The sequence below is a fragment of the Ostrinia furnacalis genome, unplaced genomic scaffold (assembly GCF_004193835.3).
Source record: "Ostrinia furnacalis isolate ACB-3 unplaced genomic scaffold, ASM419383v2 OfSCF2804, whole genome shotgun sequence".
In the NCBI taxonomy this organism is placed as follows: domain Eukaryota; kingdom Metazoa; phylum Arthropoda; class Insecta; order Lepidoptera; family Crambidae; genus Ostrinia; species Ostrinia furnacalis.
Window position 1 is genome coordinate 180,606 of NW_021133043.1, and position 288,358 is coordinate 468,963.

Here is a 288,358-nt window from a genome sequence, read left to right on the forward strand (position 1 = left end):
TCTAACTGCCTCTGTGGTCTAATGATATTTATCACTTTTTATCAGGCAAGATACAGGCAAGCTTCCTTATTGTGGATAAAAGAAATCTTTTAATATTACGCTTGTAGACATTTTTATGCTTCGGAAAGTTCTTTGGGAGACTACTTACGATCTTTGATTTTTATCAGATCTGATTGTACTCAATAGATAGTTCAAGCTGCATGTCACGTCTCTACATATACCTAGTACCTACCATTAAAAATTACACGAGGTGGACCACCCACAAGGTGGACCGACGCGCACGGTGGGCTGATATTAGAGCTTCATAGACTTAGCGTCGCTCAAAAATCAAGTGCCGAATTTTGAAAAAATAAATATGCCAATGTGTTCCTTTACCAAAAAGGAATATTTTATGTTATGTAACGTTTCTTGATAAAGTTATTATTTAATAAGTTATNTATGAAGGCCAGCGCAGGAGCGGGGTTCGCAGGCAGTTTTTTGTTTTAGTTTACTTTGAACGTGTGTAGATGGCAGCACCAACTCGTGCTACTACAAGTAAATATAATGTAATTTCGAAGGGCGAATCACAGAGTTTAATAAATATTATACTAATATAACTTACCTAAAATCTGTTAATGTTTACCTAGCACCTCCGTAGACTAAATGAATCTGAACACTCGGTTTGAAATCGTGAGACTCAATTCAAATTAATTAATGCCAATGGAATATTATCGACGGTAATTTTTTTACGGATATGAAAGCATCTAATGCATGATTTTTATAGGACAAAGAACCATCATAAGTTTGTACCTAAGTAAAATGGTAGTTAATAATGAAGATCTGAACTAAAATATGTTCCAATTCGATGAGTAGTTATTTATAGACGAGACATTGTTATTGCAAATCGAGATTACTCACAGAATATAAGTCACTCCTGTAGGTATAATGGCCGAAAGAAGTCGACTGAAAAACTCGGCGCTTGGCCGTACTACGGCGCGTGGAGCGGCGGGACTATTCTGGAGGAAGCTTTTGAACTTTTGACTCAATTTTAGAATTGTGTTATTAGTGTTATTGATTCAAATTACTAGATACTATCCCTTTCAGATAAGTATCAAATACTACCCACCTACTACCCACACACACAAACACACTCACACACATAATCACCAACATAAACTTCAAAAATTCTTTAGTATTAATTATTTAGCTAATAGTTACAAGTAATCAGTAGGTATGTAATATAATTAAGATTTTATGCAGAGCCCATAGTAGTATTAGAGGTGGAGGGTTGGCAACCTGAGATACAGGATCTTTCCTAGTTCAGGTGTCAACCCGCCATAATCGGTAAAATGTTCCTTTTAATCAGTCATGTACCTTATTTGTAAGATTATGGTGAGAATAAAGATATTTTTTTTTACTTATTTTATATGTGCGAAACGTAGACGGTTTAGTACTACTAAACCGTTACCGTGACCTAAACGGGGGCAGAGGTCGGATTTAGTCATAGTCATAAATGTTTATTGCATCGTGTTGGTATATTTGGATCTTAAATAATAATACAGAGTCCCGAAACATGGCCCTGTAAGGGCATTGCAATATGTACTTATGCTTAATTACTTGACAAAAGTTCAGGACTTCGTTAGCAACTTAAAAACTTTAGTGGATAAGACAAGAAACACACACAAAGTGAAAATTATAATAGGAAAGTTGAAAACTTTTATTTTGTGGTAAAATTCTCTTTTCTCTATTTTTCCGTAGTACAGGCCTCAAAGTTAACACATGACTAAGCTTACAGGAGCTTTCAGCATAACCACCACCATTTCTTGTGGATATCTATTACCTGGCTCTTCTTAATAGAAACCTCACCAATTTCAATTAGCATAATAAAAGCTCTATCTTTCTACAAAACAGAAGCTCCCGACAAAATTTTCATGAAAAATTTAGCATCGCATCTCCCTCGCACCAACATCGCGAGTGCTCCAGAATCCGGCGCGCGCCCCGCCGGTATAAAGCGTGGCGCCCGCCGCCGGCGGCACAGTCCGGCCCGGTGCGTTGCCTCGCGAACCGCCACGCCTATCCTCTTCAACTACCCTACGTCTACGACACAAACTTCACCATGGTAAGTCAGACTTACTAGCTTCAAAGTTTTGGCAAAGCTTTTGGTGAAAAGTAAAAAATTAGGTCCCTCGTCCAAGACTAACTTCAAAGTTTTGGCAAAGCTTTTGGTGAAAAAAATAGAATTAGGTCCCTCGTCCAATAAAAGTTTGTGAAATATAGTTTTGTTATGATGACATTTTCTTTCTTAGTTTAGGAAAATTTAAAGAATATATTTTTAGAAAACACGAGTTAATAATATTAAATATTCAAATAGGTACATTAAAAATATAAAAATGAATCGCAAAGTGTGTTGGTAATTTGGCCAATTTTCCCAATTCTTCTTTTTTTAATGTTCGTTGAAGTCCAAGAAAACATTTGCTACTAGTTAATTTAAAAAAAATATTGCTACAATATTCTCCTTTTCAGTTTTCGTAATAAAAATACTAACTACATAATTTGTAGATGCCTTAGAATAGTGATTAAAATTATAATTTGCTTCAACAAATAAACTTAAATAAGACCACTTTATGTGCCTGAAATTAATCAAATAAAGAAATCTTGATTTAATTTGATTTGAATAATGAGAATGGCAAAAGCTCAAATTTATTTGTCTCAAGCTGAAACTTCATGAATTATGGGCTGCGTTTCGCAGTCAGTCTGCTGTAATGCGGCTGAGTCACGCGTGCGGATAATAATTTTAAGTTGTCGGTCGAACTAAATTGCTCTTTCTGGGGTTTCCACGAAAACGGGCTTTTCAGGCTTTCAATAAAAGTTTTCAGTTACTTGGCTACGAAAAACTTTCAATGATAAATTAAAGTTGATATAACTTAAGTAATAACCCAAATTCTAGTAGGTCATACGGTCTATCATTTTCTGGCTGTTGGCTATCATATCTTAAGAATGTTTGTAACTTTCACGTCCAAAGTTTGGACCCTAAACAAAAATAGCACCGACAGACATACCATAAACGTTTTATATGGTGCAAAATAATTATAATATTACATTATTTGCGGTTTTATCAAAATAAAAGTCACCGTCAAACTATTTTTTACAAATCCATATTTCAGAAAACGTCGATAATTTAATTTAATTCATTTATATGTCTTGTAGAGCTTATTTTCCTTCTTCTGAAAAACAATGAAGTGCATGAAGCTTCTGCACGTTTTCCTACGTTAGCAGGTACGAAAGCTTTTAAACTTTGTAAATTTCAAAGCTCTTTTTCTTGAATACCTACTCGATTTTATCGACAACCGGTTGGGTTCCCATGTCAATTACCTATTTGTCCCACTGCAATCATTTTATCTAGCATCAGTAGTTAATCGATTGTATCGATACACACAAACGTTTTATAAATTGGATAATTGTATCAGAAATAATGACAGAATCGATTTTACTAGACAACTTTAATTTTCAATGTCCTTCAGTTCGAAGTTCAGTCGTCTAGACTAAAAAACAAAGGAACATGTTTATAAACATAGCAAAATGATACGCTGTAATAAATGTAGGAGTGATACATGTTCATAGTGCACCTCCTTTACGTCCATTAATGTGCAGAAACTTAAAACATAGTAGGTATATGTTACTACAACTAAGTAAACATTCTATACATGGTTTAATTCTGAGATTATGATTCTGTAGGTAGAGTATGCAGAACCTACGTTAAAAATCTTTTTGAACTCTAGTACTAACTGCGACTAACTTTTGAGTCGAAATTCAAACTCAGAGCTTTATTAGAGTCGTAAATGATGACGCATTATAAGTGTCTTCTTATTGCTAGACTGTTTGAATAACATTATAACGAGGTAGGCTAGTCAAGCGTGACCACCGGTTGGCTCGGCAACCAGACGAGACGGCTCCTCGGTCACCAGCCTTGCCTATCCACGACTATCATCTCTAGATAGCAGTTATAGTTCGCTTATTATGAATTTTAACTTATTTAGTTTAAACTATTTATTCATTTTATTTAAGGCAGAGAACAAACAATTAACACAATCATAATACATAATCATTCATGGGTATTACAGGATGTCACATACAAAATAACTAATTGTTTCTTCAAATCACCTTAGTACCAAAAGTAATAAGTTTAGCGACTGCAGAAGGATTAATATGTAATTTAACGTTAGCTAAAATATTTCTCAAAACTCAATAATTTATGGTACGTGTTACAATATAAATGAGTGTTATGGACCCTGCTGAATATGAGAAATTATTTTATGTCTGTCTACTGCTGTTTTTAACAGCTTTAAATAGATTTTTTTCTACAGATGTAGAGTTTACTATGAGTGATAAGCGACTCGCGTTCACTTTTACGAAAAAACACTTAACCAATAAAGTACAGTGTTTATAGCCATTCTGCGAAGTATTTGCATGCATCGCTATGGGAAAGTGCTGTAATTATGTATCGCGCTAATAAGCTCATGCGTCGCGCGCGCATCCATTTAAATACAATGCTACGATCCAATCGTTGGTCAGAGCACGACTTATTGTTGTCTACTGAAGTATACAATTGTTTGTTGTATTTTTTATATATTTTTTTTATGCTAGACAAGGCAGGTATTTGACCGCAATCGCACCTGGTGTTAAGTGAGATGCAATCTAGGATGAGACGATGAGATGAGATGAATATAATATAATATACAGGATGTTAGGTAAATGGGTATATGAGCCGACACTAGCCCATGTTAACATAGGCATATAAATGGTATGGTGAAGTCAGAAATTTGATATCCTGATTTTATTTTTTTAAATTTTCATACAAAATATAAAATCCGATTTGTATGAAAATTAAAATAATTAAAATGAAGATATCAATTTTCTGACTTCACCATACCATTTATATGACCATGTTAACATGGGGTAGTGTCGGCTCATATACCCATTTACCTAACACCCTGTATATAATATGATGATGAGATGTATAGACAAATACTTGTAAAAAATACATGTGGTTGAAATCACTGAAAAATACACAAAGCTTTTCTAAAAAGGTAGAGCTTGAAAGTATAAGGTGTATTGTTTATGTTAAGTACATATCCGTTTTCGGAAATTCTAGTCGGAATTCTAGTCTAGTCATACAATGGATTTTTGTAACAAAATCTGAGAACTATGCAAAATAATTTAAATAACTGAATTTTATTCCACTCACCGAGAAATCATGGTCGCCGATCTCTTGCACCTGTGAAAAAGATAAAAGTAACATTTTAAATTCTACCATCTTCAATTCAAATAAAAACTTAGTTTGTCGTTTAATACTATGCGAACGTAAATAAAATATCATATTATTATCGCCCTGCTACCTTGCAGACAAACTTTTGGAAGAAGAAATAAGTAAACTTATTATAGACAGATAATTTTACAGCCTGTATTAGTTTGCTTTAACTATAAAAATGCCACAAAAATAGGCCACTATGCCATGTAGCACTGTCGCATGAACTTGTCAAACAAATCCATTAATGTTCTTAACCTATTTTCTTCGTGAAAATATTTTTCTTGGCTGAAAACCTATATAGCTAAAGTTCGCGTGCTGCCTACGACCGCATCCACCATGCTTGGTTGAAGGTCGACTTTGGAAATGACAAAAATTTCTCATTATTAAAGACTTTATTTACTGGTAATACATTGTAATAACTGTAATATGCTACCTACTGTAACTAGTATTGGAAAATATCGGACAGAAAAGCTAATATTGTGTGCTTTTCTTACACGATTTATTTAAAAAGATTTTTTCATCCCAACTAATATTATAAATGCGAAAGTAACTCTGTCTGTCTGTTACGCTTTCCCGCTTAAACCTCGCAACCGATTTTGATGAAATTTGGCATAGAGATAGTTTGAGTCCCGGGAAAGAACATAGGATAGTTTTTATCCCGGTTTTTGAAACAGGGACGCGCGCGATAAAGTTTTTCTGTGACAGACAAAATTCCACGCGGGCGAAGCCGCGGGCGGAAAGCTAGTGAAGATATATGCATGTACGAGTACCTATTAATAGGAAACATGCATACGTCATACGTATTGGAAATTGTCACAAAGAAAAGCTATGAGGGATGTGATTCTTTACACGATTAATATGAAAGTTTTTTTCACCAAAATTTGCAACTCTCTATTTAGAAAATAAGGCAATATGATTTTATCAGTAAACTGTAGATATAGCATGATCTGCAGCAATTAATTCGAAGTACCAAAACGCTGTGTCATTGTTATCTACCTGATACCAATCTGCAACTAATGAGGGATAAAAACTGTAAACCAGTTTTATTAGCTCGTTGAACTGATAACCAGATTTTATCATGTTGGCTACTGCACAGCTTTTCTCTACAGGATGACAGGGACAGGGATACCGACCGGTCGGTCGCGAGTCACGACCTATTCCTTGAAAGGGGTTATATTAGAGGTCATTAGTAACAAATTAATTTTAATTAACCAGGGGAACCAGGGGACAAAACTGGATGGTTATCGAGTTGTGACGGTTCTAAAAGCTGAATTTGGGACTACTTAAAAAAATGTACTTGGCCAAAACTCACATAATCTCAATTTTTTTTTAATTTTCACTGGACTAATTTGTTGCTAATGATCTCTAATTCTCTAATATGTTGCCTCCTTTCAAATAATAAGTCGAGCATCCCTGTCACCCTGTATAAACAATACAGTATTGATAAGTTTGTCTGACCACATTGAGCAACCACCGTGACAGGTCGTGTCAAACTTCCCATTATCAGGTGATAGCCCATGTCATCTTATCTGGACATTGCGTTATTGCTAGAGGGGAGACATTTTGAGGACACAGGGATAAGGGAATTAATTAACTACATATAATAAAAGGATTTCGCTTATTTAGTCACGAAATATTTTTGGATAAGATAACCGATTGAAAATATTATTTTTATAAAAGCTTCAAGGTAGTTATTTTTCTTTTATCCTGTAAATACAGTTTCCGATAGATCTGCGACGGTCTATAAAAAGCTTAATGGCTGCCAAATTATAATGCATTTTAAGAGTATTTTTGTAAAAATATTAAGTAGTCAGTAGAGTTATCAGTCAGTTAATCAAAGATCTAAACTGAAGAATCTCATATCTTATATCACACTAAAAAATTCTAGGCAATGACTTGCATTGAAATACCTGAACCTAAATCAGAAAAAGAACAGTAATATTATACAGGGTGTTTGGCGCATCGTGTGCCAAAATTATTTGGCGGATAGAATGGGTCATTTCCTATTTTTTCAGCCCCCATAACACGTTCCATGCCAGGCGGCTACTTTTATATGAATTTATTTAGTAATTTCACCAAAATACCCAAATCGCATCATTTAATTTCGATTAAAAAAAAACTACTAGGCGTAGCCTCAAAGAAAATATTTTGTTTTGACGTGCATTGATGTAGAGTTGCATCAAATCTAAATTTACTGGCAAATATCATCTGGTTTTTTTTAATTCAGCTTTGAAGTTTTCCGAAAAGTTAAAAATAGACTGAACAATTAAGTTTACATGGCTATAATAAAAAAATTAAAAGAGATAGCGATCTTCGGATTTTATGAAAACTTCTCTAGTCTATCCCCATTCAAATGGTATACTAATCTTGTTTAAATAATAACAATAACTTCACAAATTCCTTAAATTAGTACATATTCAAATTTTGAATTTTGAACCTTTTTTTTTTACTTTACAATAAGTTCAAAGCATGTAAAAACTTCACAAAATATTTACTTTGAGGCTACGCCTAGTAGTTTTTTTTTAAATTGAAATTAAATGATGCGATTTTGGGTATTTTGGTGAAATTACTAAAAATTAATATAAAAGTAGCCGCCTGGCATTGAATGTGTTATGGGGGCTGAAAATATAGGAAAAGACCCATTCTATCCGCCAAATCATTTTGGCACACGATGCGCCAAACACCCTGTATATTGCAAGTTATTTTTACACGGATTGTTTTGTTATAACAATTTTTTTCTTGGCAATTTTAATGTAAAAGTAATTTTAATGAATGGCTAGGTTAATGGTGGGTCACTCTATGTCAGTTAATTGATGACGAAAACCAAAAAAACTATTCGTAGACCGTGACTGGCCTAACGGTGCTGTCTAGATGCAGTCAAGGTTTAAATCTAGCAAAAAATAAGTACCTATATTATCCTTAATTATTGTCAGTCTATTCAAAATTAACAGAAAAAGATATTTATTCACAAAAAGCTTTTGTTTTGTCATAAAAAGCGTAAACAAATATAAGACGTCTGAAAAGAAAATGGGCTTTTTTAACCACTTTTGGCAACTAGAGAACAGTTTTATGTAGGACATAAATAAGTCTCCAAAATCGTCGTCTTATTAGGTATAAAAAGATCTTTATTATATTGCGGTTACTCTTTCATTGCCTTATATTTTAGCTGTTTCAACGGTACTCTTAATTATGTCTAATACCTGTGAAATGGATTCGAAAAGTGCTCGGTAGCCGCTCTCGGGCTATCGATCAAAATGATTCTTTTGTTCGAATTTAAATTGCGGCACGGATAGCGGGGCTTTATAATCATCGGAATCTGACAAAAATAAAAAGATTTTCGCTTAATTGATTGATAGCAATGCAGTTGTTAATACGATCAACTGATTTTTGGGCCCAGGAGGAGGTTTACTCGTCTTACAGACCAAACATCAAATGGGATATTTGATTAGGATACGTTTCTTAGCTCTCAACTATGTATTCATAGTTACAGATCAAAAGCCTTAACATCGTTTCCACAAGAAAGTAGTACAGTACAGTTCCTGAAAATAGACATATGTAATTATGTTTTTACTCTCTTTTCAACTTACGATTCTCGGAGAAACCTTTCAACTTACTAATAAACAGAAGCTTGAATTACAGTTAACTTGCATTTGAAGTGTAATTTGTAATGAAATCCGCCTCCGTCGTCATACAAAACGTGACGTTAGGCTGATTGCCTCGGAAGTGCGCTGGTTAACAGGCGTTGTTGGGGATAATATGCACTTTCGCACTTGAGGCAGTGGTTACCTGTTATATCCGCAGGAAACCTCTTGTAAATTGAAAACAAGCTAGTTACTTAGCTCGTTTCACTTTTAGTATGAAATATGCACAAAATTATAAGCCTAAGGGTGTTACAGACCACACAAGAATTTCTCGTTTTGCTTTTAATATAAAATACAACTCACAAAACTTTTAAGCCTTAGAGTATTACTTAGTTCATAAATGCTTTTTAACAAACTGAGATTTAAAAGCAAATAGCAATGGCTGTGCTTCTGTTTTAGGTATATCCGTTGTTAGATATATATATACTTCATCATACAATTAATGACTCTACATTTAAATAATGATTTCTAAAATGTATGTAAAATACCATGGTTGGTTGATCCATATCCTAAAATAATGTACCTAACTAACTTTAATTTAATAATTTGCTTTCAAATCGATAAATAGATAAAAATACTCTTTGATTCATGTCATGGATGATAATTTTAAACAAAAAGGCACGTGGTTTTAATGGCAGTTCAAAATGAGCCTCATGCAAATGGGCATTAGTAGTAGGCGCATGTGTATTGATGAGCCTATTTATAGAGCAATTACAGCGAAGATCGCGTTGCATCCGAGCAGATCGCCGATTGTTCGCTTACAATGTGCGCGTGGGCAGCTCGTGGCGGAAAATTGACGGGAGATGATGTGAATGCTGATTGATGATAACATTGAGCTTAATTGCGGGTAGATAGGTATTAAGTCCATGTTAAGTTCATTGAAATTGAAACTGCTGTCCCAGATTTAAAGAGGCGTGCGTTTAAGAATTTTAATAATAAGAAAGTGCGTATTTCGTTCGTTACCTATTATTAAAAGTCAACCTTGTCGTGTTATAAGTCACACCTATGGGTGTGTGCCATTTGAGCAATATAATGCCAAAACCGGGATCGATGGCTTTTCCTTTTCAGGACATACATACATGTCTCTTTTTTCACTGTAAATTTTAACCTGCCATGTCATGTAAAAAACTTTAGGAAGATTCAATTCTCAATTTTGTGGGAATCAGATTAAAATTCAGCAATTTGGTTAACAGTTTAAAGGTACCAAACAGATTCAAGGATGCTCTACATAAAATCACAAAAAGGCGTGCAAAGTGTCGGTGATGTCTCGGATAACATGTCCGATCGCTCACTCTGGGACATCGACATAATACATTGTCATGTCATTACACTAATGTCAGGTTTACCATAGAAACAATGGCGGCGCACCCAACGCGTGACCAGCCGTTTCTAACGCAAACAGACGGGTTCAACCACCCTTGGGCGTTATTAATTAAAATATTAATATGTCTAATTGCCAGCTAATTATGTTTTGAGGTCTCTAAGTTTTAATCAAGTAATGAACTTTGCCTTACTTTTGCGCTACTTTGAGCACGAATACCTTTATGGTGCGTACACATTTATGATACAACTTCTTTAGATTAACTTACGTTAAAATAGTAAGACACGGGTATTAACACGACGTTTATTAATGAGTTACATTATGTACTCACGGCTTGACGTTTCGGCTGCGATGCTGCAGCCGTAGTCACAAGCAGACTTAACTTACGTTAGATGAAACTTATCAACTCCTATCTTAATTTGGTACAACAGATTTTGTTTTATTACCTTTGATTTTTATCTATTTGATGACTCTTTGATCTTCTTATTATAGCTAGTGAGTTAGCAAAGTTATTGTAAAAGCTCTTTGTGTCATTAAGTAAGTTGTAGAGTTAATGTTGCTTATACAATTAAAATTTTCACTGAGTCTTTGAACTTTGAATCCAACATGCTTCAAAGTTTAGGATCTCTATGCGTTTTAACTGTTTATTAACCTGCTTTCTCTCATGTTTACAAGTAATAATGTAGGATCACGATTTCACTTAAAATTTCCTGCCATCTCAGATGAAATTGATGTTTTGATTTGATGATTCTTCCATGCCTCATTATGAAGAACCATATCCCACCATACCATGAAATTGATTTGCTTAGTCATATCGAAAGCTAATAAAATAATAATACTTTGCATAAATAACACCTGACCTTTGTAAAGTTTATGTTTGGACAGCAAAAAGGACTCAATCTTTTTACATTATGTATCTGTCTATAGTTACTTTGCAATCAAAGACTACATGTAGAATGTAGATAGGTATCTATTGACGTCAGAAGATGGGTAAGTATCAATTTGGGATCAATGTTGGTCTCTTCATGTTTGCAAGATTGATAGCCTATTGGTCCGGATTATACTATACTTATAGTACCGATCATCATCAGACATAACATAGTTGTCTGTCTCTGTTGACTTAGGAATCTACTGAACCACTCAACCAAACTCCGGTAATTACGGCTCGAGGTTAAAAAAAAACCTACTACTACCTAAAGATTCAAGGGTGATTCAGTAGATTCAGTAAGCACAAACAGGTACGTAGCATAATCAATTTTGTCTTTAAAAGTATAAAATATAACGCTGACCAGGAAGACACTAAGGGGATGAGTACTAACAAGTGCTAGATCCGGTGAACCCTTTTAGGGTGAAACAGGGGTTCAACAAAGGACTTCCTTCCACTGGGTAGTAGGTAGGTAGTAATTATAGGCATATCGATAACACATAACACTCACGCTATATGAAGGGTGGACAGCCCGAACAATCAATGTTTATTAAAATGATTGTAGGTAAATGAATTTATGATTAAACTTTGTTGACTGATATTTGAAATCAATCGGAGTTAAAAGTATTTGTGATCAAGTAACCTGGCTTCAAGGCAGAACTCTTGTGTCTTATGTCTGATAAATAAATATTATAAGTAAATACTCGATGTTTTTCATAAGGAACAAAAAGTTTGAAAGATTTGGAAAGCTACGTTATGTGATGAGTCAAATTTTGTTCAGTTCATGACTAAGCAGCGACTCATGAATTCAGAAAATTTAACAAAAAGTAAAACTCTACGTTCCATATCAAATGTAATAGAAATGACTCAGAGCTTATTATATCCCGAAAATAAATACTCGTACGTATGAATAATACCACAAAAAGGCACGCTCCGGCCAACTCTAACGCGATTTAAGCATTTTGGGACTTTGTACTTATTTTATTAAACCTTTGAAAGCTCCAGTTTTGTCTGACATTGATTTATAAGCAGCAATGAATGGAATAGTCTGTATCTTAAATTCTTGCTTTTTTGTAGAGTCTCTTGTAATGGATTATGTTTTCTTAGTCTTAATATTTATTTAATTTTAATACTCTATTTTTCTCTGTCTAGTTAGTTAGGAACTCGTACGTAAAACACATTCCATTCAGCATTTCAAAAAGAAGATCCCGAAATTAGAAGTCATTCGTTCGTTCGTTTCAGCCGAAAGACGTCCACTGCTGGACAAAGGCCTCCCCCAAGGATTTCCACAAAGACCGGCCCTACGCCGCTCGCATCCAGGCACCTCCCGCGACCTTCACCAGATTGTCAGTCATTATAACTTAAAATTCTTTCTACAACGGCCACTATTAAACTTGTACCCAATTATAATAATTACCTAACTGGCTCACTGTAACTTGTGTAAGATTTATGTAAGGCTACCTTGCTCCAAGTCCAAGGCGCATTGCGCTGTGACTCACGTTTTGGCAAATTCAATGAACTTGCACTTCACGGTCTGCAAGCACGCGATAACCTGCCAAAAGCTTGCTAAAGACAAAACATCGCCCAGGAATCAATAGTGGTCTGTATCAAAACATGTCTGTACAGCCATAACGTACCAGAACAACCTAATTTGCGCTGAACATGAATTAGTATTAACATAAAAGAAAGTAAGTAAATACACCTATTACTTCTGTTTCCCTGAACAACTATAAACAACCCATCAAAAACTTTTTCGCTAATGAAAAACAAAACTCTAAGTCGATTCTTCTGGAAACCAGAAAATACGAGAAAAAGCTCGGAAAACTTAATTTGCTGAAGAAAATCAAAAGTCAAACAAGAGACGTTACTACATTATTCCTTATCGAACCGACATAACCCAATCTCTATCTACCACATACATTTATCTAACTAACATAACTATGTACCTACGTAACATCTATCAAAGAATAATCAAATCATCTCAAATATCATCCTATTCGAGTTTGATATTCCATCGTATTCCTAAGTGGGCAACATAATCCAGCCAAACAGACAGCTTTTAGCTGTGAGTCACCGGGAGTGGCGCTGACGCCATCCCTCCCCCCTCCCTCTGCCCTCCAGGACCCTCCCCAGGGCACCAGGACATGGGACAGGCATTGTTGGAACATGTTACGTTAATTACACACTACTTTCTCTGAGCTTTTTAATGTGGGAATTTGTTTTAAACAACTTTTAATTCGTTTATTTTCTAAGTTCGACCTTCATTGATTAATTAATGAGACGTGGCGGTATATAAGTACAAAGATAGGTCCTAAACCTACATAGACACACATGAGACTTGATAATAAAAGCGATGCGGCAACACCTAATTAATTTTATTGATTAACTACTTAATCAATAAAATTAATTAGGTAATGTATTAACACACTAGGTAGGTACACTGAAACTTTTCTAGCCATACTTGTCGAACTAATTCATCAAAGCTAAAGATACGTTGGGTTTTTTTATTAACAAAAAGAATATACTTATTCTTTAAATAGACCTCCAAGAATGTAATTAGCACTTTTGTCTCAACAACAATCAGGATTACAAAAGATAAATTAACTTCAATAGACTAAGTCCACAGACAACGCAGAATTCATCAATCATGCCCGAAACACAGTAGCACCAATTTTCTATCACCTATTATAACGCCCAAAAACTCTGGCCTCGTCTAACAAAGCCTGCATGCAGCGTCTTTGGCTTTTAACTTTTTTATATAAGTTTTTTACGTGTTGCCAGCCGAGCCATCAGATCGGTGGGGGTTCGACGACCCCGTCTATGCAATCATGTTGGACATTGGCACTCACAAATCTCTTCCTGAATGTTTCATTACCCGCCCGTAATGATACAGCAGGCAGTCGGCTATTTTCGTTTTTTCTTTTCAGTTATTTTGGCGTTTGAAGTGCAATTTTGGGTTCGTTACTGCTGTGCTAATGCAAGGAGGAGGAAATTGAAAATATTTTGAAAGCATTTCGTCCATAATTCGTCAAAAACTCAAAATATAACAAAAGCCTTAATAAAGTTAACGGGCAACTTAGAGAAGCAATTCATATTCATCACAGTCTGTCTTAAAGTTTTTCTTGCTCACGACAGATTTAGACTATATTTAAAGTAACTCTAGATTTTGCAGGGAGTCCAGGTGGTAATTCTAGCTGTTCCGTGTAGGATATCCGCGGAAACCACGCATGTGCCGCCGGCGCACACGGTTCATTTAATATGCTAGATTATGCGAAACGCTAACGGGAATTACTGACTAACTGAGGTTGCTTTATTATCACTAGGATCGATAAATTACGAGCAATAATGGTTGCTAACTTGCTACCAACCGGCCAATCTGCCTCAATCTGGAATGGATGTCCTGTGGCTGAAATGATGATGAATAATGATTGATTATACTCGCACTGAAACGTGTCTTTGAAGAACCTGAAGGATTTCTGATAAATCTGAATAAATTATTTCTACGACACACCACACAAAACTTTAATATGTGGTTGTTACCGGCATTAAATTTTTTGTTGTGGGTTTGTTCATTCATAACATATTCGCTACAGCCATTAAGCTTTTTCGCGAAGCTTCATTGATCACTTGAAAAATCGATACAAATTATACCTACTTACTTCGAAGTCGCACCGATGAATATTTTAAACAAAGACTAACTATAATACGAGTAACTTCATTCAACTAATTAGATCTAATTCTGTAATACAATCATTTTAACACTGATAACTTTTTAATAAAGGCACAACATATAAAACATATTGTTCATATTATGTTGTTTTTTTTTTTCAAAGTAATGTCTAAAAATAAGACGCTAAGGACGGTCTCACTAATTTCTAAAATTGTAATGTGATTATAATTATTACGATATTACGGAGTTAGATGACTGGCAGAATTATAATACTTCTTTGTAGTCGTCAGATGTCCCTCAATCTTTGAAGTGAACAAATTATGATGATCTTGTGAAAATCCAGGTGGTTTAGGAAAAAACTTGCACAAAGGCTCTTTAATCTTCAAAGGTTGACAGAATCTTGTGTGTATGAAATAATTATTTCAAATACAATGTTAACATAGTGGGACGTATCTAATGGGCCAAGATTCGAAATAATACAAAGGTTTTTTGTGATAAAGTAAGAAGTATTTGAAAAAATATTAATATTTTATTTTATTTACTAGCTGTGCCCGCGACTTCGTCCGCGTGGAATAATGACTTTGGGTAGGCACTTTTAATAATTTAGTCTAATTATTTTACAAATAGCTTTTGCCCGCGACTTCGTCCGTGGAGAATTCGAAAACGTTCTCATACGATTATATTGCAATGTTTTAACGTTATTATCTAAATGTTTAAATACTTTTAAAATATAAAAATCAGGTTAAATAAACATGAAAATATTTTTTTCTTATATTTTATGATTATCCTGCTTTCGCCTCCGAGATTTATTTTACCATGTAGTACCCCTGTACGACAAGCCAAACCGCACACAATATTCAGCGTAGTAGTAGTAAAAAACAAAAGAGCGGGCAACCCCACCCCTACCACGCTGTGGGCTCGGTGTCCGAGCGGTCTCATTCCTTTGTGCGCACGCGCAACGACCGCACGCAGTATAAGAANAAAATTTCTTCTTCAACTTCTAAAATAAGTAAATGAAAAATTTAAAAAAAACATAATGATGTACCTACATTACTATAAAAACTACCAACGAAAATTGTTTTGAACGAGATCTAGTAAGTAGTTTTTTTTAATACCTCGTAAATCGTAAAGCGTAATCTTTCATACAAATAACTTAAATTAAAAAAAAAAATTTCATAAATCAATGGTACGGAACCCTTTGTGCGTGAGTCCGACACGCACTTGGCCGGTTTTACAAAATAATTTAAATACTTAAGTTGTTATAGTTTGTACTTATTACTATCATATGATACCTTTATAATACTATGTACCTGTTTTGTCTAATACTTAGTTGATTACAGTAAGTAATCAAGAATTACTCATTGTTTTATTCCTAAAACCAACATCTACCAGCTGACAGAGGTAAAACCTAGCTTATACTAAATTCGAATGGTAAAAGCTCGAAAAAATCGTCGTATTTTCAGAAATACTTACATTTACCAACTCATGTCGGTAAATCCTAAGACTTACACTTAAATCTTAAGATTAACCGTAGTTCGAGCTTTTACAGTAACACATATAANTGAAAAATGTGACAACGCTCTTAAGGGACAAATACTCTCATTAAAGAGATCGCGCTGTTTTCACAGTTGCAATGTGAATCAACGTGCGAGTTATCTTCACATGATCGATAATTAAGTCATAGTTAACGAAAATTAAGTTCATGGTAGTGATTCGTATCGTAAGTAAGTACGGTGCAATGGTAGAGAGAGAAGAGAACCTTGTGTTTGTGTGCAAACCCGACTCGCACTTAACTCGTTTTTAGTAATAAAATAACATTTGTAGTGTCACTTACTGTCACACTATTAACTTGAGCAGAAAAGTGGCTGCACCTTGCAATTCCACTTTCATCTTTAACCTAAACTTTAAGGCTGAGTTGCACCACCCAAATTTGACCGTAACTATGACGATAACCGGTCTTTTTTGTATGGAGTTTGACAGATATTTGACGTTTATCTCAGTTAAAGTAAGATGGTGCAACCCAGCCTAAGTGGTAAATACATTTAGAAGAAAATAGTTTTATTCCATTACTTACACAATCAGTGGAAAGGCTTAATTGCTGTTATTTATTATCGTTTATCGAACTATTTACTGTTATTTCTATTTATGCATTGTGAAATTTAAATTTTCACTGCGTTCTCTATCGTAATAAGTTGTTATTATTAGTGATTAACAATACTGTCGTTAGTTTCTGAGTTATTTAATTTAATTGAAGACTAAAGTAAAGTTAAATATTATTAATCACGTAGATGTTTATACTTCAACGGGTTACTTTATTACAAAGCATGATTGGAGTAGTTAACCGAGTATTTAATAGCTGTAGTTAGCAAGTCATGTTTACTTAATGGAAGGAAACGGGATAAGGAAGGAAGATACGATTAACTACATTGACTATTCTAACAAACTACACCTTCAAGTAAACTTAAAAGAACTGATTACTAGTGATTTGCGCTACTACTTTTAAATGCAAAATAAACAATTGACCTTTTTTGTCTAGATAGTCATGTATAATTAAAGAGTAAATTCCCTGATTTCTATCGTAGGTTCGACTGGTTTTATCATACGAAATTATTTTCCTTTAATGAATGTCTTTTTTCATATGTCAGTGGCCATCCTTTCTGTCAATCCGCCATCATAATTTTTTAAATGCATTAGATGAAATTGATTTACCTATCCACCAGCTGAAGTTTTCCTTCAAAATCAAAACACGGCTTTTGACGAACAACAGCAAAAGTCGTTATGCTCCTCGTACGTAAGAAACTCGTAAAAACCCTTTTTTTTGCTAGAGGCTAACATGTCCCTATAAACCTTTTTCCATCTTACTACTTCAGGTTCAAGTAGTGAGAAATGTTCTACCATCACCTTCCGATTGAGTGGGGTTACCGGTTGACATGCCCAAAGCTATAATAGTTACTACTAATCTAGCTTCAGTTGCACCTGTAACCGGTGTTTTTGTATGAGTTTGACAGACTATTGACGTTTGTTAAAGTTAAAGTAAGATGGTGCAACCCAGCGTTAGTGTTGTTTATAGATATCGCATATTATACAGTCTTCTTTAAACATCGTCGGACTGTATTTTTGTAAAATAGCAAAAGCATTTCAGTGTCAAGATTAATGTGCCCGCGTCCGTACCATTATACTTAATTAATAATCATTAAGATTGGATTAAGGGTTGCCAAGGGAAATATAGACGCAATTGGCATTTACGGAAACGACACGCGCAAGTAGTAATAATTATAAATAATTCATGTAACTAATTACATCAGTTCATTATCTTTTTGTCATAATAAGATGAGGAGACTAATAATATCGTATCGTTCATTTATTAAAGAAACAGGAAAGTAGGATTGCATTATTATTACGCAAAAACACGTCTGTAAGTTTTCGACTTTATTTATTGGAAAAGATATACAATAATTTATACCGTTAATTTTGCAACATTAAATAGAAATCATGGACGAGTGACGTTGATAGATTAATAAATTACTAATTTGATATGAAACTGACAAACGACGGAAAGCAAAAGAAAGCATTAACTTTTTATTTCACGTTCGACGAAACCTTTTACAAATAACCGGTAAATTGGTCAAATAAATCAATTCGTTAAGTTCCGGTTTTTAACGTGAAACGAAAACGGCGAGATTTGATTTTAACGTCAGTTCAAGAAACGTTAAATTAGGATTGGTAGAAATTAATTTTGCACATAATTTGTTTCGCCTACGAATTAAGATTCGAATCGAATGGTTCCAAAATGAAGTTATGCAGAAAGAAAGGACCATTGTGAGTATTTTGAAGGAAAGGTAAATAGGTCGGTATTGGGGAGGAATAAAACAAGGATAGGGGATAGGGTTAGTGATGTCTTTAATACAGTAGGAGGAAGGAGAAGGAGGATCTGCTTCTCGTGTTCAGTTCACGGCGATGTTCTTTTGTTTATTTTCGACGTTGTCGTTTGGTTTAATGGATCTGAAATTAATCAGAATTTATCAGCAGTTATCATTTGGATTACAAGGGTGGTAGATAAACCGTCTTAAAAAACGAGTTCCATATCAAAAATCGCATGAAACTTTCGCTCTAGGTGCTCGGGACGAGACATTTTTAAGCATAGGAAGAAACTCTACGACATCGTACCTACCTACTCGTATCATACGAGCTACTAGCTAGGTCTTTTGATTGTCTACCTCATAATCGTATGACATTACCCTGAGCCTGAACAGGTGCTACTAACATGTAAACAATAACCTAATACCTATAATAACCAATTTTGTTTACATTAAGGTTGGTTGACAAACATAACATAATCCTCAACAGTGTTGACAAGATAACAGACACTGCGTATTACAAACTTACTTAACTGCTTACAATATTAACTTATTCACAACTTCAGTTCTTAATCGTAAGCAAGAGTTACCTATCTCAAAACAGGTTATTCAACGTGATTTATACCACAACACGGAGACCGTCGCCTTAGAAACGGCGATAATAGGACTCTCGCGAATGTAAACATTATGACTAGGTTTCTAAAGATCTTACTAACCTTCTATGGCCACGACGTGGTCTCGGATCTGCTGGGCCAGCAGCGGGTCTGGCACCAACTCCACCAAGTCGTACAGAGCGTATATCGAAGGATGCACGCTCTCAAACCGCTGGATCTCCTGCCGTATCGACAGGGATGTGTTCAAACAAGCCTGGGTATGTTGACGACTGCACATAGCGGATCTGTAGCCCAGCATTTGGCCAGGGGAACCCAATTAGCACACCACAACACTACACAGAAAGATGCATTCTCATTTCAACGCCGCGCGTTTTATCGCACGCAGCGCGTCCTAAAACATCTCAAAAAACTCAAAACACACACGTATGTTGACTCGAACGTGATATACACAATGTCACACAAGATATACACTGATCACGATTGTTTAGTTGGCTACAATTGCAACGTAAATAAAGTAAACAACCAATGAACGCGAGACGCTCTACCGACAGCATGAGTTGACCACCCCGGTGGCAGCCATTACCAAACTGTGGCGCTGTGACGTTTCGCTCGCGTCCAAGCATGTGCTGTCAAAATCCCCCTGCGCCCGACGTCAGCGCCATCTAGAAAAACTTTACATAACTGTTTTCCTCCTATTTAGCAATGCTTTCAGAAGTTCCAATAGTAATTGATAGATGTCGCTTTCTCGCAGTATGGTAAATATTTCAACAAAATGTAATTTTAATTAAAATAATAAAATATTATTATAATAAGTACGAAAACATTTTTCAATAAATTCAACAAAAATGTAACCTTCACTTGACGTTGTAGGTATTACCAGTATTAATGTTGATTTAAAGGTTGTATGTAAGGCTGAAGTTTTTTGTTTCGACAATGAGTTGTTGGTGGTCATCATCATTATTTCTCTCATTCATTAAATATTATTATGTCCAAATACAAAATTAGTGAATTTTCCGAACCATTTTAAATCTAAGTACCTACATATTTTGAGTGGCAGTTAGAACTACTTCACGTAAGACTTTATGGTAAGTAGGAAGTTTTTCAACACAAGCTGGGATTTAAAAAAAATTGAGTCTCATAATGTAGGCAAGTAATAATATTATAAATATAAGGTAAAGTCTGTTTTTAGAGTTCTTAAAACGACGGGGAAACAAAGAGAACAACGATTCCTTGTTGACAATTTCAGTTGCTAATGAAGTTAGCTCATTAACATTCTAATTAGCCACCGTAGAGCCTACTTTTTGTTATTATTTCTATGACAAACGAATATTTGTCAATTAAACTAAGCGAGAACTACAAACTACTAGCCTACCTTGAAGTAAAGTTAGTTATTTTTAGCTCTTTGTGTTTTTAATTGACATTACGGTAAGGTCACGTTGTTTCGGGAAAAATACCGTATCCTTCTAGACTGTTCTGGGTTTGTGTCAATCAAATGAAATCAAAAATATTTTTATAATTTTGACCAGTATTTTGGCACTCATTGGCACTTAAAGAACGTCAAAAATAATTTTAAAAAGATAGCCATTATGGGGCACTTTACAATGTCTCCATAACTTTTGTTTTTGACATTCATCTGTTATTCTTTTGCTTCGTTAAGCCATATTTTACTTTTCACAGGCAAGGTCTTCTAATTACTTTGTCTTCACATAAAAATGTTACCCACCCGAGATTCAAACCCCCGGGCATACAAACTCACCAAAGGACTTCGTATGTGATTCCCTTAGCCGAACGTTTGCTTAGGACAAGTACTTTGGGTGTTTCCAGTGAAACACACCCAGGAATAATTATCTTAGGACGCGAGCAGTGCCTTTGAAATGGCGCCTAAACACACGCCCAGCCCGAATTGAAATACCTTGTGAACTGTACTTGTAGAGTTAGCAAAACAGAATCAAAATGTTGAACTGATAGACGTATGTCCGTTTTCACCATCAATCCCTAATTTTTAAGTGACACCTATGAAAATTAAATTCTTGTTATGTGTTACCATAAAGGTCACTTAAAAATTAGGGATTGATGGTGAAAACGGGCACTAGTCTACCAATCTAAATTACAGTAGAGGCTATTTTGTGTCCCTCTTATAGGCATCTAGGCCCAGACCTTTGGGTCGAAATCAACTCGAATTGAACTACGGTTCACAATCTTTTCCCTTACATACCTACAAGATCAATTTGTTTTGGGCTACGCTCTTTTAATTTTCATTAACGTATACGCACTGAAATGCGTATAATAGTTGACGGTTCTGCAACATATTATTGTATACATAATCAAAATTAAATAATTGTCTTTAAATCGTGATTTAGATTTAATTAAAAAACTTTTTTCCTCAACACGTGTCACATTAAGATCGAGATCAAAAGCTCATGGAAAAAATGCTGAAAATTACTTTGCAAACTGGTGATTTAAACCACAAATTCTCCATTAAAATTAAATTGTTTTGCTGACCATCCTTTTAAGTCCAACGTGGCAAAATGTTAATGGAATTTGACGCTGAGGGCAGTACTCTGGCTTAAACATACGAAACTCATTCTCATTATGAGAAAGGGTCAGTTGTTTTCAGCCAGCGGTATGTAAGTATTAAAATGTTTATTAAAATAAAGTAAGATTAGTTACTCGTATGAGATTTTTGCTTTATTTGACTTACCTACTTGATGTGGGAAAATTTCTTATGACATAAATATGGGAAAACACAAAATACGCATTTCCTATGGGTTCTGTTATTTGTTTGAAACCTCCGATTTCCTTTAAAGTCCTTTAGAGGGCCTTAAATTCAATTTTCATTATACAGGGTGTTAGGTAAANTCTTAGCGTGATGATAAATAGCCTAAAGCCTTCAGGAACTAACGGGCTATCCAACACAAAAAGAATTTTTCAAATCAGTCTAGTAGTTCCTGAGATTAGCGCGTTCAACCAAACAAACAAACAAACTTTAACAAATAAACAAATAAATTGCCTCCTATCACATAAAAAAAAAAAAAAACAAACAAACAAACAAACAAACAAACAAACTCCTCAGCTTTATAATATTAGTATAGATAAAGGAAATATTAATCGTAAGTGGAAAGAAATCCATAAAGCGCACTTCCTAATTTAATTTTCTTCCGGAGTCCGGGCTAACTCAACGTTATATAAATAGTACAAACTCGGCCTAGTTTTGATGGTATCTTAATACCATCTGAAGGTATATTCTACAAGTAAAAGATGTCACGCTCCATCGGCTTTAATGGCATCCGAATTCCTTCTGTAGCATCCATTGTCTTCCGCCTCCCATGCGTAACAATTGCTACCATTTATCTTGCCATCATCTACCTTTGGGTAATCTTAATTGGACAAGATTACTCCAGTAAACTTTACCAAACTGGGGCCAGTGGTTGTCAAATGGATCCCAAACCAAAAGCTTATGTAGAGTCGTTGTAAGAATTTGCTAAATTGTTGATCCAAATAATAAACTTAAAAAAAAAAGGTTACGTGTAGGTAAGTTTTCTAACATTGAACATGATTTATTTCAATCTCAAAACTTAATAACAAAAACTAAAGTTTTTTCGGGCCTGAAACTTACGTAACCGAACATTAATTAACCAATAAGTGGTCAGTAGATTCATTTGAAAATCAGATCACATAATATGTAACTCATATAAATACGAGTATGTCGCATTGAGACCCGTGTTTCTCTACTTTAGTACACAATGTGTACTACACATAGACCAAGTAGGATAAATGGGCTACATTTCCTAAAAGTCAATCGTGGGTGTATTGACACAAATAAGGATGGCTAATCAAACGCCTCCAATTGGTTATTTCGAATTTATGGCTCCAATTTGCTTGTGTTCTTCAATGTTTTTAGAGTTTTATAGGCAATCATGGCGCGTCGTGGGCGAAACGAGGTTTTTAATGAAAATTATACGATTACCGGCGAGCTTATTAGTTTATTGTAGCGATTTGTTGTGGTATACATATGATTCACTGGAATTATTGCGGTTTGTTTATTACTTAATTAGATAACCACCTACATTATTGTTATGCTTCAAGCAATCTTAGAACGCCCATGGATAGTCTTATGTAGGTACCTACTTTTTCATGTAGAGTTTCTATATAACTAAGTGCTGTTGGCCTGAAATGTATCATTTATTTTCTTCACCCGAGAAAGGCATATACCCGTAGGTCGTAGGTAACATCAGTTTTCAATATAATGTTTTTCAAGTTAAAAAATCGCGACTTTAAACCACAGCATTATTTGAAGTTGTGTTGAATATGAAAGTCATTCCACTCCATGCTCTACGCTCTACCATTATTACCATGAATAACATGGATACCGTATAATAGCATTTCAAATTACAACCACGGTTATTGCCTATCAGCTATCAAGCTAACTTCAAAAATCATGAAAAACCCATGCTGTTATCAACCGTGATTGATGAGGTAAAGCCAGCATTGGAACCACCCCGTGCCTGCCACCACAACGTTCCGATTAGAAAACTATTACTGCTGGAACTCTATGACTTTACAAAAGGTTGCTAACATGTAAAGGTACGCCGAACGCCATGACAAGCCGAATGCAAGGTAGTCCAAAGATTAATGATCTGTAAACTGTTAATTAAAGGCGACTAAAATACTCGTAGTTTTTGTTAAATTTTAGCGAAGTCACAGCGAGACCATTGTACTGTTTACGCGCTATGTTGTGAAGTTTTGGTACAACTTTTGAATAGATTTTAAAATTCAACGGAAAGCTAAGACCAATTAAATGTTTAGTTAACAAAAAATGGTTTGATTGTCATTTGTTTCGTTTTCCTAGAGTCGGTTTGCCAAATAATTTTAATCTGTAGAATAAAAAATACGTGTTGGTATTTTATTACAGGGTCAGTCATCATCATTTTACGCATTTAATAAATAAGTAACAGTTACTTATCTGGTCATTGATAAATATGCATTGAGACCTAATACCAACACCAATTAGCGTCTGTAGGACCAATTTCAGTTATGTAGTGTACCTAATACGAACTTTTGTTTGCGCAGACACATTCAATATTTGTCCCCCAGCCTTACCCCATCTAGCTTCCATTCTAAGGACATAAACCGCATTGATCCAGCTCATGTATGTTTTATTAACGGAGGGGACTTTTCACTGCAAGGAAAATTGATTTCGTGACAGAGACCGTTTTTTATTGGATTTGTAAGTTGGATTCTAGTCGTTTGGTTTTTTTCACGACTGCTGAAGGATTATATTATTGATGTTCAGAAAATCTTATATGATTGTGAATTACTCGTATTTGCAAATTGTGGTTGAAGTTCGCTGGATGACAGTTCTGTATACCTAAGTATTCTATAGGTACTATAGCATCGCCGGTCCCCCAAAGCTGAAACTATTAGCTAGTATTTCTAAGTTCGTTTCAGCCAAATGATGTCCACTGCTGGATTTCTAAGTAGTTCACCACTAAAACCTGATATATTTTAGAAATAGAGCCTATTTATCAAGACTTCGTAATCATCATGAACAATTCAAACCTAGGACTGTCAATAATTGTTGGACTCTATAACCGCTAGATCACGGAGACGTCACGCATGGTGTGGCCACAGCCTTAGCGGAGCACAAGACTTAGTGCTATAAATAAATTACACACAAGGTACAATAAATGTGATACATTCGCTCCGCACGATTAACCGCACGTTCGAAATGAAAGCCATTGACTCACGGTAATAAATCGGTAAAACTCCTGAAAGACCTGAACGAAATGCGATGCGACTTGTAACGTATTTAATTAGGATTAAGAGCTTAAACAAGATTTTATACAGGCAGATAAGAGATGAGATCGTCCGACGACCTCATAAAGGTAGCAGGAATGCGCTGGATGCAGGCCGGTACCAATCGGGCGATATGGAAATCATTGGGGGAGGTCTACGTTCAGCAGTAAAATGATGATAATGATGATGATGAGATAGGAGATGAGCATAACATATTTTAAACGACATGAAGTGTTTTTGATTTTTCGAATAACTTTATAAAATGTTCAATCACATGTTAAGATGATATTCATGTAGAGTCGTTTATTTAATTAATAACGGTTAACCACTCCAATCCTCATACCGAGTTTTTTGTCGGCTTATGACAATGGAAACAAACTCTCAATATTGAGAACGCCCTTTGTACCAAATAAATGGGCCTAAAATCTTGTTCCTCATCTCAGAGTTAGGGCGTAACTTGAGAAGTAATGAGCTGTCCTACATTATATTACCTTATTAAGTCTTACGTATCAAAGAGGTTATTGTGCGCCCACGTGGTTTTATGATCAGTAAGATTGGACCATTAATAAGCAATAACTTTTCTCATCAAACGTTTCATCATTCTTTCTTTATTGCCAAATCGTGAGACTAAACTTAGTTCTTAATAACTCGTAAGCTTCAATACCTTTCTAAACTTAAACTACTACCTTTACCTGTTTCTGATTTACTACCTAACCGTAACTTCGCCCTATTGTTGTTCTTATCGACTACTCCATTCATCATTGGTACAAACTTACAAACAAACAGAGACTTAATGAGTAGGGCAACGGCCCTCGGATCACGCCTCCTGCCCCAATTTTCATTATTGTGCCAAAAATAGTCACGCACGTCTTCTTGCGTGTGGAGCAAGTTTAGTGGACAAGCGACTTTAACATTACAAAAATACTTCGCTTGTCTTAATTTAATTTTAATTATATTCAGACGCATGCAACTATAATAGAGGTACGAGGTTTATGTCAAAACCCTCATCGGAGGTCAACGGTTTAGTTAATACTGCGTGCTATGTTAATTACGAGTAGGTAAGTATTTCAAGTGTTCTTGAAGAAAACCTAAAAATTAATGAGCTTAATATTACACAGTTTGCTTCAAAATAATCCCATTCATAGAAAAACTCGCTATGGAGTCTAATTTATGCCAACGCCTTATCAAATTATCAAGTCAAAACGACAAAGAAAATGTTTGAAAGGGAAAGACGTTGAACCAAATACATACGTTTATAATAATGATAGATTTCCACAAAAGAAAGCAACCCTTAGTACCGGATATTACTAGGGCTTTCATGGTATTAAAGGCGATTGTCAGTTCGAATAGACAAGTATTCGAGCCATACAATGTAGAGCCAAGCCGTGTCATGAAATCATTCAGAGAGTTTGAAGGTACATTGTTCCAAACCAACTGAGTCTAGAGTCTAGATGTGTCTTTGTTACTTTACAAATAAGTATTTTATTAGCGTGGTCCAATATTCTAATTAAGATGAAGAGTTATGCATATGAAAGAACTTAGCGAATTATCAACGGAGACATCTTAGCTACACTTTGCGATTGTGCAGGGCAAAGGCACGGTTAACTACATTGCAAATGTTTTCTTCACTTCATCCTCTACCTTATTATTCCGTTCATCACGTCACTTAGTGCACACCAATGGTGACCGAGTTTCTTGCGCTGCTTCTTCTCAGCACTGGCCCATGCCCGAAGTAGTGTTAGGGTTAAAGCAACACCACAGAATATACACTGGGACATGTCAGAACCCTATTTGCAGATAAATGACTTAAGACTTAATTTCTTAAATCTTTTTCTTAAAGGTTTTAAACCTTTGTTTGTCACCTGTCATCCGCTTTGCAATGGAGGGAAGTCGAACCTTAATTTCGAACTCCTCCTATGTTCTTCTGATTAATTTCGTTGCGGGTCCAATGACAGTTTAACTTTCCCCCGGGACAAACTTGACCTTCATTGGTTGGGTTTTTTGTGGCGGTCAAGCTGTAGATCCTGGCTACACAGGAGTTGCAGTGGTGGGAACGAGAGGTGGGAATAGTCCCGTTTAAGACTTAATTTGTGTCTATCTTAGGCAAGCTGAACGACCACCTTAACAACAAAACTGTCTTTCCAGAGGGAATGCATCTCCGTCCACATCGGCCAAGCCGGCGTTCAGATCGGCAATGCCTGCTGGGAGCTGTACTGCCTGGAGCACGGCATCCAGCCCGATGGACAGATGCCCTCGGACAAGACCCTGGGCGGAGGAGACGACTCATTCAACACCTTCTTCAGCGAAACCGGAGCTGGGAAACACGTGCCAAGAGCCGTGTTTGTTGACTTGGAACCTACTGTTGTTGGTATGTTGTCATAGTAATAATATGACGGAGGAATGTATTTACCTACCCTACAGAACAGACAATGATGGTAGTTAGTTACAAAATTTACTTTTCAGTTAAGTGAAGTATTGAACTTTTGATTGAACGATAGCAGACGACTATAGCAGCTTCAAAATGTGCACCAAGCTATTAATGAGGAAGGGATAGTCAGAGTTTAGATTGTTGCTCTTATACCACACAAAACTGGCCCATTCATTGTTCCGAAGCAGGGTTAATACTGGGACGTTGAAAAGTGTTTTTTAAAAGCCTACTTGCAAAAATAAAATGAGTTTTTGTAAGAATGCACATTGTGAATCTGTTTGTGGACCAAATTAATAAATAAAAAATAATAAAGGAAAGAAATACACACAAAAGAGACGGCTAAATTTGATATAAAGTTTAAGATCCAATGGCAACGATTACTATTTCATGAGGAATATTGACGATATTAATTCCGATACCTACAAGTGCTATAATAAACCCACGGTTAGATTAACTCTTCGAATCACGGTTAAAACGAACACTGGTTCGTTTTAGTCTGCCGGTTGTTGAACTCGGAACAACCTGTCATTACGGCCAACACTCCGAAACATATTACATTCTACCGAATATGTAGTTACATGGTTAGGGCTGTACCACATCCAAAAATTTGATTAATAGCCAATAATCCTAAAATCTCGACAGACATAATATTGGTTGGAAATGTTTAAATTCTAAATTCAGCATTCACTCTAACGCTTCACTGGTATTAAAGTAAAATAAAACATTAACAATTTTAATTTTAAAAAGTTGGTTAATAAAAATCTAGAAATCATTGGGGGAGGAACAGTGGAAAGTCCTGTGGTTGAAATGAAAATGATGTGGTTCTTTACAAAAGTGCTAACGTCAAACAAATGTTTACATACAAAGTAGATAGAGTATTCCCGTAAACTCTACAGAAACAACTTTAAATGTAACACGTCTACATAGCTAAGTAGGTACCTACATACGAGTACTACAATTATAATTTAGTGTGGTCATAACTTTACATGTTGTCGAGTTTACCGAACATTGGTTCAAGCTATTAGATGGACTGCCGATCTTGATTGTCGTGTCGATGTGCCGAGTGGCTAATGGAGAATGTAGCTTATGTTTCACTAGTTGTAGGCAGCATTATTAGATCGTATCATAACAAAATTACCCACAAGTTCTGTAACACGAATTGTTTTTCGTACAAAAACAATCGAAATTAACGAAAAATGCCTACTAATTAAACATCCATAAGGTCACCTGGGGCGAAAGGTACTATGAGGCTACAATGACTAATTGTTTTTATTCATAATCTGATGGATTTTAAACAAAGTGTCATCTGTCGCAGCATAGTGCAATCATTGCTTTTGCAGATGGTAATATTTGCTACTCATTTTATTTTGGAAATTTCATCAGATCTTTATGTATTTAAAGCAGATGACTCAAATGAAGTCAAATGATGCAGTAATTTTAAACCTGGCTACTGTTATAGAAGGTATAATCATATTAATCATCTTTATTTTTATTGCTACGTCTTGAAGTAATACAGTTCTTGGAAAGGCTAAAACAAATCAAGGCACACCAGAGACCGCGGCGAGTTCACGATTCGTTGAAATTCATTTTGCCCAGATGTGTGCATTTGTGCGCTTAGTTTGCAGTTTTAAGAAATGCATGTTTTGTAATCGTCAGAAACGGCAACATTTTACTTAATTTTAGTTGAGAAGAGATTTGATGTTTAGAATTATTTATTGTAGAAACTTGTTTATTAACTCTACTACAATAGGTACGAATGTGTCCAATACCTTATTTATTTAATAATGGAGTTACGAAGAATACTGAGCAGAATAATGCCATTTTGGTGCATTACCTTACTGTTTGGTTTTATTATATCTATTTGTTATTTTATTTTGTACTTGCATCGAATAAATACTTTTCTTTCTTTCTTTCTTTCTAAACAAGATACTCAAAGCAAAGTAGGTATTTTCTTTTGCATCAGTTTGTAGGTACAAACAATAATTTCATCCTATGACAAATTCAAACAAGCAGCGCTGACAACTGCCTAGGAATTCATTACTCATCGCAGATGGCCAGAAAAAAATGCTGTGACTAAGTAATGAAGCTCGTTCCAGCTGTGATTGGCCGACTTTAGCAACACTAGTGTAGTAGACACTACTCAGTGTTGCAAGTAACATCTAAATCTGCATATGGCAACACTCCCGTCACGCTCGGCCACCCATCCCGCTACCGCCGATGTGAACGTAGCCTTGATAGTCAATACGTGATACTAGATCCTATCCCGGATTCTCTTTTTTATTAGATACGAATACGATACCGACCAGCTAATAAAATTTTCCTATAGTTTTTCTTTATCATTACATAATGTAGAGATAGAAGAAATCTAGTATCTGACTAGGTACCTACTAATTGATTTCTGGATAATCAAGTTCTCCAAAATTAGCAGGGCATGGAACCAGTAAATCATAAGGTATCTTTGAAATTAAATAAGTATATTCCTTGATTTTAGTTAAGAATGTTTATCCTTTTAGAATTTTTGCTAAGCACAATTTTCATTAGGTAGCTTTCCAAACCCTTTGTTATTATATTTGTTCTTTTTATAGGTTTTAATTTAATGCGACATGTAAGCGATATTTCTATAATAATTAATTCCATGCAAATGACTGATTTCCTATTCACCATGAAACGGTTTAGCAAAGCATGACGTACGAGTATGAAAAATATGTTTTTACTGTAGGTAATGAAAAAGTTGAAAAGTGGATATCTACACACCCGTTTTGCGGGAATAAAAAGTGGTAATTTTAATTATAATCTGACATATCCGCAATAACGTATCATATTAAATCTAAATAATACACACTGGCAATGCATGAATAAAATAAAATATAATATCTTTTTACGTTGTGAATCGTGATTCTTTAGCGAACTTAAGCAATATGATTATGGTTGGAACACGCTATAAGAAAGTTCATTTAAATCTTTGCAATTTTACAACCTTTTAAATATGCTGATAATAAAATGAAATAAATTCACGCTTGTCCTTTTAAGATTTCTTACACCAGAAAAAACCAATACGTTTTTGAAATAACACTACTTAACTGCTAAAAGAATTTAGTGCTAAAAGCTTTCTTCCTTCAAATTGATACCATCACTCTTTGTGTTCGTGATTCCGCGGACTGCGAAAAGCTTTGGATATTGGATTTTACGTAAACCGTATTAAGGTTTCACTTAAGTAAATAAACGATTGTTGGACTTGAAACTCCGTTTATGAAGCGTTTACAAAGCTTCCTGTGGTAGGGTATTCGTTAAGGTTACCGGGATGTCACAGAACTTTAGTGTGAAAAGCTTTTTATTTTTGGGGCAAATGGGTTTTTATTGCCTTTTATATCAATAGGTACTCGTTTCATTCCTACCAACAATAAAATCTGTTTCTGTTGTAGTCGAGCTAAGTACAACATCAGCATCAGCAGTCAGTCAAAAAATAAAACGGATTTTGAACTCTACTTCTTCAATATAGGGTTGATGTTGTGGAATCAATCAATCAACATCAACACTACGCTGCCTAACATTTCAAATATGAGGGTCACTTTAGTTCGAAATCGTCTAAAACTGTTTTTGCGACGACACTACCGGCCGTATTCACAAAGCAGCAAATCGAACGCACAGCGTTGAATAGAGCTCTGTGATTGGTTCGTGTATCCCTGTGCGTCCACGCGCACTGTGAGATCTCATAGTAATGTTTGTGAATAAAAATACGAGTGTATTTACAAGGAGGACCGAAAAACAAAGAGTGGAAACCTTCTTTTCTTGTCTCAAACTCGACCAAAAAGATATTTATGTAGCCCTGTCACTCACAGCATTCGTTATTATCTTAAAACCTTGGAATCCCGCCGCTTCAATTGCCTCAAGTGCGCGGGCGCATCTGCCGGACACTCGCGCTATCTCGATGCTTCATTGCTTTCTTCGCCTTACGCAATACGGCTAATTGCATATTTAAGATAGAAGTAACGAGAATATTGAACTGACTTCAACAGCAAAATGCACAAATCATGAAATAAGGATTTCAGAAATAGAAATGTGTTGTGTTGAAATAAAACAAAAGAATAAAGACTAAAGATACTTACGTGGATTTATCTGCGATCCAGCTCCATTGCGGTCCAACTCCAGAACACTCACTTTAACATCACATCACTTTCACTGTTAAAATACAACACACAATATCAATAACTACGTCTTGTTTCCGCGACTTCACATAATAGTAGTCTTTGGACTTCACCATAATAAATGGCGCAGCAAGAGAAAAAGTGACTAAAATGCGGGTAGAGCAAAAAATAATGTCATCTCGTTTTCGAACATTACCGTCACGCGTGCTTCATTGTCACAAAATAGAGGTGGTTTATCCAAACGGTAATGTAGGTAGACCTTGGGTTTTGTGCCTTGGGTGACCTAATAATACGAGATAATTTCAATAATTTTTAATTTATCTGCTAATATTTCATTGAGGTATTGATTAGGTGGTTAAGTGCCCGTAGGAGCCTAATCAATTTTGAAGTTTCCGTTATTTTTTTAAACAATCGATGTACCTAAGCGACTTCTTGGTTCACAATTTCACATCTGAACTAAATGTTTTTCAATTCTCACCTTCTTAATACCACCTTTTGCCCACAGACGAGGTCCGAACCGGCACGTACCGGCAGCTGTTTCACCCAGAACAGCTTATCACTGGCAAGGAGGACGCGGCCAATAACTATGCGCGCGGCCACTACACCATCGGCAAGGAGATCGTGGACGTCGTGCTGGACCGCATCAGGAAGCTGGCCGACCAGTGCACCGGCCTGCAGGTACGAGATGTGTTCTGTGAGATCCCGTGCCGCCAGTGTTCCGCCCGGAACAACTTGTCATTGGCAAGGAGGACGCGGCCACTACACCATCGGCAAGGAGATCGTGGACGTCGTGCTGGACCGGATCAGGAAGAAGGCCGACCAGTGCACCGGCCTGCAGGTACTGAGATGTGTTCTGTGAGACCGCCCCGTGCCGCCAGTGTTCCGCCCGGAACAGCTTATCACTGGCAAGGAGGACGCGGCCAACAACTACGCTCGCGGGCACTACACCATCGGCAAGGAGATCGTGGATGTCGTGCTGGACCGCATCAGGAAGCTGGCCGACCAGTGCACCGGCCTGCAGGTACGAGATGTGTTCTGTGAGACCCCGTGCCGCCAGTGTTCCGCCCGGAACAGCTTGTCATTGGCAAGGAGGACGCGGCCACTACACCATCGGCAAGGAGATCGTGGACGTCGTGCTGGACCGGATCAGGAAGCTGGCCGACCAGTGCACCGGCCTTCAGGTTCGTTTCAGCCAAATGACGTCGACTGCTAGACAAATGTCTCCCGCAAAGATTTCCACAAAGACCGGTCCTGCGCTGCCCGCATCCAAATGCAGGCTGCGTTTCCACCAGAGATATGCGAGGATGCGTAGCGAGGGATGTGTTTGTAAAGAACCAATAGAATCACTTCATTTACCGAGTCGAGGTGAAAGCTCTGGTAGAAACACAGCGTAACGAATTGGAATCCCGTTCGAGAATCGGCTCCAGGCCTTGACATCTCGCATAATCTGTTACCTATTAATTATTCTTCTTCATCCAGGGCTTCCTGGTGTTCCACTCGTTCGGAGGCGGCACCGGCTCCGGCTTCACGTCGCTGCTGATGGAGCGCCTGTCCGTGGACTACGGCAAGAAGTCAAAGCTCGAGTTCTCCATCTACCCCGCACCACAGGTAATAAATCGACGACTATTCTTCAAATCTAAGTTCAAATCATGGCAGTGTTGATTAAGTGTCTGACTTAGCCCGTAAAAAATGGTTTTTCATAAGTACCACATTCATTTCTACAGATAAATATACATAGATCGATTCACCCACGAAGACGCGCCCCACCATTCTTCCGCTAATGTTAGAGTGTTATCGGTACACGCTAAATTATCAATGAGTGCACACGCACACTACAATAATGACGCTCGGATTGCTCGGATCAAACTACCCGCACCCCGCGCTTCCCTCGACCAGAAATTGGTGGGGCGCGTTTTCGTGGATGAAACGATCTTAATATTTAATTTTATAATGACACTAAAATAACCCACGTCATACTTACCTTTTCATAAAGAGAGACCATGAGGCTCTCGTCAAGAGTTTTTTCAAATGACCTAGACTTTACTTTTGAAGTTTGCGAGATGTAGCTTAGGTAATCTTATTAGACTGTATGTTTACTTCTCTATTTGTCTCCAGGTGTCAACAGCGGTGGTGGAGCCGTACAACTCGATCCTGACCACGCACACGACCCTGGAGCACTCGGACTGCGCCTTCATGGTGGACAACGAGGCCATCTACGACATCTGCCGCCGCAACCTCGACATCGAGCGCCCTACCTACACCAACCTCAACCGGCTTATTGGACAGGTATGATACGATAAGGAATTCCTACTTATGAAGGAGCAGTATCAGTGTATCTTGTCAGTGGACAGTGTATCCTGCCAAATTTAGAACGGTAGACCGACGACCTAATAAAAGTAGCGGAAAGGCGCTGGATGCAGGCCGCTGCCAACAACCTGTCAATGTGGAAGTCATTCAGGGAGGCCTATACTGAGCAGTGGACGTCCTATGACTGAAATGATGATGATTACTATGACGCTGGTAGGTTTACAATCTAAGCTGGCGAAAGGCTTTATGATAAGGTAGCCGTAGCTGGAACGACAGTCCACTGCTGGATACCCACTCCCATTGTTCGTTACTGAGCATAGTCCATGTGTATTATCTCCCCACTGTATGGTGCGCCTTACATTTCACAAGCACACCTGCATTTCAGTTGCTAAGACTTCTTTTCAGTTGCCATCATCACTCTATGATGTGTTGGTCAATACCGTCACACTTTATGCTTTACCAAGTCGGCAATAAACAAAAGCTTCGGCCATAAAAATGAATTATGATTACATAACTCACCTATTACTTTTAATAAGCGTATCAATTGCGTAATTAGAATTATTTTTTTGAAGCAATGCTATGATTTATTGATACCTACGCTGGCGGAGCGTGAATCAGTGCGCTAGTGTACGGAGGGACTGAGGTACCTTTTATCTGTAAAAAATATTACCTTAAGTGATAAATTTCTGATAATGACGGTCCTGACGGTCTCACACTTCATTTTGCAGTTTGATGGAGCGCAACGCTGCGTAACATCACCCATAATATGAAAATAGGGATAATAGAATGGAATAAAAATTCCTCGTCGTATCGTATCGATGGCAATTCGGTAGAAGGCGGCAAATACTCAGCCACACAAAACAATTGATGTCGCACAGTACCTATCTAAAAAGAGAGTGGTGAATTTAAACTGCTGGAGACATTGAAATGGTTTTTGTACTGCAAATCAAATCAAATCAAATATATTTATTTTGCGAACATGAAAGAAAGGTGAACGAAGAGCAGTGTGAGAGGAGACAACCCATTTAAAACCTTGGATCCCGATGCCCTTTAAGAGCTTTTAAAAAGGATAATACATTATAGTTAGTTAGCCTCACATAACATTTAAACATAACATAAAAAAAAACATTCATTTACCTTAATACAATTAATAACTTTGTTCCTCTCACCTTTCAGATCGTATCCTCCATCACAGCCTCGCTGCGCTTCGACGGCGCTCTCAATGTGGACCTAACCGAGTTCCAGACCAACTTGGTGCCGTACCCGCGCATCCACTTCCCGCTGGCTACATATGCGCCAGTCATCTCGGCGGAGAAGGCCTACCACGAGCAGCTGACGGTTGCTGAGATCACCAACGCCTGCTTCGAGCCCGCTAACCAGGTCAGCATCAGACATTACACGTATACATATATTTGAACTCCTCCTATGTTCTTCTGATTAATTTCGTTGCGGGTCCAATGACAGTTTAACTTTCCCCCGGGACAAACTTGACCTTCATTGGTTGGGTTTTTGTGGCGGTCAAGCTGTAGATCCTGGCTACACAGGAGTTGCAGTGGTGGGAACGAGAGGTGGGAATAGTCCCGTAATTACACGTATAATGAAGTTCGCCCTGGGTACGTACGCGCCCGTTATCTCGGCCGAGAAGGCCTACCACGAGCAGCTGACGGTCGCTGAGATCACCAACGCCTGCTTCGAGCCTGCTAACCAGGTCAGCATGAGACATTAAGGCCTATTCAGACCTAAGGCGTATTCGCTACCGTCTGCGGCAGAGAATACCCAGTGGGCATGCGGCAATAATACTGTTCAGACCTAAGCGGTATGTAATAGTATATGAAACCCGCGTGGTATGTACCTCTACCCACAGCGGCAGCGAATATCGCTCAGGTCGCTCTAGCCGCGATACTTGATACTAAATACCTGAGCAAAACCCGCGCGGTATGTACCTCTACCCACAGCGGCAGCGAATATCGCTCAGGTTTGAATAGGCCTTTACACGTATAATAAAATTCCCGCTGGCTACATATGCGCCCGTCATCTTGGCAGAGAAGGCCTACCATGAACAGCTGACGGTTGCTGAGATCACCAATGCCTGCTTCGAGCCCGCTAACCAGGTCAGCATGATACATTAAGGCCTATTCAGACCTAAGCGGTATTCGCTACCGTCTGCGGCAGAGAATACCCAGTGGGCATGCGGTAATAATACTGTTCAGACCTAAGCGGTATGTAATAGTATATGAAACCCGCGTGGTGTGTACCTCTACCCACAGCGGCAGCGAATATCGCTCAGGTCGCTCTAGCCGCGACACTTGATACTAAATACCTGAGCGAAACCCGCGCGGTATGTACCTCTACCCACAGCGGCAGCGAATATCGCTCAGGTTTGAATAGGCCTTTACACGTATAATAAAATTCCCGCTGGCTACATACGCGCCCATCATCTCGGCCTAGAAGGCCTACCACGAGCAGCTGACGGTTGCTGAAATCACCAATGCCTGCTTCGAGCCTGCTAACCAGGTCAGCATAAGACATTACACGTATAATAAAGTTCTCACTGGCTACATACGCGCCAGTCATCTCGGCCGAGAAAGCCTACCACGAGCAGTTGACGTTTGCTGAGATCACCAACGCCTGCTTCGAGCCCGCTAACCAGGTCAGCATGAGACATTACACGTATAATAAGGTTTCCCCTGGGTACGTAGGTACGCGCCCGTCATCTCGGCAGAGAAGGCCTACCACGAGCAGCTGATGGTTGCTGAGATCACCAATGCCTGCTTCGAGCCGGCTAACCAGGTCAGCATGGGATATACATAAAATCGTGTCAACAACCAGCACTGTTTAATTGATCCTTGAAAGCTGAAATGAAGGGACAGTATTATTTCGTAATGTGAGCATACGTTCAGATTCTAAATACCCTGTTTTAATGGGGATAGAGTTAAAATTTCATTCCCATCTCTTCCAATTAAGGAATCACTACAACATTTTTCTGTTTCAGATGGTGAAATGCGACCCGCGCCACGGAAAATACATGGCTTGCTGCATGTTGTACAGGTAGGATCATACTCATCATGGCATTAATTGCTAAAGCTTTACTAATCTCTATCAAAATAAGGTACGAGTTGTGTACGACGAGTGAAATCAAATCTGTGAGATTTTAACCAAATCACTTAGCCATTTAGGAGAGCTTATTCCAAGCAAGTAACTCTTCTCGTTGTATAAGTATAAAAATAAATTGTCCCTAAATTGTTCTCGTCTCGTTGTCACGATTCATCTATTGCAGGGGTGGCCAACTTGATTAGACATTATGATCTACTGTTTACTAACGAAACCCTGGGTGATCTATCACTTACATACTTCTTGAAATCTTAAATGAAACAGCACAGTTTCACGACCGCGATCGACCGGTTGGCTACCCCTGATCTATTGTTATATCAACTGTCTCTTTCATAAATAACATAACTTTACAGAGGCGACGTAGTGCCCAAGGACGTAAACGCAGCCATCGCGACCATCAAGACGAAGCGCACCATCCAATTCGTGGACTGGTGCCCGACAGGCTTCAAGGTGGGCATCAATTACCAGCCGCCCACCGTGGTGCCGGGCGGCGACCTGGCCAAGGTGCAGCGCGCCGTCTGCATGCTGTCCAATACCACCGCCATCGCCGAGGCTTGGGCTAGGTTGGTACACTTTCGTCATTTATGTAGAGGATTTTTGAGTAAGGCGGTTATCACACTGCGCCGCGCTCCGTCACGGAGCGCGGGGCGACAGATTTAATCATTGTATGCAAGTACCTCAGTTTGTATAGAAAACACGCGCGGCACTTCACACTGACAACGCGTCCGCGCGCGATTTTTTATATGAAATCACGCGCTCCGCGGCGGAGCGCGGCGCAGTGTGATAACCGCCTAACTAACTAGAGCTCTTTTTTAAGTGAAAGGTACCTAAAATTATTAATGAAGTTTCTTGTGATTTAACGTAATCTAGCCGTTATTATACTTTGGACTCCTCCTAATATACTCTTTCATTAAATTTCTTGTGGATGCTATAATGCTTCAACCACACCAACGCGTGCAGATCGCCATCACCGGTGCGATTACGGCGCGATCATAGCCCAATGACAGGTCGCGCGGACTGTCATGGGTCGCGCGACTTTGTCGGCCGTTTGGTGTAGTGGTTCAGAACGGACTGCTATGCCGAGAGGTCCCGGGTTCGATTCCCGGCCGGGCAGAAATTGAAATGATGAATTTTAATTTCTGTGACGGGTCTGGGTGTTACTATGTATAATATGTATGTATTTAAAAAAAAAAGTATATAAGTAGTATATCCGTTAAGCTAGCACCCATAACACAAGCATATTAATTTCTTACTTTGGGGCTAGATGGCGCTGTGTGAGATTGTCCAAAAATATTTATTTATTTATTATTATTATTATTTATTACTTGTCATTGGCCTATGATCGCGCCGGCGATGGCGATCTGCACGCGTTGGTGTGGTTGAAGCTTAGACAGTCAGCTATCGACAAAAATTCCTAAACTTTTGTACCTGTGTCAACGTGAAATTGTGAACTCCGTCAGTTTATAATATAACGCGTGACATACGCAAACAAGTTTATTAAACCAGCTCTTTCAATCCCCAGACTGGACCACAAATTCGACCTGATGTACGCGAAGCGTGCCTTCGTCCACTGGTATGTCGGCGAGGGTATGGAGGAGGGAGAGTTCTCGGAGGCCCGTGAGGACTTGGCGGCTCTGGAGAAGGACTACGAGGAAGTCGGCGTTGATTCCACGGAGGGAGAACTCGACGAGGAGAACGAGTACTAAACGCGGGATATATGCGTTGAGGCGTGCTATACGAGTACAACTGCTAAACGACATCAAGGATTGAAATGGACATGGAATACGGAAAACTTTGGCAAATCTGGTCTGAGTCAAAATGGACAAAGAATTTCTGAGGGCTCCACGAAAAAAGAACGTCTGATCCCATTCATCTAATGGTGGAGCTAAACTACCACGGAAAACTGGTCTCAACGAACTTCTCGAGGACTTTTATCTACTGTGGAGCCGAACTGTAGTCTCCAACAAAGTTTTACAGGATCCACCCAGATCAATCTGAGATTCTATGGATTGAGGGCATATAAGTGGTTCGGCAGATTTGATTCGACAGTTATGTTGAACTTTGAAGCCTTCCCAATGGCCTGTATGTATACTCTACCTACACAATACCACCCTGTGCGGATTAGTCAGCTATGTATAGCACCCCTAAAACGTTGCGTTCTCCACAAACTGACACGCGTCGTGTCGTAAGGCCATGCCGTAATTTGCTAGTTATAATAGTTACTGGTGCGTATACCTTAATAATAACTGTAAAATTGGTCAACTCGAATCATTGAATTATTTTATCACTTTTAGAAGATCGATTGGATCAATTCCAAGCTACCTTTATTGTAAACCCGTGCAGTAAATAATGGGAGTGCAAATCAGAGCTGTTCTTCTTGCTCACTCGTTACACTGAAAGAAAGAGAGGCACAGATAAGTTTTCAGTCCAATTACTTACGTAAGCGGGTAGTAAAATTAATTTTAAGAAATATGTGAGTTTGAACGTGTATGAGGTTGCTAACAGTACAAACTTTTGGAAAATAACTTTCACAACTGAAATGCAAAGTTTGCGTCTGTAACAGTGAATTGGTTTGTTGCATTTATTAATTATAAAATTCGTGATAATAATCTAACATTCGTAATTTAAGGCCTCTTGTAATATGAACTTAACTTATTGAGATTTTATTTTATTGTGCTTCGTATGAAGACGTAATTTTGTATGTTAGAGGATAATTTAATTTTAGTGCACAATACATTTTTACACGTAACAATTTTTGGTTTTATTTTGATTAAATATCTCGCTTAGATCAAATAGGTTTAAGAAAATGGTTTACAAACTTCTCAAATACGAATGAAACAACTAAATACATAGACATCAATTTTAATAGTAAAAATACTAACAAAATCATATCAAAACCTTGTAAATTATATACATTATAGTGACCATTGAATATTTGCGCACATTAAGTTCATAGGTACCTACTAAATATATTATCCTGTACAATATCTAAACTATGTACAGGAACGTTACCACGTTTACTCCTTACTAAATAATTAGTATTTATAATGTACAAACACAGTTTGCTCCTGGAGTCATTGGACTAGTCAAAGACTTTGTGGAACTGAAATTATTCACTACTACAGAAAATTGACGACAACTCTTTTATTAGAAGTAAGTATTGAGTTTGTATGATCATTACGGAGAAGACATTGTAGATTTTGTTTATTTTTCATCCAGGAAACAACCTATCACTTACAAGAAAAACATTGCATAAAAATATCTAAGTATTTATCAATCCCCAACGTAAAAAGAGGGGTGTTATAATTTTCATTTAGTTGTTATTTTACTTTGAGATCCAAAATATTGGTCGTTATTTAAAAATTAACAAGGATTATTATCGCTTAGAATCCTTGGGGAATATAATATTTCACGTAACTATTTCGTAATAATATTTACATAATACTTAATAAGTATAATAAAATATCAATTTCGATGCCTAAATCCTAGAACTGAAGCAAAGTCATTTACAATTTAATTTTACATCATTCAAGCACATTTGATATAACACCGGAGATTTCAAAAACATAGACAAAATACGGATTCGTTGTGTAAAAAATTCATCCAAAAAATAATTGTACCGTTATTCTAAGCCATTTATAATCGTTACGTAAGCATTGTCTTTTCTAATAATATTCTAGCGGATTACCAGCTATATACAGAGGTTGGGCATAAAATAGGACTTTAAAATAGTTTGATTTATTTGGTACCTTTATTTGAATTAGTAAAACATACTGTAAATTTTTGTATGGAAAATATGTCAAAATACTCAAAATAGATATAGAGCGTTGCATCGTTTATTCTACACATAGAAAATTATATTATCACTTTTGACGCCACACGGTTCACCAGTGAGGTGCCTCGAACAATAAAAATTCTATTGTGTCTAGTGTCTCGACTCGGCAGTCAACGACTTATTCAGTCAGCGCCAAAAAATTGTGCGCATACTCTATCCTTCATATCATTGCCTTGGCAACGGCGATTATAATCAAAATCAGTTGTTTCAAGTTCGTGGGTACAGACAACGGCACTTCAAGCAGTACACTGTGTTAAAAATAGTTATAAGTGCTATTTTGCATCAAAAATGTACAGTCTGATGCGCTGTCGACTGTACCTACGTTCGTAGGTAGGTATTTAATACACCTACCTCACAATGGCTGCCGGAGTGAGTGGCAAGCTAAAAAGCCTCGAGTGATGGCGCTACTCGATCTTATGATGGCGCTACTCGGTCTTGTGGTCGCGCTATTCTGTCTTGTGGTCGCGCTATTCGGTCTTGTGGTCGCGCTACTCGGTCTTGCGGTCGCGCTACTCAGGCTGTGGTGACGCTACTCAGGCTAATGATGGCGCTACTCAGGCTTGTCATGAAGCGGCCTGACGGCGGCGCGCGGGAACCAGCCACGAGGCCCGCGGATTTCTTCCTCACCCTCTGACTCGACCATTGCGCCGAACATCCAGTATCTGGGGGTAGATGAATAAGTTTGTAGTTTGTGGAGAGCGCCATCTAGTGGCCAACGTTGATAAACAGTACCATCAGTTTGATGAGTGTTGTACATGCAGTACCTGGGGGGTAGATGATTAAGTTTGTAATTTGTGGACAGCGCCATCCAGTGGCCAACGTTGATAAACAATATCCTAAAGTTGATGAGTTTTGCGCCAAATAAAGCCTTCTTTCAGAATCTGTATGTTTCACTCCTAAAAATGTCGATCAGGAATATGCATCTGTCAGAAAATGTGATGTTAGATTTCACGAGGCTTAAACGACACCGCACACTGGGTGACAATCGCGGCGACTATAGTCTGGTCTTCTGCGAGCACGTAGAATTTTGTCCAATGACCCCAAGCTACCCATCCTTATCGCTCGCGCGTAATTATATTGCTGTCGTGACTGTGCGACGGGTGCCCGCAGTGAGTGTGCGAGCGCGACAGCAACATAATTACCGGGCTTTAGATGCCGCGACTTGTAAATTTCACATACTAATATTATAAAGAGGAAAACTTTGTTTGTTTGTTTGGTTGTAATGAATAGGTTCAAAAACTACTGGACCCTTTTTAAAAATTCTTTCACCATTCGAAAGCTACATTATCTACGAGGAACATAGGCTAAATTTTATTTTGGAAAAAAATAGGGTTCCGTAAAATATTTCGATAATGTAGTCCATGCGCGCGAAGCCGCGGGCGGAAAGCTAGTTTCATATATTAGCGTCGTGACTCCACGACTGTCGTGACGACAAGCTAATAGACATGTTGACACCACAGTCAATTGACGTACTTTTTAAAACTGTCAAAACGAAACTCTCCCATAGATTTTGTATGGCACTACAAGCACGTGACGTCACTATTTTTTCAACCCAATTTACGATACAATCGAAATTTACAGGTAATTCAAAATAAATTAGGTTTTTAAGACCAGTATGAAGAGTCTTTTTAAAACAGTTGTGGTTTCGAATTATTGTGGTATGGTGTCAAACTGTCTATTATGTCGCTACGGAGTACGGACTCACTTCCTATGGCGCGTGACCCGCAGCAAGGTCCCGGGGCGTAGCGCCAAGCGCGGCTCGTCCGTGCAAGGCGCGTGCAGCGCGGCCCGCGGGTACTGCGCTGGCAGCCAGCGCCCGCTGTACGACGCCACCGATACTACCACGCGGGAGCGCAGCGCTTTCAGCTGCTTTTGGGCTTGCTGCTCGCGCTGGAAGCAACGAATATTGTAAGTTACTACTGAGGTCACTAAACAAATTCTTTAGCGCGCGGAATTATATGAGTCTAATGCCCGTTTTCACCATCTAAATATACAGGCTGTTAGGTAAATGGGTATATGAGGCGACACTAACCCATGTTAACATATGCATATAAATGGTATGGTGAAGTCAGAAAATTTGTCATCATTTTAATTTTTTAAATGTTCATACATAATAAATGTTCATGAAATAAAAGTTAATCATAAATGTTCATCAAATAAATTTTATGAAATCAGATTTGTATGAAAATTAAAATAATTAAAATTAAGCGCGCGGGTACTGCGCCGGCAGCCAGCGCCCGCTGTACGACGCCACCGATACTACCACGCGGGAGCGTAGCGCTTTCAGCTGCTTTTGGGCTTGCTGCTCGCGCTGGAAGCAACGAATTATATTGTAATTAGTAAGTTACTACTGAGGTCACGAAACAAATTCTTTAGCGCGCGGAATTATATGAGTCTAATGCCCGTTTTCACCATCTAAATATACAGGCTGTTAGGTAAATGGGTATATGAGGCGACACTAACCCATGTTAACATATGCATATAAATGGCATGGTGAAGTCAGAAATTTGATATCATCATTTTAATTTTTTAAATGTTCATACAAAAAAAAAATTATGAAATCAGATTTGTATGAAAATTAAAATAATTAAAATGAAGCGCGCGGGTACTGCGCCGGCAGCCAGCGCCCGCTGTACGACGCCACCGATACTACCACGCGGGAGCGTAGCGCTTTCAGCTGCTTTTGGGCTTGCTGCTCGCGCTGAAAGCAACGAATTATATGTATTGTATAGCCTGACCAGGAACATAAAAACCCTGGCATAGAGGCGCGTCAATTGCATTTGATAGTGCAACACTGAGTACAGTCGTACCTGTGTTAAATTAATAGGCTAACTTTATGTATCAGGATTCAGGATTACGGACTAATTTGATATTTTCATGAATTAACAACAAAATATTATTATAGGTAACCTGGTTTAAATAAATTAAATGAAAACATCAATCGAGCTAGTAGGATTTATTTTATTATTCATCAATAATCAAATTCAGAACTTGAATATTCAACTGCAATGTCTGCTCATGAACGCTACAAACTCGGTACTTCTTTCCCAATTCCATAAAATTCAACACTTAGAAAGTGACAAAAAACTTGAAACAAACCACAGCTAATTTTCATAGTGGACTGTACTATACGATAAACATGTCAGTCAATTTGACACCCTTGTCGGAAAAATTATTCAATGAAAATATTGTCCGAACCCTTATTATTTCTCTTCGACAAATACTTGAACACATTGTGAACCACTTTTATTTCACGACTATAAAAAGATTTTAGCAATTTAATTTACAAAATCAATTGCGCACATTTAAAATAAAGTTTGTTTACACTTTGACAGCAATAGACTGACATGCAAGGTGACATGTCAATGAAGTTTTCAGTTACTGTTGCCATTAAAAGAAATTAGTACCATTAGTTTTCCGCAACATGGCGAGGGTTTTTATGTTCCTGGTCAGGCTATAAGTTACTACTGAGGTCATGAAACAAATTCTTTAGCGCGCGGAATTATATGAGTCTAATGCCCGTTTTCACCATCTAAATATACAGGCTGTTAGGTAAATGGGTATATGAGTCGACACTGGCCCATGTTAACATATGCATATGTTACTGTAAAAGCTCGAATTGCAGTAAATCCTAAGATATTCCAGTAAAACCTAAGATCTACCAATTCCTAATGGTAAATGTCCCAAAAGGTTTGCGATTCGAACTCTTACCACCATTTCGTTGGTAAATCTTAGGATTTACATTAATGGCACGGTAAATGTTGAAAAACAAAACATGTCATTTGTATTTCTTTGTTAAATTCCAAATAGAGAACTACTGATTCAGTTAGATAGATATGATAGAGATTGAGATATTCAGAGATATACGTTATTAGCGTTCCGTAGCATGGCAAAAAACGGAACCCTTATAGATTCGTCATGTCTGTCTGTCCGTCTGTCCATCCGTATGTCACAGCCATTTTTTTCCGAAACTATAGAGCTATACTGTTGAAACTTGGTAGATGTATTCTGTGAACCGCATTAAGATTTTAATGTATAAATAAAANACATATAAATGGTATGGTGAAGTCAGAAAAATTGTCATCATTTTAATTTTTAAATGTTCATACAAAATAAATTTTATGAAATCAGATTTGTATGAAAATTAAAATAATTAAAATGAAGCGCGCGGGTACTGCGCCGGCAGCCAGCGCCCGCTGTACGACGCCACCGATACTACCACGCGGGAGCGTAGCGCTTTCAGCTGCTTTTGGGCTTGCTGCTCGCGCTAAAAGCAACGAATATTGTAAGTTACTATTGAGGTCACGAAACACATCATCCTTACCGATTTCCCGCCTTTTGTATTTATCTGTGCACTAATATTACTATTTACGTATGTTTATCTAGACAATTTTATGCAGTTTACTATTTTATTTATTTTACCAATGGTCCGTGACCCTCACTCGGCATGGGGCACACTGAAAACCAGCGCCGTGGCCTTCGTCACCGTGGGCCACGGCATATGCTGAGTGGGGTTCCGTTGCAGTGGGCATCTTGTTGGTGAATAGGTGGCTCAGTATACTCTTGTTTTTTTTTTTCTTCCATTATTATGTGCCACTGTCATATCTATGTAATTGCCTGTATTTGTGTGATGTCCATTGTAATAAATGTATCTTTCTTTCAAAGAAATTCTTTAGCGCGCGGAATTATTGTCTAAGCTGTATTCAAGAGAGTCCAATTCTAACTTGACAACCGCAAGCGCCCGCCAACATGCGTCGACGCAGCGCTGGCGTCACGTGACAAGACGACGCCGTGACGCTCGAAAGATGCTAATGTGGGGACCATCGTGACACAGGGTGTTGGGGCACCAACCCTGTGTAGGTGAAGGACGATAAATAGTGAAATAACGATGACGTAACATGGCAACACTCACAGTAAGGTCATACTGCCCGCAGCCAGGCGCCAGCGGCCAGGCGATGCCGTCGTGTCGCGCGGAATTGATGACCAGAGCTGCGTTGCGTCGCCAGCCCAAGTCGTAGGGATACATGAAGGGCGCCACGCCGCCTATAACGCGTCGTCCTACCGCCTTCTCCATGATCCAGTCTTCGATCGTGGTCCGGTTTCGGAGGATGCTTCTGACCTGAAACGACAATACCTCGCTCTTAATGAGGGCTATCGTTTTAGCGCTCACCAGTTGGCGCCACTGTAGAGTAAGGTCCTGTCACTTGCTAGTAGCGAAGACAGTGGCGCCAACTGGTGAGCGCGAAAGTGGTAGGAGGACTATCGCATTTGCACTCGTCAAGATGGCGCCACTGTAGAGTAAGGTCCTGTCTATCGCCAGGGGTGCCAACTGTTGAGTATAAAAACGATAGCCCTCATTAACCTACCTACGCCTTTTGTTAATCTAGCAGCTTTAGCTCACGACTACACGTGTATGTCTCCAACCTAACAAATGCTTTGATTGCTGTGATTATGCTTAAAAATATGGCATCCTGAGGAAGCTGGAGACATACACGTCACGACTTCTTGAGCCACGTACATTAGCTTACCGAGAGGGGGCAGGGAAGAGCAACTGCTCCCTTGGATAACGCTACACTGAATACCGAGCTATATTTAGACTGTCTAAGGCAGCGGTTCTCGAATGGTGGTCCGCGGAACCCTGGGGTTCCGTAGAAAGGCCGCAAGGGTTCCGTAAAAAATATTATCCCACGTTTTGGGACCGACGTTGTTCGCTCGCACCGACTTGTTTACGCACAAGGGAGGGGCAGGGCGTGCGGGCGGAGTAGTACGGGGGTTCCGCTAGGAAAAGTATAATCAATTAGGGTTCCTTGGCAAAAAAAATATTGGGAAACCCTGGTCTAAGGTCTAAGAAGTCGCGAGGATTCTATCAAAAAAATCTGATTTGCCATTGAAAAATAAATTATGTTAGCATCAACATCTAATCACTGACCTGTATGTACAATAAGGCCCCGACAGCCAATACAACCCCCAGAGCCATGCCTAAAGCAAGTAGCGTCAGCACAAACGTGCTGACCGTCAGGTATATCGCTGGATCTCGCTCAGTCCTGCTCTGGATGTTAGCGATTTGATTGATCACTTGATACACGCATATTGTGAGTACCTGTTGACGATAAATTTCACTTACAAAGATCAGCAAGCCATATAATAATGAATAAATAGTGCAGATGTTAGTGCATAGAAACGTGCTTGTTAGTATGCTCATTATTTACATAAGTCCTTACTATGGCAGCTTGTAAGCAGCCGATGGTGGCAGAGCCCAGGAAGATCACGAAGTAGCAGTGATTACGGTGCCCCACGCAGCAGTTGATCCACGGACAGTGGTGGTCCATCTTCATCACACACCGTCCACCTAAAATAAGATCTTTTGAAAAAGTCTTCTAATTTGAAAATCATAAATAATTTGAGATGCGATAAAAATAACTAAGGCTTCTAAATAAATAAAAAATACACTACAATCTGAACTTACATTTCCTGCAATGATGTGATCTTGGAGCTTTGTAACCATTACACACGTTGCAGAATTGTAGAAACTGTGTGTCTTCTTCTTTTGCCTTTAAAATAAAACGAGTTACATTAAAATTCAAGTTCCTTTAGGTCTTGAATTGTTAGCTTAAAGTGTAAACTTGCTAAATACTATGGCACCAGATTTACATTGTAAGCTTACAATACATATAATAAACAGATACATACTGGTTTCCATCCATAGGGAACAAATCCCGGTCCTTCCAGCAGTGATTGGAGGAAGTAGTAAAGTGTGGCCGCAGCAAACGCAAGGAATATGGCCGCGTGCACGAAGCCGCCCAGCGACGCGTGCGGCGGCCACCACATGCCCAGCATGTGGATCATAGCCCATGTTATCAGCTTTATTATAACTAGAATATAAAACATAGATATTTTTATGAACTTTCAATGATGTTTATGCACCAATTACTTCATCATTAATTCCAATCACAAACCTAAAACGCAATTTCATGATTGTTTATATAAGAGCAATGTAATTTAGTCAGTAAAACTTTAAACACTTAAGTTAAAACAATCTAAAAGAACCAGGTAATTTCAGGCTTAAATCAAGGAAAATGTCATGTAGACTGCCGCCAAATGGAGGACCAATAGAACTGAAACGAATATACAAGTTGGATCTCCAAATATTGTGTAATTCATTTAAACATTTACCTAAAACCGAAATTGGGCCCCAGTGGCACAACCTCCGAAAAGGACTAGAAGTCATGTCAATTTATGCTTATACACTACACACGATGAAGACTAGATACTCATTTATATTCAATGGTTTTTCATTTTCACAGTCTGCACAACATATTTAATATTAACTGCACTGAAGCTGAAATAGAAAAACCGAAGAAAAACAACCACAAATTCACCTCAACTTGACACTTGACAGATGATTATGACAGTAATTGTCACGTGCTGTCACTGTAAAAAATTACGTTCGTTCAGAAATTATGAAGACCTGAATATTAATGCATTGAATAAATTAAAAGGATAAGGATAAAATATGAAATCCTTAGGATATTTTTTATAAAGTTATGAGAAATAATATTAAGTTGATTCAGTGCTAATTTAGGCCGCTTAAAGTTAATCATCAAGTAATTTATAAAACTTTTTTTATAGTTTTCATTTTTTGTGTGGTAACATACTGACAAATAGTAGATTTTCTAGTGTAAAAACTGACAACACCGGCTACCACGTCACGCAGGCAGTTGTCACATCGCGATATTTTTGTGGCTCTAGGGTGTGTGCATTCTTAAGTGTGTTGTGCTACTTATGTGGATTATTAGGTGATATTCTCTTTTTTACTGGGTATGTTATCTTCAAAATATGTACTACAATTTATTGATACTATGTCTGACAAGTTCCTCTGCCGAGACTTGAGATTTCTACCCATGATTTCTATGGGCCATAGTTGCCCGCCGGTGACTGTAATTTTATTGTAATCGCTAGACTGCGGCTATTTTATGATATTATACGTAGAACAACTAGAAATACGGCATCTTACACAGTTGTCAGCCGTAGATAAGCACTGGTCCAGTCACAATTTCGCATGTAATGTCACGCGGTTTTGAGGATAGCTTGTCAGTGGTTACCTCGATAGTCGCGCTGTAATTTAGTGTTTGTCTTCTAAAGTGGGATTTTATTTGATTGCAGATAGTAATCCCAAACCGCCAACATGCCGAAATCAGTGAGTATTGCATTTGTGTTTATTTATTTACGGGATGATCGCGCCAGGCGCTCTCAGGGTAGCAGTGTGCGAGTCGGTCGTGCCTGCGTCACTTTGCTGATTTCACCTTCGCAGTGTGATCAGACAACACATTAAGTCATCGGGGAAACATTAAAATTGCTCTACACTAGCAACATTTCTGTGTACTAACACAACTATGAACTTTCTCATTGCTCAGGTAATTAAAGTGGTTAATTGGGAATCAATGAACCTGTACATACACTTGTTTCACATTTTAAAAGTAAAAGTCTAAAGATAAGTGTGTTGTAACATTATACTATTATGGGTTATCAACAAAGCATGATATAGATAAGATGCAGATAGTACACTACTTAGAATAATACATAGCACTTAACATTTTTTGATGATGATTAAATACAATCATTTTACTACTAAGTAATATTGTTGATTTCAATTAAAAATTATGAAGTCTGTAGATATTGTATGCAGAACTGTAAACAAATTTCATTTGTCAAGTTAAAAATTGCAACTAAACAAGCTATCACCACATCCTGCTGGATTGATAATTTTATTTCCGCTGTTCTGTGCTGATTAGTCATGAATAGATTCCATTAACATACATTCTCATGCATCAGCAATGTTATGAATAATATTAATTGCCTTATATTTTCTGTATTAGCTATCTTGTGTTCATGTAATACAAACAAATCCAACTTTCTTTTGCCAGTTCTTTTGAAATATTTCAGTCACAATAAACATCAAGCTAGATTATGTCAATTAAGTCTTGAAACAACCCACTATTACTAGTTTACTTTTGTTTTCTAATACTAATTATCTTGTATAATGTTTATTGTATGTTTCTTCCTTTGTGTTTCCAGATACTTAATTATTTAAGCAACGCACTTGATTTAAACTCCGGTAACAATGAGTTGGTTAGTCATGGTTTGCAGTTTGATATTATTGATGTTTGATTTGTCAGTTTGGCTCCAGGACCAACAAGTAGCATGAATCTAAGCTAGTTTTTCATGGTGATAGTTGTTTTCAATGTGTTATTCTATGTTCCCATCCCCTTCAAATATTATCTTTGAGTAAATGCTATAGTTTAGTTAGTAAAATTCATGATATTCATCACTGACCCTATTTAAAAATCTACATACATGGTTTTGTATTGTGATTTTTGTGCCAAAGTTTTGTTTTTTCCCAACAACTTGGGTGATAAAATAAATGAATTATTGTCAAGTTAAACCATCTCTAAAGTTGAGTTTATGTGCACTGCACTGTATCCATTGTAACACACCTTGTAAGTAACAAGTGATGCAAATGTCTACTACAATGATTTGTGCCTAACTGTTACTAGCAGTACTATGTCATTGCAATGAAATAACAGCAAAACTGGTTATACTAGGTAACATGAGCAGGTAGTGTTTTTTCATCAATGTAGTCTTTGAGGAGCACAGAGAAAACAATATTGAATATCTCAAATTCAGAATTTGCAATTCTGTCAGTTATTATGAAGCATGAATTATAGCTACTGTTGTGAACTGTATTCTATAATTAATGTAAAAATAAATACAGGTGTATAATAGAAATGTTGTACTTTTACAAAGTTTTCCTTTGAAATTTTTTTTTTTTTTTCCACTACGAGGAAGCTCTTGGCCTGTATCTCACCTGATGGTAAGTGATGATCAGGCCGAAGGTGGAAGGTGGTATTTTTATTAACTACGAAATATTGGCATAGGCTGACAGTTTCTGCAAACATCTTAGAATCGATCCCATCGACTATCGTTGTGTAATGCAGGCGAGCTAAGCTGCGCAAGTGGGGAAGTGTGCCGCTCGTTATCAGCTTACGGGACGCCCCGGTCGCGTGCCACGGCTGGCATGCCTTATGCTAATCATGTTTGATGTATTGAGTATAGGTGACAGTGCTGTCCCTTTAGTTAGAACACCGCTTGAATTAGCGGACCTCGACCAAACAGCGCTGAGATCTTATTATGGATAGCATACAATGTTAAGAAAACGATAGAATCCTCAGTTTTAAGTTGGTAGAGGTAAAAAAACTGCAGAACAACAAAATTTGGTCTTGGTTCGCTCGTATAGGCTTATAGGACGCCGCGCCCCGGTCGCGTGTCACGGCTGGCATGCCTTATGCTAATCATAATGTATTGTATAGCTGACATTGATGTCCCTCTAAGTCTAGCACAGTTTAAATTAGCGTAGGTCTGGCTGGACCAAATACCGCTGAGGTCCGCTCTTGTAGGTTAGGAAAACGCCAGAATTCTCAGTTTCAAGTTAAAGAAATGTGCAGAAAAATAAAACTTGGTTCGCCCGTCATAGGCTTATAGGACGCCGCCCCGGTCGCGTGCCACGGCTGGCATGCCTTATGCTAATCATGTTTGATGTATAGTACCTATAGCTAACAGTGATGTCCCATATACCGTTTAAATTGGCGGACGGAGCAAATACCGCTCTTAACATGGATATCATATGGCATGATAAGAGATGAGAAATAGACTAGTTTATGAATAGGAAATGGCGATAGACACATTAGTTTGAATATTATGGTAGAGGCATGGAAGAATCACTCTTGGTTTTGGTAGCCCTAAAGTACCTACTAATGTAGATCAGGTAATGATTAATGAGCCTTTTAGTTTACACATAGAACCTTACCATAATACTTTTCTTGCCTAATTACGTAGCAGAGCGTAATTACCTGTCGGCTGTCACATGTCGAGCTTTCTTCCGGAGACGATTTTATCACGTATAATACGACACGACACTGGAAAGGCAAATAAAAATCCGAGAGTAAAAACGTCGGCTAAGCCAAGAAATTATAGTTTTTCCAATTTACCAACCGCAAAATTGAAAATTGTAAATCTTAACGATGACCTTAGAGATTATTATATAAAAATAAAAAGAGGATTAATACCAACCAAACACGTGATATTATAACGATTGCACGACTCCGATTGTGTGTTTATCGATTGGATCACGATTCAATTTAAAGATGTAGACGGCCAGGCAAAAACGATACCGAGAACACAGTTGACACAAACACAGTAGAGTCACTCCGTAATAAAACTGAAGCTTGCAAGAAGAAATTTGCTCTATTTAAGACACAAAACACTGAAAAAAAAATCTTAATCAAAATCAAAAGTATTTATTCAGTTTAGACCACAAGTGGCACTTATGAACGTCAAAATATTATTATAGAAAATAATAAAAAAAGAAAAGGTAGCCCTTATGGGGCACTTTACATGTCTCCTTATCTTTTGGGCCCTACCAGTAGTAATGAAAGATCGCACACCGCAAGAGTACTCAGAACACATCAATTTACTTTTTTTTTTCATAAGATTGTCTCAATTTGAGCTATTGACTGCCCTAAAAGTTGGCTTACTTCCAAAATTGTTCTCTTTTCTTCAAATTACAGCTCTTTATTTTCCGAACAAAAATTATGGATAACTGTCCAACTAGAACGCGAAACTGTCGAAGCTAACTAGAAGCATACTCGTAAATTCGGTCTCAAACAGTGTATTTTTTACAAATCCGCGTCGAGAACAATAGAGCCTCCTCCGCGCACCTGCGCTGTACAGGCTGCGGTCGGGCGGCGCCGGCGCAGCCTTGGGCTCGGGGAGCACATCCCCGCGGCGGTTCAGTTCAAACTCTAACGCCGCGTCCGGCAGACGCGGCTTCGGTGCCGTAACCCCTCACCCCCTCACCCTTCTACAGTGTAGTGCACTTTGTGCCCGTGACATTATATTTTACCCTGTGCTTGTGACCCAAAACTCAAGATGGTTGCCGGCGGAAAACAGGTATTATTACGCAATCAGATTCTAAATCCTAATCCTGTGATGACTCATCCGTTTTCAGACATCCTTATTTTAATTTCGGTTTCTTCCATGGGATTTACCTAAGCTAGTAGGTTATGTAAAGGCATTATAATCATTCTATAGCAATAAACCTTATCAGAAGAAGTACCTATCCACCACATACATTTGAGCTTGTTCACCTAGTAACAAGTTTCAGCTCCATCAAAGCCGTACGCTTCGTCAAACGAATAAATTACACAAGTTTTTAGTGTTGTTGACTCAAATCATAAGTTACGGTGATGTCATCGTAGCGCACATCCGAGGTGGTCTCGCCGCCGTCTTATTACTTATTTTGCATGGTTCAAACGGTCGTAACCGTCTTTCCATTCCCCGTCCTTATCCTTCCCGCCCATGGAAGCGAGACGCAAACCTTTTCCTGTTTTGCCGAAGCGAGGGTCCCTGACTTTCGTTTTCGTTTCGAATTTAGCCTCAACAGCTCTTTTTATAACTCCTTCGTATCTCAGGTTCATATTCCGACCGTTATCGTGGCGGTTTCTTTGCGCCTGAATTAGTAATTCACGAAATATCATTGACGTAGTCGTGATAAACCTAAATCGTATTGTTATCAAGTAAGGCATACAATTTACGCAATACGATCTAATCTGTACTGCCGATTTCCACAGAAGTCACTAAATCAAAAACGAATTAAAATTCTTGATCTATTACCTAATTATGCCGGTTCTGGCGCACTGCAAACTGTTCACAACACTGAGACAATGGCAACGCTATAATGAGTTCGTTCCTGAGATACAGAATTATCTTAGGTATTAATTTTAAATGTTTGTGGTGTGTAGCTGAAGTCCTCAAGGTTTTTCCTGCTTTTGAAATCTAATTAGTGTTGTTAAATCTGTAGGCACGTATGTAATTGTTGTCAATTAGTGTATGGCTGTAATTAACAATTTTATAAAATTAAATATTCTGTTAATTACGACCGCTTATTTTTTAGAATCTTCTAGGCTTTCCTCCTTTGAGGGAAATACATTATTAATTCGATTTCGAATAGGCAAGAATAGTTTTTCGCAAAATTAAGTGTGAGTGCAAAGATAGCAATCACCAATGATAATTATGCCAATACCTAACATTGCATTGTTCTTGTAACACAGCAACTGGTATAAATACTCCGTCTATTCAGTTCTTGACAAGCTATTGATGATACACAATAAAATAACAGGATAGTAAATTAAATACACAGGAAAATATACCTAATGATATAGCTAATGAAACTCCATTATTAGTATTAATTAATTAACGAATTGACCACAAGTTTAAACTTTAAGCCAGCGTTATCGGCAATACCAAATGTCCATAATAGGAATTTAGAAAAACCTTTTAGAATTCTGCAACTGTATAAATCAGCAAAGCCCTAAAGTATAAATTGTGACAGTAATTAGTAGAATTTATCTATGTACTGCTCAAGTTCTTACTGGATTTTTAAACGGCTTACTTTTTTGGATTTGTAATTGGACACATAAGGTTAATGGAAGGACATCGGATTACACGGTGGATCTTCCTCTCAATTCTAAAAATATATTATGTTCTGTAGACTGCAATTGTTGTTTTTGTACCCGTTCAAACAAGTCGCACGTCATTCATTCACGACATTGTGCAGCATACGTAGTTGTTACTAATTTGACGGTCGCTATGGTCTATGCCCATCTAGCGCCGTTTCACTCACACGTTGCGATTTCTAACAACAGTTGGGCGCATTTCTTTTCTATCATCACTTCAAGTTCGTCAAGTTTTACTTTTCAAGATCTCATTATAATTTGGGCTGTTGACACCAATTTTATGTTCTAGAACATTTGTCTGCTTTCTTGATAAGCTTCAAGTTTCCTCAAATTTATTGAAATTAAAATCGAAATGTTGAATCCACATTATTTAAATTGAATAACTCAGATCCCTGTTTTTACTGTTAACCCCCTTCATTATTTAATCCTTTCGTAAGTGAACAGATGTTCAATTACTGTCATTGTTCCAAAGTATCATTTCTACTCATTCAACACCAAGTCCATTGCTCGAAAGATCATCTACATATACATTTTGACTTCGAATCATCTGCCTTAATGATCTGGTTGTAGCCAGCCACGTGTCCCGACACCTGTTGCGGCACCTGCCATCAACAGATGCGTTGCCACTTCAACCCCTAATCTACATTTCCTGACATAACCCTAATCTGGTTCACGATCTAAATTAATGCAGCTTTTGTTAGTGTCCAAGTTCTTTGTTCCATTTTAAAGTTCAAATAGGTTAACTCCCGCTTTAGTAGGATACATGGTGTATGTACATTTCTTTTGGATCTTTTGCGGCTTCTTCGTTGTTGTTAGCCGACCGGTTACATGGCATCTAGAAGGCTGTCGGTTGTATTCAAAATTTAAACGTTTTGAATTTTAAACTAATCGCCAGTCATATTCTTAATCGGTAAAAGTTTTTCTATTGGTGAATTGAAGTTTTACCACAAAGGCTGCTCACTGCTGCCACTAAACATAGGAACTATTAAATTTTAATCGTTTGACAGCAATTACATTGCACTGGAGTTCAAGTACGAATATCTACGCAATTAGTATTCGTCATTATATTGTTCACCTCTATGCCCTCCCCTCAAGAGCCTTCCTAGTTACGACAGCAAATGTTTGCTGATCATGATGGATCTAGATGGGTGTGTTTGGATTTTAATGCACGTATTACATGGTGCTATCTTTCGCTTCGACAATAAGCTAGGTATGTCGTTCTATGCTTCATGTACAGTGTTGTCGTTTGATTAACTAATGATATCCCAATCATCAAGTACTTGCTGTTATGTCTGCCTGACTGATAGTCTCTAAAATAATCACTAGAACTCTAACATTCTTAACATTATTTTTTATTATTAAGTTATTTTGAGTTAGACGTGACAATATCTTTTTAACGATAACCTTACACTTTGAGCTTGCATCAGCATGTTTAACTATTCTCCTATTATCTGTTTTATCACAGAAGTCCGTGCTTCCAACGTGAATGTGAAAAATCCGGTAGTATGTCACTGAGCCTGAGCACGTACAAAAAGCTATTAGGCCGTTATCACTCTCCATAAAACTTATGGTATATGGTGATGACATCATCGACATATCTCGTGCACGGTGCCATTTTTATTCTTACTATTATGCCGTGGCCTCAAACTAAACCAATATAATATTACTTCAGTATGGAAGATGCGAGAAAAGGCCTTCTCAACTTCGCTGTCATTCGTATTCTTAGCAACATGATTAGCGTAATTTTCTAGGTCAATCACTTCATGCATTTTGATTCGTTTGCTCAAGTGGCTTGAAAAAGTAGATTATGAAAGCGTCTTCACGCGTATGCAGTTTTTATACTACTGCCATATCTATACAAAGTCTTAATCTCATACGATCACACGTACACTATGGGCTTGTCCTCGAGTTTCCCTTGACATGCGACTGTTGCTAAACGTTCACAATTATCATTATTGTAATAATTTTTGTCGATTAACGATGTTGAAAACATCGCCTGTTTATTATCCACTAGAGTGCTAAGTTCGTTTAACTGATGGTTTTTATCTATTCAATTATTCAAATGTTTTCATTAATAACATAATTTACAGAAGCCATAGCTAGCTTTGCCGTCAATAATGCAGTACATCGTAAAACCTTTAACAAACTAGTGCTGTTTTTCGCTGAACTATTTTATGCCTTTCTTAAACAGAAACAGTAAAAACTGAAACGCGATCACGATTCGTTTGTGTATTGACATTTCGTGTAAAACTAGTTGAAGGTAAATATCTTTTATACAATATTACGTGAAATCTTCCACTATTGCGGGACATATTTTAGTAGTTTTACTTGTCGACTGATTTATTCTTGTTTTTAATTTTCTTGCAAATTATCGAAACTGAAAGTCACGTAACATTGTTGTCATTCCCTGAATATGATAAAAAAAATAAGTCGAGTAGTATCATGATAATGATGATAAGTGAATGCATTGTCTAATCTAACTTGAATTCTTTTGGTCAACACGCTATTATCGTTAATACAAATTGTCTAGACAGGATAAAGTAACCCTGCGCTGACCTGTAGCTTGCACAGCTGTTGTGTCTTTTGTTCTACTTCTATCCCATCTGTTGAAGTGAGTCACAATTTCTCAGTTACCCTACCGTTTTGCCTTAGAACAATAACCGCTATAAACATCTCTTTCCAAAGGGTAAAAGGCTACAAAATTCTTTTTGTTACACATTTTTCAATGAAGTAGGTACTTTATGTTTATTCCTCTACTTCAAAATCTTTCGGTTTTTTGTTGTCCTTTCTATCGGTAAAATTATCTCCATCCTTATATGATTCACACTCAATAAAACTGAAGTTACCTTAACCTTATTGATGTACTTGTTTGAATATATTGCACCGGACCTGAATATAAATAAGCATCGTTTCTGTTATTCCTTATCCTTAACAATATCTCGCAAATACCAATGTTATAAGTATTTTTGTAAGTATGTTCGTTGTTATTGTGGCTCTCCCAAGATCTTTTACAATTCGAAACAGTTGTATGAAACTAATTTCGATACCTACTTTGGATTGGATATCCACTATGTGTAGTTTGCGAAAAGCACCCTAGATCGTGTAACAAATCTTAATTCACGCGGCAAATAAATCTAGCTGCCTTAAGTATTCTAGTTCTAGAAGTATAGTAGTTATTTCATTACACGTATCATTTCAAATGGTCGGAAATGTCTACTTTAGCTGCTCGTTTCTCTCATTAATGTGGTGGCAACATTCGCAAGGAGGCGAGAACTGTTGTCGCCAGTGCAAACATCCGCCGTTTACCCGCGATAAGCGCCTTATCGCGAATTAGCGTTTCTCAATCGAGCGCTGATTCATCGCCTCGCATCCTTAACTACTGCAGATGTTGGCTAAACGCGTCTTTAAAGTTTTAAACGCTCACATGGCCTTCGGATCCACTTTTTTTCCAATTTGCCAGACATTTTGACGTTTGCTCAACAGATAATATTACCGTGCCTTAACCATATTCTCAGATGAGTTAGCTTCATTTTATGAAGCGTGCTGATAATTTGATCTCTAATTTATTTTATTTCGTTATAAATATCAAATTGTATTTTTGCTATTATCTGGTAACACAATAAACAAGATCTTGTAGTTTTAATTTTTTATGGTGAGAAATTCTGCAATGAATTATAGTGTGCTTGCTTTAGCTGCTTAGTGTACCTGTTCACAGAAGGTTTCGCATGACACGTATGTAGCCTGTGAGATGACGAAATGACATTCCACATGACGCACACGACTGTAGGCATGTATCGTGATATCACTATTTACTTCAATTGTATTATGATTTTATTTTTCCTAAAGCCTTCAGACATAGGTATGACGTTTCCAGTTGCCAGAACCACATTCAAAACAGGTTGATCAACATAAAGGTACACTACATTGATGATGCCTTAGTGCAATAAATACCAGTTTTTAATACTTGTTACGGACACGGATAATCCCAACAAGTAACGAACGATTACCATGGCCAATCTTCGCTTTTACCTTCGTTTACAGAATACTTAGTAGTAATGATAGCTCATGCGGGCCTGATAAGTTATAAATAGGGAGACCAAGGCAGCCCCGGCCTCGATAGCATGAATGAACGCATCGTGGCATTACGCAGCCATTGTTAACATCCCGGAGATAAAATCTCTGCATGACAAGCTACTATTGTAATAACGCTGAAGACATCCTCATTCAATGTTGATGCAAATTTACAAGCGCCCCGATCTGATGATAAAACGATATGTCACTGAAATGCTTCATTTTGCATCTTTGAATCATTTTAAAATTATTAGATCTCTTGCGCATTGCATTCATTGCATTTTTGTTGTCTCTTGTTTTAATCCATCACCCAATCAATAAGCGCGTATCTGAAAAAAACTTCCGTAAAATCATAACTAACTAAGCTCAAAGTGTTGGCATTCAGAGTGTTATTAGATTCTCATTATTAGTATTGTTGAGGAGGAAAATAGCTGCAAATGATTAAAGGTTTATTATTATGTCAATTATACGAACATCCACGTAGCGTAGAGCTGCGCCGATGACATAATCACCCCCGGAAGATCACATCCGCTTGGCAGCGGCCCAACAGCATCGAGTAATTTTAGAACCAAACAAATGTCTCTTTTTCTATTTTTACCGATGCCTCTTATTTTTTTATTATTGTCAATCGCTTTCTTGTGAAGCTTTAATTAACTTTCCCCTTCTTTTTCTGAACACATCGAGTTGGAAACCAAACCAAGTTGGTTGCCAAGATTTCCATTCGAATACATTCTTCGATGTCGTCATAAATCTGTTAATTATCTATTGTTTAACAGTTACCGACTAAAACCCTACCGATCATTATTGTTTATTGATTGATTCATTCATGCACATCTAAGAAACTTCTATAGCGTTGGAAAGTTCTGTTTTTATGAATCCTGATTTTAATACCTGCGCAGACCTTTAAAAATCTGCCAACATTGATCTTATATCGCGAGGGCCAGCTACTTGTTGTTTTGTCTTGCATCCCGCGTCCTCAATATAAGTTTTCTTCGCCATATTTGAGTTGAGGTCATACCTTTGCGGTCAGGCGCAAGGGCAGTTGTCGTATTCATTCTGTTATGCAGCTGTCGACACTATTTATTCGCTTATTAATAATATACGTGCTATTGCCATAATGAAGACGAGGTCACATCGATGCTGTGACAATTTCTAAAAAAATATTTGTATCTATCGTTTCATTGAATATTAATACACGTTTTGCATAACGTGATCCACCTGCATAACCAGTGCATCAGAGTTCATTCCACGAAGCAATTTGTATTCCCATTGTATTATGGTGGCTAACGCTGTTATTATGGTACCTACATTCACAACTTCTAGTTGCTAAACCATTCATTTTAAGTTATCTACTGCATGATATCCTTTTGATAACTGTGTCTAGTCTACATACCTGGTACTTGATGTACGAAATATTCATCCAAGTATCCTTTTAAACGTATATGTTGCTAGCATTAATTTAGTCTGTAAAAGTAAAAGCACTCTCGAGTGAATCGAGACTAATTACATCCCTATTTCTGTATCTCGCGTGCCTTCACATTCAAACCCTTATGTGTACCATACCATACTTGAAACGCCCACATAAATTCCAGGTTGTTAAAACGTTGTGCAACTTCCAGATGAACGTCCGAGTGACGACCATGGACGCGGAGCTGGAGTTCGCGATCCAGCAGACGACGACCGGCAAGCAGCTGTTCGACCAGGTCGTGAAGACCATCGGCCTCCGCGAGGTCTGGTTCTTCGGGCTGCAGTACACCGACTCTAAGGGCGACCTCACCTGGATCAAGCTCTACAAGAAGGTTAGTGATAGCTCTATTCAGTTCTCTACATTTGTGATTGCATGTTTTAATATCTGTACCACTTTTTTCAGCATTTCTTTCACTGTTTTATTGATTTTTTAACAGTTATTATAGTTTGTGTCTAATGTTTAGTTAAATTACATTCTGCAGAATCATAACTGCAAACTCTAACGTGCATACTCGTCGTGAGTAGCTATTATGCCTCGTGTCTTACCAGAGGTTAAATAACAACTCATTAGTGACACATGTACTTGTAAAATAATTAAGTCTTGTGAGAACCAGTCTGGTAAGATTACATAAATACGTATAAGTTTCGCTTTGTGGTAACCATACATCAAGAACGAGATGATAGACTTGATGCGTCTTTCTGGCGGTATTTTACGTCGTGCTTGAATATAAAGAGTTTGAAACTCGTACTACTTAGAAGTGGTTGGACGTGTTAATTTCATGCGCGGAGCGTAACAAACGTGAAACGTATTTGCTTACTTAACCACCCGAACTCGTGCACACAAGCGCTCCATCCCAACTGGTATCTGCCCGCGACTCGCCACAAGCGCCCGCGCAGCGATGTAACGATTATTTTTAGCGGAACCGACGCCGATGCGCCAAGTTCAAGTTTGTTTTGCTCAGCCGTTTGTTCATTGCTAATATTTTACGCGTGTGTACTCGCCTAAACATATTTAGCAACGGATTTGGCTTTTAGTTTTTGGATTAATGAAACAACATTCACTCGGGACGACCTTGATCGTTATCTGACTATGAAAGCGTGTGTGTGATGACAAGATGTTACCGCCTACATACGATATGCTTCAATGCAAAATTAAGACCCCGCTGTAGGATCAAAGATTTCATTAATGAATATTGAATCCTAAAATACCTCGTAATGTATTTGGATGATTTCTAAAGAAGTAACAAAGTAACATCCTCAGCCCGCTTCCTCAAACAAGCGCCTTGACAAACACAATTCTCATTGAATTCTGCGCGCGTTTCCGTCGTTGGACTCTTCACCCATGAACACAATTCTGTGAAATTGTTTTCCTCACTCCGTATCCTCGACTGGCATTGACCTGGAAATCGATGCATGCCGTCATCGACTTGCCTGAATTTATCATTTAAATACCTACACTACATGCATGTAAAGCTGCCAGATGTGTCGAAAATTACAATAACTCGTGAACTCAAAGTCTACAGAAGAATCGGAATTGGACGATTATTTGAAGAATCAAAAAGAATATTCGAATATTTTTTTCATGCATAAATAAGTATCTTAAATCTATCTAAGCAAGGTCGACAACTACTCTCGTATGAATATTCAAACGTTGCTATCACTCAAACCTTGGACCCACTTACCACTAGTGTTCGGAAACCCGAAGGCTGCTCAACTCAATTTCGATAGCGCATCGCGAGAATGCGAAGAGAAATCATTGTTAGGTATTTGGAAATTTATTCGGACAACAACTGCTTACCAATTATCGCGATGGTACAATGGAGCCGAAAGTGAATGCGTTCGTCGTTTGCAACTTGGTGTTGGTATTACTAAGTTGTCTCGCGGTCTTTGGTGATACCTTCATGCTACCATTCCAGACGGTCACAAAATTGCGCCATACTATCAAAATTGATATAATTTAATCCAGTAATATGGCATTGTATTGTAATGACAGAGCGTTGTCGTTTGATCGCCATCAAATCGCGATTAACAGCAAAATGGGTGACATACCACCGGACCTGTTCGCGCACCAAATAAATAATTATGGTAATGTGCTGCCGGTGTCCCAATCAAACATTCCGCGTGCCGTTATTCGCGCGAGTCGGTTCTAGCGTCCAACGGTTTAAATACGACATCTAAACTAACTGGAATCATAATATGCTAATGATTTTGATCCTATGTTCTCTTCTTTTTGTAAGTCACTTCTATGAAATACCCCTTTTTCTTAGCCATGTTATTTTCGTTTGAGAGCTATCCTAAGATATATTTCAGTAATAGGTACCTAGTAACTACTTTTTCTCCCATCCCAACTTTCTGCCTCAGTGACTCATCGGTTTGAAAAGTTTGTAGCGCAAAAAAGGGAAAGGATACCTACTCACTGGTTATTCCCAAAAACCGTTTCAACTGATATCTAAGGAAATAAAAACTCTTGTCTGTTGTTATGTTTAATTTCAAGTACATCGCTTGTATAGTCCATAATATTGGATATTCGTTTAAAATTCATGAAGCTATATATTTGGGCTAGGTGTAACCGGATCTAGGCGTGAATGCGTGGTACATCTTATCATAGGACAATAATTACACTGCCAGCGTTTCGCCACCATGATAAGATTTCCCTGTTAAAATGAAGGCGATTTTAGTTCGTTTTCTGAACCAAGAGGACTGAAATATTTAGAGTTCATTGTCTCTACTAAAACGTCTGGCTTAGTCAAACCAGTTTCTATCAATTCTATATTATACCTAGCTTGTTTGATGAATTTGGATTTGTCTACCTAGCATTTCAAATCGAAATTGGCAACAAAAAACAGTTTTCGCATTCGTAACTATCAGAATCTTCAGATGACGTGAAGACCATTGACCGTATTAAAAGCGGAAGTTGGATCTGAAAATTACGCCAACACAGTACATTAAAAATAAATTAAAATAACACGGCAACCACTGATGAAGTTGACGCGCACGATAACAATCTCGATATTGGAGCCAGCAAAATTCTTTCCACAATCATTGATAAGTTACCTAATCGTGCTTTCAGATACGCTGTATCGAATAACGATAAAATGTACGTGTCTATTATCTGCAGAGCTGAATAAACTATTCCAATTATTGTTCTTACTACTTTGATACTCATAGTAATTCATTTTGATATCGTCGATACAAGTCACCATTGGCAATAATTACAAATCGACACTAAAATAGCAACAATGTGACTAATGTAATCGCTATGCACATAATTCATCCAATAGAAATCAAGTGGGTTACGTAATACTTAATTAATCGAATATTTTGCGTGCCGAGTCGACTCAAACGAACGTGTCGTTTGCGCTGTTAATGAATGAAAGGGAACCAAGGCTGAGACGGTAGATTAAATTTTTACTAAAGATTCCTTTTCTTGTATAAGAAGAGTTGTATCAGTGTAATCGCTCATTGATTCAGATGATTTCATTTGCGGTTTCAACTGTCCACGTGCCGGCCGTAAACACGGCCATTGAGAGAGTTTGATAAACTGCCAGCGAACAAGCCGTGTTGATAAACCGGCCAGCCTGCGCTTTCGGCACAAAGTCATAAAGCACTCTGGAGTACAGCACTAATGCAACACTTTTACAACCCTGATTTACATGCTCAATATCCGCCCGGCAACATAAAATGAAGATGTTTAATATTCATAAAATAGAGCACACTTGCACATCCTATAAACTGGCCGGTTTTTATGGGAATGTAGCAAGCCTAATAGGCTTACAACGACTTGATGCATCAAGTGCGTAGAAATTGCTATTGTAAACATGTGGGAAGCACCGAGAACAGTGATTCTGGTCCTAAAAAGGAGTTACCAATAGGCTCTATCTGTGCGCACTCTAGTGTTACTGCAATATCAATGTCCGTAATATTATATTCCATTTATAGAATCTATTTGTGCCGCGAATGGGGTGAGTCAGCGCGAACTGCTTCGCTTTCAAGCGGCTCGCGTGTTGCCTTTTCGAAAGAACTCGATTTAACATTCTGTCCGAAATAAGTCAACATATTTTACTGGTTACACGGAAAGACGGAAATGAATCAGAATTGAAATTAGGACCTAATGTTTTCTGAAATCGCACATCATTATTTTATACTAGCGGCCGCCCGCGACTTCGTACGCGTGGATCTCGTTTTACCCCCCCTTCATCTATCTTACGCGGTTTTTTCATACAAATGTTTTTTCCCGCTAACTCCCGTTCCCGTAGGAATTTTGCAATATCCTGTTGTAACTAAGCTTAAAGTTTACTGAGGTACCTGCATGCCAAATTTCAAGCGTCTAACTTAAGCGGTTTAGATTTTTCATACACAAGGATTTTCCCGCTGATTCCCGTTCCCGTGGGAATTCCTAAGTATCCTATAACCTGCCCAGGAGTATGAAGAATAATTGTAGCAAGTTTCGTTAAAATCCGTCGAGTAGTTTTTGTTTCTATAAGGAACATACAGACAGACAGACAGACAAAAATTTTACTGATTGCATTTTTGGCATCAGTATCGATCACTAATCACCCCCTGATAGTTATTTTGAAAATATATTTCATGTACAGAATTGACCTCTCTACAGATTTATTATAAGTATAGATGAGAAAAATAACCCTATTTCTATAAAAAGATCTTCAATTTCAGATTGCATAAATGTTTCATGATCGCATAAAAAACTTTTTTTCGTAGTTACCAATTTCGTTTTCGGTCTATCATTGTTAGTGTTCGTGTATTTTCATGACGATTGCGTGTGAATAGCCCGTTGTGTCATACATTTCACTGATAACATGAGCTGTTGTCAGCGGCCTCACAGCGGTGCCTTCTCCAATGATTCACGCGTCTAATACCCTGTGTACTTAGCTTGGCTACCAAGGCTGCTGTTGGCTAGACGGAAAATTTGGATTAGATAAGCCAAAATAGAGTTGCTCTAACCAAGAGATTTGCAAAAACACGCAAACCATCCTCTTAAAACCTATACAGAACTGCACTCACCACAATTTAGAAATTGGAGCAAAGTCAAAAAGCGTTATTAAACCTCAATAATGAGCCGAGCAGCTTCCGTGCACTCGTTACCAGCACGTGTGGTGGCCAGCAGTTACATTTTATCTCGACCGTTATAAAGTTTTAATCACATGTGGCTACCAACCGGCGATAATGAATCACAAATTTTCGGCAACGGTCGAACCTCCCGCGTCCGTAAACCTATATTTACGGAAAGTATATTTCATAAAAACTTTGTCTAAAAAAATTGTAGTTTCTGAAAACCGTTTGAAACACCATGACGTAGCAAAAAGAAATACACTTCTTTCAAGAAAATTTTCCAGTATCAAAATACATAGTCTACTAAGCTTCAAGTATCATCTGTTACTATGCCTTAGTAATGAATGATCATGTATTTAGATTTCTTATTCGCATATCATTGCGTCATTATTTGCTTAAATATGTTAGTCGGTTACAGTACAGCCATAAATATAAAATGACGAGTGTTGTCAGAGGCGAAACTTCATAGAACTGCTCATGTACTTACTCAAGGTTACTTAGTGACGCTCGTGTCGTGTTCAAATGTTCCAATGTACTCACTTGAATTAGCTATTAAAATAATTTATGGCTTAATTTTGATACAGTGCCTATTTGACATGAACCATAGAGTCAGTTGTGACAATAATTAGCACAATTAATTTTGTAGTTATAGATAAAACGCGTAAATTATCATCAACGTAAAGTTCATACGAAAGCTTTAAACTTGCGTTGCTGCCAACTTAAAGCATGATAATCTTGCCATAGCTAATTGGTATTACAAGTGTAGCCCAATCGGCCCACGACTGCTTATGGGTTTACGACGCGTCGCTCCATCCCCGTGGCGGGTGTAGTGTGGGTAGCTGCTAGCATCATGCGTGCTTGCCACGGTTACATAACGCTGACACGGTATGATAATCATTACGAGGCAACGCCGTGTGCTTTCCTTCAACTATCCTCACGATTCAATATTTTATGTACTTATACATTTAGCGGAAAATATGTTAGGTATAGGGGAGTTCTTGGATTCCGTTTGAACAACCTCAAACCACGACTTGGTTGTTTTTTCCATAAATGTTGAGGGTTTTCTTAGATAATGCTTTCCTTCTCTTTTTCCCTAACATACGCTTCTTTTATTTGTAAGATAAAACCTAATTTAGTTTGTTTTCAGTCTAAACTGTAAGCCTAGATGTAGAGTTTTCATCACCTATGATTTAACTTCTTACTTAACCAATATCACCAGTTCTACAAATGTAACAAATATTGCACTTTCCATTCGCACACGTCTTCAACTCGGTGTTATCTGTGTCAGTGTCACTTAAAATCGTCCATCTTGTTGCCAACTGCACTCGCCGAAGGGAGTTGTCTCGGCGCGGCCTACATTAGACGACCCGCTGTCTTGTGGCCACGTTGCGTCGTCACCTGCCGTTACTTCCACCGTCTTTGCAGCGACCTTGCCCTATTTTGGTTGTCTGCATTCATAGCTGCATATTTTAAGTAACCTTGTTCCTAAGGGACCCTTCGTGGATATATCGGCAGATCGTGACTTGTCTGCACAGTCTACCTTGTTCACTTATTGTTTTTATACGAGACGCTCCGTCGTTGTCACCCCAGATCGGTACTTGCGGAAATATCCATTGTCATCTTGAGTCCTTAACCTTGTCTTGACCTTTATTCTCCTCATTTGCATCTTCGCTTATTTGAGAATCAGTGAACTCCGTATTTTACAATCCTACACTTGACTGTACTCGACGACAGATTTTTCATTATTAAATTATGTAATTCAAATGATTTTAAACGTATTTTATCTTTTTCATTTATATTGAAACTTGAAAGTTAACTATCTGGAAGTTTGATACAACGCGACGGATAGATCGGTCTCTAAAATTACCGATTTAAATACAAAATACAAATACAAAATCATTTATTGTGAATCATAGGTAAAATGGTGACAAATGTATTAGAATGGCATTATATTATGCGCATTCACGTATGACCTTAAATACACTTAGTAAGGTGTTGTAGCTTACTTGATTCATCTCTATTTAGTTTCCGGCGGAATGACTAAATCAAAATTGATATATGATATTGGAAAAACTTGCCACATAAAATAAATCCCGGTTGCTTACATCATTGGCTTACGTCATACTTTACGTTTTCCTCTCCAATATAATGGTAAGGTCCATTTAGTTGCCAAGAATTATGATGCCGATACACACATGCTTACATTAAAACATCAAGCCACTTTTGTGTTTCATGAATCTGAGCGTTTGCTTGAAGAAAAAAACATACTCTAAGCCTCATTAAAGTTTGAGAATCTTTTTCAAATCTATTAGCTTTCCGTTTACTTATCAATAGGTTCCTATTAAAGTTCCGAGAAATAGCTTTCCCCCACTGGCAGAGGCAGAGGTCACTTGGATGCACGTAGGTACCATAAGTGAAAATTTCACTGTGAAATGCTTTTCATCATCGACACAGAGGCCAGGACCAGAGCGTTGGCCATCGGCGTTCATTACCGAGTTGGAAAGCCGCTGTAGTTTCACCGCCACTGATTGCACTGTCACGCGTGCCTTCAGCAGTCGAAACGCCAAGTGTTGGTGACCCCTTTCATGTCGCGTTAGTTCTCTTCAAAGCAACATAATCCTTATTCGCAAGAGATAGTTCCAAAGTTTAGTAACAAAACCACCGTATTTATCTAGCCAAGAGATAACAGAAAGATAAATACTTTGAATGTCATGCTTCATAGGCTCTCGTCATTCTTAGTTAGTTTTCTTCAAGTTGATGTAGAATTTGCATATTTATATTTGCTTCCATCATTGGACAAGTTATTGAAAGTAATAATTTTCCATTATGGACAGTGAACATAGCTATTGTAATGTAATCAGATTCAAAACTCGGGTCTTCGAAGTCACAGACATGACAGAGCTGTGAGTCATGTGGATTGGGAATCAATTAAATGCCGACGACCTAAGTTTTTGTGGCAATCGCCGACGACCGCCGCCCACGGCTGAAAAAGAGGTAGTGCGCATGTAACAAGTGTGTTTGCGCATTGCTAATGTCGATAGTCATTCATGGGCCGCGTGAGGCGAAAATGCCATGGTCCAGCGCTCGTGACGTCGCTGTCTGCAGCTCGAGGGCGATCAAGCGTGGTGGAACTTCTGCCGAGCTGTTCTCTAACTAGTGCTTGTATCGCCGTGTTAGGTGCTTGTCAACTTTTTACTTTTAGTCAGACACTGAATAACTGTCTATGGTCGCCAGTCAAATTAATAAATCATTGATAAATTAGAATTTTAAAGGCTCTCCAATCAAAAAGTATTTTTGTTTCAGTCAAACAGCACGTATAAAATAATTTGTTTAATATAATTTTAAGTTGAGTCATGATGATGTTATAAGATAATGTTTTTAATTTAATAAACCTGCCATTGTGACCTAGCGTTTTAACCTTTGGCGTGCTATTGAGCCGCGCAAAACTGCACCCGCCAACTGCTACGGTTTTCAAATGATGTTTCAAATGACAAAGTAGTCTTGTCTTAGATCTGAGACATAGCAGTTGACAGAGGTTGCACAGATCTGAGACAAAGCATAGGAGAGGTTAAGGCTAAATGATAAAAATTAATCCTTTTATAATGCAAATACTGAATGTGTTAAAGCTATGATTATAAAAACTATGTAATAATCGTGATGTGGAGTTTCTTGGAGCTATTTATGGCTTTCTTAATATGGAGAGCTTAGTGACTAAACAGTTAAACACACTTTATTTGTACGAAAAGATATGAGGAAATAAATTAAATTAATTTCTCGGAAGTTTAATACTTCTGGTAATGCAAATAGTGACTCAACCACTGTCACAAATATGTTTCAGTTTCCCTATGTAAAGTGCTATTAACTTGTTTATTTTAAGTTCGGTACGCGATGATGTAGTGGTTGCTCATGTCTAGCCCACGTGGTGACATCACGGTTGTAAAAAATGACTCCTCAGCTTACACATTGTTCTAGATTCTTGAATGCAAATCGAACTAAAATCGGCAGTGCCACCTTGGCATTGAGTTTAAATTCTTTGTTATTTGAACAGCCTGCCTTTGCAGATCATTCCTTTTATAGATGTTCAAAATTATCATCATCTTTATCCCTTCTTATTTGTTGTTTAGATCAGATCGCATCTATTTCTGCCTGCTTTTGTGGCATCAGCTCAATGTTAGTTTTACTTGTTTGTAGCCATTTCCAACTGCGTTGCAGTTCAGTTACCCGCCTTTCGCCTCCAAAGTAATCCTGTCAAGTTTTCTCACGTAATAATCACACTGTTCAAAACTACATGCAAGGCGCCGCTTTTGCATAATTATACTCTCATTTAGAAACTATTCCATGCGACAGCCGAACTCGTGTTTGCCACATGAGAAACTTTCCACACGACAAACCTTTTTGTGCACGATTAAGCATACTTAAATGTACTTACATAACTATAATAATAACCCGCCGCAGATAATTTACCAACATTATTCTAAATTGTACAAAAAATTAGGACGCAGTTAGTACACCACCTACGTTCAAATGATTCTCATTTGATAACATGTAGAAAATTTAGTTATGAGCATGTGATCGAATACCCATTTGAAAACTCACGAACACTTTACCGAAGCATAATGAATTACAGTGACTAAAGTCTGTAAATTGCATTTTCAAGTTGCTGCGATGATCCCCTAAGTACACTGAACAGGTTAAGGTATTAGATCCTACACAGAATGAAGGTTAAAACTTAAACTGGCAATGGCAATGTCCAATTTCAGCTGAGACCTATCAGATACGTGTGTAAAGCTAAGAAATTTCTGAACACGTACAAATGTAAAGATTAACAATTCACAAACTTGAACGTATTATGTAGTGCATTTTGCTGGCTGCGCTCCAGTTAGCCGCCCATTCAACTAGCAGACCAGTATTATATGGGACGGACATGTTTGCCGCTACAATAGTCGGCGTGGGGCACCAAAATAGATGTGTTTTATTTCCAACTCGTCTAGTTAACAACCGCAGACCTTAACGGGTCAAGCTTCTTTAATTATCCGATTGTAATTGCACACTACAAAGTATAGGTTTTACTGTAAAATGAAGACATAGTAATAATTATCCTGCTTTCGCCTCCGAGATTTATTTTACCATGTAGTACCCCTGTACGACAACCCAATCCGCACACAATATTCAGCGTAGTAGTATTAAAAAACAAAAGAGCGGGCAACCCCACCCCTACCACGCTGTGGGCTCGGTGTCCGAGCGGTCTCATTCCTTTGTGCGCACGCGCAACGACCGCACGCAGTATAAGAAAAATGCTTAAGTGACGTCACCAGGACGTTTTTACCGACAAAAAACGTAATTATTTTAAGTTGTGCAGTGTAGTGACGAGAATTAGACCCAACAAAAGGTTGGTTGTAACAACTATTTTGTGCAAGTGCTCGTACATTTTTATTATAAGCGTTGTGACACGACGCGTAACTTTGACCCATTTTTAGCTCCAAGTTAACGCGCGATGTTAACCAGTAGCCATTTTTTTGCTCCGAGGTAATGCGAGATGTTACCCAGTAGCCATTCTTTTGCTCCGAGGTAATGCGAGATGTTACCCAGTAGCCATTTTTTTAAATCTCTTCGGCGAAAACAGGATAATTTAGATCGAACTTCACTTGGTAAGTTCGTTTGATCATTCAATAATAATTACGAGATAATGGTGATACCTCAAGTAACTTTGTTGTGGGTGATAGCTTCTGAGCTAACGATTAATTTTAACTTAGTTATTTATGAACACTAGTCCACTTAACAACAATGAATCAGAATCATATCAGGTTCATATCAAAATTGAATCTACAGTCAAACAGTATGCTTTTTATATTGCTGAATACTGGTGCACAGTTCGATTAACATTCTTGGGATTCATACAACCATTTATGGCATCGAACGTTCTATCCATTTTGCTTACGAATCGAATCAGTGGACACGATACCACACCTCCGCAGTCATGATGTTCCTTCACGGGATTCTCTAATAAGGCTGAACGATTTGTGCAGTAATGTTCCATTGTACTTTAGCGACTAGAAACACATGTTAAGCCCAGTAAAAAGACATTAGGCAGCAAAAAGTTGCGATGTATGTCGGTCCCCAACGCCGAGAGCTGGTCGCACGCGAGAGTTGCGGGCGCGCGCGGAATGTCGCTTTTTGTCGCGCGGTTACCGTACGAGCGCGGGGCAGCCCCGATTCGCGGCACCTGCGACTGCGCTGCGGCTGCGGCGCTTGCATCACGTTTAACATCACTTCGGAATCTAAATGTGTATATCGATGACATCATTATTTGCAGACTAGAACTTGCATACCATAACGCTTATCTTTATCAATTAGCTCAAAAGTGAAATCAACAGAGACCAAAGTCCAAGGAAATCATATCAACTTTATTGAACCAAACATGCAATTTGAAAGTAAAACCAATATATCAAAACCGATCAAACATATCGCATTAATTGACGAAAATGATCACGTGCAAATAGACTTACATAAACGGTTACCCGAGGACAGAGCGTCGAACGAAGCGCGGACGGCACACTTGACCGACACTAGTGTGGTCATCGGCGGTTACATGAACGTTTGGTGATTTCGCAAAACGTGATTACTTGCCTGCAGGCAGGCGATCACTAAATGTTATGTAGTGAACTATTAGACACCTGACGAGATGTTCTGAACACATTGGCAACGGACATATGATATCGTGTCATTCTTCCGGTGTTATATCTAAGACCTGTGATGTGCTGTACCGTACGACCTTTTGTAAATGTAGCGTGCATTTACAGTGAAACATAATGCGTGCAGCAAACATCAAACAGTCATTAGCTAATTTACCTCTGTATTCACAAGGACGAAGATAGATATATTTATCTGCCGTCCAAATCGACACACGATGGTGGAGCAGCGAAGCGCGGCGATGCGCCCGCGTGACCTCGTTCCCACGCGCCCAGGCCAGGTGCGGGCGACCTCTCCCGGCAGACAATGCGCGCGTCCTTGACGCGGCCGAAACAAATCATCATAGCAATCAAACCTTTGACTGACGCCAGGAACTGGTACACAAACACTCGAACCCGATTGACGCTAATCGAGTGCATTACCATATCCAAACAGATGGTCCAGAATTATCTACAGTTCCATACAATTTGGCACTAACAACTAAAACTTTCGATTAAATGTGGAGCTGAATTTGAAACAAATCATACAAGAGATACTTATTGAGTGACGTTTATCACCGCCGCGACTCAACAATTTAGGCTAAGTTGCGGCAGCTTAGGAGTGGCATCTCTACCACAGACGGGTGAAAGTGGTGTTGCTACGCGACGACCTTGCCTATTCACTGCGTAACAAATCTCACTCGGATATCCCCTGTTCCTCATGTAATCCCCCCGATACGGCTTCATGTCACGACCTGGACGTACTCGAAACAGGTTGCGGTGTTTAGATGGATGATACGCTATTTACTGATAAGGAAAACAACAGCTTAAAACGTTTTCCTTCATACGTAAACAAAATTGCTAGCGTTTAAAGACTCAAAATTAGTCACATAATTTGTATAATTGTAGCTAAGTAGCGAGTCGGAGAAGGGTCAAGCGAGATGCCATGGCGTCGTCCGCAAACTAGGTTACCGCAGAACGAGACGGCATCATCGGTCGCCGAGAAAGACGCAACGCGACAGGTATCACCCACCATGCGTGTGCGCCGGTGCGGCTGATAGCGAAGAGAAATGTCTCTGCGTTTCACCCAATCTAAATTGATGCAATCACGTACGCACCTCAAAGAATTTGCGTTCCACCACATGTATGCGTTCACACAATTTACAAGCCCAGCTCCTTTCCCACAGCGCGTAAATCAGATAAATCACCATCATTAAGCCAAGTTATGACGTTGAAATCTGCAAAACGATCGGAAGATGCATTTTGAAACATATTGCATTGAATATGATATTTGTGCTTTGGAAATAAATTGACGCTCCACCCATTAAGACAGAACTGGAAATTGCGAGTGGTATTCCATTTTTATCTAAGTCAAAGATTGCATACCGGAGTAGAGTTTTTAGAAATTCCAATGCATCAAAAGTATGTATCCAGGATAGAAGCGCATATTCTGCGTATGTGCAAACAAGAACAGCTGATTGTGCAGCGCGGGCGCGGGGTCAACGCCCGTACTTTCGCCGCTCCCACGGCTGACTGCTGCGTTGCTCAATCCTAGTTGTGAGGCCTCTAACACTCTGCTAATTCATGTCTCATGTCTAGCGTCTTTAGAATTTATCTACTTCAATCAACTCCATAAGTCTTAATATCAAGACAAAAGTAAATGTGTGTTTGGTCAAATGTTGTTCATTCTATACGCTCGGCTGCGCAGCGGTCCGAGTCGTTCCACTTTTTCAATAAAATCCATCATATTCGAGCATGTAAATTTTCCATTCGCCAGTTCTATGAATCGATATCGTATCGTAAATTCATGGAACTAAAGAATTAATAAGTACGAAATGTTTTTGTGGTTTGTGTTCGTTAATTAATTGAATGAATGTTCCAAAAGTATTCCAAAGTTGAATTAAGTATTTGTATTATCTTTATCTCTCTAAGCCTGACTCTATTGTGGAAAAGACCACAAGGTTCATCACAAGCACGGTGAAGAAATTCTCCACTCCCGAAGAAGACGATGAAGAAGCTGCTTATGATAGGGGTGATGACCTGGTAAGACCCGGGCCTGATGTTTATGCTAGACCAGATGCAGTAGATACGCTAGAAGCGTGATTTGTAGAAGCTAACGATAAAAATTGGAGAAATAACGAGTATGATAATGTAGAAAGTGTGTTATGTAACAAGAAACTGAATGAAAGTAATTTAAAGGAAGGTCAAGGTATGACGGAAAGAAAGTAGGTGCCTAAAGTGGTGACAACTGTTCTATTATTGACTGCAGTTGAATGTCATATTAGCATACCAAAGTCAACAATTTGCTCGTATTCTTAATTTGTATGTACAGAAAGACGATTCGACACGTTTCGGGTGCCCATTCTCTACGGTTCTTGAAATCATTGTTTGCCAGTTAATTTATTTCACATCTCGTAGAATATAACTCGTCTACAGATGTGATAAGATAAATTTTACAAGAAATGACGTAAGCAGATACGAGTTTTTGTTTGTTTGTAAACTTTTGATTATTATTTTAAAGATATTGTTGTACTTGAAATAAGATTTCAGGATGTATGGAAAAACCCATTTTTTGTGGACTAACAATACGTAACAAAAAGAACCTTAATAAAATTGTAAATTCAATTGCATTTTATCTACATGTCCGCATCAGTGAATTTGCCCATTATACTAGTTTAATATTTTGATTGATAACTTAATATTTCAGGCGGCCCCCGACTCGTCGGTCGCCGTATCAGCGTCCATGCTTATCTTATCGCCATCTCACAGTTTCGCCATTACACAATGTTCCCAAACACCGCTCCACAGCGACAATCATTTCACGCTTTCTCTCTTATCACCGAATTCACAAACCACTATTGGAAATAATAAGCAGCGCGTAACATGATATTACCAAAACTCTGGATATGTGTGTCAAACAAATACACACGCATTTCTAGTTGGACTTATTGTGTGCGTGAAATCGCTGGAACATTACCCAAAGATTCTGATTCCTCTTAGCATCGACAGCTTCTTTGAAGACCCAGTAACAATTACAAGTACGAACGACGCATATCAAAGTAAACGTCTTATGTGCTTGTAGTAAAATACATAGTCAGATGTGCTGTCAAGTGTACTTACTCTTAATGGATAACCTTGTTCCGACAACGCACCCATCAACTTTCAGTAGGTAGTACAAGACAACTGCATATTCATTGAAATTAACCTTCGATTAAAGTCAAATCGTCATGTGTACACGTAATCTCTCGTTGGAGCGACCTTGCGTGGTTACTACAATGGAAACAGGTGATGCTAAACAGATCCTTGTGTTCAATGCAGTAAGGGTCAGGTGCTCTTGTGGCGGGTGTACAGCTAGGAGCGGTTGACTGAAGCGCCTCGACGCGTGAAGCCCCCACAGTTGTATTAATCATTATGCTTATTAACTTGAATTAACTTACCTTTAGAGAACTTTGAGATTTGCTAGTAGAAAAATACTATGTATTTACGGTAAAATAATTTACATAAACGTAAAGAAACATCTAGACCCGTATTATGAAGACATGTGCACAAAATCAAGCCTTCGTTCGATTGGTTTAACTATTTAAATTGATTGTTACACATATGCCGTAGATCACCATTTGCGTTCTGTCATACACGCTTCATTAATTATGTATGATTAATTAAAACTCCTGAATTTTAGGCTAATTACAATAGCTAGATATTATAGTACGTAATGTTTTATTTCCTCGGGGAAACAGTCATAAATTGTGACACACATTTGTACAGTGTCGATTACCGGCAGCACGAAATGAGTTTATAGTACGTATAATTACCGCGCTCTCCTCAAGAGTAATTTCGACTAATTTGACGACAACTGGCCTAATGGGGTTTTACAATTCAGTCAATAAGGCCGTTAACATCGCCTGTGACATCATCCGTTTGTTTGGCTTCTGACTGAACGAACATGTTCACATTTTATTTCAATTCGGCACGAATGACCTTTAGTTAGTTCCATCAGGGATTACGACCAGGGAGACACTCATTTCTCTGTCAAATCCTTCGATGGCAAGTTGGTCTTGTAGACTTGCTTACATTTTAAAATTTTGTCTTTAGTATAACGAACACTTCGTGTACAAGTCTACGTCTAAAAATCGCCAATAAATGCTTAACGGATTCATGATTTGATGGTTTCTCTTATTTTGTAGTTAGCTCAATGAGCAGTACCTACCTATGTAGTATGCTAAATTATTATTTAAGATGAATATTAATAATTTTTATTTTAACAATGACCTTGTAAGGGTGACTACTTATTTTTAAGAATGGCGCTATCGAAACATAACCTATCTGGTTTCTTTTCAACCTTTGCGTCATTATTTTTAGAAGCTAAGTTAATGTTTGGCTAGTGTTGATGAACATGAGTTGGCCAGAATCTGTGGCTGAATTGTAATTAATTGTTGCCTTTTTAACGCTCCCCTGGATCACTTGGTCGGCACACCACGAAGTCAGGGTCGCTACCGTTCTCCAGATGGGTAAGATTTGTGTGTAAACCAATTAAAATTTTAAGAAAAGAAGATAAAATATGTGTTATTTTAAACATGTCCAAAAGATTGCGCCATTTTGTGTGGTAGTATCAGACTTCGAACAAGCTGTACAGATTGACGTTGCCTCAAATAACTTCAAATGTAAATAAAATGAGCATGTAAATAATGACGTTTTCTACTGACCACATTTAATAAAGCGAGTGTTAATTTGTCAATTACAATCTTCACGGGCCTCGCGGCACATCTCCCCTCGCTCGTCGCCATCTACAAATGGGTTTGTGATAGCAATCACAGACTGCTCCAATGTCTTAGTTCAAGACAGCCTGTCTAGTTGTAGTGTAGTTGGTAGTAATAAGTCTGAAATATGGTGAACCTTGTTAAAACTGTGTCGTTCTCTTTGCAGGTGATGCAACAGGACGTAAAGAAGGAGAACCCCCTTCAGTTCAAGTTCCGCGCCAAATTCTACCCCGAAGACGTTGCCGACGAGCTCATCCAGGAGATCACACTCAAACTCTTCTACCTGCAAGTAAGTTCAACTTTAAGTTAATGCTGTAAAAGCTAAATTGGAAAATTGGATATCGTTGTAGCTTATTTTAAAAACTTAAGAAAATATGCTATAAGGATTAAATTCTCATATGCATGGTTCCACAGACGGTGCGCTTTTATAGTCACGCGTCTTCTAAGAACATGCTACAGAAGTATTTGTGTCCCTATTTCAAGTCGACCACCTTTGTGAATCGACTCAATGGGATACAAATTACAATTCAATTTGTTAATTTCAATTATACATTCCCTATACCATTCGCCCGACATCATTTATCACCAGCACAATGTATAACACAGCGATATCGCCGATGTGTGAAAACGAAAGGCAAGGCAACCACCCCATTAGTCCCAAGAAAGTAATTCCACGTATCTCCGGAGATTGGCCGCGATAGGCGAGCGCTCGAGATGTAACTGCATCGTTTATCTTAAGCGTCTCCGTCGGATAATGCAATAACACCTTTTCCTATTCGGTTTAGTCAGTTATAATCTTGAAAACATGACGGGTTTTCCAAGAATATTAGTTTCACTTAGCATGTGGTTTTTTAGTTTACCTATTTACCTATACATGTTCTTACAGAGGGAAAAACATTTGATTGATTTGACTTATTAGTATGCGCATCTAAAGAAGCATTATTTTTGTTGCCTTGTTCAGTGTCTCGGAGAAAATTTACTGCATACGAATTAGATGCAATAAGTATATTAAAATAACTTTGAAAACCAAAGCTAGTGACGCAGTTCGCAGGAGTTCATGCATTGTTTTCCATACGAAAATCTCCAGCTTTTAGTATCATTCTTTTTCTCAGTATTATGTATCGTGGTCAGACGCAACTGTCCAACTTTCCATACGCTGATCACTATATGTAGCAAAGGTGTTATAACCTTTTATACCATGTCCTAAAAGTTTAATCCAGTGTAAACCTTTTGCTCTACAAGTTATCGAATATTTAGTTCTCTCATCATTTCTATTTCTCCGTCCATCATCCTCCATTGCGACTCCTCTTCTAGAAATCACAACTTCAGATAGAAAATGCGATCTTATCCAACGAGATCTACTATCCGCTAGAGACGATTCCTCCTTGTCCGACTAATAGTTCTCACCATTTCTACTCCACATCATCCACCTGTCCATCATTCCCCTTTGTGACATCTCTTCAGAAGCCATAGGCGATTTTCTAAGTTTAAAATATGTTGCCAAGTGAAAAATGCGATCTACCGATTACTAGTTCTCACCATTTTTATTTTTCTCTCTGCATCATCTTTTATCATCTGTCCATGTCAATTATTCTTCTATGACGTTTCTTTAGAAATCATTAGCAGTGTTCTAAGTTAAAAATATGTTGCCAGGTGAAAAATGCGATCTTATCCGACGAGATCTACTGCCCGCCGGAGACGTCGGTGCTCCTGGCCTCGTACGCGGTGCAGGCGCGACATGGCGACCACAACCCCGCCCTGCACGGGCCCGGCTTCCTCGCCAACGACCGCCTGCTGCCGCAGCGCGTCACCGACCAGCACAAGGTATGACGTCACACCACGCGACCACAACCCCGCCCTGCACGGGCCCGGCTTCCTCGCCAACGACCGCCTGCTGCCGCAGCGCGTCACCGACCAGCACAAGGTATGACGTCACACCACGCGACCACAACCCCGCCCTGCACGGGCCCGGCTTCCTCGCCAACGACCGCCTGCTGCCGCAGCGCGTCACCGACCAGCACAAGGTATGACGTCACACCACGCGACCACAACCCCGCCCTGCACGGGCCCGGCTTGCCACGGCACCGACCAGCACAAGGTATGACGTCATCATTAGGCCAAGGATCCGCGCCGCGATAAACGGTTATCACGCCATTTTATTTTATTTTAGACTTTATTGCACACACATAAGAATGTTCCGTACAAAAAGGCGAGTTTAATGACATAAGTCATTTATTATCGATTTTGACATCGATAAAGTATATCACGGCGCGCATCCTTGCCCGGCTGATCGTGTCTCCACCGAAGGTGCACGACCTCAGATCATAGAAGGGAATAGATGTGAAACGGGGGCGTGGCGCGTGTCTCCGCGATATGCCCAGAAACGAACATCGGCCGCGTAGCTAGGTTAGTCGCGATTCAGTCGTACTAAGGAAATGTTCTCCGAATTTTTTGGATAATGCGTCGTTACGTGCAATAAAACAAGTGAAACGAAGAACTACAGGAACAATGGAGTCATTTACTACATGTAAGTATTGCAAATCCATTGGTATTTTGGTTATAAATAAAAAAAACTTAACATTTTTACGAACGAATTCAGTGCCGTAACAGTTACTGCGATATCGAAATCAGTGGTGATAAAAATTCTAACACACTTGTACATTGACGATTTAGTTAGCAACCACTTTATGTCATGCTCAACTACTGCGCGATGTATTTAATTTCTTCCGATATCCACTATCGTGGGAAAATACACAGTACGGCCGCATGTGCCGGTCGTAACATAGTGCCGTGCTCGTGTTCTAATGCGGTTTCCTACTATCGATAAATAGAAGTAAATTATGATTTTCTATTTTGTAATTTTAAATAAAAAAAATATGTGTTACATGCGATTATAAGATTTTACAAAAAAAATAATGTATTTAATTTCTTCCGATATCCACTGTCGTGTGAAAATACACAGTACGGCCGCATGTGCCGGTCGTAACATAGTGCCGTGCTCGTGTTCTAATGCGGTTTCCTATTATCGATAAATAGAAGTAAATTATAATTTTCTATTTTGTAATTTTAAATAAAAAAATTATGTGTTACTTGCGATTATAAGATTTTACAAAAAAAATAATAACAGTAGAAGTAATTAGTAACTGTCAACTATGTAATTACTATAAGAGCTAGTTGAAAGCCTAATTTAGGCATTATTTTTGATAAACATATGCGGTACGCAGATCGCCATAATTAATCCTTCAAGGCCCGCGAATCTAGACACAATAGATAATCAATTGTTATGACATTAATTAATGCCGTCTGGGACTCAAGCGGTTAAAAAGTAAATGCGTGATAGTAGTTAATAATTAGCCTAATTGTACCTTATGTGTTCCTTTTCTTTCTGTTTCTTTTTACAATGTGGTGAGCAATAAAGAGTATTTATTATTATTCCTTTATTCATCTTACTTTCTTATTTTTATTTTTTTCTTTTTACAATGTAATTATTATCAAAAAATAAAAATACATTATAAAAACAAAAATCTTAAAAATAGTTAACCCACTGGCAGCGGAGCAGGGCCCAGGCTACCGGTGGTCAGGGTCACAGGCTGAGGAACCTCCGGACAATGCGTGCCGTGCTGAGGATCACCGCCTTTTGAATCTGCCCCTTGAGCCAACCATCTAGCGAGAGCTTCTTTAGATGTTGGTCGAAGCTCTTCGCTATTAGCCCGTTTGCCGAGACAACTATCGGGACAATGATCGTCGAGTCAACATCCCACATGGCGGTCACCTCGTGGGCCAAGTCAAGGTATTTGCTTTGTTTTTCCTTTTCGGCCTTCACGAGGTTTTCGTCATGCGGGATGGTGATGTCAACGAGCACTGCCCGACGTTGGGATCGATCAACCACCACAATATCAGGTTTATTACAGACAATAGTCCTGTCTGTGATGATAGTTTTCAAAGTGTGCGTCACGTCACGCGGCCATTGATTGGCCATAAGGCACGCCTTCTGGCCAATCACAGCACTTTTAAGCCGGTTGCACATGTTGTCGTAGACTCTCAGTCGCTTTGTTTTTACACAGTTGAATGTGTGTGTGGGAGCTGTGGTGGGGGAAATGTGGGGACACTGGTTCTCGTTGTAGTTACGCGCGACTTCATATCTATTCTCTTTCTATGATCTGAGTGCACGACCCTCTCCAATACCAGAGAAAACTTGCAGTTTCTTCAAAGCGTAGTAAACTACGATAAAGCATGCACACTTGCTCCGTAATTATTCATTAACTCAAGTTTTAAAATTTTCTATTGTGCGATCCACTTTGATATCATCTGGTTAACTCCAACAACGAGTACTGGCAAGAAATGTACATTCAAATTCAACAAGATATTATACATTTAAATCACAGGTAGATAAAGTACCTAGTGGAAGTTTGAATAATATTAATTTACATAGTTACATATTCAAAGGGAAAATGTTTAAAAAATCTCAATACTCAAGTTAAAACAAAAAACAAAATATACCTAGTATCACACCTACAAACTAAAATGGTGTATAATAATGCAGTTTTTAGTTGCGTTCTTTATTCACAACCATTGAATCAGTTCCAAGTGCATTACAAAGCAACAATTTGTGAGCTTCAGTTACAGGAGAGGACAAATAGAGACAGGTATTTTCTGACCAATAGGTCTGTGAATCACAGAATCATCTTTTCTTTCAAACGATTAACTAAATTCGGTACTCTCTTTAGACCAGAGTAAATACAAAGGAGTAGGTTATCTTCATAGAAACGCACCGAATTCGGCGCAACTCCCCGATAATCCATGCTAAATTTTGTCAGTGTGTGCGTGCGCGCCGCATACGTATTGGCGCGCTCACATACAAACCGCTCTCGATGTGTTTCTATGAAGATAACCTACTCATTTGCAGTGGCGGGGCAAGACCTAAATTTGATGTGGGCAAGACAGATTTCGCGAGGCCTTGTTCTGTGGCGACCTGAAGACGGATTTTATGAAATAATAAAAAAAAAAGGGTCAATGGTCTATTCATTGACAGTTTCTGATTTCTTGATTAAGTGATTATTTTTAAAGGAATATTGCGCCAAGGAATAATGTTCGTCACTTAAAACCGTGTTGTTGCTTAATTTTGAGTCTGATTATGGCTGAATTTGTTTGGAAAAAAATATATTTTATTTTTAACTACATTGTTTAGCTATCAAGAATTTATATTTAATAGTCAATGTTTGCATTTATTGTCGTATTGTGATATTGTCATCCCCACCTTGTATACATTTTTTCAAAATTTTTAATGCGCGAGGCCCCTTGTACCGCGAAGCCGTAGGCGGTGGCCCACGTCGCCCACGCCTTACGCCGCCACTGCTCATTTGTATTTACTCTGTTTAAACTAAGTCGTGGTTTCTCTCCCCAGATGTCCCGCGAGGAGTGGGAGCAAAGCATCACGAACTGGTGGCAGGAGCACCGCGGCATGCTGCGCGAGGACGCCATGATGGAGTACCTCAAGATCGCGCAGGACCTCGAAATGTACGGCGTCAACTACTTCGAGATCCGCAACAAGAAGAACACGGAACTCTGGCTGGGCGTCGACGCGCTCGGACTCAACATCTACGAGAAGGATGACAAGTGAGTGCTGGTTACGGGACTATTCCCACCTCTCCAGTGAGTGCTGGGTGTTCTTGAGTGGTCTGGTTGGTTTAGCGTGGTCTGATGTAAGGTGTCAACTACTTCGAGATCCGCAACAAGAAGAACACGAAACTGTGGCTGGGTGTCGACGCGCTCGGGCTCAATATCTACGAGAAGGACGACAAGTGAGTGCTGGTTGTTCTTGGTTTCCTGGTCAAGATGTTAGAAGTCAACTACTTCGAGATCCGCAACAAGAAGAACACCGAGCTCTGGCTTTGCGTCGACGCGCTTGGGCTCAACATCTACGAAAAGGATGACAAGTGAGTGCTGGTTGTTCTTGAGTGGTCTGGTTGGTTTAGCGTGGTCTGATGTAAGGTGTCAACTACTTCGAGATCCGCAACAAGAAGAACACGAAACTGTGGCTGGGTGTCGACGCGCTTGGACTCAACATCTATGAAAAGGATGACAAGTGAGTGCTGGTTACGGGACTATTCCCACCTCTCGTTCCCACCGCTGCAACTCCTGTGTAGCCAGGATCACACTACAGCTTGACCGCCATAAAATAACCCAACCAATGAAGGTCAAGTTTGCATGGAGAGAAAGTTAAACTGTCATTGGACCCCCAACCAAAATTATCAGAAGAACATAGGAGTTCGAAGTTAAGGTTCGACTTCCCTCCAGTGAGTGCTGGTTGTTCTTGGTTTCCTGGTCAAGATGTTAGAAGTCAACTGCTTCGAGATCCGCAACAAGAAGAACACGGAACTCTGGCTGGGCGTCGACGCGCTCGGGCTCAACATCTATGAAAAGGACGACAAGTGAGTGCTGGCTGTTCTTGTGTGGTCTGGTTGGTTTAGCATGGTTTGATGTACGGCGTCAACTACTTCGAGATCCGCAACAAGAAGAACACGGAACTCTGGCTGGGCGTCGACGCGCTTGGACTCAACATCTATGAAAAGGACGACAAGTGAGTGCTGGGTGTTCTCGAGTGGTCTGATTGGTTTACCTTGGTTTCCTGGCCAGGATGTAAAGTGTCAACTGCTTCGAGATCCGCAACAAGAAGAACACGGAGCTCTGGCTGGGCGTCGACGTGCTCGGGCTAAACATCTACGAGAAGAATGACAAGTGAGTAGTGCTGGGTGATCTTGGGAATGGTCTGGTTGGTTTAGCTTCATGTACCGGTCAGGATCTACGGCGTCAACTACTTCGAGAAGGACAAATGAGTTCTGGGTTGTTCTTGGGTTGGTTTGCTGGTCAATCTTCTTGAAGAACGAGCTAAGTCACAGAATCATAATTTTCGACAAATTACCCAAATATGTTGTAACTGTAACACCTATGTAAATTTTACACACTTTAAGCAAATAAATTGTATTTATTTATTTATGAGCTGTTACGTCTTTGACATTATTTTGACCTCCACTTACACTAGGACCCAAATGTTACTCAAAAGGTTATTTGCAGGATTAGAATCATTGTCAAATATTCCAGTGAAAAAGTCGCATGCAAAAAATATACAAATATCATAATTAAGTATCCACTACCTACCTACACCGAATAGGTATCGCTCAAGGTTGTTATGGATATCCGTAACCGTAACCGAAACCGGTATAATATTATTCCTATATTCGTAACCGTATCCATAACCGAAACTACATATCCATAACAGCCCTAGTATCGCTGACAGTTTCTTGTTGTAAAAAAAGCTGTTACATTAACATGTAAATCCCTCCATCCGCAGACTAACGCCAAAGATCGGCTTCCCGTGGTCGGAGATCCGCAACATATCGTTCAACGACCGCAAATTCATCATCAAGCCGATCGACAAGAAGGCGCCGGACTTCGTGTTCTTCGCGCCTCGCGTGCGCGTCAACAAGCGCATCCTCGCGCTGTGCATGGGCAACCACGAGCTGTACATGCGGCGCCGCAAGCCAGACACCATTGACGTGCAGCAGATGAAGGCGCAGGCGCGCGAGGAGAAGCTGGCCAAGCAGGCGCAGAGGTGAGGCAAATAGGAACATTATTTGACAAAATATAAAGAGAAAAACAAGAAAATATTATAACATAAAGCCTGGTCCGTGAGCACGTAGATGTTTGTCCAATGACCCCAAGCTACCCATCCTTATCGCTCGCGCGTAATTATATTGCTGTCGCGACTGTGCGACGGGCGCCCGCAGTGAGTGTGCGAGCGCGACAGCAACATAATTACGCGCGAGCGATAAGGATGGGTAGCTTGGGGTCATTGGACAAAATGCTACGTGCTCACGGACCAGGCTTTAGTTATTAAGGTGTTTTTGTGCCCGCTCAGCACTGGTCTTCAGCAAGTGAGGTCAAGGCCTGCCCAATAAAGGCTGAACTGGAGGGCGGGGCCTACAGACTACACTACCTGAATGTTTCCACCGGAGCCCAATGAAACGGAACAGCGAGTATATGTCCTAAGTTGGATCTTAGACATTAGTCCGCAGCTCCGTCTCAGGCTATGTCCGGCTTAGAGGGGACCCCCAATCCCCTCCTCCAGCCTCTACCCGAAACCCGGAGGCGCGTCAGAAGGCAGAGCAAACTGCACACGGAGAGACCTCCTGGACTCGCCATCCCGTGTGCCGCCTTACTGCCGATTCTCAATAAACCAAAATAAGATAGCGAGGTTTACAAGCCACAAGTGCAGCCAGAGAGACCCTTATGGGAAACTCTTCAGCTAACGATTACTAGTTTTGCGGTCTGTAAAGGCACTCATGAGTCACGGATTATGTGGAACTCCCTCATAGTACGTGACAGTGATTCATACTGACTTTGTCGTCATTTCAGGGAGAAACTGCAGTTGGAGATCGCGGCGCGCGAGCGTGCTGAGAAAAAGCAGCAGGAGTATGAGGACCGCTTGCGTCACATGCAAGAAGAGATGGAGCGCTCGCAGGTGACATACCATTTTCTCTCTTGCCTACTTTCTAGCCCAATATCGTCTATGTAACAATGAAGTAACAGGTGTACCAATACCAGCGAAACAAAACCAGTGTTTGCTGACGTCGTACCCTGTAAAGTAACAGATAAATTCTATTTACGGAGGTTATACCTTGTAAAGTAACAGACCATCGTGTCTGCTGACGTTGTAACTCGTAAAGTAACAGACCATCTTATCTGCTAACATTTTACCCTGCAAAGTAACAGACTATCGTGTCTGCTGATATTGTACCCTAAAGTAACAGGCCATCGTGTCTGCTGACGTTGTACCCTGTAAAGTCACAAACCATCGTGTGTACTGGAATTGTACCCCGTAAAGTAACCATGTTTACTGATATTAACACTATTTTGTGTGCTGACGTTGTACCCTGCAATGTAACACTATTTTGTGTGCTGACGTTGTATCCTGTAAAGTAACACTATTTTGTGTGCTGAAATTGTACTCTGTAAAGTAACACAATTTTGTGTTCTGAGGTTGTACCCTGTACAGTAACAAACCATCGTGTCTGCTGACGTTGTACCCTGTAATGTAACACTATTTTGTGTGCTGATATTGTACCCTGTAATGTAACACTATTTTGTGTGCTGACATTGTACCCTGTAATGTCACACTATATTGTCTGCTGACGTTGTACCCTGTAAAGTGACAAACCACTGTCTACTGACGTTCTCTTTGTAAAGTAACACTATTTTGTGTGCTCACATTGTACCCTGTAAAGTAACACAATTTTGTCTGCTGCCGTTGTACCTTAAAGTAGCGGACCATCTTGCATGCAGACGTCCCAAGAGACAGGCTAATGTAACATACCGTCCCCAGGCGAACCTGCTAGAAGCTCAGGACATGATCCGGCGGCTGGAGGAGCAGCTGAAGCAGCTGCAGGCCGCCAAGGACGAGCTGGAGCGCCGTCAGGGCGAACTGCACGCCATGATGCAGCGCCTCGAGGAGACCAAGGTAACGTGCACCCCACCGCTAATGATTGGGTAGTTCATTGACGAAGATAGAAGTGCGTACTTCTATCTTCGTCAATCAAAAAGAACAATAAAAAACTTGATAACTTGATCTAGGTATCCCCCACCCCCCAATAGGACTAAAGAAACAATTTACTAATGAGGGTTTTCGCGATTGAAAAATCCACATTGACATGACATTGACAGATATGTCAAAATCCACCAATCACGCAGCATTTGGACCTCGCGTCTACGTATTGCCATCTGGCGGATTTTTCAATCGCGAATACCCTCATTCATTGCCAATATTTTTTAGAACAAACTTTTTATAAAAGAATACTATGTATTGTAAATTTTGACCGATTGAGTTGACGAAAACAAAAATAATATCGTAGGTAAAAGAATTGAACCGTATCACATACCTTCTTAGTTCTAATTGGCATACCCATTGATCCTCAGAACATGGAAGCAGTGGAGCGCGCGAAGCTAGAAGAGGAAATCCGCGCCAAACAGGAGGAAGTGGCTCGCATCCAGACCGAGGTGGAGGCCAAGGACTCCGAGACGCGCCGTCTGCAGGAGGAGGTCGAGGAGGCGCGCCGCAAGCAGGTAACATACCCTGCCCGAATGAGGCAATAGTACGCAGAACTGACGGCCGATGGGGCAGAAAGGTTCTGGAATGGAGACCGGAAAATGCAGCGTGGGACGTCCACCTACAAGGTGGACCGACGACATCGTAAAGGTAGCAAGTGCTGGACGCAGGCCGCTACCAATCGATCAACATGGAAAGCATTGGGGGAGGCCTATGTTCAGCAGTGGACGTCCTATGGCTGAAATGATTAATGAGGCAACTGACACTCCAGACTTCACCCACATCAGGAGCTGACACTCCGTCTAGAAGCTGACACTTCGCCCACATTAGGAAGCTGACACTTCGCCCACATTAGGAAGCTGACACTTCGCCCACATTAGGAAGCTGACACTTCGCCCACATTAGGAAGCTGACACTTCGCCCACATTAGGAAGCTGACACTTCGCCCACATTAGGAAGCTGACACTTCGCCTACATTAGGAAGCTGATACTTCGTCCACAACAGGAAGCTGACACTTCGCCCGCACGCGTTGACAACAGAGCTAACACTCTACCCATTATACCGGCTCAAGTTACATCCCTGTGACATACCCCTACCTTTTCATGGTTATACCAACCCTATGGATATCTCTGTTCAGTCAGAAAATGGGCGCGGAATTGCGGCTTTAGAAGATTGCTTTCCACGATGCTGCATATTTTATCACCCTTTATATGGTTTAATTCTTCGTTCATACATTCGAACATAAGAACATTCTTATGACGCGACTTTATAGTGACACATACCACAAATAGGTGGTGTTCTATGACGTCGACCATTTCTTTTCAAGATACCTTTTCTTTTATGCCACCAATTCCGAACCATGAAGTCGTATGAAGTTTGCTTCTAAGGTTTGGGGGATCTCGTGCATACTCAGATAGTTAATAAGTCAATTAACACTGTTTGTTTTCCGAATAAAGTAAAATAAAATTAAATGAATACCCAGTACAGTACGCGACGTTTAGAGCACCGTACCACATTACCGTGGTGCTCATTTTCTCCGCATTCCTTGCTCCGTATCAGTAGATTCTTCGAGTACAAAATGTTAACTGCTTCGTATTTCAGGACGAGGCGGCAGCCATGCTGGCAGCGGCCACGACGCCGACGCACCACCACGTGGCGGAGCAGCGCGGCGGCGAGGAGGGCTCCGCGGCCGAGGACGGCGGCTCCGACGCCGGCTCCGAGTCCGGCGGCGGCGACCTCGTGCGAGGACCCGACAACCTCGTCGACCCCGTCGCCGACCGCCGCACGCTCGCCGAGCGCTCCGAGCGCCTGCACAGCCAGCTCAACGTGAGTACAGCGAGCACTACCGGCGGGCTCACCAATTGACGCCATTATTGTAAAGTGGGTCTAGTGGCTAAGTCAGTGATGCCAACTGGTGAACGCTAAAGAGTTAGGAAAACTATCGCATTTGCACTCACCCACCAGGATAGCGTCACTATGATTAAGCCCTGTCACTAGCCAGTGGTGCCTCATTTACCAGAGCCAAAAAAGAGGATTTGACATACACTCCACGTTAATTCAACTGGCGGATCCTTTTTTTAACCACAAAGTGGAAGTTCATGGAGGAAATCCGGGAAGCTTAGTGCTCCCAATATTTCTCCCTTGATCACTTCTTACAACATCCACAGGAAAATTGGGGCTGGTTATATCTATTCTGCTAGAACCACAATTTAAAAAACCCACACTCAATCCTCATGTTTCCTCCGCAGGCCCTGAAACAAGACTTAGCGCAGTCCCGCGACGAGACGAAAGAGACGGCGATGGACAAGATACACCGCGAAAACGTGCGCCAGGGCCGCGACAAGTACAAGACTCTGCGTGAGATCCGCAAGGGGAACACCAAGCGGCGCGTCGACCAATTCGAGAATATGTAGGGGCCCGACGTCCTGGGGCGGTGGCCGTTTGCTGAGTGCCTGGTGCTAAGCCGAACTATTGCTGAACGGTCGGACACTTGACACGGACTACTTTTGATAATTCTATGTAGGATTTTATACGATTATGGACGATAACGTCACTTTTAAGGACTGGAACGCAACTGCAACGAAACTACAACTTCTAGTCACTTTTGAGTTGCATCAAGTTTCTACCATAGCGACCGTTGAGATACCACACGTTGCAACGCGTTTCAAACTGGTCGCGTCATGTGTCTCCCAACGGAATCTATGGCAGAAACTTAGATGCAACTCAAAAGTAACTAGAAGTTGAAGTTCGTTGCAATTGCGTTTCACCGTGTGTTCTGGGCCTAACTGTCGCGTTTCGAAGTCAATTCATCAAATTGATTTCGGATATTTTGAGTAACGAATAATACTTTTAAAAACCTCACATTGTTAATTAATACATTATTTAGGTACCAGTGTCACCTGTCCTATTGAATTCGACTTCTATTAAACCGGGAGGCGAAGATTCAACGATAGTTTGGCGGTCCAAATGTAGCGTGACTTATCGTGCGCTTCCGAAGCACCACATATCGAGTCCTATTGCACTAAACATTAATTGATTTATTTGACGTCACTGAAACTATAAACGCAACTCGTACGGAGTCAATTCATTATTATGAATAGTGTACTTGGCTTGTAAATCTAGATAGGTCTATATTTAAGTGCCAAAAGTATATTTTTACAATCTCAAAGCAAACGACAGGAACTGTCACCGCTGCCGCTCGGTGCGGCCGGCCGCTAGGAGTAGGCTAAGGATACAATTGTAGTCTTTACAGTTGAGGTTTAAAGGTTATAATTGTGTGGCGCGCGGCAACCCCGAACATAGCGTGGATCCACCGCATTCAATCGAAAAATATCGACATTGCATTGGCAATTTTTAACCAAACTGCATTTTAGTTGCATTTAAAATACCTCTTCAAGGGGATTTCCCTCTCGACGAGGCGAAACTTACTTCATTGATACAAATCAAAGCATAGTATTGTCCCGTCCCCTAGTGCTGTGGGTCCAGGCATGCCGCGCCGCAGTCGGGACTGCAATGTAAATATTGATTATTACTTAATAGTAATTTTATTTTAGACCATAATGTGCTATAACCGAGTAATGTATACGTCGTCCCTCGATATTTCGTATATATTTTACCGCCGCCCGCAATCGAATCGACGGGCGCGCAGATTGTTTTTATTATTATTGTAATTTATTTTTAAGCGATTCGGATTTTATTCTATAACCTATTATGTTGTATTTGTATCGGACGGATGCGAGTCATAAATTAGAGAGCTGTGCGCTTCGAGTTGATGGTAGATTCGTTTTATTATAGTTGGCCTGTTGATTTATTTTAGTGGTCGTGTGGCCGAGGATGACGGGAGCGCTTCGGGGGCGCGGGTGAAAGGTGGGGGCGTCGCCCCTTATTTATTTTTATAATCATTTATATTTTAGATATAGGAGTTGAATTAGAGCTTCGAGTGTAATTATCGTTTCAGACAGATTTGTTGTTCACCACTTGATGTTCTGTAAATGTGCGCTGATATTATGTTATGTATGATACGCGAATATATGCAGTCGGCTCGGTCGCCCGGCCGCCGCGGGTTGGATTCGCAAACGATCGGCCTACGATTCTGTCCCCACTTAACTCTTGAACAAAATTTTAAATAGTTACTGAGACTATTCGATTGTATGCTTAAAGAAAGTGTATGATTTAATTTTTAAGTGAAATAAAAGGCATTCCATAAGTTACTGAGCGGTGGCGTTTACTTGATTTCGATGAAAATTAAAAATAGTTGCAATAACTTGTTTGCGTTTTGTTTTGACATAAACATAAGTGCCATCCGTCGCATGTCCCCGTCTGAGTCCAGCGAGCCCCGCGGGCCGTGACGTCACGCGCGCCCGTGACGTCATGCGCGGGCCCGTGACGTCACGCACACGCGAGGGGCCCAGTATTGTCCTGGACCTTACAACAGTATTGACGTATTTATCTTGTCATTATTTTCTAAAATATACAATACCATGTTGCCTTTCAAATTTTAGGATGAAATTTTTTTCCAATAAAATGTTTAAGTGAATACAAATTGTGTTTTATTTTCTATTACGTTATGCTACCTTTGTACAAATAACTTTTCAAATAAAAATAATACTTATAAATAACAATATATTAACACTTATTGATCTACATTTGAAATTCATTTGCTAATAATTGTGTCGCTTAACTTCAAACTCGGATAAATCCAATTCTTAGATTTTTTGAGATTTTGGTGTCAAATCAAAGAGAAAAAAAATATCTTTTAAATATTTTTATCAGTCGTGTGTAAATCAGCGTGGTTCTTGAGAAATAAGCCGTTAAAGTCGTAATATTTTATCTAAGAGAGATAGATCCATGAGACATTTTTTTTCAAACGTAGCTAAGTCCATGAGAGCCAATCAGGTAATTGCGTTTCTTCAACATGGCCGCCAGTTGACGAAAACTCAGCGACCAGCGGCACCATGCGCTCCCGCTTTTTAATGTTTATTTGCGATATTCAGACAGTTCCCATGGATAATTATATTAAAATTGTGTCACCAACTAAAGCCCGCAAGCGGCTTAATATAAAAGTTCGCCTTAGGAAAGAGGAAAAAGCGAAAACTCGGTAAATTTGAAATACCTATCCCTGTGCGGCGTTTGGAATTTTGAGTTGGCACTAGTGTTGTGTTAACTATTATCGATTATTATTTTGTCCTTCTAATGTTACAGAATATTTTGGACATAAGTATGTTTATGACATACCTAATATTGAGTAGGTACATTTCTTTTTCTGATCAAATGGCAATGCCAGATTTAGTATGGAAAGTGGCGTCTTTTTTTTTTCGCGCGGCCATCGACCAAACTTTGTTTTTTGATTACAAAATAGTGTAATAAACCAAACTTAATATGGCATGTATACCTCTAAACTCAGTCTGAACTGAGTTACGAGCATTAGAAGTTTGATGATTTTCATACTAGATTTGCTTTTTGTGCGCAAGTTTTGTAAGAAATTGCAACAAAATATTGCGCTATTTTTTTATTGCGCTGATTCTGCTCCATATTGATGTCTGGAGCCTTTAATGGATGGTATTGTTTGTTTACACATACAATCTCACTATTTTGTTGCAATTTCTTACAAAACTTTGCGCGCAAAAAGCAAATCTAGTATGAAAATCATCAAACTTCTAATGCTTGTAACTCAGTTCAGACTGAGTTTAGAGGTATACATGTCATAGTAAGTTTGGTTTATTACACTATTTTGTAATCAAAAAACAAAGTTTGGTCGATGGCCGCGCGAAAAAAAAAAGACGCCAATTTCCGGCATTGTCTTNGGGGCTGGAAACGCACTTTAGCTAATTGGGCATAATGGGCATTGTTGGTGGAATTGAAATATGTATTATAAAAAATGCTTAATATTGAAAATGTGATAGGGCGACCAATTCACGAAGAAGAAATTGAAAAAGATGACTGAAGAAATATTGAATTTTGTTTAAAATTATTAAATTGGGTACTTCCTATTTTTATAAAATAAAAACTAGATTTTCTTATTTTGTTTTATTATTCTATTCAGTTTGCTGCTACTAATTTGACTGTCGATGGTAGGTATACCGTGATTTCGTCACTACCACATGTGCTACCACATCCCTAGCTCTAATCGTGTTTTTTCATAACTAGATAAATCCGTATCTATTAAATCAAAATTAGATAAATCCTCATTGCGTTTTTTCAAAGTTGGATAAATTGCATTCCATTATATCAAATGAAGGTAAATCCAAACTAAATATTAAATTTTTGGGAGAATGCGTGATTTAAATACTGAAATGAATAAACAGGATCATTTATTTCAATAGTAGTGCCATAATAAAAACAAACTGCCTTTTAATTCATGAAAATAAGACTATAAACACTTTTTATTAAATATCTCCGAACAGGGTAGAGTGGATTTATCCGAGTTTGAAGTTAAGCGACACAATTATACTTCATAATTTGTAAACGGGTTTTAATTTTCTTTTATAATAAATAAATTTCTAGCTATTAGACATTTGAGGTTTTTATCAATTGATATAGTATTTATTTTCACATAATTTAGCTATAATAGAAATATAAATTGAAGGTGAAGAAATTGATTAGACTTACATTGGTCATTTTATGTTCTTGAATCCATAACCTTCGTTGTATATCTTCAGTAATTATTCCATGAAAATAACATTATGTTCAGATTTCATTAAAATACACTGTGCTCTGTTTGCAATCGCTTTAAAAATTGTGCACACGGTAACACATTGACTGTGCGAAAACGACGATCCTTGTTTGAAAAAATAAAATGCATTAATTCGCAAAATTCATATCCTTCACTTTCTTGAGTCAGTATCAGTGGTTTTTCTTTTAGAACACAATTTTCATGCCAGACGTGATCACATAGGTTGTCATTCCACAGATGTCCATCTCATTGTATGTCAACCAGCAGAGAGCATAGCAGTGTCTCTCTAGTCATTCTTCAAAGAGCACAGCAATTAGCTCGCTGACATACCTGTCGGTTTCACATTCAGTCTTCTAGCCTCAATCCTGCGGCGGGGACTGAGATAGGGGCGCCGACGGCCATCGATACTGTTGATACTATCGCTTTTGATAGCTATTGATAGCTTTTTATTCAAAAGCGACAATACTATCGATAGTATTGCACATATTCATTAGTATTGCCTCGTTTTGAGCTATTCAGTTTCGTCCAGCGCTTGTCGCCTCAGTCCTCCGGCTGCGATGTGATGCTCAAACATGGTGCCTGCGCGATGTCCATACCTCTCGGTTTGCATTCAGCCCCCTGCCTCAATACTGCGTACTTCTGAGCAGCTGGTGTACTTCTGAGCTTCGTTCGGCGCCTGTCTCAGTTCTACGGCTGCGATGTGATGCTCAAACATGGTGCCTGCGCGATGTCCATAGCTCTCAGTTTGCATTCAGACCCCTGCCTTAGTCAGACCGCTGTCGAAGGCCGAGGTTGTTGGTGTACCTCTAGGTTCCGTTTGGGCCTGTCACCTTAGTCCTGCGGCGGCGGGGACTGAGACAGGGCCGGGGAGGGGGCGGTTGGTGTACCTCTGAGCTTCTTATACGCCTGTCTCAGTCCTGCGGCTGCGAGGTGATGCTCAAACATGGTGCCTGCGCGATGTCCATAGCTCTCAGTTTGCATTCAGACCCCTGCCTTAGTCTTGCGCGGGCGTCGAAGGCCGAGGTAGTTGGTGTACCTACCTCTAGGTTCCGTTTGGCGCCTGTCACCTTAGTCCTGCGGCGGCGGGGACTGAGACAGGGAGGGGGCGGGTGGTGTACCTCTGAGCTTCTTATACGCCTGTCTCAGTCCTGCGGCAGCGAGGTGATGCTCAAACATGGTGCCTGCGCGATGTCCATACCTCTCGGTTTGCATTCAGTCCCCTGCCTCAATACTGCGTACTTCTGAGCGGCTGGTGTACTTCTGAGCTGCGTACTTCTGAGCGGCTGGTGTACTTCTGAGCTGCGTACTTCTGAGCGGCTGGTGTACTTCTGAGCTGCGTACTTCTGAGCGGCTGGTGTACTTCTGAGCTGAGGGGCGGGGAGGGGGCGACTGGTGTACCTCTGAGCTTCGTATACGCCTGTCTCAGTCCTGCGGCGGAGGGGGCGTGGTCTCCCCGGGGAGGGTGTGGTGTCTTCGCGCGTGTCGCCGCAACGCGCTTGGGTCTGAGTAAGCCCGGCCGCACGTGGCGCAGTGGTAGCGCCGTCCCGTGTGCACCGGCATGTGACGGCTCAGGCCTGAGGGAGATGGCTTAGGTTTAGGTCCTGTCACGGAGACTTTTTGTAATGCTGTCGCGCGTTTCGCTAACGAGCGACAGCATCGCTACTAACGCGTGTTAGGCCCAGAACAGACGGTGAAACGCAACTGCAACGAAACTGCAACTGCTAGTTACTTTTGAGTTGCACTTAAGTTTCTGCCATAGCGTCCGTTGAGAGACCACACATGACGCGATCAGTTTGAAACTTTCAGTTTCAGTTACATTCATAAGAATCATCAGAAAGTTGCAGTTTCGTTGCAGTTGCGTTTCACCGTCTGCTCTGGGCCTTAGTCGCATTTGCAATGCGCTACAGAAGTTATATCAACGCCCTACTATTGATTTAACAGAAGGGAAAGTAGAAGGAAATACTGCCGGTCGTGGGTGGCAGGTGGCAGGGGAAAAGTAACTACCCCTCTGAAAAATGTAGTCTCTGGCCTCCATCACTTGTTGAAACGAAGACTAGCAGTGAGTGAAGGCATAGACCGCACATACCAGAAAACGTCCATCCACAAGGGGAACCGATGACTTCAGAAGGTAGCAGGAAGGTGCTCGATGCCGCTACCAACCGGGCGATGTGGAAATAATTGACTATTCCCACCTCTCGTTCCCACCACTGCAATTCCTGTGTAGCCAGGATCTACAGCTTGACCGCCACAAAAACCCAACCAATGAAGGTCAAGTTTGTCCCGGGGGAAAGTTGAACTGTCATTGGACCCGCAACGAAATTAATCAGAAGAACAGGAGTTCGAAATTAAGGTTCGACTTCCCTCCATTGCAAAGCGGATGACAGGTGACAAACAAAGGTTTAGTAACCGTTATGAAAAGATATGCCAATGTTCAGCAGTGGACGTCCTGTGGCCGAAATGATGATGATGACGGCTTTTACCCGTGGTCCTCCCAACATGTCCCCCTGGTGGGTCCACGGGTAATTTTTTTTACCCGTTGTCCCACCGTTCTGAACAGTGTTTTAACCATGGTCCCACCACACTAAGTGGCAAACATTGCCTAGTAGGATATGAGTGACTTTAACCCACATGTGTGATGTGAAGATATTATAAAAAATGTTCTTGCAATTATTAATTTCGATGTATCCTTTATTCTCTAATAAACATGAACATAGGAATTAAGTCATAAATCTATGATGGTGCCGTACCTACCTATAATTATTTTCTATAATTAATTATAGATTTTTTTATAATATTATAGATACCTAGGTGACATGCAATGTTTGCCATTTAGTGCGGTGGAACCATGGTTAAAATAAATTACCCGTAGACCCACTGGCAAACACTGTTCAGAACGGTGGGACAACGGGTAGAAAAAATTACCCGTGGACCCACCAGGGGGACATGTTGGGGGGACCACGGGTAAAAGCCGGATGATGAAAGCATAGCCAACTCACCGGAGGCGTAGAGGAAGACTTTGTCGCAGGCGGGGCAGCTGTGTAATAAGATGAAGGCATAGCCAACTCACCGGAGGCGTAGAGGAAGACTTTGTCGCAGGCGGGGCAGCTGTGTAGCGCGAGCGCGCGCGCGTGCGGCGGCGCGTGCTTGCGCGCGTGCTGCTCGAGCGCGCCGCGCTGCGTGAAGCTCTTTGGGCATTGCGTGCACGCGAACGGACGCTTGTCTGCAATCACATGACTCTTTAATAGACTTATTTATGTTTACGACAAAATTTTCAAATTAAGTATGTAGACAAAAAATAAGACGTAGTTCTTGGCATACTCGGCCGTGCCGTGGCCGTGCCCACTGACCAGCCGGCCCCCCCAGAATGGTCTAGTGCCCCCCTTCCCTCAGGGTGTTATGCCCGTTTTCACCATCAATCCCTAAGAGACCCCTTTGAAAACAAATCCTTGCTGTGTGTTACCATACCCCTTGGTAACACACAGCAAGATTTGTTTTCATTTGTTTTCAAGAAAAATTAGGGATGAAAACGGGCATTAAGCTACCACTTCGAATGAATCGAATGGCTCATATAATCCTAGGTACGCCAATGATGGGCAGGAATGAAAATAATTATGCACTTGTCATTTTGTGTTGAATTCTGCCACCCAAATATTGTGGGTAGAAAGCAAATTTTAAAGTTCGGTCGATTTTATTGGAAAAGTGTAAACAATTCAACCCCATCAGAAAAATAATGATGTAACACAGTGCTTCAAAACTTAGTTACCATGTAGAATAGTTTCAATCACAATAAATAAGTACGTATAATCAGCCTCAAGTATTGTGTAACTTACTCCTGAGAGAGAACCTATAACTAGTTTACCTGTTGCTTAAGAGTAGGCGCACACCGATTTTTCGTCGGCCGAAAGTTTAGTCGGGCAGTTGATCAGTATGGGCATGTATGGGAGTGCGCACACTACGCCGATTCGATTTGGCCGTTTCTTCATACAATTTAAAATCGGGCGCAACTATCGGCCAACTAAAAATCAACGGTGTGCGCCTACTCTAAGTTGTTATTCATCTAGACATCGGATTATATGCACTATCAAAATGCCAAAATATGCATGCAAATATGCACTAAAAAAGGGCGAAATATGCACAAAATATGCACAATCAAACAAACATTATTAGAATTAACTTTATATTCACAATACATAATTAATTAATTATATAGGTACTTATTGGTTGTAATTCTTGTGACAATATAAATATAGTAAAAAATATTCATAGTGACAATTTAAAAATTATGTCATAAACTGCATTTAAACATGAATTTGATTTATTGTTTGTTAAAAAATGAATTTTAGCGATGTTTTTCGATAATAAAACGCAAATCCAGGAAACGTTTTTATACGACCGGCCACTTTTCGGTCTTCATGGAATGGTCATTCATTTTCGCTCCGCAACCCCCCCCCCCCCCNCAATATAAATATAGTAAAAAATATTCATAGTGACAATTTAAAAATTATGTCATAAACTGCATTTAAACATGAATTTGATTTATTGTTTGTTAAAAAAAATGAATTTTAGCGAATGTTTTTCGATAATAAAACGCAAATCCAGGAAACGTTTTTATACGACCGGTCACTTTTCGGTCTTCATGGAATGGTCATTCATTTTCGCTCCGCAACCCCCCCCGTATGAAGGTTACTTTTTATTCAAAAAGGTTACATTTTTTTATATTTCTGGTAATTTCTGACAAGACCCGACTGGCAACACTGGTACGGATCGCTCTCAATGCGCTCTCGCAGTGCGTGCGAGGGCGATGTGTTGATGTTTGGTGTGGAGACGGCGGCGAAGTACAACACGTCTAACACGTATAAATACTAAAATAAGCACTGTCAATGAAAATGTACCAAAATATGCAATAACGCTATAAAAATAGCATTATATGCGTTTGCATATTTGCAATAATGCAAATGCATATAATCCGATGTCTATTCATCACCTATTCGAAAATAAATAATGAAACAAAGTACGTACCGCGATGCACGAGCTCGTGTCGCTTGAGCACGGCGCGCTGCGCGAAGCGGCGGCCGCACGTGGCGCACGCGTGCGGCCGCGCGCCCGAGTGCACGCGCGCGTGACGCGCCAGCACGCTGCGCGACGTGAACCGCTTCGCGCACACGCGGCACGTCGTGCTGGGGGCACGCCGACGTTAATCAATAATAAATAAATATCCGACGACATTTTACACTGCGCTTCTAGTCCCAAAGACGATTATCACACTGCACCGCGGTCCGCGTGGCTACATATAAAGAATCCGGCGCGCAGACGCGTTGTCAGTGTGTTGTGCCGCGCATGTTTTCTATACAAACTGAACTTGCATACAATTATTAAATTTGTCGTCCCGCGTACCGCGGCGGAGCGCGGTGCAGTGTGATAATCGCCAAACTAAGCATTCAAAGCTTATACTATGGGTACTAGACAACGAATATAAACATACTTAAATACTTTTTTTTTGTAAATACATACATAATATTATACATAGAAAACACACAGTCCAATACAAACATATGTTCATGCACACAAATGTTTGTACAGTGCGAGAATCGAACCCGCTACCTCCGGAATAGTAGTCCGTTTCAAACCACTACACCAAACGGCCGAAAACTTATCACTACTCGACGCCCTAAGGCTCGACGCAAATGGGCCACCGACCACAGCCCCCGGTGGCCGACGACGCCGACTTAACACACTTTTTGTATAGTGGCGAGTCGCGGACACTACTGTAGCGAGTGGCCGCCACTGGATAAGTGTGCGGCGCGCCTATACAAAATATATTAAAAAGTGTGTTAAGTCGCCGTCGCTGGCCACCAGTGGCTGTGGTCGGTGGCCCATTTGCGCTGACACTTAGAGCCTTGCCACACTGGCGAATTACAAACGATTTCAAAGCGGAGCGGTGACGCGACGAAAACTAGACGGAAACGTTACGTGTTCGCTGGGTCGCCGCTCCGCTTTGAAAACGTTTGCAATCCGCCAGTGTGGCAAGGCTCTAAGACCGCCTTCATCTTCATATGCAAATCAGGCACTGGCAACGGTCTTTTTTTTTAATTAAAAATAAAATAACTATCAATCACGTACTAGAAAAGTGCATGCACAGGAGAATAATAATAACTTTATTTGGCATAAAATGCAAGACAACAAAGTGGGTAGGAAAATAAAATTTAAGATGAACGACGAAGAAAGGTTTAAAAAAATACACATTAATGCATCTCGCCAGTAAAAAGAAGAATTCATTTGAACGTTACAGTAACTTACTCTCCCTTAGTCCCTTTTTCTTTGCTTGTCTTACTTGTCTTGCTTGCTTGCTGTCTTGGTTTGTTTGATTTTATTATACCCTCCTTTAATAAAGTTAAGGTATATAAAGGTTCAACTTCTATGGTTTTTTTATTAATCTCTACAGGTACATCTTTTTCTTCCTGAAAAGAAATTGGATTACATACATTAGCTTTAAAGATAATCACCACTCCACTCAAGCAAGTCTATTACACAATATCTCTTGATTTCTTATCAAATTCACTTCTGTATTCCATTTTTATGGTGTACGGCATTGTGATAGTTGAATTATAATATTTGCAATTATAAATATTATTATATTCTCCTTCTTTAGAGAATACCCAATCTTTTTCTATACATGTTTTATAATTACTTGTATAATGTTTCTGCCAATTTGTAACTACCTGACTTGCTTACTAACCTCGTCTTCTTCTACTAGTTGCAGTATGACCTTGGTGTTATCTGCTCCTTCCAGCTCCACAGTCCTGAGGCCCTCGTCTGCGAGGATCAGGCCCTCGCCCTCTTGCCCGAGAACGCCTAGCTCCAGCAGCATCGTGGACATTATCAGGGAGAGGTCAGAGGCGCTCTCTTCTATTTCTAACGGAGTTGTACTAGGGTTCGGTATCGATTCATCAACTGTAACAGTCTGGAGAATTAACAAAAAGGTTAGTCTCAACAAAACGTTACATTAAAAACATGTTATGAATGAAAAAAGGTATCCTTCCGTTTGGCCAAATTACTTTTCGCCAAATTTCACTTCGCAAACAACTTATCGCCAAAGTTTCATTTCCCAAATAAACTTTTAGCAACTGTACTTTTCGCAACTAATTCATTTGGTCAAATTAACATTTGGCCTAATTTTACTTGGCAAATGTTTATATAGCAAATGTTTTATTTTGCCAAATATTATATCCCAAATAATTTGCTTGGTCAAATTGACACTTCACATACTTACGAGTACCCACCGTTACCCACAAATCAAAGCATAAGGCACATGGTCATGGTTTTCACAATAATTTTATGTAAAACAGAGAGATTGCAGAAAATAGTATGGTTGCAAAAAGTAGGTATTGTAACAAATCAAAGCATAAGGCACATGGTCATGGTTTTCACAATAATTTTATGTAAAACAGAGAGATTGCAGAAAATAGTATGGTTGCAAAAAGTAGGTATTGTAGAAAATAGTAGGTTAGGTTAGGTTAGAACAGTGACCCTTAATGCGCGAAGGCGAGCGAAGCGTGCCGCGGCAGCGGCCGCCGAGCGCTAGAATCATCTCTATTGTTAATTAATAATTTGTAAATTTCGATAAAAAGAATGAAATATGAAAATTTATTTAGAAAAAAATTTATATTAACTACCCACTAAACAAAATAATAACCACAAGCTAATTTGTATTCCATTCTATGCACCAATCAAATTGTTTTGTAAATAGTTTATCGTGAAATATTTTTGCCAAATGAAACATTTGGCAAAACATACTTTGCCAAACAATAATTTGCTAAACAATAATATGCCAAAAACGACATTTGCGAATTAAAAGTTTGCAATAAGTTGTTTTGCCAAATGAGAATTTGCCAAATGAAAATTTGCGAAACGTTGTTTGCGATGTGATAATTTGGGAAACGTTTTTTGGCCAAACATTAGTAATCCATGAAAAAAACATACATACATTTACTTCATCACATGTTGATTTCTCTAATTCATTTGATAAAACTTCCAACGTTGCTGTGTCATATATGTTCTGGGAATAAAGCAAGATTGTTAACGTCTATACTTACTATACATGTTTACAGATAAAAATGAGTACTTGCTAACTTAATCGACCTTACCTCAGTTGTATCTAACTGCACACTATTGGAATTGACTAGATTGAGTAATTGCATTTGCTGGGCTTCGTCGTAGGTCAAAACTAATTGTTCCTGCTCGTTGCTCTCAACTGGAGAAGGCTCGCTGTCAGCTGCTTCCATAGTCTTCATGGCCGTGGGGTTTAGATGTCTCCCTTTCATAGCCAACACATGAGCCTTCAGCTTTTGATACGTCACTTCACACTTTTTACGGAATGTATAGCACTGTTCCAATTGTTTATAACATTCTACGCATATTGCATTAGGTAGATCGCTGTCACGAGTCATCTAAAATATTAAATTATATTCAGGTATTTGGACTAGGATAACTAATGCTAATCGTAAACATTTATGGGTCATTCCACAAAAATATGTCAACTCTTAGTCCGCGCCACATTTCACATGAAATATTTGTTAATATTTTATTCCAAAATTGTTAAATAACAGCTCGCAATGTGCTTTATTCATCACCCATTTATATTTTTTGAAACTATTTTTAAAACATCTTCAATTACTTTTGAACGACCCAAAACGTCATTCCCTAGGCATGTCCGTACTCCAAAAGTTTGTGTTTTGGGACCCACATTTATAAAAACATCAACTTTATCCTTTGTTTTAATTAACGAATAATCTATTTAAATGTATATTACAATTTTCTTTAGTTGAAAAAGAGTCTACAGCTTTTAGCGTCATTCCCTCGCCACGCACTGATTTTATAATTTTGCGCTTTAATATGTATTTAGAGTGCATGACATTTAGTTGAGTTTAAAGTACGATACGAAGTTATCCTCAGACCATACTGGCTTTGCGGTAGCCGTTTTTTGAATTAGTGTAAACGTGCCAGTTGTTGGGGAAACATGTGTTAATCCAGTCACTTCGTCAGTCCCTAGTTGAGTAGCTTTATTGATTACAATAGGAAATTGTATATAATTTAATAGTATTTACGTGTGGTTTTTTGGCTATTTTCGGCACATCGTATTAAGCATCTTATAATATAAAGTTAATCTGCATTTGTGTTAAGTTTTACTCCAAATCATCAGTCCCTAGAGCGTCAGGCCCTAGCTTTAAACGGCACTTGGGACTAAATTACTAGTTAGGGAATGATATTTTTTATATAGTAATAATAACAAAATAACTACATTATGTATATTAACTTCTCTGTAAATGTTAAGGTTATAAGTTTTATACTTTATTAGAAGTCATATAGGAGTAATGTAGTATGAAAAAATTGAAAATTATAATTTCTCCTAAAATAAAGCATAAAATGACTGGCCCTTTTAGACATAACATAATTAATTAATAACCTATAATTTACACTAATAAAGTATTCAAAAGCATCTTAAAAAAGTTACGGACAAAATGACGTCGAAAATATACAGATTTTTATGGAATGACCCTTATCTCAAAAAATTTACTGTAATCACTACAGAATGCTCTATTAGCTGTGGGAATTCCAAAGAAGGACAATTTATTTTTAATTACTTAATTGAGTCAATGAATGTTGCCACTTAGAAATGAAGATTCACCAGTTATAAGAATGTACGCTTGCTTTAGAGTAAAAATTTTAACTGTTAATACAATCTATGTCCAATCTACAAAGGTTAAAAAGTTGCTCATGCAAAATTAACACAAAAAAGCACTGGCTATTTACACAGCTATGACTACAGACTAGGCTAAACACCAAGAAAATTGGTAGTAATCTGGTGCTTACTTATGATAGCCTCACCTCCAGCCCCACACAGATCATGATACGCAGCGACAGGGCGGCGCAAAGCTGGTCCGCGTCGTCGAAGATCGGCACCGACACCTCGTCGCGGCCCAGGCACAGCCGACACAGTTCCGACACACCCTTGATCGCCTGGTAGACAGGCCGCTTGCGCGAATACGTTCGCATTTTAGCAAAAAAACAAAGTTCAGTCGATAAACAACCACTGGAAGGTCCCAATCATAACCTCGATCTAAGGTATTGGATATGTTGATATCTAAGTCTGTACATAATCACAAATAATGTAATTCATTAAAACCTACGGAATGATTTATAATTTTATTTTAATTTGAAACGTTTATTGGCAAATTTTTGTGGGTAAATTAAAAATTTGCCAAAAAAAGTTTGACATTTATGACAGCCTTTTTTCTAGTGTGACCACTTTTTCATCAGAAAATCTACCAAAAACGATGCTCAAATCTACCAAAATCTAGCAAGACCTATTTAAAATTCTACTTAAATTCTACCACATAAGATAAAACATATAATTTGAACAAAATACAGTATTTTTATTAACTTATCATCATCATTATATGTTTTTATAACATTTTTATATAATTTTTTGTCATTTTTCATTACTTATAGCATGGATGCTTCAGGTTTAAAATTTCTGCAATTTCCAGCGCTCTTTATAATATTAGTATTAGATGTTACGGTTAATGTGATAAATTGAAAATTATTAATAATAACCGGTTATTATGAATAATTACCGACAGTTGCGGTAAAAGTGATAAATAAATCACCTTTAACAGTGATTATTTAATAATTCAACCTTAGTACTAACAAATTTCATAAAAGAGAACAACATCTTGTGTACGTGCTCGTGTACAGCCAAACTTTTGAACGTTTTGATATCATAATAATATATTAATTTAATTTGGCATAATGAGTTTTTAATGATTCTTGCATAATATTACTTTTCCATGATGCCTATAACATAATGTTTTGATTTAAAGTGAAAAATAGGTTAAAGTGCGGCGGGGGTGGCCCAAGGGCCACCCCTAAGCCGCCTATTTAGTTTTATACACACATAAATGACCTCATATTAATCACATTTACCAAATCATGCGGTGATTGTTTATAATAACTGGCGATTATTCATAATTTTCACATTTATCACTTTGACCGTAACAAAGATATAATTATAACACTTTTAAAATTAGTACTATTTAATAACACAAGTTTTAAGTTTAATTTCATTGATAATTAAAAGTACTTCTTAAAAATAAACCCTTGGTTTGAACGTTTGAATTTTTTTTATGTCGATATTAACAACACTAGCCAATATGTGGCAACATTTGTGTGCATTGAATTGAACTGTCAAGTTAGTTCGCCTTCATAAAGTGACCATAAACGGACCCTAAAGTTCCTTTTTTTCTGGCCTGGATTCTCGGCTCGGTTAAAATTTAATTTTGGACTACCATTTATTACAATGTTCTAAAAATACCAATTATCTACCAAAATCTACTAAACGATTTCGCACTACTAAATCATCGTTCTCTTTGCCTCAAATCTATCAAAAAAGTAGAAATCTACTAAAAGTGGTCACGAAAAAGTTTTTCGTTTTTTTATCAAGGTTTTTTTTAATGAGATATTTTACGGCTCTGGGTATAAGCTTTTTGAGTTTTGATTTAATAGAAACAATAGAACATACCTATTTTAGGTGCTTCTTTACAGTTCTATTGCTTTTCGTGGAGTACGGAGTACCTATAAGTAAGTAGGTAGTGCCCGTAAACAAGATTCAAGACCCCATCAGGTCCAACCAAAGCGGGTTGTTCATACGACAGCCCATTCTACACTCAATGCGCGCTATAATTCGAAGTGTTTCCATCACAGAGCAAAGTTTCCATGATGTAATATATTTATCACCTCACTGCACTTTAAAACACAAAATAACACCAGATTTATACACTAAAGTCCATTAGGTACTATAGATCGACCATGCTTTCCGTTCAACTACCCACATATTCCGAATCTTCATTTCCCTTTTGCTGCCAAGAGAAAGTGTCACAGACCGTTGTTCTTTCATTTTAGATGCTAGGGCTTCGTGCAGTTTGCATGAAATCATTTTCAAGTAAATATTATAATAATCAAGTCAATTTAATACCCAGTAAAGGAGATCTTTAAAAAAAATATTTACCTACGTAGAAGATAAGCTCACTCAATCCTAAGAAGATTTAGTAGAGAAGAAAATCGTTATGAAAATCTAAATCCACACGAGCAAAGTCTCGGGCAGACACTAGGTTTTACGTAAATAAATAATAAAATAGTTTGTTTCAACGATTCGACCCTGTCTACCAGTTAAATAATAAGAACAATTATCTAACTCTACCTACCTAATCGACGGTTTTGATAGGGTTAAATAATTATTGATAGTACAACATCTAGCGCTGCCATACGCGGCTATCACCTACTTTGAGTAGCACTAATTTCACGTGCAATGGAGAACCCAGGAACTTCCGACGAGACAAACAAAATCTCAAGATTCTTTTTTCAAGTCTGTCGGCTAATATACCTCCTCGGATTACCAAACTTTTGGTCAAAGGATTTCATATTTTCCAAATCATTCATTACTTTTTACGACTCTTTCACGAAAATAATGAACGTAACGACTTACGTATTTGTGGTTACGGAATGGGGGGCGTTTTATACCCAGCAGAATCTGAATGAAAAGCAGCATTCCGATAGGCTGGTATTTTGTATCTCTCATCCCATATTAGCCAGTTACCGGTTGATCCTGACTCACCACGGGGAAAAGTTAAAAGAACTGGTGTATCTACTCTGCTTGGACCTTAAAGAAAAAGCCAATGACGAAAAAATTGAGAAAGACACTATTAGAAAAGCCATAATTTATGCGACTGCATTAGTAGGTCTATGTATCATATCCATTGTATCTTACGGGATTGACGCACTCGCTAATTCAATTTCATCAGGTAAAGATTTACTTTATTATTTTACTACGAAGGATATATCCTGCAGTTAGCTCTGTCCATTAGGTAAATACTATATTGAATACTCAAACAATACAATACGGCCCGTTTTACCGTATAAAATCACTTTTGAAACTTTCCTCCGAACGTGAATTTACCCACACTGCAGTCAATCTGACTGAACTCATATTCAAAGACAAAAAAATGTTATCTACAAAAACCTAATTTGCCTGCAAGTTTTTGCAAAGCTACATTTATTACTTAAGGGGCAATTTTCGTACTTTTATAGAACTCAAAATTAGCATGCCTACTTACCTAAATTGGTCACAATACATGGAAAGTTGTTTATTTCAGATGCAACGTTCACGACGGTGGTTACTGCGTGGCCTGACGTAGGAGACAGAAGCACGCTGGCTGGTATGGCACGGATCATGTTCTACGTCATTTGGTGGATCTTCATGTCCCGAGTGTTTGGAGCCTTCATAATTATGATAAGCATAATAGTCGCACTTGAACACCAGTATAAGAACTTGGGAAACTACTTCCGTAACCTCAGTAAGGTCTTCGAACAAAACTTGAGTCCAATAGAGAAGGAAAAAAAATATGAAGAATCTCTTAAAGTTGGGATCCAACTTCACGCGAAGACTCTCAAGTACGCAAGTATTAAAAAAATTGTGTTAAATAGTTAGGAGTGAGTGGCCATACCTAACTAGCTACAAAAAATAAAACAAACACTAAATTCTCTCTATCACGGGATTTGACAACACACAAGCACTTTTAAAAATATAAAAAGGTATTTCTTTCCCGATGTTTCGTTCGACTCGGTTGCTGCACGAGTGATGGTCGCGGGCAGACTGAAGAGATGCGGCGTTGTCTGCTCGGGCGCGATGAATTTTCTTCACCCACCCGCATTTGCACAATATTTTTGTCCGTGGTACAGTCAGTCCGACAAACTACACTAACAGTGTTCGGGTTTCTTTGAGACGGCCTAAAACGATATTATTAATATTAATATTGAGAATTTAGTAAGAAATGTAACATGAAAGTTTAATATAAATCAAACACTTGATGTGTCTTTCAGGTGCATCGAACTAGCCCAAGCCTCATTCGGTCCAATTTTCGGGGCCCAAATAATATTGAACACCTACGTCATAGTCTTATTATTGTTCCAGATGGTGGTAAGTGTACCTACAGTTTGCGAGTAGATAAACATTTTTTTATTTGGCATATTTCTTCAGGGATCATTTTGGTCCTTCAAATTACCTGAGCATTTGGTACCCAATATGTCATTAGTTTTACTGTTCCTCAGAGCTCCGAGCGAACACTGGGGAATGTTTTGGCGACGATCTTCACTGGACTTGCGATGCTACTCAGCACTGGTTTCCTAATGTGGTCTGGCGGAGACATCACTATCGAGGTATTTTATATTTAGGTTAAAGTTTTAATTACTTTTTTTTTTATACACAACGAGGAAGCTCTTGGCCTGTATCTCACCTGATGGTAAGTGACGATCAGGCCGAAGGTGGAAGCGAGCTTCGCCCGGAATCCTCAACCACGGAGGAACTGGCTATCTTACCTCTAACTGCCGGAACACAACAATGCTGTTAACATTGTTGTTATGGCGACAGACTTAGACACTTATTATTATTCTGTGCTTAGACTTAGTTATCTCGATGCCCGCGGTTCTGCCCCCCTAGATAGTGGAAAATCTTGGCGATCTAATTTTGAAAGGCATTCGCTTCGGCGTTTTGTATGCTCCGTGAAGGAATTCGATTTTCGGAGCAATCAAAAAGTGCCACTACTTAGTCTAGGTCCCTGAACTTAAGACAAGACTGAAATGTTGGTGACGTTTAGACAAGCTGTGCTTTTGCTTTCAGGCAGCAAGTCTGTCTACGGACATGTACTGGTCCGGCTGGCAGAACTGCCAAGCCTCCACCACTGGCACTCGGAAGCTGCTGGCACTTGCCATGCTGCAAGCACAGGTAATTTACTTGCTTTTTGATAATTATGAATGATGATGCCCTCAACAATGACAGTAACTAAGTCCTACCTCCAAAGGTTGCAAAAATCAAGATTTTGTAGCTAAGATTTCCCACTCAGATTTTTATATCATTGTTATTTTTACAGAGACCCGTGATGATCAAAGGTCTTGGGGTGATAACAATTTCTTATCCCGCTTACCTTTCGGTAGGTGTGATAAACTTTGATACATTTCATTTTTATTGAAATTTTAAGTTCTCTTATTGTTAACCTACATTACATAAACGTTTTCAATTTCATTTCAGATCGTGAAATCAGCATACTCCGTTTTTTCAGTTCTATACTGAAAATTAATGAGAAAAATAAGAAAAATCTCTTCATTTATGTTATTTTAGAGTAGATTATAACATTTCTGAAATAAAACATTTCATTGTAACGTTATTCAGATTTTCATCCGAGTGAAGCCGCAGGCAAAAGTTAGTATTATAACACGTAACGTAGCTCAACAGCGAAAAGGGGTTGAGTTGATTACTTAATACGGGAAATTTTCTTAATTTGCCCTTATTAAGCAATCAAACATCGTGATCAAGTGACAAATTGGATAACTATTTTCTAATTGTTACGAAGTAGTTACTGTAAATTGGCTCAGATAGGGGATAATTAATGGTAAATTGACGTTATTAAATAAAGACGCTATAGCAATTAGACAAGCAAAATTATTTAGTAATTATAATTGATGCTTCTTTTAAATAACAGAAGGGTTACTTACCGAAAAAATAGAAGGTCTTAGGAGTTAGGAGCTGCAATTATCCTTAGCTATAAACTAATTATATTGCACCTAAATAAAATTGTCATTTATTTGTGTCTACCCTACCTACAAAGACTACAATCTACCCCCTCAACAATAACAGCATGCGAGTCTACCGCTGCCCTACCATATGGCGGATTTACACTATGCGGAAATTAGCCGAGTCAAGTCAAAAAAACAGAGGAGTGGGGATGAAATTAATTCATTCATCCCCACCCCACTGTTTTTTTGACTTGACTTGGCTTGATTCAGCTTAACGGCACAGGCAAACATCGGCGACATAAAAATAATTTTTATCGTCGAATCATTTATTCGTTTTAGACAAACGTTCAATGCTGGACAAAGGCCATCAGGATTTCCACAAAGAGTCCTGCACCGCATCCAGGTGCTTCTCGCGACCTTCACCAGACAGATCGTTGGTCCTTAGTGGGAGGCCTGCCCTCATTGCGTCTTCCGGTCTATGGACACCACTTGACAATTTTTTGACACCACTTAATTGACAATTTTTTTCACACCACTTGACAAATTTCAGATTCGATCACGCAGAGAAACTCCGAACATAGCACGCTCTATCACCCTATGGGTGACCTTGAGCCTTCCCATGAAACCCATATCTATAGTAAGCAATCACGTCTCCATTCCGTATGGAATCGCTGCTAGTTTACATAGTTTTTATCCCGGTTTCTGAAGGAGGGACAAGCGCGCATTGATATTGTTGAGCGACCACTGAAAGTCCGAGTCACACAAGATTCCGATGATGGGTCGAAAAATCTAAATGCACAGTGACTTTTTATGTTCTCAGTGAGAAATAGAGGTGATTTTGCAATAGAAATGTAGGTATTCTTAGATTGATGTGCTGTCTTCTGTACACCTTAGTAAAGGAACGTGTTTGGTCGCTTACTTATGGTCCTTCGAGCCAGATATTATAATCGGTTTACTTTTAAATGTCAACAGTTTATAGGTACCTACCTACGTTTTTAATTACTTTTGGTTTCAGATTGTTAAATTATCTTATTCAGTATTCTTTCTCCGTTCTGTTTTAATAATTTTACTGGTAATAAAATACGAGTAGAACACCATAGAGGGCTGGTTATCTAGCACCATACTGTAAGGTGTGTACTGTATTTGATGCCAAGTGTAGTAAAATAATAAATCCGTATACACATTATAAACGTGGTTTATTCATTCAACATTGCCAACTCAATAAAAATATCACATTTTTTCATCATCTTTCAGCTATAACAATTTTACGTAATTTTTCTATTAAATAACATTTCCAGTATCAAAACAGCATCGAGACACTCACCGCTATTTATAAAATATCTCCATACACAAAATATGACGTAGATATCTACAAAAGTTCATAAAAATAAATGCATCTTGTTTATTGTCTGCGTTGACATTAACTACAGGCACTCGAATGAGATATTTAATTGAATAAATCTATAAAAAGAATTGCACTTAGTTCTAGGGAAGTTGTAACTTAATGCAAAGGCTCATTCACACTATCTCTATCTATACAACTCGGTGAGTCGTTATGAGTCTATGATAAGTTTTCATAATATAAGTTTTGCAATAAAACAGTAACAAGACCGATGAAGACTAGAAGAGCGAATGTATGTAAATTGACATATTCCGGTTCGTGAATAGCAATCCTTCGCACATATTACGATGTCGCGAAAAATAGATTAATTTGAATTTATTATTCACATACTTTGGTCCAGGCTGCACTTTGTATTATAAGTATTCATTTCTGTCGAAACTGTCGATACTATTCGATCCACGATTTTGCTATATTTAGATACAGCTAAATGGCTATCAATATCAAGAAATGGCTCATAACAGCATAATGCAACTTGAACCTTACCAATGACCACCACCAAAGACTAAGCTACTATGGCTATACTACTAATTAAAGATAATCCCTTTGTCTCAAATAATCCAATTCCAGGTTCTTTAACCAATGACGATGTAAATCTACCGGTTATTTGACACACAGTTTAAATAGTTGCGAGGGCATACTTCTCACGCCGGATCCCGCTCATTTAACTAATTGCCAACTGTGATGCTAACTACAATCATATTTTATTACACTTATATTATTATCATAGACGTAATGCTATACGACACGACACTGTGTTGTTTTTATGGAACATTTAATTTTTACGAATCATATTTTTTTTGCTAAACGTAAATAGCAATCTATGAAGTAAATAATGTATAAATTCAAATAATTACATTATAAGTACGAAAATTGATTTCAAAATATACTTTTTACTTCAATTATATGAGAAAGTAGTTAATTTTTCTACTTATTTCTAAACTACAATGCACCAATCATTACATCAAGTTGTTTCACAAGATCTGACATGATACCTCCTCTGATCTGACGTCTTAGGATAAATGAAACTAAAAGCGTCACTGTGACATCACACCTATACTTACTATAGATAACCCACGCCGAACTGTCCCACCAAACTCAATGACAGGGGGGCGCTACCATCGTTCAACTATATGGTTTCCAACATGGCAAAAATCGGAACCAGCGATCCGGTATTGACGGTGGCGCCCCACTGTCAATGTCATGGATAGGACAGTTCAGTATTTTGGAACTTTACCAGAATTCGTGACTCATGTGATTCCAATAGGAAGAATTTCAATAGGAATGGACCAATTTTTTGTGCGCAGTATCGTTCGATTGCTTCAAAAATACGCATCATAATATGCGGTTACTTTGATTCAAATTCAAAGCACTTTACAAGTGCCAAATATACTTACGAGCAAAAATATGGAATCACCACCTTGTGTTTTGTTCCGAGCGATCTTAAGAACTGAATGACTATGCATGTATCTGTGGTATCAATTTAAAGTTTATAATATTACCTTTAAAATGGTACCATTTTTATTTGTCTTCTATTAGTCATTTAGTTTTTGTGATCGCTCGAAACAAATAGGATGATTCCATATTTTTGCTCGCGAGTGTAGTTTGTTCTATCACGTTATTTCATGACTCAAATGAAAACAAACGACGGTTCAGTCAGTTCTTGCGAGACAACGTACTAAATGCACCCGCCCGTAACGTGAAACTGGCTCACAGCTTGGCGTCGTGGAAGACGAGCTCCTGGTCTTGCGGCAGCTTCTTGAAGTAGCTCTCCACGTAGTCGTCGTCAACCTCTGCCAGGGTCTTGTGCTGCCACTTGGGCGCGTTGTCCTTGTCGATGAGGAGTGCGCGAACGCCTGTTGAGGAAAAGTGTGATAGTCAAATATCTAAAACATCAGCAAATCGGATTGGAGTTTTAAGTTATTGGAAATAATCTCGTGTACTGAAATCAAACTTGAAGCTAAACACTGTGTGTCATTTTATAACGATTTAATGCACTATTTTTCAACAAAAATCTAATGCATTATGCCCCCACCACCAGCTTTCTCCCTCGTTAACTTTTAAGGATGTGTAGCCAGTGATTTTTCAAAGTTTACAGGGCAGGGCAGGTAAGGCGTAAGTTAAGATAACATTTATTTCCAAGAATATGGTAATGATCTTAAATGTAGGTACAAAGTCTATCAGATTCTACCATTGATAGAACAGACGGTGAAACGCAACTGCAACGAAACTGCAACTTTGTGATGATTCTGATGAATGAAACTGAAACTGAAAGTTTCAAACTGGTCGCGTCATGTGTGGTCTCTCAACGGACGCTATGGCAGAAACTTAGATGCAACTCAAAAGTAACTAGCAGTTGCAGTTTCGTTGCAGTTGCGTTTCACCGTCTGTTCTGGGCCTAAGAGAAGAGTACAACCACGTCACAAAATCACTCAACCTGGTGTTCTGAACAACAAAATGGCCGTATTGTCATGACTCACCCTCAGGGAAGTCGTGGTTCATGGTGGCGCGGCAGGCGAGGCGGTACTCCATGCGCAGACACTGGCCCAGCTCCAGCTGTGCGCCGCGCTGTAACGCTCGCAGCGTTATCTTCAGCGAGCCGGGGCACATCTGGTGCAGCGTCTGCGGACACAATAGCTTTTGCTACACTTAAGTTATAGAAGAGACAGAACACACCTCAAAGTTTGCACCCTTTGCCCTGTGGCGAAAAAACACAAAGTTCACCGCCATTAACAAAAGTAGAAGAACTAATGCGGCATTTTTTGTGTGTGTGCTTGCAAGTATGCAGCTTTGCCTTTAGTCAGTTTGGTAAAAACATTTTAATTATATTATACTCCACAAGAACATTACATAACTTATTTTTATCAATAAAATCTGAGATGGTATTAAATTATTGAATAATTGATAATGCTTCTTGATAATTTATTATCATGCAGTTAGCATTATTTTTCAATGTAAAAACACTTTATAATCATAAAATGGAACAGTAACTAACCTCCAATGTTTTCACCGACCAGTCGTTCTGGACCTTCTCAAGCCTCTCAATTATTTCTTCAATGGTTGATGCCGCGAAGCAGTAGTTGATGTGTTTAATATGTGGGGCCAGGGAGAACTCTTCCAGTGGTTCGTGGAACTTGTTGATTAACGAGTCCACCTCCATCTCATTGGTGCAACGGGACAGCAGCATTTCTAACTCATGCAGACGTTTGCTTGGCACGTAATGAGTGGCAATGCCGGCTTTTACCACATCACTGCCTTTTAATCTGTCCCCTATAATTTAAAATGGAAAAAAGTTTTAAATTCTCATCAAATTATTTTACATTTACATTGTGAATTGCAAAAATACAAACCAGTTAATCCTAAGTATAACCCAAGGTTGACCTGCAACCGTGGCAGGAAGTATGAGCCACCCACATCAGGGAACAGGCCAATCTTTGTCTCAGGCATCGCTATCACAGTCTTCTCAGTTGCCACCCTGTATCTCCCATGGACAGACATCCCCAAGCCTCCTCCCATTGTGATGCCATTGATAATCGCTACATATGGGATCTTGTAGTTACCGATAACATAGTTTACATTATATTCAGTTCTGAAGAATCTGGGACCCTCTACTTTATCGATTGCTGCTTTAACGTCTCCGCCAGCACAGAAGGCTTTCTCCCCAGCACCTTTAACTATAACTAGTGTTTTTTGCTTCTCCCATTGCTGTAGTTGGGGCAGCAATTTTGTTACCATGGACGTGTTCAATGAGTTCAAGGCTTTTGGTCGGTTTAGTGTGACGATGCCAGCATTATTCAGTGTTTCAAACAGAACATCAGGTTCTTGGGAAGACATTGTGCGCTTAAGAGCTAAAGAAGTACTTCTAGTTAGGTTTATGCTTAGTTTAAACATCTGAAACAAACATTTTTATTTTTATTAAAAGTTCCCAACATGAATTATCCCATGTGCGATTATTATTGCTTTTTAACATAGTTTGCATCATGGTTGCATTGAGTAACTACAATGAAGTAGCAACGATCATTAAATTATAAGTTCAAAGGTTTCGGACGCCTGAAATCGCGAACTCCCACTAGGCACTGATAAGATAACAAGATCGTTTGAATAAGTCTTATATCGCGACCTTGAATACTATACGCTAAAACATACCAAGCAGCAATTACACAAACATCCTCACTATGTAAAACACACTGAATAGTAATATTCAACAGCTTTACCTTCTGTGTAAACTTCGTCACTACTTACCTCGATTGTTTGGAGCTAATTAATTGTACACAAAACACTTATAATGGGCACAGTGATTCTAACTAAACATTCACTAATATGTAAATAACTTTACTGCATACGATTAAAGTTATTAGGCTAATAAAATAAAAAAATCGAAAACCGGTAGGCCTCGCGGAGCGATTCCAAAGTAAAAAATGACAGCTCATCTGACAGTTGACAAATAAGCAATAGGGTTGCAACAGAGTCCAGATGTTTGGTAATCGATGATATCGACTATGATTCTGTTTAAGTGCAGGTATATACGCAGGTGCACGTATGGTGCACGACGTGCACAGGTGCACTTGCACGCAGTCACATGCGCACTCGGACACTTGCGTTGATAAATGGATTCGCAAAAAACACGTGCGTAAAAGAATATCACGCGCTTTTCGCGCAGTTACATCCGAAAAAAGAAACGCAAACGCAAGGCATTTCGCCTGTACTATCGATACCTGCTAATCGAATAAAAGCTAAATATGGCATCACTATTTTGTCACAAAAATTGACATTGACATTTGCTTCCAGCTGACTGCATAACCTCAAATTTAAAAACATGATTAAATATTGAAATAAATAATTAGTACGCTACGTTAATAAACGTTTAAAATGGGTGCTATGAGGAAAGTTCTAAACTGGTATGCTCGCTTGTCTCCCAGCCGAGGGAAAACATCGCCTCCATATGAGCATGTCGTTCAAATTGGAGACCCTAGGTTACGTAAAGTATCTGATCCAGTTCCAGTGGATAAAATTAAAAGTGAGGAAGTCCAGAAAGTGATAAATAAGCTCCGACTCGTTCTGCATAAATACGGCAGCGTCGGTATGTCGGCACCACAAATAGGAGTGAACATGAGAATGTTTGTGATGAGACATACAGCCAAACAAATCTCTGCAGTACCTCCTGAAATCGCAAAGTCGAAGGGTATGTCAGTCGTACCGTTCACTGTAAGTAAGTATTCTTTATAGTTGAACTCAATAATATTGAATTGGAATCATGTTTATTCAAATTAAATCCTTTTTTAGGTGTTCATAAATCCAAAGATAAAGGTGGTTGATTATCAAAAGGTAATTTATATGGAAGGATGTGAGAGTGTACAAGGGTATTCAGCAGAGGTGCCTAGATACAGAGAAGTAGAAGTAACAGGTAAGAATCATTATCAGTATATTTTGATATCTTGTATGTTTAGCACAATAAATAACTTAAGAAAAATCTTGTTTCAGGGTATGACGAAAATGGCGAGAGTGCAACTCGCGTGTTCAAACTCTGGCCAGCTAGGATCGCGCAGCATGAGATGGATCATCTAGACGGAAAGATGTTCACGGACCTGATGGAGCGAAGGACCCTGACATGCGCTTGCTGGGAGGAAGTCAACCTGTCTAAGGGAAAAGTTGTAATACCATTCAACCCTGAATAAAAATTAGCAATCTATAAATTGTATTAATTGAAACATAGGTGCATAAGCTGACCCTATTCATAAAAGAAAAGGTCAAATATTTTTAAGCATAATTTATTCAAGTATTACATGTTTTTAAAGCATAACTGCATAAATATATAAAGACCTGCTTTACAATAATTATACTTTTAATGACCTGAAAAATTATTTAGCACTTTTACAAGGATAGCAATTGGAAACATTGATAAATAACAGGTTTCAAGTTATCTAAATTCAGTACAAAAATAATGAGCCTACAATCTAATATTTCTGCAAAATAGTACCGTGACTGAAAATTTTCCTTATATTATAGCTGCAATAATATGTAAAGCAGAAAAAATCAGTAACTATGAATCAAATGTTTCTAAGGAGACAACATCTTATCACCTTATTCTATTAGAGCTATGTTGATAGTATCCAAACAGAGATACCTATGTTAATATTTGAGATATTTAAATGTTTTTAAAATAATATCTATTTGATCTAAAATTAATGTTGTTATATCTGTGCTATTATAAAGTTTATAGTGATTATAATTTAATAGTTGGTTCTATCTACCTACATAAACATTAACATTATAAAAGTTCTGAATAAAAAGTTATGGTATGCTTGATATAGTATACCGAAACAGTAAATTCATTTCACCTTATCATACCACCAAAATTTTTGACAATCCTGCAGAATCAACCAATAATTCCAGAATAATATCTTATTAGTCCATCACTAATCAAACAACCAAATTCATCTCCAACTCTTCATCTCATAACAATTTTCGATTGCAGATTAGTTACTAATTCTTGTTGGTTAGTTTAGTGAGATAGATGACTGGATAGCACAAGTCATCAAGCTTCCAAGTATTCTTCAAATTCATTAGGCCCTTTTCAGGGCACCTATTTTATCTTTCTTGCCTCGCTGTAATCAGCAAGCATAACATGATCTTTTGAGATCAATTTGATCCAACACTTACTACCCTCTTTACACTGTAACATTGATAATATAATTTTAATGAGATATTCTTAGGGGTGTCACCAATTCTGATAAGTTTAGCTATTGGTTTTCCAGCCCAAAATAACTGGCAAGTGAAGTAAGAAAGAGCATGTTCATGGTAAGTGTTCTTAGCAGGGTGCGACCTGGTCACCCGTGCGGTTTGCGTTCCCATTGAGGAACCAAATTGGAATAATGAGTTTTGCGTGTAGAGATGCCGCTCGATAGCTTCTATCAATATCGATAACTATAGTCAGACTATCAACAATGCAAAATATGACAATACCATTGATAACTTACAAATAGTAATAATAGTTCCACGATTCTTCACTTTTTTGTAGCAGCTCTGTGAAATCAGGGAAACAGTGATCCAGTATTGACGGTGGCGCCCCCATTCAACGGATCACGGGTGGGACGGTTAGGAAATCTATGCCACTTTATACGATTTTGGTTCAGTGTAGGACATCCATGCCATTCTATACGATTTGGTTCAGTGTAGGACATCTATGCCACTTTATACGATTTTGGTTCAGAACATCTATACCACTAAACGATTATCGGAGTCAAAAATCTATCGTTATCTAAACTATCGATAACCGGTCATCTCTAGTGGGCCCGCCTACCGCAGCGGGTTGCTGGCGAGCGATGTGAGCGACGTGAGCGACGGCGGGCCGGAGGCGGCCAGGCTGAGGCGGTCGCTCTCCTCGTCCGCCTGGTTGTTGCGCAGCTCTTGTAACGTGTACACGAACTTGGTCCACTCGTCGTGCCGCGGTTGGGCTACGTGCTGGAACGATACCTTGTTGTTAGTATTTTATTAACAGTCATCATCTAAAGTCTTGGGCATTCAAAGATCAAGAAAAAGGATCGATTTTTTTTGTTCTGGTACACTTGTGCGAAAGACAAGCGCGAAAAACGATTTGCGTGGATGGACACTTGCTCGAAAGGACATGAGCGCGATCGGTCGTTTGCGCGAAAATATGCTAGCTATAGTCTGATCGCCGAGCACGTAGAATTTTGTCCAATGACTCCAAGCTATCCATCCTTATCGCTCACGCGTAATAATATTGCTGTCGCGACTGTGCGACGGGCGGCCGCAGTGAGTGTGCGAGCGTGACAGCAACATAATTACGCGCGAGCGATAAGGATGGGTAGCTTGGGGTCATTGGTCAAAATTCTATGTGCTCGGAGACCGGTCTTTAGCTATTCACAGGTTAGGCTACTGCATTTTTTCCCCTTAGTTAGAATTAGATGATGGAATCTTAAACATGTACTCAGAATGGCCAGTAGCAAAAAAGCAGTAAACAGATTCAATAAACACATTGGTGAACTATGTAGTACGTGCGTACCTCAGCCAGCTCGTAGACCCATATCTTGCCGGCGTCGTCGCCGGCGGTGACGTGCGTGCCGGCCGGCGTCCACGATACACGGTTGAACGCCACGCCGCCTTCTGCTTGGATTGACGCGATCGGCACCTGCGGACATTTATGTCTAAATTAATTGATGTAGAAGTGCTGTCAGGTTGTTCCGCTGATTGCAGACCCCTAATGATATCAGTAGGACTTCTCTCAAACGCCGTTTAAAAAGTTGCAGGTATATTAGTTACCGTCGCTCATGCTGGCATTTCGGTTTGCATGAGAGAGATGGCAACATTTGTTTTTCGGAGTAGCCCCGCTATATTAAAGGTATAAAAGGTGGATCACACCCGTTGTCGTCAAACGAGCACAGCACTAAATGTCACTTCGTTGTGGATGAACATCGCTTGTCATTACCTAGCTGTCCGCTAAGCTGCTCAAGCTACTTAAGCTCACGCTCAATCGAGCGAATTCTCGCCTCATTGTGGTCGAGTGAGCACAGCGCTAGTCATAACTGTTGTTCTGTCGCTATTGTTCACCGTCTAGCCGCTAGACGCTAGCTGTACTCAGTACAGCGAGTACAGTTATCGCCTCGCATTGGTTGAGCAAGCACAGGGTTAGTTATCATAGGGATGTTATGGATATGTAGTTTCGGTTATGGATATAGGAATAATATTATACCGGTTTCGGTTACGGTTACGGATATTTTTTTATTTCGGATATCCGAAAGTTTCGGTTAAGGTTACGGATATCCATAACATCCCTGGATCACCTAGCTGTCCGCTAGTGCTCACCGTCCAGAGTGCACAGCGCTGGTGCTTGCCTCGATGTCCTCGAGCGAGCACAGCGCTAGTCATCGTCTGTCCCCTGCTACAGCGACAGTGCTCGCTCACACAGGCCTCACCTCGGTGTCGCGGTTGAGGTTCCACAGGTCGAGGCGGCCGGCCGCGTCCACGGCGGCGAACAGCGCCGGGTGCGCGGGCGACCAGCGCACGTCCGACACGTAGTCGCCGGAGTCCTCGAACGAATACAGCGCCTTGTTCTCCTGAAGAATTAGAAAGACGTCTAAATATAATTATGATCATATAACCTAAAAATTATTATTTCTAATTAAATTGATTCATCATCAACATTTCAGACATCCACTCTTCCAATGATTACAGATTGGCCGGTTGTAAGCTGCAAGCGTCCTGACTCCTGCGGCTGCATGCAATTTTTTAGCTGTGTGTGATTTGTTCGACATCATCCAGGCCAGAGAGCGATAGGTGCCGCGTGCGCTCATATCGCACCCAGCACTAGTGATGTTATATATTAAATATCATGGTTTTAGTTCCAACCAAATGACGTCCACTGCTGAACAAAAGCCTCCCCAAGGATTTCCACAATAACCTTTCCTGCTATGCCCGCATCCAAGTACTACCCGCGATCTTCCTGACTGATCGTCGTCAGAAGCAGAACCATTGAAAGGCCTGCACAAACTACGTCTGCCGACCTGTGGTCGCAACTCGAGAAATGATCTGCCCAGTGGTCGTTAGCTTTACGAGCTATGTGTGTATCCCGCCCACTGGCACTTAAGTTTGCCGATTTTGGAGCTACTTTAATTTTCCTGATCTCGATCATGCAAGGCATGTCTCCGACCATAACGCGCTTCATCGCCCTGTATTTATCACACTACCTTCCTACCCAGCCTAAAGGCTTCCACAGACCAAACGCGGGTCAACTGACCCGTAGCAGTAGGCACACTGAAGGCAGCGGCAGTTTCAAAGCAGTTGCAACGTGGGCGGTTGTAAAAAAATTAATATTCGAAAACCGCTTTCAATGCGCTGCTACCGCCCGCTGCGTCCGGTGTGTCATGCTAATATGGCCGCCATAGTAATACAACAGCGCGGGCCCGCGTTCGCGTCGCTTCTGTCCCGCGCCCGCGCCGCCTGGTTTGTCGTTCGGCAGTTGCAGTATGGCGCGGTTGGAGCGCGGGCCCGCGTTCAAATTTGGTGTGACACACTTCAAAGAGTTTCTTGTATTAAAACTTGCGCGGGCCCACATTCAATCAGCGCTGCTACTGCCCTGCGTTTGGTCTGCCGAAGCCTTTAACGACCGCACTGACCTTGGAGCTCCACAGCTTGACGCTCCAGTCGACGGACGCGGTGAGGTCCAGGTGGCCAGGTCGGCGGCGGGCGCGGCGTGCCACGACAGCGCCGTCACCGGGCCCTTCATCACACTACACCCGACCCAGCCTCAACTACCGCACTGACCTTGGAGCTATACGGGTGCTTCAGGCAGCGTCTACATAAGATGACGCTGTGCGAGTCTGCACTATGCCCATGCGGCGAGGAAGTCGAAGAGAGCCGCGACCACGCGCTTTGGGAATGTAACCTATATGACGAAGCTCACAGAAGATGCTGAATGCGATACGGAGAGCCGAGCAAGGACCTGTTTATCAACAGGACCTCACGAGTAGTCGTAGTAATTGGATCGCGCTGCGCGAGTTCGCGCACTCCTGGCACACAATCAGGCGAAGTTATGAGAAGAAGTGATGACATTCATCAACGCTAGCGGCCCGACGCGAAGTACCGTATTTGTGGTGTCAAGCCCCAGAAGGGGGAGAATTGACAATGAGAAGGGACAAGGATAAGAGAAATTTGAAGGGAGTCAAGCGAAGCGCCCGGGGATAGAGCCCAGAGCAAGTACCCGCGCGCTCTCCCGAGATTCGGTTCGTACGCCGTGAGGCAGGAAGAACCATGGGTGGTGGTGGGATTCGTACCTTGGAGCTCCACAGCTTGACGCTCCAGTCGACGGACGCGGTGAGGTAGAGGTGCGCCAGGTCGGCGGCGGCGGGCGCGGCGTGCCACGACAGCGCCGTCACCGGGCCCTTCATCACACGACAGCGCCGTCACCGGGCCCTTCATCACACGACAGCGCCGTCACCGGGCCCTTCATCACACGACAGCGCCGTCACCGGGCCCTTCATCACACGACAGCGCCGTCACCGGGCCCTTCATCACACTACACCCGACCCAGCCTTACTACACTGACCTTGGAGCTCCACAGCTTGACGCTCCAGTCGACGGACGCGGTGAGGTAGAGGTGCGCCAGGTCGGCGGCGGCGGGCGCGGCGTGCCACGACAGCGCCGTCACCGGGCCCTTCATCACACGACAGCGCCGTCACCGGGCCCTTCATCACACGACAGCGCCGTCACCGGGCCCTTCATCACACGACAGCGCCGTCACCGGGCCCTTCATCACACTACACCCGACCCAGCCTTACTACACTGACCTTGGAGCTCCACAGCTTGACGCTCCAGTCGACGGACGCGGTGAGGTAGAGGTGCGCCAGGTCGGCGGCGGCGGGCGCGGCGTGCCACGACAGCGCCGTCACCGGGCCCTTCATCACACTACAGCGCCGTCACCGGGCCCTTCATCACACTACACCCGACCCAGCCTTACTACACTGACCTTGGAGCTCCACAGCTTGACGCTCCAGTCGACGGACGCGGTGAGGTAGAGGTGCGCCAGGTCGGCGGCGGCGGGCGCGGCGTGCCACGACAGCGCCGTCACCGGGCCCGCGTGCGCCTCGATGCATTCTGACACGCCCGCGCGTTGGCCGTACAGGCTCCCTGGGAATATACAGGGTTTATGTCACGAATTGTTTCGAAGGTTCTACCAGGCCTGTTCATCTCCGTGAGTTTACATCGAAAACAAAACACGCACGATGGCCCACCTACAGGATACTATTCGACACAGCCTCACATACGAGCGAACATTGACTCACGCACGCGTATTCTTGTGTATGATAGAAGAAAATAAAAAAAAATGGTGTACTAAATACTGTGCAGTATTTAACNTAACGCGTTACTAGAGGAATGGCAGACATTGCCCCAAAATACCCTTCATATCATTAACTGCAGCATGCTCAGATGAATGGAAACCATCATCAGAGCAAGAGGGGGAAATACCCATCATTAATTCATTCATTTGGATAGTGATAAGCTACCCTAATTTTTAATCTGGCCACAATTTCTAATTTTTGTTCAAAACTGAAAAATTGAAATTTCGTTTCGATGATTTTTTATTAAATAAAAACGACTAAATATTTAAAAAATATATGTTATTTTATTTTATTTTAATTATCTCTTTATTTTGNCCATATTGTTAATGACATTGAGCATACATTTTTTTAAATACCTTCGCGAAGTAAAACTTCTGTACGTAGTACTTATTATTATTCTGTGGTTCTACCCTCTCTCACACTAACGTCTTTTCAAAATCGTCGTCTAGCCAGCGCCTGCGCAACGTCACTACGCAGCGCTGACGTCACGTCTGCAAGACACCAACTCAACTTTTTTTCGGACAAGTAACACATCTCCCTTACCCCGCTGTATTCAGCGTTAGATTCGACTGACGACGTTTAAAAGACACTAGTGTAGCAGTGGCCTGTCTACATAAAGCTTTGAATACATTAGAGGGTGGTGTGTTGCAACGACTTCAGACACGTTACTATATTCTTTAGCTACGCGTTCCAAGACAGTCAGCTATCTTGGGGACCACTCAACCTTTATTGTTTGCCTATAACTATTGGCTACAGGACAAGAGTTTTGTTGGAACAAACTAGATGTGAAATGCTATTGAGCTGCGTCTGCGCATCTCTGAAACAGGACTGACTGGTGTATGGAAACTAGATGTGAGACGCTGTTTGGCTTAGTTAGGATCTCTCTAAAATACGGCCAACGAGAAGCGATACCAAATGTAAACAAACCCAATGTCATGGTCATTTGGAATTGACTTGCCGTCCTCGCTGCCTAGCATGAAGTTATTGACGTAGCTAAATGAAGCTTCGGCGTTCGGCTTAATCCTATTCTGTTGCGCCAGCGCATCTCTGTAACAGTAGCCACTCACCAGTGTACATGATGCCATTCTCTGCATAGCACGAAGTTCTTGACGTAATTAGTTGTCAGGATAAATGCTGAGCGGGAGCCTATTGACACAGCGGTGGTGAAAACAAGATTTGAGATTAGTCCTATTTAGTTGCGCCAGCGCATCTCTGCAACAGCAGCCACTCACCGGTGTACATGTTGCCGTCCTCGCTGCCTAGTACGAAGTTGTTGACGTAACTATACGAAGCTTTAGTGGTGAAAACGAGATTCAAGATTAGTCCTATTTGCCTGCGCATTTCTGCAAGAGGATCCACTGACTGGTGTATGGAAACGAGATGTGAGACACTATTCGGCTGCGCCTGCGCATCTCTTAATTAGGATCTTTCTAAAGCCTGGTCCGTGAGCACGTAGAATTTTGTCCAATGAACCCAAGCTACCCATCCTTATCGCTCGCGCGTAATTATGTTGCGATAAGGATGGGTAGCTTGGGGTCATTGGACAAAATACTACGAGCTCACGGACCAGACTATAAATGAAGCTTCGGCGTTCGGCTTAATACTATTCAGTTGCGCCAGCGTATCCCAACAGCAGCCACTCACCGGTATACATATTGCCGTCCTCGCTGCCCAGCACAAAGTTATACGAAGCTTCAATGGTGAAAACTAGTTTCGACATTGTTTTTAATCCACAACGAGGAAGCTCTTGACCTGTATCTCATCTGATGGTAAGTGATGATCAGGAATTTGGCTGCGCATGCGCATTTCTGAAACAGCAGCCACTCACCGGTGTACATATTCCCGTCCTCGCTGCCCAGCACGAAGTTGTTGACGTCCCCGTGCGGGAAGCCCATGCAGGTGACGGCCACGGCCTTGCTCTGGCGGTGCTGCAGCTCCAGCGTCTCTTGCGGCGCGGAGAGCGTGTCCCAACAGCAGCCACTCACCGGTGTACATGTTTCCGTCCTCGCAGCCCAGCACGAAATTATTGACGTGGCTATATGAAGTTTCAGCGGTGAAAACTTGATTTGAGATTAGCCTATTCGCCTGCGCATCTCTAGGGCAAGATAACTCACCGGTGTAGATGTTGCCGTCCTCGCTGCCTAATACGAAGTTGTAACGTAACTATACGAAGCTTCAGTGGTGAAAACGAGATTCAAGATTAGTCCTATTTGCCTGCGCATCTCTGCAACAGGATCCACTGACTGGTGTATGGAAACGAGATGTGAGACACTATTCGGCTGCGCCTACGCATCTCTTAATTAGGATCTTTTCTAAAGCCTGGTCCGTGAGCACGTAGAATTTTGTCCAATGACCCCAAGCTACCCATCGTTATCGCTCGCGCGTAATTATATTGCTGTCGCGACTGTGCGACTGGCACCCGCAGTGAGTGTGCGAGCGCGATAGCAACATAATTACGCGCGAGCGATAAGGATGGGTAGCTAGGGGTTATTGGACAGAATTCTACGAGCTCACGGACCAGACTATAAATGAAGCTTCGGCGTTCGGCTTAATCCTATTCAGTTGCGCCAGCGTATCCCAACAGCAGCCACTCACCGGTGTATGTACATATTGCCGTCCTCGCTGCCCAGCAAGTTATTAACGTAGTTATACGAAGCTTCAATGGTGAAAACTAGTTTCGTCATTTTTTTTAATCCACAACGAGGAAGCTCTTGACCTGTATCAGGCCTGGCTCACTCCGCGCGGTACATCCGATAATTACCTACAGCGAAGCGCCCCGCCGGCGGGTATTATATTAGTCGAGTGTCACGCGCGCGCTCGTCAGGACGCTGGCGTGCGTTGTAGTATGATTATAATTCTATGATCGAAGTATTATTTAAAAATGAAAATAAAGAGAAAGAAAAATTGTGCGGCGTTCGGGTGTTTAAATTCGAAAATAAATCTACCGGATTTATCTTTTTTTTTCGCTTCCCAAAGATGCTGAAAGGTATGTTGGCCATGTAGGTAATCAATAATTCTTAGGATAGTATAGGAACCTAACCTACTATGACTACTGCTCAGAATGCGTTCGTTCGTTTCAGCCAAATGACGTCCACTGCTGGACAAAGGCCTCTCCCAAGGTTTTCCATAATGAATGCATACTTACCTACACACACCGGCAGATTTAGAGGAACGGAAAAAAAAGCATCAATATCATCATTATTTTAGGAAAAAAATGCCTAATTATGACATTATTTTTTAATTTAATTCTAAATATGAAAAAAAAAATTGCCAACAGTATATTTTTTTAATTATTTTGTTTAAATTACCCCATCAACAGTTTCGTTGAGTGTTTTGAATTGAATGAAGCTTTTGCTAATTTGGATTTCTTTTACGTGAAAGATGTTTTTTTCTGAGAATTTTGTTGTGTAAGCATTCAGTTACTTATAAGGGTTTATTATGCCCAGCTTAGCACCATCAGAAATCATTAAGGCAGATGAAATGAGAAGTAACGGCCATGCATACAAATCGGCTGCCGTAAGACGTCGTTGATCAGTATCGACCACCCATGGCAGTAACCAACGGTACAGATTGATCATTTCTGTCGTTAGGAGGAGGGTTCAAGTCAGAAAAAGGCGTACTTCGCGACGGGATGACCGTTTTTTACAACTTCGAGTTTTCAGAAAGTCGCGGTTACCTGCTGTTCAAGCCAGAAATAACCTTAAAGACACTCGAGGAGTAAGAGTGACTGAGCCNTACAGGACAAGAGTTTTGTTGGAACAAACTAGATGTGAAATGCTATTGAGCTGCGTCTGCGCATCTCTGAAACAGGACTGACTGGTGTATGGAAACTAGATGTGAGACGCTGTTTGGCTTAGTTAGGATCTCTCTAAAATACGGCCAACGAGAAGCGATACCAAATGTAAACAAACCCAATGTCATGGTCATTTGGAATTGACTTGCCGTCCTCGCTGCCTAGCATGAAGTTATTGACGTAGCTAAATGAAGCTTCGGCGTTCGGCTTAATCCTATTCTGTTGCGCCAGCGCATCTCTGTAACAGTAGCCACTCACCAGTGTACATGATGCCATTCTCTGCATAGCACGAAGTTCTTGACGTAATTAGTTGTCAGGATAAATGCTGAGCGGGAGCCTATTGACACAGCGGTGGTGAAAACAAGATTTGAGATTAGTCCTATTTAGTTGCGCCAGCGCATCTCTGCAACAGCAGCCACTCACCGGTGTACATGTTGCCGTCCTCGCTGCCTAGTACGAAGTTGTTGACGTAACTATACGAAGCTTTAGTGGTGAAAACGAGATTCAAGATTAGTCCTATTTGCCTGCGCATTTCTGCAAGAGGATCCACTGACTGGTGTATGGAAACGAGATGTGAGACACTATTCGGCTGCGCCTGCGCATCTCTTAATTAGGATCTTTCTAAAGCCTGGTCCGTGAGCACGTAGAATTTTGTCCAATGAACCCAAGCTACCCATCCTTATCGCTCGCGCGTAATTATGTTGCGATAAGGATGGGTAGCTTGGGGTCATTGGACAAAATACTACGAGCTCACGGACCAGACTATAAATGAAGCTTCGGCGTTCGGCTTAATACTATTCAGTTGCGCCAGCGTATCCCAACAGCAGCCACTCACCGGTATACATATTGCCGTCCTCGCTGCCCAGCACATAGTTATACGAAGCTTCAATGGTGAAAACTAGTTTCGACATTGTTTTTAATCCACAACGAGGAAGCTCTTGACCTGTATCTCATCTGATGGTAAGTGATGATCAGGAATTTGGCTGCGCATGCGCATTTCTGAAACAGCAGCCACTCACCGGTGTACATATTCCCGTCCTCGCTGCCCAGCACGAAGTTGTTGACGTCCCCGTGCGGGAAGCCCATGCAGGTGACGGCCACGGCCTTGCTCTGGCGGTGCTGCAGCTCCAGCGTCTCTTGCGGCGCGGAGAGCGTGTCCCAACAGCAGCCACTCACCGGTGTACATGTTTCCGTCCTCGCAGCCCAGCACGAAATTATTGACGTGGCTATATGAAGTTTCAGCGGTGAAAACTTGATTTGAGATTAGCCTATTCGCCTGCGCATCTCTAGGGCAAGATAACTCACCGGTGTAGATGTTGCCGTCCTCGCTGCCTAATACGAAGTTGTAACGTAACTATACGAAGCTTCAGTGGTGAAAACGAGATTCAAGATTAGTCCTATTTGCCTGCGCATCTCTGCAACAGGATCCACTGACTGGTGTATGGAAACGAGATGTGAGACACTATTCGGCTGCGCCTACGCATCTCTTAATTAGGATCTTTTCTAAAGCCTGGTCCGTGAGCACGTAGAATTTTGTCCAATGACCCCAAGCTACCCATCGTTATCGCTCGCGCGTAATTATATTGCTGTCGCGACTGTGCGACTGGCACCCGCAGTGAGTGTGCGAGCGCGATAGCAACATAATTACGCGCGAGCGATAAGGATGGGTAGCTAGGGGTTATTGGACAGAATTCTACGAGCTCACGGACCAGACTATAAATGAAGCTTCGGCGTTCGGCTTAATCCTATTCAGTTGCGCCAGCGTATCCCAACAGCAGCCACTCACCGGTGTATGTACATATTGCCGTCCTCGCTGCCCAGCAAGTTATTAACGTAGTTATACGAAGCTTCAATGGTGAAAACTAGTTTCGTCATTTTTTTTAATCCACAACGAGGAAGCTCTTGACCTGTATCAGGCCTGGCTCACTCCGCGCGGTACATCCGATAATTACCTACAGCGAAGCGCCCCGCCGGCGGGTATTATATTAGTCGAGTGTCACGCGCGCGCTCGTCAGGACGCTGGCGTGCGTTGTAGTATGATTATAATTCTATGATCGAAGTATTATTTAAAAATGAAAATAAAGAGAAAGAAAAATTGTGCGGCGTTCGGGTGTTTAAATTCGAAAATAAATCTACCGGATTTATCTTTTTTTTTCGCTTCCCAAAGATGCTGAAAGGTATGTTGGCCATGTAGGTAATCAATAATTCTTAGGATAGTATAGGAACCTAACCTACTATGACTACTGCTCAGAATGCGTTCGTTCGTTTCAGCCAAATGACGTCCACTGCTGGACAAAGGCCTCTCCCAAGGTTTTCCATAATGAATGCATACTTACCTACACACACCGGCAGATTTAGAGGAACGGAAAAAAAAGCATCAATATCATCATTATTTTAGGAAAAAAATGCCTAATTATGACATTATTTTTTAATTTAATTCTAAATATGAAAAAAAAAATTGCCAACAGTATATTTTTTTAATTATTTTGTTTAAATTACCCCATCAACAGTTTCGTTGAGTGTTTTGAATTGAATGAAGCTTTTGCTAATTTGGATTTCTTTTACGTGAAAGATGTTTTTTTCTGAGAATTTTGTTGTGTAAGCATTCAGTTACTTATAAGGGTTTATTATGCCCAGCTTAGCACCGTCAGAAATCATTAAGGCAGATGAAATGAGAAGTAACGGCCATGCATACAAATCGGCTGCCGTAAGACGTCGTTGATCAGTATCGACCACCCATGGCAGTAACCAACGGTACAGATTGATCATTTCTGTCGTTAGGAGGAGGNTTTTTTTGCGTTCCGCTAAATCTGCCGGTGTGTGTATATACGTACCTCGTTACAAATAAGTAGATTAATTATTTTTTCACTAGACAGCAACCCTAACAGCGTAAGAAGAGTTCAGAGGCACGCGATAGAAAGAGACAAAACTTTTAGGTGAATAAAATTGTAGGTACGTAGTGCTGTGCGAGCTGAATTCCACTGTATCGCGTCGTAGCAAGACTCGCATTTATTTAAATCGTCTTGCGGAGTAATCCTTCTGTACCTGTACTATTACTTATTCTGTGCCTGTATCTCATCTGATGGTAAGTGATGATCAGGAATTTGGCTGCGCATGCGCATTTCTGCAACAGCAGCCACTCACCGGTGTACATATTCCCGTCCTCGCTGCCCAGCACGAAGTTTTTGACGTCTCCGTGCGGGAAGCCCATGCAGGTATGTTGCCGTCCTCGCTGCCTAGCATGAAGTTAATGACGTAGCTAAATCCCGGTCCATTGCTGTCGTGACTGTGCGACTGGCACCCGCAGTGAGTGTGCGAGCGCGATAGCAACATAATTACGCGCGAGCGATAAGGATGGGTGGCTTGGGGTCATTGGACAAAATTCTACGAACTCACGGACCAGACTATAAATGAAGCTTCGGCGTTCGGCTTAATCCTATTCAGTTGCGCCAGCGTATCCCATCAGCAGCCACTCACCGGTATACATATTGCCGTCCTCGCTGCCCAGCACAAAGTTATTAACGTAGTTATACGAAGCTTCAATGGTGAAAACTAGTTTCGACATTTTTTTTAATCCACAACGAGGAAGCTCTTGACCTGTATCTCATCTGATGGTAAGTGATGATCAGGAATTTGGCTGCGCATGCGCATTTCTGAAACAGCAGCCACTCACCGGTATACATATTCCCGTCCTCGCTGCCCAGCACGAAGTTGTTGACGTCCCCGTGCGGGAAGCCCATGCAGGTGACGGCCACGGCCTTGCTCTGGCGGTGCTGCAGCTCCAGCGTCTCTTGCGGCGCGGACAGCATGTCCCAACAGCAGCCACTCACCGGTATACATGTTGCCGTCCTCGCAGCCCAGCACGAAATTATTGACGTGGCTATATGAAGTTTCAGCGGTGAAAACTTGATTTGAGATTAGCCTCGCCTGCGCATCACTAGGGCAGGATAACTCACCGGTGTACATGTTGCCGTCCTCGCTGCCTAGCACGAAATTCTTGACGTAACTATACGAAGCTTCAGCGGTGAAAACGAGATTCTAGATTAGTCCTATTTGCCTGCGCACTGCGCATCTCTGCAACAGGATTCACTGACTGGTGTATGGAAACGAGATGTGAGACACTATTCGGCTGCGCCTGCGTATCTCTTAATTAGGATATTTCTAAAGCCTGGTCTGTGAGCACGTAGAATTTTGTCCAATGACCCCAAGCCACCCATTCTTATCGCTCGCGCGTAATTATGTTGTTGTCGCGCTCGCACACTCACTGCGGGCGCCCGTCGCACAGTCGCGACAGCAATATAATTACGCGCGAGCGATAAGGATGGGTAGCTTGGGGTCATTGGACAAAATTCTACGCGCTCACGGACCAGGCTTTACCTCTGTAACATTATGAATGCAATAAATAATTAAGTCTTGAGTATCCTCACCGGTGTACATGTTGCCGTCCTCGCTGCCCAGCACGAAGTTGTTGACGTCTCCGTGCGGGAAGCCCATGCAGGTATGTTGCCGTCCTCGCTGCCTAGCATGAAGTTATTGACGTAGCTAAATGAAGCTTCGGCGTTCGGCTTAATCCTATTCAGTTGCGCCAGCGCATCTCTGTAACAGTAGCCACTCACCAGTGTACATGATGCCATTCTCTGCATAGCTCGAAGTTCTTGACGTAATTAGTTTGTCGTCAGGATTGCTGAGCGGGAGCCTATTGACACAGCGGTGGTGAAAACAAGATTTGAGATCAGTCCTATTTAGTTGCGCCTGCGCATCTCTGCAACAGCAGCCACTCACCGGTGTACATGTTGCCGTCCTCGCTGCCCAGCACGATGTTATTAAGCTATACGAAGCTTCAGTGGTGAAAACGAGATTCAAGATTAGTCCTATTTGCCTGCGCATCTCTGCAACAGGATCCACTGACTGGTGTATGGAAACGAGATGTGAGACACTATTCGGCTGCGCCTGCGTATCTCTTAATTAGGATCTTTCTAAAGCCTGGTCCGTGAGCACGTAGAATTTTGTCCAATGACCCCAAGCTACCCATCCTTATCGCTCGCGCGTAATCATATTGCTGTCGCGACTGTGCGACTGGCACCCGTAGTTAGTGTGCGAGCGCGACAGCAACATAATTACGCGCGAGCGATAAGGATGGGTAGCTAGGGGTCATTGGACAAAATTCTACGAGCTCACGGACCAGACTATAAATGAAGCTTCGGCGTTTGGCTTAGTTCCTATTCAGTTGCGCCAGCGTGTCCCGACAGCAACCACTCACCAGTGTACATGATGTCATTCTCTGCATAGCACGAAGTTCTTGACGTAATTAGTTAGTCGTCAGGATAAATGCTGAGCGGGAGTCTATTGACACCTCGGTGGTGAAAACAAGATTTGAGATTAGTTCTATTCGGCTGCGCCTGCACATCTCTGCAACAGCCAGGGTTCGAAAATATCCGATATTTATTATAAATATCAAAATATCGGATATTTATGATATATATCCGATATATATCAACTTTGATATATATCAATTTTGTATGAAAGCCATAATATTATTTTATTGCATTATTCATGAATACTATGCATATGTGTTACATAAACATGTTTTTAATGTTTTTAAAACTTAAAATCAGACAAATAAAGCAAAAACATAAAATATCTTTGAAATACGGCCAAATCAACTAAAAAAATAAAAATCTTATGTCAAAAAGTACAAATACAGTAACAAATTTTAAAAGTTGATATATATCATCAAAACCGGCTTGATATATATCGGATATATATCCGATATATATCTTGATATATATCCCTTGATATATATCCTCGAACCCTGGCAACAGCAGCCACTCACCGGTGTACATGTTGCCGTCCTCGCTGCCCAGCACGAAGTTATTAAGGTAGCTATACGAAGCTTCAGTGGTGAAAACGAGATTCAAGATTAGTCCGAGAAAAACGAGAATGGAAACGAGATGTGTGACGTTATTCGGCTGCGCCTGCGTATCTCTTAATTAGGATGTTTCTAAAGCCTGGTCCGTGAGCACGTAGAATTTTGTCCAATGACCCCAAGCTACCCATCCTTATCGCTCGCGCGTAATTATGTTGCTGTCGCGCTCGCACACTCACTGCGGGCGCCCGTCGCACAGTCGCGACAGCAATATAATTACACGCGAGCGATAAGGATGGGTAGCTTGGGGTCATTGGACAAAACTCTACGTGCTCACGGACCAGGCTTTAGATGTGAGATGCTATTGAGCTGCGTCTGCGCATCTCTGAAACAGGATCCACTGGCTGGTGTATGGAAACGAGATGACTGTGATGACTCTGTAATATTATGGATGCAATAAACAATTGAGTGTTGGGTATCCTCACCGGTGTACATGTTGCCGTCCTCGCTGCCCAGCACGAAGTTGTTGACGTCTCCGTGTGGGAAGCCCATGCAGGTAACGGCCACGGCCTTGCTCTGGCGGTGCTGCAGCTCCAGCGTCTCTTGCGGCGCGGACAGCATGTCCAGCGACCAAGTGCACATGCGACCGTCGGTGGACACCGAGATGAGGTTGTGCGCGTTCTGGCTGCCTACCACTGAGAGGCAGTATACTGGGTGCTGTAGGTATACGAAGGATGATTAGTATCATGACTAAAATTCCAGCAATATTTCGCAAAGTAACGCAAAATAAAACACCTGTAAAGACACTTGGAAAAGACGGCTTTAGGTCATTAGCACTAACAGTTCATTTCATATCTACTTCAAGAGCACGACCCTCTCCAAATTCTGCGAGTCAAATGGAGTATTTAACCTATTTAAGGTAAATACTAACCCTCTCTCTGATGTTTTGCTATGCCCTTGTAAGGCGTCACATGTATACCTCTATTTTGCAACAACATATAAATTGTAATGTGACATGCAATAAACGTTTGAATTTGAATTTAAATTTACATTCCCCACGCATTTCTAGTCGGGTTGGAGAAGCCTGATATTCCCATACTTGTCCCAAAGTCGCACTACAACCACTGGAAGAGTGGGAGTGGTTCTATTCCACGCTACCACCGCACGTCTTCTATGTACAGTGTGTCCGGGCATGTAGTGATCAAACTTTAAGGGCGTAATCTATTGACAATTTTATCGATGAAAATACTTCAAATTTGGGGCCTGACCCATATCTCGAAAAATTACATCGATTTAAGTTTTTAATTTTTAGTTTACACCTCTTCTTTAAAAAACAAGTGAAAGCGTGGGTAGCTTCACATTAATAGGCAAATATTTTATATCATGCAATAGCCAATAAAATTATCTATTAGTAGAAGAAGAAAGCAGACACAAGTTTCATACATTTTATAGGAGTAAGAATGGATTCAATTAGAAAAATACATTACTTTTTTCAGTTCTTTTTCAGTTATTTTCCAACACAAGAAAAACCAGGTCGTTAAGGTATGTTTTATTTGCATTGTATTTTTAGTATTTGAGCTATTCTACAAAACGAATGTAAATTTATTAGTCTACGTCTATTAGTTTCGACGTAATTGTTGAACAAAGATACCCCTTCCCAGCGGTTTCCATAGCGCACGCGACATGCGAAAATGCACTGCCTGAAAGAATCACACAACCTATTCCGATTACTATGGAAACCGCTGGGAAGGGGTATCTTTGTTCAACAATTACGTCGAAACTAATAGACGTAGACTAATAAATTTACATTCGTTTTGTAGAATAGCTCAAATACTAAAAATACAATGCAAATAAAACATACCTTAACGACCTGGTTTTTCTTGTGTTGGAAAATAACTGAAAAAGAAGTGAAAAAAGTAATGTATTTTTCTAATTAAATCCATTCTTACTCCCATAAAATGTATGAAACTTGTGTCTGCTTCCTTCTTCTACTAATAGATAATTTTATTGGCTATCGCATGATATAAAATATTTGCCTATTAATGTTAAGATACCCACGCTTTCACTTGTTTTTTAAAGAAGAGGTGTAAACTAAAAATTAAAAACTTAAATCGATGTAATTTTTCGAGGAATGGGTCAGGCCCCAAATTTGAAGTATTTTCATCGATAAAATTGTCCATAGATTACGCCCTTAAAGTTTGATCACTACATGCCCGGACACACTGTATATCTGCAAGTCAGCAAGTATTGTTAGCTGTAATAAAAGTAGAATGGAAAAGAATGGGAGTGGTCCTATTCTATTTGGAACCAGAGAGCTGCTACTGCTACTATATCAGCAAATTAGTAAGTACCATTAGATGTAATGACGCAGTTACACTATGCGCAAAATTTATAAACACGCACTTCAGTAGTTTTTCCGTGTGTCGGTGATTTCCCGCTTAGTGTAACTGCCCTATAGTGTAGTACTAGTGGCTGCCCGCGACTTCGTACGCGTGGATCCCATTTTACCCCCTTCATCTATCTTACGCGGTTTAGATTTTTTCATACAAATGTTTTTTCCCGCTAACTTCCGTTCCCGTGGGAATTTTGTAATATCCTATTGTAACTAAGCTTTAAGTTTACTAAGGTACCTGCATGCCAAATTTCAAGCGTCTAACTTAAGCGGTTTAGATTTTTCATAGAAAAGGATTTTCCCGCTAATTCCCGTTGCCGTGGGAATTTCGGGAATTCCTTTCTTAGTGCACCTCTACGGTACCTAAGCTACCGTCCCTTCCAAAACCAGAGGCATATTGAGAATTGGACCAGATGGATTGGAGAAGCCCAATGTTCCTATACTCGTCCCTTAGTCGCCTTTTAAAACCACTAGGAGAGTGGGATTAGTCCTATTCCCCTATGCTGGAACCACACGTCTTCTTATATCTAAGACTGCAAATTAGTAGTAGTACCACAGAATAATGATAAGTACTACGTACAGAAGTTTTACTTCGCGAAGGTATTTAAAAAAAATGTATGCTCAATGTCATTAACAATATAGTGTAAATTCAGCTTGTCTCAACAAGCACCATTTTGTTGACAAACGTCAGTGATTGGTACTGCGCCGAAGCTATAGGGCTGACTTCGGTAAAATGATGTGACGTGAGGTGCCAAACTGCAGAAAATGGCGGAGGAAATACATGATTTAACAAGAATACGTGTTCGTGTCAATGCTCGCTCGTATGTGAGGCCTTGTCGAATAGTAATCCTGTAGGGGGCCATCGTGCGTGTTTGTTTCGATGTAAACTCGCGGAGATGAACAGGCCTGGTAGTACTCGTACGGTACTAGCTAGGTGAAAGTGTATTTACCGTGTGCGCGAGCGAGGACAGCGGCGTGCGCTGTACAGGCGTGCGCTTCTGCACGCGGTTGTCCCACAGCACGATCTGCCCCGAGTACGTGCCGCCCAGGATCAGGTTCGGGTGGAACCTGACGTCAACACAATAAAAATTCATAAATTCATAAAATTCATTTATTTTTGCAAATAGGCTTTAAAAAAGCGCTTTTACACGTCCCAATATTAACCCTACCACTGCTTCGGGACAATAAATGGGCCAGTGCTGAGAAGACAATCATTTATTAATACAGCAGTTGGTGCTTAAAACACTGAAGTAATTTTAATGAATTTTGGTAATGAGTTGACCAAAGTTGCAAAAACGCAACATAATGCGGTCAAATAAGTAACTGGAACACGACGACGACGACGAAATATCGTAAAGGTAGCAGGGAAGCGCTGGACGCAGGCCGCTACCAATCGATCAACGTGGAAAGCATTAGGCGAGGCCTATGTTCAGCAGTGGACGTCCTATGGCTGAAATGATGAAGTAACTGGAAAGGAATTATTGTGAGTTAGTGTGACTTTGAACTTGACGTTGGGTTTTGGGACACTCTGTATAGTTGTTGTGCAGTTGCTGCATGCATTTGTATACAGAGCTGCTGCTTTGCAGTGAAATCTAATTAAGTCTAAATCGCGTCACGTGGTCCTCACCTAGCGAAGGTGGCGCTCATGACGGGCGACTGGCAGTGGAAGATGTCCTCGGGCGTGTTCTTCTTGAACTTGGTGTTCCACACGAGGCACACGCCGTCGCTGTTGTGGCAGGACGCCAGCATGGGCCCGGGTGTGCCTAGTGTGCAGCGTTGCCAGTTTTTTTTTTCGCCAAGTCGGGACTTTGGTACTTTTTGAGTGAAAATAGCGGGATTCTTCCGTCAAAATCGGGACATAGTTAAAAAACGTATAATAATCAAAGGTTTTCAAATATTTATCTTTTTATTTGACTTAAAATTACGTTTACGTGACAATAGATAGCAAAAGTAGCCATAGAAAATGTATTTTTACAAAAAAAAATATTTTAAATCAGTACTACTAGCACGAAAATCTTTCGAGTTCAAATCGTTTGCGTACTCAAATCGCCATCAAAAGATTTAGTACGAAAACTACAACAGCACCCTTGTGGACGTGTCGTAAAGTGAACTTAGTGTAAGAAATGGTTGCAGGAAACTTATTTTAAGAATCAAAATTGTCACGTTATCGTTTAATTCGAAGGTTGAGTATCGAACTTTATCGAATACGCAAACGATTCGAAGACGAAAGTTGTTCATGCTAGAGGTACAGATTTACTCTATCATTAAATTCGTCTTTAGAATAAAAAAAGAAAAAATATCGAAATTAAAAAAGTTTTAGGTATTATTTACAATAATATGGCGTTTCAAACAATAGTCTGGTGAAGTGAGTGTTTCTCTCCGAAAAGCGGGACCGAGCCTGTCCCGCGCGGGACATTTAAATTTGATTAAAAAATCGGGACGTCCCGCCAAAATCGGGACGTCTGGCAACGCTGCTAGTGTGGCACTCACCTAGCGAAGGTGGCGCTCATGACGGGCGACTGGCAGTGGAAGATGTCCTCGGGCGTGTTCTTCTTGAACTTGGTGTTCCACACGAGGCACACGCCGTCGGGGTCGTGCGGCGCGTCGTCGCTGTTGTGGTAGGACGCCAGCATGAGTTCGGGATGAGCCGCGGACCAGTCCAGGCACGTCACGCAACGTCCGCGCGACCAACGCTCGTCGTAGAATGTGCGGACGAGGGATAGGCGAGCGTCGGACTTGTCGTCGCTGGAAAACAAAAGAATATATTATTTCATAGCCTGTAAAGCCTGGTCCGTGAGCACGTAGAATCCCGTCCAATGACCCCAAGCTACCTATCCCTATCACTCGCGCGTAATTATGTTGCTGTCGCGACTGTGCGACGGGCGCCCGCAGTGAGTGTGCGAGCGCGACAGCAATATAATTACGCGCGAGCGATAGGGATGGGTAGCTTGGGGTCATTGGACGGGATTCTACGTGCTCACGGACCAGGCTTTAGCATAGTCAATACTGAATTACGTTTTATAATTTGGAGGAATGGGAATCTATTCTTTTCCGGAATCGATAAGAATGACAAAGCGCAAAAAGCGGCCAGCACACATCGTAGAATGTTGAGCGGGTGACTTGGTCGTCATTGAGGAGACATTGAAGTGTAAGGGTGGGACTTGATGACGCGGCCGGCGCGTCTGATGACTCGCTGGAACTATGTAACTGGAACTATAACTCACAGCGCGTTCTCGGCGTCGCCGCCGCCGGTGTAGTCGGTGTAGATGTCGACGGACTCGGCCAGCGCGCGCTCGATGACGCAGCCGGCGCGTCTGATGACTCGCTGGAACTATGGAACTAGAACTATGACTCACAGCGCGTTCTCGGCGTCGCCGCCGCCGGTGTAGTCGGTGTAGATGTCGACGGACTCGGCCAGCGCGCGCTCGATGACGCGGCCAGCGCGGCTGCTGACCCGCTGAACCTATGGAACTGGAACTATAACTCACAGCGCGTTCTCGGCGTCGCCGCCGCCGGTGTAGTCGGTGTAGATGTCGACGGACTCGGCCAGCGCGCGCTCGATGACGCGGCCGGCGCGGCTGATGAACCGCTGGAACTATGGAACTAGAACTATGACTCACAGCGCGTTCTCGGCGTCGCCGCCGCCGGTGTAGTCGGTGTAGATGTCGACGGACTCGGCCAGCGCGCGCTCGATGACGCGGCCGGCGCGGCTGATGAACCGCTGGAACTCGGCTGACAGCATGATGGTTTGCTTCTCATCCACGCTCAGCTCGCGCACTGGAAAACATTGCTACGTTACGTTCTGCCTCTGTGCGTGTTCAAACTTGGCTTTGAATTTTAACATTTAGAAAGAAAGAAAGAAAGAAAGAAAGAAAGAAAATAATTTTATTTTGACAACAACAGATTCAGGGAACAAAGACATACATAAAAAAGAAAAAAAATTACTTAGTTGCCAAAAAAGGTCACCCATTTATTCCATTTACTCTCAAAGACAGTTACAAACTCTTCCAAATTCCGATTCGCGAGGTAGAAGAAACAGGGGTGGAAGAAGGATTGCGAATAGATGTTTTAGTAAGAGCATTAAAGCAATTTAACTTTTCAATGTAATAACTTAATGTACAGTCACGGAATGAAAAGGTTCGTCAGTTTTCAAATTGATTCCTTCAACGAATCGCGAGCACATATTACCTTTTGAAACTATGTTACAGAATAATCTCGAGTTAGAGAAAATCATCTTTAACTGTTCGTCAGTAAAGTTCAAAATTATTCAGATTAAAGTTGTTTGACGATTTATCTTGTCAAGAAGATTATTATGATTGATAAACTAAAACCTTCTTGTTGGTTCAACCTGCCATTATTATTTCTATTAAATAAAAAAAAACTATTGTCAATTGGTCAATGTCATCATTGCATTGCACTGATGGGATAGAAAAATAAACAAGCAAAACCTTATTCGTTAGCAAACGTCATATTTATTTCGGCCGTTTGGTGTAGTGGTTCAGAACGGACTACTATGCCGAGAGGTCCCGGGTTCGATTCCCGGCCGGGCAGAAATTGAAATGATGAATTTTAATTTCTGTGACGGGTCTGGGTGTTTTCTATGTATAATATGTATGTATTTACAAAAAAAAAAGTATATAAGTATGTTTATCCCGTCGTCTAGTACCCATAGTACAAGCTTTGCTTAGTTTGGGACTAGAGGCGCAGTGTAAAATGTCCAAGGATATTTATTTATTATTATTTATTTATTTAAATGTTAGCAGGACTGTTTCTTGCACTGTTATGTTGGCAGGTTTGACTCTTACAGTACCTAGTGCAAGCGAAAACCGACACTAAGGTGACGAACCTTTTCATTCCGCGACTGTACATCAGAACAGCACATAGGTAGGCTATAAATTAACGAAACCCGCGTAAGGCCCGGTTTCCACCAAAGCGGAGCGAAAAAGTATTTTGAATTACCAATCCGATTTCCTGGATTCCTAAATGAAAAAATCTGATTGGTTATTCAAAACACATTTCCCCTCCGCTCCGTCTAGGTGGAAACCGGGCCAAAACCACAATAAAGTATCAACTATCAACGCACCTTTCTTCTCTTTCTCCTCCTCTTTCTTCTCCACCGGCGCGGCGGTAACAGCCGGCTGCACCTCCTTGACGGTGGGCAGGCCGTGCGGCAGGATGCCGGGCGGCAGTTTGCCGTGGAACGCCGCCTCCTCGTCGTCGCCTTGCCGCGCGCCGTCGCCGTCGAATGTAAGCACTGGACGGTGAATAAGAATGGCCCTTGCCGCGCGCGCGGGAAGCTACAGCCTGTTGCGCACGGCTGATTTACTAAAGAAAGACTGGTTATCTTGACGATATGTTATGTTACTTTACTTTGGTGGAAACAGGCCTCAATTTATGTTGAAAACTGCTGATGCTTGCAATTTCATGTGGTCGAGGCTCCAATCAGAATTATTTACGTTTGCGTAAATCGGCCGTGCGTAATAAAGAATTTAATTACATGAAGTTACTCATTTTCACCTTTAACGGCCAAACTATACACGATGCTCTATTAGAGACAGATATTTGGTTAAATTCTATCCCTTGTAGGGCAATTCATGGATAGATAGAACATTATATTTTGTCACTGAATGAACAACTGAAATGGTAAGGCTCCTGATAAACATTAATTGAAAGGTTTTGAGAACTTCATGAAAATAGATCGTGTAAAATCAATCGTTGCACTATATGATAACTACTTTTGTGCCCTAACTAGATGATTTAGTTCGGTAATACGTAAGCAGTTGGCAAGCTAGTGTCAGATTAAATGGCATGGAGATACAGATCAAAAAATGGATCAGTAGCACTAAAATACGTATTGTAAATGGAAATATTAATGTAAATTGATAGGCTAGCAAATGTAATGCAAAAATTAAAAATCCAAAGATTATTATCACAAGTAGGAATGTATAATGCAACAAACTGCTTACATATTAAGCAAACCATGATAACTACGTGTTCATGGGTGATGATGATCGAGTGTATTAGACTATGGTCGGAAATATTAGCACAACTTAAGCGCGAGGTTTCACATGACACACACGACTGCTGACGAACCGTTGTGGTCTGTCAAGAGAAGAAAGAAACTACTTGCAGGCTGGAATCTTTTCTTATTTTTTTACTAGCCTCATAGCCAGGGTCTAAAGATCAGTATACGTGCTGGTTTATTGGTGATTCGTTTCGCGCTAAATTTGAAACATTCTGTTCAATCTCTGGCCACTGCGATACAAGCATATGCTTAGTGCAGTCTAAAATTGGATCTTTCGGAAATAAATACTTTTTTTAACTTTAATTATGATATTTTCTTTTACTGTTGAAAATATCTGTTTTAATGTCATTAAGAATATTTTGTTTTGTAGGATATCGTAACAACTTGACAGACCACAGCATATTTAATGCAGATGAAGCGAAAGTTTGTATGTAGTGTCAATGTATGATGAGATTGATAGTTACAGTAAAAATCCCAGCATTTAATGGGCTTTAAGGGTTCCGTCGTAACTCGAGAACACTTTAGTCCTACATATTATCACAGGCATTTTGATAGAAGAATTTCAAGAGCATAAATTCTGCGTACAGAGTATTTTCTATGTTTAGCACTTCCTATTTTTTTGTCATTTACTGCGGAACTCTACAGAACCATTTACTGCGTGTGCTTTTTCACGCAATTTAGTTACATGTCTAAGATTTACTATATCAATAAAAACTTTTTTGTTTCAGAGAATTTTCAGATCGACTGTTAACGGAAGTGCTGAAGATGATTAGTGATTACCTACTCAGTTCTTGAATTCAATTTTGCGCAGTTTAAACATTTAAAACAAGACAGAACATCTAGTAATGTTGTTATAATGACTATTAGCGCTCCAAGTGGCCAAATAATCAACTAAATACGAATCACTCAACAGCAAAAGGGCTATCTAATTTTCAAACAGTCAAATCATTAAGCTTTGTATGATCCTAGTTCACTTCTAGCTTAGAAATACAATTGAAAGCAGACATTTAATAAACGATTAAATGAATTAACCGTTTAACTACTTGGCTGTAAACTTAGGCTAGTTCTAAATATGATAAAATGAAAACATCTTTTGTAAAAATCTAGCGAATCTTAGTTCTAAAACACATTAAAACCAATTAATAAAGCGCGTTTAGATGACGACTAATCTACTGTGAGAACTACGTCCATGCAGCGCTGACCGACCGAAGCGGAATCATACCACGTTCTTGTGTACCTTCTATGTTAGCAGCATTAAACGAGAAAGCATTACTGTAACTATACTCTCATGAATCATCATTTCAGTTTTCAGAAGCCGTAATAAAAAGGCAAAATTTAAAAATGAAAATTCAACTCAAAAGCTGTAAGCTACTAACAGCTACGGAAAACTGAACGTTGTGTACGGTTGTCCTACAATTAATAAAAGCAATATCGAAATCTGGTATTACTATGTAACCTTACAGTTAAATCAGCGATGGATTTTAATATCACCTTGAACTCAATCTGGTCTAATCTACAATCATTACTGCGTTTGCAACTCATCACACAAATCATTTAATTAAGCGTCAATTATTAAGTGACAGAAAGCTTCGAATTACTTAAAAAAAATATGCAAAAAATCACAAAACTTCCCGAGCTCTCCACTAGAGAGATACATGTCTCACTATAATAAAAATAAATATAACCATAATAAAATATAACCATTTTCAAATAATTAAAAACAATATGACGGACTTTCATGCAACACATGAAAATAATTTCTGTCACATGCACAATGTCTCAAAACTATAAAATTATAACGGGGCTGACAAGGTCATTTTAGCTCAAATATTAGTCGTATGTAATGCATGAAATAAAATGGTACTTGTCAGGGCTACATTAAATGACTGGACCGTATACAGGCTGTTAGATTATTGTTAAAAGATTCACAAGTTTCAAAATATAAAAACTGTCATCAACCTGTATACGATCCGAATATGTATATTAGATACTGTATGTGCTAGAGTTAAATGTTGTTGTTAGCTATTATACTCATAAATAGCGTTACATATATGAAGAATAAGGTAAGTAACCAAACAAAAACATGCTAAGTGACAGTGGCACAGGCTCTACAAGGGCAAATTTAGTTCAATAATGATTGATTATGTTTCGGATTTGAAACCTACCTGTGAACTCGTCCTCCCACTCTAAACCCGGGTTTAGATTGTACTCATCTTGAAAAAGGGAGGAAAAACAAAAATATGTCAGTATTTTTTGACCATTATATATATAAAAAATATTCAGACTATACATAGATTAGCATATCCACAGTGCTCTCATTTACAGCATGACCTAACGTGGCTCGCTTGTGGAACTTTGGACTTGAAGCAAAGAGTCAAACGACTGCTCGTCAACCATGAGGCCTATTTTTGAATAGTACGAATTACAATTCGCCTAATCATTTGCACAATACATACAGGAATACATATGCAATGTGTGCGAACGCGTGTGCGAAATACAGTTCGAATGATTCAAAAATACGTCTCTACTTTATAGATCACTGAAAAACGCTTTTGCTTTTATCTTGACCATTGGAAAGACGACAGAGACATTGTCGTATATCCACATTTCAAATGAAAGCAAATTAATTTCTCAGCGGTCCTCACAAGTCTACGAGTTCCACCAGTCCCGAGCTGATGTGTTAAGACCTGTGCAGTGTTTGTTAGTAGAATTGGAAGGGTAAGTCAGCGTGAGATGATATGGCGAACCCCATACTACCACCATAAACGATATACACAATATAATTATTATATTTTATAACTTTTATATTATTTTTCTTCTTTTAAAATTTGCGGCCATATCTGCGGGCTTGGGAAGCCCCGTGGAGAACTCTGGAAGGCCACATTATATTTTTTTTATATTAAATGGACATCACAACAAACTAGTATTAATCTGCGTGTCACTCAACCCCCGCAAGTCAAGACAACCTATTCCAGATTTCTTGATAAACAACTGTATGATGTATGATATCGTGACATCTATTTGTCTATGACTATCCATAAATCTAGATTATATTTTATCAAGTAATCTGCGACTAATCGCGCCTAGACCTTGTTAGTAAGAAATAACTAGAAGCGTGAAAGAAAGGATTCTCTATGTACAGGTCTAAACCGATATGAGGGATATATTACAACCGACACCAGTTAATCACGACATGAAAGATAGTTAACGTTAAGAAAACGACAGAAAGCGACCGGGAGGAATAATGACTTACCGTAGTAGTCGGTTGCGTGTGCTAAAAAAGGACAAAAAATAAAAACATTACGTCAGTCAACAATTGTGATTCAGCGACGTGTATACATAGGAGACTGCTAATAATATTGTCTTAATAAAAATCCCAAATGAAGATCTCTTTTCAAATATAAATTATATTTACACAGATACTTATTATACCCACATACAATAAAACAAACGGAGTGATATTAACAATGAGGTTTTGTTATTTATTCTCATGAGCCCATGCGAATGTTTCTCGTGTGCGTTAATAATGAAACATGCTTGGACCAATCAATGAATCCAAAATTTCAACCCCACGTAAATTAATAAGTGTTTGTTATTTAAAAAAACGCATGCATTTTTATATTTTAATGCCTAGCCAAACCTGTCAGACATTTTCACACTAACATTTAGACTTTTATACATTTTTATGTATGAATAGACTAGAATGAAATAAACTATTAAATAAACAATTTTCTCTTTTTAACACGGATTGGCTAAGCATTTTGAAATGATTGTCCTTCAGATTAATAAAAAGTTTTAATGTGATTTTATGATATGGACAAAATTTTGATGGCTACCACGAACAAAGTACGAAATGGTGAACCATATCAGCTTTTTGTGTAAACATAAATATAATTTAAAATGAAATTAATGAATGAACTTATTTTTTTCGAAGTCAAAAACACGCATAACAAAAGAATAAATCATAAAAGATAAATAAAACAAAAAGGAAACGGAATAAATTGAAATAAGGACGTCATAAAACAATTGAACAATTTAGCATCTATTTTTTAAGCTGTACCTTGTTCGTGGTCGCAAAAAACATCGATATAAATAAGTTAATGAGTTGTTTTACCTTTGCGCGGCCGCCACCAGTCCTCCATGTATCCTGCAAGCGGTGAGGCATTGGAAGAGCAGCCTTTTTTATGGTAGCACGAACACAAACATTGCACCGAAACTCATACAGTATTTACTTTTGTTATTCGATCGTGAGGTGGACAGCACGAAGTGAGAGACAGCACGGTATAAGCTGACAGAAACTAAACTTCGCATCTAAGGAGACTGCGGCCTGAATCGAATGAATGTAGCGTGTTTCTTTTTATTGGATAGCTCCAAATATCCTGATATTCCTGATGTTTTTTTATTTTATTATTACGCTCGGAAAAGTAAATCAATAATCCGTTGGGGCGCCTTCAAATTAGAGGCCCGAAAAAGCGCTGCAGTGGCGCCACAATTTTCAGAAGCGCACAACGCGCGAAAACTATTTCGTAACAGCAAGATAGAAAGATATTGTGCTGTGAAGCTTACTAATTTTCTTTTTCTTTTTAATAAAGAAGTAGGAGAAGCAAAAAAGTAATGGTATTATCTAAACTATCACAAGGAAAGGAAACACGCTGTATATTTTTAAATGTTTTTTTTTAATGTTGTGTGTGAAGTTAGTTGTGTTAGTCAATTCAGGCAACAAGCCGAAGGCCAAATAAAATAAAACGTGAATGAAAAGTAAATACTGCAATAACTACAGATGTCGTTGGTTACAATGAGTCAAATCATTTGCAAATCACACTGAGAACTCTATTTCATTAGAATATTTTATATCAAATAAAATCCACACATGATCATGTTACTTTGAAATTGTAAACTTATTTTGATTGATTTTCAATAGTTTTATGATAGTGATGGTTCAGATATTGTTTAAGTTAGAAAAAATGTTAGACACATGTTTTTGTAAACAATATCCAATCCACATAGTTTGCAAATGACACGGTTAACCAGCACCCAGACATCACAGTTAATCACGAGGTTATAAACTTCACAGTGTAAATGCAAATTCTCAAATCATAAAGAAAAAGAACACAAAAACATACAATAATATATGTGATTGTCGAAATATAAGTCTGGAAAACAATAAAATTCTACATAAGATAAAAATATAATAAATTAGTTCCACACATTAAAACAGACAGTGCATATAATTTAAGTTATAATATTGTTAACCATAAGATTTGTAACCAAATTTTTCAATATTATGAGAATTTGCACAATCATTTTATTTTATTAAATTGCAAAGGGGATGGTCAATTCTATAAATCCACAAAAGGACATTCTCTCTTTTTACAAATGTTTACAGTCTTTGTTTAAACCAGAAAGGAACTTGGATTTTACATGCATAGGTGCATTGTAAGAAACCAAAGAGATCAAAAATCTAAAACATAAGAGAAGATTATACTTTTAACAGCAGGAATACTTTTAAATCTAAATAAGGAGCATGTAGAATAACCCAAGTTCCTGTCAGTTTTAAGTTCATTATTGTATTGACATGTTAAAATCATCTGGTATTTAAATCCCAATTTTTTAACATTGTTTAATGAGAAATATTTCATTGAAATTCTAAGGTAGTAATAAAATTCAAACTTACCATCTCTGAGCTCGGTGACACCGGAGGCAGTGGTCTGAGTCTGCTTGGCGTACGTGACATTCTCTTTAGGAGGAATGTCCGTGGACTGGACCGACACAACTTGCAACAGGTTGGGCTTCTTCACACCACTGTAAAAGACATGTTGAAAGTTGACAAAACCTACCAAACCAAACCTACAAACAAACGTGTACGTATAATTTACTAGATTTCCGCCCGCTGCATAGCCCGCGTGACATTTTGTCCGTCACAGAAAAACTTTACCGCGCGTGTTCCTGTTTCAAAAACCGGGATAAAAACTATCCTTTGTTCTTTCACGGGACTCACAGTATCTCTCATCAAAATCGGTTCAGTGGTTTAGGCGTGAAAGCCACATAAGACGGACAGACAGAGTTACTTTCGCATTCATCCCTAGGGCTCCATATCAAAATAATGCCAACTCTAACAATAGTCCTCAATGGAGCGCTCGAAATCTGAAGGAACTACTAGTGTTTAAAATACTGAACCATGCGACAGCAGGCTGGACGACAGCTCCTCCGGACTCCGACGACAGCATCTCGTCCAGCGGGGTTACTCCGAAAAACGTTATCCGAACTTTCGAATGTTGCTATCCCTCTTACGCAAAGCGATATGCCAGCGCGAGCGACGGTAACAGATAGACCCGAAAGAACGTAAACGGTGTTTCGGAGTAGCCCCGCAGGTCCCGGCGGCTGGATGCGGCCGATGCTCTTTGCTGAAGAAACAAAGTACTGACCCATGCGACGGCAGGCTGGACTTATCGGTGTGCGGCAGGCTGGCGTCAGGCGAGGCGGCGTCAGTGACGTCATGGAGGACAGCGACGACAGCACGTCCTTGACTGGAGCCACTCCCAGCGACGACAGCATCTCGTCCAGGTCGCGGCGGCTGTCCAGGCTGGATGCAGCCGATGCTCTTTGCTGAAGAAACAAAGTACTGACCCATGCGACGGCAGGCTGGACTTATCGGTGTGCGGCAGGCTGGCGTCGGGCGAGGCGGTCTGCGGCGGCGTCAGTGACGTCATGGAGGACAGCGACGACAGCACATCCTTGACTGGAGCCACTCCCAGCGAGGACAGCATCTCGTCCAGGTCGCGGCGGCTGTCCAGGCTGGATGCGGCCGATGCTCTTTGCTGAAGAAACAAATAAAAATGAATCATATTTTTTTTGAGAAAGGTACTGCAAAAGCAAAATACCTAGTAAGATTATTACATTGAGGACACGTAATAAGATTATTATATAAAGGATTATAGATTTACAAAGTGGTTTCAGTTTAAATTGTATATTTTTATTTTATTTTATTTGTTTAACAATGTTTCATAGCATAACAAAATTAAATGTTTAATGTAACATTTATTTAATTTTATACATGTGTGAATGAAAGTTTTGTATTTATAGTTGATGCAAGTTAATAAGCAATTAAGCAGCTGCATATGTTACTGATATAAGCTATACCAATATTATTACGATTTAAAAATATTGAATCATTTTTTAGCTGATCATTTATTTAGATTACTAACAAAAAGTTAAAAACATTTCACATCCCCAGTAGAGTGCTTGGATGCAATCAGTACAGAACCAATCGTGGTAATCCTTTGACCAGCAGTGGATGTCATTTGACTGAAATAAGCGAATTAATTAAATGTATACTTTCATTCTCTTCGGTCCAACTAATACATTTATTTGGACTTGTAGGGATAGGGTAAGTGAATTGTTGTAATAAGATTGAGTGAAACTGTCTTTTGTTTGTAAGCCCGTTTTTTTTGTTATTTCTTTGTTATTTAAATGCTGTGCCTGGCTCTAATCGGAGTTCAGACTTAATATTGTGCTATGTTGTTGTGTTAATTGTATTGTTATTGTTTGTTCTCTGTAGCTGTGCCTTATATAAATAAATAAATAAATTCATTTCTCATACTTACCAAGGCCTCTTCTGCATCTTTCTGTTCTTTTTCCCTCCGACGGCGGTCCTTCTCTTCGCGGAGAGCCTGGAGCTTGGCCTTCTTGCGCTCCAGCTCTGCCTTTCTGTCTGACATGCTTGACATGGTTGCTTCTGCAAATCGTGTGTAAATTATGATCAATAAATATTATAAATACCTACTAAGAATATTAAAACATTAAAGTTAGATTTTGTCTCGTCAATGTTTACATATTAATATAATATTACACTGATAATGCAAGGAATTCAGTTTTCAATTGCATTTGTTTGTCAGAGTAAATAAACAACAAAAAGATGTATTTTTCCAAAGTGAGCAGGTAGGAAACTAAAATAAACAATAACTTTATCAAACTCCAGCTGATTTGTGTGATTTTGACATAGCTGGGCACCGTTAATCAAATAGTTAACTTCGTTAATCGTTAAACCGTTAATAAAAAAATTAACTTCGTTAAACGTTAAAAAGTTACATTTCGCAAGATTTAACGCAAGTTAACGTTAATCGTTAATCCGTTAACACATGATAATAAAAAGAAAAAAAGAATTGTATGCAAGGTTCAAATAATTTCGAAAGCTTGTATCGCGCATGGAATTTATTCCTCTTTATGTTTGCGCTACAAGCTTTCGAAATTATTTGAACCTTGCATACAATTCTTTTTTTCGTTTTAGTACAACTGCATTTCAGAATAAATGCTTGTTTTTAAAAAAGTTTTTTAAATATTATAATTTTATTTTACACTTTTTAGTAGTATCTCAATCTCAGAGCCTTGGTTCAATTACAATACAATTTAGCACCAAAATGCTCGAAAAGACAAATCCAGCAATAACACAAACTTGATAAGTTTCCACCGTTTCGTTTAGGAATTCCTATGGCCACCTCCTGACTCCATCATCAGGACCCTGGACATCATCTAGTAGTAAAGTGCTCGAAAAGGCAAATCCAACGAACCCAAATTCGATGCGATGCCACCGTTTCATTTAGGAGTTCCTATGGTCACCTCATGACTCCATCATCAGACCAGCTCAATGGTACCATAACATTGCATTGTCATCGTACTTACATAAGATACCAAATTTCAGCTCAATCGGTTGAGGAAAACTGGTCTTAAATTCAGTTGCAAGAGTTGTCCCACACATACTAACAAGTGTCGTTAGTGATCTGGTTACAAAAAATTGTTGTTTCGGGTTCTGGAAGTTCTGGAAGCCCGAACGTACTTGTCAGAACGCGTTTTTCAGCGTCTTTTTGGTAAATAGTAGGTACTGGATTAACGATTAACGGACTTAGGATAATTTAACGGAAGTTAACGAGTCCGTTAACATTTTTTAAAGTTAACTTAAAAGTTAATCCGTTAAGAGAAATGTTAACTTCGTTAATTAACGATTAACGGATTAACGAGTTAATGCCCAGCTATGGATTTTGAATAGTTTATACTTTATGGCACAAGGTAATCTTTGAAATCATTTGAATCGAAAGGAAATAACAATAATTAGAAAAACAAATATTACGGGCGGAGCCGAGCGCACCGCGAGCAAAGGCTTCGCCATCGCCAATAAGAAATAACCAACTTTGTTTTAGCTTGTAGTATTATTAATAATATTTAAAACTGCAACACACCTGTGATGGAATAATAAATTGATTTGATTGTTCCTTACATGGAAGATGTCAAGAATGTATGCGATGCGATGTCTTCCAGTCTGATGTCATCATTTCACTGATCGATTTATGATTCACATTATTATAATTCACTTTATTTATGCATCTTAGTACTCACCTATTTCTGTGTAAGATGTTACAAAAACATTTCACATCCTCAAGAACACCAGCAGAACGTGGCAGAAAATATACTTAAGGATAACGGGAATTAGGAGAGGTAATCGACAGGAACTTTAACAGGAGTTTGAAGAATTTACGAAATACACTTTATGTGATTCTATTACAGTTAGTTCGTGGCAGATTTGTGCCAATATAGTTTCAGAAAAACTTGGAAAACTGGAGAAAGTCGAAGCAGGTACACAATCAATCAATTGGACATTTCCTTTTGTAAAAAAAAAATAATGGAAGTTGGAAGAAAATTACGGTGTTGCTAGGTTGCTACCACTAGTTTTTGATCATTTCTACTCAATCAATTAAAAGCGCCCTATAATTCTAAAAATCAAAACAAAGCCAAAACTTGAGGTACCTACCCTTTGCTGATTTTTTCACTCTCGTTTCATTTCATTTTGTTTTTGTTCGTTAAGTTTTAATAAATTCTACCAAATCGTCTAATAGTTTTAACATGGAAACACTTGTTACGAAAACGTTCAAAAGTCTACAAAATATTTTTTACGCTTATTTTTAGATTTTAAATTACGCATTAAATTTCATTTACGTGCACATTTTTAATATTGCATTAAACTTGTTATTAATAACTTTATTTTTTTAAGATAGTATAATTTATACAATATGATAAATGAAAATAAAGCAAATAAATATTTTTGCACCAATTGGAACATATTTTGGTATTTGAGCAGATTTTTATGACGGCTGTTTTCCTTGAAAAAGTCAAGTTTTAAATTTCGGTATACTTATTTGTGATTGGCTGCTAATTCCATGACTTTTCTATCAACCAATGCTATTTCGTTAATCTGACAGTTGTAAAATTTCCATTTGAATATTCGTTGAAAAAAACAGACTTTAATAGGGTGTTGTCCGGCTTGATGAGTTTTGTGACAACGCTAACGTAATGATCAAACAATTTTATTAATTTTCTGACTGATTCGGTTGTTTCTGTTTCTTGCTTTTGGTTGAAACAATAATGAAATTATGATGAGTAATTTTGTGTGTTATTTAGTTGTGTTGCTTTGCTATGGCACTTCAAATCTATATGCAGGTTAGTTGTACGTTATTTATTTCAATTTTTGAAGTAATTTCTGGCTGTATTTTGTACTTCTCTCAGTTGGAATTTTACTTATTGAAGAATTAATTATATTTTCTGTGTCATGGACTAAGTTAGAGTATTCTTTTTTAGCGTCATAATATGTGTTGATCAAAAGACTCACAAGTTCACAAGTACTTTTTCTGAAATTAAGAATGTTACGGTGTTAGCGTCGTAACCAAGGGTACCCTTGGTTTCTATTGTCATTATTCCCATTCCTATCTCTCCATATAGTAATCACAAAATACTTAAGTTACTGAATTTAATAGAAGGAAGTGGAGATCAGCATGATAGTTTCTGTTATTATGACANAGACATCATTATAAATTTTATGATTACAGACTCCGTAAGATACTATTTCGACTATGAATGCAACGAGCCACTGGTAGCAAATGCTAAGTTGACCGCCACATCCAGTCTCAGGGACAGAGGGCCAGAAAATGCTAAACTGTATGGTAAGTTGTGTTCATTTGTTACACAAATAGTTTGGTAAAGTTTCTTGTACACAGTTGAGCTTAATGGCAAAATATTTTTCACTTTTTAATTTGCAATTTCAGTAAACTTTTTCATGTCCAAAGTTTAACTTTGTTTGGTAAAACTTTAGTCCAAATCATAAGAGAAATAACTACAAGCTCAAACTCTTGGACATTAAAAAGAAAGTCAATTTGCGTTTGTATTAGATTGTAAATAAGTTTTTGACTTGCATGTAAATAGAATTATGACAGTGTTTTCTATAGTTGCTAGAATTTTGCTGTCTAGAAGCTTCTAGGTGTGTCAAAATAATTTAGTGCTTTTGCACAAAATGTTTATAAAAAAATATGGAGGGATTATAAATGAGGAATTAATGCTGTTAATTAATTCCTCAACAGGTCCACAAAGTATCTAATAAAGTGAGCATTTGGACCATAAGTAATATTTGGAGACATAATCTCTTTACTAGAATAAAAAACTTCAAAATGCAGAAAGCATACAACGTAAGATGGGCATTTAATGCTTCAGCATGGAAGCCAAACGAACAAGACATCCTCCTGGCTTCAAGCTGTGTACAGCCTGAAGAAAAACAGAGAATATCAAGGTTTTTCTTCCAAGATGATGCTAAATCATCTCTGATTGGTCGCCTTATGATGAGGAAGTTTGTGCATTTGTCTACTTCAATACCATATGAGGATATTAAACTGGGCAGAGATGGCCATGGGAAGCCTTATCTAATGGGTGCAGGAGAAATGCCATTGAGCTTCAATGTGTCACATCAAAGTGACTATGTGGTGTTGGCTGGCTGTGTCGATCATAATGTTGGTGTTGACATCATGAGAATAGAGCCACCAACCAACAAAGATGTTCCAGAGTTCTTTCGTTTGATGAATAAACAATTCTCCCACCAAGAGTGGAAAACTATTAAAAGTTTTACAACAGAGATGGAGCAAGTTGCGTGTTTTTATCGCCTGTGGTGCCTGAAAGAGAGTTACGTGAAGAACACAGGTTTTGGCATTACTGTTCCCCTTCACGAAATAAGTTTTGATGTGAAGACAATGAAGTTAGAAGTTGGGAAGTTTGTTAAGGATACAACTTTATATGTGAGGGGGATTTTGAAGCAAGATTGGGTGTTTGAGGAGACATTACTGGATGAATCACATGCTGTTGCAGTGTCTATTCAAATGGGGAAGGATCCTGAGCTTCCCGTTGTACCCTTTACACACCTGACCTTTGAAGATATCATCAAGGAAAATAAACCCTTACATGAAAGTGACTCAGACTTTAGCAGAGACTTTATGAAGAAGAAGTTTAAATACTGATAGAAAAGTGTTTAATTTAAGAAATACTACATTTTATTTTATTATTACAAATGGGATAATNGGAATAATGGGGTTTTTAGTTGTTGTTAAGTGTTGTGGCGCGGCTGGGATGTTTCGATGTTTCTAGGCTTAAGCTATTCACACAAGCATTGTCATAGGCATGTTTGAGAAATAAACAGTAAAACCGAACCGACCATTCATTTCCGCTAACATACCATCAGAGTACTAACACGTCGCTGTGCCGCTGGCAAAGCCTTGAATGTGAGTTTCGGTGTAAGGTTTGAACGCGTGGACGGCGTCGGAGAACGACTTCGACCAGCAGTTCGTCATCGACTTCGGGTCGGTGAAGAACATCACTCGCATCGCCACGCAGGGCCGTGCGCACTCGCGCGAGTATGTGCAGGAATACCGCATCAGCTACGGGTCGAACGGACTCGATTATGTGCAGTACAAGGCGGCGGAAGGCGAAGTCAAGGTAAAGTCGACGCTATAGGGACGTAACAAGGTTCAGGTTCTTTTCAGGGTGTGTAAACTCTGAAATGAGCTTAGGTGAAGGGTGGTGATGGCTTGGGCTTGTAGGCAGACTTGCACGTTTTGGCAGTAGTGTGCTTCACGCTTTGTAGATAGATTGGGGATTCACGGGTTATCAGTTCAATATCTATTAATAACCGTGGACTATTAATACATAATCATTAAGCTTCATAAAAAACTAATGATTACAAAATAGTTTTTTATATTGTCATATCCACACACTATTCATTTGAAATCTCATTCCATTAGTATATTATTTTATTTTATCAAAATCCTACCTTGATTTCTAAAGTAAGTAAATTATGTAAGTAATTAGAAATCTACTTTGCAAAATCCATTGTTAAATTATTGAACAAAGCACTGATCGATAATGCTCCCATTTCAATAGAATTACAAATATTTATATAAATACCTTTTAAATACTATCACTACTAAAATATAATTTTTGGTACTTGATCAATAACAAGTTTTCTCTACTAATTCACAAGGTGGTTCAAGTCTACTTATACAAAGCAGCTTACGATTATTTGTGTCGTCAAGTCAATTGCATTATGTTGATATGTTCATAGCTTCTTGTTTGTGTTTCTGAAAAGACTGAATAAAGTTCATTTTTCAAATATTTAATTTAAAGTTGGGCTGAAAAGAATACCCACTGATAATTATTTGTTCCCACTAAATCTTAAGGGATTTGAAAGTCACACTGTATTTTTCTATTATTATTCAATTTAATTTGATTCTCGTAAAATTATAACTCAACAACTTGACGACACAAATACTCAATACCCAGTAGATTCGGACTAACTGTACAGCACTAACTAACAATAACGGTGAAGGGACCTCAAGCTGGACGTCGCAAGAGAGCTCGTACTACCAGCACCTGACCATAAACCTGCGCAAACGCATGGAGCTTCGCGGAATCGTCACCAGGGGGCGCTACGCTACCGACGAATACGTCACGGAGTATATGCTCCAGTATTCTGACAATGGCGAGAGCTGGCGAGCTATACCTACCGCCGATGGATATACACAGGTCTGTATTATTCCAAGGAGATATCAAAATGACTGGCTTTTTTAATCATCATCATCATTTCAGCCATAGGACGTCCACTGCTGAACATAGGCCTCCCCCAATGATTTCCACAATGGCTGGTTGGTGGCGCCCTGCATCCAGCGCCTTCCTGCTACCTTTATGACATTTTTTATTATAAAAGTCAATTATTTCTTGGAATTAGGCACTTTTACACGTCCCAGTTAGACCCTACTACTGGGGTCAATAAAGAGGGCAGGTGCTGAGAAGAAGCAGCGCAAGGAACTCGGTCACTATTGTCAGACTCCTTTTCAAATGCTTACAAAAGTGTTTTGTAATGTGAGTTAGGCTAATCTTTCTCACTTTTTGTATTTGACTGTCTTTGGCTAACACCCTGTATCTCATTCATAAAGCCGCCGACGAAGCTGAATATGGTTTTGTAATTTGTTTTACCAAGTCCATTCCAATTTACTGTCTAAATGTGTGGGGTTGCAAATGCACCCCACCCCTTCCCCTTTTGTTGTTGTAGACCGAAGTGAAGGGATTAAAAGGAGATTAGCGGCTATTCGACCCTTAAGTAGGTCAACGTTAACCAGTTGCATTGTGTTAAAATTGTTATACTGAGTTACTGGTTGACCAAGATTGAAAATAGTTGCTTTTTCGAAGTATAATAAATCAAATATTCATCCAGATTCACTAGAATAAATTTGATTTATAGTGTACTGTATAAACTGTATTATGCTTCCTGTTGAAGTGATCGCAAACATTTTTCTTGCTGCCATAAATAGCAGTCGTAAAATCTTCATTTGTAAACAGATATCGGCAAGATATTTGTTTACATCGATCCGTGTTGAATCTGACGGTAAACAGACCAAACATCTAATTTTCCTTCGAGATGATCACAGATTAAGAGTAGGCGCACACCGTTGATTTTTAGTTGGCCGATAGTTGTGCCCGATTTTAATTTGTATGAAGAATCGGCCAAATCGAATCGGCGTAGTGTGCGCACTCCCATACATGCCCATACTGATCAACTGCCCGACTAAACTATCGGCCGACGAAAAATCAACGGTGTGCGCCTACTCTACCTCAACAACAGATAATGTTGAATAAGATTTGTTTACTGAAAGTTCAAAGCTTCTTTTATTACCTCTGCTAATGCAATGCAATGAGACAGTCTTTATGTCATGAATCATAATCAATCTGAAGGATAGATGATCCAAATTGCAAAATATCATAAATTACAAAGATGCCACTGTTTTGAGGGCCTTATAATATTAGCAAAGTACCTAATTCTCATTTACTTGGACCATGTCCACAGATGTTCGAAGGCAATCAGGACGGCAACACAGAACACAAGAACGAGTTCGAAGTGCCGATCATAGCGCAGTACTTACGCGTCAACCCCATGCGATGGCGCGACAAGATTTCGATGAGGGTGGAGGTCTATGGATGCGATTATGGTACGTATTTCGTTAACAATACAGCTTACATTTGCTTAGTGTTTTTAGCGCGTGGTCAATGAAAGCTCTGTTCACTTAATCTTATCAAATAAACTGGTATCTATAGTTAACAGGCTCTGCTGTCCAATGTCTTTTAAATGTAAGATTTTAAACTTTCGCGTTCCATTTCAATTAAAATAGTAAGACACGGGTCTTAACGCGACGTTTATTAATGAGTTACATTATGTACTCACGGCTTGACGTTTCGGCTACGATGACGACGCCGCGAACCGCCAGTGTGCTTGTGACCACGGCTGCAGACCCGTGTCTTACTATTTTAGTCTCTTAAATGTTTTGGTCTATAGTTATCAGATGGGTCCAGTCAAAGGGATATTCCGATAGCATTGTAACTTTCGGAATTCCTATACCCTGTGGGGCAAAAATGTAGTACAAATTACGTTTTATTTTCCAGTCGCCGATACCCTCTACTTCAACGGCACATCGCTCATCAAAGTCGACCTCCTCCGGGACCCTATCTCAGCGTCACGAGAGGTGGTGCGGTTCCGATTCAAGACCAGTACCGCGTCAGGGGCCTTGCTTTACTCTAGAGGCACGCAGGGCGACTATATTGCGTTGCAACTGAGAGATAATAGGCTGGTGCTGAATATAGACTTAGGTCAGTAAAGTACTCTGTACCCTTTTTTTTTTCCAGAAAGTTTTATAAATATGGACAGGAGGCGTTTCTGCAATGACTTCAAGGAATGCAAATCGCAATAGACGCGCTGCCGAGAATTTCATACTATGTGACAGCGGATGCATGCCTTCACATTATAAAAACGCTGCTGCCGCGCTGCTGTTGCGCTTCTAACGCCCTAATGTGAAAGTGCTCTAATTAAGCTATATATTTTGGCATATTACGTTTTATAGATACAACAAAATATTTTGATGAATGTGCTGTCGGCTACAGGGGACACGGCCAGGTGAGTTGTAACAGAAAAGACTTGATATTGTCTATTTTTGAAAAACTATAACTATCGCAACAGCGCATTTGTTAGCTCGAGACTTGAACTTAAATACGCGTACTGTTACGAGCTCGTTAGTAGTTGATAAGTTCCAAAAAATTTACAATGTCACAATTTATTGTCTTCTGTTACAACCCACTTCGGTCTCCCCTACCAACCAATGTAAAGTCCTAAATGGATATTGATTTAATTTTCTTCCTCCAGGTTCCGGCACCCCCACTTCAATGGCGGTGGGCAGCCTCCTCGACGACAACATCTGGCACGACGTGGTGATCTCCCGCAACAGGAGGGAAGTCCTGTTCTCTGTCGACCGAGTGGTCGTGCAGGACCGCATTAAGGGCGAGTTCTCGAGGCTTAATTTGAATCGCGCGGTAAGTGTCCCAGTAGGCCTAGTATGTGCGCCGTGATGAACTTTTATCGCGCTATCTAGTTTATCGATTTTACGCGATAAGCCCATACGTTTGTCGACTAAAATCAATGATAAGATTTTATCACTTCGCAAATAGCAGGCACATTTAGCAAATAGAAAGATATTAGGAATCTTGTCAGATTGATAACTTGTAGAAACAAATTGGTGATTTTGGTGATTCTTGTAATTATAAACGTTTAACTGTCAAATATGTTGTAAGATATATTATTATGAGCTTTTGAGAGAACCTTCGGTAAAATGATGCTCTCTACAACTCGCTCGAGCTATTAATTTATATTTATATATTGAAAATATTTTTTGTTTCCACACTAGCTTTGCTGGTGAGATAAGCTGAGCTGTAACTATTTTAACATCTACCTTGTTGTATTACCTTGTCTCGGTGAATAAATGATCTTTTTTTTTTTCGTTTAGTTCTACATCGGCGGCGTGCCCAACTTCCAAGACGGCTTAGTGGTGACCCAGAACTTCACGGGCTGCATCGAGAACTTGTACCTCAACGCCACCAACGTCATCCAGCAGGTCAAGGGCGGGCTCGAGGCCGGCGAGCCCTTCAAGTACCAGAAGGTCAACACGCTCTACGCCTGCCCGGTCAGTACACGTATACGCTATGGCTGGTTTTAGTGTCACCAGGCCTGTTCATCTCTGCGAGTTTACATCGAAAACAAAACACGCACGATGCCCACCTACAGGATACTATTCGACAAGGCCTCACATACGAGCGAACATTGACTCACGCACGCGTATTCTTGTGTATGATGGAAGAAACTAAAATAAAATGGTGTACTAAATACTGTGCAGTATTTAACTGCCTAAATAATAATAAAAACTCAGAATGTACTTTTTTAAGTTGCCTGAAGACACTGAGAGGTAAATAAGTAGTTAATATTATTCATGATAATTCTTGCTACATCATGTATTTCCTCCGCCATTTTCCGCAGTTTGGCACCTCACGTCACATTATTTTACCGAAGTCAGCCCTATAGCTTCGGCGCAGTGCCGATCACTGACGTTTGTCAACAAAATGGTGCTTGACTCTTGAGACAGGCTAAATTACACCATATTGTTAATGACATTGAGCATACATTTTTTAAATACCTTCGCGAAGTAAAACTTCTGTACGTAGTACTTATTATTATTCTGTGGTGTCACGCGGACCGTCCGGTGCGGACCCGCTTCGCACGGCCGATCTGTATGAACTTCTAGGGAGCGTTTTAGAGTAATGCGGTCCGGAGGAACCGCTCGCTCCCTAAAGCCCGGTCTGTGAGCACGTAGAATTTTGTCCAATGACCCCAAACTATCCACCCTTATCGCTCGCGCGTAATTATATTGCTGTCGCGACTGTGCGACGGGCGCCCGCAGTGAGTGTGCGAGCGCGACAGCGACATAATTACGCGCGAGCGATAAGGATGGGTAGCTTGGGGTCATTGGACAAAATTCTACGTGCTCGCAGACCAGACTATAGCAGTTCATACTGATCGGCTGTACGGAGCGATCCGCACTAACAGTCCGCGTGACACTAAAACCAACCTATACGTATACGCCCGTATTCACCAACGATGCTTGCTTAAGTGAAGCAGCAAATCGAATGCACAGTGTTGAATAAAGCTGTGATTGGTTCGTGTGTCACCCTGTGCGTTCACGCGCACTGTGAGATCTTATTGTGAATATGGGCGTAATAGTTATAATTCAATATCCTCGTATTTTACCTGGATTACATTACATCTGGATGCAGGGAAGGATCGGTTGATGTGGTGGTAGAATCTGTAGAGCCCTTTGTCCAGTCTTCCAGCTGAAAAAAGAAACAAGAAGAATATTTTACTTTGCATGGTATTATTGTTAATAATAATGGCTGAATTGGTGATCATATTTTGTTATTTTCGATATTCTGTACACCCCATTCAAAGAAATATTTATATTCTATTTTATTCTCAATGCTATATGTTAGTTTTCAAACTAAACAAAGAATGCTTAAAACGGGCATAACACACGTTAATCCAAGATTATGAACTTTTACAGTTTAGAACTTGAACCACCTAGTCTGGCGACTGTCAATTTGCTCAAAATTCTCTTCAATATCACGAGATTTCGATGTAGTTAATTTAAATTATATTGGTGGTACACATCGCGGCAAACGTTACTGTGAATCGATATTCGCATTCCAGTTTAAAGCCGCGAACGAACTGTCCCCCCGCAACTATGCCGCCAGACTTTTTGGATCTTGTCATTGCATTTCAATACCCATATAGTAGACCATTATGAAGAACTTGAATTTGACTGTTATTCATTTGTAATGTACCCAAATTTATGCACAATAAATTATTTTGCTTTTGATTTGATTTGTTTCCAGGAGCCAATAATAGTACCCGTAACGTTCCTGAAGGAAGGCTCGTACGCGAAACTACGTGGGTATTCCGGCGCCAACACGCTCAATATCTCGCTGGAGTTCCGCACCTACGAAAACCACGGCCTGCTCATCTACCACAAGTTCAAGACCGAGGGCCACGTCAAGGTTAGATATACTGTTGTAAAATATAGTCTATTACAACTGCATAAGGTGTGTTTCGTCATAGTCTCGGGATTGAAGCACTCGCGTAGTACTCGATTCGCCTGAAGCGATGACGGCGATCGGCGGTCACGTGGCCATAGTTGAGGCAAGCATCGTTATTTGCCGTCATTTCGTTCTCGTCATCCTGTAGGCCTAGGATACGCGTTGCGACAACCGTTTATCGCGTCATTCTATCGATTTTACGCGATAAGCCCATACATTCTGACTTCTAAAAAAAAGAACAAAAATAAGGCGCGCATCCTAGCTCGGCTGGTGAAGTTGGCAATAGACCAATGACTTTGGTAACCGCGAGTCGTTCTTCAATTATGTTGCGCTTCTTAGAGTAGCCTTCATTGTAAGGCTCAAACACATTCCGCTATTCAACTTTCTATTTTCCAGGTGTTCCTGGAAGAAGGCAAGATCAAAGTGGAACTTGACACGCCAGGCGCGCCACGCGTGAAGCTTGACAACTACGCCGATACCTTCAACGACGGCCGCTGGCGCGCGCTGTCGCTCACTATGGGCCCTGACAGTCTTGTGCTAGCTGTGGACAAGCGGCCCGTGCGCACCACCAAGCGTCTGCGCTTCCTGACTGGCGGCACCTACTACATCGCAGGTAACTTGCTTTAGTGGCTCCAATGGGGCTTATAGGCCATGACAATGGACTTAGATCAACTAAAATCACCTTGATCTTCAACGACGGCCGCTGGCGCGCGCTGTCGCTCACTATGGGGCCTGACAGTCTTGTGCTAGCTGTGGACAAGCGGCCCGTGCGCACCACCAAGCGTCTGCGCTTCTTGACTGGCGGCACCTACTACATCGCAGGTAACTTGCCCTCGAGACTCGAGGGCTTATCTTAGTCGTACATCGTTTCAGCCGAAAGACGTCCACTGCTGGACAAAGGCCTTCCCCAAGGATTTCCACAAAGACCGGCCTTGCGCAGCCCGTATCCAGGCACCACACAGATCGTCGGCCCACCTAGTGGGAGGCCTGCCCACAATACGTCTTCCGGATCGTGGTCGTCATTCGAGAACTTTTCTGCCCCAGCGGCCATCAGCTCTACGAGCTTTGTGCCTCGCCCACTGCCACATGATTCTAGCCATTCTGCGGGCTATGTCAGTCACTATGGTTCTTCTGCGGATCTCCTTATTTCTGATTCGATCACGTAGGGAAACTCCAAGGCGAGCATAGAATGCTCCATCGCCCTTTAGGTGACCTTGAGCCTTCTTATCAGGCCCACAGTAGGCAACCACGTCTCAGATCCGTATACCATCACTGGCAACACACACTGGTGAAAGACTTTTGTCTTGAGACACTGCCAGGGCTTATAGGCCATCACAATAGACTCAGATCAACTAAGATCACCTTGACCTTCAACGACGGCCGCTGGCGCGCGCTGTCACTCACTATGGGCCCGACAGTCTGGTGCTTGCTGTGGACAAGCGGCCCGTGCGCACCACCAAGCGTCTGCGGTTCCTTACTGGCGGCACCTACTACATCGCAAGTAACTTAAACTTAACCTGTCCTAGTGGCTCTACAGGGGCTTGTATAGGCCATGACACTGGACTCAGATCAACTAAGATTACCTTGACCTTCAACGACGGCCGCTGGCGCGCGCTGTCGCTCACTATGGGGCCTGATAGTCTGGTGCTAGCTTTGGACAAGCGGCCCGTGCGCACCACCAAGCGTCTGCGCTTCCTAACTGGCGGCACCTACTACATCGCAGGTAACTTAACCTGTCCTAGTGGCTCTACAGGGGCTTGTATAGGCCATGACACTGGACTCAGATTCAACTAAGACACGGTAATACTATCTATACAGTACTCCAACTCGACCATATTTTTGAAATAAATGTCAACAGCCGCGCGGTACGTCACGGAATGACAACATGCGATAGGGCTGCCCACCTGCAGACCCTATTTTCATTACAACTGCCTACTTAGAATTTCTATCTAGTTTTGTAAATGTTTTTTGTGATTGTAAATTTTTATTTTATGTTGACAAACAAAATACTTTGTGAATGAAATAGGATAAAAATGCATGTTGTTTTGTGATTAGTAGATTTAATTAAAAAAATATATTTGTGTTAAGATTTAGTAACCAATCTTATTTTGCGACCGTAAAATGTATGCGCCTCGACTGAGACGTACAAAATGCTTGATTATTATACAGGGTGTTAGGTAAATGGGTTTATAAGCCGACACTAGCCCATGTGCATATAAATGGTATGGTGAAGTCAGAAAATTGCTATCATCATTTTAAAAATTTTAATTTTCATACCAATCTGATTTTATAAATGTTATATTGTATGAAAATTAAAAAAAAATAAAGTGGTGAATATGATGATATCACTGACTTCACCATACCATTTATATGCATATGTTAGCATGGGTTAGTGTCGGCTTATAAACCCATTTACCTAACACCCTGTATAAATAGGTACTTGTAATTATATTTATAAAAAAAAGAGCGCTTACTGTTTAAAAACAACACATCGTCCGTTTATTACTGTGGCACATTCGCGACACCCCCGACTTTTGCATGTCGAGCGCATACCGAGATTTGAATTTCGAAGGAAAGCTCGCGATTCTTCGGTTTATATGAAGTTACAATACTGTATGATAATATTACCGTGACTAAGATTACCTTGACCTTCAACGACGGCCGCTGGCGCGCGCTGTCACTTACTATGGGGCCCGACAGTCTCGTGTTAGCTGTGGACAAGCGGCCCGTGCGCACCACCAAGCGTCTGCGCTTCCTTACCGGAGGCACCTACTATATCGCAGGTAACTTAACCTGTCCTAGTGGCTCTACAGGGGCTTGTAGGCCATGACAATGGACTCAGATCAACTAAGATCACCTTAACCTTCAACGACGGCCGCTCACTATGGGGCCTGACAGTCTTGTGCTAGCTGTGGACAAGCGGCCTGTGCGCACCACCAAGCGCCTGCGCTTTTTGACTGGCGGCACCTACTATATCGCAGGTAACTTGTTCTTGTGGCTTGTGATGCTGTCGCGCGTTTCGTAAACGAACGACAACATCGCTACTAACGCGCGTTTGCATCGCGCTACAGAAGTGATACCAACGCGCTACTAACGCGCTACAGCTGCAGCAGCGTGACTGTATCGATGCAAACGCGCGACCGTGACGGACGACATCGGGGAGAGAACGGAGGGAGGGTCACTGAATCGCATGTGCATCGCGACAGAAGGGCGATAGTATCTATCGCGTTTGCATCACGACTGAATCGATGCGAATGCGCGACAGAATCGCTACTGCATTGCTACAAAAGTTGCCGTGGGCGAGGGGCCTAATGCAGACGGGCCGATTTCACGACCCCAGCCCGCTGACCATCACCGTGGAGGGGAATAAGAGCTTTGCTTACTTTTACTGACAACGGGGATGGAGGAGTAAATTATTGTAATAAATCTGCTTACGTTATACTTGAACGGCCCCTCTCCTCTAACTAACACCTTCAAACATCAAATACCTTATTATAATTAGATCTTAACAAAAATCCCCATGTGCCCAGGCGGCAAGGCTCCGCCGCGCGGCTTCGTGGGCTGCATGCGGCGCATCGCGGTGGACGGCAACTACCGCCAGCCCACCGACTGGAAGAAGGACGAGTACTGCTGCCCCAACGAGGTCGTCTTCGACGCCTGCCAGATGATCGACAGGTACTATAGTCTGGTCTGTGAGCACGTAGAATTTTGTCCAATGACCCCAAGCTACCCATCTTTATCGTTCGCGCGTAATTATATTGCTGTCGCGACTGTGCGACGGGCGCCCGCAGTGAGTGTACGAGCCCGACAGCAACATAATTACGCGCGAGCGATAAGAATGGGTTAGCTTGGGGTCATTGGCCAAAATTCTACGTGCTCACTGACCGGGCTTTAATACAGTGGAGAGGACGTAAACCTTCCATCAACCTGTAAACTGTCTCCTCAACAGAAATGAGACCTCTGCGAACTTCAGAAAGCCTAATGAAAGCTTCTCATCATTACCAAGGCCCTAAATTCCTTTTGATTTCACCCTAATGTTCAAACTGCGACTACTTGGCTCTGCCATAGCGACAAGATCAGAATATATCTGACCCTAAGCCGGTCACAATCGCAATGGAAGTCAAACTTTTAGCTGTAAATATTCCAAACCTGGCCATAAACAAAATAAGAAGAAGATCACTTTGAATATTGCTAAAGTAATCGATAAAATTCACCCATAAGGTGGACCGACGACATCATAAAGTTAGCAGGAAGGCGCTGGACGCAGGCCGCTACCAATCGGACAACATGGAAAGCATTGGGGCAGGCCTATGTTCAGCAGTGGACGTCCTATGGCTGAGATGATGATGATGATGAATCGATAAAATTGCTTTCATAATGTCTTCCTAAGTGTCTGAAGCTATAATGATATCACCAAACATACGTTCAAATACAAATTTCGATGTGTTCCAGGTGCAACCCGAACCCGTGCGAGCACAATGGCGAGTGCACGCAGACGGCCGAGGAGTTCACGTGCGACTGCCACGGCACCGGCTACGCGGGCGCCGTCTGCCACACGTGTATGTTTCACACTACAGTCTGGTCCGTGAGACGTAGAATTTTGTCCAATGACCCCAAGCTACCCATCCTTATTGCTCGCGCGCAATTATGTTGCTATCGCGCTCGCACACTCATTGCGGGTGCCAGTCGCACAGTCGCGACAGCAATATAATTATGCGCGAACGATAAGGATGGGTAGCTAGGGGTCATTGGACAAAATTCTACGTGCTCACGGACCGGGCTTTATCAATTACTAGCTGACCCGGCAAACTTTGTTCCGCCTTAATGGCAATAAATAAGCAGACTTTTTTTATTTCGAACGGGATAAAAAGTATCCTATGTCCTTCTCCTGGCTCTAAACTAGGGATGTTGCGGATCCACTTTTTTCCACATCCGCGGATGCGGATGCGGATTTTAAGAGGCTCACATCCGCGGATGCGGATGCGGATCTGTACAAAAAACTTAAGTGTTGGCTTAGTAGAGAAAGAAACACAGCCTTATTTATCATTTTTTATTTAATAATAAAGTAGAGAATGAATTACTTTTAGTAATTATTATATAACTTAATAATTAAATTTGAAAAACTGTCTTAAACTACACTTTTAGCTAAATTTTAGTACATATGACAAATCTAAGATTTTGGATTCAAAATTCAGTTTTACGCAACTCGTAGGAACGGCCCTTATTAAAGAAATGATGTCAGACAATAATAAACGCCCGACTTAACAAAAAAAATATTGCATAAAATATAACTTACCGGCATCATTTTTTATTTTCTGTAGCTTTTCGTTATTTGCTTTTTCAAACAAAGCAAACTCCTTAGCGTGCATTGATTTCAAATGATTTATTAATGACGATGTTGTTCGGCCCTTTCGCGAATATGTTTTGTTACATATTTTACATTGCGATTTCTCCCGGTCGTTGTCCACAGGTTTGAAATACGTCCAAATTTCACTTTGCGTAGGTGTTGGCATAGTTCACTTATCCAAATAGTAAATAAAACTTTACTTAAGGTACGTAATACGAATGAAGGTATTACGTATTACGTTAAACAATACAGTTAGTTCAGTTCTTAACAAAAACCACAATAAAATCAAACGTACGCTTCAGTTCTTGTCACTTGTCACAACTACTCACTAGTAATTACAACAAAACAATAGCAAGACGCGCCACCGTCACCGATTCACTGAGGTCCAAAAACAAAAATCATTGCTTTCCTATTGGTCAATCAACACATTCGGTTGACGCGCGCCACTCGCCGGGACTGCTCCTTTCTTTCTTGTCGCGACCTGCTACAAATCCGCATCCGCATCAGATCCTCGTCGATTTATGCGGATGCGGATGCGGATGCGAATGTCAAAATCAATGCGAATGTTCCGCATATGCGGATGCGGATGCGAATATTCGCAACATCCCTACTCTAAACTACCTCCCTGACAATTTTCAGCTAAATCGGTTCAGCCGTTCTTGAGTTATCCGTAATCGATTATTATTATTTTTCTTTATTCAGAAAACCACAGCTCTTTATAATGTATCGATGTTGTAATTGATATTCGCAATAAAATCGAAATGGAGTAAGGTCGATGCGGGAAGGGAGTACGACACAATTTGGTTATTACAAAAAACTAAAATGTTCAGTTAGGAAGTATGGAAGAACGTACATGTAAATTGCAATGCTCACGTGGTGAATTTGAAGACAATATTGTGTACATTTTATATAATATCTACTCTGTAAACCATGTAAAAAAATATGCAAAGAAATAAGCGAGGATCACCATCATCAGACGCCCACGCTTTCGACGCTAGCCAAAGAGGTTGTATAGGTAGATGACCCACGCTGAACTGTCCCACCAAACTCAATGACAGGGGGGCGCTACCATCGTTCAAAAATCGGAACTAGCGATCCGGTATTGACGGTGGCGCCCCACTGTCAATATAATGCATAGGACATTTCAGTATTTTGGGACTATAGATGTGTGAGGAGATATGGATCCCTCAACTCGTGCTTAACTGTTTTTTTTATTATTTTTTATTTATGTGTGTGAAAATTCTCCTAGCCTTGTGTGTGTAAATATGAATCCCCTATGGTCCCCAGCGGTGCACCCCCTGTCGTGCCAGGCCTACAAGAACGTGATGTCGGTGTCGCGCTCCGTGGACCTGCACATCGACGTGGACGGCTCCGGCCCGCTGCCCGCCTTCCCCGTCACCTGCGAGTTCCTATGTGAGTAGCTGCAGTTATTCTTAACGCTATCACGTAACGGTATGTACAGCCCCCCAAGACAAAACGCACTTTTTAATCGAATCGAAAATCGAATCCGTCAAAACTCCATACAAAAAAGGGACTTTTCGACCACTTTTCGACTGGTTTGCGATTATAATTTGCACTTTGTCTAAACTAGACTCACAGGAAGATAACTTGGTAGTGTTGACTTGAGCAGAAAAGGAAGCTATGGATTTTTTTAATGTCGTAACTTACGTGCTTATAGTTTTTTTTGCATATTTAACTGAATCTCAGCCGTCTTAAATCTCAAGTGACAGTAATACAGCATATCCTAAAGACCTGTCTTCCAGGATCCTGAGAAGAATATCGACTCTTAAACAATACGAGTATATGTAAAGGAAAATGTTTAATATAGACTTCTCTCGCGGTGTCCTAAGTCAGCTTCGAGAGCGATGCGACGCGGCAAGCGTGACGAGCGCTATCAAACTAAAGCTTGGACGAATAAACCACTGGACACGAAACCTACAAGATTTCTAAGGAAACACGATCAACCACTTTTTGCGGGGGGAGAGGTTTGACAATTGTCAAATAATGACATTTAGTGCTGGGAAAAGATCGTAAATTTTTATCGATAGTTATGTAAATGAATGAATGAATGAACTTAACGAGATAAATGAATTATGGATTGATTTATTATTGAAAGTTTCTTTAATTAAAAGACTATAATTAATTAGTAAAGTAACTTTTTGTATTTTCTTCTAAGGAATTTTTATTAGTTAAGTATAATACATGAGTCAAATGACTATTACTCCTAAACTAACTGATGTATCTTAACCGTTATAGTTTTCCTTGAAAGTTCATAAAATAAATTATTATTATGAATTTTCCCAGATTTTTCAAGCTAACGGTTTAGTTTTTAGAGGGGACTCGAAAAAAAAATTGGCACTTTAAACTTTAATAATTTGCAAACAGATCTCTAAATGGAAAAATAGCCTTAGAAACCCCTAAGCAATTTTAAAAGACCTGTCCAACGATATCCCACACGATGAGGTAGAAGATAAAAAAAATTCACCCCCACTTTACATTTACTTTACCTAGATGTAAAGCAACTAGCTACTGTAAATTTTTTTTTTTTCAAAATTTTATCTAACTGTTTTATCAGCGTGATTAATATAATAGCCTGACCAGGAATATAAAAACCCTGGCATAGAGGCGCGTCAATTGCATTTGATAGTGCAACACTGGGTACAGTCGTACCTGTATTAAATTAATAGGCTAATTTTATGTATCAGGATTCAGGATTATAGGCTAATTTAATGTTTTCATAAATTAACAAAAAAATATTACATTATAGGTAAACTGGTTTAAATAAATTAAATGAAACCATCAATCGAGCAAGTAGGATTTTATTATTATTCATCAATAATAACATTCTGAACTTGAATATTCAACTACAATGTCTGCTCATGAACGCTTCAAACTCGGTACTTCTTTCTCAATTCCATAAAATTCAACACTTACAAAGTGACAAAAAACTTTAAAATAGGTAGTTGAAACAAACCACAGCTAATTTTCATAGTTGACTGTACTATACGATAAACATGTCAGTCAATTTGACAACCTTTGTCGGAAACATTATTTAATGAAAATATTGTCCGAACCCTTAGTATTTCTCTTCGACAAATACTTTAACACATTGTGAACCACTTTTCTTTTACGACTATAAAAAGATTTTAGCAATTTAATTCAGAAAATCAATTGCACACATTTAAAATAAAGTTTGTTTACACTTTGACAGCAATAGACTGACATGCAAGGTGACATATGAAGTTTTCAGTTACTGTTGCCATTAAAAGAAATTAGTACCATTAATTTTCCGCAACATGGCGAGGGTTTTTATGTTCCTGGTCAGGCTATACATACCTCCACAAAATTACAGCTCTCTAGTGCCAATAGTTTCCAAGCAAAACCTCGGACAGACAGACATAGCAAAACTCTAAGGGTTCCTTGTCAGGACTACGGAACCCTAAAAAAGGTAGCCCTTCAGGGCACTTTATATGTCTCCTTNATGTCCTTTAGGCCGGATATCCGGCCTACCGGATAGTTACCGGATATCCGTTTCATCTCTAATAAATACCTTTCTCAAATACTATCACTACTAAAATATAATGTTTGGTACTTGATCAATAACAAGTTTTCTCTACTAATTCACAAGGTGGTTCAAGTCTACTTATACAAAGCAGCTTACGATATTTGTGTCGTCAAGTTAATTGTATCATGTGCATAGCTTCGTGTCTGTGTTTCTGAAAATACTCAGATGGATAAAGTTTAAAAACCTGTGTTATTTTTCAAGTATTTAATTTACACTTAGGCTAAAAAGAATCCCTACTGATAATAATTATTTGTTTCCACTTAAAGAATATTTACAATATTTCTATATTATGGGATTTGAAAGTCAGAGTATCTTTCTTTATTCTATTTAATTTGATTCTGGTAAAATAACTCGATTTCTTACAATGACTCGACGACACAAATACTCAATACCCAGTAGATTCGGACTAACTGTACAGCACTAACTAACAATAACGGTGAAGGGACCTCAAGCTGGACGTCGCAAGAGAGCTCGTACTACCAGCACCTGACCATAAACCTGCGCAAACGCATGGAGCTTCGCGGAATCGTCACCAGGGGGCGCTACGCTACCGACGAATACGTCACGGAGTATATGCTCCAGTATTCTGACAATGGCGAGAGCTGGCGGGCTATACCTACCGCCGATGGATATACACAGGTCTGTATTATTCCAAGGAGATATCAAAATGACTGGCTTTTTTAATTATCATCATCATTTCAGCCATAGGACGTCCACTGCTGAACATAGGCCTCCCCCAATGATTTCCACAATGGCTGGTTGGTGGCGGCCTGCATTTAGCGCCTTCCCGCTACCTTTATGATATTTTTTATAATAAAAGTCAATTATTTCTTAGAATTAGGCACTTTTACACGTCCCAGTTAGATCCTACTACTGGGGTCAATAAAGAGGGCAGGTGCTGAGAAGAAGCAGCGCAAGGAACTCCAGTCACTATTGTCAGACTTCTTTCCAAATGCTTACAAAGTATTTTCAACCGACTTCAAAAAAGGAGTAGGTTCTCAATTCGACCCGTATGTTTTTTTTTTCTATGTTTGTTACGCGATAACTCCGCCAATTATGAACCGATTTGAACAAATCTTTTTTCCGCGTATAGGTAATACCTCAAGGGTGGTCATGTCCAGAAGTATTAATCATGGTATACCTACATAAATATTAATAATTCGTCCTAATAAATAAGTAGGTCATTAGTAATTATTTTTCTAAGTTTTAGTGTAGGTAGGTTTTTTGGAGTCGGTTTTTGTAGATATGAGCTAGGCTAATCTTTTTACTTTTCGTATTTCTGTCTTTGAGAACGACCTGTATCTCATTCATAAAGCCGCCGGCGAAGCTGAATATGGTTTTTGTAATTTGTTTTACAAAGTTCATTCCAATTTACTGCCTAAATGTGTGGGGTTGCAACGGCACCCCACCCCTTCCCTTTGTTGTTGTAGACCGAAGTGAAGGGATTAAAAGAAGATTAGCGGCTGTTCGAACCCTATGTAGGTCAACGTTAACCAGTTGCATTGTGTTAAAATTGTTATATTGAGTTACTGGTTGACCAAGGTAGACAATAGTTTTCTTTATTCGAGCTATAATAAATCAAATATTCATCCAGATTTACTGAAATAAATTTGATTTATAGTGTACTGTATTATGCTTCCTGTTGAAGTGATCGCAAACATTTTTCTTGCTGCCATAAATAGCAGTCGTAAAATCTTCATTTGTAAACAGATATCGGCAAGATATTTGTTTACATCGATCCGTGTTGAATCTGACGGTAAACAAACCAAACATCTAATTTTCCTTCGAGATGAACACAGATTAAGAGTAGGCGCACACCATTGATTTTTAGTTGGCCGATAGTTGTGCCCGATTTTAATTTGTATGAAGAATCGGCCAAATCGAATCGGCGTAGTGTGCGCACTCCCATACATGCCCATACTGATCAACTGCCCGACTAAACTAACGGCCGACGAAAAATCAACGGTGTGCGCCTACTCTAAATAAGATTTGTTTACTGAAAGTTCAAAGCTTCTTTTATGACCTCTGATAATGCAATGAGACAGTATTCATATTGTCATGAACCATCAATCTAAAGTGTAGATGATCCATATCATAAATTACAAAGATGCCACTGTTTTGTGGGCCGTATATTAGCAAATTAATTCTCATTATCTTGGACCATGTCCGCAGATGTTCGAAGGAAACCAGGATGGCAACACAGAACACAAGAACGAGTTCGAGGTGCCCATCATAGCGCAGTACTTGCGCGTCAACCCCATGCGATGGCGCGACAAGATTTCGATGAGGGTGGAGGTGTACGGATGCGATTATGGTACGTATTTCGTTAGTAATACAGCTTTCATTTGCTTAGTGTTTTTACGCGTGGTCAATGAAAGCTCTGTTCACTTAATCAAATCAAATAAACTGGGATCTATAGTTAACAGGCTCTGCTGTCCAATGTCTCTTAAATGCATTTCAATTAAAATAGACACGGGTCTTAACGCGACGTTTATTAATGAGTTACAATATGTATTGACTTGACGTTTCGGCTGCGATGACGACGTCGCGAACCGCCAGTCTGCTTGTGACCACGGCTGCAGACCCGTGTCTTACTATTTTAGTCTCTTAACACATTGAACGCCAACGCGGTCAATGTTGTCCGACACTGCACTTTCCTACCAGGCCAAGTAAAAATTTCAATTTTTTTCAATTTTCGTCGATTGTTTTTTTTTGTTAAATATAAACGTTACATTATAAACATAAATAAAGGATTTTATTAACATATACCTAGTTGTTTTTGAGTCTCTGCATCGAATTATTAAGCGTCGGACATCATTGACCCCCATGGCCCCAGCGAGCGAAAATTCGAAAATCCGTTCCGTAGGGCCACGCGGTCATGTTGTCGACCATCCCCGCTCGCATCCAAAAAAAAAAGGAGAACAACCAAAAAAATAAAGAGTTGTACATTGGTAGGTTTTTGATATATTATTATATTACGCATAAATAGGAATAATATAAGGTATAAAATGAGAAACTAAACTAGCAGGATAAGTCTCAAATAGTGATTAAAAATAATAATAAATAAATCGATGATACCGTAAAAGGAACGCTAAAAGTGATTTTTTTCAAATTGTTTTAATTAAAAAAGGTTTAAATTTTATTTAAAAAATTGAATTTATCAATAATTCGTATAAAAGTTGTCCAAAACTGAGCCGTCCCAGCTATGGCATTGTCAGGAAGGCGCTACTATCAATACTGAACTATTAGTTCCCATTTTTGCCTCGTTGGACAGCCATATAATTATGAAATTTACAGGAAGGTGCTGCTAACAACTGGGTTATTAATCCAATTTTTGCGACTTGACGTTTTAGAAATTGTTTGACTGTATTTTGAATTTTTCATCCATCACTGTAGTGTCACTTTCGATCGGTTCTTTTTTCAAAACAATATTGAATTGTCAGTATATCTACAAATAATATTTAAAAATATACTTAAAATTAAAAATAATTATAATGACATAGCTGATTTAACATGCCAATAATTTGACCTACATGAATAATAAAAAAAGTTCTAGAATAGAGTATTGATAAGAGAAAAAATGTTTTTTTCATACATTAAACAAATCTATTTTTCTCGACAATCCTGCTAGGTGTAAGCATCTAATAAGTACAATAATTTATGCCACTAATAAGGTTTTAAATGGCATAAGTTTTGTAGCTGTACAAAGAACTTAGTACATGTACCAACCCTTCATACAAAGTGGTTGTTCAACAATGAAAGTGTTTTTTTTTAGTGTCCTGCATATTATAAATTATATAAAATAAGTAAACGATATGTTTTAATTAATAAACCGTTATTATCTTGCTAAAAAGTTGATAAATTTGCAAAAATGCATTGTATAATTACCATGTTTCATTGCGCTACCGTTATCCACATTTTTTTTCTAAGTCCGAGCTTTACCTGAGAACCAAGTGACGTACACTAATCTTGGGAGCCGCGCGGGTCAGCTTATATGAGAATTATTGAAGAAATGCTGTCCATCGGCTCAATACAGAGGTTTAAACATAGGTCTGACTCGCGGTCATCATTGTCCGACGCGGCCCGAACGGAAAGTTAAAGTGTCGCCCATCATTGTCCCCCATGGCCCGAACGGAACAGTGCCATTTTTAGGCTGGCAGCGAAGGTGTTAAATGTTTTGGTCTATAGTTATCAGATGGGTCCAGTCAAAGGGATATTCCGATAGCATTGTAACTTTCGGAATTCCTATACCTTCTGTGAGGCAAAACTGTATTACATATTGCATTTTATTTTCCAGTCGCCGACACCCTCTACTTCAACGGCACATCGCTCATCAAAGTCGACCTCCTCCGGGACCCTATCTCGGCATCTCGAGAGGTGGTGCGATTCCGATTCAAGACCAGTACCGCGTCAGGGGCTTTGCTTTACTCTAGGGGCACGCAGGGCGACTATATTGCGTTGCAGCTGAGAGATAACAGGCTGGTGCTGAATATAGACTTAGGTCAGTAAAGTACTCTGTACCCTTTTTTTTTCCACAAAGTTTCATTAATATGGACAGGAGGCGTTTCTGCAATGACTTCAAGGAATGCAAATCGCAATAGACGCGCTGCCGAGAATTCCATACTATGTGACAGCGGATGCATGCCTTCACATTATAAGAACGCCACTGCCGCGCTGCTGTCGCGCTTCTAACGCCCTAATGTGAAAGCGCTCTATATCAAGCTAAATAAATACTTTGGCATATTACATTTTTATAGATACAAAAAAATATTTTGATGAATGTGCTGTCGGCTGCAGGGGACACGGCCAGGTGAGTTGTAACAGAAAAGACTTGTGATATTGTCGACTTCTTAAAACCTATAAGTATCGCAACAGCGCATTTGTTAGCTCGAGTCTTGAACTAAAATTCGCGCACAGTTACGAGCTCGCTAGTAGTTGAAAAGCTCTAAAAAATTTACAATGTCACAACTCTCGTCTGTTACAATTCACTTTAGTCTCCCTTACCAACCACTGTAAAGTCCTCATTGGATATTGAATTAATTTTCTTCCACCAGGTTCTGGCACTCCCACTTCAATGGCGGTGGGCAGTCTCCTAGACGACAACATCTGGCACGACGTGGTGATCTCCCGCAACAGGAGGGAAGTTCTGTTCTCTGTCGACCGAGTGGTCGTGCAGGACCGCATCAAGGGCGAGTTCTCGAGGCTTAATTTGAATCGCGCGGTAAGTGTCTCAGAATGCACCAACTAGAGAAGTGATACTAATGCCCGTTTTCACCATCAATCCCTAATTTTTAAGTGATACCTAATGGTGGTACTTACAGGAATTTTGTTTTCAAAGGGGTCACTTAAAGATTAGGGATTGATGGTGAAAACGGGTATAAGATTACTACGAATTTGTTTTTTTCAGACGAACCTCCCATTTGTTTTCTTTTTCGAAAAATACATGTATTTTACATGAAAGATACAAAGTTTCGAAACAAACGAAATGTATCTTTTGCAATTATTATGACGTGACCTAATTATTATGACGTGACAGAGCATACAAATCTGAAGCATTATCTGAAGTCTCACTGACGTTTGACGTTTCAAAAACACCCTCCCGAGTCGCTCCCATAGGTACCTCAGGCACTGACTTGAGTTAAGCGCTTGAAAATAGTTGCAAGTGGTCTGATTCATCAGCTCAAAAAGTGGTTGTTAGATATTGTGAGCTGTTGAGAGAACCTTCGGTTATAACGTTTCTATCTTCACTAAACATAATATACTGGCTGCTAGGCAGACAGTTAACGCTAAAACTGGAAAACAAAGTCCTAATTTACAAGTCTATCCTGAAACCGATTTGGACGTATGGCATACAACTCTGGGGGTCAGCTAGTCACTCAAATGTTGAAATCCTGCAGCGCTACCAGAACAAAGTGTTAAAGATCCTGGTCAATGCCCCATGGATCACACGGAACACGGAAGTGCACGAGTACCTAGAAATCCCTACAGTCAAGGGGGAAATAGAAAGTTCTTCTGTAACCTACAAGCAACGCCTTGAACGACTTAGCAACCATCTGGCTACACAGCTCGTGAATACAAAACAACTGCCTGTTTCGGTTAAAAAGAATGCGATTGGCTTCAATATAAAACTTCTCAGGAAGAAAAAGAGCAGGGATGACAGATGACACATCACAGGACGTGCACTCCCCAAAAGTCGAATTAAATTAAAAAACTAAACATAATATTATTTTCCAAATCCTTTTCAGTTCTACATCGGCGGCGTGCCCAACTTCCAAGACGGTTTAGTGGTGACCCAGAACTTCACGGGCTGCATCGAGAACCTGTACCTCAACGCCACCAACGTCATCCAGCAGGTCAAGGGCGGGCTCGAGGCCGGCGAGCCCTTCAAGTACCAGAAGGTCAACACGCTCTACGCCTGCCCGGTCAGTACAACACTTATACGCTATGGCTGGTTTTAGTGTCACCAGGCCTGTTCATCTCCGCGAGTTTACATCGAAAACAAAACACGCACGATGGCCCACCTACAGGATACTATTCGCAAGGCCTCACATACGAGCGAACATTGACTCACGCACGCGTATTCTTGTGTATGATGGAAGAAAATAAAATAAAATGGTGTACTAAATACTGTGCAGTATTTAACTGCCTAAATAATAATAAAAACTCAGAATGTACTTTTTTAAGTTGCCTGAAGACACTGAGAGGTAAATAAGTAGTTAATATTATTCATGATAATTCATGCTACATCATGTATTTCCTCCGCCATTTTCCGCAGTTTGGCACCTCACGTCACATTTTACCGAAGTCAGCCCTATAGCTTCGGCGCAGTGCCGATCACTGACGTTTGTCAACAAAATGGTGCTTGACTCTTGAGACAGGCTAAATTACACCATATTGTTAATGACATTGAGCATACATTTTTTTAAATACCTTCGCGAAGTAAAACTTCTGTACGTAGTACTTATTATTATTCTGTGNTTAAATACCTTCGCGAAGTAAAACTTCTGTACGTAGTACTTATATTATTCTGTGGTGTCACGCGGACCGTCCGGTGCGGACCCGCTCCGCACGGCCGATCTGTATGAACTTCTAAGGAGCGTTTTAGAGTAATGCGGTCCGGAGGAACCGCTCGCTCCCTAAAGCGCGTAATTATGTCGCTGTAGCGCTCGCACACTCACTGCGGGCGCCCGTCGCACAGTCGCGACAGCAATATAATTACGCGCGAGCGATAAGGATGGGTAGCTTGGGGTCATTGGACAAAATTCTACGTGCTCGCAGACCAGACTATAGCAGTTCATACAGATCGGCTGTGCGGAGCGATCCGTACTGACAGTCCGCTGACATTAAAACCAACCTATACGTATACGCCCGTATTCACCAACGATGCTTGCTTAAGTGAAGCAGCAAATCGAATGCACAGCGTTGAATAAAGCTGTGATTGGTTCGTGTGTCACCCTGTGCGTTCACGCGCACTGTGAGACCTCATTGTGATGTTTGTAAATATGGGCGTAATAGTAATAATTAAATGTCCTCGTATATTTTACCTGGATTACATTACATCTGGATCCAGGGAAGGATCGGTTGATGTGGTGGTAGAATCTGTAGAGGCCTTTGTCCAGTCTTCCAGCTGAAAAAAGGAAAAAGAAGAACTTGTTACTCAATGCTATCTAGTAGTTACTATGTACTTATAAGAAACATAACATAGATTAATTCAAAAATTATGTTCAAGAACAGTTCGGTACGTAAACTGCCTAGTCTGGTGGCTCTTAATATGTTGATAATCCTCTTAAATTACAAGATTTTAATTCAGTTAAATTCCATTATATTGGTGGATTCACACAGCTAGCGCGGCTCTGTATCGATATTTGCACTCTCATTTGATACCGCGAACTTCCCCATTGTCAACATTGTCCATGCCCCAGGGTTGTATTTAAACGCCATATCAATGCATGTCAATACCCATACAGTAGACCACTATAAATAACTTTAATTTGACTGTCATTCATTTGTTTCTAGGAGCCAATAATAGTCCCGGTGACGTTCCTGAAGGAAGGCTCGTACACGAAACTGCGCGGTTACTCAGGAGCCAATACCCTCAATATCTCGCTAGAGTTCCGCACCTACGAGAACCACGGCCTGCTCATCTACCACAAGTTCAAAACCGAGGGACACGTCAAGGTAGAGATGTACTCATACTTCAGACTTCTATTATAACCAATGTTGCGGCAAAATCTGTGACGGTAGCGTGTAGACAAGTTCAAACGTGATACGCATGCAAACATGTTAAGCATGTTGCTGGCACCTCAACTCATCATAATCATCGTAAAAAATAGCCAAACGGTGAAGGTGTCAGAGTGGCTGACTCGTGATCCGAGGAAGGCGGGTTCGATCCCCGCCGCCGCTTGACTATTGTGGTGAACCCACTAACTAACATAAGCATATTTAGCTTATCATGAGGGGTTAATCGATTGCTTGATATTTTTCACTTTCTTTTTTGAGATCACGGCGCTCGAGAGTCTAACTACGTTGTCATTTTGTTCTCGGCATGTCTGTGATGGTGGCGGTGGATAATGGATATACGACCTTAGTTCTTGCGGGCCGTTTTGACACAACGCATCTTATTCCAAACTCATTCTACTATTCATTTCTTCTATTTTCCAGGTGTTCCTGGAAGAGGGCAAGATCAAGGTGGAACTTGACACGCCAGGCGCGCCACGCGTGAAGCTTGACAACTACGCGGATACCTTCAACGACGGCCGCTGGCGCGCGCTCTCACTTACCATGGGGCCCGACAGTCTGGTGCTAGCTGTGGACAAGCGGCCTGTGCGCACCACCAAGCGTCTGCGCTTCTTGACTGGCGGCACCTACTACATCGCAGGTAACTTAACCTGTCCTAGTGGCTCTACAGGGGCTTGTATAGGCCATGACACTGGACTCAGATTCAACTAAGATCACCTTGACCTTCAACGACGGCCGCTGGCGCGCGCGTCACTCACTTGTATCACAATGGACTTGGATCAACGGAGATCATAACGACTTGGATTAACGGAGATCATAACCTTGGTCTTAGACTTTAACACCATGACGTTTGATTTGACATGCCTGACAACTTTTAAAACCCGATCAAGTTAACTGCGCACCTCGCTGGAATGCGATTCTTACCCCCACACCTCTTCGCGCTCGCCCCGTCCTTACCAGAGCGTCTATGTGACCTCACGACTGCCAAGTGCGCAATTAACTCAATCGGGTTGTATTATGTATGTTTATTAAAATCTGCAAAGTTCTAAACAAATGTGAACCTTTCGAGCATTTCACTTGAGAAAGTCGACATTTTTTTTTATTTCAAACTTACATGCACATATAACGGTGTACATAAGGCGGACTTAATGCCTTTGGGCATTTTCCTCCAGTCAACCTTAGGGTCAAACTGAGAATAAAGTAGTACGTAAATAACATATGAATAAATACATTTCTAGCCACTACACTATATATAGAGAAGATCTAAACTGTTCGTTGGAACCCTCCAATCCCTTTACTAAACATCCTTCAATACCAAAAATCTTCTTATTGTTATAAGAATGATTGTAACGAATGCCCCCGTGTTCCCCAGGCGGCAAGGCTCCGCCGCGCGGCTTCGTGGGCTGCATGCGGCGCATCGCCGTGGACGGCAACTACCGCCAGCCCACCGACTGGAAGAAGGACGAGTACTGCTGCCCCAACGAGGTCGTCTTCGACGCCTGCCAGATGATCGACAGGTACTATAGTCTGGTCTGTGAGCATGTAGAATTTTGTCCAATGACCCCAAGCTACCCATCCTTATCGCTTGCGCGTAATTATGTTGCTGTCGGGCTCGCACACTCACTGCGGGCGCCCGTCGCACAGTCGCGACAGCAATATAATTACGCGCGAGCGATAAGAATGGGTTAGCTTGGGGTCATTGGACAAAATTCTACGTGCTCACTGACCGGGCTTTAATACAGTGGAGAGGACGTAAACCTTACCTCAACCTGTTAACTGTCTCTCAATAGAAATGAGATCTCTGCGGACTTCAGAAAGCCTAATGAAAGCTTCTCATCATTACCAAGGCCCTAAATTCCTTTTGATTTCACCCTAATGTTCAAACTGCGACTACTTAACTCTACCAAAGCGACAAGATCAGAACATATCAGGGGCGCTTACATAGACCCTTAGCAGATCATAATCCACTATCACTACCAGGGGTAGTAGATATAGATCACTTTAGATGTCATCAAACTAATCGATAAAATTGCCTTCATAACGTTATATGCACCCTCGTAAGACATGCCTATGATGCGTGCTATTATAACGTCTTACCGATACATTTTACCGAGATACATTTTTCGTCCAAAATCGACTATAAGATTATATCGTGGCTCGCATCGTAGACCGGCCTAAGGTTATTACGATAATCACAAAAAATATTGTAAGTGTCCTAAGAATTCTTGCGCTGCATCTTCTCAGCACTGGCCCATTTATTGTCCCGAAGCAGTGGTAGGGTTAATACTGGGACGTGTGAAAGTGCTTTTAAAAGCCTACTTGCAAAAATAAAATGAGTTTTATGTTCCAGGTGCAACCCGAACCCGTGCGAGCACAACGGCGAGTGCACGCAGACGGCGGAGGAGTTCACGTGCGACTGCCACGGCACCGGCTACGCGGGCGCCGTCTGCCACACGTGTACGTGAAACACACAATTATTGCAATACATCTTGTGTTACACACGCTTCATGAGCTATTTCAAACATATCTGTATTATTTTTCTTTATTCAGAAAACCACAGTGTAGGTAATTGATATTCGCAATAAAATCAAAACGGAGTAAGGTCGATACGGGAAAGGAGTACGACACAATTTGGTTATTACAAAAAACTGAAATGTTCAGTTAGAAAGTATGGAAGAGCGTACTCCTATTATGTAAATTGTGGTGAATTTGAAGACGATATTGTGTACATTTTATATAATATCTACTCTGTAAACCATGTAAGATATCTCTTACATCATTCACATTAGGGTCAAAAATATACAAGGAAATGAGCGAGGATTATCATCATTAGATCATTAATTTGGTCTTCGCTGCAGCTGCTTCGCTAGAAGCCCACGCTATCGACGCTAGCCAAAGAAGTTATAGAAGTGTGAGGATACGGATCCCTCAACTCGTGCTTAACTGTCTTTTTTCATCATCATCATTTCAGCCATAGGACGTCCACTGCTGAACATAGGCCTCCCCCAATGCTTTCCACGTTGATCGATTGGTAGCGGCCTGCGGTCCAGCGCTTCCCTGCTACCTTTACGATGTCGTCGGTCCACCTTGTAGGTGGACGTCCCACGCTGCGTTTTCCGGTACGCGGCCTCCATTCCAGAACCTTGCTGCCCCATCGGCTCGGAAACGTGGCCTCTCACTATTATACAGAAGCTCAAAGTTGCACAGCGTGCTATGGAGAGGGCTGCTTGGTGTTTCTTTACGAAATCTAATCAGAAATGAGGAGATCCGTAAACCAACTAAAGTTGCTGACATAGCCCGACGGATTAGCAAGCTGAAGTGGCAATGGGCAGGGCACATTTATTTGTTTATTGTGTGAAAATTCTCCTAGCCCATCTTGCGTGTGTAAATATGAATACCCCTATGGTCCCCCAGCGGTGCACCCCCTGTCGTGCCAGGCCTACAAGAACGTGATGTCGGTGTCGCGCTCCGTGGACCTGCACATCGACGTGGACGGCTCCGGCCCGCTGCCCGCCTTCCCCGTCACCTGCGAGTTCCTATGTGAGTGGATGCGGTTATTCTTAACGCTATGACGTAACGGTATGTACAGGAAGATAACTTGGTAGTGTTGACTTGAGCAGAAAAGGAAGCTATGATTTTTTTAGTGCCATTTATTGACATTGACCATGCATTTTTTTTTATAAATATCCATTTTAGACTGTTGATTAAATCTCATAAATTCCGAGGTTATTGTCCCTATTCATTGTTTCTACACGTGAAGTGAAGGTCTATTTAGTAATCCCAGAAATAATAACCCTTTATGAACAGAAATAGGAAAAGTAAAAAGTGTCATTTTGACATCTCTTGCTTCTTGCTTGCGACGAGTGCGACGCGACGCGACAAGCGTGACAAGCACTATCAAATTAAAGGTATCCTTTGCGTCCAGAAGCGACGTATCATCGCATCTTGTCGAATCGTGTGTCGCTGACTCAGGACACCGCCTTTCTTGAGAGTTGCATCAGGCCTGTTCATCTCCGCGAGTTTACATCGAAAACAAAACACGCACGATGGCCCACCTACAGGATACTATTCGACAAGGCCTCACATACGAGCGAACATTGACTCACGCACGCGTGTTCTTGTGTATGATGGAAGAAAATAAAGAAAATGGTGTACTAAATACTGTGCAGTATTTAACTGCCAAAATAATAATAAAAACACAGAATGTACTTTTTTAAGTTGCCTCAAGACACTGCGAGGTAAATAAGTAGTTAATATTATTTATGATAATTCATGCTAAATCATGTATTTCCTCCGCCATTTTCCGCAGTTTGGCACCTCACGTCACATCATNTTTATTCGTCCAAGAACTAAAGGCATCCTTCGCTTGCGGTAAGCGACGTATCATCGCGTCGCACAGCTTCAAGACACGCTCTTACGCGATCCAGGACACCATTCAAGCCTTTCTTGACAGTCAGATCTGCGATCAAGCGACGTATCGCGCGTCGAGTCGTAAAGTCGCGCGCGCGTCGCTGACTCAGGACATCGTCTAAGCCTTTCTTGAGAGTTGCATCCAATGAGGGCTATCGTTTTTATACTTAACAGTTGGCACCCCTGGCGATTGACAGGACCTTACTCTACAGTGGCGCCATCTTGACGAGTGCAAATGCGATAGTCCTGCTACCACTTTAGCTCTCACCAGTTGGTGCCACTGTCTTCGCTACTAGCAAGTGACAGGACCTTACTCTACAGTGGTGCAAACTGGTGAGCGCTAAAACGATAGCCCTTGTGCCGGTATGCACAATACTTAATCTCTTCATATCTTATCTTGATCACGTTCACAGTGTCAGCGATCAAAAACGATAAACGATCACGTCGGGGTCACCAATTTGTGCCATGTTGGGAGACCGTATGAATGAGACACGGGTTGTAGTTAGTCTCTGCTATTAATCTGTTTATTAGTGTGAACTGCGTGACTATTTATACGATATAGAGTAAAGGTAAATGACGTCACAGCATCAGCACTATACGTGATAAATGTGCTGACACTGTGAACGTGATCAAGATAAGATATGAAGAGATTAAGTATTGTGCATACCGGCACACCCTCATTACGTTTCCTCCACAGCGGACGGGCGCGTGCTGACGTCGGTCCGTCACGAGTCGCTGTCCAGCAGCGTGGTGGACGGGCACCAGGAGCCCGGCAGCTTCCGTCAGGACATCACGTACGACGCCGACCGCGCACAGCTCGAGGCGCTACTCAACCGGAGTCGCTCCTGCTCGCAGCGCCTTGAATACCGCTGCCGACACTCGCGCCTGCTCAATTCGCCCAGTGAGTGTATTAATGTTTTAACGCACTGTGCGTCACGTGTCACGTTCAGACGTCGCAGCGCTGGCGCAACGCACACGCCTAACTCGGAATCTCTAATCATTCAAACTTTTAACACGTAGCCGTTTTCAGGGTACTTATACACGTCTCAAATAACTGGTTCTACCACCACTTCACCATCATCATCATCATTTCAGACGCAGGACGTCCACTGCTGAATGTAGGCCTCCCCCAATGATTTCCAAATCTCCCGGTTTGTAGTTGCCTGCATCCAGTGCCGCCTTTCGACGTCCTCGTAAAAGTCGTTGACTATCTTGTGTACTCCAGAACTATGCTGTCCCATCGGTTGTCAGTTCCGCTATGTTCCTTGCTAACAGCCACTTACGCTTGCCAATCCGTCGGTCTATGTCAGCGGCATTAGTTTGTTAACGAATCTCACCACCACCATTTCAGCACAACAACATTGACGGAATAATCATACCATTTTACCGTCTTGTGTTGCAGGCGACGAGAGCTCGTTCCACCCTTACGCGTGGTGGGTGTCGCGCACAGGGCAGCGCATGGACTACTGGGCGGGCGCGCCGGCCGGCTCGCGCATGTGTCGCTGCGGCGTGCTCGGCGCCTGCGTCGACAGCACCAAGTGGTGCAACTGCGACGCCGAGCACGCGCCGCTCAGCCCCGCAGGTACGTGACTAGTGGCGGGTGTCTCACGGGCAGCGCATGGACTACTGGGCGGGCGCGCCGGCCGGCTCGCGCATGTGTCGCTGCGGCGTGCTCGGCGCCTGCGTCGACAGCACCAAGTGGTGCAACTGCGACGCCGAGCACGCGCCGCTCAGCCCCGCAGGTACGTGACTAGTAATACGTTTAAGCGCAATTGGTCCAATCGTGAAAAATTTACAAATTCGCGATTAGTCCAATTCTCGATCAATTCGCGATTGGTCCAATTCGCTATTGGGTCAACTCGCTATTGGTCCAATTCGTAATTGGTCCAAAATAAAAGGATATCCAAAATGAAAAAAATAAGGAGGTTAGTCAACTTTTACTACTATATGCAGAAAAAAGCGAATTAGTCCAATTACGTATTGGGCCAATAGCAAATTGGACCAATAGCTAATTGGACCAATCGCGAATTGGACTAATCACGAATTTGTAAATTTTTCGCGATTGGACCAATTGCGAATTTGATCCTAAACGCAAGTTCGTTCGTTATAGATCGTTTCATCCACGAAGACGTGCCCAACCATTCTTCCGCGAAAGTTTGAGTGTTATCGGTACACGCTAAAATTATCCATGAGTGCATACGCACACTACAATAATGACGCTCGGATTGCCCGGATCAAACTCCCCGCTACCTGCGCTTCCAAGGGAACCTTGATAGAGGAACTTCCCTATACCAAGGTTTTGTACAATGTATTAAGCTATGGAAGAGCGACATCTTCTGATACAAGTACATAGAAAGAGAGAGAAAGTCAACACCTAATTTGTAACCTAACCCCCTTACTAATAAAAAGTAACATAGTTGTTGATTACGTCACGTCACTTTAAAACACTGATCACCGAGCGTGTAAGTTTAATTAGTAAGGTGGAGATTGCAGCGAATAAAAGTTCTTTGATTTCACTTGTGCAGCCTCAAAACCAGGGGTAAACGAAAAAAGTGTCCATGAGGCGAAATGAATAGTTAGTTCCGTAGGGCGTTTTGTACATTATACATGTTTTCAATACACATAAAAACAGATACAAAACCAACCACGAGCTTAGTGTTATACTTTGAATCTATTTTCGAGATTCATTTCATAATAATTTTTTTGCAAGTAAATTCTTAAAGAGCACTTTTACACATCCCTACCACTGCTTCGGGACAGTAATGGACCATTGATGAAAAAAAGCAGCGCGCAAGAAACACAGTCACTATCCCAACTAATATTATAAATGCGAAAGTAACTCTGTCTGTCTGTCTGTCTGTCTGTCTGTCTGTTACGCTTTCCCGCTTAAACCTCGCAACCGATTTTGATGAAATTTGGTATAGAGATAGTTTGAGTCCCGGGAAAGAACATAGGATAGTTTTTATCCCGGTTTTTGAAACAGGGACGCGCGCGATAAAGTTTTTCTGTGACAGACAAAATTCCACGCGGGCGAAGCCGCGGGCGGAAAGCTAGTTGTCAATAAGGCCTCAAGTTTTATATTGAATCTTTTAATGATCAAAACAACTTTTCTTACAGAATTTACTACCTATCTACATTGTCTACTGGAAAAATCATCAATCAATAGCAGAAAAATAACATTTCTATCGTTATGACAGAATTCCAATCCGACGGAGGGGACATCACAGACAAAGAGTTCCTGCCAGTGAAGCAGCTTCGCTTCGGAGACACGGGCAGCCATCTCGACGAGAAAGAGGGACGGTACACTCTCGGCCCGCTTTTGTGCGAAGGAGACGGTAAGCTTTTTTAAGATAGTTCATTTAAAATGTATTTAATTACTGAGGTTTTACGCACCGATGTAAGAAGTCCCCAGAAAACTTTTTGCTGAGTCTTAATACTTTTTGTATCAAAACTAAACAGAAGTGCTCTCAAGTACCCATCTTCATGACTAGAAAAGAGAATAAGGATCTTTTGGGCAAGCTACTCGCTTCGGCCTAAAAAACTTGTCGTTTACTTTAAGTTCACGATTGCACCTTTGTTTAAAAATAACATTGTGTTTCTTGTAAATATTTAGGAGCAAAATGGCGGACCGTATACTTTTTCATTAATTAAGGTTAATTTGTTTGTTATCTAGATTTATTCAGCAATACAGTGACGTTCCGCGTATCGGATGCCATCATCTCCCTGCCGACTTTCGACCTGGGCCACAGTGGCGACATCTACTTCGAGTTTAGGACCACTAAGGAGAATGCTGTGCTGCTTCATTCAAAGGTATTCATTTTCGATGAAATCAGTCTTTTATGAGGTTAAAAAAATCGATGTTTTTTCTGTTTCTTTTGTCGTCTTTCTGAGGGGTATATTTTGAAGTCTTGATCTTAAGTGATGAATTTACAAGACTTTCCACAACTGCCAGTATCAATCGTCGAACGTTTGGTAATCAACTATGATGAGAAGCACATACACAGCTAAGTTATAAACACCACCAACAGAGGCAAACATTTGACACGTTTTATGTTCCTAGGGCCCGCAAGACTACATAAAGCTGTCGATCATCGGCGGAGACCAGCTGCAGTTCCAGTTCCAAGTAGGAGACACACCGCTAGGCGTTTCCGTCGAGACCTCCAGCCGCCTCGCCGACAACAACTGGCACTCCGTCTCTATCGAGCGAAACAGGTACTTGTGGCTAGACTGTTAAAGTTTAATTTCAAGCTGTCCATCATCGGAAAGACCAACTTAGATGTTCTGAATCTATGTATTTTGTGACTTAATTACAGAAGAAGTGTAAGTGGTAGTGAACGGCGCTCTAAAGAACGAAATTGCGCGCTCGCAAAATCCTGCGCGTGTGTTCAATAACCTTGTTTCGATATTTCTTTTGACAATTTGTTTTCAATTCCACCAGTAAAGTTACTTGCGTAGTAGTCGACAGCGCGCTAAAGAACAAAATTGCGCGCTTGCAGACTCTTGCGCATGAGTAAATTGATGTTGTGGAGTAACGTTGATTAAATCTGACTTTCTTCATGTTATTCCATCAGGAAAGAGGCACGAGTCGTAGTGGACGGCGCCCTAAAGAACGAGATAAGAGCACCAGCCGACCCGGCGCGCGCTCTGCGACTGACAACGGCTTTAGTTCTGGGCGCGGCGCTGGACCGCAGCGGCGGCTTCGTGGGCTGTATGCGGGCTCTGTTACTCAACGGACGACCCGTCGACCTGGCGGCCCACGCTCGCAGGGGTAACTATACTGTGACGTCCATAGAGATAAAGAGAGATTCCAACTAAAGCCCGGTCCCTGAGCACGTAGAATTTTGTCCAATGACCCCTAGCTACCCATCGTTATCGCTCGCGCGTAATTATATTGCTGTCGCGACTGTGCGACGGGCGCCCGCTGTGAGTGTGCGAGCGCGGTGGAAACATAATTACGCGCGAGAGATAAGGATGGGTAGCTTGGGGTCATTGGACGGGATTCTACGTGCTCACGGACCAGGCTTTACACAGGGACGTCATACTGACGGGATCCGAGCTCCAAGACCCGGCGCGCGCGCTGCGACTGACAACGGCACTGGTACCCGTCGACCTGGCGGCCCACGCTCGCAGGGGTAATATACTGTGACGTCACAGCGGCCATATCCACGCCCCGTAACTACACAGTGACGTCATACTGAGCTGCGACTGACAACGGCTTTGGTACTGGGCGCGCTTCGTGGGCTGCATGCGCGCAGGAGTAACTATACTGTGACGTCACACAGACTATACTCGAGCACTCGCGACGACAATTGACGACGGTGCTGGTGAATAACTAACGCTGGGCCTCTCGAGCCTGAGTCGGAGTTACGGGACTATTCCCACCTCCCGTTCCCACCGCTGCCACTCCTGTGTGCCTAGGATCTACAAATAAAACTACTCTAAAAACCCAACAAGTAAAGGTCAAGTTTGTCCCGGTGGAAAGCTAAACTGTCGTTGGGTCCGCAACGAAATTAATCAAAAGGGGTAACTAGACAGTTGGCATCATATACCGAGGAGATTCGAGTAAGGCCCGGTTTCCACCATACGAGCCATACGAGCGGCGCATCGCAACGCTTACTCCGACATCGCAGCGTTGGTAAAAATTGCGTTGCGTTACGTTATCTCCGTCATAACAACGCAACACTCCTCACCTACCCTCCCTGACTCTTTGTGCGTTACGTTGTAGTTACCTTAAACATTAAATACAGCAAATGTGTTAACGAATCGTTGTCGCAAGTATAGAAATACAACTTGTCGCAGGTCTGTACGGCATCTCGCTGGGCTGCGTGGGCAAGTGCGGCTCGTCGCCGTGCCTCAACAACGGCACGTGCCTGGAGGGCTACGACTCCTACTCCTGCGACTGCCGCTGGACCGCCTTCAAGGGGCCCATCTGCGCCGACGGTCAGTGTGGAACTTATAGCAAAACATACAGCTTTTGCTTTAGATATGGTGATAATCGCGCGGTTGCTGGGCATTTGGATTAAACCGTAACTGTACGGTTACCGCTACAGTGTCTCACCCATGAGAACCATGCAGAAACCTCGTGGTTATCGTGTGTCTGAACCTTGCTTAAACATTGCGCATATTGCTAGCACTCGGAGGCTTAAAACCCAGGCAGTTATTTGAAGTTAGGAATGCGTTATGTTTGGCAAAAAATGGGATTTACACTTTCTATGATTTTGTACCTTGTTTTCTGATATTGACCCTGCTTCAGAAATGCTGATTCTTAATAAATAAATTAGGATAAGACTAAAAAACTCGAAAATTTTGTTTTTACACTCTTTTTTTATAAGGGCTAGACAGAGATTGATCGTTTTATTTTATTACGACCGAAAATTCAATAATTTTGGAATCATGTGTCCATAGTAATAAATTTTCTTATTTCATATTTTTTCCAGAAATCGGCGTGAACCTCCGGCCCAACTCCATGGTGAAGTACGACTTCCTGGGCTCGTGGCGCTCTACCATCGCCGAGAAGATCCGCGTGGGCTTCACCACCACCAACCCCAAGGGATTCCTGCTCGGCTTCTACTCGAATATATCTGCCGAGTATCTCACGCTCATGGTGTCTAATTCAGGTGAGTGTTCGTTGAAATGATGATTAATCATGGGGCAATTGAAACGACAATAGATGAAGATGTCGGACTGGCCGACTTAAGATCCGAGGAGCGCTGGTTCGATCCCGTCGCCGATGGACTATTGTGGTGAATCTACTCGTAACACAATCATGTTGAGCTTAGTACGAGGGATTAATGGGACTATCAGTAAATTTCTGGATACAAATTCTTTAAAAAAAATCTTCAGTGGCTACTAGATTACTCCTTCATCATAACCCAATGATTTTTTACAGGCCAAACCACTTGCCGATCTTCATACGCACTGGAAATAATGGACGAACCCTTCCCTTATGTTTGTCATCTTTTACTCTAATATCATCATCTTTAAGACAACGGCTCGTCAAGCTGAACACTGTAGCATCTTAGGTACATCGTGGCGAGTTGATTCGTGCAACAGTTTGTACATATTCCAGTTAGATAATCAACTGGCTTGGTCTTACAACGTTTCGTATCACGGTGCAATTAACCTTATTAACCTTCAAATGTATTGCGCAGGTCATTTGCGAGTGGTGTTCGACTTCGGCTTCGAGCGGCAGGAGATCATCTTCCAAGGCAAGCACTTCGGGCTCGGCCAGTACCACGACGTGCGGCTCTCGAGGAAGGACAGTGGCGCCACTATGGTGTTACAGGTTAGTTGTTACCTCTTGTGTGATGTCTAGGTTATAAAACTGGCTTCTAGATAAGATGTGGGGTGTCATTAAAGTCGCAACGCTGACTTCCGATGTCATGGGATATCATTAAGATCCCTGAATGCTTCAGGTTTCAATAAAGTCACAATGCTGGCCTACAAACATGTGAGATGTCACTAAAGTCACAAGCCAGCTTCCGAACGCTTGGATGTTTCTAAGATAATAAGGTTTCTGAATGTGTGGGATATCAGTGGCAATGTAACATGGGGTGTGACTGGCAGTCACTGACTGCGGTCACAACGCTAACACGGGACTATTCCCACCTCTCGTTCCCACCACTGCAACTCCTGTGTAGCCAGGATCTACAGCTTGACCGCCACAAAAACCCAAACTGTCATTGGACCCGCAAGGAAATTAATCAGAAGAACATAGGAGGAGTTCGAAATTAAGGTTCGACTTCCCTCCATTGCAAAGCGGATGACAGGTGACAAACAAAGGTTTAAAACCTTTAAGAAAAAGATTATGCACCACGGACAATAAATTAAATTAAGGGGGCCTATCTTATGAGCAATTAGCAACTACCACAACGGTCGCAACGCTAGCTAACATGAGGATGTGACTCATTAATGTAACGACAACGGTGACTTGCCAACATTTAGGATGCAACTTTGCAATAGCCGCAACTTCCCCATTTACATGCCTGAGACGCGCACTCGCAGACCAAACTGTCAGAAAACTAGCACTCAATAATATTACGGTTAGTCGGCAGGTGAACAACTATGAGACGCAAGAGTGCCGCGTCAACATCATGGACCTACAAAAAATGTTTGCGCTTATGTTCTGCGTATGTTACTCTCTGTGCATGAGACCTGCAGGGGCCTCTTAGGGACCTGGCCCCTCGGCCGAAATGATAGCAATGAAGTGTATTTATAGCCTGACCAGGAACATAATAACCCTCGCCATGTTGCGGAAAACTAATGGTACTATTTTCTTTTAATGGCAACAGTAACTGAAAACTTCATTGACATGTCACCTTGTATGTCAGTATATTGCTGTCAAAGTGTAAACAAACTTTATTTTAAATGTGCGCAATTGNATTCCAGTTAGATAATCAACTGGCTTGGTCTTACAACGTTTCGTGTCACGGTGCAATTAACCTTATTAACCTTCAAATGTATTGCGCAGGTCACTTGCGAGTGGTGTTCGACTTCGGCTTCGAGCGGCAGGAGATCATCTTCCAAGGCAAGCACTTCGGGCTCGGCCAGTACCACGACGTGCGGCTCTCGAGGAAGGACAGTGGCGCCACCATGGTGTTACAGGTCAGCTCTCCTACCTTTTGTCTGTGATGTCTGGGGTCACATCGGGATGTCATTAAGGTCACAATGATGATCTTTGGATGTGTATGATGTCATTAAGTCACAACGTTGGCTTATTAAGTCAGCTTCTGAACGTGGGGGGTGTCATAAGTGAGCTACTACACTAACGGATTGCAAGCGTAATGCCACTGAAGTTTCAATATCACTTAATAAAGTCACTTTGCAATGGTAGCGACATCCTGGTCCTAGCAAAATCGCAGCGTAGCAAACTGCACCACAATAAGAGCACTTAAGTCCGGTCGCCGAGCAGATAGTATTTCGTACAATGACCCCAAGCTACCCGTATCACTTGCACGTAATTATGACTTATTTTTTTGACCTTAGCACTTAATAATATCATGGTCGCAGGTGAACAACTATGAGGCGCAAGAGTACCATGACAACATCAAAAAGTCACAAAACATATTTGCGCTTCCGTTCTGCGCTTATTACTTTCAGCCAGACCAGAATACCCTTGCCAGAATTAGTACACGACTCATTGTTTTATGTCCGCAGGTGGACAACTACGAGACGCAAGAATACCGCTTCAACATCAAGGAGTCTGCGGACGCGCAGTTCAACAACATCCAGTACATGTACGTCGGCCGCAACGAGTCCATGGCCGAGGGCTTCGTGGGCTGCGTGTCCCGCGTCGAGTTCGACGACATCTACCCGCTCAAGCTGCTGTTCCAGCAGGACCCGCCGCCCAACGTGCGAAGCCTCGGAGGTGAGACGCGTCATCATCGTCGTCAGCAGTGTTCCTGGGCCGCGTGTCCCGCGTTGAGTTCGACGACATCTACCCGCTCAAGCTGCTGTTCCAGCAGGACCCGCCGCCCAACGTGCGAAGCCTCGGAGGTGAGACGCGTCATCGTCATCGTCAGCAGTGTTCCTGGGTTCCAAATGACGTCCACTACTGAACAAACGCCTCCCCCAAGGATTTCCACAACGAGCCGCTCGCATCCAGCTGTTTCCTGCGACCTTCGTTCTACCTATACTACGTCTCCAAACCTATGGTCACTCGAGAACTTTTCAGTTCTACGAGCTGTGCCTCGCCCATTGTGCCACTTAAGTTTGGCAAGTCTACTGGCTATTGCCGTCACTTTGGTTTTCCTGTGGATCTCCACATTTGAGTCGATCATGCAGGGAAACCGAGCATAACACGCTTCATCGCCCTATGAAGAGCCTGCACTAAAAATTCGCGTGGGAGCACGGTGCGGGAGCGGTTTATGTGGGAAATGGAAGTGCTGCTCATAGTAAATACAAATACAAATACAAAATCATTTATTGTGAATTTATACTGATTTTCAATACAAACAAGCTGGTTTTAGCGGAGGCCCTAAAGGCTGATGATTTACCCGTATTAAGTAGTTAAGTATTTAACTAAATTTTAACTTAATTTCAAACGTCAAGCTCTTGTTTACTATTAAACTACTTGTCAAAACGTGTCAAGTGATAAGCCCCGCCTACCAACTTGAAATTTAGTCATCTACTTATCTACTTAATGCGTGTAAATCAGACTTAAGCCTTCTTATGAAGTCTTGGCCGCCAGATACAGCTCAGTTCCTAAATGATATTGTCCCGCAGCCGTGTGGTGACGGCAGAGTAGAATACATTTGTCACCAACCCCTACTCTTCCCACGCGTGTCGTAAGAGGCGACTTAGGGACTACACATCAAACAGAGAACGGGCAGCAGCGCTCTCTGACAAACATCAATCTTTTAAACTGCGATCTCCAACCCGCCTGCCAAGCGTGGGGATTATGGCAAAACCCTCCACTATAGTAGAGGAGGCTGATAGTCCAGCAGTGGATTGTAAAGGGCTGTTGATGATTGTCCCGCAGGCGGCGTATTGCACGAAGACTTCTGCGGCGTGGAGCCGGTGACGCACCCGCCTGAGGCGGTGGAGACGCGCCCGCCGCCGCGGACCGACCTGCAGGCCGAGCGCGACTACCACAAGACCGACGAGGCCATCCTCGGCAGTAAGTATAATAAAGCTTGTTATATTAATAAAGTATCCTAAAGCCTGGTCCGTGAGCACGTAGAATCCCGTCCAATGACCCCAAGCTACCCATCCTTATCGTTCGTTCGTTTCAGCCAGATGACGTCCACTGCTGGACAAAGGCCTCCCCCAAGGTTTTCCACAATGAACGGTCCTGCTTATCCTTATCGCTCGCGCGTAATTATATTGCTGTCGCGACTGTGCGACGCGCGCCCGCAGTGAGTGTGCGAGCGCGACAGCAACATAATTACGTGCGAGCGACAAGGATGGGCAGCTTGGGGTCATTGGACGGGATTCTACGTGCTCACGGACCAGGCTTTAGAAGTCCCATCACTTTTCAAGTGCCGTCGATGTGCGTTTATGGTCGCGCGATAGCTGCACTGCTACACTTGCAAAACTTTATATTCTGTAACTACATAAATAACCACGCGCAGTATGTTATGGGACTGTATAATCGGACATTCTCATTTATTTGATGAACCGTATAGAGCTCAGTTATACAAACATGACAGTAAAACTCCCGTTTGAAAATTCCACGTAGTTTTCGCGGTATAAAAATTCAAAGTTACCTATTTTTTTACTTCAAAATTATGAAAAAATATTCTCACTCGTTAACTAATAACATTTAATTCAGAAATGTTATAATACTTCATAGAGCTCTTAAAACTACAAGTAATAAGCGTATTAAGTGCTTCGTAAACGCATTTAGTTAATTAAGAAAAATGATTTTAGTGATTTTTGTTTTTATTATTTTTCTCAATTATACCTTAATATATGCAACCATTTTTAATTGCAAGATATAGTCGGATATTTAATCTAATTGTATAAAAACAATCAGCTTTAAATTCCGTGATATATTTGAGGAAAAACATAAAACGTCTTAATAAAAATTTTACGCGTCTATGATATGACACAGGAGGGCGCCACTATCAATGCTGGATTATTAGTTCAGATTAATCAATTACATTAATGATCCGCGGCGTCCATGACCCTTCTTTCACGATTAGTTTTTTATGTAAAATATTTTTAATAATTTTAAAATTTTGTTTCGCAGCGGTGCTAGCATTCATCTTCCTGCTGCTGGTTATTGTAGCCGTGGTGCTGGTGCGCGCATTGTCACGACACAAGGGAGAATATCTCACGCAGGTACATTATTTGAATTACATAAATACTAATTATATCTTATACGATGTGATTTTAAGAAAAACAAAACTGTAAACCTCCATTTAAATGAGTGTTTTTTTTTAATTTCTCAATAAACTCATTTTACTCAAAAAAGGCATCTTACACGACTCACCATAATTTAGATTGGAAAAATTCATTTAATGATTGAAGATAATCAATAGTTACTAGCCCCTAAAACACCATTCCTTAGCTAGATTACGACAACCCGTTATCTATAGCCCGGTCTGTGAGCACGTAGAATTTTGTCCAATGACCCCTAGCTACCCATCCTTATCGCTCGCGCGTAATTATATTGCTGTCGCGACTGTGCGACGGGCGCCCGCAGTGAGTGTGCGAGCGCGATAGCAACATAATTACGCGCGAACGATAAGGATGGGTAATTTGGGGTCATTGGACAAAATTCTACGTGCTCGCAGACCAGACTATAACGCTGCAAGTGCCATTCTATCATGCTAAGTTCACGTGTGATATCTATCTAAAGCCTGGTCCGTGAGCACGTAGAATTTAGTCCAATTACCCCAAGCTACCCATCCTTATCGCTCGCGCGTAATTATGTTGCTGTCGCGCTCGCACACTCACTGCGGGCGCGCGTCGCACAGTCGCGACAGCAATACAATTACGCGCGAGCGATAAGGATGGGTAGCTTGGGGTCATTGGACTAAATGCTACGTGCTCACAGACTAGACTATAGCCCCCAAAACACCGTTGCTTAGCTAGATTACGACAACCCGTTATCTAACGCGTGCAGCCATTCTATCATCCTAAAGTTCACGACTGATATCTTTAACAATTATGGCGTCTTTAGGAGGAGCGCGGCGCAGACGGCGCGGCCGACCCCGACGCCGCGGCGCTGGCGGCCGCCACGGGACCGCGCGTCACCAAGCGACGCGAGTTCTTCATCTAGCGGCCACACACCTACCTGCACCCTCCTAGGGTCGCACCACTAGTGAGCCAACACTCACTACTACACTGGTAGCTTAAATACGACCCATGAATTTCAATAACGACCAGTCACAAAATACACAATTAGTTTTTAAAGCACATAAAGTGCGCCGTGAGTTCTTCATCTAGCGCCCACATACCTATCTGCATCCTCTTAAGGTCGCACCACTAGTGAGCCAACACTCACTACTACACCGGTAGCTACATACGACCCCACTGGGAGCATACGACTTATGAATCTCAATACCGATCAGTAACAAAATACACAATTAGTTTTTAAAACACATAAAGTGCGCCGTGAGTTCTTCATCTAGCGACCACACATCTATCTGCACCCTCCTAGGGTCACACTGCTAGTGAGCCAACACTCACCACTACACCGGTAGCTACATACGACCCCACTGGGAGCATACAACTTTAATGACCAGTAACAAAAATACACAATTAGTTTTGCATCCAAATGAAGTGCGCGCAACTTATTGTAAGTAAAAGATGTCATCAAGCGCCGCCAGTTCTTCATCTAGCGCCCACACACCTACCTGCACCCTCTTAAGCTCGCCTCGCACCACTAGTGAGCCAACACTCACCACTACACCGGTAGCTACATACGACCCCATTGGGAGCATACGACTTTAATGACCAGTAACAAAAATACACAATTAGTTTTGCATCCAAATAAAGTGCGCGCAACTTATTATAAGTCAATCAAAGATGTCACCAAGCGCCGCGAGTTCTTTATCTAGCGGCCACACACCTATCACCCTCCTGGGGTCGCGTCGCTAGTGAGCCAACACTCACCACTACTAATACTAATGAATTGACTACACATACATTATTCTCTTTGTTTCTGAAGTATCAATCCTGTATGTATATGCTTATATATTACTATAGTAGATAGTAATAATTATACATAATACGCAGATCACACAAGTGCCCAACGATAAATTTAAAAATATTGACACTAAAACAATAATGTTCCTGAAAGCAATACAACAAGAACAACTCCTCCAAAATAGTTATTTCTACACAACATAAATGTATTTTGTCTAAGCTTTCTGTGTATCTTGAATACTATCAAGTGAACCATATTATATCCGCCAAGGAAGTTCACACCTAAACCCATTTATGTCCTATTTAACAGACATTTCATTTAACCCATTGCCATATCATGAATTATTGTACCTACTTAGTGATTATGAACTATGTACTTCCCTTCACTCGAGTGCTAATAAGAAATTAGCTACTTAGTTTAAGATCACACTATACTTATACTTATCAGTCACATAGATATTATTATTTTTAGTGTATTAGGTATAGCCTGACCAGGAACATAAAAACCCTCGCCATGTTGCGGAAAACTAATGGTACTAATTTCTTTTAATGGCAACAGTAACTGAAAACTTCATTGACATGTCACCTTGCATGTCAGTCTATTGCTGTCAAAGTGTAAACAAACTTTATTTTAAATGTGCGCAATTGGTTTTATGAATTAAATTGCTAAAATATTTTTATAGTCGTGAAAGAAAAGTGGTTCACAATGTGTTAAAGTATTTGTCGAAGAGAAATACTAAGGGTTCGGACAATATTTTCATTGAATAATGTTTCCGACAAAGGTTGTCAAATTGACTGACATGTTTATCGTATAGTACAGTCCACTATGAAAATTAGCTGTGGTTTGTTTCAACTACCTGTTTTAAAATTTTTTGTCACTCTAAGTGTTGAATTTTATGGGATTGGGAAAGAAGTACCGAGTTTGAAGCGTTCATGAGCAGACATTGCAGTTGAATATTCAAGTTCTGAATTTGATTATTGATGAATAATAAAATAAATCTACTAGCTCGATTGATGGTTTCATTTAATTTATTTAAATCAGGTTACCTATAATAATATTTTTTCGTTAATTTATGAAAATATCAAATTAGCCCGTAATCCTGAATCCTGATACATAAAGTTAGCCTATTAATTTAACACAGGTACGACTGTACTCAGTGTTGCACTATCAAATGCAATTGAGGCGCCTCTATGCCAGGGTTTTTATGTTCCTGGTCAGGCTATATAAAGGTTTATTGGTAAACTACGTTAAACAGTCTGGTAGACAATCAAATATTAATATAGAGAAGCGCGCGCGGTGAGGTGAAGTGGCGGCCTATCGCCGTGGGTTGCCGTGCGCCCGCGCGTCCGGGCCGAGAGCAGCCGAGGGCAGCCGAAGGTGCCCGAACAAGACCTTTGCCGGAATCTATACATGACTCATAACATTGTTCCCAGGTGGACAACTACGAGACGCAAGAATACCGCTTCAACATCAAGGAGTCTGCGGACGCGCAGTTCAACAACATCCAGTACATGTACGTCGGCCGCAACGAGTCCATGGCCGAGGGCTTCGTGGGCTGCGTGTCCCGCGTCGAGTTCGACGACATCTACCCGCTCAAGCTGCTGTTCCAGCAGGACCCGCCGCCCAACGTGCGAAGCCTCGGAGGTGAGACGCGTCATCATCGTCGTCAGCAGTGTTCCTGGGCCGCGTGTCCCGCGTCGAGTTCGACGACATCTACCCGCTCAAGCTGCTGTTCCAGCAGGACCCGCCGCCCAACGTGCGAAGCCTCGGAGGTGAGACGCGTCATCATCGTCGTCAGCAGTGTTCCTGGGCCGCGTGTCCCGCGTCGAGTTCGACGACATCTACCCGCTCAAGCTGCTGTTCCAGCAGGACCCGCCGCCCAACGTGCGAAGCCTCGGAGGTGAGACGCGTCATCATCGTCGTCAGCAGTGTTCCTGGGCCGCGTGTCCCGCGTCGAGTTCGACGACATCTACCCGCTCAAGCTGCTGTTCCAGCAGGACCCGCCGCCCAACGTGCGAAGCCTCGGAGGTGAGACGCGTCATCATCGTCGTCAGCAGTGTTCCTGGGCCGCGTGTCCCGCGTCGAGTTCGACGACATCTACCCGCTCAAGCTGCTGTTCCAGCAGGACCCGCCGCCCAACGTGCGAAGCCTCGGAGGTGAGACGCGTCATCATCGTCGTCAGCAGTGTTCCTGGGCCGCGTGTCCCGCGTCGAGTTCGACGACATCTACCCGCTCAAGCTGCTGTTCCAGCAGGACCCGCCGCCCAACGTGCGAAGCCTCGGAGGTGAGACGCGTCATCATCGTCGTCAGCAGTGTTCCTGGGCCGCGTGTCCCGCGTCGAGTTCGACGACATCTACCCGCTCAAGCTGCTGTTCCAGCAGGACCCGCCGCCCAACGTGCGAAGCCTCGGAGGTGAGACGCGTCATCATCGTCGTCAGCAGTGTTCCTGGGCCGCGTGTCCCGCGTCGAGTTCGACGACATCTACCCGCTCAAGCTGCTGTTCCAGCAGGACCCGCCGCCCAACGTGCGAAGCCTCGGAGGTGAGACGCGTCATCATCGTCGTCAGCAGTGTTCCTGGGCCGCGTGTCCCGCGTCGAGTTCGACGACATCTACCCGCTCAAGCTGCTGTTCCAGCAGGACCCGCCGCCCAACGTGCGAAGCCTCGGAGGTGAGACGCGTCATCATCGTCGTCAGCAGTGTTCCTGGGCCGCGTGTCCCGCGTCGAGTTCGACGACATCTACCCGCTCAAGCTGCTGTTCCAGCAGGACCCGCCGCCCAATGTGCGCAGCCTCGGAGGTGAGGCGCGTCATCGTCATCGTCAGCAGTGTTCCTGGGTTCCAAATGACGTCCACTACTGAACAAACGCCTCCCCCAAGGATTTCCACAACGAGCCGCATCCAGCTATTTCCCGGGACCTTCGTTCTACCTATACTACGTCTCCCAAGCTATGGTCATCACTCGAGAAATTTTCTGCCTCACGGCTATCAGTTCTACGACCTGTGCCTCGCCCACTGCCACTTAAGTTTGGCAAGTCTACGGGCTATTACTGTCACTTTAGCTTTTCTGCGGATCTCCTCATGTGAGTCGATCATGCAGGGAAACTGAGCATAATTCGCTCCATCGTCATTTGAAGAGACTAAAAAATTCGCGCGGTTGCACGGAGCAGGTTTATGCGGGGAATACATGTGCTGCTGATACTGATTTTCAATACAAACTCGCGCGAGTTTTAGCGGAGACCCTTTTATTGCCCTTTTTCACTATCAATCCCTAATTTTAGTGACCTCTATGGCAACATAACAGGAATTTTGTTTTCATCGTAGTCACTTAAAAATTAGGGATCGATAGTGAAAACGGGCGTAAGCCTTCTTATGAAGTCTTGGCCGCCAGATACAGCTCAGTTCCTAAGTCAAAGTCAAAGTTTCTTTATTTGTTTAGACTAATAAATAGTTCTTACAAATGGTCATTTTGCTCTTAAGGAGCCTCTACATGTCTCATAATCTTTTTACCCTACCAGCGCTTCGAGACCAACATTTGGCAAGTGCTGAGAAGAAGCGCCGCAACAAACTCAGTCACCACTGTCTGCTTAAAAATTAGGGATTGATAGTGAATACGGGCGTAAGCCTTCTTACGAAGCCTTGGCCCTCAGCTACTGCTCAGTTCTTATCATATTGTTTCCCGCAGGCGGCGTATTGCACGAAGACTTCTGCGGCGTGGAGCCGGTGACTCACCCGCCCGAGGCGGTGGAGACGCGCCCGCCGCCGCGGACCGACCTGCAGGCCGAGCGCGACTACCACAAGACCGACGAGGCCATCCTCGGCAGTGAGTGCCCCTCGCAATAATCATAATACAGGGTGTCCCAAAAAGTAGTGTCAAGCTGCAGCCAAGAGGTAGAGCATCACTACGGCTATCTGAATCACCCCCATGTATGTTCTGCGATTTTTGATAGTATTCGAGTTATGATTGTTTTAAATTTCTGTGCTTAGGCACTTTTTTGGTCACTGTTGTGACGCGAATAGATAAGGTTATTTTTTATTATTATTAGATTAATACTGGACCTAGCTGATTCAAAAGTATTTACATCCATTACACGAATGTAAACTAAAAAAGTTGAAAATCCTGTATGTTGTAAAAAAAATCAACTCGAAAACTGTCAAAAGTCAGTGATTCGGTTCGGGTAGCCCTAGTGATGCTTTACATCTGGGCTTCGGCTTGACACTACCTTTTGGGACACCCTGTATAGCCTACACACCAAACCCAAGACTTCAATCTAGTTCTAGTTGGAAAAAAATTTGTCAGCAGCACGATATCAGCAAATTTTTTGGCAGTTGCTATATCTCTGCGACATAGTTATGAACTCCTGACTGTACTGACTGCATACTTCAGGAACCCATCATACTACTTTTATAAAAGGAACACGACACGAACGCTGCACCGTTAAAGTTGAATAACTGCTGCATAATATCAAACACATTGCACGTTCCGAAAAAAAAATTGTCGACATAGGGTTAAACTCTTTACGCGATAGAGTAACCCAGATAGAAGCTGGATGCGCTCTGCGATCATGTCAAATTGAAAGCAACCCGTGCATCATGCATAGTTTTATAACAAAATAATTTTAATATTTTGAATTTGTCTCTTGCAGCGGTGTTGGCATTCATCTTCCTACTGCTGGTCATTGTAGCCGTGGTGCTGGTGCGCGCACTATCGCGACACAAGGGAGAATATCTCACGCAGGTACATTATTTGAATTACATAAATACTAATTATATCTTATACGATGTGATTTTAAGAAAAACAAAACTGTAAACCTCCATTTAAATGAGTGTTTTTTTTTCATTTCTCAATAAACTCATTTTACTCAAAAAAGGCATCTAACACGACTCACCATAATTTAGATTGGAAAAATTCATTTAATGATTGAAGATAATCAATAGTTACTAGCCCCTAAAACACCATTGCTTAGCTAGATTACGACAACCCGTTATCTATAGCCCGGTCTGTGAGCACGTAGAATTTTGTCCAATGACCCCTAGCTACCCATCCTTATCGCTCGCGCGTAATTATATTGCTGTCGCGACTGTGCGACGGGCGCCCGCAGTGAGTGTGCGAGCGCGATAGCAACATAATTACGCGCGAACGATAAGGATGGGTAATTTGGGGTCATTGGACAAAATTCTACGTGCTCGCAGACCAGACTATAACGCTGCAAGTGCCATTCTATCATGCTAAGTTCACGTGTGATATCTATCTAAAGCCTGGTCCGTGAGCACGTAGAATTTAGTCCAATTACCCCAAGCTACCCATCCTTATCGCTCGCGCGTAATTATGTTGCTGTCGCGCTCGCACACTCACTGGGGGCGCCCGTCGCACAGTCGCGACAGCAATATAATTACGAGCGATAAGGATGGGTAGCTTGGGGTCATTGGACAAAATTGTACGTGCTCACGGACCAGGCTTTAACAATCTAACAATTATGGCGTCTTTAGGAGGAGCGCGGCGCAGACGGCGCGGCCGACCCCGACGCCGCGGCGCTGGCGGCCGCCACGGGCCCGCGCGTCACCAAGCGACGCGAGTTCTTCATCTAGCGCCCACACACCTATCTGCATCCTCTTAAGGTCGCACCACTAGTGAGCCAACACTCACTACTACACCGGTAGCTTCAAACATTTCAAAATACGTAGCTTCATATGACCCCACTAGGAGCATACGACTCGTGAATCTCAATAACGACCAGTAACAAAATACACAATTAGTCACATTCACACATTCATAGCCCTCATCAATTCAAGGGGATCAACAAAACATAGCTTGTAAGCTACGTATTGTTGGATCTCTCTCTTTTCACGTTTGGTAGCAGACTGTATCCATTAGCAGACTGCAACCAAACGCTTTACGCTCAGAACTTTCGAAGTTCAATAAAAACTTTGAGCACATTATTAGGTACTTTAACCAAAATCTCAAAAGTGCCGAAGACAAAAAAAATACACAATCAGTTTTTCGCGAAACTTATTGTAAGTCAAAAATATGCACTTCTAGGATCGGTGCTGGTCGCACTGTATCCCATTTCCATGTGACAAGTTACAAGTTTACTGTGTTGTAAAAGGAAAACACAACATCGTCACCACTAAGATGTATATCATAAATAAACTGCAACTTCAATCCTAATGCCATGGAACTATATTATCATGATATAATTCAAATATTAGTCGGCTATTCATGTTAAATGTAAATCGACCAAATGCTCATTACGCGCAAAATAGATCGGCTACACTTACGTTATTCTCTTTGTTTTTGAAGTATCAATCCTGTATATGCTTATAAATTACTATAGTAGATAGTAATAATTAAACATAATACGCAGATCACACAAGTGCCCAAATATAAATTTAAAAATATTGACACTAAAACAATAATGTTCCTGAAAGCAATACAACAAGAACAACTCGTCCAAAATAGTTATTTCTACACAACATAAATTTATTTTGTCTAAGCTTTCTGTGTATCTTGAATACTATCAAGTGAACCATATTATATCCGCCAAGGAAGTTCACACCTAAACCCATTTATGTCCTATTTAACAGACATTTCATTTAACCCATTGCCATACTAATATCATGAATGATTGTACCTACTTAGTGATTATGAACTATGTACTTCCCTTCACTCGAGTGCTAATAACTATTAGCCACTTAGTTTAAGATCACACTATAATTATACTTATCAGTCACATAGATATTATTATTTTTAGTGTATAATCACTTAATTATTTTTATTATAAAGTTTTTGAGCAATTATTTAATAGTGTATAATATTCAGTTATATGATATTTGATTATCCATAGTTGGGTAAATTACTTAAAAATTATACCATCAAACATTCACTCTTACCATCTCAAACTGACTAGCATTTATCTCCTTCTAAATTCCTCTCCCACAATGTGCCATTTGGCTGCTTTTATTAAATTAATCCAACTATTGTAATGCTTCCAAAAGTATGTAATTTCAAATTCAGCTTCTTTCTCTTTCAAATTGTTGCATACTACGTAGGACAGAGTAGACGTATTTTTTCAACGGATTACTTAAATAAAATTTCGATCTCGACTTTAAAGTTCAGCAAACTGTCATTGGACAAGGTAGAATGTCATCGGACAGCGGTGAACAATCGTGATCATAAATAAATTACAAATTAGTGTTAAGGTAATTTAGATTTTACGACACATTAGAATCTCTGTATGGTTTTTTATTTAGACTGCTAATCTTAAGTTTGTGTGAGTTTTCTTTTTGTTTCTCCGTCCAAAACGAATGCTGATTGTTGTTTGAAATGATGTGATCATTTTATTTCGAAGCAATCAAGAAATGACAATTTATTATTTGTATCGCACTAAATATTTGTGTTACTTATAGACATTTTATACTTTGTATTTTAATAAGTTTATATTTATTATGTAGCTTACATAGCTGTGACAGTTTTTGCCGTTATGTATTCCAGTTAATGGTAAAAAATGTTACAGAGATGATATCGTTTATTATTGTACTTATATGCAATTGCACACCCCGTGGCGGCAACAATGTATTACACAAATATTAGATTCCAGAATAGGTACTTATATGTGAAATTGGTCTAATCTTATGTATATTATGTTCATAAAAGATTTCTTTATAGTTGTTCCGCCACGGATTGTACTCTAATTAGGCCATTTTAAGGTCATTGCTCATCTGACAGGTTGAGTTGTACTAAATAAAGTAACGACTGTATAAACTTGAATGCGTATCATTCAATAACCATTCAATGAGGGTTTTCGCGAATGAAAAATCCGCCAGATGACAATACGTAGACGCGAGGTCCAAATGCTGCATGATTGGTTATTTTTGACATGACATTGACAGATATGTCAAAATCCACCAATCACGCGCAGTCAGACCCCACATCCACGTCCCGCCATCTAGCGGATCTTTCATTCGCGAAAACCCTCATTCAAAAACCAATAACGAGGTGGCAAGTTGTCAGATGAGTGAAGATCTTTAGGGTACTGTCACACTTCAGGGTCGAAATTTTTGCCGTTATTTTTAAACAAAATAGAAAAAAGATAACAAAGAATAGTTTGCCTACATATTTTTTTCTTGAATAGTTTTTTTTGCACCAGCCTTGTAGTGTGACGGCACCCGTGACGTCATAACGCGAAGGTCCCGTGCCTTAATCCGTGCTATGGCGACGGTCGCTCACGGACTCGTAGTGTGTTGAGAGTAGAGTTTTTATTTTACTACTTCGGAATCACGAATAAATTTTCCATAAATAATCACTTGTTTAATTTGAATACCAACATTATAGCTCAATAGAATTTAGTTGAATTGATAGCGCCACGTGTGCTTTTAAAATAAAATATTATTTGTTTACTGATTTTAATTACACAGGTTTTAGATCTTATCACGTAATTAAATAATATGATTTATTGATTTATGTTGTCAGTCTACATGTTGTTTTTTAAACAAGTTTGCCAGGATATTTACAATAGGTACATCAATTTGACTAGCTATTTATTAAATTCAAAGTAACTGAAGTTAGTAACTGATTGGAATTACTCAATTAGTATACCTTGGAAGCAATCTAATACGTTCAGGCGACTAGCGTAGCGACCCTGTCACTGCATAACCACGAATCCAACACGAAAGCACTCCAAAAATAACAAAAGAGATGAAAAAAGGAAGCGTTTTTAACGTGTTAGTCGTAGTGCAGTTTAGCGCTGAAGGGCGCTAAGCACCTGCGCTCTTAACCCGTTTGCGAACCGCTGACGGCTGGTCTCTCGACACGTGTGCAACAGGGGCGGACCGCAACATCGATACACGGCAACAATATCGATACGATACCCAGTGTTTTAGACAGTTATAACTTACAAAAGGAACATCAGTTCAAGTTACACAATAAGCCAATAATACAATGCAACAGTAAATGAGAGCAATCTACACCTTTAAACCTTAAGATGGACCTTGTAGTTATTTCCTTCTGAGTGACCACGTTACGGGTCTAATGACTTATTTTCCCCTGTAAAAAACTAGGTCTTCAATAGTACAGATGCAGGTACAGAGTGATAGAGACTTCACTGTAAGAACAATGAAGTCTTCGTCTTCTGATTCAGTAACTTGCATGCGAAGTTGTGTTCTAAAAGTTCACATATCGTTCGGTTAACGATATCGACAAATTATCGAGCACCGGCACAGCTCTAGCGTAAGTGGCAGATTGACCTGGAAGCTCGATACATCGGCCATCGAGCACGCGCCGGCCCTCAGCCACCTTTTAGCCGTTAGGGCGCTTAGTGGGTTACTGGGCCAGGTAGGGCTAGGTTAGACCTTCTGTTTTGTTGTACGGCTGGCGTGGAACAAAATGCCACGTTAGCCATACGTAGGTAGGTATTTCAGATTTTTCGAGTGCACTCTTCGAGCTTGAAGCTTTAAGTCATGGTCAGAGTAATTTTCTAATTAATTTGATCTCTTTCAATACGATGCTTTTACTTTCAATTTCATACAATATACGTTATGTTCAGGTATATTATTGTTGTTGTCCACTTATAAAGTTATAAGTAATGTCCACTTTATAAGTTAAGTCCACAAAACGTACGTCAGAAGGTTGGAACAGTAAAACATGTGATTTCTTTAAAGGTGTAATTGCGACTAAAATAAAACTGGCGGGCTCAGCCGCCGACACATACACGGAACAGTATAACTATTGTTTTCTATTGTTGATTGTATTAGGCAATGATGTGGGAACGCAGGACGCTACTCAATACGCTCTGTTCATTCATGGAGTTAATTTATTACTCTGATTAATGTGTACCTACACCAAATAATCCCTAAAGAGATGCATTTTTTACTCCAAGCCTAGGCGCAGACCACCGACTTTTAGTCGGCCGATAGTTGGGACGGATTTTAATTTGTATGAAGAATCGGCCGATATCAAATCGGTGTAGGTAATGTGCACACTTTCATGTCACGCCCATACTGATTAACAAGCCCGACCCAACTATCGGACAACTAAAAGTCGATGGTCTGCGCCTAGGCTAAGAGGTTTTTGGGGAGAAGTGACCTGAAAGATCCGTATATTGAATAAGATTATGATGGACGCTAAAGTTACGCGCTTTTGAAGTGTTTACTTATTTTGAAGGGTCAATGGGTTCTATTTTCAGGACGATCTTACCTCTAAGTAGTCACATCTAAACATTTCCGAAAATACTTTTCACGAACTTCCAACAATCAAGTTCCAACTCGACTATCCTATAACTCCGCACTCCCAGAGGGCGGGTGATAAGAAAGTAACTCCGTGCGTGCGTGTACACCTGACGTGCCCCTGGGGTGCGTTCCACCGGACCCCACTTGAAGGGATTTGTGGATGCTGTGGGGCCTGTAGCGACGGGGACAGGTGTTACGGAAGTAAACAATTGAACATTTAGGTGATAAAAGATGTTAGGTGCAATAATTTTAGGAGGCGAGGACATTAAGTAGGTAGGTAAGTAAGTATGTATGAGTTTTTGGCTAGTCGAAGATTTAAAAAGAAAATTAATCGTTACTATTCAATTTCCTTGGCTTGTAGCAAGCTTGGTGCAAGCGAACAATAGCTTGGATCGGTATCTAACTAGGTAATTAAGATTTTACGAAGATTTTTTTTTATTTCAGAGTCCTCGATGTTCGATAAATGAAACAAAAGTGTAAAATGACGACGATACCCTTCGTTTTTATTCAATTATACAGGGTGTTAGGTAAATGGGTATATGAGCCGACACTAGCCCATGTCAACATGGGCATATAAATGGTATGGTGAAGTCGGAAATTTGATATCATCATTTTATTTTTTTAAATTTTCATACAAAATAAATTTTATAACATCCGATTTGTATGAAAAATAAAATAATTAAAATGAAGATATCAAGAGGTAGGTATCTAACCCTCACTATTATAGCTAACCATTAAGGAGATATAAAAAAGGGATCTATTCGCATTTAATCCTCGAATAACTGAATAACATTAATTACGGAATCAGTAGGTAAGATCAAGGTAATCACCAGCCAGATAATGCTAGGTTACACTAACTCCGGCGCTTGCAAATCACAAGGTACNCCTACACTAACTCCGGCGCTTGCAAATCATAAGGTACTCAATCAGCGCATTCACCGCCGCCAATGGAAGGTGTGATCCTGTAATTTGGCTGATTGCTGCCGTCCCGGCATTCCCGGTTTATCGTGCCTGCCTAACCAATTACAAACCCCACGCTTTTCATCGCTTTGTTGGAAACTGAGCTTGCAATCTTTTTAGTTTAGTTACAACCAGTGATTTTTACACTCGTAGTCATCCTAAAATGTTAAGCACATTTTTTACTTTATGGCCTGTTTGTGGACTGTGATTTAGGTTAATAATTTCGTGGCATAGGAACGTTCATAAAGAATAAAACAGTAAATCTATATTCCTTATTATTCTGGTTGTGCAAATTAAGAAAAAAACTTTAAATACATCTATCTCAAATGCTACACGTTGGGCGCCAAAACACAATCTCCGAAATAGGTGTGCGCGACCGGCAAAAAGCGTTGTCCGTAACGAATTTTCGTCGCCAATCACCGCCGTACATTAAAATGTCGCAACNCACTAACTCCGGCGCTTGCAAATCACAAGGTACTCAATTAGCTCATTCACCGCCGCCAATGGAAGGTGTGATCCTGTAATTTGGCTGATTGCTGTCGTCCCGGCATTCCCGGTATATCGTGCCTGCCTAACCAATTACAAACCCCACGGTTTTCATCGCCTTGTTGGAAACTGAGCTTGCAATCTTTGTAGTTTAGTTACAACAACAAGTTTGTAGAAATTCACTGCTTTCACACTCGTAGTCATCCTAAAATGTTAAGCACATTTTTTACTTTATGGCCTGTTTGTGGAGTGTGACTTAGGTTAATAATTGCATGGCATAGGAACGTTCATAAAGAAAAAAACAGTAAATCTATATTCCTTATTATTCTGGTTGTGTAAATTAAGAAAATAAATTATATCTCAAATGCTACACGTTGGGCGCCAAAACACAATGTCTGAGGTGTGCGCGACCGGCAAAAAGCGTTGTCCGTAACGAATTTCCGTCGCCAATCACCGCCGTACATTAAAACGTCGCAACTCAAAGCTTCGCTCGCGGTCCAGCAATTTTCGTTGCCGTAATTACTAACTTTGCAATCCTCTTTAACTCTGAAGCGGCGAAATTAGTTGCAAATTAAAATACGCCCGCACCTGTCTGAGCCGATTACGCGAATCGACGGCGACTGACAACTTTTGGCCCCGGGCGAAACGCAAAAATATCTATTTTAACCAAGTTCAAAATTTACCCTTTGCATTCTCTAATTCTAACAATATTGTCAACATTTGCTCGATTTTCTGTCTTGCAACTTACGTTAAAGTAAACTTTATTGTGAGAAAAGTTAAAGAATAGTCGGTAGCCCCACGTTGGGCGCCAATTACATTTTTAAATCACTTCAAAACACGCTCTAACAAAACAATTTTGCTATAATCATTGCCATTATATGTATGATCTACCTATCAATTAAGAAAAACAAACAATTTTCCGCTTTTTCTTTTTGCAGTAACTATCGAAATAGTCGTCCATTGATAAGTAAATTATTATACAAAGAGGGCATAAATTGCACCCCAAATGACTACATACCCGCTATAACTATGCACTACGCGTAGCTCTCCCAAAGCACCCATACAATCTGTTCAAACTAGGGCTGTGCGTGCGTGGAGCTGTCGATATCGCAAGGTGGCGCTCACCTCCGCTAAGACGCCCGTCGGATGCTGAGGCACGCACTCCGACGTCGGAGGTCGGCCAGTGATGTTAGAATATCGATATTTTTAATTTAAAGAAATACAAAGGTCACTACCGGTGTCCACTATTTAACTTTGTAGACAGACTAATAAATAGGTACTTTTTGATAATTATACAACTTATTCATTAAATCGACCCTAACTCATTTAAATTATTAAATTAAAATCTCATGACACAGAATTACACCTGAATAATGACTAAGCAATAAAAATCAAATATAGGTATATAAAACATTGAAGCACATAGTATTCGTTTGGTTTCATATACATACCTACTAAATCAAGTCTTTATTACGTAAGTTATTTAATCTAGACACTTAGCCGTATCAATGAGAGGTATCGTTTTTATACTTAACAGTTGGCACCCCTGGCGATTGACAGGACCTTACTCTACAGTGGCGCCATCTTAATGAGAGCAAATGCGATAATCCTCCTACCACTTTGGCGCTCACAAGTTGGCGCCACTGTCTTCGCTACTAGCAAGTGACAGGACCTTACTCTACAGTGGCGCTAACTGGTGAGCGCTAACACGATAGCCCTCATTGGCACTTGATTCTACATTTCCGTAATCTTTGTGCCATTAGATATTCTCTACCAAATCACCCTCGGAAGAAAACTTACTAAATTAGATTATCGACTGCTTAATCTATCGACAAACTTTCCCCTCTATCCCCGGCACCTTAGCGAATATATTACTCCGTGCCACTGAATCTAATCACGATCTGACGGATTAATATCTGCCCTGTACCTGTCTAAGCCCACCGGCCATTTTGCACTCCATTACATAACACCATCCATCAGATAATAAAGCCTTATTGTCTTAACTGTAGAGTTGAAAATCGGGTGTAGGAGTGGCGGGTACAGTTTGCAAAGTGAAATATTGAGCTGGTTACAACCAGCGGCAATTTGGAAGATTTATTATGATACCTGAGTCTTGTTTAAATTGTTGTTTAATGTGCAGAGTTATGAGATTAGCCGGGCCCTGATGGATGAACGCGGTGGATTGGGCCAGTAATCTGTCTGATTGTTTTCAAATGTCAGGAAGACGTCAGTCTCCTGCGGTCACGCAGGTCGACTGATCAGAAATCTTTGTAGTTTTGATTAAAGGTCAAAGTCAAATAAAGGTACGTATTGTAAAGTCATAAGTAAAGTTTAACAACAAACACATTATTTTTATCATAATTGGACTCCGTAACTGATTTAGGCATTGGATTTTATTTTCATTGTTTTTTACTCTTGTAAAAACTTCGCGTATTTTTAAAGACCGACATCATAGTCCAGTCATTTGGTACAAAATAAAAGGATTACCTGGAAAGATTTCCGTAATCTATAGGTACATATAGACCAATTTTCATTACTCCCGGAAAACTATCAAATGACTGGACTATCATAATAATTATAATTTGAGTTCCAAGCTATTTAGCGGGTAAAAGTAAGTTAAGCATTAAAAGGTGTCAAAAGAAAGATTTTTCCAACCCCAAAATTACGGTGTAAATTGTCAAAGTTAGCTACTTCTGAGATTATCATTAACAGCGGCAATCTTTTGAGCCGCGAGCACGGCTCTACAATGCATCTGTCTCGAAACTTGCCCTCATAAAAAGATTCCCGGACAAAAGGTGGAAATTTTTATCCGAAACGAGCACCTGCTCTCCGCCTCGCAACTCCGAAACTTGGCCGAAAGTTGCCGAAACTTTCGGCAAGTTGGATGTTGTTATCGGGCGGAAGCGCTTTAGGCGACTTCCTGTTTTGACGGACAAAAAAGCGAAGATCTCTCGCTCTTAAAAGTTGCTGACGCGGCGCACCTATGATGAATTAACGGCGAATCGCTGAGTACTGGTTTTTAAAACAGGGAGGGTACAGGTAGGGTATACACGCTTAGCTGTGTGGGAATTTAGTACGGCCATTTAATTAGGTACATACTATTACCATTGCATTCATTTGCACAGGATTTTATTTCACAAAAAATAGCGGTGATTTAAAAAGCTAGAAAGACTCAAGACAAGGGATAGAGTGAGCAAATAGGCATGAACGACATCACTCATGCATCTTTATAAAGTCGAAGTCAACGGGCTCAATATTGGTGTCAACATCTTGATATAATTTGAAAAACACTTTTCTAAGATGTAAGTTTTAACCACAGGTTTTAACTGTCTCATTTCGATGCCTTCAGAAGTTATTAAAGAGATTGAAACTATTCACTGCATTCAATTCAATATTTTCAGCATTTATTTCAGAAAAATGTATCAAAATTGAAACTCATACAATTTATAAAAAATAACTTTCCGAGTATCTCCACCTGCGGTGTTCTCAATATTTAAAGAAGACGTATTATCCCGACTGTTCCCGCACATAACACACAGTTCCCACTTCCCACCTCCGGGCGTTTTGAAAAATGGCTCACTCCGCATCGCGACGGCGACGCGATAAAACTTTTAAGTGATCCCCTCAGGTTATAGCAGGTCGCGGGACTGTGCTTTATGAGATAATTGATTCTGATATCTGACAATACTAGATAAGAAAACTATTAAGATGTTGATAACGTCTGACTAGTGAATTTTTTCAAAAATAAACCTAGGGACACTAGGTAGGTATAGAGTAAAAACACACTAGTTACATAGTTTTGGAGTTGAAGACCAGTGGAACTACTCGCTGAAAATATTCAGTCTACGAAAAACACCAAAAAATCAAATACAATCCTCACCTTTATCAATCGACTGTAGGTAAAAATGATCACGTTTTAAAGCAAAATTCCAGAACTTTGTCACAAACAATAAACATTAATTTCTAAACCATAACCCTCTTAACCGGATTACCATAAACATAACGGTTAAACTTGAACCTGTTCCTGTGGGGCCGAGCCCCAAACATGGCGGCTCATGAAAAATGCAACAATATCATCAGGAACAAGAGGTCAGTAATTAATGAGACGCCGACACCTCGGGGCCGACCTGAGGAAAACACTTTTAAAACTTCGCCACCCAAGAATTATTAATAGGTTCCTACGTAGACTTTGAGGGTTGAGACGAGGGAGGGATGGAGTCAAGTCAGTAGGTATCGATATGATTAGATAAATTATATTTATTTCCCTAATTTTAACCTATTGTGGCTACGTTAATCCTAACGAAGGTACACGACATTCGTTAGGATTAAAGAGCGTTATAGAGATTTATTTTAAACCATATCGGATAAGAGATCAAAAACGTAAAATCGTCAATGTTGTTAATAATATGCACATTTAAATGTGCTGATTATAATTCATCTCACAGTCTAAGGCTGGGTTGCACCATCTTACTTTAACTATGACAAACGTCAAAAATCTGTCAAACTCCATACAAAAAACACCGGTTATCGTAATAGTTACTGTCAAAGTTAGGTGGTGCAAATTAGCCAAAATGAAATAATAAAAACAATTTATGAAACGTATCAAAAAGTCTGTTGATAAAGCGTTTGCAACGAAAAAAAAGGTTTAAGTAAATTTTAAGTTTCAGCACAGAATAATACCTACTATTACTTACTTTATGTTTCAGTTGAAATACACTGAAAATTAATCCATCGATATCGACATTTCTCTCAGCTCGTCCCTCACCTAAACACATTGGAACGATGTAAAAATTAAGAAAGAGAGAGATTTTTAACCGTCAGCCGTCGAGTTAGTGCCGCCACATTTGTTCCTACCCTCGATTGCTCCCCCACCTGAATATTGAGTAATGATCGCAATGACGCAACTTGGACACTTTGACGAGTTCTGAACTCTGAGTAAGGTAAAAACTTAGCCGATTTATACTCGAGCTGAGAGAAAATACTTTTTTACATAGTAAATTATTTGCTTAAAGTATTACTAGAGAGAAAGAAGGACTCTACATCCCAAATGTTATAAGTTGTGGTCTGAGGTATCAGTCCCATTTTGGCTAGAGCATTGCAGGCTGAAATCTACCGATATACGTTTTCGTGGTCTTATACGAATGGAATAAGCACGTTGACATTTCTCAGTTACTTGTGAAGGTACACATACATACTCGTACCTACTTACCACAAAAAAACAAGAACTATCCGTAAATAAGGAAACATAATTTTCTGTAAAACAAAAGAAATGCATGACAAACGAATTTAACGAATGTTTAGCATACAGTCGGAGTCGGCGACTCTACATTACGTCTCCGTACAAATTGACTTATCAATTGTATGAAAAACTTCACGTTCGAGGCTTAACAGCTGTTTTTATCTTAATTTCAGAAATTGTCTCATCTGTGCCGGAGGTTATCGCAAATGTATTGTAGGTGCAAGTCGTCGACAAATCACCGTCGCTTACCGTTGGGCTCTCAGCTCGCGTAAGTGCAGCAGCGCAATGCACGCGGCGCTACAATGGCTAACGAACGGTGGTGGACATGCTATTTGTGCTGATATGATATTATTAATAATAATTTTCCGATAAATGATATGATAATCTAAAACGTGGGCGGTCCGATACAACTACAAGTCTTCCACGAAAGTACGCCCTGTAACGTGTGCGTGCAACAATAAGTAAATCAGGTAGGTAATACCATGTAATACGAATCCAATCTGTTTGTTGTTGGTCATAGGTTCGAATGTCAGTTTGATAAACAATTAAGGCTTTAACCAAGCAAACATTGGTTTGGGTGTTGCCCCCAATGGATAATTGTGTCTTTACAATCTAATAATTTTAAAATAACTTAAAGTCAAGTCCATTGCATTGTGCTCCATGTAACGTGTGCACTTGCCGTGAGTCCATACACTAATGATAATTTATTTTCCTCGGCTGGATTCCAAACGAATTCCTCAATTATTTCCAAATAAACTTGTCCCTGCGTGCAACAATTAAATTTAATTTTTGAAGCAATATCTGAGCGCTACATTGTCAATGGATGACTAAAAAAAATTTTGATGTAAGTGAAAAAGTGATTTACCTGCTTACGTAAGGTAATCTACATTTACGAGAACATTGAGGTTACAGCGTGATTATAAGTTGTTGGAGCTTCCAATTCCAATCAACCATTCAAAGGATTCAAAAAGGAAAGTTCAATCAATTTTGTTACAAATACCAAGGCTTTAGTTTTTGCTGTCAAGGACAAAAACACATAGGGCCACCGAAAAAGACCGAAACAGGTTTCAATTACAAAAATCGATAAAAAAAAATCTAGCAATTTCCAAAAACAACTTGTTTTATAATCCAATATCCACGTGAACTGCACATATTGCTGAAACCCATCACAACTGGGCAATATTGCTTTACAAAGGAGGGAATAGCTAAAAGAAAAATTGTCGACGGATCGCTATTGAGGCAATCAAACGAGCACGGGGGGTCGGCTAGGGTGGACTGTTAGGGGTTAGATGCGGGACACTACACATTACAGTGGGACATATTAACGTAAATATGAATAGCTGTGTAGTTAGTACGACGACTACCTACATACCACACCACACGATACGTTTTGGAAGGTTTTAATTTCTTTTTTTTTCTTTTGTATTGCATGAGTGAGTGTTAAAGTAAAATTCCGCTAGATTAGGTACTTATGATGTAAAGTCCAGCAGTGGACGTCATTTGGCTGAAAATAAGAAGAAGAAGAAGAAGAAGAAGAAGATGTAAAGTAAAACTGTGACATCTTTGCTAATCCGTTAAAGGTAATTTGCTAGTACATCAAATAAAAGGCTCCACTGAAAACGTTTGATGAAGACGAGTTTTAATATACATAGTTCAATATAGTTTTAATATAGTTTAATGAAGTTATCACTATAGTAATTACGAAGTTGACTTACCTCTGACACATCACTGGGTCGCCTTGCTGCACTGCGGGTCTGTCCCGACATTCTCCAGACGATCTGCAACAATATCGACAGGTTGTGGTCAGTTTCGGCAGCACCAAAGGGCACTTACGATACTAGATACGTCAGTGGGACGTCCCGCTTCACTGCAAGTCCCTAACATCCCTACCCAGGGGATCCGGACTACAATACCGTCAGACAGTGGTTATTGCGGGCTGCACCGGCGGGCTATTTATCACAATTAGATCGCGATTCGATCTTTTGACGTTCACGCGTGACGAGCCGGTGGCACTGGTGGTATTAGAATAGATGATAGTGTTAGATAGGTTACGGCGACGGTTGTTTTTGGATAGGTTTTTTAGAATATGTAGAAGATAAAGCAAATGGATGTCGTAGCCTCAGAATGTCACTGTGTTCTCTAGATTGTAGTAAAAAAAGAACACCGTTGTAAAGATTTTTTACTCTATGATGAAATTTGACGTTACTGCAGTTTTCAAGGCCAAAATAAATCTTATTCTACACAATAGGTAATTAGTTTTCTTCTGCTCATAAATATCGGTATTTTGTGCTATTCATTTCCAATAAAGAGATCAAAGATAAAGTGCCCCAATCGCAACAAACAATGGAGTAATTTATTGAAAATTTGGAAACACAGATCCCCTTCGTTTGCCAATAACTTAATATTACGCAAAGGTGAATGGGGATGGCCGTAAAGATCCTCGTCTTGAGATGGCGCGAGTTGAGAGCCTGCTCAATAATCCGACAATAAAGAAAAATTCCAACCCTCTTTATGAAGAGGTAAGTCCTCGGCAAATTGTGTGTCGAGGCTGTGGAGACGACACTGTCACTATACATTTTGGTTATTTTTATTATTAGGTAACAATCACTGTGAGAGTGACTTTATGTGTAAATAAAAACTGTTACATTGACGAGATAGACTGGGTCTTCAATTATAAGAATATTTAGTGATCGTTGTCCTCGAAACTGCAACGTAACTTAGTATTTTCTAGGTTATTATTATAATGATGAGAATGCCACAAAAATACTGCCTTTTTATTGAGTGCAAGAAAATTGTTTTCCCATTATTTTCCGTTTGTGGGAAGTTAATGTGATAAACCAAAAACAGCAACCAGCAATATGGGAAAGGGTTTTAAAATCGTCATAAATAGATCTGAAAAAATATCTTTCAGGGCCTTTTAAGATGTTTATAAGGCTAATTACAAAAACTTTTTCTGTAAAATAAATTAGCGCCGCTCCACTCATCTCCCTGTCCTCCTTACATCGGGGCGAATGTAACAGACGACTATCGTGCAGGTAAGAGACTGTATAAGTGGATTGCTTTTCTGCTTTACATACAAATATTTTGTGCAAACGCCCCCCCACCCCCTCATTGCGATGCAAAACGTTATGCGACGGACAGCGGGTCGAGAGGCTGGATTTATTTCGCTTTGTTCTGGGGACTGACCGTTGCGATGGGGTAGGGTTACCAGAATCAAGTTAAAAATTGAAAATATCTGTATTTGTTTTGACTAATTAAATTGTCAAATGCTCATAAGGAGCCTTCACATGTCTACTACATATTATCTACCACAGCACTTCGTGACAAACATTTGAAAAACATAAAACCCTCCTGGAAAAGAGGTAGATTCTGGTAGACACTGGACATCTAAAATTAATCGAATATTTCAGGAAATAGAGTAATAAGTTCTGCATGCAGCGCAGAATTTGCGAAGAAAACTAAGTATCTCTTCCCTTCTATAGTTAAATTGAAATACAGAAAAAATTTATATTAACGACTAGCGTATAATTCAAAAACTTCCGGATTCATTCCTATGGGCGGTAACCCTAGATGACGGTATGTACATGAAGATGTGCAATTTGATCTTTTAACACTAAAACGGCGGGATATCTGCCGGCAATCAGTTATTGCACGGAACCCTTCACTACGATAACGCTCTTGTTCAAGTGATAGAATGTCTTATGACTTCAAGATGTTATCAACCACCTACGAGTACCTACGTATTGAGATTTCAACAAAGTTTTTGTAAAACATGTTACAAACTAACTATGGTTTTTGTATGTTTTTTGGTGGTTCTATGATTCATTGTAGTGGTTCATTTCAGCGAAGTAGTGCAGTAGGTAGAGCTTTCTTGGGACATGCTTAAGTGCCCTGAAAGAGGCATACATAAGCTAAATAAAAAATTTGAATTGGGTGGCCGTTTAGGAATTAATAAAAAATAAAACCAAGCAAGCGCCATCTGGCGAGTAAAATATTGTTCCCCCACTGTAATGATAGGTGCGAATATATTTTTTATTGAATGTGTACCCGGTGTCAGAGGTAAGGAGCGTAATCCTGACGAATGAGGCCCCTCGCCCCGCATTGTATGAGTGTGCCCGAGGCCTGATGGATCGGGCCCTCATCAGGTCTTTGTGAGAGCATTACGATATTAATAGTGATGAGCCATTCCGTGGGAATCAGACCAGCCAATAACTAAAAGAACCACTGAAATATGCACTGGCGTTAGTTTGACAACCTAACAAAATAACAACGAATGTAAGAAGAATTAAGCACATAGGTTTCTACACAAACAAACGTAAGTACGTAATACTTATCTTAATCCAAACATACCTACTGCAATAAAAAGTTATTTAATAAGAAAAATCATAAGATACCTCCATTAAAGTGTGGATTTAGATAAAGAGACAAGTTTTTACTGCCTATACTTATGCCTGTTTTCTCCATCAATCCTTAAATTTTAAGTGGCCCTATGAAAACAAAATTCCTATTATGTGTTACCATAGGGCTAAATTAAAAATTAGGGATTGATGGTGAAAACGGGCATTAGATGCCTACATTTAGATGATGACCCAGCCGTTATGGATTTGGCTTTAAGTTAGTCATCATAATCACGATAAGTAAACACTGAATTGCTTCTTTATGGCTGGGTTGCACCATCTTACTTTGACTTTAATAAACGTCAAAAATCTGTCAAACTCCATACAAAATGCACCGGTTATAGTTACTATTAAAGTTAGGTGGTGCAACCCAGCCTAATTGTATTAAACCTATCTGCCCGAATTTCAATAGTTAACAATCCCCTTCCCCCGTATTATAGGGTTGAGGTAAACTAGCCAAAGCCGAGGGCACCTGCCAGGACGCACTATGATGCCGTTAAACGCACTTAACTGTAATAAGATTAGTTTAAACCGCCGTCCGTCTCGCGAGCCAGGGCAAGTTGCGAGCGATGGGCGGGCGGGGGGTTAAACTAATACTACTACTGATGAATTATTTTGATTTACAATTAATGATCATGTTGCAATTTACAGATGAAAAGACACTTCACACACTCTGAGAGTTATCTAAGGTACTTGATACAAATAAGGCCTACCTAACTTTAAATGCTTATATTTTAATAAATATTAACGCCAATCAACAAAAACAAAGTTAATTAACTTCTTCCATCCTTCAATTTTAGCAATATTACAAAAAATAACACAATTTTTAACTAAATCTCTTCAAAATAAGCAAATTACGAAACCACTGATTTTGGCTTTAATAAATTACCTACACGGAATAAGGCCTATATGATTCAAATGCCTCTAGACCTTAAAATTGAGGTTGTATTAAACAAAATGTGGTCTTATATCATTAAACACGTCGATTTGTTTGCGTTATTAAAATTTTTCATAACTAGTAAACAGAAATATACTGTATATCTCTAGATAAACTTAAATTCCACTTATTAAGAATTATACATAAATTATAGATAAAATTAAATATTCATAGTAACAAAGTAATGATTCCTTACATATATTATTGAAAAAATCGGGACGCTCTTGCACTCTACTGGGTTATAGGGCATATGAGTACGTGTCCTTGAAGTATTATCCCGGTTGAATTTATTTATCTGTGTTTTCTGATGCATAGGCCTTATTAGAACGTAGGCCTTATTTGTATCAAGTACCTTATTTTAAAATGTCATTTAGCTACTAACTGTTTTTGTTTTACAAACTGTACCTACTATATAAAATTAAATTATTTTTGCTTATACGCCTGCCTTCGTGGTCTCGTCATTAGCGAGTTCGTAATAAGTATTGTATGTTAAACGCCAGTGGCGACTCACAAGTCTGAGTCTGATAGCTTGGCTGTAACCTAAGTTGTTCTCGATGCATTCTTCTTTTCATTATTACCAGACATTGGATTGAATACCTACTGACACTTTTAGCTTACTTAATTCAAGATAGTTCTCAGTGAGAACGAGCGACATTGTACCAACGACTATTCAACGCGCAATCTCGTGGATCCCTTGGTTTAGGGCAATTGAGGTGCGCGAGATTAGCTGCAAAGTAACGGCTGACTCCGCTGCCCGACACTTACTGCCAGTCCGGGAAGACGTGCGCTTTTCCATTGGTATCGACAGGCTTGTGTCACATTAACTCTAAGTAACAAATGTACATATTGATTGACCGAAGCACCATGTCATTGTACCACAGTCTACAACATTCCACAGTAATTTCATGAATACCAGGAGGTGAAGGCACCCGCTAATTTAGCAGAATTTCAGTCCAAATTCATTAGCAAAAAAATGAAAACGATGTAGACAATTATATCAAAATAGAGTGATCTTTCCAAGTTCCCTTAAAATGTCTATTTCTGTACTATTGGCTGAAAGATAGAGTAGGTTAAGTTTCTCTCCTCTACGTCGAATAAAGTGGACATTTTACTTGACTGTGGCAAATATGAGTTTTAAACCAGATAATAATACATACTTCGAGGTCTCCGAGTGAACTATCTATGTAGAGTTTAAAGTAGTAGCAATACATAGTTGAGAAAAACACTTAACTAAACCGTGTCGACGACAGTGGAAAACGCCCCGTGATCTGTAGACTGCATCCTGTGAAGTTAAGACGCCATTACGCGCGGTCAATTAAATCCACCTTCACCGTGAGCTGGCTCTATCGGCAGTCTCTTATTGAATAGATTAAGCTTGTCTAAGACAGACTTTGGTTTCAATAAGAGGTAATTCACTAAAAGATCTAATCTCTCTAAGATCTATTTAGTTGTTTATCAGCGTTTGTTTGCTATTGAACTGAGAGGTTATAAAGGTTTTATACTAGGTAGGTATAGTGTTTTCGTCAAAATCATAGCCTGTGACGACAATTATCATGGGACTATCTAATCTCTCTAAGATCTCTTTAGTTGTTTATCAGCGTTTGTTTGCTATTGAACTGAGAGGTTTTAAAGGTTATATACTAGGTATAGTATATTCGCCAAAATCATAGCCTGTGACGACAATTATCATGGGAGCATTTTCATAAATTATGTGATTGAGTAACAAAAATGTTCGTAGAGTTTAGAAGTGATTTTTTTTATAATATTTCAGTTAGTTTCATTCCAATGAGAAACCCGAAGAACTACTGAAACCCTTTTCAAGCAACTTCATGGCATTTAAATTATGTAACTTTTTGACACAAAGAGGCTTTTCCAAAAACAAACACTTTAAACTAAAAATTAGTACTTTTGAGTTGAAATACCAATTTTCAACTTTAGTTTGTTTAATTAAGGCGACAGACTTTTAAAAGTACCTTTAAACTTCTTACACACAGAATGAAGACCTTTCTTGTTATTTGATAAAACGCTTTCTTTCAAAGAACGTTTTCCACCTGGCTACCCGCAAGCAATAATACCTTCCGAGGTATTTTTATAAAGGTCCCATTGTGGTCCGGCATTGTGAGCTCTCGTCGGACCTCCCATTGTGTACAGGTATTCGGAAATTAACTCGGTCTAGACTCAGACGTGGCCAAGAAATAACTTATAGACTTCTGCGCGAATGCCATTTTACGGAGAAAGTATGATTGGGATCTGGGGATTATTTTGTTACAAAGCGTAGATACATTATGAAATTGCTTTGATTGCCTATTTCCAACTACCTATAGCTAAGTCTATTTTACGCAGAACTGACGGCCGATGGGGCAGAAAAGTTCTGGAATGGAGGCCGCGTACCGGAAAACGCAGCGTGTGACGTCCACCTACAAGGTGGACCGACGACATCGTAAAGGTAGCAGGGAAGCGCTGGACACAGGCCGCTACCAATCGATCAACATGGAAAGCTTTGGGGGAGGCCTATGTTCAGCAGTGGACGTCCTATGGCTGAAATGATGATGATGATGATGATGAAGTCTATTTTAAGTTTTCATCTATCTGCCGCGATTTTTCAATGCATCTAGCTGTGGGCACAAGTTTATGATTATCATTTTATCATTATTTTGTAACGTTAACAAAACAACCATTAGGCTGAGTTGCCTCACCTTAACTCTAACCGTAACTATAACTTTAACTGGAGTTTTTGTATGGATTTTGACAGACTTATGACGATGTTTATAGTTAACGTAAGATGATGTAACCCAGTGTTAAGTCTTTCCTTTATTTGTTTACATTTCCTACAATAAAGAATTCATTATCTGAATCAAAATAATTTCTACTCTTGATAAATAAATAAGCAAAGAGAAATTACATTTTCAGGTGCCATAGCCGGCTGGCGGCGCGCCAGGCACGCGAAGCCGGGGCTGTTCCTTGTTTTGTTGCGTTTTATTCACGCTCGCTCGCTTGGCTTGTCCTTCAGGTTTGCTTGATGTGTTAATTAATGAGTGTTTTGTCACAAAAACTCACATAAAATGTTGCCAACACGATACCATATGGTTCGCACCGTGATGAAGTTATCAGATTTCATATTAGAGCCAAAAGGTTTTAACTCTACTCGCCCTAACTTCACAAACTCTCAACTTAGTCAAATTATTTGACAGGGCGCAACATGAAGTTGAAGTGTTTGAGTGTAATTTTATAGATAACTTACTATTTGATGCACTCCAATTAGATCTGTACGGTGGAGCCTTAATTCCAATACAATTAAATATATTTTCTTACCAAAAAAGAAAATGTTCACTAACAAAACTCCAGACAGTCAGATTTTCCTTACAATAAGCTTCTCGTAGATGTTCTTATTTCAGTTAGTTTATTTCTCATTTGTATTAGCGATGGTGTACGCGCAAGTTTTGAGTTACAATGCTTTGTGAACAGAAGGTGAACTTCCTCTCAGCTTGGTTAGCGCGATTCTTTGTTCCCGCAGCGAGTTCTTATGTTACTGGACGTTAAGTGTTTAGTTACGCTCAAGTTTTCACATAGCGAGCTAACTTTTCATTTGTAAAACTTGATTATTTACGCGAAATTTAAACTAATTTTTAATCTGTTTCGCTTTTAACGTACTTGTTTACTTGGTTTGTCAAGTACTTTATTCAATTAGTATGAAAGTATTTTACTTTAACTCCCTACTTGCTTTATATATACTCGTAGTAACCATACGTAGCAAGTTTACGATGCTAGTTGTCGTAATTAGGAACCTTTATTTTAGAACAAGCCAGGTATTTGACGTTAAGTGAGATGCAGTCTAGGATGATACATACCTGCCCTGTAAGTCCCTCTTCATTCTTGCCNCTCTCGCCTTGATACTATTTAAATACTTTCATTTTATTAAGGATATTTTTAGCTACAAAGCTCGACTAAAACTATCTCTTCTAAAAGAACTCCACAATTTGCTCTTTTCACCGAACTACCTCTAAAACACTCGAAACCTTTCAACCCCATTGTCGGACACTCGTGCGCAGTCGGACGCGTCCGGGGCGCGACCGGAAGCGCTGCCATTGCCGCCCCCACCTGTCGCCTTACGACTTCCGGTCCGATCTCTCCTTGAACCTGTCCGAAGCGCTTTTATCCAGTATTTATGTACTTTCCGATTCAGAAGCTTTTAAGCTCACGTGTGGTATAGATTGCGAAGAATAGAAAAGATTGGGAATTTTCTTGAGTTTAGATAAAATCAGGATCCTTATGCCCGTTTTCACCATCAATCCCTAATATTTGAGTGACCCCTATGGTAACACATAACAGGAATTTTGTTTCTATAGGGGTCACTTAAATTAGGGATTGATGATGAAAACGGGCATTATTGTTTTTACATAATATAGATATTGTACAATGGAATAATTTTAACTTTTTAAACTAACATGCGTAAGTAGGCTACAATTATACCTATGTAGTTACTTACATAACATAAACTTTATGTTTACAGTAGGTAATATTAAAATCAGCGTTAGGTTTTTTGCACTGTTATTTTGTCCCTTTTAACTTTTCGACAAAAAGGGGAATGAGAAAATAACATGAACATTTGGATAGTAGGTAACAATTATTTTAATGAGCAGTTACGTATCCCTGTCCCAAAGTACAAGTAAAACAACAATTTCTATTAGTGTATCACCTTCGAGGCATGTTCGGCTAAGTGTATCGGAGTTCAGGGGGCAATAGATCCTCGAAGGTAAACGAGGTGATGCAGGGCACGCCCCTCCATTACGGCCTCAGCCTCGAACTTAGCGGGCAGCGGGGCGGGAGCGGCGGCGGCGCGGGAGCGGGGCGGGCAACGCACACCCGTTCTCGAAACAAGCGGGCAGCTCGCGCGGCGCTTTAGCGGCGAAGTGTTGTGTTCGGGGTTGTGTTGTCGAGATATTTGTTTTTATTCGCAAACGAAATGTCTGAACAACGGCGACAATTTTATTTCGATTCAAATTTATTCCTAACGCTCGATTTATTGTGGGCAAAAGAAGGAGTGCGCTGCCCGCTCGTTGCCCGCTCCCTCGCCGCTGCCCGCTCGTTGCCCGCTGCCGCGCCGCTGTTTTCGAGAACCGGTCTATTTGATTTTACGCATAAGATCCTGCCGCTCCCGCGCCGCCGCGCCGCCGCCCCGCTGCCCGCTAAGTTCGAGGCTGAGGCCTACCCTGCGCGCCGAGCAGTGCGGGGTGGATGCGGTAATAATAGGCTAGATGACAAAATTTCTATTATTTGTCCGTCAGACAGAAAATTTAGAAAATATTACTCATATTTTTTAGTTTCTTTCATAATTAAATAATAACAGTGCTACATCGAGTTGAAATGGCGCGACACGTCACGCTTGAGTAGAATTTTTACTCAAAAGTGACGTCACGCGTCATTTCAACTCAATATAACACTGTAATTATTCGATTATGGAAAAAAATAAAAAATATGAGTCTAATATTTTCTAATTATCTGTCTGACGGACTAATAAGAATTTCGATTTCATTACCTAGTCATCATCCCTATTTACGAGCGAGGTTTAATTCGTTCGTTTGAGCCAAATGACGTCCACTGCTGGACAAAGGCCTCCCCCAAGGAATTCCGCAAAGACCGGTCATGCGCCGCCCGCATCCAGGCACCTCCCGCGACCCTTACTCAGACGTTTAATTATTTATTTATTTATTTAAGGATAGTACACAGCACAATATCAATCTGTATCTAATAACAATGTTTTTTAGTAGATTTTGTAGGCCAATTATGACTATCCAACATTAAACATTTCTATATACCTTCTCGAGTGACAACCATTATGAATTAATAGACTAAAGATTATAACTTTTAAAAAATACACAGGTAAGGATAAGATTTGATAGGGACAATGCTGGTTCATCTTTGGACCATGCAGAAAGAGAGCTTTTATGAGGTACGAGTAGATAATGTTCATGTGCTTGCATAATTAATATCTCTAAATACATTAATGCATAGTATTGTTATCTTGATTTATTTATCTATCATTACTAAAAGGTGACAATGTGACATACAGTAAGTAACTGACAGTTTGTTTGTAACGTATGCCTGATATTGAACCACTTGTCATTGACAATAATTGGTTATATTAACCGTGGATCAAAAACTAGGCCTAGATTTCTACCGAAAGTCTAAAAGGGGTGAAATATAAAGTTGTTATGGAAACCCATCACGTTTCGAGGTACAGGTACCTATGAACAAAATGAAAATAAAAAATACATGAGGCACAATAGATTTCTTGTGACGAAGCCGTGGCCCGACCAATTAATGTAAGAAAGAGTATTAATTAAGCTACGAGTATTCTGTTACCTTCTTCCCAAAATACCGTGTCTATTGTTTTTCTTACATCTCGTGTCCACGCAAGGCAAGTTTAAGTAAAAACGGCCGTCGTGAGTCAGGTAGTGTATTAGGAGTCTAGACTCGTGTCCCGCCTTATTTATGGCCGTGAGCAATTTGCGAGCATTGTTTTTCAGATGCATCTCAGATTTATTGTATTGTCCTCATCCTGTAGCAGTTTAAGAGAAAGGTCAAAGAATAAGATGTCTTTGGTGGAAATTGTCACTAAATCAAGATCCACGTTCAAGTATACTTGTTTCAGCAAATCGGGCCGGAAGACGTAGTGTGGGCAGGCCTCCACTAGGTGGACGGACGATCTGGTGAAGGTCTTGCAATGTACTTGGATGCGGGCAGCGTAGGACCGGTCGTTATGGAAATCCTTAGGGGAGGCCTTTGTTCAGCAGTGGACGTCATTTGGCTAAAATACATGCGTTTTAATTAAAGAGGTAACTATATAATTCACCTCTTTTTAAGATAACTAAAAGAACAGACTTCTTTGCGGTAGATTAGAAGAACAGAAAAAAATGGTTCAGTGGTTTAGGTATACACTTAACAACACTAAAGTTGAGTTGCACCATCTTCCTTAACTTTGACAAACGTCAAATATCTGTCAAACTCTATACAAAAAGCACCGCCCGGTTATTGTCAATGTTACGGTTTGCACCATCTCGCTTTAACTTTGACAAACGTCAAAAATCTGTCAAACTCCATACAAAAAGCACCTTTTATCGTTATAGTTACGGTCAAAGTTAGGTGGTGCAACTCAGCCTTATAGATAACCTATTAGCAGTACAACTAGGTAAGAACTCGTAGCATCAATACATAATATCAATAATATTTTACGTGGATAAGTTAAAGTGGAGAGTTGTAATTGCATTCCTTTATGCGGCGTGACCCATACAAATAATAATGGCCGCGAAGACGCCCCGGAGCCTCCTCACTTAAAAGTTTAAAAGAAAAAGGAGAAAACTTCCCCCGACGGAGGTTTCGTCAAATCGAGTGGCATGTAATTAATTTTTCAACTGCTTTCTCGAAAAAGGTCCGGAGCTAACTTCGTTTTGGCTCTAAGATTAATTGAGAGGAACTTAAGTTCTAAAACACCTACTTTATTACGGGAAGTGGCTTTGAAAGAATGTGTCTTACATAGCTTAATCTCTTTTTAGATTAAATTCCAGCCTTGTCAGATTTAGCTACCAAAGCTACAGCTCCTCAGACTTTTATAAAGTCGCGTAGTCGTACCTGTCAATTATATTTCTGATACATTATGCATTGTTTTTATGGATCTTTTATGACCATTCGTTTCCTTGTTTTAATAGATACATATTTACTACTCAAAATAAAAATAAAATGATACACAAATCAAGCGAAAATGATCTTTGCGATAGCCGTCTCTACCAACCAGAAGATGGATAGGAACCTACAGAATGAAGTCAACAACGGTTCAAAAACTGAACTCCGAAAAACGTTACTTCGACAATACGTTACTCCTCCGACACTTCTGAATACCGACATGACTTTACTTCGACACTACACTACTCCGACAAAGGATATTCGCCTTTGTCAGCCAGTAGTGTCGGAGTAACGTAATGTCGAAGTAACGTTTGTCGGAGTTTACTTAGGTAGCCGTCAACAACCCCATTATAAGGCCTGGTCCTAAATAAAAACATAACATTTCAGCGAGATGTTTGCAGAAAAAGTTTACACGTTCGCAAAAAGCCCGTAACATAATTTCGATGCGATTCTAAAATATACGCGAACCTATTACAATGGCGGTTATCGCGCGCGCCCGGGGCCCGGCATATGGCGGCGCACACGGGAGACAAAAGAACGAAAAAATTTGCATAATATTCCATAACACTTACACCTGAAAGAAGATATTGTCCTACTTGCCTAGCAAGGCAACCATTTCTGCCCTAGGAAAGACAAAGTCGAAGTCAAAATTTCTTTATTACAAATCGTCAAATATTTTGCTCTTGAGGAGCCCTCTACATGTCTCATAATCTTTTTACCCTACCAGCGCTTCGAGACCAACATTTGGCAAGTGCTGAGATGAAGCGCCGCAACAAACTCACTCAGAGTCAGGCAAGCCAGATTTTTTTAGGTCAGAGGATGTAAAGACCCTGTAATGATGTCGCTAGTACCTACTGCGGGGACAGTATATTTTTCCAGAAAAATATGCGAGAAATAGTAGCTTTTTGATGCGACAATAGCCCAAAGGTCGTCAGTCGTCACCTGACTGACCTGCGTTGATCGCTTGTGGTGAACACACCACTCCTAACACCAGCTTAGAATAGACTTATGCTGATAGACTTTTTAATTCGCCCTGGCTTCTATGATTTCATGACCATGAGCAACGCCCACAAGATAACTTTTCTACCCTCATGTCCTTTTCCCAAAAGCGTCTCGTCTGCCTCGCCGCGCGTGTGACCTCAGATTGCATTATTTATTGAGCAGGTAGTTTGGCCGGCCGCCAGTGATAACGCGCAAGATTTTTAAGCTCCTCCCGTTGTATTTTAGGTGCCATAATTTTTAAAACATGACACAGAAAAAGGTGGAAATTTTAAATTTCCAACGCTATATCATCCGTCTGACATGCTTTTTAGTTTAATTTGTTAGCAAATTGTTTTTCGCGTTACCTTGGCTTGTTTATCTGTTTTTGTTGCAGAAGTTTTGGCTCATTTGTTTTCTCCAATGAAGGTGAAACATTGGGTGTTTATGTTTTCTTGACTTTGAATTTTAAAAGTAAAACATAAATATGATGAATTGTTTTGTTTTGTAACTATTCACAATACTTTCGTAAGCACCTATTCCAATAAACATACATTCTAAGAACAAATTCTATGTAAAGTTATCATTGTTGTCGTTATTAAATTGAACACATCAATAAATAACCTATATTTTGTTTCGCGAAGACTAGACTTCTCAAATACTAATCACTACCTTTAAATAGTATTTATGCCAGTACGTCTGGTAAAACAGTACTTTTTGAGACTTTACTTAAGGTCTTTATAAACTTAAAACTATACAGTCAAGTACTCTTTAAACTCTAAAGCATCCCGCAGACTGAAGAGTTGTAAATAGCGCCTCACATTTTATTGGCGTGTAAATCTCGAATAAAGTTGCAGTGCTACCCGCAACATAGTCGACTGGCCCGGTGCGGTACCTGCCGAGTGCGGACCATTACCCCCGGGACGGGTGGTGTGCGAGATGGAACCAGTTCGGTATTATTTACTTACTTCTTCTTCTTTTCGTGTCGACAACAAACCTACACAGTGTCAGCCCAAAACTCCGCCACAAGAGTGGCGTTGTCAGCAGAACTCATCAAATCCTCCTGAGTGCAGTTGCTCGGGCACTCAGGGCACGACATCAGGTTACTTACTTGTACGAGTAGATATTTGCAAAAGCTGAAAGTTTGTCCGCCTATGCTCCCAAGATAGGTAAGAACGTTGGTGCATCATGAAGTTTCGATCATCGTGCTTTGGCAGCTACAGCTACCAAAATAACGCAGATCTGGCGTTGACTAGCTCTTAGTCTAATACTCTTTAGTACTCCATAATGGTCACCATTCAAATAGCACATCAACCGACAGGTTGACATCAACTTGAAAAACTACATAAATAATAATAAATGGCAATAATAATAGATTCGTTAAACAGTTGCATCGCTAGATAGCAATACTCCTAAGGAAATACTTTGAAGAAATGCAAAAACTAGAATAAAATTATTTATAACAAAATGAATAACTGAAGTTATATGTGTTTTATAGAATGCTGTTTGTTTTCCTATCATAAAATAAAAAATAAAATTTAATGTTACGATTGCTATTGTGTTGCATACACCCGTCCCGCTAGACAACAACAGGCCTACAAGGCCCAATAAAGTCGCGGATCGCCAGTCATCGTGTTTTCGTAAACAACTACGCCGTAGCTGCTACGAGCTACGAGATGTTTGTAGCGCTTATTTTTATCAATTTTCGTAGAGGGCGGGCGGGCGTGACTTTACAGCGATCAAATATAAGGGAGTGTTTGATTTTTTAGATATCTATTATATTTTAGGCTTTGATAACTAACAGTATCGTTAAGTGTGGAGTATTTTTAAATATCTAACTTATTAGTGAGATAGGCAGGTAGGTACTGAATAATTTAATTTAAAAACTAATGTTAATTAATTTTTAACGAACGTTTGTTCAGTGTTTATTTTGTGTTTATTACTGGTATTTGTTTTTTTTTACTGGTAAGGGGATAGATGGATAGACTACTAGGTACGAAAAAAGACGGTAATTACCTAATATCGAATTTGAATTGGACATAGAACACAAAATATTAATCCTAGAAGTATATTGTTCTTTTTTTTATCCTCTCAATGTCTATCCTTAAGCAAGCCATGATCGATTAAGTATCATCCAATACCCATTACGAAAACTACTTACCCCACAAACAGCGATCTATACCCATCAGTGACCATTGAAAAAAGGCATTGTTATTCACCTGACTGCCCCTCTTGCCACTTAATTGCCCGCAAAGGGTTCGAAGTTTTCTCATCACCTTGGCCGTGCCTTGGCTCACGGCTATAACGGTGGAACGCGGACAATAGCGTGTTGAAGAATCGACTTCACTTCAAAAACAATCGGGGTATTCTTTTGTAGGTGTAATAGATACTGTAAGTGAATTTGATTGTTTTATATTAAAACGGTAGATAGGGCAAATCGAATGTAGGTAATGCAAGAAATAGGGATTTAGTAGATAAATAAAAATGCTGCCTATCAGGAAGTTAAATGTGATATGGCAAGTTGTGACTATGGATTGGTAGTTTATTGTAATAAGGAAACATTTTTGTTAGTTTCTGTATCGATTTTTTATCTTAGTAATACTCTATTGGGGGAGGCCTTTGTCCAGCAGTGGACGTCATTTGGCTGAAACGAACGAATACTCTATTGAGAGCAGGGATGAATCGTAAAATATAAACAACTGTCTTAATACTACAGTGTCATACATACTTTTCATTAAAATAGTTGTTATAAAAAGAGTGTAAATAAACAATAAAACCTAATTCTAACATGGCGAATATTCGTCAAAATAAAAGTTACGTAAAGCGACGTTGGAGCAATAGAGCGGAGCGAGCGAGCGGTCAGCGGGAGTTTTATTTTGCCCGTTAATTATTTCCAGTTAACAAGGTGTTGTCTCTTCGCTTATTTATTGCACTGTGAGCGGTAAGCGAGCTTTAAGTTCGACCTCCACTGAATGATAATCTGATAATGATATTTATTCTTAGGAAAATAATGTAAATGTGAAAAGTTTTTGTATCGTGATTGATGTGCATTGTAGCAAGTATTTATTTGTCTATAAAAGTCATAATACAGACTCAAGAACCTACAAGTAAAATAAATGAATTAATGTTTATTTCTTTCATATTTGAGTAAACAGTAAGATAGTCTTGTATAACATTAACACAAACAAATTCAAGAACGATATTTATACTTTTGAAAACAAAAAATATTGTAGATATTGTGCGAAAATCTAATCTGACGTAGTGGTTAACTTAGAAACCACTGCGTAAAACCACAAAATATAACAGAAGGTAAACTCATGTACATATGTACCTCGCTTTGCATACCTCTCTCGCTCGCACGCTCGGCCGTCGCGCTAGGGTTGTCTTGTCATGTGTTGCGTTTATTTCGTTATGATAGAAAAATGTAACTCTTAATACTATGCAAGAAAGACAATAACAGATATTATACAGATATTATACGTATACTTATTTATATTTAGTACGTTATTATAGTAATAGTTTGCAAACAAATACACGAGAAGGAAGTAGTATTTAGTTGAGTGGTTGACACTATTATCCAACTAATATTATAAATGCGAAAGTTTGGATGTCTGGATGTTTGTTGCTCTTTCACGCGATCACTACTGAACGGATTTTGATGTAACTTTACAGTATTATTGTTTATAACCCTGAATAATATATAGGCTATAATTTATGACGATCTGTGACAAACTAAATTTCACGCGGGTGAAGCCGCGGGCAAAAGCTAGTTATCTAATAATTCCTAAAACCTCTCTAAACAATTCGATATTCCTAATAATTGAGTTGGCTTCCAATTTCAATTGAAATTCAAATAAATAACTTACTTACCTCCCTGGTAATTTAAAAAATGAAAATTCGGCATTTAATGATGAGTTTAAGCAACCAAATACCGAACAATTAAAATACGACTTTTTCTGTTCACTAATTTTCGTCAATTGCGCAAAACAAAATAATATCACAGGCGGTTGACCGGCGCGTGACTCAAGCGAACCACAGGGAACGTGTGGCGAACGTCTGTCTGTCGCGCCACGTCGCGCTCGCATTCGTCCAAGACAGTCTTGCTCGAGCGGTGTCTGTCTATGTGTGCGTGGCTCGAGCGCGTTTAGTATGGAGTTTGTCTTCTGTTATATTTTGTGGTAAAACACAATATTTCCGTGTTTCACAATTTATTACACTAATTTCATCCACGAGTACTTACCTTATACCTGCTCTCCGTAAAATAAAATAACAGCTTTATTTACTTGTATTCGCACTGGACGCAAGCTTTAAGCTATGTTTTACACTGAGGCTCGTTAGTCAGAGCACCTCGCAAAGAATTAACTGCTGTATTTTGACACTTATTACGTACAGCACTGGCTGGCTTTTTGCAAGATTTATCTCGCGGAACGCGGGATCCGTGAGGTTTCCTACAAATTAATGTACTGTCTCTTTTTTCACCTCCATTTCTATTAGGAAATGTTTTAAATTGCTTAGAAAATTCTTATTGTATTACAAATGTTGGCGTATTTTCTGTCTGCCGGTCTTGGTCTCTTTTGTAAATATTGTGTGCACTAAAGAATTAGATTTTTATTAAGAACCAAATTCATTGACAGCTGAACAAAATAAAGCTTTTTTCAGCAGGTTTTCAGGATATATTTCGGAAATATTATTACTCAAGTCCGGTATTACAAATAGGCATTCGTTCTTAATAATATATGAACTATACTATAACACCGTGGTGCACCATTTCAAGTGAATAATTTACAGAATCGGTTATGTTATGTAACCTTCAAGAACATACAAAAAACCAAAAAAATATCTTCAATTTTCAGGCACCCACTAGAAATAAACACGTATTTTTATATGAAAGACGTTCTCGTTTGTTACCCGAGCACGACAATATTATGATATTATATCCTCTATTCAAAAATCACGTATTTCATAGGAAAACAGGCCCATTGTCATCGCACGTCGCCAGCGGGAGGTATTTTTTCTCGTAAATTCATAAGTTTTATGAGTTTGGTGTTGTCCCCTTGGTGGTACAAATTAAATTAAATCAGTAGGCTCCTTTATTCCTTGAATTGTAACTTTTAGCGAATGTCGGCTTCCTTTCAAAGACAAAGATGTTTCGATTGTAAATGCGATTTTCAATATCATGACATGAAAAATGTCAAATACCTGCCTTGTCTTGCATAACAAAAATCTAGTAGCTTCGCTCCATGGAAACAAATACTTTCGGATTATGTTCGCTTAATGCAACAGGAATTGAATTTGCTTTCTGTTAAAAAATTGGGCTTGTTTTGTTCTTCATAATCTGTCAGTCGTTACTACAAAAGCCCCAATTACCTATCATTTATAGAATTTTAAAATTTCGCAGCATAAGTACCTACTATAGTAACTGATAGATTTATGATATTATGATCCTTCAAATGTGAGAGTTTTCAACCAAAAGCCAAGATTGGTCTTTAGACAGCTATTATAAGAAAGAAAGAAAGAAAGAAAAATATTTTTATTTATTCCAAACATCCTTAGACTACTTACAACAATATAATCACTAAGTAGTTAAATTTGAACCAAAATGGCAGCCACTCAGCATGTGCTATGCCCTAGGTCAAGACCTAGAGTATAACGCTGGTATTCTGTGGCAGCCATATCAAGTGGGTAGACATTAATATTTAAGTTTCACACAAAATAAAAAAATAAATAACACAGTGCTCTTCAAGTGTGTGTTGCGTATGTAATGTATATGTGCATGTGTGTGTTAGTATTATTAATCCTACCTAGGTCATGTTAAAACAACCAGATTGACCACAGCCCTACGTATTAGTAATACTTGGGATCGGTACTATACCACTGCAGTCGCTCAGAATCCTATATATTTTTTAAGATATTTACTTATTTAGGAAAAAAAATTAGTTTACAAATTATCCTGTTCATCAAGTAGATATTTTCTCAGCCGTCGTTTGAAAGAAACAACAGATTTGGAATTTCTCACTCTTTTATAAGAACAAATGACTGCTCGTTTGAACAGAAGTACGAGGTACCTACTCGTATTGTTCCTACTGAGTCCCTTCCACTTGTGTCCGTAAGTTAGCGCCCTCCTACTTGTATTTATCGAGGCGCTCGCGATCAGGTGGGGACGCGGTCGGATTTATTGGGGCAGGGCAGATTATGATATTGGGTGTAGAGTGCAGAACGTAATGTGAAGTGCTTTACTGTTTTAGTAGTGTCTTTTGTTGAAACTTTAAAAAATATATACAATACTTTTCATGCTCTATAAAGTTTTTACTGTAAATAGGCGCGCACACCGTTGATTTTTAGTTGTGCCCGATTTTAAATTGTATGAAGAATCGGCAAAATCGAATCGGCGTAGTGTGCGCACTCTCATACATGCCCATACTGATCAACTGCCCGAATAAACTATCGGCCGATAAAAAATCAACGGTGTGCGCCTACTCTAATATTATCATACATCATGCGTGTTACATTTTTATTTTATTTACTTTTTTATTTAAATAACAAAATTGGACGACGTTTGCGTTGTGGTTATAGATAGTCTTTTGTTTCGTCACATTGGTCTACGACTGATTATTTTACCGAGTATTTTATACAAAAATATTGTATAACGTAGTTTATACATAGTTAGCCTTCGCTCTACTGACACTATTGTGTATCTCGTGAAGTATAATCCCGGAGCTTCCATTATGAGCGTCTGAACCACCTCCGCAGCTCGGCAAAAACACGTCACAACACCGGGACAAGTTTAATTTGATCCCTTTGCTGTAGGGCGACCATCGTGCTCTCGACTTGGTGTCTAATTTTACTTACAGACTATTCATTAATTTACTTACCTTATGCCGTTTAACTACCATCGAAGAAGGAGATTAATGCCCGTTTTTACCATCAATCCCTAATTTTTAAGTGACCCCTATGGTAACACATAACAGGCATTTTGTTTTCAGAGAGGTCACTTAAAAATTGGGGATTGATGGTGAAAACGGGCATAAGTACCTATAGTTATTCCTCGTTTACTTAACATGCCGGTTTCATTTAGAACACAAATTGTTTTGTTTTACGTAAAGAAAATGATACGCAACCTGAAACCAAGTAAATAAAAATAGACACCTACTTAATAGGCAGTGCATGTAATTCGAAAAATAATTCAATTGCTCAAAGAGTCTATCATTGTAATTGATAAATAGTTACAGCCCGCGCAATATGAAAACGAAGTCACTAGTCCACCTTTAGCAGTATTGTGATTATTGGAGGTTTAGTCACTTATTGGAGGTACGTATAAGACCAGACATGCTGGATGCTCGACTATGTATAATTATCCTGCCTTTTCTTTGCCCCACAGTCACCCCACACCTCATCGGCGCGTGTCGGGGACAGTTTGGCTAGTTTTTCGGAAGCCTCTCTCATAACCGCCACCTGCGCGCGACAAAAACGCCGCGACATCGCGCGAACTTCGTAGCTGATCGCTTTATTTTGTTTACATGTTGTGGCTCGTGCTGAGGTTGCCCACCTAGACGTTTATAAAGATTTTGAGCTTGCGTTCCATTACATTTAAAACAGCTTAGAGCTTGAGTCTTGCTTGCGACCATGACTGCAGCAACGCAGCTGAAACTTCAAGCTGTAAGTTTACTCAGTTTAAGTAGTTTCAAAAACTGGACAGTTAAGTAGTACCTACATTTTCTTCTTCTTGTGTGGGATAGAATTATTGTAATGACATAATGACTCAAGTTAACATTTAAACGGTATGGGCATCCAGGTGCTTTTCGCAACCTTCACTAGATCGTCGATTTCAATAGGATTAGAGTTTAGAGTATTATAAAATCTTTTGAGTTTGTTCCGGCGTTTCTTCTCAGCACTTGCCATATGTTTGTCTCGAAGCGCTGGTAGGGCCCAAAAGATAAGGAGACATGTAAAGTGCCCCATAAGGGCTACCTTTTCTTTTTTTATTATTTTCTATTGACGTTCATAAGTGCCACTTGTGGTCTAAACTGAATAAATATTTTTGATTTTGATTTTGATTTTTTTTTGCAAATTTTATGCAACATCAGCTTTTCAAAATAAACTGAAATTCAGAAAGCAGCTAGAACACTCCAACATCCGTAGATAGACACATCATTAGGCAAAGATACGGCAAAGAGCGCAGCGGCCTTTGTGGCGTCACGCGCGCCGCCCTTTGATCTCGCCGCTAACGCAGATCGTTTGCTGAGCACGTGACGTGCGTCTTATTGTTATCGGTAAAAGCTGCTGTTGAGAGGAAAACTAACAGCTACAGTGACATTCAGGAGATATGCGAGAATATTGAACTGTACCCACATTTTTCACTTAGAAGTTCTAATGGTATCTAACGCCCGTATACACAAACAATTCTATGAGGTCTCACAGTGCGCGTAGACGCACAGGGTGACACACGAACCAATCACAGAGCTCTATTCAACGCTGTGCGTTCGATTTGCTGCTTCACTTAAGCAAGCATCGTTTGTGAATACGGGCAAACAATAGCTCTACAGATTTGGGATTGGAGTACCGGACTGCTGATTTCAGAGGTCTCTAGTGCTTTTCCCGTCAACTGCTGAACTGTTACCTACTTCCAACACAGACAAATTATTATTTAAGCATAGCTGGAGGGGTGTACGAGGAATGTTAATAGTATGGGTAATATGCGCACTTACAAATCACTGTAAAAACTAATTCTGTCTAAAAATACAAGCTAATATGTCAGCCGTTTGGTGTAGTGGTTCAGAACGGACTACTATGCCGAGAGGTCCCGGGTTCGATTCCCGGCCGGGCAGAAATTAAAATGATGAATTTTGATTTCTGTGACGGGTCTGGGTGTTTTCTATGTATATTAAGTACTAGCTTTCCGCCCGCGGCTTCGCCCGCGTGGAATTTTGTCTGTCACAGAAAAACTTTATCGCGCGCGTCCCTGTTTCAAAAACCGGGATAAAAACTATCCTATGTTCTTTCCCGGGACTCAAACTATCTCTATGCCAAATTTCATCAAAATCGGTTGCGAGGTTTAAGCGGGAAAGCGTAACAGACAGACAGACAGACAGACAGACAGACAGACAGACAGACAGAGTTACTTTCGCATTTATAATATTAGTTGGGATGTATTTACAAAAAAAAAGTATTTAAGTATGTTTATATCCGTTGTCTAGTACCCATAAGTACAAGCTTTGCTTAGTTTTTGGCTAGCGGCGCAGTGTTAAATGTCCAAGGATATTTATTTATTTATATATTTATTAAAAAAAGTTTTATATATATATATATACAATATATATATATATATATATATATAATATGTATTTTGTTTATATCATACGACAATGTGGTAGTGGTACTGTAACCACTAATAAAAATCCACCTAGCTATAAGTTTCTGTAAAAATACGCAACACTATAGAACAAACATCAATGTATACCAACGATTGTCTTTATCCATGACATGTTAAATACAAAACGCAAATCGATTACGGCTGCCAACCGAACCCAACTGATGATCAATTCAAATTATTATGGCATTAAGTGCGAGACGCGGAGTAATGGAGTCGTGATCGGAACTGATCCGCGGGTCGTGGGATCCGTCCCCCGGACGACCATTGTTCTTCGTTCCGATAGAGGCAGTAGGTCAAATCATCTTCATTCATATAGTCATAAAACTATTTTATTAAGTACAACAATGGTACATCTTACTTTAAATAAGGCCGACTTATATTAAGAGCAAATTGTACAGGTACACATTACATGTTGTAGTATAAACCTATTAGTTTGTTAACATTGAAGACATTTTAGACCCAAAATATTATTTCACAATTTTTTATCTTTTAACAATTTACCGGTAGGTACTAAAATGTGTAGCGGCCTGCATCCAGTGCCTTCCTGGTACCTTAAGAGGTTGTCGGTCCACCTTGTATGTGGACTTGGCCTTTGTGGATACCTTTGTGGAATCAATCAATCAATCATCAATCATCACCTATGTTCAGCAGTGAACGTCCTATGGCTGAAATGATGATGATGATGAAAATATGTAGAGTTAACTTTAGGTACGACAAATCTTTCTCTTGGTTTGCTTACTTAAAACTTCATCCTACTAATATTATAAATGCGAAAGTTTGTGTGGATGTCTGGATGTTTGTTACTCTTTCACGCAAAAACTACGGAACGGATTTTGATGAAACTTTGCAGTATTATTGTTTATAACCCAGAATAACATATAGGCTATAATTTATGACGATCTGTGACAAACTAGATTTCACGCGGGTGAAGCCGCGGGCAAAAGTTAGTACAAAATACGCCGGTTATCGTTATAGTTACGGTCAAAGTTAGGTGGTGCAACTCAGCCTTAGTATATAAATATAAAAACGATTAGGATGTTAACAGTTAGGTTTGAGAAACTCCACCCATACTCATATATCTAGTTGAAACAACTCTATCCTTTGAAAAGATTCAGTGATGCATCTACAAAGTTAATAAAGTTCAATACATTTTGCATTATGTAATTACATTGATGGAGTCACGTACGTAACATTNATATATACTCCCAAGCCGCTTTCGGCTACGGTAACTGCGACAAAATTCCTTTAGTCCGCAATAAGAGGGCTACGCTGGGCTGCTCTATCATGTGCCCTCACGTGGCTACAGTAGCCAATCTTGTTGGTAAACGTGCGCGAACAATGTCGACACGTTAGGACACCACTGATGTAGTTGTAGGTGATAGTCGCTGCTGGTCTGGCTTTAAGAGCATCGCGCTTCGAGTCAAGATCAGATTTCCGCTGCTTTTCGAAGTCGTTAACTTTTTTCCGCACCAGGCGCCTCCACTCCAGACGGTGGCTAGCAGTTTTTTTCCACTTTAGGGGGTCAATGTCGCAACGCTTAAAGTGGTATTGTAACCACTAATAAAAATCCACCTAGGTATAAGTTTCTGTTAAAATACGTAACTCTATAGAACAAACATCAACGTATACTAACGAATGTCTTTATCCACGACATGTTAAATACAAAACGCAAATCGATTACGGCTGCCAACCGAACACAACTGATGATCAATTCAAATTATTATGGCATTAAGTGCGAGACGCGGAGTAATGGAGTCGTGATCGGAACTGATCCGCGGGTCGTGGGATCCGTCCCCCGGACGACCATTGTTCTTCGTTCCGATAGAGGCAGTAGGTCAAATCATTTTCATTCATATAGTCATAAAACTATTTTATTAAGTACAACAATGGTAGGTACATCTTACTTTAAATAAGGCCGGCTTCTATTGAGAGCAAATTGACTATGTCTCTAATAATTTATTTATTTATTGAAAGAAACATATTACAGCTCTTGTATTGTTATATTTCATAATAAAGGCAATAATGTTAACAAAACCTTCTTTCTACTACCTATTGTAGATAAATATCTATAGTGTGTTACATTGTATACATTTAAACTCCAAAAATATTCCCCACCTAATATTTTTCCCTTAACAATTTACCGGTACTAAAATGTGTAGCGGCCTGCATCCAGCGCCTTCCTGGTACCTTAAGAGGTCGTCGGTCCACCTTGTATGTGGACGTGGCCTTTGTGGATACCTTTGTGGAATCAATCAATCAATCATCAATCATCACCTATGTTCAGCAGTGAACGTCCTATGGCTGAAATGATGATGATGATGAAAATATGTAGAGTTAACTTTAGGTACGACAAATCTTTCTCTTGGTTTGCTTACTTACTGATTCTTAGGTTGGGTTGCACCATCTTACTTTGACTTTAACAAACGTCAAAAATCTGTCAAACTCCATCCTACTAATATTATAAATGCGAAAGTTTGTGTGGATGTCTGGATGTTTGTTACTCTTTCACGCAAAAACTACGAAACGGATTTTGATGAAACTTTGCAGTATTATTGTTTATAACCCAGAATAACATATAATATAATTTATGACGATCTGTGACAAACTAAATTTCACGCGGGTGAAGCCGCGGGCAAAAGCTAGTATAAAATACGCCGGCTATCGTTATAGTTACGGTCAAAGTTAGGTGGTGCAACTCAGCCTTAGTATATAATATAAAAACGATTAGGATGTTAACAGTTAGGTTTGAGAAACTCCACCCTACATACTCATATATTTAGTTGAAACAACTCTATCCTTTGAAAACATGATGTATCTACAAAGTTAATAAAGTTCAATACATTTTGCATTATGTAATTACATTGATCGAGTCACGTAAGTAACATTTGGATGGTAAATGAAGCATAATTAAGTGTTTTTTGCTATCGAATTAGGAATCTTGCTTCGTGATTAGTATAGTGTAACGTGTTACACACTAAAGTAACCTTTTATAGTTGCACTTCTTAGTAGAAAGTTGCATTAGCTACAATAGCGGCTGTAATCTAAATAATTCATGCGGTTAGTGTAAGTTTTAACTATATTGTCTATTCTTTTTACTCTTTACAACACACATTTTACTTGCTTGTGAAAGCAACACAAATACCATGTCAGTAGTGGAGCTCCAAATATAGAAAATAATCCTACTTACTAATATTATAAATGCGAATGTTTGGATCTCTGGATGTCTGGATGGATGTTTGTTACTCTTTCACGCAAAAACTACAGAACGGATTTGATGCAACTTTACAGTATTGATATGTGACAAACTAAATTTCACGCGGGTGAAGCCGCGGGCAAAAGCTAGTACTTAAATAAAACTTATAACAAAATCTATAAATATCTCTGAGCCCACTAATAATTATTGTTGGCGATGTATTTATTGTCGACATTAGAGACACATTTCGGCAAAATGATCGCCATTCGCTATTAAATGGCAATATTTATAAAGTTAAGAAATGAAGATTCACTCGGAACGATTTCATTTATAGCAATTTGGCAACATCTCATCTAAATTCGACTTTATATGTAACAAGATAGAGTTGATTACGAGTTTAAATGTCAATCATATGTGTGGGTAGTGATTAATGTGTTTTGAGAAATCTCTCAAACAATAGTCCATTTGGGTGTCGCCGGAGTAGGCTCGCTTACGTAACTCTTGCGTTTTCTAAGTGCCGTATACATAAATCAGTTTACCTATATTATTTACCGTTATCTGGTCCATCTGATGAATAAGTTGCTTGAATGAAATGTCAACACGTTCCTCCGTTATGAGGCAAAGGCAGGTCTGAATTGTGCCCGTCATTATCTTCATAAGCCTATCTGTTAATCTTATTGCAAACTTGCTTAAGTGACAACAAGATAATTCACGACTGATTGAACTGTGTTGCATTTCTACTCATAATCATATTGTGTTCATAAAGATAGCAGGAAGGCGCTGGATGCAGGCCGCTACCAACCGGGTGATGTGGAAATCATTGGTGGAGGGGGAGGCCTATGTTCAGCAGTAGACGTCTTATGGCTGAAATGATGATGATGTTGCATTTAACTGACAAAAATAAAGCAATAGTCTATCCCTATGCGTAACAGTCTCTCTGTTTATTTCGTTCGTTATACGCATAAGTGTACAATGGATTTCTAACAAGCATTTTTACAAAAGTATTGGTGAAAGGTGAAATTGGTAATGTAACCGAGTTAAGGAAGGAAAACTTATGAAAACGAATACGGGACTATTCCCACCTCTCGTTCCCACCACTGCAACTCCTGTGTAGCCAGGATCTACAGCTTGACCGCCACAAAAACCCAACCAATGAAGGTCAAGTTTGTCCCGGGGGAAAGTTAAACTGTCATTGGACCCGCAACGAAATTAATCAGAATAACATAGGAGGAGTTCGAAATTAAGGTTCGACTTCCCTCCACTGCAAATCGGATGACAGGTGACAAACAAAGGAATGATATGAAAACGAATATGAAAATTCATGTTATGGTATTCGTACGAAAAGATTTTATTTAATTTTTACTGCGGAACGTACGATAAATACCTCCTGTGATAGACCAAAGTCAGTAGTTTGTTTGTCAAATGCATTATTCTAAGGCTGAGTTGCACCAACTAACTTTGACCGTAATTATAACGATAACCGGTGTCTTTTGTATGGAGTTTGACAGATTTTTGACGTTTGTCAAAGTTAAAGTAAGATGGTGCTACTCAGCCTTTTTTGGCGCTATGTCATTATTTTGATTGTTGTCAAACAATTAAATTAGAATGAGAAGATCCATTTAAAGTTATTTAGGTCACCAAAATCTTCCTGATAGGTGTTGGCAAATGATGGCCGAATGATGATCAGGTAGGTATGCATAATCAGCAACTTTATCGGATAATTATGTTAATCAGCCGCACAGTAAGGACACACTAATTTAAATATATTAAAGGCTGTGGTCACACGAGACGTAATTCCTTTTAGTGTTGGTCAAACAAATTAAATATTTTAAAATTTATTAATACCTATAAAATTATGATATTACTTTGAATTATTTTACATAATTTAAGGAATCAGGTGTTTTTAAATGACATTATTTGGTTTGGGTTGTATTTGACGAGCCACGTGTAACTATCTTGACCTTTACTGGTTATCATCAGTAGTCAAGCGGTATGTTGTGAACTATTGTGATGATACCGGCATACCAGAGAGTTGCTTGGGAACAGGAGAGCGAGATTTGTGTGTGATAACATTTAGAAGTATTTTTTTATCAGACCGATAACATTACGGCATGTTAAAATTATTTTAGGTGCCTGCATTAATTATTATTATTTCTTTGATATAGCAAAATATTACAGCACCTGATGTTACTATGTCTTGAGGGTGTTTAAGAGTTGTTTATGACTTATCTAAATCTAATTGCAAATTTTTTGGACTCTTTATGAGCCGTTAATAGGATACAACTAGTCTCTATGGTGGTTTCTTCGAAACCAGAGAGGTTCGCTCTACAGATGAATGTCAAAGTTAGGAAAATAACTCGCGGCACCGTTTCATTGGACTCTGGGGGACATTGCCGTGTTTTAATGGGTTGGCCCCACATTACCCACTTGTCATCCCCATCGGCCGACTGGCTGACATACTGGTATGCGCAAAAATCAATTATGGGGACCTATCTTACCTATTAGCTACTGCCAATAATATTTTTCACAAAATCTTAACAGTTTAACTTTCCCGCGGTAAAAACTTGACCTTCACTGGTTGGGTTTTTATTGGCGGTCAAGCTGTAGATTCTGGCTACACAGGAGTTGCAGCGGTGGGAACGAGAGGTGGGATAGGTGTTCTTTTTGATATGCGCAAAGCATTTCTCGACCTTAGATTAATAAAGCCTAGACAGATAGTAAGCGCACGAAAAGTGAGGCGACTATTGTATTAGTCCACTTGAAACTTAAAACTTTTTTGTTTCAATTAAATGTCTTGATAAATAATTTTTAAATGACAACATTTTATAAAGATAAATATGGATAAAAAGCTCTCACTGTCGAAAAACTTGCTATAATTTAACCATAGTTTAAACATTTTTAACAACGTTTTGACAGTAATGACATAAGCCTCACTTTTGGCGAAGTGTTTGTATGAAGATTAACCATCTAGGTTTTATTAATCTAAGTTCTCGACATAAAAAAGGCTACAACTAGGTATAAGGGTGGACACCGACTGAGTCGCGGCGCTCGCACCTGCCGCTTTTGTACTTGACACGCGGCCTTGACATAAGCCGGCGCGCGCGCATCGTTAGAGACGCGATATAAGTGGAGCTAGCCCATTCACTGTCCACGTGATAGTAATGTATGCGCTTGAGGACGATACGATACGATTTGGAGTAATTAAAAGATTAAAAGACGAGTTCTTGCGACCATACCATACCTAATCAAAAAGTTTAAAACAAGTTTTCATTATAAGCTTGAATGCAAATACAAATAAATCCCATTTGCAATAAGGGCTGATTTTTCAACCATCGGATAACTTTTTACTGAAGAATAAATTTGATACATTGACAGTTTCAGTGTAGGAAATATGTCAAAATGGCAAGTTTATTCTGCAGTTAAAATATATCTGATGATTGAAAAATCAGCCCTAAATTATACTTTTACAAATTTTAACGATCAGCAAACGATAATTTTGGGCATGTAATTGATTTGTCTTTAGTGCACATTTGTTACGAGTAAAGTATGACTTGTCGTATTTATTTTCTAGACAACACCAATGATCAGTTCAGGGCTCTTAGGTACACACCACAGNTGCCGCGATGTGCGATGTGGAAATTATTGGTGGAGGCCTATGTTCAGCAGTGGACGTCCTGTGGCTGAAATGATGATGATGTTGCATTTAACTGACAAAAATAGAGCAATAGTCTATCCCTATGCAAAACAGTCTGTCTTTTTATTTCGTTCGTTATACGCATAAGTGTACCATGGATTTCTAACAAGCATTTTTACAAAAGTATTGGTGAAAGGTGTAATTGGTAATGTAACCAAGTTAAGGATGGAAAACTTTTCATGAAAACAAATATGAAATTCATGTTATGGTTTTCGTACGAAAAGATTTTATTTAATTTTTACTGCGGAACGTACGATAAATACCTCCTGTGATAGACCAAAGTCAGTAGTTTGTTTTTCAAATGCATTCTTCTTAGGCTGAGTAGTGACCGTAATTATAACGATAACCGGTGCCTTTTGTATGGAGTTTGACAGATTTTTGACGTTTGTCAAAGTTAAAGTAAGATGGTGCTACTCAGCCTTTTTTGGCGCTATGTCATTATTGTGATTGTCGTCAAACAATTTCATTAGAATGAGAAGATTCATTTAAAGTTATTTAGGTCACCAAAATCTTCCTGACAGGTGTTGGCAAATGATGGCCGAATGATGATCAGTTATGCATAATCAGCAACTTTATCGGATAATTATGTTAATCAGCCGCACAGTAAGGACACACTAATTTAAATATATTAAAGGCTGTGGTCACACGAGACGTAATTCCTTTTAGCGTTGGTCAAACAAATTAAATATTTTAATTCTGAAAATTTATTAATACCTATTAAATATGATATTACTTTGAATTATTTTGCATAATTTAAGGAAGTGGTGTTTATAAATGACATTATTTGGTTTGGGTTGTATTTGACGAGGCACGTGTAACTAACTTGACCTTTACTGGTTGGGTATCATCAGCAGCCAAGCGGTATGTTGTGAACTACTATGATGATACCTGCATACCAGAGAATTGCATGGGAACAGGAGAGCAAGATTTGTAAGTATTTTTTAAACAGACAGATAACATAAATAATGTTATGTTAAAATTATTTGACATAGCAAAATATTTTTATATTACAGCACCTGCTGATTGAATAATACATATTTGAGCTCACACTTGATGTTAGGTCTTGAGAGTATTTAGGGGTTGTTTGTGACTTATCTAAATCTAATTGCTCTAATTCTGGACTCTCTATGAGCCGTTAATAGGATACAACTAGTCTCTATAGTGGTCTCTTCGAAACCAGAGAGGTTTGCTCTACAGATGAATGTCAAAGTAGGAAAATAACTCGCGGCTCCGTATTATTGGGTTCTGGAGGACACTACACTACTGGTCGTCCACATCGGCCTACTGGTTGACATACCCACTGGTATGAGCAAACATTAATTATGGGGACCTATCTTACCTATTAGCTACCTGCCAATAATATTTTTCACAAAATCTTAACAGTTTAACTTTCCCCCGGGACAAACTTGACCTTCACTGGTTAGGTTTTTATTGGCGGTCAAGCTGTAGATTCTGGCTACACAGGAGTTGCAGCGGTGGGAACAAGAGGTGAAATAGGTGTTCTTTAATATGCGCAAAGCATTTCTCGACCTTAGATTAATAAAGCCTAGACAGATAGTAAGCGCACGAAAAGTGAGGCGACTATTGTATTAGTCCACTTGAAACTTGAAACTTTTTTGTTTCAATTAAATGTCTTGATAAATATTTTTTAAATAACAACATTTTATAAAGACAAATGTGGATAAAAAGCTCTCACTGTCGAAAAACTTGCTATAATTTAACCATAGTTTAAACATTTTTAACGACTTTTTGACAGTAATGACATGACAGTAATGGCGAAGTGTTTGTATGAAGACTATCCATCTAGGTTTTATTAATCTAAGTTCTCGACATAAAAAAGGCTAAAACTAGGTATAAGGGTGGACACCGACTGAATCGCGGCGCTCGCACCTGCCGCTTTTGTACTTGACACGCGGCCTTGACATAAGCCGGCGCGCGCGCACCGTTAGCGACGCGATATAAATGGAGCTAGCCCATTCACTGTCCACGTGATAGTAATGTATGCGCTTGAGGACGATACGATACGATTTGGAGTAATTAAAAGATCTAGTTCTTGCGACCATACCATACCTAATCAAAAAGTTTAATTCAAGTTTTCATTATAAGCTTGAATGCAAAAACACATAAATCCCACTTGAAATTTTTTAACCATCGGATAACTTTTTACTGAAGAATGATACATTGACAGTTTCAGTGTGGGAAATATGTCAAAATGGCAAGTTTATTCTGCAGTTAAAATATATCTGATGATTGAAAAATCAGCCCTAAATTATACTTTTACAAATTTTAACTATCAGCAAACGATCATTTTGGGCATGTAATTGATTTGTCTTTAGTGCACATTTGTTCTTACGAGTACAGTGTGACTTGTCGTATTTCTTTTCTAGACAATACCAATGATCAGTTTAAGGGCTCTACACACATTGTATGGAAACGTAAAGGCTCGTCTACACCTAGGAGTGTCTATTTATTGAGCGGCTGGACATAGCCTGAAGTCAATGCTTTTCAGTTTACTTCGAAGAAAGCTTGTAAATAGAGGCACAGAATAATTAGTGGCATATCCAGGTAGCTAGCGGTTTTCCCTTGAGATTTTAAATACGAAAATTCAAAAGGTATAATCTACATTTCGGAAAGATCTTTCTTCCAGAGGAACGTAATCGGTGCTTAGCTTAGACTATTTAATAGCTAGGTGTAGCAGTGACAGCGGGTGTTTAGAGGTAAAAGGCCATATCATAGGTTTCGGTAATAACGTGTGATATATGCCCAGCGTTTGCGCCACGCTGTCGAAACGCGCGGTATTTGTGTCTCGAGACCAAATGCCAGTGAGCGTGCTCTATGAATGTTAGGCTGTGTTCACACTGCGTAAAGAAATTTATAAATTATTGTAAGTATTACATCAGCGAGCCATAAACTTCGGTGTGTAGTAAAGTGATTAAGTAAGGTTACTTTTCTCAATTTGTAATTACTAGCTGCGCTTTCAAAATTTTCAGGAGAGGTAACGTGCGCTTAACTTATTAGAATAAAAAAAATACAACTTTTCACCCACATTCGTCTAGTCAATGAAAAATGTTTGTAAAGTTATATTTCAAACTCCTAAGTACCCGTTATATATATTTATTTAATTTTATAATCTTGGGTAAACAGATCAACATTTTGTAGGATGAACTCTACCTAAGTAAATGATATTTTTATTCACTAACATTATTGGATAATCTTCACTCAGTTGGAGATACAATCGGACTTATTAACTAGACAAGCAACCTAAGCAGGCAGGCTATAAGGCCTTGACTTGAAAGATCCATATTAAACGTATTTGTTACGAATATTTTAAATAATAAAACTTGACAAAAGTTGTGTCGCGAAGCCTGCTATTAAATTANTGATTAAATATTACTTTTTAAATAGATGCTTACATCTGATTTTGTAATAGTTCTTTTTAAATTACGTAATTACGCTTTTTAACAATTTATGTGTTCTATTTGATAAAGTAATTTGCTCCGCACGCTTTTGTACTAAGTGATGAACTGTATTTAAAATGAGGCAATAGGTATGTGAAAGTAAGTATCCGGTATTTTATTTATGAGAATAGATCTTCTACCGGCCTCTAATAGTACTTAATCAATTTATTCGATTATGTATTCCATCATTAGAGAACCTAATTAACGTTTTATTTTTTTGTTAACTACTTAGTCAATTTATTCCATTAGGTACTTGATAATTAAAAAACCTAAATAAACGTTTTAATAAATAAGTAAGTAAGAACCTTATTAATTTTATAAAGATTAAGAGTGCCAACCCTAACACTCAGTTGAAGTGTAGGTATTTAACTCGCCGAAAGGGCTAAGTTTCCGTACTGCTTTAGCTCATATATATACTGTGCCAATGCTTTTCAGTTTACTTCGAAGGAAGCTTGTCAATAGAGGCACAGAATAATTAAATAAGTGGCATGACCAGGTAGAGAGCTAGCGGTTTTCCCTTGAGATTTTAAATACGAAAATTCAAAAGGTATTATCATCTACATTTCGGCAAGATCTTCTTCTAGAGGAATGTAAGCGCTTCTCAAGCTTACCCTATTTAATAGCTAGGTGTAGCAGTGACAGCGGGTGTTTAGAGGTAAAAGGCCATATCATAGGTTTCGGTAATAACGTGTGATATATGCCCAGCGTTTGCGCCACGCTGTCGAAACGCGCGGTATTTGTGTCTCGAGACCAAATGCCAGTGAGCGTGCTCTATGAACGTTAGGCTGTGTTCACATTGACACTGTGTATGGAGATGAGTTATTAAAATACATTTTATTTTATTTTTGAATGTATTTTATGTAAGCTACCTTCTATGGCATAAGTAGAGTGATTCAGTTCTATTATTCTCAATGTCTAATTACGAATACTTCTGTATGTATTCATCTTCGAAGAGTGTAATCACATCAATAATTAATTAGATTAAAAAAAACATAAAAAATGAAAAATATGGGATTGCGTTATGTCAAGTTTGTTCATTAATTACTTACAAGTTGTTTTTATACTTTATTCAGGGGCAACTAACATAGTAAAAGTCTCTGTAAATATTATTGTATAGATTTTATGTGGGTATCTCCTGAAAATGAACTTTATGTAAAATTATCTTGAGTTTTCAAATCAAAACTTCGTACAATATGAACTCTACCTAAGTAAATGATATTTTTATTCACTAACATTTTTGGATAATCTTCACTCAGTTGGAGATACAATCAGACTTATTAACTTGACATACAACCTAAACAGGCAGACAGTAAGGCCTTGACTTCAAAGATCCATATTTAACGTATTTGTTACGAATATTTTAAATAATAAGACTTGACAAAAGTTGTGTCGCGTAGCTAGCTTGGGCGTTAAATTACCTATTAAAAATCAACGTTAGGCATAAGTCAGCAACACCTGCGTTTCCCAGGTTAGTATTATTGTTATCTGTTCTGGCAAATTATAGTATTATCAAAAATATTACTAGATATAATTTTTATTAATTATGCCGCTTGATATATGCCATCACAAAGGCCACTGAGTCCACCATGGTCCAGTGTACTCGCGACGCCTCTAACTGTCAGAAATGGAAGCACATCGCCAGGAGAGCTACCCTCGGAGATAACATCACCCCACCATGTACCTCATCAGCGCAACCACGAATACTCTGACAATAGTGCCCGACTGAGAAGAAGATACCTTGGCTAATATTCTCAAGATTAAAATGACTTTAATAAGGAAGTCAGAGCAGAGACACAAAGCTGTGATGCAACGCTTATCGGTGTCTGACAGGCTTGATCGATCTATCACTCAGTCGGACTCTATAGGTCACGTGATGTAACGCAGGCGCATGTCAATATCTTTTGCACCTGACATGTTTGTATTTAGGTAATATGCTGCCCTTCGTGTTTTGACAGTAGTGATACAGCTAAGGAGTCCCTTAGCTAAGATATTCCTACCTATTACTTTACCTTTCGTTCCTACTGCAACAACTACTTTGTAGGATAGTAGAAGCTTGACAGAAAATAAAAACCAAACCAGTGAAGAGCAAGTTTTACCCAGGAGGGGAAAATCAATCAAATCAAGTTTTAGGAAGTAGAATTTTTGTAATAAAATCTTATTATTAAAGCAGTAAAATGGAGATAAATAATATTATTACATTACCAAGTAACTGTGGAGAGTGTGGTATTTCTTACCGCGTAAAAGTCACTGTTACAGCTATGAAAGTGATTATAAATGCACATTTATTGCAAAGTCCTCAAAATATCTATAAGGGGTGGTAAACTATAATTAATTATCATTATAAAATACGCCCACAAAAGTAATTACTAACCCAGTAACATATTGTGAGATTAGCAACGATCTGCGTTTAGTAAATCATAATAGTTATGTTATTAATCATTAATGTTTCAAGGAATAGTTTATTCATTAAATCACGAATTCAAATTAGATCTTCTTGAAAAATGTTGCTTCCATTCACTTCGTTGATGTGTACACGTTTTATTGACCTTATCAGAACTACCTGACAAATACTAGTTAAGTTATTTTTACGTTTAGTAATATTTTTTCACCGGTTCGACTTTTTATTAATAATGCTGTCTAACAAATAAGGTTTTTTTTTAGATAGGTATCTCTAACCAAGAGCCGTCAAATAAAAAGTTCTGGTTTAATCGAGATGTCTTTAATAAAATTTCTTTTGAGTCAGTGACAAACTGGCGCAGGCTAATCTCTACAGACATGACCTAAACCATCAACTTATACCTATTTATTTTATTTTTAAACAATGTTTCAACAGCATTAAGAGGGAATACTTTAAAGAGGTACTACATTAGTCAATTGTACTTTGTGAAAAAAATTTAGAATTAATATAAATTTAAATGAAGTTACGAAAACTTAGTAACTAAGGCGTTCAATCATGAGGCATAATTATTTTTAAAGGTTAGAACTCTGTGCGATTCTAGGGCCTATATGGATAGTCTAATGCCCGTTTTCCCCATCAATCCCTATTTATTAAGTGCCCCCTATGAAAACAAAATTCGTGGTATGTGTTACCAGAGGGGTCACTTAAAGATTGGGGATTGATGGTGAAAACGGGCATATTCTCTAATCGCTTATTTTGGCGTTACTAATTAGGTACGATTACATATTGTCGTGATCAGTTTACCTGATTTGGTTGTAGCCGTATAAATTAATTGAATAACTAAGTTATTCTATATCTTGCGTAGGCTTAACAAATCGCTAATATGGATTTGATTATGGTTCCGTAACATTGTATGAATTAAATGTACATTTGATTGCTAAAATGAATGGGTTATTCATTAATTGTTGATAGAGAAGGATAATATTTCAAGGAGTTTATAATGGAAGTCGATGCGGTAGCTTTTCTCATTTGCGTAGCGAAGGGAAAGACGCTCTACGTACTTTTATATTTTTGGAAAAAGATGTCTGAACATAGACACTTTGTTTTTCTAATATTAATAAATAAATAAATATCCTTGGACATTTTACACTGCGCTTCTAGTCCCAAACTAAGCAAAGCTTGTACTGTGGGTGTTGGGAACCGATAGGTGGACCAACCTCTTTTTATCTATGTTTTATACTTTTTTTATTATTTTTGATACCTTTTGGAGTTTTGGAGTTTTTGTTTTTTGATAGCCGTTGTGGGCAATATTTGCTGAAATACATCTTCATTTTAAAACGAAGGTTTTTCTTATTTCTGCACGCCCGAGCGGCTGTCCGCTACAATGGGTACTAGACAACGGATATAAACATACTTAAATATTAGGTGATCTTACTACTTGTATTTTTACTGTGGTAATAACATGAAGTTATTAAGCGCAAAGTCTGTTAGTTATAAATTAATTAAACTTTATTATTGAACTACATGCTTTAACTGAATCACAGAAGCTTTTACTGCTTGATAACCAAATAATTACTTTGTTTGCGTCAGCCATATGTATATATTTGGGACAGGCAATAAATTACAGATGAGCCGTTTTACCGGTTAGCCGCCTAAGGCTACGAACACACTGTACCAGCTTCATGTCAAGTTTGTAATAGTCAAGTAACAAAATGGTTGGTAGCGCACAAGTTAACAGTGGAAGAGTCCTGTGGATTGTGGTTTAGGTAAAAGTATTTTATGATAAAGTGTTAACATAATATTATGTGGAAAAAAATGTTCTTCAGATTGTTTATTTACATCATGTGGCTTAAATTTGACGTTAAAAAGAACAAGATAAGCAATATTCCTTGTGCATCGTCACAATGTCATACATAATGTCAATAACACATAAAGTTGGAATGGCACAATTTTATTCCGCAATCTTACGCACTATTAAATAGTCCATGCAAATAAAGAAATCGACTTTTGAGTGAATTTCCTTTGTTTCTTTTTGTGACTTTTCTTCGTTTATCATATGTAGTCTCACCTTAACCACAAGCTCTACCAAACACTCCGCCTGATTAGCGCGTGCTCTTGACACTCAAACATCGAGGAAGTGACCTCCCTGGAATTTATACTCTCAATATTTCGTTTATTTGGCCATAATCCAGTTTACTTCGCCCGATTAATGATGAGTTATGACCCAATTATATGTAACCTTAGCGACTTGTTGTGATCTTGACTTGGATTAAACTAAATTCAAGTTCGAAAGTATTAGTTATTAAATACTACAAACTGAGCAGTTACGAATGCTTAATTGCCGATACTATTGCTTCCTAGCAATAACACCTAAACCATGACCATTCAAACTTGGTGTTCATAATGATTGACAGTTTTGTATGAAAATTATAAATAACTTGACAAAATCGAACTGCCTAAGGCGGGAATTGAACCCACGACCTTCCGCTTGCCGGGCGACTGCTCTTCCAACTGCGCTACTTAGACACTGGATGAACCCGTCGAAATTTTCAAGTGTAATACGCTGTTACAGCCAGCGTTTGTTTCATCAATGTTTTTGTGTTCAATCAAGTTTTGTATGATATAAAATATCTATAACGGCCTGCTGGCCGGAATCGGAACGCAAACCGCTAGCCTGCTGGCTAGCGGTTTGCGTTCCGATTAACTATAGTAATCAAAGATCGATAAATAAATATTTCCGTGCGTGAACATAAGTATAATATTATGTGTTCAATAAAAAGGATTTAACACGTTGAGNAATTGCTCTATATTTTTGCGGACATATAAAAGGTTTATTTTTAGAAAAAGATATCTGAAATTAGACACTGATTTTTCCGATATTAGGTAATCTTACTACTTGTGTTTTTACTGTGGTAGTAACATGAAGTTATTAAGCGTAAAGTATGTTAGTTATAAATTAATTAAACTTTGTTATTTAACTACATGCTTTAACTGAATCACAGAAGCTTTTACTGCTTGATAACCAAATAATTACTTTGTTTGCGTCAGCCATATGTATATATTTTGGGACAGGCAATAAATTACAGATGAGCCGTTTTACCGGTTAGGCGTCTAAGGCTACGACCACACTGTACCAGCTTCATGTCAAGTTTTTAATAGATAAGTAACAAAATGGTCAGCAACGCATGGGTAAGTTACCCACTTAGTACTTAATCTTGTGGAATATGATTTAGGCATAGGTGTAGTGATTTATCAAGAGCTAACTTTTATTTAAACTTTCGATAGATAGGATTCTACACGAAATTAACTTTAATAAAGGTGTACTTATGTAGAAAAAAATGTACGAGTAAAATCTTTATAACGGCAGGTTTTATTCATACCGTAACTGAACACTTACAAAACACTTCTGACATAACTGAAAAGAAGAAGAAGATAATAAGTATTGCTTTTACCTTTACCTTACAATAGCGTCAATAGAGGAATAAAAAAGTTGAAATAGCACAATTTACAATGTTTATTTTTTAGAAAATCATGACAGTTTTGATTTTATGAACCTTGATTCTTCCTTTTTCTTTCATGGCTCGCCGTAACATTGAAAAAGGCTTTAACATGTGTGGTATCACCCTAACGACCAGCTCTACCAAACACTCCGCCTGATTAGCGCGTGCTCTTGACACTCAAACATCGAGGAAGTGACCTCCCTGGAATTTATACTCTCAATATTTCGTTTATTTGGCCATAATCCAGTTTACTTCGCCCGATTGATGATGAGTTATGACCCAATTATATGTAACCTTAGTGACTTGTTGTGATCTTGACTTGGATTAAACTGAATTCAAGTTCGAACTAAATTCAAGTTCGAAAGTATTAGTTATTAAATACTACAAACTGAGCAGTTACGAACTTTTAATTGACGTTACTATTGCTTCCTAGCAATAACACCTAAACCATGACCATTCAAACTTGGTTTTCATAATGATTGACAGTTTTGTATGATATACAATATCTATAACGGTCAGCTGGCTAGCGGTTTGCGTTCCGATTAACTATATCTAAGATCGATAAATAAATATTTCCGTGCGTGAACATAAGTATAATATTATGTGTTCAATAAAAAGGATTTAAGTATGTTTTAACACAATTATGTAATCTTATCCAGAACCTTTACAAACTTTGGCACTTACGTAAAAAATGACCAAGTATTTCGAGTATTACGAATACGAGTTTAACAGCAAAAAGAGCGAATTCATTTTTTGGTAATTTAAATGGAAATTCGAATTTAAATTAATGTTTTGGGGCCAGTATTTTTATAGTTTATTCTTCCCAGTCTTATCGTGGCTACTTGATGTAAGGTTTATGCTCAATCAAGCATACAGGGTGTAAGGGAATGTTGGCTAACACTAAGGGGCTTATTACAAAAACTTAAACAGCCGTTGAACACTCGTTTAAATTGTCATTTAGTATGGAAATATCATTTTAAATCAATGTTCAACGTGTCTTTAATTTCTTTGTGACAAGGCCCTTAAAGTTCTCCTTCTGAAAAGCTATCGATTTTTTCTCTTAAAATTACTGTTCTTAAAATAGGTATAAGTAAAAGATTTGTCGTATAAGTATTGTGATTGTGACTCAGGCTATAAAATTACATCCCTATTTGTTCAATTTCAAATTTATTTATTATTATTATACTTGGTCCATGGGTTATGAAATGAAATAACAAAACAATGCAAAGCTTTAAATAAAATTCAGGCTGTGCAATGTGTGTACAGTCAGCGACAAATAGTTCGTGACACCCAGAGTAGCCAAAAAGTTCGCGACACGACTTTGTTACAATCGGAATAAAAGGTTGTACAAAATGGATTACTACATAACATGGTATGCAATCGATGAGCGAAAACCAGAAATAAACAAAAAAAAACTTGATCTGTCCTTACCTACATTCTGGCTACATCCTGTATGTTATCTTTTCCCATATCGCAAGTTATAAAATTTTGTTAACTGATAATTCAACCTTCAGTTAGAAGATGAGCTGATTATATATTAATTAATTCAACGCGGAGTTGTTAATTGGGCAAGATTATTAGTTTTGAGCATTATTTTTAACCTAATGGGCACCATATTGGAAGGTGACGCATAACGAGTTTGATAATGACATCAATTGAATGTAACCGTCTTCCAAAACTGGCCAAGTGGAAGCGGTGCTTGCGAATCTGTGTTCCGTAGAGTGACTCTCACTAAGAAATAAAAATAAATACTAATAGATATTTATAGAAAAATGAAACGAAATGAAATGTAATTATAAATTATTCGATTAAGTATGTGTGTGCTCTTCATTAATTACTATTTCTTTAAGAAAACAAATACGTGGAGCTGGGGCTAAACGTGGGCACGAGCTTTTTAGAGTGGCGAACTACTGTGAACATTCGTATGTAACTGTAACCCTGATTAGTATAGGCTTAGTTAATCTTGAAACCTTTAGGCAGAAAAGAAAGCTTTTTTATTTTTGATACATAAAAGGATTAAAACATAGTTTCATCGTTATCTTTATCATTTTGGCTAACGTCCACTGTTGAACATAGGCCTCAACCAACCACTTAAACTTGTGGGAGATCGGTCGCTAAGTTTGCGTCCTATTGTTACACCTTACGTATTTTGGTACCGAACTCCAAAAACCTATACCACCAACAAGCCAACATACATAAATAAATATTTTCAATCCTATTGCTATAACATTTAGAATCAGCGAGCTGGCGGCGGTCACCGGAGGATTTAACGACTTTTACTTAATTCACATTGCTACATAATTATTGTGAAGTGCCGAAGGTCAGGTCAAAGTGCGATATGAACGCTTCATTTGGTTTATTAGTGGGATCTTCTTGGATTATTTTGAATGTGAAAGAGCAAGATTTACATACGATCAGTTAGCGAATCCTTTAGATGTGACGTCCATTGTGGTTTTTATGTAATCGTAATTAGGTGTATTGTATTTATTGTTTGGTGCGAAAACAAACCCTAGTAGTCTTTCTATGGAGCGTAACATAATGTAACATAATCATAACAATTAGGCTATTAAAAAGATCTTTTTCACGTTCCGGTATTACTTGAACTCTACCACAGTACCACTGCTTCGGGACAATAAATGGGCCAGTGCTGAGATGAAGTAGCGCAAGAAACTCAGTCACTATTGTCTATAGGATAGTTAATAAATATTGTTGCGAGTTAGTCGGTTAACATTCCAATCATTTTCATTTTTTATATTATGTTCATCAACCTTATAGCCCTTTATCATTAAGGTACTTTTAAAGGTACGCTTAAATTGAATGGGTAGTTTTCGAATAGTTTTTGAAAAATACACTTGGCTTGAAGAATAAAAAAAACATAAATCTCAACTAGGAGTACCATGAAATTGATCCAATTGAAAATTGGTGAAATATTCTTCGGAATTTTTACTAACCTAAATTTTGCAAACGATTCGCAAAAAAACACTCGAAGCCGCGGGCGCAGCTACGATCGATGTGGTCACTTTATAATTGCCTAACGTTTTGATTCGTCAACCAATATAATAAGGAGTTGTCATACGATTGACATAAGAGCCAACGGTCAGTTCAGGGGTCAAATTGTAAGAAACCATACACCGTGTAATGTATGAATAATAAAATAAAAATAAATGTAACGAGTACAGCCGTGTCACAATGGCTTAGTTGATTGTCCGTGAAAATTGCACAACATGATACCACCTTATGATGTTAGAACATGAGTTATATCATTGTACTAACAACTCTTCTTGTTCTTAACATCTACCTACACTTTGTATTATAAAGCTGAAGATTTTGTTTGTTTGAGCGCGCTGATTTTAAAATTGTGTTCTTTTGGATTATCCATTTATCGAGGAAGTTTATAGTTTATATCACGCTACGACAAAGGAACGGAGGATCAACGGAAAATATTGCAAAAACGGGAAACATTTTTCAAACGATTTTCACGCTTGCGAAGTCGCGGGCATAGCTAGTCAGGTATAGGCTAGGTCAAGGCTTACAAAAATAGAAAAGTTAAAAGTAACTATTAGGTTACTAAGGATTACTCGTATTATCTTAGACCCATATCTTCGGATATCATCGTGTGATAGGTCAATCGTGGACTCACTTGCGAAGTATGTGTAGTGTGTACGAACACAATCAACAATGAACTTGTATGGGAATCCGTAGCACATCCGCTAGTGTAAATACCATGCGATTAATCACGTGTCAGGTGCAGTCACGTGATGTGCGCATACGCACGAATCACGATGACACTATCAATAAAGAATAGTAGTGTATTCTATGCTTGGATCGTGTTGTCAAATGTCAAAATATTTCAGACTATTCATGTCTATTGCTAAATATATCTCCAAAGCCTTAGGTACATACATGGTGTCACGCCTTAGCGTAAAGGTACAAGTCCAAGATGGATTGTAGACCGCAAACACCATGGTTTCTTTGATTTTTTCTTTTTTATTGCGGTCAACCGCAGCCTCTAGCCGCAGTGTCGCCTGCGGTTGCAGTCTGCAGTCCATCTTGGACTTGTATCTTAATGCATTTCATCCCAGGAACTTTTGTGAAGTTTTGTCCCCTTTCTAACCCTTTCCTTATTCCTTGTCATCCTCAAAAACTTCTGAATGTAGGTTTTCGCCACCACTTTCCAGCGAAGACAGGCTTTTATTAGACTGCTTTCAATTTGAGAATTTGGCAATCACTTCAAAGCTAATGATAGTCTTAAGAAATCTATTCTTCTTAAAGTTAATAACTGGGCTCACAAATCTGTTGTCAGACTTTATGAGTCGTAAATTATAGTTTGACATGGTTCAATCGAGTTTATGTGCACAGCGTGAAGCCCGATTGCAATATGTATAACCAAATTGGGAAGAGTTAATTACAAAAAGTGTGTCAATTTCTTATCTCTTACTTGCATTAAAGATATGTAAGAAATTTTCTAGCAGAGCAGAATTAGGACCTGGAGAACTCTTATTCTTCCCGAGGATCCGATTGCATGTAACCAAATTGGGAAAAGTTAATTACAAAAAATCTGTCGTCAATTTCTTAGCTCTACCTGCATTTATTAAGGTTCGTAAGCAGAACAGAATTAGGAAAACCCCTATTGTTCCCGAAGATGTCACAAGAGGGAGAAATATGCAAACATCAGGCCTCCCCAACCCGTCTAGCCAGCATGGGGAATGATGGTCAAATCCTCCATTGGTAAATTGAAGAGAGTCATGGTCCCGCAGTAGAGACTAAAATATGACCTGATGATGAACTTTGTCAGGTACCTAAGTAATTTAACCTATAACAATCACAATGAACATCGCCAATGTAATCCGGTCTTGTTAAGACAATCAATCGACTAGTATGAATCACCATTCACGCGCTTAAGGCTGCTTGCCCACCAGAGCGGAGCGAGGGAGAAGTGCGGACTGGAGTAGCGAACTGTGTCTGTCCATAAACGCGGAAATAAGGTAGCGCAGCGGAGAAAGTATGCGGAGTGTGTTTTTCCATACGAGTTAAGCCAATTTTAATGAATTGTTTTTCTCTATCCATTTCCCCGCTCCTTTCTCGTTTTTTATTAATTTTTACACTAGTTTGCAGCTTCCTGTCCACTGAAGCGGAGCGGAGATTGTATGAAAATCTATTAGTGGATTTTTTTTCTTTAATTTTTTTTTACTTATTTGACGTTCACAAGTGCCAAATATTGGTCTAAATCGAACAAAGCTTTTTCAATTTTATTTTCGCTTGCAACTCGCCTCGCTTCGCTCCTGTGGACAGGCAGGTTAAGCTGCCGCGATGGCAAGCCACGACCGGCTCCCGCTGATTGTTTTACAAATGTTATTGTAATTGACGTTATATTATCGTTCGATCTCACCAACAGGATAACGATCTTGAAGCGATTTATAGCTCATACATTACAATATTCAATTAGTAAGTAGCATTTATTAATATATTGAATCCATCCCACGTGTATTTGTTATCTTTCATCTAGACCCGCGGTAGCTTGTCAAGCCAAGTTCAAGTAACAGAACTGGCGAGCAGCACCGTGTGTAATATTACACGAACCATTTGACCTCCTCAACACAATAACTATTTCACATAAACGTGTCAAATAAAGTCATCCTTATGTTGTATGTAATAATATAATAAGTATAGTTCGTCTCTCTTTTGCTTCTTATCAATATTAAATAAACTTAATTATTATTTCTAGTATTAATCTTATAATCTACAAGTATGTTTATAATTAGTAACGCAATTTAACTCTCTGTGAGCCCAGCTGACACGTGATTTGGTGTGAAATGTGCATAAAATTAGCCGTTTACTTAACTTGTAATTGGTAGGTTACACTGTGATTATATTAGATATAGAGACGGTAAAAGGAAAAAGATTAGAAGTAGGATCACTTCTCTTCAGTGGAGTCAAAAACTATAGACTACTTTTTGTGTACTTAGAAATTTTTTTTGAATTGATTTGAAAAAGAAAAAAAAACTGAAACTGAAGAGATGACGAGAAATTCACGCACTTGGCTATTAGATAAATATTCGCACTATTTACGAATTATAACGTTTTTTAAACAGTACAAAGATTGTATTAAGGAAACACTACTTCTTTGACTTCATTACGTTGATACATCATCACAAGTGAAATAGACATTTAGTAGTTCTTGCTGGCAATTTCTATGTTTTTCTCTTGTCTTAAAGAGGTGCAACTTATGTAACGGAGAGGAATCATATGCAACGTACCAACTAAATGTTATTAGGTTACGGAATGCTTTGACCATATGCACAGAAAAGGCAGTACGGCGGCCATGTGCGAGCGGTGTGGAAACCTCGGAGAATAGATTTAGAGCCTAAGTTTCAGGAGATGTGACTCCTGATGCGACCTTTTAACGTTACTGCAACAGTCGTATAAGTTATCGGTTGGTGCTGATGATTTGGAAATATGTCTTACTCACATAGAAAATATCCCAGGACTGGTATATTAACGGCTAGTAGTGACAATGCTACCGAGTTAAATTTATCAATCCAATACAATTTAATTCTACGTTGAAAATGAGGAAAAGAGCTTAAATTAACTGTTCCATACAAAAGAGTTACAATTGATTCAATGAAAATGTAAGACTCGCTGTTCCCGATCTTTAGTAGGGAATTTAGTGCAAAAACCCCTCCANAAAAAACACGATATCTATTAACATGAAGCCAAAAATAAAATTAATATATCTTAAATATTACAAGGTCTTTAAGCCTTGTGCCGCCACAATGTAAGTTTTAATACCAGGTTTACTGACCTTGTACCGAAGGAATGGAAAGTATTAGAAAGTTACTGCCGCAGCAAAGGTGTTAAGTATGTTTTAACACAATTATGTAATCTTATCCAGAACCTTTACAAACTTTGGCACTTACGTAAAAAATGTCCAAGTATTTCGAGTATTACGAATACGAGTTTAACAGCGAAAAGAGCGAATTCATTTTTTGGTAATTTAAATGGAAATTCGAATTTAAATTAATGTTTTGGGGCCAGTATTTTTATAGTTTATTCTTCCCAGTGTTATCGTGGCTACTTGATGTAAGGTTTATGCTCAATCAAGCATACAGGGTGTAAGGGAATGTTGGCCAACACTAAGGGGCTTATTACAAAAACTTAAACACCCGTTGATTGAACACTTGTTTAAACTGTGATTTAGTATGGAAATTACATATTAAACCAATGTTCAACGTGTATTTAATTTTTTTGTGACAAGGCCCTTAAAGGTCTCCTTCAGAAAAGCTATTGATTTTTTTCTTGTTGGTTGAGTTGGTTGGTTTGAAATAAAATGACCCTAAGCAGTAAGGACCTTACTACAAAACAATGCTTAAAACTTTAAATAAAATTCAGGCTGTGCAATGTGTGTACAAAATGGCAACAGACTATATAATATGGTATGCCAACGAGGAGCGAAAACAAGAAATAGACAAAAAAAACTTGATCTGTCCTTACATTCTGGCTACATCCTGTATGTTATCTTTTCCCATATCGCACGTTATAAAATTTGGTTAACTGATAATTCAACCTTCAGTTAGGAGATGAGCTGATTATGTATTAATTAATTCAACGTGGAGTTGTTAATTGGGCAAGATTATTAGTTTTGAGCATTATTTTTAACCTAATGGGCATCGTATTGAAAGGTGACGCATAACGAGTTTGATAATGACATCAATTGGATGTAACCGTCTTCCAAAATTGGTCAAGTGGAAGCGGTGCTTGCGAATCTGTGTTCCGTAGACTGACTCTCACTAATGAATATAAAGAAATACTAATAGATATTTATAGAAAAATGAAACGAAATTAAATGTAATTATAAATTATGCGATTAAGTATGTGTGTGCTCTTCATTAATTACTATTTCTTTAAGAAAACAAATATGTGGAGCTGGGCTAAACGTGGGCACGAGCTTTTTAGAGTGGCGAACTGCATATGTACATTCGTATGTAACTGTAACCCTGATTAGTATAGGCTTAGTTAATCTTGAAACCTTTAGGCAGAAAAGAAAGCTTTTTTATTTTTGATACATAAAAGGATTAAAACATAGTTTCATCATTATCTTTATCATTTTGGCTAACGTCCACTGTTGAACATAGGCCTCAACCAACCACTTAAACTTGTGGGAGATCGGTCGCTAAGTATGCGTCCTATTGTTACAGTTCAAACTTCAAGTATTTTCAAACGAACTCCAAAAATTGCCTATAGCACCAACATACATAAATAAATATTTTCAATCCTATTGCTATAACAGTTAGAATCAGCGAGCTGGCGGCGGTCACCGGAGGATTTAACGACTTTTACTTAATTCACATTGCTTCATAATTATTGTGAAGTGCCGAAGGTCAGGTCAAAGTGCGATATGAACGCTTCATTTGGTTTATTAGTGGGATCTTGGTTTATTTTGAATGTGAAAGAGCAAAATTTGCATACGATGAGTTAGCGAATCCTTTAGATGTGACGTCCATTGTGGTTTTTATGTAATCGTAATTGGTGTATTGTATTTATTGTTTGGTGCGAAAACAAACCTTAGTAGTCTTTCTTTGTAGCGTAACATAATCTAACATAATCACAAAAAGTAGGCTATTAAAATGCTCTTTTTAACGTGCGTAGCAGTATTACTTTGATCCTACCATTGCTTTGGGACAATAAATGGGCCAGTGCTGAGAAGAAGCAGCGCAAGAAACTCAGTCACTATTGTCAGCCTCTTTTTCAAGGAAAGTCTTATACAAGTACAAATTCGTAGTTATAAATACTGATGCGAGCTAGGCTGTTAAACATTCAAATCATTTTCATTTTTTATATTATGTTCATCAACTTTATAGCCCTTCATCATTAAGGTACTTTTAAAGGTACGCTTAAATTGAATGGGTAGTTTTCGAATAGTTTTTGAAAAATACACTTGGCTTGAAGAATAAAAAAAACATAAATCTCAACTAGGAATACTATGAAATTGATCCAATTGAAAATTGGTGAAATATTCTTCGGAATTTTTACTAACCAAAATTCTGCAAACGATTCGCAAAAAGAAACTTTCGAAGCCGCGGGCGCATACGATCGATGTGGTCACTTTATAATTGCCTAACGTTTTGATTCGTCAACCAATATAATAAGGAGTTGTCATACGATTGACATAGAGCCAACGGTCAGTTCAGGGGTCAATGTGTAAGAAACCATAGACCGTGTAATGTATGAATAATAAAATAAAAATAAATGTAACGAGTACAGCCGTGTCACAATGGCTTAGTTGATTGTCCGTGAAAATTGCACAACATGATACCACCTTATCTTAGAACATGAGTTATATCATTGTACTAACAACTCTTCTTGTTGTCAAATTCTACATTCATATTATAAAGCTGAAGACTTTGTTTGTTTAATTGTTTGAACGCGCTGATTTTATAAATGTGTTCTTTTTGGATTATCCATTTATCGAGGAATTTTATAGGCACCACGCTACGACATAGGAACGGAGGATCAACGGAAAATGTTGCAAAAACGGGAAACAATTTTCACACTTGCGAAGTCGCGGGCTTAGCTAGTCAGGTATAAAATTCCTTGACAAATATAAAAGTTAAAAGTAACTATTAGTTTACTAAGTAGTACCGACATAATTATATCTTATACCCCATCTTCACATACCATAGGTCAATCGTGGACTCACTTGCAAAGTATGTGTAGTGTGTACGAACACAATCAACAATGAACTTGTTGGGAATCCGTAGCAGATCCGCTAGTGTAAATACCATGCGATTAATCACGTGTCAGGTGCAGTCACGTGATGTGCGCATACGCACGAATCACGATGACACTATAAAGAATAGTATGTATGCTTGGATCGTGTTATTAAATGTTAGAATATTTTCAGACTATTCTATTCATGTCTACTGCTAAATATATCTTTTAATGTATATGGTGTCAAGCACTTCATCTCAGGATCTTTCGAGAAGTATTATCCCCTTTCTTCCCATTTCCTTATTTCTTGTCATCCACAAAATCTGCTTAATGTGTGCCATCAGTTTCCAGCGAAGACAGGCTTTATTAGACTGCCTTTAATTTGAGAATTTGGCAATCACTTCATAAGCTAATGATAGTCTTAAGAAATCTATTCTTCTTAAACTTAATAACTGGGGTCACCATTCTGTTGTCAGACTTTATGAGTCGTAAATTATAGTTTGACATGGTTCAATCGGGTTTATGTGCACAGCGTGAAGCCCGATTGCAATATAACCAAATTGGGAAGAGTTAATTACAAAAAGTGTGTCAATTTCTTATCTCTTATCTTACTTGCATTAAAGATTTGTAAGAAATTTTCTAGCAGAGCAGAATTAGGAGCTGGAGAACTCTTATTCTTCCCGAGGATCCGATTGCATATAACCAAATTGGGAAAAGTTAATTACAAAAAATCTGTCGTCAATTTCTTAGCTCTACCTGCATTTATAAAAATTCGTAAGCGATTTTCCAGCAGAGCAGAATTAGGAGAACCCCTATTGTTCCCGAGGATGTCACAAGAGGGAGAAATATGCAAACATCAGGTCTCCCCAACCCGTCTAGCCAGCATGGGGTATGATGGTCAAATCCTCCATTGGTAAATTGAAGAGAGTCATGGTCCCGCAGTGGAGACTAAAATATGACCTGATGATGAACTTTTTCAGGTACCTAAGTAATTTAACCTATAACAATCACAATGAACATCGCCAATGTATACCGGTGAGTCTTGTTAAGACAATCAATCGACTGGTATGAATCACCATTCACGCGCATAAGGCTGCTTGTCCACCAGAGCGGAGCGATGGTATGGTATAGAGTGGAATAGCGGACGCGGAGCTAGGTAGCGGAGCAGAGAAGGTATGCGGAGTGGAGTTCAGGATTGTGTTTTTCTATTGGTACGAGCTAAACCGTGAGCACGCGATGAGTAATTTCTTTTCCTCTATCCATTTCCCCAATCCGTTTCTCAGTTTTGTGTAATTTGTAAACTAATTCGCAGTTTCCTGTCCACTGAAGCTGAGCGGAGATTTTATGAAAATCTATTAGTGGATTTTTTTTCTTTAATATTTTTTTTACTTATTTGACGTTCACAAGTGCCAAATATTGGTCTAAATGAAATAAAAAAACATATTTTCGCTTGCCACTCTCCTCGCTTCGCTACTGTGGACAGGCAGGCTAAGCTGCCGCGATGTCAAGCCACGACCGGCTCCCGCTGATTGTTTTACAAATGTTATTGTAATTGACGTTACATTATCGTCCGATCTCACTAACAGGATAATGATCTTAGCGATTTATAGCTGATACATTACAATATTCAATTATTCAATTAATAAGTAGAATTTATTAATATATTGAATAATGCGTCCATCCCACGTGTATTTGTTATCTTTTATCTAGACCCGCGGTAGCTTGTCAAGCCAAGTTCAAGTATCAGAACTGGCGAACAGCACCGTGTGTAATCTTGGGCACTGCCGTGCCCCCACCAAGTCGAGCAAAAAAGCGGCACGGCCGTACCATCCTTTTCTCGAAGCAATTCAGGCCATTTTCGACCCCTTGTAACTTCGTTGTGGATAAAACTAGAAGACTGAATTTTCAGTAACCATGTAGGCATTGTAAAGACACGGTATATTTCAAATTTCATTAAATTTGAACCAGTAGTTTAAGAATTATAACGGGTCAAAGTTTCTTAATTTTGTCACTCACTGACTCACCGATCATCAAAACTCTAAGGCACTTCTAGCAGACCTAGAAGCTTCAAATTTGGAATATAAGTAGTGTTTGGTGTATGAATCAAGGAAAAACTAAAATATTTGGGGGCACGGTAGTGCAACCGCCAAGTCGAGTAAAATTTTTCAATTTCGGTCCAGTTTTCTAGATACATAACTGCTGTCTACAAAATACAAAAAGAAATGAGATTTGGGGGCACGGTAGTGCAACCGCCAAGTCGCGTAAAATTTTTCAATTTCGGTCCAGTTTTATAGATACATAACTGCTGTCTACAAAATACAAAAGAGAAAGAAAANTTTAACGGAAAGGTAAGTGTGAGGAAAATGAGGATTCACAATCATAGTACGGGAGATATTCTTAGCACAAAGGCTACGGCTGTGACCGTTTTAGTTGTTTTTTTCAGACAGCATCAGCTTCTGCACTATTACTTGCACTTGCATCTCACCATTTCCAGGCAAGCCTCGGCAGCTACGGGCAAACCGGTCCATGTAGGCTCCATGTTGCTATCAACTCTGGTCCACCCCCAACCAGTCGGGTAAAGGGAAGACTGAGTCGGTTGCTTGCACCTGATCCTATACGCGAATCCCTTGATATACTGCCAGTAGCCAATGCTGACACAAAACTGCTGCTGCTGCTGTCTGGGTTATCTTATGTAGGGCCTAAGCTAAGCTAAGCTAGGTCTAAGCGTAGTCCACAGCGACCCATTAGGATCTTTATGCTTTATGATAATAAAGCGTCTGAGTGAAAGCCATCTAAGTCTTCTGATGCCGGATATGCTGACCCAAGCAGACCCATCCTTACAGTATTGATTCATGGACCCCACATGTAGGTATTCCACATGCTCGAGAGCTGTCTTATGTTGTTAGGCCCATTTTGTGGGACATGTGGTTCGTTCCATAATGCCCAGTTTGCGTACCAGTAATTGCAGGGCTTACCTTTTATTTCCGCTTAATGAGTTTTCTCCATGACCATGTGTTTCCCTTTAGGAATAATTTGGAGAGGCTTATCTTATATCGTTGGAGCTTTCCCATTCAGCACTGTGCTTCTTGGATATGGCCATATTATGGCCATGAGGTTTGCTGTTAGATAAAATCAGTTCTGACCCAATAGGTATCGCCTCTGACCCTAGTTTCGCTAGACTGTCGACTCTCCCATTGCATTTGATCAGTGTATGTCCAGGTATTCCACATCAGGGACACTTTTTCATGCCTTCCGAGTTTGTTCATCTTTAAGATTGCATCTAGAATAATTCTAGACTCAACCTTCACTCAGGCGATGGCTTTTTGTTTGAGTGCTGCCTGGCTGTGGATCAGGATGTAAATATTGCGTTTTTTACACCCCTGTTCTTTAGTGCACACATAATTATAGCGTAGAATTCAGCTTGAAACACTGTAGCAAACCTCCTTAAGCGTTCTCTATGTTCGAAGTGTTTACAGTAGACGCCCGTTCCCGTTCCCAAGGCCATCTTTGCAGTGGCGGCGTAAGTCCTAAGGCACCTCCTAGTAACCCCCACGATTTTGGGGTTACCTACCGATTCCAAGATTGAAAGACAATGACATAGACCGCAGACTTGCTATGCAGATGCGCCAGTGAGTACTAATCTGTGCGACATGTGTCACCCCCTGATGCTTGGCACCCGGGGAGGACCGCTCCCCCCCCCCTACGCCGCTACTGCATCTTTGAGCTGTCAGTAAACCAGATTAGGCTGTTCTGTTGGGATTTTGGTCCTCTTTTCTAGTCGTCCCTTGTTAAAGATCTATCCACTTATTAGATCAATCCAAGGCGTTCGCGTATAGGATTAGTTGCAAGCAACCGACTCAGTCTTCCCTTTACCCGACTGGTTGGGGGTGGACCAGAGTTGATAGCAACATGGAGCCTACATGGACCGGTTTGCCCGTAGCTGCCGAGGCTTGTCTGGAAATGGTGAGATGCAAGTGCAAGTAGTAGTGCAGAAGCTGATGCTGTCTGAAAAAAAACAACTAAAACGGTCACAGCCGTAGCCTTTGTGCTAAGAATACCTATCTCCCGTACTATGATTGTGAATCCTCATTTTCCTCACACTTACCTTTCCGTTAAATTTGGTGTCGTCGGCCGTTTGGTGTNTAATACCAAGTCCAGGCCAGGAAATCTTTACCAAGTCCAGGCCAGGAAATCTTTAACGTTTTACATAAATATATTGACTTGGCCATCGCATGAAAACATGTGTAAATTAAATTATTTAGTGCGATGGCCAAGTCAATATTTATGTAAAACGTTAAAGATTTCCTGGCCTGGACTTGGTATTACATGGATCTCACAACTTTTTACCGTAGAACAACTGAGTTGCGCGACTTGGTTTTTTTGACAAGTATTGTTTTTGATGGGATTAAAATTACACGAACCATTTGACCTCCTCTTAACTCAAAAACTATTCACATAAACGTGTCAAATAAAGTGATCCTTATGTTATAATAATAAGTATAGTTCGTCTCTCTTTTGCTTCTTATCCATTGGATATTAAATAAACTTAGTTATTATTTCTAGTATTAATCTTATAATCTACAAGTATGTTTATAATTAGTAACGCAATTTAACTCTCTGTGAGCCCAGCTGACACGTGATTTGGTGTGAAATGTGCATAAAATTAGCCGTTTACTTAACTTGTAATTGGTAGGTTACACTGTGATTATATTAGATATAGAGACGGTAAAAGGAAAAAGATTAGAAGTAGGATAACTCCTTATAATGGAATCAAAAATTATAGGCTACTTTAACCTAGAAAAAAATGTTAAGAAGCAAGATTAAATCCAAAAGTAGTGCCGAAAAGGAACTGAAACTGAAGAGCATGAAAAAATAGATGAAGGGAGATTCACGTACTTGGCTATTGGATAAATAGTCGCACTATTTACGAATTATAACGTTATTTAAACAGTAGGTACAAAGACTGTATTATGAAAACACTACTTCTTTGACTTCAATGCGTTTATTCATCATCACTAGTGAACTAGACATAGTAGTTCTTGCTGGAAATTTCTATGTTTTTCTCTTGTCTTAAAGAGGTGCAACTTATGTAACGGAGAGGAATCATAAGCAACGTACCAACTAAATGTTATTAGGTTACGGAATGCTTTGACCATATGCACAGAAAAGGCAGTACGGCGGCCATGTGCGAGCGGTGTGGAAACCTCGGAGCATAGATTTAGAGCCTAAGTTTGAGGAGTTTGTGACTCCTGATGCGACCTTTTAACGTTACTGCAACAGTCGTATAAGTTTTCGGCTGGTGCTGATGATTTGGAAATAAGTCATTATTCACAGAGGAAATATCCCAGGACTGGTATATTAACGGCTAGTAGTGACAATGCTACCGAGTTAAATTTATCAATCCAATACAATTTAATTCTACGTTGAAAATGAGGAAAAGAGCTTAAATTAACAGTTCCATACAAAAGAGTTACAATTGATTCAATGAAAATGTCCCCTATCCGTCCCCCGGACACGGCCTGAGCCGAGGTCCGAGCCTACCGTGGCGCCCTCAGGCCGCGTCCGTAGTCCCCTCGATCGGGCCCACTAGAGTGAGCCCGCCGTAGGCTGGACTTGGGTCCAACACCGCGGTGGGCAACCCTCTAGTTGGGTTCGCCACTGATCGGGCGCCTTATGCGCTCGATACGGCCCGATCGCGAACGTCGGTCTGCGACCGACGATCGCCAAACGGCTAGAGTACCTTCTGTACTCGCCACTCTGCCCGGTGAAGCTGGAAAAGCTCCTCAAGTTACCAGCGCGCGTCCCTTCAAAAAAAAAAAATGAAAATGTAAGACTCGCTGTTCCCGATCTTATAGTTAATTAAGTAATAGTTGTTCATAATATAGGTAAAACCCTTTATTCGTTTAAATTAATAATACTTACATTAGTAAATTCTTTGTAGGGCACATCAAGCCATTAGTGGATCGTGGATCATAACCGGAACTTCTAATAATCTTATTTATCCAAATACAGTGACATGGCGCACTAACAACGTGACTATAACTAATTTTCATTGAACGACATGAAACAAGCGCTGACCTTTGCGTCAAAGATTACGGAATTCAATAAAAGAAGGTCACAACTTTACTCATCTCTGGAACCGCTACTATTTCCACTATAAATCCATAATTGACTTTAGATATGATGTCATAGATGTCATAGATAATATGAAGTCCGCTTCGCACTGCAGGGAAGTTAACTTCAAACTCCTCCTGTGTTTTTCTGATTAATTTCGTTCAATGTCAGTTTAACTTTCCCCCGGGACAAACTTGACCTTCACTGGTTGGGTTTTTGTTGGCGGTCAAGCTGTAGATCCTGGTCCTGGCTACACACAGGAGTTGCAGCGGTGGGAACGAGAGATAAGAATAAGAATATGTCATGGATAAAACAAAGGCGAATCGGGCTCGCTCATAAAGAGATTTGTAGAGAAGTAAGTTTACTTATCCGTTCAAAAGGTACAATGTTTATCTGTGATAGACTAAATGAAAAACGTTCTATTATAAAGGAAATGCCAGTGAGTATTAGTGTTTAGTCATCATTGGTCGAGAACAGTAAAAATGCAAATGCAAATAGGTGCACTAATCTAAATTTGTTGTTGATTTGATATTTATGGTACTTGTTCAGAGAACATATTGGACACGTGAGTCAGAATCAAAACGTGAATCCAGACTAGTACATAATTTACAACACTAATTCACACATCAGTGTACCTACCATGAGTTTACGTTAGGTGTGCTCGCTAGCGAATACGTCAAAAATCTCTATGAAGATTTTGTTTCTTGAAAGTAGCCGCTAGGGGCGCTGCACAATATGTCATACAATTAATGTCATTTTTTACGCAGTCGCTAGCGAGCACACCTAACGTAAACTCATGGTAAGCACACAGCATATCGGTGGTTAATAAATTAAAATAGCAAAGGTACCAATTGCTTCTTTGCACGTTTGAAGCACCAGAGCCGGCAAATGGCATATAATCCTCACGCTTTAGTTGCGCTTGACCTGGGTTACGCATACGCATGTTGTACACTGCAATGCTAGTACTGTGCTATATTATTACGCATGTAATCAATAAATAAAAAAAAATAAATAAAAAATGTTGTACAGCGGTATGCTAGTTTATACTAGTTATGCTGTATAATACCCAAAATATACCTATCGTATAAATGTTATTTAGAGGCTATTGTAATAACACTATTGTGAGAACTGCTGCCGACAAACTGTGTCACAGTTTGGCAGAAGATAGTAATGTTTACTGTGTGTATTTACATGGAAAAAAAATATATAAACAGCCCTCTCCACTACTACACGACTTGTCTGTAACATAATCTGAAGCCTGAGTAATTAGCTTACAACTGATAAATTTTTTTGGGATTGTTAGAATTATTTAAAGTAATCTGCATTAAATAATCTTTACCTATAAATTATGAGTTACTTAAATCGCTTGCACGCAGCACACGCCTAAAGTTCAATAGTTGAGGCCGACCAGTGACCAGTGTAATATTTATTTATGTTAATACAATTAACATCGCAATGAGATTTAGGCAATTTCAGTGGCAAGAATGTTATATGCTTACTGTGTGGGTGTGGGTGTGTTATCTATATCGTCTTTGTCATTGCCTTAGTTAACGTAGTAGTTTGCCTATTGGGTCTATTGCAGTTGCAGTTGGAGTTGCAGCTGCAGGATCCTATCACAGTGAGAAGGAGCAAAATGTTAGTACGATGAGTACAAGCCCACCTCCGTCGTCTTCGTCGTCGTTTCAGCCGAAAGACGTCCACTGCTGGACAAAGGCCTCCCCCAAGGATTTCCACAAAGACCGGCCCTGCGCCGCTCGCATCCAGGCACCTCCCGCGACCCTCACCAGATCGTCGGTCCACCTAGTGGGAGACCTGCTACCTCCGTAGTTCATAAAAATATTTTTCTACTTAGGAGACCTGTTTACCTGGTTATATTTACTTTGTTAGCTGGATCTAGTTACAAGTTTTGCTCACTGAGGGACTAGGTGTCTATCTAGTTTAAGTGTGTTGTAGGATGTAGATGAAACAGTGAAAATCGTGAGATTTTTCTCAAAAATAATTTAGTTTTAAAGAAAAAACTATTTTCACGCGTAAGAATTAGCGGTAAAAATTTCAAACATATTTTGGTAGCTTTGTGGTGATTCAATGATTGCTAAGAAGGTAATTGGTGTCACGGTGAAAATAATAATCTTTTATCAGACGCCTGACAATACTGTTGCAAGCAACCAACTAATTATTCCTCTTTTGGATACTTTCTACACTTGCGGTCGGAAGTCAACCGACGACGCCGCGTGCCAGCCAATAATTACGAATACAAAGTCTTTTATTTTTAATGGACTGTATTTTTTTTCATCTATAAACAAAGTTGACATAAATTCGAAATACTTAGTCTAATGATCATGTTCTTGGGGACTATAGCTCGGAAAAATACGAGTATTGTTTTACAGTCATTGGAAAAAAGCTACACAGATAAACGTTTCAAAATGGTATTAGGTGCCAAGAAACTTACTTCTTACAATATTTCTGACATACCTAACTCTGTTTTAAATTGTGCAGAAACATAGTTTTTGTGATGCATATTAAAACCCTTTATTACCTATTACATGTGAAATATTCCAAAAGTGGGGAATTTGGTGACTAAAGATTTTACGATCTTGACCGAAGGGTTGCGCAAAATATTTCTAGAAAGTAATACAATATGTTGTGATGCATATCAGAGGTTTCATCATCTGGAATCCTTGTATCGCATATGATTCATATTAGGTAGAGCCGGGTTGATGATATAAGCGGGGCCTTGGGAATAATTCGTTGCGAAAATGCTCATCATTCTCAAGATGTTTGTGGTGCACACCCAGAATTTGTCGATTATAGAATAATTATGTTTGGAAATTGATCAAATTGATAATGACTTGAGTCAATGTTGATGATATTTTGTTTGGTATGAAGCAATCAAACCTCGAGACGTTTATTGGGCATCAATGGAGTGAATATGCGTCATTTGTGCCTAATTTTATTAAAATTTAAATTGGGCTCTACCTGACATGGAAATCGTTTTGCTAAAGCAAAAATTATTTATTTTGTGAATGTGTATGGTATTAGATTAAATTACTATTAATAATGAATAGAAAAAATACAGTCACTTTTTTAACTTTAAAGTGTGTCCTTAGTTTTAAATGCCAATTTAATTTAAATTAACTATTTTTTATTTAATCTTGGCAACTCTTGTCTTATCGATCGATAAATCAAAGTCAGAAGATAAAACATCATTTAATTAGTAAATCTGCGCATCTCTAACGGACCGGTCATGATCCTATTACCATATTTGGGCGTATTTACCAGCGGCCTTGTCACTCTGGCGCAATGTGAAGATCACCGTTTATTGAGAGATCACGGTAAACAGCTGATTGGAACATTTGTTTCAATATGTGCAACTGATGCACTAATTTAGTTAACTACACTAATCTACTTTAAAAGATTTATAGTGGTGAAGACATTATGTCAGTTGCAACCGTCTGAGATTTTTATGTGTGATACATCTTGTTACATTTATTCAATAGTGTTTATACATTGTAAGGAATAACTCTATTATTATACAATATAGAGAATTCCTTTTAAAAGTGTACTCAGGAAATTGTCAAATGACTGAAAGATGCTGAAAAAAATCTATTGATTCAAATTTATGGAGGATCTATCTTTCCTGCTATTTGTATTTTAAACTAATATTACTCGTATTAACGATGCATGTTCACATGCCACTTTTGGAAACGGGTGATTTCGTTTTAAATTCTGCTATGTTAAGTCCTCAATCAAAGAAGGCTTTTAAGGAGAACCTGTTTAATTTTACAATCGTTAGATTATATTAGCAGTTGTACATCCTCATAAGGCTGTGATTGTTGTAAATATTTATAAATTGTCACCCAAACTAAAAATAATGGTTTGATCATGGTAAAACAGGTTCATAATAGGCTTATTTTGAATCTTCATAAACGTATAAAAACTTAATTTTAATAATGATAAAATTAGGTTTATTTTATTGAAATTAGAGAAGACTGACATCATTATTACTAGTGGCTATTAAGTTTTAAAATAAAAGATATATAACTAAAATACTGAATAAGTAGGCCACCTACCTACAAAATGTAATTAGACGAAAAATTATAAAAATGAGACCAAAAAATCAAGGACTAGGTACTTATTCATTTTTGTAATTTATGAAATTACCTATATTAATAAAAGATTTTGTTTATTATTTAGATATAATGATTATCTATCTTTGATGATCTGAGATGGGGCCATAAAATATAACGAAGTGACATAAGTGAGTAAAATAGATCCTCTTTATGTCCTGATGATACGAAAAACGTTCAACAAAGAATAAATTAATGATAAATATTACTAGTAGGCTGCATCACTTGACCACCGCGTGACAGACATACGAAATTGCTTATTTATGCATAAACATCGCATAGGTGGAGCCACCAAACAGTAGGCTCACTTTGATATCAGTATACGAATAGAATATACAGAATCAAAAGCTCATGAAGGTAGCAGGAAGGCGCTGGATGCAGGCCACCACCAACGGACCATTGTGGAAATCATTAGGGGATGCCTATATTCAGCAGTGGACGTCCTCTATAATGATTATGATTAAAATGATGATGATCATGATACACAATCACAGCTTCACTTTCCAGCTGTTGCAGAGCTTATAGGCTTTAATATTAAGTATCAACGATCGACGATAGAACTGTCATGTGATTGCTATAACACAATTAAATTTATTAAGCAGTAGAACAATCCTACTAATATTATAAATGCGAAAGTTTGAATGTCTAGATGGATGGATGTTTGTTACTCTTTCACGCAAAAACTACTGAACGGATTTTGATGAAACTTTACAGTATTATTCTTTATAATGCAGAATAACATACAGGCTATAATTTATGACGATCTGTGACAAACTAAAGTTCACGCGAATGAAGCCGGGGGAAAAAGCTAGTTTATTAAAATTATACAAAAAAAAATATTTATTAGGTTCTATCTACAATAATATAGGTTCACGATTTGAGATGGATAGTTATTTTTTTTGGATACTCTACATAATTATTGAAAGTTAAGAGTCGCCTCTTAAACTAAATTTTTAAAATACATAACTTACAGTCGCCCGGCAAGCGAAAGGTCGTAGATTCGATTCTCACTTTATAGGCAGTTCGATTTTTAAGTTTTTTTTAAATATTCCCCATAATTCGTTTTTACGTTTACCGTTGCCCTGTTAACGTTTTACTAGTTTGTTCCACAAAGCGGGCTCACTGACCTCTCCTGCACTGTGCTATAACTTATGAGGTCATAATTATACCGATTCGAATGGTACATTTTTAACCTTTGAAGGAAACACTGATTTAGTTAGAATGGCCTTGTGGACGATAAGCTGTAGTAATTATGAATCGTCATTGTCGTCGGTGAAGGGGCGACAATTCTTCGTTTTTGAATGCCGCCAAAATACAATTAATTTGCACCAAGTTAGGGATATTGTTGACCTGTAGATGCTTTCATTATTGATTGCCGTTTTAGTTATGATTCCGGTGATAATTAAACATGGCCTGACGACAAAATTAAATTCTGCCATAGTTTTCCTGAAGTAACCACGATCCTCGGGCACTGGAGGTTTCTTACTATCCTTAGCGGAAAGTCAGTTTATCGGCAGCTTTTCACTTTCAAAATAAAAACTGTTATTATTTTCGAAAAATAAATGCGAACAAAGGGGGTTGTTTTTATGGGACAGAAGGCAAACGAGTAGTAGACGGATCACCTGATGCTATGCTAAAATCATGTTGGAACTAAATTTCTTCTCCAGGAACACACGACCTGCATATCGGAGATGTCATTGGACTGCGCTGAAAAGCTCTACTAGTACTGAAAGTTTCTCACAAATAATTTCTTTATCAAAATTATAAGACGTTAATGTGCTGCTCATGAATACAGTTATCACATTTTTTTTACATTTTTTGTGACCTAAGTAATGCGATTTTTTTTCTTTATAAAGACCACAAAAAGGGTGATATATGTTACAAGATAATTTTCTTTGCACGCCATCCATTCACACGTTGACATGGAAGGCCGAACTGAATTTGAGATAAACTGAATACAGCTTAAAAGTGAATAATTCAATAATGCAACGCGATGTCCCGCGCCGTGATAACAAAAGATGAGTAACCTACACGCGCTTTCGGCGATATACCATCCACCTGTCTCATAACTCGCGCTGGGCCACTCCCGCGCATGTCGCGTGAACTGCGCAGAATAAGGCTTTTACTAGATCGACCAGCGAGTTCTTTTTCAGAGAGTGAAACCAAATAATTTTATTTAGTTTTAGCTTTATTTGATTTTCTTGATGTTGTTTTTTGTCCCTCGAAAAACATTTCATTTTTATCAAAGAACTGATAATTTTACACTTCTTGGACCGCCTGGATACAAAATTAAGTCCTTTTTGTTGAGGCGTGTAGAACGAAGTAATAATAGTTTTATTTTTATAACATTTTTATAAGTATAATTCTTATGCGTGAACACGATAAAGCTTTCACCGAAACGGCCGGCGAGCTTTAGGTGAAGAGAGTAATTTGCTTATTGCATTTTAAGTTTTCTTACGACAAACTACGAGTAAACAAATGAAAATCTTTTATACGAGTATTGTTGAGCGTCTTGATTCCAGATATATCTAGAAGTCTTTTTGCTTAGAGCGTGGTCGCCGACAGTCCAATACAGTCGTCTATTTACCGTGACTCGAATATTGAGTATGGAATATATTTTTACATGGTTATAAAATAATTAAAAATTACCGTTTCATTTTCAATTTATTTTCACTCAAATCGGCAATGACACGAAACGAACAATTCCTACAAGTGTCCGTAACTCTTGCATTGTCTGAGGTGACGAAATGTTTGATTCACGCCGTACTTGCTGTAGTCGCGGCACTAAGCTTGTGCGGTTGACATAATACACGTCTGGCTCAACACAGCGGGCGAGGTTACTCCGAAAAACGTTATCCGAAGTTTGGAATGTTGCCTTCCCTTCCACACAAAGCGAGATTCCAGCGTGAGCAACGGTGACAGACAGATCCGAAACTACGTAAATAGCGTTTCGGAATAACCCTGCAATTCAGGGCATAGGTCGGTAGTGCACTGAGAAAAATGACTCATATACGAAAAGAAAGGGCGTTATCTAACTTCTAAACTATGGAATTTCTTATTTGGGACAGGGTCGTTGTTCGACCTCAAGTATCACTGGTATGTGACGATTAAGCTTAACATTTGATTGACTCGAACTTCTAAGTGATTGGAAGACTCGGGTTGCGAGTGAACAAAATGAGGTATTTTACAGCAGTAGTGAAGAATCTATGTATAGGGTCGAAAACAGGTCGAGTTTCATGACCTGTGTGCCTACCATGAGTTTACGTTAGGCGTGCTCGCTAGCGACTGCGTAAAAAAATGACAATTAAATGTATGACATATTGTGCAGCGCCCCTAGCGGCTACTTTCAAGAAATAAAATCTTCATAGAATTTTTTGACGTATTCGCTAGCGAGCTCACCTAACGTAAACTCATGGTAGGCACACTGACCTGGCATAGCTGGACACTGTGGTAGTTTAGCTTTTTCAGCGATTGGTGATAGAGATGTTCATTTGACACACATGAAGAGCTTGATTGAAGATAATAATAATAGGCTGAGTTTTCAGCTAAGCAAACAGTGAATAACGGATTTATACGAGTAAGTATGATACAATGATATGCGATAGACAGAGGAATTCGAAAGAGCATGTCATGAAAAATTAAAATGAACAATGCAAGTTTCATTTATTAATCTAATCGCAGTAGGTATTTGTAATTTTATTTTTGATTATGAAAATACAGTTTCAACAGTTTCCAACTTTTTCAATTAATCAGATAGATAGTCATTTAATATCAAAATTGTGTATGTTGTTACATGGATATCAATTAACACAGGAACCAACAGTTTGCCCATTTCGAATAAATAATAAAATAAATCTTTGGACAATTTCACACAGCGCCAGCTAGCCCCAAAGTAAGCAACTCAATGCTTGTGTGCTTGTGTTATGGGTGCTAGCTTAACGGATATACACTACTTATATACTTTTTTTTTTAAATACATAAATATTATACATAGTCACACCCAGACCCGTCACAGAAATTAAAATTCATCATTTCAATTTCTGCCCGGCCGGGAATCGAACCCGGGACCTCTCGGCATAGTAGTCCGTTCTGAACCACGACACCAAACGGCCGGCCGAATGTACAATTTAGGGCTGATTTTTCAATCGTTGGTTAAGTTTTAACTGAAGAATAGAACTGTCATTTTGACTTATTTCCCATACTAAAACTGTCAATATGCCAAACTTATTCTTCAGTTAAAAGTTATCCAGCTATTGAAAAATCAGGCCTTAGGCATATAAAGAGAAAATTTACAAAAACTATGATAAAGTAGGCCTACACCTAATCAATGTAAGGTAATATTAGCTATGTTCCTAGCAAAGTCGCGGGTGTAGCGCTAGTATAATGGCGTCTACCTTTGACCTGATCGCTATTCCTAAATTGCATTGTAAAGTACTTGATCCATGGCAGAGGAATTCCGCAGGCTTGATCACTTATCTAAGAATTGTATGGTATAGTCAGCCGTAAAAAGCTGTTATTAGTAGTTACCAACTTGCTTTAGTTCAATTTACTCGTACTATGCCAATTTGAAAAATCTAATTGCATAATTTAAAATTTAGTTTCAAATGCGACTCTTAACCAGAGCAAAACAAAGTAACTATTGTCTTGAACGTAATTTTTATATTAGTAAAAGTATTTAAATATAATTTGACTTTTGATTAGACTAATAACAATAGAATAATAACTCACTCTAACCATCATCAAGCACCTACCACCATCAGCAACGAAACTGCAACTTTCTGATGATGCTGTTGAATGAAACTGAAAGTTTCAAACTGGTCGCGTCATGTGGGGTCTCTCAACGGACGCTATGGCAGAAACTTAGATGCAACTCAAAAGTAACTAGCAGTTGCAGTTTCGTTGCAGTTGCGTTTCACCGTCTGTTCTGGGCCTTAAATACGCACGACATCAATTTTCGTGTTTTTGAGAGTCGACTGTACGTTATAGCGCGTGGTTAATGCTACTTTTAACCATCTTCTAATTTTGTAATACAATATCCATTTCATTCTTAATCAATAATTTTAATAATTAAATTGCTCCGAAAATGTCAAACATTAATTAAGATTTTGTGAGAGTAGACAAAGCACTGATGTTATAACATTGCAAGTAAAAGTGCAAAGCTTCATTAAGAACTATAACTAATTAACTAAATACAATATTAATTAATTCTGAAAAATGTTACACGGAACTTTGATTTTAATTTAAGAAAATCAATCATCATTTATTTATAGCTATACGTTTATAAAGCATAGTACAATGAGATTTTAATACGTTTAAGATTAGTTCAAAGTCGGCAATTAGGTCCAAACATAAATATTTTTATTCAAAAAGCTTTGTGGCCCTTGACCTCAATTCGATCAATAGGGCGTCTTATAAATATTGATAATAATTTACCCACTTTGTGGATTATTTATGAATTATATTTTATGATATGAATGTCTATTATAAATTCGACTCGTCGGAATATTTTTTTCAAATAGAAATAATGTTTTGTGAAATGCCACCAATTCCAACCGGTCCAGATCGTTCAAAACCAAATGTTTAGTGTATTAGGTAAGGTGACCTCAATAATAGTAAAGATCATAAACCCACCAACCGGACATGTCACAGCGAACCTTTACCCGGCCCGGCCGAAGATGTTCGAGTTCAAATGTCGCGTCCTTGCGCGCGCGCAGCGTATAAATACGCTCCGGCGCAACGACAAGGCATCAGTCGCTCGATTGACTTCATCCCAGACACAAACCAACCAAAACCAACCACAAAAATGAAATCGGTACGTTCGTGCATTGGATTGTGAACTTCGGAATCTCGCGGCTCATCTCGAAGGATTTCCATCAGCTCGTCTTCTCATTAACAAATCTTCATTTGGGCCATCGGCAAGATAGTCAAATAATCACTTGTGTTTTGTGCCTTCATCTAATTCTCAATTACATTTGCGGTTTGGATTAACATGTGTTTAATATCAATTTTTAATCAATTTCAGTTCAGCATTGATTAACTGTCTCCCAGCTGTACAATAATATACTTATCTCTCATCTCTATAATCTAATTATTTACTGCATAATTCTAAATATTCTTATAACTTTATTATTGATGTTCATACTCTTTAAATTAACTATCCAACAAGTCTCTTCTTAAACAGACTTACCGTCCAATCCCTCTTGTTAACAGTTAATTTTTATATTCATGTATCTGTAATATTTTAACTCGATATCTTCCTACAGCTTGATGTAATCATATTAAAATATCGGTATTTTTNGCTTGTTAACAGTTAATTTTTAATATTCATGTATCTGTAATATTTTAACTCGATATCTTCCTACAGCTTGATGTAATTATATTGAAATATCGGTATTTTTCAATCTAATTATCATCTATCATACCTTGTTTGGTACTAATTGTTCTCTACTGTTCGATTCAGTACTGTCGACATCCATTTGTTTGTTTGTTGTTATTACCGTCTGTTCTGTTGCAGTTCATCGTCCTCGCTCTCTTCGTGGCCGCCGCCGTCGCCGCCCCAGCTGGCGACGACGCCGTTGCGCAGATCCTCAAGCAAGAGGTCGACAACATCGGTGTCGATGGATACAGCTATGGGTAAGTGTAAAAATTCAGCTAAGAGCAGATTTAACGAATCTTCCAGTGACTTGACCCATCTTGGTCCACAGACCAAATCACCGAATTGAATTTTTAATTTTTTTTCTCNTTTTTCTCCCAAATTACAGTATTCCTATTTTTTGTTAATCATGTAATTAATTATCGACATTTTTTGTTGTAATACCTTTATTAATCAGATCAGTTTATTAGCCTTCACGTCCATTGTTGACGCTCTAGTATAATATAACTATAATAGCACTTTATTAATATTAAATATTATTCTAACAGATACGAGACCTCCAACGGCATCAGCGCCCAGGAGCAGGGTCAGCTGAAGAACGCTGGCAGTGAGAACGAGGCCATCGAGGTCCGCGGGCAGTTCTCCTACACCGGTGCCGACGGCGTCGTCTACACCGTCACCTACGTCGCCAACGAGAACGGCTTCCAGCCCCAGGGTGCCCACCTCCCCGTTGCCCCTTAAATTACCCCTCTAGCCCCACACATCTAGTCCAAAAATACTCAACTTCCCATTCCCTTTCTTTTCCCCTTGTTACGACGCCCAAGCGATCTGTGATACGATCCGTTGTTAATAAAACATTTTAAGTTTTAGTAATTATTTCTGTTGTTTCATTCCTACGTTTTCCATAACCAATACATGGGATTAGCATAGCGATTTTTGTATTTAGATCAAAAGTAAAATGACAAAGTGATTTCTAGAAACTCATCTATAAAATCCGAAACATTCCACTAAACCTTAAGCAACAAGCTCCTCTAAAAGGCTTACGATATATTTAGATTACAAAATTAACATGAAATCGAAGATGTCATAGTTAAAAGGTCTTTGGAATGCCTCGACTGCTCGTGAGATACCTTAGATAAATATAGATACGCGCCTCAACCTCCTGATAATGATCTGACTTGCCTGATATGGAATACAAATTAGATAATAGACACTCATCAACATATGAAAAGGAATTTAAAATCTTCAAGTTTGAGATAAAATCGAAGATGTAGTAATAAATGATGATAAAACTGGATAATGAATTTCGTCATCAACGACAATGATATCATTTGAAGTTACGAAATCAGGAATGTATCCCATAATGGGTTGAGTGGATTTATATCCACTTTACACATATAAATGATAATTCGTATGGTAATTCACAGCTCGTCTGACCTCCGCTGTGGGATGCTAGTCTGTCACCCATCTCATTTTAATTTTAAAGTTGCTATTCTCACTGTCCTTGGAATCCTAATTTTTGTGGTTTACCTATTTGAGGCGATGACGGAGCTTGGGAACGTTGCAGTATTGATGCGCAATATGCATTACAATATGGCAAATGGAATGAACACACTTATGAAACTAAAGCTGAACCCTGTACTATTACTTATTCTGTGGCTGAACTACACCAGTGAATGAGGAGAAAGGTCGATAGACCTACTACCTACTAGTGTACGTTAGGGAGGCTATATGAACCAAAATCAAAACTTTAATACTGAGTTTAAACCATGCTTTGGATTTGATCAGTGACAATATCCAGTTCACTAATTTAATGCCCAAATTTTTTTAAAATATCACATAGGTAAGTATTGAGTAAAAAAAGTTCATATTTCATTTTCAGGACTGAGTGAAGATAAGTCTTAATATAAACGTGTCAATTGGAAATAATAAAAAAAGGTTAATGCATGCGATTTTTTATTTTTATAAGATCAAGTTTTTTTTATAATTTGTAATTTAATATTCAATGAGTAGGTCATCTTAGATTCAAGATCAGCATGATGCCGGAGTCATTATTATTACTAGGAGCTTCTAATGTCGCTCGTGACCCCAGGTGTTAATTACGAACATCGGATACTTTACGGTCGGCTGTCCGTACATTTATCTTCATTTGTTAACTAAGTAGCGATTGCCCCCGGCTCCTTCAAATGCATTCCATTTTAAATAAAATAATTTATTTTTGAGGATGATCCTTTATTGCATTTTCAACAGATAAATCTAATGCTGTAAAATCTATGATCCCTGTTTTCTATTTCGTTGGCATTATCGACGGAAAATATTTTTGAGGATGATCCTTTATTGCATTTTCAACAGATAAATCTAATGCTGTAAAATCTATGATCCCTGTTTTCTATTTCGTTGGCATTATCGACGGAAAAAGGACGTCCACTGCTGAACATAGGCCTCCCCCAATGACTTCCAAATCGCAAGTTTAGTAGTGTACTGCATCCAGCGCCTTACGGCTACCTTTATCAGGTCGTCAGTCCACCTTGTGGGTGGACGTCCCACGCGTTTTCCGGTACGTGGTCTCCACTCCAGAACCTTGCTGCCCTATCAGCCGTCAGTTCATAGATTGCATGAATACTTACTTTAAAGAGAGACGGACCACATGGAATTGGTTACAGAATCTGACAACACGGGTCAAAGTGTGACTCTATCATTTGTGACCCTTCAACTTTTGCGAACACAATAAATTCAATTATCTCAGACCACTGGCGGCTCTGTGAGCATTAAAACCTTTTTTTAACTCTACTTTGTAAACAAGCTGTCGTTAGTACAGGATATAAAAACTATTGTTTTCCAGCGTCTTCAAATTCAAACACGAAAAGGTCAAGATCAAGACGTTCGTTAAAATGCGACTGTAAAATTTCTTGATGTGCTAAGTTCTGCGGAGTCAAGGCGACAGAACATCTTACGTTAATGTCTTACCATCATTTTATTAATCATTGTTGAAATAACATTCGTGAAACAAAATAGATTTGGTCGGTGTTAATTAGAACTGAACGATGTGATGTAGAAAAAAATATAGAAGACTTTAGAAATACGATGTTTAAAATTTTATTTCTCTTTTTATTCTATCGTGTCAGTTAAAACACTGCAAGATCACAATACCGAGGAGTCACCGATATGACGTACAGTCCCTACATAACCTACACAGAAGTCTTTCGGCGACTTGGCCTACTTTTAGCTTGGTCCGAATCAACAAAAATCTAATTTAGAATCATAGAGTCGCCCCAGTTGCTGGAAGAAAAAATATCCAAACCGGTGACTTGGTCCGTGGACCAAGGTAAAACTAAGCTAATGCTCGTTTTCATCATCAATCCCGAATTTTTAAGTGACCCCTATGACAACAAAATGCCTGTATGTGGAACCATGCACTTAAAAATAAGGGATTGACGGTGAAAACGGGCATAAGTCGCTAGAAGACGGGGACCTCTTTTAAGTTCAAATTCAAATTCTTTATTTGCTTATAAAAAGGGTATAAAGTTTGCTAAAAATAGGCGATTAAACTGGTGCAATCAAGAGAGGGAAGAGGAATCAGTATTTTCTCAATTGCCAAATGAATATAAATGAATATAATATGTTCAATGCAAAATGACGTCCTTTCTCCAGTTGACACGCTTACTCTTACTCGCAGTCAATCCAGAAGCGAGCAGTGAACTAGGCGTCGATATTCGCAATCTCTTGACCTTTCGCCGCTACCCAGTGACCTTCACCTTGTTACGTAACTGAGGTCTAAGGCTTCTCACGCGCCTAGGGTTGATACGCCAAGCTTAGGCTATTTATTTATCATATTCATTTTTTTTTTTAATTGGTAGGTACTGTCTCTACTCTAAGATCAGAAGTCGGGGCTTAAATGTTTCCGCAAAAAATAGTCCTTGATCTAAAGAACTGTTTAGAGCTTTTACGTTGCGATTATTTTTATTTAACTACCTACATTTAAAAATTAAATTCAAATTTACCGTGCAACTTTAAAATATTGAAATTAAGGGTTTTGGCCATTGGAACATAATTTCGTAAATTATCGTGAACCATTAAAACGGCAAGTTAGAGCAAAAGTCAGAACGGCGAAATTCAATGATGAGTAAAAACAGTCTAATATTTTTACTATAGTGTGTCAACCCTAAGAAGCTTATTGACTGTCACCTTTCTAAATGCAGCCGTCAAAGGATGGCAATTAAAATTGATTCAACTGTGCAACAGATGATTTTATTGTGTGTAATTTATGCAATTATAACAGTGACTGTCATTTCTCAATAGGTACGACATCAGCCCAAAGCAATAGAGCAGAGTAATTAGGTGGCTTGTTATTAATCTTCGGCAAGCTCTTCTTGTTTGTGGCCCCATAATAACGTGATTGAAGTGTAATCAAACGTCAAACTGGAAGCTGTCTTTTCTATTGTATCACCTGGGAATTAGATCTAGGGTCTCTGAAGCGAGAGTTCAATTTCGTAACTACTAGGTCACGAAGATGTTATGAAACTGAAAAGAAAGGTTTCAGCTAAGCTCATACATTTTTGATCAATGCTATAAATAAGAGTGTACTTGTAGAATTTTTCTTCATTATTGATTTTATCATAATGTAAACAGGAGTGTATATTACTATACTTAGGATGAGTGAATGTTTATTTCTCTCTCATGCAAAAATTAAGCAACTAATGGAGTTTGACAGACATTCGGTGTTGAAATTGTGATGAGACCCAGGTAAAAACATACTATAGTTTTTATCCCGGTATCACTGGCTATAAAGTTTTTTTATGACAATTGAAATTCACGCGGGCGAAAAACTCATAAAAAAACATTCAATACTCATAAAACTCATTTATTTTTTGCAAGTAGGCTTTTAAAAAGTAATTTTTTGGGTTTTAAAAGCGAAACCAGGGTTACAGCTAGTAAATATGAAGAACTTTCCCAACCAGCAGGCAAAGTTCACCGCTGTCACCTGCCTGACAATAAAGCTCTTTAGCGCGTAACGAGTGTTTGTAAACCTGTTGAAAAATGCGGACCTTCCGCCCTTGACCCCGTTGCGTAATCCTGCCTGATTCAGGTGGGCGGGTGACGTCACACGACGAAAGTGAGTTGCGCGCGCGCATCGTGGTGTGGGATGAGAAATGGCTTTGCCCTTTTTTTATTATTCGCAAGTAGAAATATTTTACGTTGTTTTTGACCAACAAAGTAAGGCTTTAGCGGAATTTTCCTGAAGTTATAAAACGTGAGAAAAAGACGTTTCGTTTTATCTCAATAACATTAATAATTCAATTCTTACAAGCTTGATAATTGCAGGTTGCACTCATAAATCTTCCAAAGGTGCGCGATCACTAAAATAGTATCCCAAATTGACTTATCAGTCTGAAGGCGGTTTATAATTTATGCAGGAATGTAAATATTTTTACAAGCATTTTCCTTAACTTAAATTTTAAACCGTCTTTGTGTGTCCAAAGTCTAGAGAAATGAAAAATAGGATAAACATTTATGTAAACGCTAATCTTAGGCTGCATTGTACCATCTTACTTTAACTGTAACAGACGTCAAAAATCTGTCAAATTCCATACAAAAAACACCGGTTAGTAGGTAGTTACTGTTTAAGTAAGATGGTGCTACCTACACAGCAGATGCAATGAAAATATATAATAGTTTATCTAACCGATAGATAGAAAAATAAAATTGATCACATAAGTTACAATCCAATATACCTAAGGCAATCCCTAAGTTACGTAATGAAATGATGCTCTGTCTAATGTCAATAGGCCTAACATAAGGAGTCGGTCACACGAAACGGCGCACGCGCATGATCCAGGCCTTATTCTAAGTTATTGAATTTATATTTATTGTCGAAATATTCAGTGTGACAGATTAACACGCTATGAAAACAGAAAAAGGTGAATTGATATAATGATGACTTGGGGACTTTATTGGTACACTTAGATTTATACAGGGTGGAAACGTTAAGTGATCTCACTCGATTATTTCTAAACTATACAAGATATCGAAAAACTGATTACTGATTCTGAAAGTGCTTCACAAGCTCTTTTAAACGGTACCAATAATAGCTTACAGAATAAACTGGATCTATCCGAAAATTAAATTTTTCCAGCTTCCATACATTTAGTAAAACCACATAATATTAAAAACTATACAAGATATTCAAAAACTGGTTATCGATCCTGAAAGTGCTTCACGAGCTCTATCCAACGGTACCAATAATAGGTTACAAAATAAACTGGATCCATTCGAAAATTCAATGTTTCCAGCTTCCATACATTTAGTACAGCCACAGTCATGGCACTCATGTCTTGTTAATATTATAGCAAGTAAAGCCTAGAACCAATGTTTTCCAAGAATAATTTTAAATAAGAATGCAATTTACGAGTTCATTTTAAGTGTTTATTATTTAATAAAAAAAATTATACTTCTATTATTGTTTGGCTGGCATACATTTAGTATGGAGGCTGAAAACATTAAATTGTCGGATAGATCCAGTTAATTCTGTAACCTAATATTGGTACCGTTGGTTAGAGCTCGTGAAGCACTTTCAGGATCAGTAACCTGTTTTTCGATATCTTGTATAGTTAGGAATAATCGAATGAGATCACTTATCGTTTCCACCCTGTATATTGCTTGTTTGTTGAGACGTTTTGTATGTCAAATCAACGATTTTTTTAGGTAACGATATACGAAGTTGGTTTGTCATGCACGCTCATCATCCTGCATGGCATTGCTGTGCCTTGAACCGTGACAATATCACAGAAAATCAGAAGTGTGTCACGTTAACACTAAAGCGAAGAGAGTGGTGTAGCTTCAGCCTTATACACGTTGATACACATCCGCGGCCGATGTAAGCAGTGACATTTAACTGTCTGATAAATGATAGTGTGATATGACAGCTACAAGATTTTACTACGATTACGAGAAACGCACGAGTACTTGGTGTCATCTTGACACCAATATTCAGATGGGTTAACTGCTTACTTTTTTTAAACGTACGATAATAGTGAAAATATAATAAAATGAATCAAGGAATTTGTATTATTCAAATTTCAACATTTTGCAATGGCCATTAATATGTCGTTGTTAATTGATGTTAATAAAATTATCATCGCGGTGCTATTAAAGATCATCTTGAGACCAATGGCGCCGGAAGCTCGCGAGACTTCAATTGGAATTCCACAGTTTTTGCCCGTCACAACAAATCAGGGTTAGTATAGTTTATTTAAATGTCTGCTGATTGATACAAAATAATTTAATTTGCATACGAGGTGTTTGATTGCACCTTTGAGGGCGGCAAAAAATGCAACGATTTAATAAACAAGGTAATAAAGTGATTTATAGTTATTATTGATGGAATCTCCCCTGCCGTCATGCGTGGTTATTGCGTAGGTTCTAACCACAAAATGCAAGTTTTGTAAATTCTTAGAATGAAGCTCCTGACATTTAAGTTAACCACTTGGTTGCGGGGCTTATTCGAATTGCGATTGATACATCATCACAAATATCACACAAAAAGTTGTTAGTTAGAGATCAGCTCTACATAAAAATTTTATTGTTGAACATTAGAAGATATTATATTTTGGAGTTCCATAGATTTATTTAACTTCAAAGATATTGTTACGTATACTTCCTGCGTGTAAAACTCGTTTATTTTGGGGAATATGATAGAACGTTTATCTCTAGTTACAAAAAACTACTTAGTGTTGGCTAAATTAATAAACGAATAATGCTGCAGCTCCTTGCACCATCACACGTCTGTCCATCGTCCGCCGCCAAGTTCGACTCATAATTTACAAATTACATGTTCAAAGCTACAAAAAATATTCTAACGAAATGCCTAAGGTCACAGTTCCAAACCAGCCATTGTGCCATTAAGAGTGACAGCTAATAATAAAATTAACTAATCAGAAAATAATTTAAGGTTGACAGAGCTGGTATGGCGATAGGCTGTTTACATGCGACGAGACGATTGCGTTCTGTTAAATGATAAAACATAAATAACAGACATGGGTTCTATACAATACATACAATTATTATTGTACCCACAGGTGGATAGAATCATTTTATTTATATCTCTTTAAACATTCATAAAAAAAAGTTTTTTTTTTTTATAAATTAAGGCGTTTAAAATCGATTTGGCTTGGGTTTGACAGTGATTTATAGAAAAACCAACAACAGTTTAAATACGAAATAATTGAGAATAATAATGTTGTGTGTGCCGCATTCGCAAATATAATATCTACTTGCCGTAACAAATCAACGCAATTCATCAATATTCATTACTAATAGTTTTTCTTAAGAGGCTTATAAAGTAATTACATAATATTAATAATATTTTATTTTAATCTTTTTTAATCTCAAAAATCATCGAAGTAGTAATTTTGGAAGTTTTACAACTGAAGTCAGAAATTAGGTTTAAAGAATACAGAAATAAAAAAGTAGAGTATACTTTTTTCAAAATAAATACAAAAATACAATGCAACGCCTCCCAATAACCGCATCAAAATGTGATGCAATCTTTTTATTCGTCAACTCAAAATCTCGTACCGTGTAAACCGGCCTTTTAAAGCGGCCAAGCCGGTTCCGAGCGGGTTAAATAATCCGAACGTTAGCTTCTCATCTTCCTTTCGATGGAAAGTGAATGTCAAGGTCGCGCCGAAGAGTGGCGTGTTAGTGACTCCAGCCGCTTTTTGTTGAGGTTATGCCGGTTAAGAGTTTACATTCGTAATAGTAGAGCTAGGTGTAGTAGGTTATCTTTAAGCTGCCAATAAAGTGTTATAAGCGATTATAACATTTTATGACTTTCAAGTTTCAGCAAAATTTTACTTTAAACTTGATTTCAGCTCTGAAAATATATGTACTAAAAATTTAAATGGGATTCGACTTGTTAATTTTAGGTAACTTAGAAAAAAGACATAGGATTTTATTTCTATTACTAGCTGACCCGGCGAACTTTGTTCCGCCTTAATGGCAATAAATAAGCAGACTTTTTTTTTATTTCGAACGGGATAAAAAGTATCCTATGTCCTTCTCCTGGCTCTAAACTACCTCCCTGACAATTTTCAGCTAAATCGGTTCAGCCGTTCTTGAGTTAAAAGTGGAGTAACTAACACGACTTTCTTTTATATATATAGATTTTAAATCTATGAATTAGTGTACTTATGGGTTTTGACAGAAAAAAAAACATTTTAAGCTGTTGGTATTAGGTATTAACTATACATAAGTTAACAAGACATCACGACAATGCGGCCGGCCGGCGAGGATATGAATGCGCGAATTTCCTGGTCAAAAAATTGATCTAAAGCTTTCGGCTGAAGTGCATGCTTTGGGTTGAGCTTTTAATACATTCTAACGCCCTTTTACGGAGATAGACGACATAAAGAATTTTTTTTTTTTTTTTTTATGTGATAGGAGGCAAACGAGCAGACGGATCACCTGATGGTAAGCAATTGCCGTCGCCCATGTACACCCGCAACATCAGTGAAGTCACAAGTGCGCTGCCAACCTTTTAAATCCCATTCCCTCCCAATTGGGCCTCCGGTATCCGGTATCCGGTATTAAAGTAATGTTAAACGGCACATACTCAATCAAAGCGTTGAGTACTTAATAATGCCTTAACAAGCTGCGAAGTCGTCTAGGTGGCTAAGTGACCGAGGGTCAAAGGTCTTGCAACACACTTCGAATGAGACATAAATCTTGGACAGTTTCTCTCAGGAATATCTATCGAAGTTTTGTTCCATAGACGCCATTGAATGTACAGTCGACAGCACATAAGATTATACACATTTTTGTTGAATGAACAACTATACAAAGAGGTCACAAATAAACACTGTGGAATGGCGTTATTCGGGCGATATGGATGTCATTAAGGAGGCCTATGTTCAGCAGTGGACGTCCTGTGGCTGAAATGAATGATGATGGCGTCGTCCGTAGTAGGACTCTACATTTAACGTATGGACAAATGCTGATACGCGATAAGAACCAGTTTCAGCTGTTTCTGAAAAAAGTTGCAGAATGATAGCTACATACTATAGGTAGTAAGTATTACTTATTTATAAGTAAAGACGACATATGCTACACAGCGACTGTTGCTAACCATACCGGTAGTTTTTTCTGCCAAATATCTCTATCTGTGAAACTAACAATAATTGTTGTCTTTTTTTAAATCCACTTCTTTGAATCTCAATTGATCTACCGATACCGTTAGACTATTGTCGCTTAATACGGATTAGAACTTACCTATGTGTACGATAATTATCGTACACATAGGTAAGTTCCTGATAGGGACCTTACATCAAGTGGTAAAACTAATAGAGTAAGAGCTAGTGAAGTGAACGCCAGACCTACGTCATTTTATAAAAGCTGAAAGTTTGTCAGCGTATGCTCCCAGTATTGGATATAATGTTGGTAAATTATGAAGTTTGGGTCATCGTGGCTTTGCTTCCCTAAAAAACAGTCTGGTAAGGAGTTAGAACTGTCAATACTGTCTGACTGTTGGGGAAAATACTTCTAATTATTGTCCAAATATTATACATAAAAATCAGATTTAATGGTATGTAGTACTTAGTTTATAAGATTAATAACTAACGTGCCTTCTTTGCCTATTTTTGTAGCATTGAGCGTGTAATTGATAAATTGATACGATTTAAAGTGTTAATATGCGTTCTGTTTATGAGTAAATCGTGACGTGACCGTCATAAAGTTGGCTATATTTTTAGGATCGTTTGAAATCTGAACTAATTATTTAATTAGTTGATCTAATTGCAATGGTTTTAAATGCAGTAGGTTAAGAATGTTTACGGTGAAGTTATTATGCATTTATGTTGAAAACGTTTTTCGGGGTATACCCAATGGTTTGACAAACTTTGTTCAATAGTGGTTCGTTTGTTCGTTCGTTTCAGCCAAATGACGCCCACTGCTGGACAAAGGCCTCCCCCAAGGTTTTCCATAATGAACGGTGCTGCGCTGCCCGCATCCAGGTTCTTCCCGCGACCTTTACCAGATCGTCGGTCCACCTAGTAGGAGGCCTGCCCACGCTACGTATTCCATGGTCTTCAATGATGGTACGTACGACATTATGATATATATGTAGACTATTTTGCAACAATAATACAGGCATTAATAAATTAATGTACTGGCGATTACCTACAGGTTATCAGGGACATCACCCATAAAGTAAAACCTTGAACTCAAATGCAATTCTATGTTTAAAAGGCATAAAGTTCAATATTCATAATTTTACGGCG

General features: G+C 39.5%; 11 protein-coding genes across 35 annotated transcripts; 7 read left to right on the plus strand and 4 right to left on the minus strand.

Annotated features, from left to right (window-relative positions):
- The first annotated feature begins 2,023 nt into the window (after nucleotides 1–2,023).
- Nucleotides 2,024–39,823, plus strand: Tua2 (alpha-tubulin). 3 transcript variants are annotated; one of them, XM_028309574.1, is made up of 9 exons: nucleotides 2,024–2,098; nucleotides 27,257–27,479; nucleotides 32,190–32,362; nucleotides 33,164–33,292; nucleotides 33,800–33,970; nucleotides 35,168–35,371; nucleotides 36,984–37,039; nucleotides 37,456–37,665; nucleotides 38,625–39,823. In XM_028309574.1, the coding sequence occupies exons 1-9, from the start codon at nucleotides 2,096–2,098 to the stop codon at nucleotides 38,806–38,808; spliced, it is 1,353 nt and encodes a 450-aa protein (XP_028165375.1). In that variant the 5' UTR covers nucleotides 2,024–2,095; the 3' UTR covers nucleotides 38,809–39,823. The 3 variants fall into 3 exon arrangements, with proteins under 3 accessions (XP_028165375.1, XP_028165377.1, XP_028165376.1); XM_028309576.1 differs by lacking the exons at nucleotides 2,024–2,098; nucleotides 27,257–27,479 and adding an exon at nucleotides 32,044–32,100; XM_028309575.1 differs by lacking the exons at nucleotides 2,024–2,098; nucleotides 27,257–27,479; nucleotides 32,190–32,362 and adding an exon at nucleotides 32,554–32,705.
- A 128-nt stretch (nucleotides 39,824–39,951) lies between these two features.
- On the minus strand, nucleotides 39,952–52,179 carry LOC114356415 (palmitoyltransferase ZDHHC6). Of its 2 annotated transcripts, XM_028309578.1 has the most exons (9): nucleotides 52,065–52,179; nucleotides 51,845–51,910; nucleotides 47,628–47,809; nucleotides 47,404–47,488; nucleotides 47,159–47,286; nucleotides 46,867–47,037; nucleotides 45,850–46,056; nucleotides 42,643–42,827; nucleotides 39,952–41,599 (listed from the first exon to the last, which is right to left on the minus strand). In XM_028309578.1, exons 3-9 carry the CDS (start codon nucleotides 47,781–47,783, stop codon nucleotides 41,488–41,490), a joined length of 1,044 nt encoding a protein of 347 aa, XP_028165379.1. In that variant the 5' UTR covers nucleotides 47,784–47,809; nucleotides 51,845–51,910; nucleotides 52,065–52,179; the 3' UTR covers nucleotides 39,952–41,487. The 2 variants fall into 2 exon arrangements, with proteins under 2 accessions (XP_028165379.1, XP_028165378.1); XM_028309577.1 differs by lacking the exons at nucleotides 51,845–51,910; nucleotides 52,065–52,179 and adding an exon at nucleotides 48,111–48,346.
- Moe (moesin) lies at nucleotides 48,632–90,426 on the plus strand. Of its 3 annotated transcripts, none has more exons than XM_028309571.1 (12): nucleotides 48,632–48,755; nucleotides 49,101–49,134; nucleotides 60,199–60,378; nucleotides 76,708–76,830; nucleotides 78,195–78,365; nucleotides 81,946–82,157; nucleotides 83,893–84,153; nucleotides 84,957–85,062; nucleotides 85,924–86,058; nucleotides 86,514–86,660; nucleotides 87,746–87,970; nucleotides 88,393–90,426. In XM_028309571.1, the coding sequence occupies exons 2-12, from the start codon at nucleotides 49,123–49,125 to the stop codon at nucleotides 88,555–88,557; spliced, it is 1,737 nt and encodes a 578-aa protein (XP_028165372.1). In that variant the 5' UTR covers nucleotides 48,632–48,755; nucleotides 49,101–49,122; the 3' UTR covers nucleotides 88,558–90,426. The 3 variants fall into 3 exon arrangements, with proteins under 3 accessions (XP_028165372.1, XP_028165374.1, XP_028165371.1); XM_028309573.1 differs by having other exon boundaries at nucleotides 48,693–48,733; XM_028309570.1 differs by lacking the exons at nucleotides 48,632–48,755; nucleotides 49,101–49,134 and adding an exon at nucleotides 52,781–52,943.
- Nucleotides 90,427–93,389: 2,963 nt separating this feature from the next.
- On the minus strand, nucleotides 93,390–106,074 carry LOC114356433 (zinc finger and BTB domain-containing protein 17). 4 transcript variants are annotated; one of them, XM_028309600.1, is made up of 9 exons: nucleotides 102,702–103,086; nucleotides 100,961–101,263; nucleotides 100,801–100,872; nucleotides 99,553–99,777; nucleotides 99,114–99,274; nucleotides 97,836–97,993; nucleotides 95,884–96,036; nucleotides 94,215–94,390; nucleotides 93,390–93,703 (listed from the first exon to the last, which is right to left on the minus strand). In XM_028309600.1, exons 1-8 carry the CDS (start codon nucleotides 102,867–102,869, stop codon nucleotides 94,239–94,241), a joined length of 1,392 nt encoding a protein of 463 aa, XP_028165401.1. In that variant the 5' UTR covers nucleotides 102,870–103,086; the 3' UTR covers nucleotides 93,390–93,703; nucleotides 94,215–94,238. The 4 variants fall into 4 exon arrangements, with proteins under 4 accessions (XP_028165401.1, XP_028165404.1, XP_028165403.1 ...); XM_028309601.1 differs by lacking the exon at nucleotides 93,390–93,703 and adding an exon at nucleotides 105,986–106,074 and having other exon boundaries at nucleotides 94,205–94,390; nucleotides 102,702–102,848; XM_028309603.1 differs by lacking the exons at nucleotides 93,390–93,703; nucleotides 102,702–103,086 and adding an exon at nucleotides 105,986–106,047 and having other exon boundaries at nucleotides 93,910–94,390.
- On the plus strand, nucleotides 104,282–108,016 carry LOC114356434 (odorant receptor 94b). Of its 4 annotated transcripts, none has more exons than XM_028309606.1 (7): nucleotides 104,282–104,348; nucleotides 106,025–106,322; nucleotides 106,752–106,848; nucleotides 106,980–107,087; nucleotides 107,548–107,652; nucleotides 107,798–107,857; nucleotides 107,956–107,997. In XM_028309606.1, exons 1-7 carry the CDS (start codon nucleotides 104,327–104,329, stop codon nucleotides 107,995–107,997), a joined length of 732 nt encoding a protein of 243 aa, XP_028165407.1. In that variant the 5' UTR covers nucleotides 104,282–104,326. The 4 variants fall into 4 exon arrangements, with proteins under 4 accessions (XP_028165407.1, XP_028165408.1, XP_028165406.1 ...); XM_028309607.1 differs by lacking the exon at nucleotides 104,282–104,348 and adding an exon at nucleotides 104,446–104,453; XM_028309604.1 differs by lacking the exon at nucleotides 104,282–104,348 and adding an exon at nucleotides 105,138–105,673 and having other exon boundaries at nucleotides 107,956–108,016.
- Nucleotides 108,017–109,619: 1,603 nt separating this feature from the next.
- Hibch (3-hydroxyisobutyryl-CoA hydrolase) lies at nucleotides 109,620–114,267 on the minus strand. Its single transcript, XM_028309595.1, has 5 exons — nucleotides 114,082–114,267; nucleotides 113,190–113,730; nucleotides 112,835–113,109; nucleotides 112,320–112,461; nucleotides 109,620–111,695 (listed from the first exon to the last, which is right to left on the minus strand). Exons 2-5 carry the CDS (start codon nucleotides 113,728–113,730, stop codon nucleotides 111,550–111,552), a joined length of 1,104 nt encoding a protein of 367 aa, XP_028165396.1. The 5' UTR covers nucleotides 114,082–114,267; the 3' UTR covers nucleotides 109,620–111,549.
- A 338-nt stretch (nucleotides 114,268–114,605) lies between these two features.
- Nucleotides 114,606–115,528, plus strand: LOC114356442 (peptide deformylase, mitochondrial). Its single transcript, XM_028309633.1, has 3 exons — nucleotides 114,606–115,044; nucleotides 115,123–115,243; nucleotides 115,321–115,528. Exons 1-3 carry the CDS (start codon nucleotides 114,709–114,711, stop codon nucleotides 115,512–115,514), a joined length of 651 nt encoding a protein of 216 aa, XP_028165434.1. The 5' UTR covers nucleotides 114,606–114,708; the 3' UTR covers nucleotides 115,515–115,528.
- A 245-nt stretch (nucleotides 115,529–115,773) lies between these two features.
- On the minus strand, nucleotides 115,774–149,456 carry sw (cytoplasmic dynein 1 intermediate chain short wing). 14 transcript variants are annotated; one of them, XM_028309619.1, is made up of 17 exons: nucleotides 149,161–149,456; nucleotides 147,375–147,505; nucleotides 146,398–146,588; nucleotides 145,445–145,572; nucleotides 143,885–143,917; nucleotides 143,024–143,044; nucleotides 141,936–141,983; nucleotides 138,829–138,999; nucleotides 137,366–137,522; nucleotides 136,236–136,490; nucleotides 134,696–134,813; nucleotides 131,975–132,070; nucleotides 129,161–129,296; nucleotides 121,322–121,482; nucleotides 118,773–118,913; nucleotides 117,863–117,988; nucleotides 115,774–117,300 (listed from the first exon to the last, which is right to left on the minus strand). In XM_028309619.1, the coding sequence occupies exons 2-17, from the start codon at nucleotides 147,495–147,497 to the stop codon at nucleotides 117,136–117,138; spliced, it is 2,070 nt and encodes a 689-aa protein (XP_028165420.1). In that variant the 5' UTR covers nucleotides 147,498–147,505; nucleotides 149,161–149,456; the 3' UTR covers nucleotides 115,774–117,135. The 14 variants fall into 14 exon arrangements, with proteins under 14 accessions (XP_028165420.1, XP_028165425.1, XP_028165419.1 ...); XM_028309624.1 differs by lacking the exon at nucleotides 129,161–129,296 and having other exon boundaries at nucleotides 131,839–132,070; nucleotides 138,829–138,966; XM_028309618.1 differs by lacking the exon at nucleotides 129,161–129,296 and having other exon boundaries at nucleotides 131,839–132,070.
- A 595-nt stretch (nucleotides 149,457–150,051) lies between these two features.
- Nucleotides 150,052–193,471, plus strand: Nrx-IV (neurexin-4). The gene is made up of 25 exons (XM_028309634.1): nucleotides 150,052–150,258; nucleotides 150,645–150,758; nucleotides 152,375–152,571; nucleotides 154,976–155,117; nucleotides 155,569–155,772; nucleotides 156,323–156,489; nucleotides 156,960–157,136; nucleotides 158,896–159,057; nucleotides 159,493–159,709; nucleotides 162,627–162,771; nucleotides 163,549–163,655; nucleotides 165,731–165,856; nucleotides 181,354–181,557; nucleotides 182,059–182,238; nucleotides 183,854–183,991; nucleotides 184,330–184,466; nucleotides 184,717–184,868; nucleotides 185,228–185,424; nucleotides 186,456–186,596; nucleotides 187,094–187,273; nucleotides 187,808–187,941; nucleotides 189,813–190,023; nucleotides 191,137–191,274; nucleotides 192,349–192,440; nucleotides 193,285–193,471. Exons 1-25 carry the CDS (start codon nucleotides 150,192–150,194, stop codon nucleotides 193,381–193,383), a joined length of 3,828 nt encoding a protein of 1,275 aa, XP_028165435.1. The 5' UTR covers nucleotides 150,052–150,191; the 3' UTR covers nucleotides 193,384–193,471.
- A 410-nt stretch (nucleotides 193,472–193,881) lies between these two features.
- LOC114356422 (neurexin-4-like) lies at nucleotides 193,882–202,549 on the plus strand. Its single transcript, XM_028309587.1, has 5 exons — nucleotides 193,882–193,902; nucleotides 195,687–195,897; nucleotides 197,935–198,072; nucleotides 198,896–198,987; nucleotides 199,740–202,549. The coding sequence occupies exons 1-5, from the start codon at nucleotides 193,882–193,884 to the stop codon at nucleotides 199,836–199,838; spliced, it is 561 nt and encodes a 186-aa protein (XP_028165388.1). The 3' UTR covers nucleotides 199,839–202,549.
- A 73,837-nt stretch (nucleotides 202,550–276,386) lies between these two features.
- LOC114356426 (flexible cuticle protein 12-like) lies at nucleotides 276,387–277,961 on the plus strand. Its single transcript, XM_028309591.1, has 3 exons — nucleotides 276,387–276,524; nucleotides 277,227–277,345; nucleotides 277,634–277,961. Exons 1-3 carry the CDS (start codon nucleotides 276,402–276,404, stop codon nucleotides 277,824–277,826), a joined length of 435 nt encoding a protein of 144 aa, XP_028165392.1. The 5' UTR covers nucleotides 276,387–276,401; the 3' UTR covers nucleotides 277,827–277,961.
- Nucleotides 277,962–288,358: the final 10,397 nt, after the last annotated feature.

Bases quoted from the DNA above. Each gene is read 5' to 3' on its own strand.
- sw (XM_028309619.1), bottom strand. From the start codon at position 147,497: ATGTCAAGCATGTCAGACAGAAAGGCAGAGCTGGAGCGCAAGAAGGCC. The intron at 143,918-145,444 runs GTAAGTTTGAAT...CACCGCTTGCAG, and splicing joins TGTCACCGAGCTCAGAGATG to GATACATGGAGGACTGGTGG. The intron at 132,071-134,695 runs GTAAATACACTT...GTATACCTACAG, and splicing joins TGTCCTCGCTCGCGCACACG to CACCCAGTATACTGCCTCTC.
- LOC114356426 (XM_028309591.1), top strand. From the start codon at position 276,402: ATGTCGCGTCCTTGCGCGCGCGCAGCGTATAAATACGCTCCGGCGCAA. The intron at 276,525-277,226 runs GTACGTTCGTGC...GTTCTGTTGCAG, and splicing joins CAACCACAAAAATGAAATCG to TTCATCGTCCTCGCTCTCTT. The intron at 277,346-277,633 runs GTAAGTGTAAAA...TTATTCTAACAG, and splicing joins GTCGATGGATACAGCTATGG to ATACGAGACCTCCAACGGCA.
- Tua2 (XM_028309574.1), top strand. The intron at 33,293-33,799 runs GTAATAAATCGA...ATTTGTCTCCAG, and splicing joins CCATCTACCCCGCACCACAG to GTGTCAACAGCGGTGGTGGA. The intron at 35,372-36,983 runs GTCAGCATCAGA...TTTCTGTTTCAG, and splicing joins GCTTCGAGCCCGCTAACCAG to ATGGTGAAATGCGACCCGCG.
- LOC114356422 (XM_028309587.1), top strand. From the start codon at position 193,882: ATGAAGTGCGCGCAACTTATT. The intron at 195,898-197,934 runs GTGAGACGCGTC...TGTTTCCCGCAG, and splicing joins CAACGTGCGAAGCCTCGGAG to GCGGCGTATTGCACGAAGAC. The intron at 198,988-199,739 runs GTACATTATTTG...TGGCGTCTTTAG, and splicing joins AGGGAGAATATCTCACGCAG to GAGGAGCGCGGCGCAGACGG.
- LOC114356433 (XM_028309600.1), bottom strand. From the start codon at position 102,869: ATGCGAACGTATTCGCGCAAGCGGCCTGTCTACCAGGCGATCAAGGGT. The intron at 101,264-102,701 runs GTGAGGCTATCA...TTAATATTTTAG, and splicing joins TGATCTGTGTGGGGCTGGAG to ATGACTCGTGACAGCGATCT. The intron at 94,391-95,883 runs GTGAGTTGGCTA...CATCTCCCTCAG, and splicing joins AGTCTTCCTCTACGCCTCCG to GCCTGAGCCGTCACATGCCG.
- Moe (XM_028309570.1), top strand. From the start codon at position 52,923: ATGGTTGCCGGCGGAAAACAG. The intron at 86,059-86,513 runs GTAACGTGCACC...ATTGATCCTCAG, and splicing joins AGCGCCTCGAGGAGACCAAG to AACATGGAAGCAGTGGAGCG. The intron at 87,971-88,392 runs GTGAGTACAGCG...TTTCCTCCGCAG, and splicing joins GCCTGCACAGCCAGCTCAAC to GCCCTGAAACAAGACTTAGC.
- Hibch (XM_028309595.1), bottom strand. From the start codon at position 113,730: ATGTTTAAACTAAGCATAAACCTAACTAGAAGTACTTCTTTAGCTCTT. The intron at 112,462-112,834 runs GTTAGTTACTGT...TTGTGTCCGCAG, and splicing joins GGTCGGTGAAAACATTGGAG to ACGCTGCACCAGATGTGCCC. The intron at 111,696-112,319 runs GTGAGTCATGAC...TTTCCTCAACAG, and splicing joins GAACCACGACTTCCCTGAGG to GCGTTCGCGCACTCCTCATC.
- Nrx-IV (XM_028309634.1), top strand. From the start codon at position 150,192: ATGATGAGTAATTTTGTGTGTTATTTAGTTGTGTTGCTTTGCTATGGC. The intron at 150,259-150,644 runs GTTAGTTGTACG...TTATGATTACAG, and splicing joins CACTTCAAATCTATATGCAG to ACTCCGTAAGATACTATTTC. The intron at 156,490-156,959 runs GTAAGTGTCCCA...TTTTTCGTTTAG, and splicing joins GGCTTAATTTGAATCGCGCG to TTCTACATCGGCGGCGTGCC.
- LOC114356442 (XM_028309633.1), top strand. From the start codon at position 114,709: ATGGGTGCTATGAGGAAAGTTCTAAACTGGTATGCTCGCTTGTCTCCC. The intron at 115,045-115,122 runs GTAAGTAAGTAT...ATCCTTTTTTAG, and splicing joins TGTCAGTCGTACCGTTCACT to GTGTTCATAAATCCAAAGAT. The intron at 115,244-115,320 runs GTAAGAATCATT...ATCTTGTTTCAG, and splicing joins CAGAGAAGTAGAAGTAACAG to GGTATGACGAAAATGGCGAG.
- LOC114356415 (XM_028309577.1), bottom strand. From the start codon at position 48,165: ATGACTTCTAGTCCTTTTCGGAGGTTGTGCCACTGGGGCCCAATTTCG. The intron at 47,810-48,110 runs GTAAATGTTTAA...TTTATATTCTAG, and splicing joins GGGCCCAATTTCGGTTTTAG to TTATAATAAAGCTGATAACA. The intron at 46,057-46,866 runs GTCAGTGATTAG...TTGTCGTTTCAG, and splicing joins GGGCCTTATTGTACATACAG to GTCAGAAGCATCCTCCGAAA.
- LOC114356434 (XM_028309604.1), top strand. From the start codon at position 105,181: ATGGAGAACCCAGGAACTTCCGACGAGACAAACAAAATCTCAAGATTC. The intron at 105,674-106,024 runs GTAAAGATTTAC...TGTTTATTTCAG, and splicing joins CGCTAATTCAATTTCATCAG to ATGCAACGTTCACGACGGTG. The intron at 106,849-106,979 runs GTAAGTGTACCT...ACTGTTCCTCAG, and splicing joins TATTATTGTTCCAGATGGTG to AGCTCCGAGCGAACACTGGG.